At 44.6% G+C, this 254336-nt stretch overlaps 2 protein-coding genes across 14 annotated transcripts; both read left to right on the top strand.

Moving 5' to 3' along the window:
* Nucleotides 1-54646: 54646 nt before the first annotated feature.
* Nucleotides 54647-250014, top strand: LOC119974673 (general transcription factor II-I-like). 13 transcript variants are annotated; one of them, XM_038813765.1, is made up of 37 exons: nt 54647-54796; nt 54873-54932; nt 95400-95503; nt 111329-111467; nt 116496-116633; nt 117589-117772; nt 120611-120639; nt 132603-132654; nt 136810-136859; nt 138105-138167; nt 140498-140563; nt 152327-152395; nt 154372-154437; nt 157308-157406; nt 161618-161683; nt 164040-164223; nt 170031-170089; nt 173753-173824; nt 175241-175424; nt 176452-176507; nt 180616-180678; nt 191773-191844; nt 191937-192120; nt 197037-197095; nt 197903-197977; nt 198244-198321; nt 198792-198893; nt 203517-203582; nt 210244-210427; nt 213316-213365; nt 215247-215390; nt 245420-245497; nt 245968-246051; nt 246176-246359; nt 246815-246843; nt 246969-247124; nt 249719-250014. In XM_038813765.1, the coding sequence occupies exons 3-37, from the start codon at nt 95405-95407 to the stop codon at nt 249778-249780; spliced, it is 3345 nt and encodes a 1114-aa protein (XP_038669693.1). In that variant the 5' UTR covers nt 54647-54796; nt 54873-54932; nt 95400-95404; the 3' UTR covers nt 249781-250014. The 13 variants fall into 13 exon arrangements, with proteins under 13 accessions (XP_038669693.1, XP_038669692.1, XP_038669687.1 ...); XM_038813759.1 differs by lacking the exons at nt 54647-54796; nt 54873-54932 and adding exons at nt 55056-55077; nt 248006-248082; XM_038813764.1 differs by having other exon boundaries at nt 54756-54932.
* Nucleotides 157449-161163, top strand: LOC119974674 (tigger transposable element-derived protein 1-like). The gene has a single exon (XM_038813772.1). The coding sequence runs from the start codon at nt 158258-158260 to the stop codon at nt 159938-159940; it is 1683 nt and encodes a 560-aa protein (XP_038669700.1). The 5' UTR covers nt 157449-158257; the 3' UTR covers nt 159941-161163.
* Nucleotides 250015-254336: the final 4322 nt, after the last annotated feature.

The raw sequence follows: 254336 nt of genomic DNA, 5'->3' as shown, positions 1-254336 counted from the left end.
TCCATTTGGCTAGTGAGAAGCCCGATGGATCAGGCGTCTGACCATCGATTATCGGGAGCTCAACAAAGTAACCCCAGCAGTAGCCCCCACGGTAGCAACAAGTCCCGAGACCATGCTCAAACAGGGACTCCACTCCAAATCACGGTATGGACATTAGCAATGGCTTCTGGTCAATCCATTGGCAAAGGCGTGCCCGTACAAATTTGCCTTCACATTCAAAGGACAGCAGTATACGTGGACATGCCTCCCACAGGGATTCCACAATTCCCCTCCATTTTCCACCGACAGCTGGCAAATGGTTTAGTAAAATTTTCCCGACCCGAATGTCTGGTACAGTATGTGGATGACCTATTACTGCAGACAGACACCAAGGCAGAGCACATTACGCTTCTGGCCGAGCTCCTGGAACTTTTAACCTCGATTGGATGTAAAGTTAACCCCAAAAAGGCCCAGATATTAGAAAACAAAGTGATGTATTTGGGTACAGTCATCACGCACGGCAAATGCGAGATCGAATTCAAAAGGATTGATTCGATTGTCAAATTGCCCCTTCCCCAGAATGTTTCAGCCCTCCGGTCGTTCTTAGGACTGGTTGGTTACTGTCGGAACCATATCGATGGCTTCGCGACAAAGGCAGCCCCACTCTCAGACCTCCTTAAGAAAGGAGCCCCCTGGGAATGGCTTCCGCAGCATACAGAGGCTGTGGAAGATTTAAAGAAAGCCCTTAGCGCAGCACCCGCGCTACAAGTCCCAGACCAACACTCCCCCTATTGCAATAGAGGTAGCGAGCACTGATCTAACCCTCTCGGCCGTACTACTCCAGGAACGGCACGAGCAGCTACGACCCGTGGCTTATGCCTCACGACTTTTAGACCCAGTAGAACAAGGATTATCAGCCTGCGAGAGGCACCTCCTAGCAGTTTTCTGGGCAGTTCAATACTTTTCCTACATTACCGAACTCAACCCCATCACCATTTTGACCGAGCACACCCCCACACAGTTACTCCTAGACGGTCGACTGAAGGACGGTTCAGTTAGCCAGATTAGGGCAGCTAGGTGGACATTACTTTTACAAGGACGGGACATTACGGTTAAACGGACCCGGACACACACATTTTTAGCCGATAACCTCCAATATCCAGGACAGCCCCATGATTGCGAAATTGTTGCACCCCTACACAACACAGGACCCTTCATAGCGAAGACACCCCCCAGGAAGATAGGGAACCCAAGACAAAGCCCCCAACACACAGACACGTGTGGCCCACTGAAAATATACGTGGACGGTTCATCCACAGTTTTAGATGGTGAGCGTATCACTGGATGCGGCATCTATGTCGAGGACGAGCAGGGTCGCGCTTTAGAGGAGATTGCATTAAAATTGCCAGGTCACTTAGGCGCACAGGCAGCAGAGCTCGCGGCCATAGCTTACGTAGTGGACCACCCCGATTCTTTCCCCAGCCCGGCAGACATATATTCGGACAGTCTATGTCTGCAACAGTTTAACGGATTTTCTATCCCTGTGGAGGACACGAGGTTTTGTCTCCGCAGACGGGAAACCCCTTCCATCAGCCCCTTTACTCCGCCACATCCTAGACAAAGCGAAGGATAGGACCTTTGGCATTATCAAAGTTAGAAGTCACCATAGGTCATCCCCCCCGGAAATGTAAAAGCCGACGCACTGGCAAAAGCAGGTTCCAGGCGAGGCCACTTTTGGACACCCCCAGCTAGCGCACCAGCTAGCGCCCCTGTGAGTGCAGTTCAAGTCTCACAGACGGACATTAAAGATTTAGCCGAGGCACAGAAGCAGGATGGAGATCTCAGGGAGATTTTTTAAGGGACTTTTGTGCCACAGTACGATAAGTTCCGACATGCTCTGACCACACATGAGGGTGTGATCATCAAGGACCAGCTGTATGTGGTCCCGCAACAGGATAGAAATCAAATGATTGCCTTGTTCCATGACGGTCATGGACATCAAGGGATCGACCCGACCACGAGGCACCTCAGGCAACTCTGTTGGTGGCCTAATTTAAGGACCGATGTTACCCATTACATCGAGAATTGCCTTATTTGCGCCCAGAATAACCCGGAGAGGTATTCCAAAAAGGCACAGCCTCGGCATACTCGACCAGTTAATGGCCCCTGGACAAACCTCCAGATCGACTTTATAGGACCATTGCCCCCTTGTAGGAATGGCTATAAATACATGCTGGTTGTGATTGATACCTTTACCAAATGGGTAGAGGCATTCCCCTCAAGAACCAATACAGCTAAACAGCTGCGAAGATCCTGACCCACCACATCTTCACGAGATGGGGTTTACCCAGAAGTATAGATTCAGACCAGGGATCTCACTTCACAGGACGTGTCATGAAGAACGTCCTGACCATATTCGGCATTAAACAAAATTTTCACATTGCGTATCACCCACAGTCAAGCGGGATTGTAGAGCGCATGAATCGGACCCTAAAATCAGAAAAATGGTTCAGGAAAACAATTCAACATGGGATTCAGTACTCCCATTTGCACTAATGTTCATCCGCAACACGGTTTCATCACCCACAGGATTCACCCCACACACACGCATGACCGGACCCCCTATGAAAGGTACAGAATTCCTTTTAGGACTGGACATGACTAGCCCCGAAGTGACGGCCCTCACGCATGAGAAAGCTGTTAAAGACCTGGTTGAGACTGTTAGGTCTGCACAGATCGCAGCCGCAGTTCAACTAGGGAAACGCCGTAGACAACGCACAGCATGCTTTAACAAGACCGTACACCCCACAGAATTCCAGGTTGGGCAACAGGTAATGCTATCTGTGTATAACCCCAGCAGTTTTTTGGAACCAAAATATTCCGGCCCGTACTCAATTTCGGACAAAATTAGCCCCTCAGTTTACAGGATAAAATACCCCAATGGAAAGACTGCATGGTTTCATATCAACCAGCTAAAGGCATATGGAACACAGTCTAACCACGCACTCCATGTCTTACTGGACGCAGCAGAACATCTCGCCCCGCCCACTAGAGACACGTTTCCACCATCCCCCTCACAGACCAGTTCCTCAGCGGACTCGCCCACGACTCCGCCCACTGACCACAACAGACCACGCCCCGAAACGCCCACAAGCTGCCACAGCAGAGACAGCGACACTGACTCTGACAATGAGGACAGCCACAGCACTCAACCCTACAGCCCACACTTTAGCGACTACGACCCCGACTCCAGTGACCCCATGGAGGTCACCTACGTTAAATACCCAGACCCACCACCCGACCCCGACAATGCCCCTTCAAGTTTAGACCCCACACTTTGGCACAGGGACAATTCATGGAGACATGTCCGTAATGATGAAAGTGACCCCCGGTCACATAACTCTAAGATTGCATGCCTGATCCACACAAGGGTGTGGGATCCAGGAGAGCAGGACGACACGGTGTCTGACTCCCGATACGGCAACCCCTTTGTGACCCTGTTCACAGAGGCAGAGGAAAAGTGAGGTGTCCAGATGATGTAAAATAGGAACCGCTTGAGGGAAGCGATATCCTTTCTGATGGAACCTGCACGTATGTTGGTTTGTATGTTTGCATTTGTTTGTCTTTTTAATGTTAATGGTTCAGTTGGAGGTTGGCCATCTTCTTTTCAGCTGAAAAGCTTGTGACCGCCTCGCACGCACTTTAGCTTGTCCGCCGATACCTTTGAGAACTTCAGTTCCCAATCCAATGGTTTGATTGGAGATCTTTTCAGCTGTAAGGCTTGTGACCGCCTTACACGCACATTAGTTTATCTGCAGAAACTTCTGAGAACTTCAGTTGTATTCCTCTGGTGAACTGACACAGTTCACGACTTATTCCCTGTTTTCAGATGTTGGAGCATCTTGGCTCCACCCTTGTTTTTCAGGTGCCCCTCTATTCTGTGAATAGAGGCTGGCTGCAATCCCACGATGAATACACTCATACCCGTTGATTCCAGGTTGCTCAGGCAGTGGAGAAACGGCATTGAGGACCCGCCCTGTCTGAGAACCCCCTTTGGTCAGCCAAGCTCGGGTACGGCACAGCACACCTTACCCGGGGATTCCATCCAAATCTTACCCGTAGCGGCCCATACGCAACTCATTCGACCTTTTCTTTCCAAACTTTGTTTCATTTTAGTTAGGTAGCCCTTCGGCAGCCATCCCACATGCTATTTACATCCAGGAACATTCGGATGGTAAATTTGCAAAGCCTGCGAGACGGCTCACAGGAGGAAAGTTGTTAGGTGTATTTCTGCTCCTAAATTCGCTTTTGAAAAAGAAATGAGGGGAGTCACAGGGAGTGACTTGGCCAGTCATTTAAGGGTCAATTGGAATGAGGGGACAGATACACTAACAGTACAGATATTAAACTGTGTATTGGCAGGTACTGTGCTTGATCCCATAGTTTTCGAAAAGTCGAAGGAGGGTTCACGGCAAGGATAGGCCATACAGAAGGAAGAGGACAAAGAGAACGAAGAGAAGACCATGATGGAAGCCTACCTATTAGTTTTAAACGTTGCTGTATTTGTACATGTGGAAGCAAGTCACGTTTCCCCCACAACCCCCACCGTTAATGTTTCCCTCACACCAACTTCCCCGTGCTCAGCACTGATCAGCGAAGTTCAGACCTGGTGCACAAAATTCATGACATGGTACTCAATGTCGTATGTGATTGAATCACTGTTGGTGATTGCAATTCTCTGCATCATAGTACAGACCCTCAGGTTGAGGAAATGGAAAAGGAGAGCCTCCCGTTCCTGCCCCTCAACCATTTACGGAGTTCAATCCCCTATTTTCGGTTTCCACCAATCCCCCCAACCCCTTGATGCCTAGGAAATGAATAAAGCAATATGTGAATAAAGAAGATACTAATGTATTATATGGTTCTGAACTCGACTGCCGAGTCAGAAAGTGATATGTAATGTGGTATGAATGGATAAGGTTTTTAGACTGTAATGAAATGTTTAAAGTAAGATAAGGATAGTAGTTATGATAGGTAGAGGTTCCCGGTTATTGGTAATGCATGTCCCCTTTGACATAGCGCCAAGTAGAGAATGTTAGTTAAAATTTTCTTGCCATAGTTAAAGAAAGAGTAGACGCCCAGGAACTTGCTAAGGTCAGGGAACCCAAAGAGGGCACCCAAAGGCACTCAAAGAAACATGCATAGGTGATCCTTCACAATTTCTCGTGAGGATCACAAGGAGGGAATGTAGCCATCTAGGATGGACACTGGGCTACAAAATGGAGAACCGCAAGGAACACAGGGAAAAACAGTCATAGTGAGGACACACAGCTTGCAAAAGACTGTTTCGCATTTTGCACGTACAGAAACCAGTTTCCAAAGAGTTGCAGAGTTTCAGCCAAAGGTGCAAATGGGAAACAGATCTGCATATTAATGAGGTGATCCCGGCCCAGGCCCAGGGACAATAGAAACAGTTAAGTATCGATGGATACTTTTCCATAGACGCCCAGACAGAATGGCGCCAAAGCAACCAAAACAAAGAGCCGTAGGGACCGCCCCAAACATCGAGAAACGACCCTAGGATTAGGGAGTTTGAAAGATATCGATTGGGAAAGACCCAATCGATACCTAGCAGGTGAAAGAGCCTGCCCCAAGGGGCACGGACCTCTAGGACCTATAAAAAGAAGGTCAAGCACATGACTCGGTCTGTTGCTTCCAGACTCCGGCCCAGACCTGTTCCACCGCATCCTGACTCCAGTTTCATCACCGGCCGTTGAGCATCAGCCATCGAACTGTAAGTGCCAACACAACGATCGCTACGTGATCCAGACCTTGCTAGCACTTGACAACTTTGCCAATCAGAAAGTTACAGACCAAGAACGGGACGAAGGCCTTGCTCCCTGACCTTGCCTGTTCCTGCCTAGATAAGAATTTAGTTGTTTAGTATTAGAAGTAAGTTAGTCTCTTTAGCGTATGCATGAGTATTTATTATATTTGTTATAATAAACACCAATCGTTTGGACTTACTAATCGGTGTATGGATTTATTAGTTTGAACCTGACCTTGATATACTTGTGACGGTGTCTCAATATGACACCTGGCGACTCCGAGCATAATTACACATACAGAGCCATAGTAGTGTTAAGCACACGGCCTTTAAACGGAGGCGTGTTAATCACACTCCAGTAAAACGAGCCACAGCGCACGCAAGCAAGGAGAGCGAGGGAGCGCGAGAGAGAAAGGAGAGAGAGGGAGCGCGAGTGAGAAAGGAGAGAGGGAGCGCGAGCGAGAAAGGAGAGAGAGGGAGCGCGAGCGAGAAAGGAGGTAGAGGGAGCACGAGCGAGAAAGGAGGGAGAGGGAGCACGAGCGAGAAAGGAGAGAGAGGGAGCGCGAGCGAGAAAGGAGAGAGAGGGAGCGCGAGCGAGAAAGGAGGGAGAGGGAGCGCGAGCGAGAATGGAGAGAGAGGGAGCACGAGCGAGAAAGGAGAGAGAGGGAGCGCGAGCGAGAAAGGAGAGAGAGGGAGCGCGAGCGAGAAAGAGGGAGAGGGAGCGCGAGCGAGAAAGGAGCGAGAGGGAGTGCGAGCGAGAAAGGAGAGAGGGGAGCGTGAGCGAGAAAGGAGAGAGAGGGAGCGCGAGCGAGAAAGGAGAGAGAGGGAGCGCGAGCGAGAAAGGAGAGAGGGAGCGCGAGCGAGAAAGGAGAGAGAGGGAGCGTGAGCGAGAAAGGAGAGAGCGGGAGCGCGAGCGAGAAAGGAGAGAGAGGGAGCGCGAGCGAGAAAGGAGAGAGAGGGAGCGCGAGCGGGAAAGGAGAGAGAGCGAGCGAGAAAGGAGAGAGAGGGAGCACGAGCGAGAAAGGAGAGAGAGGAGCACGAGCGAGAACGGAGAGGGAGCGCAAGCGAGAAAGGAGAGAGCGCGCGAGCGAGAGAGGGAGCGCGAGCGAGAAAGGAGAGAGAGGGAGCACGAGCGAGAACGGAGAGGGAGCGCAAGTGAGAAAAGAGAGAGAGCGCGAGCGTGAAAGGAGAGGGTGTTCACGAGCGAGAAAGGAGAGAGAGGGAGCGCGAGTGAGAAAGGAGAGAGAGCCGAGCGAGAAAGTATTTATTATATTTGTTATAATAAACACCAATCGTTTGGACTTACTAATCGGTGTATGGATTTATTAGTTTGAACCTGACCTTGATATACTTGTGACGGTGTCTCAATACGACACCTGGCGACTCCGAGCATAATTACACATACAGAGCCATAGTAGTGTTAAGCACACGGCCTTTAAACGGAGGCGTGTTAATCACACTCCAGTAAAACGAGCAACAGCGCGCGCGAGCAAGGAGAGCGAGGGAGCGCGAGCGAGAAAGGAGAGAGAGGGAGCGCGAGTGAGAAAGGAGGTAGAGGGAGCACGAGCGAGAAAGGAGGGAGAGGCAGCACGAGCGAGAAAGGAGGGAGAGGGAGCGCGAGCGAGAAAGGAGAGAGAGGGAGCGCGAGCGAGAAAGGAGGTAGAGGGAGCGCGAGCGAGAATGGAGGTAGAGGGAGCGCGAGCGAGAATGGAGAGAGAGGGAGCATGAGCGAGAAAGGAGAGGGAGCGCACGAGCGAGAAGGAGAGAGGGAGCACGAGCGAGAAAGGAGAGAGAGGGAGCGCGAGCGAGAAAAGAGGGAGAGGGAGCGCGAGTGAGAAAGGAGAGAGAGGGAGCGCGAGCGAGAAAGGAGAGTGAGGGAGCGCGAGCGAGAAAGGAGAGAGGGGAGCGTGAGCGAGAAAGGAGAGAGAGGGAGCGCGAGCGAGAAAAGAGGGAGCGCGAGCGAGAAAGGAGAGAGGGAGCGCGAGCGAGAAAGGAGAGAGAGGGAGCGCGAGCGAGAAAGGAGAGAGAGGGAGCGCGAGCGAGAAAGGATAGAGAGAGAGCACGAGCAAGAACGGAGAGGGAGCGCAAGCGAGAAAGGAGAGAGAGCGCGAGCGAGAAAGGAGAGAGAGCGCGAGCGAGAAAGGAGAGAGAGGGAGTGCGAGTGAGAAAGGAGAGAGAGCCGAGCGAGAAAGGAGAGAGAGCGCGCGAGCAAGGAGAGAGAGGGAGCGCGAGCGAGAAAGGAGAGAGAGCGCGCGAGCGAGCAGGGAGAGAGAGGGAGCGCGAGCGAGAAAGGAGAGAGCGTGCGCGAGCGAGCAAGGAGAGAGAGGGAGCGCGAGCGAGAAAAGAGAGAGAGGGAGCGCGAGCGAGAAAGGAGAGAGTGGAGCGCGAGCGAGAAAGGAGAGAGAGTGAGCGCGAGCGAGAAAGGAGAGAGAGGGAGCACGAGCGAGAAAGGAGAGAGAGGGAGCGCGAGCGAGAAAGGAGAGAGAGCGCGCGCAAGGAGAGAGAGCGCGCGCGAGCAAGGAGAGAGAGCGCGCGCGCGAGCAAGGAGAGAGAGGGAGCGCAAGCGAGAAAGGAGAGAGAGCGCTGTCATAATATCCACTCATGGATATAATGAGATGCAGACAATCACCAGACAAGACACTGCCACTATAAAACACACGAGGCATTAAAGACTCTGCCTCTTCTCACTGGATACAGCTGCGAGATAGTTAGAGTGCACAAGGCCATGAGCACCTTCTCCATGTGACAGAGCTAGTCTGGTCAAGCCAGTCTGAGGTTATCAGTTTAGATTAACAGAGTGTCATCCCACAGCAGATTATGTACAGCAACAAGCAAGTTCAATAAAACAGTGTTGGACCATCTCCTGTGTCGGAAGCCTGATTCGAGTCTCATCCAGTTGCAGTCGATGTTAGACCAACTCAGATAACACATCATGGTACCAGAGAGTTATTAACTCTAACAAACCTACCTCGAGTGACTGCAACGACCAGCAAGCAAACATCCAGCGGCATGGAAAAGATCCAACCTCCTCCGCAACTCCGGATCTCTGGCAACCTCGGCGTCAACTGGAAGGTCTTCAAACAGAAGTTCCTCCTGTATATAGAGGCCTCCGACCTCGAGGCAGCATCGGATGCCCGACGCACTGTTCCTGTCGACAGCGGGGGATCACGGCATCCACATCTTTAACTCGCTCACGTTTGCCGATGGCGAAGACAAGACCAAGTCCAAGACAGTTCTGCTGAAATACGACAGCCACTGCGACATTGAGGTGAATGAGAGCTTTGAACGGTACATCTTCCAACAGAGGCTTCAGGGCAAGGATGAATCTTTTCAGTCCTTCTTGACCCATCTCCGTATCCTAGCGCAGTCATGTAATTATGACTCGACGGCTGATTCCATGATCCGGGATCAGATCATTTTTGGGGTCCAGTCCGACTCCCTGCGGGAGCAGCTCCTCAAAATCAAACAGTTGACCCTCTCCGTCGCCATCGAAACATGCGTTGTCCATGAGCATGCCAGGGATCGTTACTCCCACATCAGGATGGCAGAAACTGCAAAACTGGCGTCCACGAGGTAGAAAGGGTGCAGGCCATCGCAAAAATGCAAGGCCTGAGCATCAAGGAGAGTGGCCGTTTCGCGCACTTTCCCGGGTCCCCACGCATGCGCGCTCGACTGGGAGGATGATGAGGCTGAAGACCCCAATGCGCATGTGCGAACGTCGGCCGACCGCACTGCACATGCGAGACGTCGCAGAGAACGGTAGCATGGTGGTTAGCATAAATGCTTCACAACTCCAGGGTCCCAGGTTCGATTCCCGGCTTGGGTCACTGTCTGTGCGGAGTCTGCATGTCCTCCCCGTGTGTGCGTGGGTTTCCTCCGGGTGCTCCGGTTTCCTCCCACAGTCCAAAGATGTGCAGGTTAGGTGGATTGGCCATGATAAATTGCCCTTAGTGTCCTAAAAAGTAAGGTTAAGGTTAAGGGGGGGTTGTTGGGTTACGGGTATAGGGTGGATACGTGGGTTTGAGTAGGGTGATCATTGCTCGGCACAACATCGAGGGCCGAAGGGCCTGTTCTGTGCTGTACTGTTCTATGTTCTATGTTCTATGTTCTATATTCTAGAACGCACTGACGTCAGCGTCATGACGTGTCCAAATTGTGGCTCCACCCATTTAAAGCGGCAATGTCCAGCCAAAGGTAGGCAATGTCTACAGTGTGGGAAGCCTGGGTATTATGCGGCCCTCTGCAGGTCCGCTCCACTGAGCAACAGCCAGGGATCCCAGCTGCAGCGCAGACGTGTCTGCTGCATACAACAAGGCATGCAGGATTCTGATCCCAAAAGCCCAACGGACCCCAATGTTGAATGCCTCGAGTCTCCGTATCGGGTGGGCATCATCACCACACGCAAGCTGGTCTCCACCGTGCCTGCAAACCGCCTTTCAATCCTGAGTGTGGATCCTGACGAGTGGTGTGCTGTCATCACGGTCAACCAGTGTCGCATCCGATTCAAATCAGTCAGACCTCGACAGCATCCGAAACCAACCTAGCATTCTTCCACCAGCCTGCCAGCTCCTTGACTACAATGGTAATGTCATAGCTGCCAGTGGATCATGCCAGCTCACTGTATCTCACAAGGCAATCAAAGTGACGTTAAGATTAGAGGTCGTCCGGCCTGACAAGGCATCCCTGCTCGGTGCTCGCACATGGAAACACCTAAATCTGGTCCAGCGAGTCCATTCCATGTCCTCCATACCGGCGACTGCCTCGCCCAATGTGAGCCTACAGACTGAGATAGGTGACATTCTCACGCAATACCACAATGTGTTTGATGGAATGGGCACGCTCCCATAATCGCTACAAGATACTACTCAAGCCGAATGCCACCCCAGTCATCCATGCACCGCGCCGGGCGCAGGTTCCTCTCAAGGATCGTCTGAAAATGCAGCTACGAGAGCTCCAAGACCAGGGCATCATCTCAAAGATCACGGAACCAACAGACTGGGTCAGCTCCATGGTCTGCGTCAAGAAACCCTCTGGTGAACTCCGCATTTGCATTGATCCCAAAGACCTGAATCGCAACATCATGCGAGAGCACTACCCCATCCCAAAGCGTGAAGAGTTAATCCTGCGAGATGGCTCATGCCAAATTCTTTACCAGCTGGATGCCTCTCGTGGGTTCTGGCAGATACAGCTGGACGAGTCCAGTAGGAAGCGGTGCACGTTTAACACTCCGTTCGGCAGGTATTGCTACAAACGCATGCCCTTCGGCATCATTTCAGCTTCTGAAGTCTTTCATCGAATAATGGAGCAAATGGAGGGCAGCGAGGGGGTGCGAGTCCATGTGGATGACGTGATCATCTGGTCCACGACTCCAGAGGATCACATCGTTCGTCTCAGACAGGTTTTCCAGAGGATCCACGAAAATGGCCTCCAGCTCAACAGGGCCAAATGCTCATTTGGTCGGTCCGCTATCAAGTTTCTGGGTGACCACATTTCACAGCAGGGTGTGCAACCTGACGCTGACAAGGTGCTGGCAATCAATGCCATGAAGACCCCCAGGAGGACAAAAAGGCGGTCCTACGTTTCCTTGGGATGGAAATTTTCTCGGAAAATTAATTCCTAACCCGGTATCCCACACCACAGCCCTCCGGCGTCTCGTAAAAAAGTCCACAGTGCTCCAGTGGCTTCCCACACATCAAGCGGAGTGGCTTGAGCTGAAGGGGAAGCTCACCACAGCCCCAGTACTGGTGTTCTTTGACCCAACAAAGAGTACCAATATATCCACAGGACGGCATTGGGGCAGTGCTCCTCGTCCTAGGCTCCAGTGGCATATGCCTCCTGGGCCATGACTCCGACCGAACAACGGTATGCCCAGATCGAAAAGGAGTGCTTGGGTCTCCTGACAGGAATAGTCAAGTTTCATGACTATGTATACGGCCTGCCAGTTCACGGTGGAAACAGACCACAGGCCATTAGTCCACATAATCCAGAAGGATTTTTTTAAAAATTTAGATTACCCAATTATTTTTTCCAATTAAGGGGCAATTTAGCGTGGCCAATCCACCTACTCGGCACATTTTTGGGTTGTGGGGGCGAAACCCACGCAGACACGGGGAGAATGTACAAACTCCACACAGACAGTGACCCAGAGCCGGGATCGAACCTGGGACCTCAGCGCCGTGAGGCGGTTGTGCTAACCACTAGGCCACCGTGCTGCCCTATCCAGACGGATTTAAATATGACACCTCGGCTGCAGCGAATTCTTCTTCACCTCCGCCACTATGACTTTGAACTCGTCTACACACCGAGTAAGGAGCTGATCGTCGTGGATGCCCTATCCCGATCCGTCACCACGCCGAGTGAACAGGGCAACTTCATTCGTCACATTGATGCACATGTCCAGCTATGTGCCAGCAACCTCCCAGCCACTGATGAACGAGTTACCCAAATACGCGAAGAAACTGCCAAAGATCCTCTACTGCAGCGTGTGATGCAACACGTCGCTTATGGCTGGCAAAAGGGGCACTGCCCCCAGTTCTTCAACGTTAAGGACGAGTTGACGGTTGTTGAAGGGATCCTTCTGAAACTGGATAGAATCGTCATTCCCCAAAGCATGCAAACCATGGTGCTCAGACAGATCCATGAGGGTCACCTTGGGGTCGGGAAATGTCGACGCAGAGCTCGACAGGCAGTTTACTGGCCTGGCATCAGCCAGGACATTGCCAACATGGTCCTCAACTGCACAGCATACCAGAAATTCCAACCATCCCAGGAAACACTGTAACAGCACGAGATCATGACCTCTCCGTGGTCCAAGGTGGGGATAGACCTCTTTCACGCAAATGGGAGTGATTACGTGCTTTTAAATCGACTACTTCTCCAGCTACCCGGAAGTGGTGAAACTGCCGAACCTCACGTCCAAGTCCGTCATCAAAGCCTGCAAAGAGACATTTGCCAGGCATGGGATACCACTCACAGTAATGAGTGACAATGGTCCATGTTTCTGTAGCCAAGAGTGGTCAGACTTTGCACGATCCTACCACTTTAGTCATATCACATCCAGTCCCCATTACCCGCAATCAAACGGGAAGGGCGAGAAGGGGGTCCATATTGTCAAGCGGCTGCTTTGCAAGGCTGCAGACTCAGCCTCTGATTTTAACCTGACGTTGTTGGCATACAGGGCAACACCTCTGTCGACTGGTTTGTCTCCAGCACAGCTGCTCATGATCCGCAACCTGCGGACGACTGTTCCAGCCATCCATGTTCCAGACCTTGACCACCTCATGTTGCTGCAGAAAGTGCAGTGATCCAGGGACCAGCAGAAGATCACGTATGATGCTCATGCCACGGATCTGCCTGCGTTGGCTCCAGAAGATGTTGTTCACGTCCAGTTGCCTAAGGGAGGCTGGTCAGCCCCAGCTGTTGTCGTCAGACAGGCTGCCCCCAGGTCTTTCGTTGTTCAAATGGCTGATGGCTCCATTCTTCGGTGCAACAGGAGGGCACTGCGCAAAGTTGCCTGCCCACCACCTGACCGCACTTCTCCGCATGTCATCATGCCGCCTCAGGACAGCTCGCACCATGTGGCCACCGATCTGGCAGCAATCCCGCCTGTCCAGGTGCCGCCCCCCCCCACCTCTGAGGCGATCGACAAGAATTCGTCGCCCATCACAAAGACTGAATCTATAGTCTTGAATCCTGTAAATTTTGTTCAGTTTTCTCTGTATCTGCACGATAGACTCCTTCCCATGTAAATATGTTCGTTCACTCACCACTTGTACATCACACATGTATATACAGCCACATTCCAAAATTTATTTCTAAAAGGGGAGGTGTCATAATATCCACTTATGGATATAATGAGATGCAGACAGGCAGTGATTGACACACAGGATAACCAATGAACACACACAACACAGAACAACCAATCACCAGACAGGACACTACCACCATAAAACACACGAGGCATTAAGACTCTGCCTCTTCTCACTGGATACAGCTACGGAGATAGTTAGAGTGCACAAGGCCATGAGCACCTTCTCCATGTGACAGAGAGCTAGTCTGGTCAAGCCAGTCTGAGGTTATCAGTTTAGATTAATACAGCAGATTATGTACAGCAACAAGCAAGTTTAATAAAACAGTGTTGGACCATCTCCTATGTCGGAAGCCTGATGCCTGATTCGAGACTCACTGCATCCAGTTGCAGTCGATGTTAGACCAACTCAGATCACACATCAAGCGCGAGAGAGAAAGGAGAGAGAGAGAGCACGCGAAAGAAAGGAGAACGAAAGAGCGATCAGGGCTGTGACCCTCTAGCTTCTTGGTCAAAATGAAAGTAACCTCCTGAGAACAGGCAGGCCTTCCTTTGCAGAACATTCTGGAATGGCCAGCATCAATCAGCATTGAGTTTCAGTTAAGACCCGGGAATATAAAGTATTCCATTGCCAACAGCCAAGACCATCACGATGTGTCATCTTTGATGTCAGAGCAACATCATAGCCTGTTGAGGGTCTCCTAGTTTGAATTAAAGGTGCAGTTAAATATAGGAGAGTTATTTCTCCCAAGTACAGAAATTATAAAAGCCAAAAGAACAGGAAATAACAGAAAAAGGGACTGACAAGAATTTACAGGAGGTTCCTTATGCAATGGAGCATCCACAATGCTCTGCGGTAGAGAATTTCAAAGCTTCACAACCCTCTGAGTGAAGAAGTGTCTCATCTCAATCCTAAATGACTGTCTCCTTATTCTGAGACTTCCTTCTTGTCCTATATTCCCCTGCCAATGGAAACAACCTCTAGGAACCTAACGTTTCAAGCCCCTTCAGAATCTTAAATGCTTCATGGAGACCACCTGTCATTCTTATGCATTCTAAAACAAAGCTAGTATAAGTAATCTTATTTTGTTCATTTGACGAGGTAAAGTTGACCATGTTCACCATTTGGGATTCTTGCTGGTATGTAGGTGACTTTTTAAGGCCGATCTTCACCTGGAACGTTCTGCTACAAGTAGGACAGGATCTGAAGACAATTTAGTTTTGGACAAGTTGCTAGATCAGAATTTTCTTTACTTGTAGTTTCTCTCTTCCTCTGACCGTTGCACTTGCTTTTGAGCAAGGCTGTGCCATTTTGTTTGTGTTGCACCAGGTGCAGTGATCATCGGTGAGCTTCTCCAAGGGCTCACAGTTGATATCAAAAAGCGTTGACATCAAAAAGCGGATGAAGCCTTCAGAGTGTCCATGTCGCACTTTGACCGCCATTAGAGCGCACTCCAGACTCAATCTTACCATTGAAGATTTGCTTTCGTAAGCATGCGTCAGGCTTTCTGGCTACATGGTCAGCTTTTAAGTGCCCAGTTCCTTCTCTCTATCTCTCTCTTCTTTCCTCCCCCGCTCCCCCATTAGTGTGGGATCCACACACACATGGGGAGAATGTGCAAACTCCATAATTACAGTGATGTGGAGATGCCGGCGTTGGACTGGGGTGAGCACAGTAAGAAGTCTTACAACACCAGGTTAAAGTCCAACAGGTTTGTTTCAAACACGAGCTTTCGGAGCACGGCTCCTTCTTCAGGTGAATGGAAAGGCTTGTTCCAGAAATGTTTATATAGACACAGTCAGAGATGCCCCGGAATGCGAGCACCTGCAGGCAATCAAATCATCAAAGATGCAGAGAGAGAGGTAACTCCAGGTTAAAGAGGTGTGAATTGTCCCAAGCCAGTTCAGTCGGTAGGCCTCTGCAAGTCCAGGCTTGTTGGTGGGGGCCGAATGTAATGCGACATGAATCCCAGATCCCGGTTGAGTCCGCATTCATGCGTGCGGAACTTAGCTATAAGTTTTTGCTCAGCAATTTTGCGTTGTCGCGTCTCCTGAAGGCCTCCTTGTAGAATGCTGACCCGGAGATCAGAGGCTGAATGTCCTTGACTGCTGAAGTGTTCCCCAACTGGAAGGGAACAGTCCTGCCTGTTGATAGTCGCACGATGCCCGTTTATTCGTTGTCGCAGTGTCTGCATGGTCTCGCCAATGTACCACGCTTCGGGACATCCTTTCCTGCAGCGTATGAGGTAGACTACATTGGTCGAGTCGCACGAGTATGCGCAACAGACACCTACAGATGCTGAAAGATGCCCTCGTACGAACGGGATATGGCGCTCGACTCATTGATCGACAGTTCCACCGCGCCACAGCAAAAAACCGCACCGACCTCCTCAGAAGACAAACACGGGACACCACTGACAGAGTACCCTTCGTCGTCCAGTACTTTCCTGGGGCGGAGAAACTACGACATCTTCTTCGCAGCCTCCAACACATCATCAGCGAGGATGGACATCTTGCCAAGGTCATCCCCACACCCCCACTACTGGCCTTCAAACAACCGCGCAACCTCAAACAAACCATTGTTTGCAGCAAATTACCCAGCCTTCAGAACAGCAACCACAACACCACAAAACCCTGCCAGGGTAATCTCTGCAAGACATGCCAGATCATCGACATGGACACCACCATTACACGTGGAAACACCACCCACCAGGTACGCGGCGCATACTCGTGCGACTCGACCAATGTAGTCTACCTCATACGCTGCAGGAAAGGATGTCCCGAAGCGTGGTACATTGGCGAGACCATGCAGACACTGCGACAACGAATAAACGGGCATCGTGCGACTATCAACAGGCAGGACTGTTCCCTTCCAGTTGGGGAACACTTCAGCAGTCAAGGACATTCAGCCTCTGATCTCCGGGTCAGCATTCTACAAGGAGGCCTTCAGGAGACGCGACAACGCAAAATTGCTGAGCAAAAACTTATAGCTAAGTTCCGCACGCATGAATGCGGTCTCAACCGGGATCTGGGATTCATGTCGCATTACATTCGGCCCCCACCAACAAGCCTGGACTTGCAGAGGCCTACCGACTGAACTGGCTTGGGACAATTCACACCTCTTTAACCTGGAGTTACCTCTCTCTCTGCATCTTTGATGATTTGATTGCCTGCAGGTGCTCGCATTCCGGGGCATCTCTGACTGTGTCTATATAAACATTTCTGGAACAAGCCTTTCCATTCACCTGAAGAAGGAGCCGTGCTCCGAAAGCTCGTGTTTGAAACAAACCTGTTGGACTTTAACCTGGTGTTGTAAGACTTCTTACCATAATTACAGTGACTCAGGATCAAACCCGGGTCCTCAGCGCAGTGAGGAAACAGTGCTAACCACTACACCACCATGCTGCCCTACTACATGGCCAGCTTAACTCAGTTGTGACTGCCTCAATATCGTGTGTATGCTTGACATGCTAGCTGGGATTTTTATTTACAACACCTGAGTGTCTGATATTTCTCATCTGTCTGATCTTCAGAAGCTTTTAAAAAGGTAACTAAACTGATAGTTGTTGAGCTTCTTGCCAGAGGTGGATTTACAATGAAGCACACCATGCCAAGGCATAGGGCCCTGATCTATGGGGTGCCCTGCCCCAGGCCGGTACAATGGGCATCCAGTCGGAGGCCGATTCTCTGAGCCTATCCAGCAGCAAATATGAAGTGAAATCAGACTCTTAATTGAAGAGTCTGAAAAAGCAAGAAGACTGGTTAAATTGAGGTGTGTGAGACCACGATGAGCAGCGAGAGAGGGGCTGCTGGATGTTTGCAAATCAAGCCACGAGGAGCCGAGCAGGTGAGCAGGCTTGTGCAGGGCACTGGTCCAGGCCAGTCACAGCAATAGGCACACCTAGCTAGCAACAAGCATGCAACGATGCCCTGCGGTAAGGGGGAGGCGCGGCGGCCACGCCAAATGAAGCAGGCTGCCGTGAAGACCTCTGGTGGGCGCAGTGAGTGAGATTGTGAGAATAGAAGAAGAGTTTGAGGGGTGGAGGGAGACTGTGAGGGGTTGGGGAAGAGTGTGAGATTTTTGATGTGGGAGACTGTGAGGGGGTTGGGTTGCAGATTGTCAGGGAGGGAGAGTGCATGAGGACCAGATAATGGAAGGAGGTCGATGGAGAGCAAGGGTCTGTGAGGGGAATGGCAGGAGGAGTGTTGTTTGAAATCCATGATCAGAATCACAGCTTAATGGTTAAAACAAGAATCCATTTTTTGCAGAGCTTGAATCTGATTTTTTTAAAATGTGCAAAAAAAAATGCATGGTCTATCAGAAACCTTATTAGCTGCTTAAAATCAAGATCAGTTTCTTCAGCAATAATGACACTATCAATATTCAAAGAATTTGTGACACCAGATGGTCCCCTCGTGCATAGGTATTTTGGGTTTGGAAATGAATACAAAGGAAACCTTATTAGACATAACCACATCAAATTCAGAAAACCACGTGTGAAAAGTTGCAGCAAAATCCTGAGCAGAGAAGTTTGAAAAGTATGAAAAGAGAGAGAGAGAGAATGAATGCTGGAAAATCTCAGCAGGTCTAGCAGCATCTGTAGGGAGAGAAAAGAGCTAACGTTTCGAGTCCGATGACTCTGTCAAAGCTGCCAGACCTGAGATTTTGCAGCATTCCCTCTTTCATTTCAGATTCCAGCATCCGCAGTAATTTGCTTTTATCCAGCGTTTGAAAAGTATGATATTGCTGTTTTTACTTCAAAGAATTAATGTTGTCAGCAAATTGTTGATACTTTATTGAATGCTGTATAATTATTAGCCTCAGTTACACGTTTTATCATGGAAGTTCAAAATTATTTCAGAAGCACTAACAATTAACACAAATACAGGTCCCTCTGATAACGAAGATGCAATAAGTTATTTTTCCAATGAGACTAGAGATATTGAAATCACTATAAAAAAAAGAGAAAGAGAAGATCACGAGACCGTCAATGTTATTTGTGACATTTTGAAGATGCAGTGAAACTATTCATTAATTTCATTGATAATGATGAGCTCTGTACTTGGGATCCAGCCGATTTGTACAGGCTTGTGTGATGGGTTGCAAGCAACCTTTCCAAATGTGGAAACCATTCTGAAAATGTTTTTCCCAATACCTGTCACAAATGTTTCTGGTTAACATTATTTTTCACCATTGAAAAAAAGAGTTAAAAATTATTTGCAAAGTACAATGAGTCAGAAACATTTGATATGTTCAATTGAAAGTGTTTTTTATAAAATTATACCGATGATGTCACTAATGATTATAAAGGGGAAAAAAAGTGTACAAAAAGCTATTTAAATTGCTATGCTAACACAGGAACAAGAAAGAAAATCTTTTTCTAAAAATCTGTCCTTCACCCATATTCTCTTGTTTAAATTTTGTTTTCAAAATGGACCATTTCTGGAGAAAAAAAAAACGCTGCAGCTGGTCACATGCTGATAGTTGTAACCACCATCGCTCGCAAGACTGGCCTTCAGAAAGTCTCTGGGACAAAGAACAGAATCCTGCCAGACAAAGCCACTGATAATGGACTTGAACTCTACCCATGTAAATTTACAGCCATAATTTCTTTGATTTTGAGAGAGAAAGTAAACTTTTATTTTTGAAACTGAATGAGGCTCGGCAGCATATGTATCTTGTTGATTGGTCTGTTTGCTCCGTTTGTTCCTGCAGTGGATTGGGCTGCAGTTATTTAAAATCGGCTGATTTCTCCATCTCATTCCTCATCAGCAAGTTCCATGTTTGTTCGGCTCAAGACTCACATCGAAATGTGGACCATCTTTACCGTCATTCTGACAAGAGGCAAGCTTGGATCTCAATTCAGCAATTATTTATACAGGCAAGTTAAAAAAGTGATCTCCTGCATAGAGCAGAGTGGTAAGGAATATTGATCTTTAGACTTGCGGTTTGATCGGCAGACATACTCCTTATTCAACCCAGGACTGATGTTTGAAATCTGCTGAAGGCTACACTTCTGCCAATTCATGAACTTGTGCCGTTGCCAATATAGACAGCTAGAGAGAGTGTGCTGCCGAGATAAGTTCCGGATCCCAACTTTTGTTAGGATACCGAGAGTCCCTAAATAATCTCTCTCTTTGTAAAACGGTGAGGAAAGGCTTCTTATGTTAAAGCCAACTTTAATTTAAAAAACAGAATGAACCATGTTAACAAAGAAAGTAGCTTTACAATCAGTTAAACAGTCCTTAAATAAAAAGGAAAAAGATGAACTTACTATCTATACCTGCTACTAACTCTAATCAAGCAACCCAATACAGTTCAATGCCACTAATAAAGTTAACAAAACAGATTTACTTGCTTATCTTTGCAGACTTGAGAGACATCCTTTCAAGAGCATATTCATTACACTTCTGCTCAACCCAACAGCATTTGGCAAAACTGCTGTTCAACTAAATAATCCTATAACAGACTCCAAAACTTCAAACAGACCTGACCATTAATTACATTGTCTGTATTCCAATAAGTTCCATGACCTGCTTAGCTATGACTAAATAAAATCCCTTATAAATTATCTACACTCCAGGGAATCTCCAGCAATCACAACACTATTGCTGCACGGGGCAGCATTGTCGCACAAGTGGCTAGCATTGTGGCTTCACAGCACTAGGGTCCCAAGTTCGATTCCCCACTGGGTCACTGTCTGTGCGAAGTCTGCACGTTCTCCCTGTGTCTGCGTGGGTTTCCTCCAGTTTCCTCCCACAGTCCAAAGGCGTGCGGGTTAGGTGGTTTGGCCATGCTAAATTGCCCTTAAGTGTCCAAAAAGGTTAGGAGGGGTTGTGGGGTTACGGGGATAGGATGGAAGTGAAGGCTTAAGTGGGTCGGTGCAGTCTCGATGGGCCGAATTACCTCCTTCTGCACTGTAAGTTCTATGATTCTATGACTATTCCATTAGCCCTTTATCTGTTACGAAGTAAGTGGTTAAAAACAATAACTACCTTGCAACTTTGTAATTACAGCTTTAGCAGACACACTACCTGTATGTATTTTAAACCAGTGGTTTTAATAATATTGCTGCAACGGAGCAAAAAAATATAACATACAACATCACATCACTACTGAAGGTTGTAGTCATTGGCTAAAACTTTGAACTCAGGATAAGGATAATGTACCAGAGTAGGCTGGTACATTCATCCAATTTCCCTTGTGGTGATCATAAGGCCAAGGTTGTTGCATGCTTCGGAAAACAAGTCCATGCTCATTGCATGTCCAACTCTGAACCAGCAGCTAGTGCACAGTCATCAGTAAACAGGAAGTGACAAGAGTATGTCCTAGGTGACCTTGACCTTTGCCTAGAGTGGTCTCAGATTGAGCAGCTTCCCAGATATCTGATTTTGATGCCAGAAACACCATCATGGAAGGCAAAGGAGAGCCTAGTGGAGAAAACATGCCAAAGAGGATTTTTGAAGAAGCAATCAAAAGGCTGCCACAGGTTACTTTGAACTGTTCTCCTGAAGGCTCTCCCGCACTGTTAAAAAGGTGGCGAACACGGTAAAACTTCTACCTAGCGGCAATGCTCCATAAGCTGATGTTGTCCAAGTTGAGGTCTATAAAGGCTGGAATCCAATGGTTGGTCAAGAAGCTCGCTGAACTCTTTCATTCCTTGTGGGAGCAATGAACCATCATGCAAGAACACAGATTCCTTATTGTCCACCTGTACACACTATAAGGAACTCGTCAATCTTGCGACAATCAGGGAGGAATCTCACTGCATTGCCGGAACAATCTTTGCCAGAATCCCTCAGAACTGCTCAGTGCAACACCTTTGATTTGATTTATTATTGTCTGGTATTAGGATACAGTGAAAAGTATTGTTTCCTGCATGCTGTATAAATAATGCATACCGTACATAGGGAAGGAAGGAGAGACTGCAGAATATAATGTTACAGTTATAGCAAGGTGTAGAGAAAAGATCAACTTAATACGAGGTAGGTCCATTCAAACGTCTGATGGCAGTAGGGAAGAAGCTGTTCGAGTAGGTTGGGGCGTGACCTCAAACTTTTGTATCTTTTTCCTGATGGAAGAAGGTGGAAGATTGTATGTCCGGGGTGCGTGGGGTCCTTAATTATGCTGGCTGCCTGTACAGGGGGGAGGTGGGGGCCTCGATGGGGTCCCCGATACGGGGGAACCACCGGTTTGTTCCGGGGAGAATTGATGGCGGGTTCCTGAATTGGCACAGGGCAGGTGTCAGGAGGCTGGGGGACCTGTTCATAGACGGGACGTTTGCGAGCTTGGGTGAACTGGAAGGGAAGTTCAGGCTCCCCCCGGTGAACACCTTTAGGTACATGCAAGTAAGGGCGTTTGTCAGGCGGCAGGTGGCGGGGTTCCCCCTGCTGCCGCCGCGTGGGGTGCAGGACAGGGTGCTCTCGGGGGTATGATTTGGAGAGGGGAGGATCGCGGACGTGTACCAGGTGATGCAGGAGGTAGACGAGGCCTCGGTGGAGGAGCTGAAAGATAAATGGGAAGAGGAGCTGGGTGAGGAGATTGAGGAGGGAACGTGGGCGGATGCCCTAGAAAGGGTGAACTCCTCCTCTTCATGTGCGAGGCTTAGCCTCATACAGTTTAAGGTACTGAATAGGGCTCATATGACAGGGACAAGGACAGGTGTATTAGGTGCTCAGGGAGCCCAGCAAACCATGTCCACATGTTCTGGGCATTCCCAGCGCTGGGGGAATTTTGGAAGGGTGTAGCAAGGACGGTATCGAGGGTGGTAGGATCCAGGGTCAATCCAGGCTGGGGACTCGCAATATTTGGGGTTGCAGTGGAGCCGGGAGTGCAGGAGGCGAAAGAGGCCGGTGTTCTGGCCTTTGCGTCCCTAGTAGCCCAGCGGAGGATTCTTCTTCAGTGGAAGGATGCGAGGCCCCCAAGCGTGGAGGCCTGGGTCAACGATATGGCGGGGTTTATTAAATTGGAGAGGGTGAAATTTGCCCTAAGGGGGTCAGTGCAGGGGTTTTTCAGGAGGTGGCAACCATTCCTAGATCTCCTGGCAGAGCGGTAAAAACAAAAGGTCAGCAGCAGCAGCAACCCGGGGGGGGGGGGGGGGGGGTTATCTCTTTATTTTTGTTTTGGGTTGAATATCAGTTTTTTGCCAATGATGGGCGTTAATTTATTATTTCTCTTTTGTATTTACGGCGGGGGGGGTTCTGTTTTTTTTTGTTCTTAGAATTTTCTGTTTTTGTTTTCTTTTTTGTGAAAATGTGAAAATTTGAATAAAAATTATTTTTTTTAAAAATTATGCTGGCTGCCTTTCTGAGGCAGCGGGAATTGTAGACAGAGTCAATGGATGGGAGGCTGGTTTGTGTGATGAACTGGGCTACATTCATGACCTTTTGTAGTTTTCTGCGGTTTTGGGGAAGAGCAGGATCCATACCAAGCTGTGATACAACCAGAAGCTTTCTATGGTGCATCTGTAGAAGTTGGAGAGAGTCATGTCAAATGCCAAATTTCCTTAGTCTTCTGAGAAAGTAGAGTCATTGGTGGACTTTCTCAACTATAGTGTTGGCATGGGCGGGGGGGAAAACCAGGGACCTAAAAACTTAGAAGCTCTCGACCCTTTCTACGTTGTTCCCATTGATCTAGACTACGCTTCCTGAAGTCGATGACAATCTCCTTAGTTTTGTTGACATTGAGGGATTATTGTCGTCGTGCCAGTTCACCAGATTCTCTATTTCACGCCTGTACTGTCTGGTCATTGTTTGAGATCCGATCCGACCCACTATGGTGGGGTCATCAGCAAATTTGAAAATAGAGTTAGATGGAATTTGGCCACACAGTCATACGTGTGTAAGGAGTATAGTAGGGGGCTGAGGACACAACCTTGTGGGGCACCGGTGTTGAGGATGATCGTGGAGGTGCTGTTGCCTATCCTTACTGATTGTGGCCTATGGGTTAGAAAGTTCAGGATCCAGTTGCAGAGGGAGGAGCCGAGGCCAAGACCACGGAGTTTGGAGAGGAGTTTCGTAGGAATGATGGTGTTGAAGACTGAGCTTTAAATCGATAAATAGGAGTCTGACATGGTGTTTTTGTTATCTAGGTGTTCCAGGGTAGAGTGCAGGGCCATGGAGATGGCGTCTGCTGTGGACTTGTTGCAGCGGTAGGCAAACTGTAGTGGATCAAGACAATCCAGGAGGCTGGAGCTGATTCGTGCCATGACTAACCTTTCAAAGCACTTCATGATGATGGATGTCAGAGCCACTGAACGCAAGGCACGCTTCTTGTTTTGTTTTTGGTACAGGGATGATGATCGTCTTTTTGAAGCAGATAGGTTCTCAGATTGTTGTAAAGAGAGGTTGAAGATGTCTGTGAATACCCCCGCCAGCTGATCCGTGCAAGACCCAAGTGCTCGTCCGGGTACCCCATCTCGGCCAGTGGCTTTCCGAGGGTTGACCTTCGAGAAGGCTGCTCTGACGTCTGCAATGGTGATCTCAGATACAAGTTCATCCGAGGCTTCTGGTGTAGAGGGCTTGCTCAAAGCGTGCATAGAATGTGTTCGAGCTCATCAGGGAGGGGTGCATTGGAGCCGGCGATTTTACATGCCTTCATCTTGTAGCCCGTTATGTCTTGGCAGACCTCGCCACAGATGGCGGGGGTCCGTGTGGCTAGCCTGAGACTAGAGCCTGCTCCGGTACTGTCTTTTGGCATCTTTGATGGATTTCTTTAGATCATATCTGGCTTTCTTGTATAGGTCAGGGTCGCCTGACTTGAACGCCTCAGAACTAGACTTCAGCAAGCAGTGGATATCCCTGTTCATCCAGGGTTTCCGGTTGGGGAACACGCGGATTTGCTTCTTTGGCACACAGTCTTCTACACACTTACTAATGAAGTCAGTTACTGTAGTGGCGTACTCGTTCAGGCTTGTCGCAGAGCATTTAAATACTGACCAGTCCACTGACTCTAAGCAGTCCCGTAGGAGATCATCCGATTCTTCAGAGCAACAATGCACAACTTTCTTGGAATCGCCCGTTTCAGTTTTTGCTTACAAGCCAGGAGCAGGAGCACAGCCTTGTGGTCAGATTTGCCAAAGTGTGGGCGGGTGATAGAGCGGTCGGCATGTTTGATATTTGTGTAGCAGTGGCCCAGGATGTTTGGGCTTCTGGTGGAACAGATGACGTGTTGGTGATAACTTGGTAGTACGCTCAAGCTTGGTCTGATTGAAGTCCCCAGCTACAATGAACAAGGCTATTTCATTTCAAGGCTATTTGCGGTGGTGAATATTTCGTCCAGTGCGATTTTCACATTCGTATGGGGTGGGATGCAAGCTGCTGTCAGGAACCGGAGCTGAACTCCCGCGGAAGGCCGTATTCTAGGTCCGGGGAGCAGAAACTTGCCAGTGCTGCTACATCTAGGCACCAGGAATTATTGATTAGGAGGCAGACCCCACCTTCCCTAGCCTTGTCCGAGGCCGGCGTATGGTCCATTCAGTGGATTGAGAAGTCCTCTGGTTGTAGGGCACAGTCCGGTGATGCAGGTGATGCAGGAACAGCTGCCAGAGAGTCAGTGCGCTGCCAGAAAAGATTGAGAAGCCACTGATACGGTGTTTGCAGTTAGACAACTCCAGGAGAAATGCCAAGAACAGAACATGGATCTCTACATCACATTGTTGACCTAACCAAGACCTTTGACACAGTAATTCGTGGTGGCCTTTGGAAGGAAATGGAGAAATCTGGCTGCTCCAAGAAATTCATCACAACAGTTCGACAACGTTAGTATTCCCATCGGTGTCCTGCAGTTAATTCCCATAATTTTATGTTGATGAAGGAGTCTGAAGCTAGCCTGTACCTTAAAAACAGGTTTATATCCAAGGCAGCAAAGCAAAGTCACAGACTCTCCCAGTTCCCCCCCAGACACTCAGTGAACTGGTCTATATACCTAACCCATTCACAGTTGTGGACAATTGTGCTGAATTACCAACTTAAGGCATGTATTCTATTGCAACACAATTGGTCTATTCCTAATCACTAATATAGTTAAACAGGGTTAAATGTTAGTGCCAAACCTCTGTTTTTCTACGCCATTGAAGAGGTAGAATTCCGAACGGACTACAGAAGATACAAATGGATTCCACTTGATATAAAATGGACTCTGTCAATGTTCTTGACCCTATGTCATTTTCAGTGTCTGCTGCTGAAGTAGTAAAGCTTTGTACAAGACAAGTGATCCACAACCAGATGCAATGAGCCGTTGGCAATCTTTGCCCAATGTCTGTATTCTTAGCCACTTGTAACTGACAATGGGGCCTCAAATTAAGGAACTAGCAAGGAATGAGGAAGGACATGTTCCACGTGGCTGGACTATTGACTTCATGGCTTTATGTAACCGTTATCTATGTAATGAATTGATCGGATAAGGCAAACTGCCAATTAGAGGCTATAGGAGCTAACTTGTAGCCATTTATGGCATTGAAGATGCATGTTATGAATTGTGACGCGAACAGAATTGATTGGGTATATGTAAATGTGAATGCAAACTAATTCCGCTTTCCTTCTGTACATTAACCCAGTGCAACCTTAGCTCAGGCGAGAAAAGGCGCTGTCTGGACTGTGGGGGTCAAAGGCCTTTTCTCCCAGAGCTCTGAAAATTAATAAATTGCTTCTTTACTCATATAGAACATAGAACAGTACAGCACAGAACAGGCCCTTCGGCCCTCGATGTTGTGCCGAGCAATGATCACCCTACTCACTCAAAGGTTTATTCGTGAATATTTTCACCTACACCATGCTCTCTGATGCACTTCATAATGGTGACCCTTGCATTGAAATCAAAGTATCAATAATGATAACCATAACCCGATTGTTGTATAGATTGATCTGGCCGAGCGGCACAGTGGTGCAGTGGTTAGCACTGCTGCCTCACAACACTGTGGACCCGGGTTCAATCCCAGTCCACTGGCCGAGTGGCACAGTGGTTAGCATTCCTGCCTCACAGCACTGAGGACCCAGGTTCGATCCCGGCCCACTGCCCGTGTGGAGTTTGCACATTCTCCCAGTGTCGGTGTGGATCTCATCTCCGCGACCCAAAGATGTATAGGGTAGGTGAATTAGCCATGCTAAGTTGCCCCTTTGGGTACTCAAAATCTATCTGGCTCACTATTAATGTGGTTTTAAGAAAGAAAACTGCTGTCCCTTTCCTGTGTCTGACTCCAGCCTGACATCAATGTGATTGATTGTCCTCTGAAATGGCATAGCAAGCCACTCAGTTACATCAAAATCACTACTGTACAAAGTCAATTTTTTTTAAAATGGAAAGAAATCGGACGGCCACTCGGCATTGACCGAGGCACTGGAAATGACGAGGGTTAATCCAGCCCAGTCAACCCTGCAAAGTCCTCCTTGCTAACATCTGGGGCTTGTGCCAATATTGGGAAAGCCGTTTCACAGACTAGTCAAGCACCAGCCTTACAGATAACCTCCCAGACACCACTATCACCATCCCTGGGTATCACCATCCCTGGGTATGTCCTGTCTCACCGGTAGGACAGACCCAGCAGAGGTGGCAGCACAGTGCAATACAGTCAGGAGGGCATTGCCTTAGAAGTCCTCAACATCAATCTGGATCTCATGAAGTCTTACGGCTTTAGCTCTAACATGGGCATGGAAACCTCCTGCTGATTACCATGTACCGTCCAAGCTCAGCTGATGAATCAGTACTCCTCCATGTTGAATGCCACTTGCAGGAAGCACCGAGGATGACAAGGGCACAGAATGTGTTCGGAGTAGGACGACTTCAATGTCCATCACCAAGAGTGACTCGGTAGTGCAACTACCTGAGCGAGCCCTAAAGGACAATTGCTGCACTGGGTCTGTGACAGGTGGTGAGGGAACCAACAAGTGGGATAATATTCACCACACGTGGACTTCCGGTGGCGGCGATGTTTGAGTGAGCCGCACATTCGGCGGGCTCTCACTCCGGTGGGGCTTTAGGGCTGATTCCCCGCGATAGCGGGACCACGGAGCGGCAAAAAGGCGGCCGCAAAAGTGCTGGAGAGCGGGCTGCAATCGATGGAACTGTGGGAGTCCAGGAAGTAGAGGAAGAGAGAGAGAAAGGGACAGAGGCAAGGAGCAGAGGAAGCTGACCTGGAACTCAAGAAGGCGGACACACGGACCTTTCATGCCCCAGGAGATGGAAAATAGCTTTGAGTCACTGAAGCAGGACAACTTGGACCCACTTCAGAAGGCAGTGGATCAGTTGAATCAGAGGCTGGATGCTCAAGAGGTAAAAGTTAAGGAGCTGGGAAAAGGAAGGCGGCAGCGAAAGTGCTGAGGAGCAGGCTGCGGCACAAGGAACAGCGGGAGTCCAGAAGGCAGAAGAAAAAAGAGAAAAAGGGACAGAGGCAAGGACCTGAGGAAACATACCTGGGACCTAAGATGGCGGACACACGGACCCTGGACTCAGCAATCCAGCAGGCGCTGGATAACATGCTCCAGGTAATGAAGTCCAGTTTTGAAGTGCTGAAGCGGGACAGCTTGGACCCAATCCAGAAAGCGGTGGATCAGCTGAACCAGAGGCTGGATGCGCAAGATGTTAAAGTTAAGGAGCTGGGAGAGGCGGTGGAGGAGCAGGCGGATGCGCAGACGGTTGCGGCGCTAGAAGTTGACGGGCTGAAGGAGCGGCAGAGAAGACTGCTGGACAGAGTGGAGGAGCTGGAGAATAGAGTCCGCAAGAACAACCTGAGGATGGTCGGCCTCCCGGAGGGGGCTGAGGGAGCTGATGCCGCAGCGTTTGTAGCAGACCTATTGATGCAGCTGATGGGGGCCGAAGCCTTTCTGCGACCGCCGGAGCTGGAGGGGGCACACAGAGTGCAGGTGAGGCAGGGGCGGCCGGGCGGACCCCCCCCCCGCCTGATGGTGATTAGGTTCCACAGGTTCGTGGACAAGGAGCGGGTGCTGCGGTGGGCAAAGAGCGCCAGGAGCAGCATGTGGAACAACAGTGTTCTCCGCATTTACCAGGACCTAAGCCAGGAGGTGGCTCGGCGGCGAGCAGCCTTTAAGAATGTCAAGGAGGTGCTGTTCAAGAAGCACGTGAAGTTTGGTCTGCTGTTCCCGGCTCGCCTATGGGTCACGCACCAGGGTCAACACCACTACTTCTCCGAGCCTGAAGAAGCAATGGATTTTGCAAGGGATCAGGGGCTGGTCCCGAAAAGAGGCCCCACGGACGCGAATTAGGGCCCGAGGATTACCGTGGGAAGGTACGCCGAATGGGCCTGGACTGCTGTTCAACGGTTTGCTGGGTCAAAGGTGCCAAGCGGAACATTTGGGACTCTTTCCTTTGTTCATGGACATTGGTTTGGGGGTTTTTTTTTTCCCATGTTTTTGTTTTTTCCTCTTTTTTCTGTTTTTTCCTTTTTGGGCGGATTTGTACTTTTTGTGCAGCTCGCGGAGGACACTGGAGCCGGCTTGCTCCAGTGGGTTGGAGAGGGGGATGGGGCACCGGGGAGTGGGGAGGAGGACAGGGAAACAATGGGAATGAGACAGGAAGGCGCCGGAGTGTTGAGTCACCGGGCTAGCAGATTGGCTAGTCAAGGGAGTCAGGTGGGGGGGGGGGGGAGATCACAGCCAGTGGATGGCAGGGGTGGGGGTATCGGGGGATGTGGTTAGGGGGGGGGGTTGTTCTGCTGACGTGGGAGGGACTTGAAATAGGCACTGGAAAGGAGGTCGAGGGTGGAGGCAGCCAACGGGCGGGCCAGGAATGGCGCGATGCACGGGTCGGGGGCCGGCCCGAGAAAGGCTATGGCTGACCGGCGTGGGGGGGGGGGGGGGGGGGGGTTGTGCCCCCCGACCAGGCTGATCACCTGGAACATCAAGGTCTGAATGGGCCGGTTAAGAGGGTGCGGGTGTTCGCGCACTTGCGGGCTCTGAGGGCGGATGTAATTATGTTGCAAGAGACACATCTTAAAGTGTCTGACCAGACCAGGCTAAGGAAGGGCTGGATTAGCAAGGTCTTCCACTCGGACTTGGACTCGAAGTCCAGGGGGGTGGCAATCATGATCAACAAGCAGGTGCAATTTGAGGCGGAGGGCATAGCCACAGACAGGGGGGGCAGATACCTGATGGTACGGTGCAGACTGGAGGGGAGAAGAATGGTGCTGGTGAATATATATGCCCCAAACTGGGATGACGTGGACTTCATTAAAAGAGTGCTGGGGAAGATCCCGGACCTGGACTCTCGCAGGCTAATAATGGGGGGGGTCTTTAACATGGTCCTTGACCCGGCTTTGGATCGGTCGTGTCCCAGAACGGGTAGACTCTCAGCAATGGCAAGGGAGCTGAAAGGGTTTATGGAGCAAATGGAGACAGTGGACCCCTGGAGAGCCAGACAGCCGACAGGAAGGGGCTACTCGTTTTACTCGCACGTCCATAAAGTATATTCTAGGATAGATTTCTTCGTACTAAGCAGGGATTGTATAGGGGAGGTAAAGAACACGGAATACTCGGCAATTACTATCTCAGATCATGCCCCGCACTGGGTAGACCTGCAGATCGGGGGAGCGAGCTACCAACGCCCGCAATGGAGGCTAGACGTGGGCCTGCTGTCGGAGGAGGGGATCTGTGAGAGGCTTCGGAGGTGTATGCAAAATTACTTGCAGGTGAATGACACGGGGGAGGTCTCAGCGGCGACCCTCTGGGAGGCGCTAAAGGCAGTAGTGCGGGGGGAGCTGATTTCAATTGGGGCCCACAGAGCCAAGGCAGACAGGGCAGAGATGGATAGATTGGTCAAGGAAATGGGTCGGATAGATGAAGAGCACGCGGAGTCCCCGGGGGAGGTTTTACTCAGTGAGAGGCAGAGACTACAGGCGGAACTGGTGGCACTATCCACGAGTAGGGCCGTGGAACAGCTTAGGAAGGCGAGGGGAGTGGTGTACGAGCATGGGGAAAAGGCTAGCAGACTGTTAGCGCAGCAACTCAGGAGGAGGGAGGTGGCCAGGGAAATAGGTAGAGTGAGGGATGGGGAGGGGCGCAAAGTGGAGGACCCGGCAGGATTAAATAAGGTATTCCGGGACTTCTATCGCAAGCTGTATACTTCGGAGCCGCCGGAAGAACCGGAGGAGATGAAAAGGTTTCTGGACGGGTTAACCTTCCCAACAGTAGGTGGTGGGGGCTAGTGGATGAGCTGGGGGCCCCGATTAGAGTGGAGAAGGTATTGGGGGGCCTAAAGGCCATGCAGTCGGGGAAAGCCCCGGGGCCGGATGGATACCCAGTAGAGTTCTATAGGAAGTTTTCTGAGCTGGTGGGCCCGCTCTTGGCGAGGGTTTTCAATGAGGCAAGGGACAGAGGGACCCTGCCGCCGACAATGTCACAAGCCACTATATCACTGATATTGAAGCGGGGTAAAGACCCGGAGGTGTACGGGTCCGACAGGCCAATCTCCCTGATTAATGTAGACGCCAAGCTCCTGGCAAAGATACTGGCGGTTAGAATGGAGGACTGCGTACCGGAGGTGATTGGGGAGGACCAAACTGGGTTTGTGAAAGGTAGGCAGCTGGCGGCCAACCTGAGAAGATTACTTAATGTGATAATGATGCCCCCGGCGGGTAGGGAGGTGGAGGTAGTGGTGGCGATGGACGCCGAGAAGGCCTTTGACCGGGTGGAGTGGGATTATCTATGGGAGGTGCTCGGACGGTTTGGGTTCGGGGAGGGATTGGTAGATTGGATCAAATTATTATATCAGGCCCCGAGGGCCAGCGTCAGGACTAACAGAGAAGTGTCGGAGTACTTTAGGTTGTACCGAGGGACCAGACAGGGCTGCCCGCTCTCCCCGCTGCTGTTTGCGCTGGCCATAGAGCCGCTGGCGATTGCGCTGAGAGCCGCAAAGGGATGGAAGGGGATGGTGAGGGGCGGGGTAGAACATAGGGTCTCTCTTTACGCAGACGACCTGCTCCTGTACGTGTCGGACCCAGTGGCCAGGATGGGAAGTATACTGGGAATGTTGAGGAAGTTCGGCCAGTTCTCAGGATACAAATTAAATACGGCCAAGAGTGAAATGTTTGTGGTACAGGCAAGGGGCCAGGAGAACAGATTGAGAGGGCTACCTTTTAGGCTGGTTGAGGAAAATTTTCGGTATTTGGGAATCCAGGTGGCACGAAACTGGGGCAGGCTGCACAAGTTAAATTTGGCCAAGGTGGTGGAGCAAATTAAGGGAGAGTTTCGGAGATGGGATGCACTCCCGCTGTCGCTGGCAGGGAGGGTGCAGACTGTAAAGATGACAATCCTCCCTAGATTTCTGTTTGTTTTTCAGTGCATCCCGATCTTTGTTCCACAGTCCTTCTTCAAAAGAGTTAACAGGATGATCATGAGCTTTGTCTGGACGGGAAAGTCCCCGCGGGTGAAGAAGGCGATGTTGGAGAGGAACCGCAGCGAGGGAGGTCTGGCTTTGCCGAGTCTGGTCAATTATTACTGGGCGGCCAACATCGCTATGATAAGGAAGTGGATGGTGGGTGCGGGGTCTATCTGGGAGCGGGTGGAGGCGGCTTCGTGCAGGGGCTCCAGCTTGGCAGCCCTGGTCACGGCTCCTCTACCGCTGCCGCCGGCCAAGTACTCCACCAGCCCGGTAGTGGTGGCGACCCTGCGGATATGGGGCCAGTGGAGGAGGCATGTAGGGGAGACGGAGGCGTCGGTTTGGGTGCCAATCTACGACAACCATCGGTTTGCCCCCGGGAGTATGGATGGGGGGTTTAGAGTATGGCGGCGGGCGGGGGTGGGAAGGGTGGGCGATATGTTCCTGGAAGGGAGCTTTGCGAGTTTGAGGAGCTTGGAGGAGAAATTTGGGCTGGTAAGGGGAAATGATTTTAGGTATCTACAGTTGCGGGACTTTGTTCGTAGACAGGTCCCATCTTTCCCATGCCTCCCGCCAATGGGGATCCTAGACAGAATAGTCTCTAGGGGGAAGAAGGGGAGGGTAGAGTCTCGGGTATTTATAAGGTGCTCATGAGGGAGGAAGGGTCCCAGACAGAGGAACTGAAACTTAAATGGGAGGAGGAGCTAGGCGGGGAAATGGAGGACGGGCTGTGGGCAGAAGCCCTGAGTAGGGTAAATTCGACCACAACATGTGCCAAGCTCGGCCTGATTCAATTTAAGGTCGTTCACCGGGCCCACATGAAGGTGGCTCGGATGAGTAAATTCTTTGGGGTAGAGGACAAATGCGCTAGGTGCGCGGGAGGACCAGCGAACCACGTTCACATGTTTTGGGCATTCCCTAAGCTGAGGGGGTACTGGGAGGGATTTGTGGGGATCATGTCCCGGGTGCTAAAAACTAGGGTGGTGATGAGTCCAGGGGTGGCAATTTTTGGAGTTTCGGAAGACCTGTGAGTCCAGGGGGAGAAAGAGGCCGATGTTTTGGCCTTTGCTTCCCTGATAGCCCGTCGACGAATACTATTGGCGTGGAGGGACTCAAAGCCCCCGAAGACTGAGTTGTGGCTTGTGGACATGTCGAGTTTCCTGGGTATGGAAAAAGTTCGCCTTGAGGGGATCTGTACAGGGGATCACACAGAGGTGGAAACCATTTATTGACTTCTTTGCGGGAGAGTGAGCATCAGCAGGGGGTGGGGGGGTGGCGGGGTGGGGGGGGGGGGGTAAGAGTAGAGTAGGAGGGAAAAAATGGCGTGTAGTACCGGTGGGAGAGGAGCGGGCTTGTGCAGTATGTTACGATTGAAGTATTGAAAGTACATGGATGTTTGCATATTTTTGCCTTTTTTGCTTTCTTTCTGTTGATGTCTGTAACTGTTTACAAAGCCAAAAACTACCTCAATAAAATTGTCTATTAAAAAAAAAATATTCACCACACGTGATATCAAGAAATGGCTGAAGGCACTGGACACTGCAAAGGCTCTGGGCCCTGCCAATATTTCAGCAATAGTACTGAAGAATAATGCTCCAGAACTTGCCCCGCCTTGAGCCAAGCTGTTCCAGTACAGTTATAAAACTGGCATCTGTGGAAAATTGCCCAGGTATGTCCTGTACAATAAACCAGGACAATTCCAACCTGGCCAATGACCCCCCTATTAGTCTACTCTCAATCATCAGAAAAGTTATGGAAGGGATCAACAGTGCTATCAAGCAGCACTTATTTAACAATGATCTGCTCACTGACCCGCAGTTTGGGTTTCACCAGGGTCACTCAGCACCTTATGTCAATATGGCCCTGGTTCAAACATGTACAAGAGCTGAACTCCAGAGGTGAGGAGAGAGAGGCTGCCCTGGACATTAAGGAGCCCTGGCAAAACAGGAGTCAATGGGATTCAGGGGTTATGCAATGTGACAGGTTTAATAAATTACCTCAGGGCAAAAGATCCCTGAGGAAACAGTGACCATAACATGGTAGAATTTAGCTTGAGAGTGAGCAACTTGGGTCAGAAACAACTGTGCTAAACTTAAATAAGGGTAATTACAAAGGAATTGAGGGCAGAGTTGGCTGGAGTCGACTGGGAAAGGTGTTTAGCAGAAAACAAGGTTGATCAGCAATGGCAGACATTTATGCAAATAGTTCATGACTCGCAACAAAGATATAATCGCAGCAAGGAAGAAGGATCTAGGAAATGTAAGTTCTTGTTATTACTCAAACGAGACTTTAACCAAAAGAGGTAACAGGAGACAGTCCAATGTAGTAACTTAGGAAATGTTACTTAAGTTCTGAAGTAATACATAACAAAGCAGGGCAGTTAATTCATGGGCGTACTACGCTTCTTGCTTCCTGGTTCAGTTTAGGGCACAGGGTGACACTCGGCTTCCATTCTCTCCCAGGAACCTCAGTGGGTCTTCTGCTTCCCTCTATATAGCAAACTTCACTTTCAAACTTGGTGCATGTCATGCTCACTGAAAGCTGCTGTTTATTAACCCTTTCCAAGCCACAACCCAATGATGTTACTATTTCCTGATTGGTCTTAGTGAGGTGAGGCTAATTCTCCATCGGCTCAAGGGGTGTGTGATTAATCTATGATTGGTCTAGGTGAGCATGATCAGTTGCTAATTGGTTTCTCAAGGGTTAAGTTAATCCATTGATATTATTTCTCATTATCCCCCTGGCTGACCCTCAAAGTTGCCAGTTACTTGCACCAACCCTCTCATTAAAGTTTGCTTGCAAGAATCAAAGGAAGGCTTTATGGCCTCCTTCCTGACCATTTGTTTGGGATGGGGTAGTATGTTGCCATGCCTTTATGAATTGTGTCTTGACTGTGTAGTCTCGGAATTTGTCTAATTGTACAAGTTCCTCATTAAATCAAACCCTTATCAGTGATTCCTTTAGAGGCCCTGTCCTCACTGGGGGTGTTAGAACTTGGAATGAGCCACTTTACTCTTAAATGAAGGCGAGGGCAGTAAAGGCTTACAATTTAAAGACTGTTACAAAGTACTAATACAGAAAGGGTACAAAACAAGTTGTACATAAAGTTATACAGAGTGAGTATAATATAAGTGTATGGTAATAGGCACTGTTTAAAATGTATACATACTGTTGAATAATGGTGATCTAAAGAATTGTACTATATTGAATTAATCACATACTGTTACAAAGTTTATCTCTATATCAAAGTTAAAGGTAATTGCTTCTTCTTAACACTTACAAGCTAAACTAATCCAAGGAACATCTGTGATTATGCTCTCCTACCTTGCACCCATAATCTCCTGTTAACCTTTCTTCTGCTGATAGCAAATGCCAGCAGTCCAATCAACCTTGACGGCTTCAGACTCCTGGGGTAATTTACAACAGTAAATGTATTCTTTGTGGCCAGCTCCCCCACTATTAGCTCATTCGCCTAAAATCCAAAGATGCAAGGGTGGCATGGTGGTGGACTGGTTAGCAATGTGGCCTCACGGCGCCGAGGACCTGGGCTCGATCCCGGCCCCGGGTCACTGTCCATGTGGAGTTTACGTATTCTCCCTGTGCCTGCACAGGTCTCTCCCCCACAAACCCAAAAAGATGGGCAGGGCAGGTGGATTGGCCACATTAAATTGCCCCTTAATTGAAAAAAAAGAATTGGGTACTCTAAATATTTAGTGGAGGTACAGTGAAAAGTATTTTTCTGCAAGCAGATCATTAAGTACATGAAAATAAAAAAAGAAGAAAGAAATACATTAAAAAAAAATAAAATTTAGTGTACCCAATTCATTTTTTCCAATTAAGGGGCAATTTAGCATGGCCAATCCACCTTCCCTGCACATCTTTGGGTTGTGGGGGCGAAACCCACGCGGGGAGAATGTGCAAACTCCACACAGACAGTGACCCAGAGCCGGGATCGAACCTGGGACCTTGGCGCCGTGAGGCAGCAATGCTAACTACTGTGCCACCATGCTGCCCCAGAAAAGGAGTACATAATAGAGCAACACAAGGTACACAATAAAACATACAGTGCAGAAGGAGGCCATTCGGCCCATCAAGTCTGCACCGACCCACTTAAGCCCTCACTTCCACCCTATCCCCGTAACCCACTAACCTTTTTTTTTGGTCACTAAGGGCAATTTATCATGGCCAATCCACCTAACCTGCACGTCTTTGGACTGTGGGAGGAAACCGGAGCACCCTGAAGAAACCCACGCAGACACGGGAAGAACTTGCAAACTCTTCACAGACAGGGACCCAACAGGGAATCGAACCTGGGACCCTGGCGCTGTGAAGCCACAGTGCTATCCACTTTTGCTACTGTGCTGCCCCAATGTAACTACATAAACACCGGCATCGGGTGAAGCATACAGGGGTGTAGTGTTAATCAGGTCAGTCCATAAGAGGGTCGTTTCGGAGTCTGGTAACAGCAGAGAAGAAGGTGTTTTGAGTCTGTTTGTGCGTGTTCTCAGACTTCTGTATCTCCTGCCCGATGGAAGAAGTTGGAAGAGTGAGTAAGCCGGGTAGGAGGGGGTCTTGGATTATGCTGCCTGCTTTCCCCAGGCAGCAGGAAGTGTGGATGGAGTCAATGGATGGGAGGCAGGTTTGTGTGATGGACTGGGCTGTGTTCACAACTCTCTGAAGTTTCTTGCGGTCTTGGGCTGAGCAGTTGCCATACCAGGCTGTGATGCAGCCCGATAGGATGCTTTCAATGGTGCATCTGCAAAAGTTGGTAAGAGTTAATGTGGACATGTCAAATTTCCTTAGTTTCCTGAGGAAGTATAGGCGCTGTTGTGCCTTCCTGGTGGTAGCGTCGACATAGGTGGACCAGGAGAGATTTTTGGAGATGTGTGCAACTAGGAATTTGAAGTTGCTAACCATCGCCACCTCGGCCCCTTGATACTGACAGTACTTTGCTTCCTGAAGTCAATGACCAGCTCTTTCGTTTTGCTAGCATTAAGGGATAGATCGTTGTCTCTACACCACTCCACTAGGTTCTTCATCTCCCTCCTGTATTCTGATTCGTCGATATTCGAGATCCGGCCCACTATGGTCGTATCATCGCCAAACTTGTAGATGGAGTTGGAACCAAATTTTGACACACAGTTGTGTGTACATGGAGTATAGTAGGGGGTTAAGTACGCAGCCTTGTGAGGCCCCGGTATTGAGGACTATTGTGGAGGTGGTGTTGTTGTTTATTCTTACTGACTGTGGTCTGTGGGTCAGAAAGTTGAGGATCCAATTGCAGAGTGTGGAGCCAGGTCCTAGGTTTTGGAGCTTTGATATGAGCTTGGCTGGGATTATGGTGTTTAAGGCTGAGCTGTAGTCAATAAATAGGAGTTTAATGTAGGAGTCCTTGTTGTTGAGATGCTCTAGGGATGAGTGTGGGGCAAGGAGTTGGCATCTGCTGTGGACCGGTTGTGGTGGTTTGCAAATTGCAGTGGATCACGGCGTTCTGGGAGTATATATGTGATGCGCTTCACGACCAATCTCTCGAAGCAGTTCATTACGATAGAAGTCGGGGCCACTGGACGGTAGTCATTGAGGCACGTTGCCTGGTTCTTCTTTGGCACCGGTATGATGGTGATCTTCTTGAAGCAGGGGGGACCTCGGAGCGGAGTAGGGACAGGTTAAAGATGCCCGCAAACACATCTGCCAGCTTTCGGGTAAAAGATAGCTTTAAGGGCAGCGTGGTAGCACAGTGGTTAGCACAGTTGCTTCATAGCTCCAGGGTCCCAAGTTCGTTTCCCGACTTGGGTCTGTGCGGAGTCTGCACGTTCTCCCCCGTGTCTGCGTGCGTTTCCTCCGGGTGTTCCGGTTTCCTCTCTCAGTCCAAAGATGTGCAGGTTAGGTGGATTGGCTATGATTGCCCGTAGTGTCCAAAAAAAAGGTTTGGTGGGGTTACTGGGTTAGAGGGATAGGGTGGAAGCATGGGCTTAAGTAGGGTGCTCTTTCCAAGAGCCAGTGCAGACTCGATGGGCCTAATGGCCTCCTTCTGCACTGTAAATACTATGATTCTATAAGACGCTAATAGTATTCCAAAAGTACGAAATAATCATGGGGCAAAATGGGGAGGAAATAAATACAGAAACTATCACTAGATAAAAGTATTAAGGAAACACCATAGCATATAAGGCAATGGATCAAGTGCTGAAAATGGGATTAGACTAGCTATGTGTGTGATGGCCAGCACAGACACAATGGGCTGAAGGGTCTCTTTCTGCACTGTAAAACGCTCTGACTCCCTGAAACTAATGGAGATAATGGTAGGTAAGTCCCCTGGACCCGATTTGTTCCCTCCTAGGATATTAAAGGAAGTAATTACAGAGATAGCGGTTGCACTGGGAATAATCTTTCCAAGAATTCTTAAATTGTGGAAAGGTTCCAAAGGATTGGAAAACTGCCAATTATTCAAAAAGGGAGGGAGATAAGAGAAAGGTAATTCCAGGCCAAGTTACCTTGGCATCTGTCCTTGGTGAAATGTTAGTGTCAAGTATAAAGGGAGCAGAGTGGCAAAGGGGAAGTGTGCTGGGCCCATAACCCAGAGGCCGATGGATCGAAACCATTCTCTGTTAGTCAACTTTTAGATGGCATAGTTGCACAGTAGTTAGCACTGTTGCTTCACAGCGCCAGGGTCTCGGGTTCGATTCTCACTTGGGTCACTGCCTGTGCAGAGTCTGCACGTTCTCCCCATGTCTGCGTGGGTTTCCTCCGGGTGCTCCGGTTTCCTCCTACAAGTCCAGAAAGACGTGCTTGTTAAGTGAATTGGACATTCTGAATTCTCCCTCTGTGTACCCCGAACAGGCGCCAGAGTGTGGCGACTAGGGGGTTTTCACAGTAACTTCATGGCAGTGTTAATGTAAGCCTACTTGTGAAACTAATAAACATAGAACTGTGCAGCATAGTACAGGCCCTTCAGCCCACGATGTTGTGCCGACCATTTAGCCTAATCTAAGATCAATCTAACCTACACCCCTTCAATTTACTGCTGTCCATGTGTCTGTCTAAGAGTCACTTAAATGTCCCTAATGACTCTGACTCCACCACCTTTGCTGGCAGTGCATTCCACATACCCACCACTCTCTGTGTAAAGAACCTACTTCTGGCATCTCCCCTATACCTTCCTCCAATCACCTTAAAATTATGTCCCCTCGTGACAGCCATTTCCACCCTGGGGAAAAGTCTCTGGCTATCCACTCTATCCATGCCTTTCATCACCTTGTACACCTCTATCAAGTCACCTCTCTGCCTTCTTTGCTCCAGTGAGAAAAGCCCTAGCTCCCTCAATCTTTCTTCATAAGACATGCCCTCCAGTCCAGGCAGCATCCTGGTAAATTCTCCTCTGCACCCTCTCCAAAGCACCCACATCCTTCCTATAATGAGGTAACCAGAACTGGACACAATATTCCAAGTGTGGTCTAACTAGAGTTTTATAAAGCTGCAGCAAAACCTCACGGCTCTTAAACTCAATCCCCCTGTTAATGAAAGCTAACACACCATACGCCTTCTTAACACCGTATCAACCTGGGTGGCAAAGGTTATTATTAATAAAGTTTATCTACCTCATTCATCACACCTGCTCCCTGAGCAGTGTTTACCTTAGGTCTCCTGGTTCTATCTGGAACAACCGTCTGTCTTGTAGTATTCTCCACTTTTGTTACCTTTTCAGAATCCTCCTTATGAATCCTAAGAAGTCCCATGGACCATCCTCGCTACTTCCAATATGCTAAACAAACGTGTCCCACTTTATTGCAATGGTAACACCTAGGCCTTCGAGTCTCACCTCCACCCTCAGTATCTTCCGTCCTGGTCTGAGGAGGGGATCTTGGAGCATTCCCAGTTATCCATTCCTTATCTTGGCTTCCTGCCTTCCTTTCACTCTCTCACTTCCTATCCTTTTCAAAATTATGGGGGTGACAGAAAAAGGTTTAAATTTGTGGATCAGCTCATAATCATCAGCCATTATTGCTGCTTGCCTAGCGGTCACAAAGATTTGGTCTTCAACATGGGTTCTTATCACAGAAGGTAGTGAGTTTTAAATTATTCTAAGAGAATGACCTCTCTCAAATCCTCATAAGTAGTTTCAACTCCAAATGCATATACTCGCCTAAAATTGTTCTGAACTATCTCAACAAGAGGTGAAGGAGAAGTGGGAAGAGGAGCTTGGCTTAGGGTTAGAGGGAGGAATGTGGAGTGAGATCTTGCAGAGAGTGAACTTTACCTCCTTCTGCGCTAGGCTGAGCCAAATACAGTTTAAAATAGTACATAGAGTGCACTTAACTAAGACCCGTATGAGTGGATTCTTCCCTGGGTGGAGTACAGGTGTGAGCATTGTTCAAGTGGGCCAGCGAATCACTCGCACATGTTCTGGTCCTGCCCCAAACTAGTTAGGTTCTGGGTCTCGCTTTTTGAGACCATGTCAGAGATAACTATGGTCAAGCTGGAGCTGTGTCCGCTGGTGGTGATCTTTGGGCTGCCAGACTCCGCAGAGCTTCTTGAGGGAGGAGGTCTGGCTTCTTGGCCTTTGCCTCCTTGGTGGAGGCGGGTCCTGCTTGAATGGAAGTCGACGGGACTGCCCAAGGCCTTGGCATGATTGGGAGACCTAGCAGGGAGAGCCGGCAGAATTTATGAGATTGGAGAAGATTAAATATACCTTGAAAAGGTTGGAAGAAAGGTTCTTTCCAGGTGGATGCTGTTCATCACTTTCTTTAAGGACCTGTTCATGGTTGAGACACCTGTTATCCTTGTAATTGTGGACAAGGAGTTGTGGACCTTAGCTAATGAATGGTTTGAGAGGAATGTGATTAGAAACTAATTGTTGCTAGGGGGGCAACAGTAGTTGGGAGGGGGTTTAGGGGAGAGAGGGGGAGGGGAATGAGCGAGCGAGGATAGTACGGCTGAGGGGGTAGAGGGGATTTATGTTCATTAATGTTACTTTGTTAAAATAAAAATGACAACCTGTTTGTATTATATAGCTATGCCTTTTTATCTGAGAATTTGATAATGTTTGGAATAAAATATATATATTTTTTAAATTGTTCTGCTTAAGCCTTACCAATTCAACCGGTCTGTCCCAGCTGTTTCCTTAGTTCCAAAACTTTTGCCTATACAATAATAATAATTGTTTATTGTCACGAGTAGGCTTCAATGAAGTTATTGTGAAAAGCCCCTAGTCGCCACATTCCGGCACCTGTTCGGGGAGGCTGGTACGGGAATTGAACCCGCACTGCTGGCCTTGCAAGCCAGCTGTTTAGCCCAATGTGCTAAACCAGCCTCTGGTTTGGGATATGCTTGGGAACTAATTCATATACACCCAAAAAAGCATTTTTTCTTAACCTCAACATTCCCGTACCAGCCTCCCTGAACAGACGCCGGAATGTGGCGACTAAGGGCTTTTCACAGTAACCTTGAAGTGGTAAATAACTTATTCACACCAAAGAGTTGAGTCAAGTCAATTTATTGGCAAAAGCTTTTGGGAGAAAGCCAGGCACTCCGCAGTGATCGTGGTCACCTTCTCAATTGTACAACGGCAGTTAGCCTCTTTGAGACATGTACACACTTGGTAGTTCCTCATTAGCTTGGGGGGGGTTACATACACGACCAATTAGGCCCCCCAGCAACAATTAGTTTCTAATCACATTCCTCTCAAACCATTCGTTAGCTAAGGTCCACAACTCCTTGTCCACAATTACAAGGATAACAAGTGTCTCAATAGTTAACGGTCAGTTTGTCAGAAACAGAATGACTCAGCAATTAATCAGAACATTGCAGATGTCAGTAGGTCAGTTAGAGAATGACACGCCAGTAACCGTACTTATCAGGTCATTGCAGAATTAGATTGCCGTGGTGAGTAAGCTAGTATAGAATGACTCAGCAGTCCACACTATTGCAGGCATAAGCTAACAATTAAACATAATAAAACAGAGATTCTTAATTAATAACCTCTAATATAAATTTCCATTAACTTCATTTGAAGCCTACTTGTGACAATAGGCAATTTTCATTTTTCATTTCATTATAATCCTTAGATACTTCCTCTGACAGGGAAGCGTAAACTTCTCATGCCCGCACCGTCAATTTACTTTGCGTGGGTAATACCCATTCTTCTTTCCGCCACTACATTTGGTTTGCTATTTTTTCAAACGCCATGAAAAATTACTTGACTTCCTTATCTTCAAATTTTGGGAGAGCCTGTATAAACTTAAGTATATCGCTCCTGTGTTCTGTACTAGGGTTAAGCACCCCTCCAGGTCCTGGCAGCTCGCTTTGAATTTCCAGTGCCTTAAGATGGAACTTTCTCTCTTTTGCTTTTTCCCCTCTCTCTTTTGTTTTTCCTCTCTCTCTCTCTCTCTCTAATTCCAACCTCCTCATTCCAATTTCCAATTGAAAAGCTCTATCTCTGGCAGCACGTTGGCGCAGTGGTTAGCACTGCTGTCTCACAGCACCAAGGTCCCAGGTTCGATCCCGGCTCTGGGTCTTATGGGGTTTGCACATTCTCCCCGTGTCTGCGTGGGTTTCGTCCCACAACCTAAAGATGTGCAGGTTAGGTGGATTGGCCCTTAATTGGAAAAATGAATTGGGTGCTCTAAACTTATTTTAAAAAAAAGAAAAGCGCCTTATCTTCCTTTTTGCAGCGTCTCTAATCGTTTCATTTGTAGCTGAACCGTAGCTAATTCCACTGATTTTTGCCATGACCCAAGCTGTGTTTCTGGCATCTCCTTCAAGTTTAAATGCTGAGCAATCACTTAAATTATCTCTGCCTTCCGAGCTTTCTCCAGCACCTATATTTTTAATTTACTTGCCAATTCAATTAGCTTGTGTTTCCGAAGACCTTTTAAATAAACCAAAGGCAGGTCCTCCACCTGAAGAAAAGTCTTAGCCGCTTCCAGAGACATCCTGTTATACTATTACAAACCTGGTACCTCTTTGTAATTTATACTGCACCCCAAACATTACTGTCTACCGTACCAAAGATCACAGAACCGAGCCCCAAATTATGTTATGACACCGTAGGCTACTGCATGGTCAATTCCAGGCCCAAATAGCATGAATTACAACACAATTGAAATTAACATTAATTCTAAGGAATTACCCAAAGCCTTTGGTCTTTGGCTGACCAATAGCTACAGAATTAGGTTTGTAAATTTAAACACAATTATTTTTTATTAATAACATTAACTCTTATTAAATAGACAGCAAATACAAGGGGAGGTTCTTGCTTTCCATCGGTAATGGTTTTCATTGTAGATTCATCAGGATGTCATGACTTTTCTGCAGATTCAGAAGCCAACAGGCAGGAAACCCTTGTGGAGAAAGAGAGAGAGAGCAACTCGCAGCTTCTTCTCTTGGCGTCCTGGAGAGTTATATTTCCTGCCTGGGTCCTCTGAAAACCTCCCACCTGACTGAAGCCAATCTCTGTCTGTTGCCGGGCAGAATATAGTCATTGCATTGGCCATCGGCCAATCAATCAAACCAAATCCCTCCAACCTTTCAGGTGCCAGGAAGTCTGAGTTCTTCTGTTCAAAACCTAAATCCTTATAGTACAGGGTACTATTTTGAAACTTGAGAGTTCCTCACTTCCTCTGCTCAGCTTAAAGGTATATGCCCATTAATGTGCGTGGATCAAAAAATTAAACTGGCAAAGTAAAAGAAATGGGAAATAAGGAATCAACAGGAAGGGCCCTTACATCGGAAACAATGTATTCATTCTTTAAAGATTGCCCATTACATATGTATGGTTATACCTTTTAGTGTATGTTCTCAATCCACCTCAGTCAATTTGCCGTTCATACTGTCATGTGAGAGTACCTTTAAGAAATGGGTGTTTATAAATCGGTGTGTTTATAAATGGGTGTGTATATAAGTATCTATTGTAAGAGTACTTTTAAGAAATGGGTGTTTATAAATGGGTCTGTATATAAATATCTGTAGTGAGAGTACCTTTAAGTTTATTACTGCAGTTATGTCAGAGAGTGGGTGGAGCTGGGCTGTCTGTCAGCTTTTTACTTTTGCTTTAGGCTTTTTGCTGCAGGGTGGGTTTGGTTTCATTTTAGTTTTGGAGAAGCTGCAATCACAGCAGGATATGTGTGAATCTCTGCAAGCTTATGAATGTCTATTTGCTGATTTCAACGTGGTAACTGTTCTCAGTAATGAAGTTAAACTTCAGGTGCTTCTGTTAAAGGTATTGTTTTAAGTCTTATGGATGTTAAAAGGAAAGCTCAAGGATTACTTAGTGTTGTATTCTTTGGGGGTTGTATTTGAATTGACGGTTGCTAAGATATTCACTGTATGTTTTTAAAAAGGTTAACTTGAGTTCATAGAATAAACATTGTTTTGCTTCAAAAAGTACTTTTCCATTTCTGCTGTACCACACCTGTAGAGTGGGCCGTGTGCTCCCCGTACCACAATCTATTAAAAGTTGTGGGTCAGGTGAACTCCATGATACACTTTGGGGTTCTCTAAACCCTGGCCCATAACAATACCATCATAATTTCCGTTCTTTAAATCTGGCTTCAGATTCTACCTCACTTTCAAACATAATGTAAAATATTATAATTGCTTATCCTTAAAGATTCTTTTGCAACACGATTAACAGACATTTTGTGACATATCAGATCTAAAACAGCCTGTTATCTAATCAGTTTCTCAACATATTGCTCCAGAAAACTTTCTAACACACTCCAGAAACTTGTCTTCCACGGCATTAGTACTCATTAGGTTACTCGGTCTACATGCGGATTTAAGTCACCCATAGCACTGCATTACCCATGTTACAGGTTTCTCTAATCTCCTGATTAATTTAACATTTTCCCAAGGACAGATGCTATGCTTTCTGCTTTCTGTCTCCCTCCTTTCTGGAATAGTGGGATTCCATTTGTGATTTTCCAATCCTTTGGGCCTTTGCAAATCTCGAGATTTTTGGAAGATTACAACAAAGCATCCATTATTTCCACAGCCTCTTATTTTAAGACCTGGGACTTGGGTCCGAGGGACGAGAACAAAGGCCGGGGTGGAAGTTTGATTTGGCGTTGTTGGAGGAGGGAAGTTTTTGTGATACGTGCGGGTGACAATAAAGGAGTATGTGGAGTTGAATCAGAATGGGGAGGTTTCGGCGGCCATTTTTTGGGAAGCACTGAAGGCAGTGTTCCAGGGGGAAATTATTTTGTTTAAGGCTTGTGCAGATAGGAAAGGAGGAAGGAATATGATCGTCTAGTGAGCGAGATAGTGGAGGTGGACAGTGAGTATTCGAGGGTGCCCACCACGGTGGGATTGGAGAGGAGGAAAAAGTCTCAGGGACAGGTTGACAGTGGGGAGGGCAACTGCATAGGGCAAGAGGAGTGCAATATGAGTATGGGGCGAAGGCGAGCGACATGCTGGCGCACCAGCTGTGGAGGCAGGCCGCGCCAGGGAAGTATTGAAGATACGGACTGGGGTGGGGATGTGGTGTCTGAGCCAGGGAAGATAAATGAGGCATTTAGGGAATACTACCAGCGACTGTACGAGACGGACCCTGAGTGAGGGGAGAGGATGGGGACATGGGTGGTTTCTGGACGAGCTGGAATTTCCCCACGTGGAGGAAGCAAAGAGGCAGACGTTGGAGGATCCCCTGGGGCTGAGGGAGGTGCTGGATAGCATCAGGGGTATGAGGTTCAGGAGGCCCCTGGGCCGTATGGGTACCCGGTGGAATTTTATAAGGAATTTGCGACGGACCTGGCACCACATCTGTTGGGGGCGTTTAATGAAGCACTGGAGAAGGGGGAGCTGCCGGAGCCGATAACGCAGGCAGTAATCAAACATTAAGGGGCAGCACAGTAGCATCGTGGATAGCACAATCGCTTCACAGCTCCAGGGTCCCAGGTTCGATTCCGGCTTGGGTCACTGTCTGTGCGGAGTCTGCACATCCTCCCCGTGTGTGTGTGGGTTTCCCCCGGGTGCTCCGGTTTCCTCCCACAGTCACAAAGATGTGCAGGTTAGGTGGATTGGCCATGATAAATTGCCCTTAGTGTCCAAAATTGTCCTTAGTGTTGGGTGGGGTTACTGGGTTATGGGGATAGCGTGGAGGTGTAGGCTTGGGTAGGGTGCTCTTTCCAAGAGCCAGTGCTGACTCGATGGGCCGAATGGCCTCCTTCGGCACTGTAAATTCTATGATTCTATGTTCCCAGCCAATACAAAGTGCCAGCACCCCGCTTCCCAAGCATTGTCCACTCAGTTCTCCCTCAGCTTATGCTCCTTAATGAAGTCTTCAGCCGCTTCTGGGGTCTCTAAGTAATACTCCCAGCCTAGAACATCACCCATAATTTGGCCGGGTTAAGCACCCCAAACCAGATCCCCTGCCGGTACTGCACCGCCTTGGCCTTGTTGAACCCTGCCTGCTGCTTCGCCATCCCGGCACCGATGTCCTGATAATTTCGGACCTTGTTCCCCTCACATTCGCAGGTACGCTTCTCCCAGACCCAACGCAAAATCTTCTCTTTCTCCACAAATGTGTGAGATGTCTCACGATCACCGCCCACGGTGCTCTCCAGCTCTAGGCTTCTGCCTCGGGGACCTATGTGCTTGATCATCTTCAAGGGCCTTATCTAGCATCCCTTCCCCCACCAGCATCTTGTGGCACTCCCTTCTTCCACTCCTTCAAGCAGGCCCACTATTCGCAGGTTGTGCCTTCTCGAGGTATTCCCCTGCTCCTCCACCGTTGCCCTTAATGTTTGACAAAAGTCTCCCAAGAGCCCCACCTCCGCCTCCAGAGCCACCACACGATCGCTGTGGTGCGAGATCACTTCTTCAATCTCCCGACTCTGCGACCACTGCACCTCCAAACACTTCTCCATCCATTCCATCAAACTCTTCAGGGATGCCACAGCACCTTCGATGGCCTTTGAGTGATCCTCCCACATTTCCTTCCTCTGTTGGCAGAATTCCTCCTCAATAAAAGCCATCAACTGCTTCATCTGGGGCTTTCCAACTTGCACCAGCCCTTCCCCTCGGCCATCCTTGCACTGGCTGCTGTGCCATACGTTTCCTCCAACTCTTTGGCCAGGTCTCTCACCGGCATCTGCCGAGTTTGGTAATCAGCGGACATATCATTCCCGGGGGAAACTATTCCTCCGACCTTCACCTGCACCCTTTCATCAAAATTCCATCCAATATCGGGTAAAAAGAGTTATTTTCTGTGCCTTCAAGCAGGAGCTGCCCTCACACCATGGTCACCACTGGAAGTCCAATTGCATGGATTCTGAACAGCCTATCCATACATTAATTTTTTTTAAACTAATTTTTATTAAGATTTTCACAAAATATAAACAACAAAACAATATTAACAAAACAACCATGGTAAAAACCCAAGAACACCCACCCAACTACAAAAGCAACTACAAAAACAAAAAAAAGCACCCAACAAAAAGGAAAGAGATAACACCTGCCACATCCAACAAACCCATGTACACTATTCTCTCTCCCACCGAACCAACCCCCCCCCCCCCCCCCCCCCCCCCCCCGGGTTGCTGCTGCTGTCGGCCTATTTCCCTACCGTTCCGCCAGGAAGTCCAGGAAACGCTGCCACCGCCTAAAGAACCCTTGTACTGATCCCCTCAGGGCAAATTTCACCTTCTCCAATTTGATGAACCCCGCCATATCATTGATCCAGGCCTCCAGCATCCTTCCACTGAATAAGAATCATCCGCTGGGCTACTAGGGACGCAAAGGGCAGAATGCCGGCCTCTTTCGCCTCCAGCACTCCCGGCTCCACTGCAACCCCAAAAATTGCGAGTCCCCAGCCTGGCTTGACCCTGGATCCCACCACCCTCGACACCATCCTTGCTACCCCCTTCCAAAACTCCCCCAGCGCTGGGCATGCCCAAAACATATGGGCGTGGTTCGCTGGGCTCCCCGAGCACCTAGCACACCTGTCTTCGCCCCCGAAGAACCTACTCATCCTCGTCCCAGTCATGTGGGCCCTATGCAGCACCTTGAACTGTATGAGGCTAAGCCGCGCACAGGAAGAGGAGGAATTCACACTCTCCAGGGCATCCGCCCACGTCCCCTCCTCAATCTCCTCACCCAGCTCCTCTTCCCATTTACTCTTCAGTTCCTCCACCGAGGCCTCGTCTACCTCCTGCATTACCCGGTATATGTCCAAAATCCTCCCTCCTCCAACCCACACCCCCGAGAGCACCCTGTCCCGTACCCCACGTGGGGGCAACAAGGGGAACTACTCCACCTGCCGCCTGGCAAATGCCCTAACTTGCATGTACCTAAACATGTTCCCCGGGGGAGCCCAAACTTCCCCTCTAACTCCCCCAAGCTCGCGAATCTCCCCTCCACAAACAGGTCCCTCAACAACCTAACCCCTACCCTGCGCCAGCCCAGACATCCGCCATCAATGCTCCCTGGAACAAACCGATGGTTCCCCCGTATCGGGGCCTCCATCGAGCCCCCCCACTTCTCCCCTATGCCGTCTCCATTGCCCCCAAATTTTGAGGGTAGCCGCCACCACCGGGCTCGTGGTATACCTCGTTGGAGGGAGCGGCAACGGCGCCGTTACCAGCGCCTCCAGGCTCGTGCCCACGCAGGACGCCATCTCCATCCTCTTCCATGCTGCCCCTTCCCTGTCCGTTACCCACTTACGCACCATCGCTGCATTGGCAGCCCAATAGTACCCACGGAGGTTGGGCAGAACCAGCCCCCCCCTATCCCTGCCCCGTTCCAAGAACACCCTTCTCACCCTCGGAGTCCCATGCGCCCACACAAATCCCGTAATACTCCTGTTGACCCTCCTAAAAAAGGCCTTTGGGATAAGGATGGGGTGGCACTGGAACAGGAACAAAAACCTCGGGAGCACCGTCATCTTAATGACTGCACCCTCCCCGCCAGTGACAGCGGTAACATATCCCACCTTTTGAACTCCTCCTCCATCTGCTCCACCAACCTTGTGAGGTTGAGCTTGTGCAGGGCCCCCCAGCTCCCAGCCACCCGGACTCCTAGGTACCTGAAGCTCATCCCTGCCTGCTTCAGTGGGAGCCTACCAATCCCCTCCTCCTGATCCCCTGGGTGCACCACGAACAACTCGCTCTTGCCCAGGTTCAGCTTATATCCAGAGAAGCCCCCAAATTCGCTGAGAGTCCTCATCACCTCCGGCATCCCCCCCACCGGGTCCGCCACATACAGCAACAGGTTGTCCGCATAAAGCGACACTCGATGCTCCTCCCCACCTCGCACCAGGCCCCTCCAGTTCCCTGACTCCCTCAACGCCATGGCTAGGGGCCTACCCATACATTAATAACACTTAGTCAACCAATATCACTGAAATTTGGTTTCCCGCACAAGGAATTCCAGTTCTCACCTTTTAAGATCTAACCTGGGAATTATCTCCAACAGCCACTCACACTCGCAATGGATCAAGAGCGGCCCACCTCACAGGGTTTCAATCTCATCTCCCAAGTTTCCATTCCCCTGGATTTCAACACACAAGCACAACTTCAACTCTTCAGCTGTGCTAAGCAGAACCCAACTTCTCCAAATGTGTACCTTCACCTCAACAGCCCGCAGCATTGAATCACCAAACTTCGGCTGCCTTCTTGGATCTTCTTGGCTTCTTCTGAGCCCTCTTCAAAGTCTGCTAACCGCAACCTTTTTCTTACTTGGAGCCTCTTTGCCTGCTCCTCTCGACTTTAACTTTTTTTAAAAAAAATTCTTTATTCTCCTCCTTTTTAGCATTTTCTCCCAAATTTACACCCACCAACAATAAACAATAATCAGTAATAAACAATAATCAGTAACAAATATGTCAACCCCCATATCGATAACAACGATCCCATCCTCCCACCAAACCCAAAACATTTGCCCACATGTTCACATAAACAACTGACAAAAAGGAATCAGGAATCACCCATGGCCACCATTAACACCCATCGCCCCCCCCCCCCCCCCAAACTAATGTTCAATGTTATCCAGTTCTTGAAAGTGCATAATGAATAATGCCCATGAATTGTAGAACCCCTCCATCCTTCCCCTCAGTTCAAAATTAACCTTCTCAGAGTCAAGAATTCCAACAGACCCCCCGCCACACCAGGGTGTCTTCCAACCCATCAGGATCCGCCTTCAGGTGATCAACGGGGCGAAGGCTACAACATCTGCCTCCGCACTGTTTCCAACCCTGGCTGGTCCGACACCCCGAATATGGCCTCCCGGGGGCCCGGGTCCAGTTTCATGTGCACCACTTTAGAAATTATCCTAAAAACCTCCTTCCAGAAATCCTCTAGCTTTGGACAGGACCAAAACATATGAACGTGGTTAGCAACCCCCCCCCCCCCCCCACACAACGTTCACACACATCTTCTTCTACTCCTTCAAAGAATCGGCTCATCCTCTCCATCGTGAGGTGTGCTCCGTATACCACCTTCAGCTGTATCAGCCCCAACCTCGCACACGAGGTGGAGGCATTTACTGTCCGGAGCACCTCACACCAGAACCCCTCCTCCATATCCTCTCCCAACTCTTCCTCCCACTTTGCTTTGACCCCTTACAGCGGTGCCTTCTCTTCCTCCAAAATAGCTCCATAGACTGCTGACACTACCCCCTTCTCCAGTCCCCCTGTCGTCAGCACCGCCTCCAGCAATGTGGAGGCCGGCTCCTCCGGGAAGTTCTGCATCTCCTTTCTAGCAAAATCTCGAACCTGCATGTCTCTAAACATTTCCCCCTGCTCCAGCCCATACTTCGCTTCCAGCTCCTTCAATCCTGCAAACCGGCCCCTAAGAAACAAATCCTTCAGCGTCTTAATCCCCTTCTCCTCCCATTTCCAAAAATTTCCATCCCTCCTCCCTGGCTCAAATCTGTGGTTCCCCCGAATCGGCATTTCCCTTGACCCTGCCCGCAACCCGAAGTGTTGGCGAAAATGCCTCCAAATTCTCTTTAATTTAACTTAACTGGGACCCTGTCAGGGGTTCTTTCTTTGGGACTTTCCCTGTTCTGTACCCCAGTGCCCTGCCTGAGACACCTATCTACAGTGTTGCTCCCTTCCCAGTAATAGACTCAGGTTTCCACACCATTTCCTTTGTGCACGGGCACACTGGGCCCAAAAAACCTAAAAACTAAGATCTGTACATGTGCAGCCTGCTCTTGGTCTGCACATAGGTGGAAAACCTGAGGTCTGCTGGGATTTAGAGTTCCCGGCAACTGCTATCAATGAGAAGGTAGTTGTGGCTTTTGTAATACGTAAATGTCGGCCACTGTTTTTAATCCATTTCCCAGTTCAGTGTAACCAACTCTGAATTCCTATAGTTGTAATTGCCTTTATTTAAGTTTAAGACATGAATTTCAAACCCAAGTTTCTCACCCGGAAATTGAATGTTAAATTTTTATTATGTTATGATCACTCTTCCCGAGAAGAACTTGTATAATTAGATCATGAATAAACCATGTTTCATTCTACATTACCAGATCTAACATAGCAAATGAAATGTGCAACTGTTACAAATGTTGCATAAATTCTGATAAATAATGTTCAATGTCGTAATTTTTCCTTTTCCTGACTTTATTTGCTGGTACACTCTTATGTTTGCATGCTTTGTCCCTCCCCATCATAGTGTGGTTATCATTATCCACATCACTATCCTGTATGGTTGTCTTGTCCTTTCTCCTTAATTTTCCAAGTTTCCCCTCATCTGAACCTTCCCACCCTCACTGCCACCCAACCAACTTAAAAATTTTTTTTAAGAGTACCCAATTCATTTTTTTTTCCAATTAAGGGGCAATTCAGCATGGCCAATCCACCTAGCCTGCACATCTTTGGATTGTGGTGGCGAAACCCACGCAACCACAGGGAGAATGTGCAAACTCCACACGGACAGTGACCCAGAGCCGGGATCGAAACCTGGGACCTTGGCGCCGTGATGCATCAGGGCTAACCCATTGCGGCACCATGCTGCCTCCGCCACCCAACCAACTTCATATCCATGCTGCCATTGTCCCTTTTATTCTGTGGGCATCAGTTGTCCTGACAAATCTATTATGTGACACTTTACAAAGTGCTCTTTGGAAGAGCATATATACCTCATCAACTGCATTACCCTCATCAAACCCGTTACCTTATTAAAACTTAATCTAGTTAGTTATACACAATTTGTCTTTAACCTATCCGCGCTTTCCTTAATAATCGTCATTTCTCCAAGTGGCTTACGGTTTTGCCAAAGTTAACATACCTGAAAGCTTTCCCACCACTGAGGTTAAATTCTTCAGCGGAAGTTGCTGAGTTTAATTCTTACATCCTTATTTGAACTAGGGCATTACATTTTGTAATTCATCAGTCCTCTGGCACCACCCCATACCTAAGGTAGGAAGGTGTGATGAATTTAAGAAATTGTCATACTTTATATTTTTTGCAGTAATGTTAATAAAACCTGGGTTCAGGTGCATACAGACAGTATGACTGCTAGAGCGATGAGTAAGGTGTTGTAAAAGTGAGGCAATCATTGATTTGCAGGTGAAGTATTCTGTTAATAGATCTTTGGAACAATTTACTTCTTTACAGATTGCTAGCTAATGGAATATTGTTTAGGTTTTTAAGGACCCCTGGGGTGAAGATACTTTATGAGGGGTATCTAGTTTTGTCCTGGCTAAACAGGTCAAGGGACATCTTGTATTAAGAGACAAAAGAATGCCTTATGCTTTGGGTACAAATAATGTAGTTAATGGGAAGAGCATGATCTGTCTGAAGAGTCAATAGGCCCTCAAACTCTAACCTGAGCAGAGGTATTTCAGTTTGTTCTTGGAAGGTTCTCTCTCCAAAGAGCCTATACAGAGAAAAGCAAGTGAAATCATGGTTGTTAACTTTTTTCATGTGTGGTATTTAATATATATTGTGTTTGCTTAATTGGAATACAGTGGCAGGTTTAGGAAGCAAGTTAGGTTTTAACTTTTACTTTAGAATCGTTATAACTATTAACTCTAAAGCTACTTCTTTTGCAAATTGGTTAATTCATTGTTTAAACTAGAGTTTGTTTAAACATAAAAGATACCTACTGGCCAGTGTTATCACTCCTGCGGTGCAGTAACATTTTTCTCACAGTTTTGCAAATTGACCATAGTTGGGTTCTTGTTTTGGATCCTAACACCAGTGCCTTAGAATTTCTTTGTTTTAAATGCATTTAGAATCCCCAATTATTTTTGTTCCAATTAAGAGGCAATTTAGCATGGCCAATACACCTACCCTGTACATCTTTGGGTCGTGGGGGTGAGACCCACGCACACACGGGGAGAATGTGCAAACTCCACAGAGACAGTGACCCAGGGCTGGGGTCAAACCCGGGTCCTCGGCGCCGTGAGACAGCAGTGACAACACTGCGCCACCATGCCACCCACCTACAGTATTTCCATTTTCACTTTCTTCGGTATCCTTGGATATATTGTATCCGGTCTTCATAATTTATCAACCTTAAGTACAGCCAGTATTTTGAATACCCTTGCTTACTCAGTTTTTAGTCCAGCCTGTGTCTCAACTATTTCCTCTTTCAATGTGACTTTATCAGCATCCTCTTCCTTCGTCAGGGAAGGTGCAAAGGACTAATTTAATGTCTCAGCTTCGCGCTCTGACTCCAAGTGTAGATTCCCTTTTCAGTCCCTAATCAGCTCCACTCTTCCCATTATTACCCTTTTGCTATATACATGTTTACAGAAAATGTAAATTCCCCTTTGTTAATCTCTTCTCATATTCTTTCTTTGCCCCTCATTTCTTTTTTTTGTATTTGTATTATAAACCTGGCATTTGCTATATAGGCCCCTTTTCTGCTTCATCTCATTCTCTGTGCTGTACTGTTCTATGTTCTTTTGTTGTCCAGAGAGCTCTTGCTTGTCCTACCCTTCCCCAAAATGGGGATCTCCTCTATAAAAGTAGCTCATTGCCTTGTTACGGTTTTGCCTGCCAATCTGACTCTGATTCACCTGGATCAGACCTATTTGCAACCCATGGAAAATGGTCCGACTCTATTTTCTAGCCACGTGAGGTTATTGTGCCGTTTCATTACCGTGGATAATGAATATCTGTTTAAACACCATGAAGGGAAAGTTCACAATGACTGCAGAAAAGCAGAGTGAATTATTCAACATTCAGCCTTCATTCTGCTGTTGTTGTTACAATAAAAGCGACGAATTAAAATTAAAAGGACAAGTGTAACTGAAAACAGAAACTGCTAGAAATACACTCAGCAGGTCTGGCAGCATCAGTGGAGAGAAACGCAGTTAATGTTTCAGACCACCTACGATTTCTGGTTTTATTTCAGATTTCCAGAATCTGCTGTATTTTACTGCTGCGTTATATTCAGTCTGCAGTTTAAAGAAATTTTGCAGATTTAGCAATAGATTTATTGCAGCAGCACGCTGCATTTCACATGCAGAAGGGCTGCCATGTTTTTTTTCTGCTCAGTGCTGAGCAGAGCACCACCATGCTACACAAACTAAACAGACCTTTCCGATCTTTTTTCCTATCAAGCACTGGGCTGTAAACTGTCTCAGCGGGATTTGAGCGCACGGCGCCCTGGGAGCCGTAGTCCTCGCCCCCGGCCCGCGGCAGGGCGTCGAGCGGCCGCGCCGCCGCGCCAGGACTACAAGTCCCGGCCGGCTCTGCGAGCGGCGCGCATGCGCCCCAGCTTCGCGCTGGCTGAAGGGAACAATAGGGAGAAGGCGCCGTCAAGCTTTGTCGGCTGAGCTGTAGTTCGAGTGGTGCACAGGATTTTAATTTCGGAGTCACAATTCCCCCCCCCCCCCGGATCCGCCTTCCCCCAGAGGGAAACAAAAACATTTCTCTGCCCTCCCCCCACCCCGAGTTGAGGTAATTGGCAGCCGTTGAAAGACCTTCCGAGCGATCACTGGGATCCGCGTCCTTTCATAATTTCTTTCCTTTCTAGAATTTTCCATCGGCGGCTGCTGGGAAATTTTCGGACTGTGTGCGCGTCGCCACTTTTCCTGTGAGTCGGGATTTTCCTGCTCTTTTTTTCTCTTCAACACACTTGGGGGGGGGGGGGGGGGGGGAGAGAGAGAGAGAGGAGGTCGAGATAGCGGCTTCGTCTCTCCATTACATGTGCGTGCGGGAGAGCGTTTAATCGATGAAAGGTTGTGTGAGTGTGAGGGCGAACCGCAAGCGGCGGCTTTAACCGGAACGTGTTGCTGGCGCCCGGTGCGTGTGGAGAGTCGGTGCCTCTCTGCAGTGAGACTCCGCGGGCTGCTGTACCGCAGCAGCGCACGGCTGCTCTCCCCGACACGACTCCTGTGTCCTCGCCGATCGCCCTCTGGTTACAATCGCGCGACTTGGGCAAATAGTCGAATGGGAGACGGGCGACTCAGGATTTTCGATTTTTTAATTTATTTAATCAAAGTGGGTTTACTTTCTGTCGGTACGGCGGCGGGATACACGCATCGATTTAATCTGCTAAATGATTATTGGGGAAATCCTGCGCCTCGGCATTTATTTAAGAAAAGAAAACGTTTGAAGAAACATTTATTTTTGAGCGGTGATCGTGCCCTTCCGACTCGGCAGGCTTGGTGAGACCGGCAACTGTGCAACGCGCCCATAATAAGTGCTGCTGCTGCTGGCTTTAGCGTCAACCTAACTTGTCGGGTGTTGACGGGCAGTTGATTTGACCAATGGGCGTTCCGATATTTGGCAGCAAACTCCGCGACAGCCAATCGCCGGGCGGGAGGCGGGGCGTCAGTAGTAAGTTAGGTTGAGGGAAAAAAATACTGCAAAAGGGAGAAGAAAGTCGATGGCTCATAAAAGATGGAAGACTGAGTCGTGGTGATGCGATCATGTTTTCGCCGATTGTTCTCATAGTATAGGATCTTAATACATTCGGTAATAGATTGATAACGAGTGGCTTGTACCGTGGCCTCTTTTTGTTTATATTTGAAGCCTTCAGCTGGCAAAATTACTGAGTACGTGTTTCATTGAAGAGCACAGTGAGTATTTAACTGTTACAGTAAAGCTGGACTGTATGAGACAGTTAAATCGAGGGCAGAAATACTGGATTAATATTTTCCACAAAATATGTTTGTAGATGACCTAATTAATTTCTGAATTTTGTAATCTTCAACATTTATGTACCTGATTGTTGCAGAGCAAAATCCCAAGGCATTTGACAAAAAATAGGAGTTAGGTTGGTTTTGTGATAACTAAGACTAGACAAATCCTCTTTGAATATTAACGTTAGGAAAGTGCAGTAGGAAGGGAGTTTTCGATTGAAGTACATTGATCTTTGGATGGAATCCAGTGGCCTTGTTGTGTCTGAGGATCTTTTTAAGGTGGTTGAAACTCTTGGGATGCACTTTTTTTTTTGTTTCCAAATCGTTCATATCGGTGTGCAAATTATATGTGCTGTTTTTTGTTTTCTCCAAAGTTAGAAACTCCTGATAAGGCTACTTTTGAGTGAGTTGCATAACTAATTTTCAGTGTGAACAACGGTAAGGTGTAATTGATTCCCTATAGAAGCATTCCATTTCTAGAGGGAACATAGGAACACTGGTAGTAACAAAAAATAATTGTCTCTACTAAAGGAGAAAATCAAAATAATTTAGACAACAAAAAAATGTTGAAAAGTTAACATGATTTAAAAGGGAAAGTCTTCCTTGACTAACTTCAATCCGTGAAGTGGTAACAGTTGACATGGGTAGTGCAGTAGATGCAATATATCTAAGTTTTCAAAGACCTTTGGTATGGTACTATGTAAGAGACTAAAGAATAAGGTGAGTGCATGCAGAGCTAAGGACCAAGTAGCAGAATGAATAGTTGGGAAAATGACAACTTAGAATTGCGTGTAATATATTTAGGTTTTCAAATACCTTTTGATATGGTACATAAGAGATTAATTAATAAGGTGACATAATTCAGAGTTAAGGACCAAGTAGCAGAATAAATAGTTGAGAAAAAGATAAAATTTAGATTTGTGTGTGAAGGGAAGCTGCTCAGAGCAGGAGAAGGTGGGAAGTGTGATCCACAAGGGTCAATGCTGGGATCACACTGCTATTTATATTAACGATTTATATTTTTGAATCCCCAAAAATTATAAGTGGGCAAACCTAAAATAAATAAACTTGCAGATTGGGTACATGGTTGGAAATGAATTTGAACATTAGATACTTGTGCATAGAACACTTTGGTAAGAAAAAATGTTCACATAATATTGTAGTCTAAATGGGGTAGAGGAGCAAAGGGATCTGGGAGTACAATACTCAAATCACTGAAGTTGCAATGAAGGTCAAAAGCAAACAAAATACTGAGGTTTATTTCTGGAGTGATAAGATTTAAAAAATAGGGAGGTTGTGCTCAAGCTATATTGAAATTTAGAACACACTTTGAAACCTGTCTGTACACCATATCATAGGCTGTAAAGTGCAAAAGGACGTAAGATTTACAAGTATTAGAAAGAACTGCAAAGGTATACCCACCAGGAAAGGATGAATAGGCTGAGTTTCTTTTCTCTTGGAAAGAGAAGGCTAATGGGTGACGTTATAGCAGCCTTTTATGAAAGAGTGGATATCGAAAGATTGCATTTGTAGGGTTTAGCAAAACTAGATCTTGACAGAAGTAAGGAATTAGGAAGAAATGTCTTTACCCAGAGAGTGGTGGGAATGCGTAATATGCTACCGGAGAGAGTAGTTGAGCTGGGTGTGCACATGTTGGAGAATGGAATAGGTTAAGCTGAGAGTCATTTAAGAAACGTTGGGGGGGATGGACGTTTTGGACCAAATGTCCTGTTTCTGTGCTGTATATTTACAAATTTTTTTTTTTTTTAGAGTACCCAATTCATTTGTTTTCCAATTAAGGGGCAATTTAGCATGGCCAATCCACCTAGCCGTCACATCTTTGGGTTGTAGGGGTGAGACCCACGCAAACATGGGGAGAATGTGCAAACTGCACGGACAGCGACCCAGAGCCGGGATCGAACCCAGGTCCTCAGCGCCATGAGGCAGCAGTGCTAACCACTGCACCACCGTGCCACCCGTACTGTGATGTATATTCTTATATAATCCTGTGTAACATAGGACAGGGGTTGGCCATTTAGCCTGTTATGCCGTTCAATTAGACCAGCCTGATCTGTGATCAGACTTTGCACACCTACCATCCATTGCCCCATATCATTTAATACCTTTGTAGAATTAATGATTGATCTGGCATCAATTGCTGTTGGTCCCAAGTTTCTTTCATCCTTTGTGGTTCCAAATTTCCTAACTTTATACCTGACATAACTGGCTAATACATCTGCTATTTGGCTATGACCCATGTCTTTGATTCCCCAGCCAACCAAAATAATTTCCTTTACTGCTGATCTTCTAAATTCCAGCAAATAACAAACCTAGTTTGTGTAATTTCATCTGGTAATTTAACTGTCATTTTGGTAAAAACTAAGCAGCATTCCCTTCAAGGTCATTATATCCTTCCTAGGATGTAGTACCCATAGTTGAATCCGGGTGTGATCTGGTTAAGACTTTGTATGGATGAAGCAAACTTCTAAGCCCTGTATTCTCGTCCACTTGATATAAAGCCGGCATTCCAGTAGCATTTCACATTTCTTTTGTACCTGTCCATGTGATTTTGATCATTGTGCTTGAACTCCTAAGCCTGGATCTCTACTGTTTGTCACCATTTAAATCACACCCCGTCCAGTGTGGATGACCCTCACATTTCCTACCTTGAAATCCATTTGCCACCATTTTGCCCAGTCACTCAATGTATTAAAATCTCATGCTTCCATCTACACTGCTTGCAATATCTTTGTGTTAGCAGAATTGACAATGGCTCCTCTTGTGGCCTAGTAGTATAGGTCATTGGACTGCTAATCAACAGACCTATAGCAATGGCCTGGGTTCCAGGCTTGAATCCCACCACAGTAGATGGTCGAATCTGAATCCAATATGTAGCTGTATTACATCATCTATGTCATAAGTGTGAATAGTTGAGGCCCCAATATACATCTTTATGGGACCTGCTAATCATATCCTTCCATTTACCTTCTGGAAGTCCATACAAATAACATGGGAGAAATGATTTTAGGTAGCAAGCATTCGAGAGAGAGAAACTGAAACTCGTACTTGTGAGTGCATTGCCACAGGGCTCTGTTTTACAAAGGAACAGAAACTCCACCTGGGGACTTTTGCTGTTTTGTTGTAGCAACTATATAAAGTGTAATTTATGGTGTCTATATTTAATATTTTCCTGAATTCATGTTCACTTTTGATTTTTGTTTGATTAGAACATAGAACATAGAACATAGAACAGTACAGCACAGAACAGGCCCTTCGGCCCTCAATGTTGTGCCGAGCCATGATCACCCTACTCAAACCCACGTATCCACCCTATACCCGTAACCCAACAACCTTAACCTTACTTTTATTAGGACACTACGAGCAATTTAGCATGGCCAATCCACCTAACCCGCACATCTTTGGACTGTGGGGGGAAACCGGAGCACCCGGAGGAAACCCACGCACACAGGGGGAGGACGTGCAGACTCCACACAGACAGTGACCCAGCCGGGAATCGAACCTGGGATCCTGGAGCTGTGAAGCATTTATGCTAACCACCATGCTACCCTGCTGCCCCAGGGTTTTACTGGATTGTTACAGTAAAAGTGTAATCTTGTTCATTGGTTTCTTCCTTGGATCATTTGGGAAATTTTGTTCCTTTTTTAGGTTATTGGTTTCCATGGGGACCGTAATAATATGTTTATGGTATATATTTTGAGGATAAGAGAAGACATGGACATGTTTGGTTTTGCATACCTGTGAAGAAAACTAAACAGGGTTGATAGTGCCGGTTGGCCGTGAGGTTGAACAATTGTGTTTTATTCATAATTCTTTGTAAAAAATACTTTTTGCATTCAGTTTGGACCAGTGTTAAATAATGTACGATCAACAGGCCAGTGATTTAAACAATATACAATCAAAGAACAACACAGAGTTTCAGTGAAATAATTTTTTAATGTTGGATAACAGTGAATCCCCTTCCTAGCACACATACTCACTTTGGTCCAGCAGGCTTTCATACCATCCTGGTCTCAATTACTTTGGAAACATGATAAAACTGGTAGTGAATGCTAAGTGTTTTACTGTCTCCAGAGTTTCATTTATTCCTTCAATGGAATTCTGACATCTAGTAGCTCACACTTGTGTCTTACATGAAATTGCAGCTTAAAGCTAGAAAGGGGTACAGTAGTGTAGTGGTCCTGTTTCTGGATAAATGATCCAGAGGCCTTAACTAATAACCTAAAAGATCACCATGTTCAGATCCACCACTGCAGTTTGAAAATGTTAATTACTACTTGTCCTATGATAGGCTGGGAATTGGGTCTGTATTCTCTGGATTGTAGAAGAATTGAGTAATCTCTTTGAAACATTTTAAGATTCTGAAGATGTTTGACAGGATAGACACTGAGAGTTTGTTTCCCTGGCTGGGGAATTTAGAACACGAGGGGCACAGTTGGGGCAAGGGAGGGGCATTTAGTTGTGACAATGGGAAAACTTTAGGAATATTGGATTCTTAAGTATTGGGCAATTTGAGGGGTTAAAGCCTGGGCTTAAGAGTGCATTTGACTGTAGTGGTCATGTTTTAAAAAAAATCTATTTTGCAGGGCCTGGGTGCATTTAGCAGTCAGAAGATGAAATTGACAAAGGAATGTGTTTTTCAGTGGGGACTAATGGACTGTGGTTTGACTGGGAAAGTCCCTGGGGAATTGATGTGCAGAGATAATTAGGTTTTCAGCTTGGAGAAATGAGGCAATTGTTGGGTGGAGCCAAGAAATGCAGAGAGACGTTTTGAAAAGCTTCAGAGAGGCAGTTTTTGGAGAGAGCTGTACAGAAAGAGGAGTTTAATTCTGATCTGTGTGATGCTAATTCTCTCTCAAAAGAGAATATAAAGCAGGGACGAGGAAGAAGCTGAAACACGCCAGGTGAACCAACATTTTGAAGATGTTCAGCCAGAGTACGAAAGTGTTTTTTCTACTAGGAGTCCAATCCTGTTCCGTGATGCAAGTATTCTATGCCATGCTGATTTTTAAGATCGATTGAGAGCAGTATGTTCCTTTTGTTGTTTAATGGGAAGTTGAGTAGTAGTGTTTAAGGGGTAATTGTAAGCTGTTATTCGTAATATTTTAAGCCCCATTTCTTCATACAATCCTAACTTCAATATTTGTGTGAGGATAACTAATTTATTTGTCGATTCTTTAAAAAAATATATTTTAATTCTCCTTTTTCACATTTTCTCCCAAATTTACACCCAACAATAAACAATAATCAGTAACAAATATTTTTTTAAATAAATTTAAGAGTACCCAAAATTTTTTTCCAATTAAGGGGCAATTTGACATGGCCAATCTGCTTACTCTGCATATCTTTGGGTTGTGTAATTGTTGCAGACCATGTAATCTCATTCCTTTTTATCCTTTCATCTCCAAAAACCTTTGACATGTTTCAAGATAGAAATCAGCAGGTGATGGGGTTATTTCGTCCTCCATGGATTTTGAATGTCGGATGAGAACCTGGCTGGTAGCAATTCCCTATTGTCTTGATAGGACTACAGAAATCGAGCACTTGCTTTTTTAAATGTTTGCCTTTCAAGAGAGTTACTATTTGCAGTGGACCCTGACATAACACCCAGGTATGAATTCGATGTAACAGGTCGGCAGTGCAATTCATATAAAACTTTCCAAAGAAGTGGTCAACTTACAAAATAAGACATTAAGTGATTTGTGGCAGCCATTTTTGTGATCAGTGTATTCTCTTGTTTTTTTTTTTGAACGAGTCTTTAAACAGTTCTGAATTTCTGTAGTTTGCTTGGAAGTTGTAGTTCTAACTCGATCAAAATTCCCTGTCGCTGTGACAGTATGTTGATACCACGGGCCATTAAAATCTCTGAACAACTTCAGGTGGCACTCAGGAGCTGAGCGGCCGCATTAAGAAGAGGCTCCTGCCGGCGGACACAGTTTATGCGAGGTTCACACCCCCTCCCCCCTGACTTTTTTGGCCTTTAGGGGCTAAGGGACCGGCACCAAACCAAACCGGTGAAGAACCTCACAGGACTGCCAGGCAGCCGGAGTGGAGGCATCGAGCCCGGAGTGCGGGCAGTTGGAGCGGCGGGGGCGGAGCCTAACACGAGGCAGTCGAGACGGCATGCCCGAATCCAGGAGTGAGGCAGCTGAAACTGCGGCAGAGGATGAAGCAGCAGGGCTAAAGGCAAAGAGTGGAACAGCAGGGCTGAAGTGCAGAACAGCAGGAGCAGTGAATTGAGGTCAGTGCTTGAAGCAGCCAGAGGAGCGAGGCAAGGCCCAGAACACGAGGCAGCTGAAGGCAGCCTGTACAGGGGTCGTAACACGTTGGGTGATTCCTGGTTGAGGCGTATACGTTTTTTTTTCTTTTTGGGAATTTTTAATGCCCGGTCCTGGGGGCAATTCATGAAGGACTTAAGAACCGGCAAAAAGGCGAGAGATGTCCAGAAAATAGAGGCAGACAGCAGCAAGGAGGTGAGAGAATGAGAGCTTGCCGTTGAGCATGAGGAGCCGCACTGCTTACAGCAGAGAAGATAGCTGAGGTGGTGTCTCTGGAGCTCGAAAAGCAGTTTGCAAAGCATATGGAGGTGATGAGAAAGGAGATGGCAGTGGCGCTGAAGGCGTGGGTACAGGAGACAATTGCCCCAGTGAAGGTAGCTGTTGCAAAGGCGTTGGCTGAGGTGAGGAGAGTGTGAAAATGAAGGAAGTGGAGGAGGCCATGTTGTGGCACAGCAATCAGCTCCCATCGATGGGAGATGAGCTGCAGAGGGTGGTTGAGGCCAATAAGAGGCTGCAAGCAAAGCTGGAGCATATGGAGAATCGCTCTCGACGATAAAATTTAAGGATTGTGGGCCTGCCCGAGGGGGTGGACGGCCAAAGGCCAACAGAGTACTTTGCCAAGATGTTGGAAGAACTGATGGGGGAGGGAGAAGAACCCTCTCGATTGGATTGGACCAAGCTCATCGGTCGCTGAGGCCGAAGCCTAAGTTAAACTAGCCTCTAAGGGCAGTGATCATCTGTTTTCACAGCTATCACATGAAGGAGTAGGTATTGAACTAGGCAAAGAAGGAACGGGAGGTGCAATGGGCGGGTGCCAAGGTTTTTATCTTATCAGGTGGAACTGACAAAGCGGCTTTCAGCCGAGTGAAGGCGGCATTGTACGACAATAGAGTGCGGTTTGGAGTGGTGTATCCAGCAAAGCTAAGGGTGACCTACAACTCCAGAGACTTATTTTAAGACGGTTGAGGCATTTATGAAGGCAGAAGTCTTGGGACGGGAATAAACAGTGGGCGAATGTATATATGTAACTTTGAATAATGTTCCTACTTCATACTGTTATAGAGATTAAAAGGTTTTTGTTCTTTCTAGCTTTGAATAATGTTCTTGCATCATGCTGTTATAGAGGTTAAGGTTGTTTTTTCTTTTTTGTTGCTGTTCTTTGTAGCTTTGAATAATGTTCTTCATGCTGTTTTAGAGGTCAAAGATTTTGTTGCTGTTCTTTGTAGTGGCATTTCTTTTAATAAAAAGCATATATTTGATTTTCTTTCCCTGGGACTGGACGGGAGGAGAGGCCTGAGCATGGGACCCTGCAGTAGCTAACACAAGTTGGCTAGTGAGCGGAGATGTTGTGGGGGGAGGGGCTGCGGACATTGGGGTTTGGCGAGCAGGTTTCGATGGGCCTAGGAGGTGAGAAAAGGGAGGGGAGAGGATCGACACAGGGTGGGGTTTCTTTGAATGGGAATGTAGAGGGAATTCTGGGAGGGGGATGGCGGGTTCGATGTCTACAATGTATAGGGACGGATCAGGCTCAGTGGGTAGGGCCCAAAATTACTATTTTTTTTATTTTTAAAAATAAATTTAGAGTACCCAATTAATTTTTTCCAATTAAGGGGCAATTTAGCGTGGCCAATCCACCTAGCCTGCACATCTTTGGGTTGTGGGGGCGAAACCCACGCAAACATGGGGAGAATCATAGAACTTACAGTGCAGAAGGAGGCCATTCAGCCCATCGGGTCTGTGACCCAGGGCCGGGATCGAACCTGGGACCTCGGTGCCGTGAGGCAGCAGGGCTAACCCACTGCGCAACCGTGCTGCCCCTCAACCTTCCTACTCATGCCGCGGGCCCAAAATTATGATGATGGTGGATAAGCACAGGAAGATTAGGGAGGTAGATACGTAATAGTGACCGGGGCATTGGAAGAGAGGTTGGTGGTGTTGGTAAGCGTGTATGGTCCCAATTGGGATGATGCAGGGTTTGTAAAGAAGTTGTGTGGGGCCATCCTCGACTTGCATTCACATGAATTGATAGTTGGTGGAGACTGGAATATGGTGCAGGAGCCAAAATTGGACAGGTCATGACCACAATCACTTACCCAATCAGGGGGAGCGAAGGCGTTGCTGGGCTAATGGTGGAAATGGGAGGCGTGGACCCTTGAAGGTTCTTGCATCTGAGTGAGCGGGAATATTCCTTCTCTTCAGATCATAAGGCTTATTAGCAGATAGACCGTAGTAGCGACATTGAAAATCTCGAGGCAGTTGCGCCAGCACTTTAGGCTGGGGGTGGGGTCAAGGGAAATGCCGATTCGGGGGAACCACAGATTTGAGCCAGGGAAATGGGGTGGAAGCTTTTGGAGATGGGAGGAGAAGGGAGTCAGGGCACTAAAAGATTTGTTTTTCAGTCTGACTAATGGACAGTGGTTTGACTGACAAAAGTCCCTGGGGAGTTAATGTGCTTTGCAGCCTGCAGAGATAATTTGTTTTTAAGCTTGGGGAGATGATGTCATTGCTGGGTGGAGCAAAGGAATGCAGAGAGACATTTTGAAAAGCTTTGGCGGGGCAGTTTTGTAGAGAAGCCTTTGTGGGACGAGTTGAATTCTGATCTGCCTGGCACTGAGTCTACCATTCTCTCACATTAAGATAGATTGAGAGCTAGCTGTATGTTTCTTTTCTTGTGTAATGGAAAATTGAGTAGAACTGTGTAAGGGGTAATTGTAAGCTGTACTTTTCGGGAAGTTTAAAAAGTTTAATGTTCATAAGTTTTTTTTTCGTTTTAAAAATACCAAGCCTTACTTTTTCATGCCATCAGTCCTGGAGTGAATCATTCTTTCCGCATAGTCTTACAAATAAAGTAAAACATTGGGGTTTTGGTCCAGTATCCTAACCACTGCAGGGGTCTGCTCTGGGATCGTAATAGGTGATCTTACAGAAACATTTAAGATCCTGAGGGGACTTGACAAATTGGATGCTGACCTTGCGGGAGAGACTTAAACTAGGGGACACAGTTTAAAAATGAAAGGTTTCCCATTCAAAATGGAGATAAGAAGCATCATGTCTGGCAGAGGGAAAGGAGGCAAAGGACTGGGAAAAGCGGGACCGCAAAGTGCTTAGTGATAACATCCAGGGCATCACCAAACCAGCAATCCGCCGCCTGTCTCGCCGTGGCGGGGGTCAAGCGCATCTCGGGTTTGATCTATGAGGAGACTCGCGGGGTGCTGAAGGTTTTCCTGTAGAATGTGATCAGGGACGCGGTCACCTACACTGAACACGCCAAGCGCAAGACGGTCACCGCCATGGATGTGGTTTACGCTCTCAAACGCCAGAGGACTCTCTATGGATTCGGCGGCTATTAAAAAAGGGCCCACAATTGTTCACAATTTACATAGATGATTTGGAGTTGTGGACCAAGGGCAATGTGTCCAAGTTTGCAGATGACACTAAGATGAGTGGCAAAGCGAAAAGTGCAGAGGATACTGGAAGTCTGCAGAGGGATTTGGATAGGTTAAGTGAATGGGCTAGGGTCTGGCAGATGGAATACAATGTTGACAAATGTGAGGTTATCCATTTTGATAGGAATAACAGCAAACGGGATTATTATTTAAACGATAAAATATTAAAGCATGCCACTGTGCAGAGAGACCTGGGTGTGCTAGTGCATGAGTCACAGAAAGTTGGTTTACAGGTGCAACAGGTGATTAAGAAGGCAAATGGAATTTTGTCCTTCATTGCTAGAGGGATGGAGTTTAAGACTAGGGAGGTTATGTTGCAATTGTATACAATGTTAGTGAGGCCACACCTGGAGTATTGTGTTCAGTTTTGGTCTCCTTACTTGAGAAAGGAGATACTGGCACTGGAGGGTGTGCAGAGGGGATTCACTAGGTTAATCCCAGAGCTGAAGGGGTTGGATTATGAGGAGAGGTTGAGTAGACTGGGACTGTACTCGTTGGAATTTAGAAGGATGAGGGGGGATCTTATAGAAACATTTAAAATTATGAAGGGAATAGATAGGATAGATGCGGGCAGGTTGTTTCCACTGGCGGGTGAAAGCAGAACTAGGGGACATAGCCTCAAAATAAGGGGAAGTAGATTTAGGACTGAGTTTAGGAGGAACTTCTTCACCCAAAGGGTTGTGAACCTATGGAATTTCTTGCCCAGTGAAGCAGTTGAGGCTCCTTCATTACATGTTTTTACGGTAAAGATAGATAGTTTTTTGAAGAATAAAGGGATTAAGGGTTATGGTGTTTGGGCCGGAAAGTGGAGCTGAGTCCACAAAAGATCAGCCATGATCTCATTGAATGGCGGAACAGGCTCGAGGGGCCAGATGGCCTACTCCTGCTCCTAGTTCTTATGAATGTTTTCTGAGTATTGTGAATCTTTCCAGAGATCAGTGGAGGTAGTGTCATTGAATATTTTGGGGTTGAAGTAGATAGATTCTTTACCAACAAGGGAGTCAAAGGTGGAATGTGGAGTTGAGGCCACAATCGGATCAGCTATGATCTTATTGAATGGTGGAGCAGACTCGAGGGGGGCTGAACAACCTATTTCTTTTTTCCTATATGTTTTTATGTATGTTCATATATTAAAATCCTCTGATTCTGTGTATTTTTTAAATTGGAAGCTAAGTTTGTGAGGTTGCAGATAGGCAACTGGTGTTCAGTGGTTCTGGAGAGGGAAGGAGTTGTTGTGCGCGTATAGTATGTCTGTCCATACTGGGATGTCATCTGATGTTTGCCAGGATCAGGATTCTGGTGTTTTCAGTAGTAATGAGGGCACCAATATTTTTGGCACTGCGATTAGCAACATAGAGAAGTGGGTCCTCCAGAGATTAACCTCTGTAAGTGAGGTGTTGCAATTTAGGTTCTGAAGCAATCTAGTATTTGGTTGCACCCCTTGATTTCTTTAACTGATTACACATTATGGTTTGATATCAGAGCAAAATATCGTGGATGCTCGAAATTGAAATTAAAGAAAGAAAACGCTACAAATACTCTGGTACAGAAGCATCTGCAGAGAAAGAAACAGTATTTCAGGTTGTTGACCCTTCAACAGAACTGGGAAAAGTTAGAAATGTAATAGGTTTAAAGCAGGCGGAATGGTGGAGAGGGGGAAGAACAAAAGGGAAGATCTGTGAAAGAGTGGAAGACCAGAGAGATAAAATTATGAATTAGTTGTACAAGGCCAATGGGGAAGTGGTGATGGAACAAGAAAAGAAACAAAATATGTGCCTGGAGCAGATGTGAATTGCAGAATGATGAACAGCTGCTGTGTAAGACTGAAACATGCTAAGATAAGGGAACAAAATGGGGTCAGCAAAAGATTGGAAATTGTTCAATTTAAGGGTGAGCCTAGAAAGCAATAACATTCCTAATTGAAAAAAATTGGTTTCTTGTGATTGCATTCAGCTTCATTGGTTTGATATAAGAGCAAAATATCGTGAATGCTCGAAATTGAAATGAAAGAAAATGCTACAAATACTCGGGTACAGAAGCATCCGCAGAGAAAGACAGTATTTCAATTTGTTGACCCTTCAACTGAACTGGGAAAAGTTAGAAATGTAATAGTTTTAAAGCAGGGGGAATGGTGGGAGAGAGGGGGAAGAACAAAAGGGAAGATCTGTGAAAAACAGAAAGATCTGTTTGCACTGAGTGCTGAATTGGGTGCATTTGAGTGCTATAGTGAGAGTTTGGTGACTGAGGGATATAAGGGTTCATTTTTATCTAAAGTCTAGTCTTTTATTTAGTTAATTAACTTAAAAGTTGCTGTTTGGTTTAGAAGAAGGTGAATTTTCACTTGGCTTTAAACAAAGGTTCTACTTGCAGCTGGAGCTTGTTAATTAGTTAATTGGATTAGGCCAGTTTTCAGAGGCTAGAGTCACAGTATAAAGGTGAGCCAGCTACTTTGTTTGCACTGAGTGCTGAATTTGGGTGTATTTGAGTGCTATAGTGAGAGTTTGGTGACTGGGGGAGTTAGGTGAGGAGGGAGCAAGGTCCTCCTTTCATATTTCATCAAAGACCGAGAAGGGAGCCGGGAGTTTACAGAGAGTACAGCTGACTGGGAGCAGAGTCAGAGGGCGGAGTTCCAGTTGGTCCACCGGGCAGCTACATTCTGTAAGGTAAGAGGGGATGGAGGCGAGGGCAGTTGCATGCTCCTCCTGTAGGGTGTGGGTGGTGAGATGTCCCTGCTGACTACACCTGTTGTAAGTGCCCCAATTCCAGCTCCTCAGAGACCGTGTTAGGGAGCTGGATGAACTTCAGATCATCCGGGAGGCAGAGAGGGTAATAGAGAAGAGTTACAGGGAGGTAGCCACACCCAAGGTACAGGACAAGAGTAGCTGGGTTACAGTCAGGGGAAGGAAAGCGAACAGGCAGGCAGTGCAGGGATCACTCGTGGCTGTTCCCCATCAAAACAAGTATACCGTTTTGCATGCTGTTGGGTGGGGGGAATGACCTACCGGGGGAAGGCCCTAGTGGCCAGGTCTCTGGCACTGAGTCTGGCTCTGTGGCTCAGAAGGGAAGGGGGAGAATAGAAAAGCAATAGTGATAGGAGACTCAATAGTTGGGGGAATAGATAGGAGATTCTGTGGTCGCGATCGAGACTCCCAGAAGGCATGTTGCCTCCCGGGTGCCAGGGCCAGGAATGTCTCTGATCGAGTCTACAGGATTCTTAAGGGGGAGAGTGAGCAACCAGAAGTCGTGGTGCGCATAGACACCAACGACATAGCTAAGAAAAGGGATGAGGATCTAAAAAGTGATTTTAGGGAGTGAAGTTGGAAGTTAAAGAGCAGGACAAACAGAGTAGTGATCTCAGGATTGCTACTGGTGCCACGTGCAAGTGAGGCAAGGAACAGAGCGAGTGCAGCTGAACACGTGGCTACAGGGCTGGTGCAGGAGGGAAGGTTTCAGATATGAAAATGAAAATCGCTTTATTGTCAGAGTAGGCTTCAATGAAGTTACTGTGAAAAGCCCCTAGTCGCCACATTCCGGCGCCTGTCCGGGGAGGCTGGTACGGGAATTGAACCGTGCTGCTGGCCTGCTTGGTCTGCTTTAAAAGCCAGTGATTTAGCCCAGTGAGCTAAACCAGCCCCTTGTGTTCACGGAGGTGATCTGCTACACTATGCACAGGAAAACACATTTGCATTTGTACTGAAACAATGATAGCAAACCAAAGCTAAAACTCTGCCCCGTACATAAGGACCCAACTGGTTTCAATCTCGCGGACCCCCCCAATTTTACGCCTTCCTCCCCAACCAAACGAGTGACCAACTCTGGATTACGTTAGAAGAAGTCTAAATTCAGAAACCAAAAGTAACGGAAAGTTTTCATCTTCACGGTGACATCTTTCGGTCCATCACTAAGGAATATTCCTCCAGTACTGATCGACATCACAAAAATAAAAAAATACTGAATCAACATCTGTGGATCATTGGGATATCTTCTGGAGAAGGTGGGACCTGTACATGAAGGGCGGATTGCACCTAAACTAGAGGGGCACCAATATCCTGGTGGGAGGTTTGCTAGAGCTCTTCGGGATGGTTTAAACTAGTTTGGCAAGGGAGTAGGAACCAGAGCTATGGATCAGAGGATCGGGTAGCTGTTGAACAGGCAGAAATAGTATGCAGCAAGTCTGTGAGGAAGGATAGACATTTGATAGGGCAAAGTTGCACTCAGTGAAATGGGTTAAAGTGTGTCTTTCAATGCAAGGAGTGTCAAGAATAAGGGAGATGAACTTAGAGCATGGATCAGTACTTGGAACTACGATGTTGTGGCCATTACGTAGACATGGATTTCACAGGGGCAGGAATGGTTGTTAAATGTTCTGGGGTTTAGATGTTTTCAGAAGAATAGGGAGGGAGGTAAAAGAGGAGGGGGAGTGGCACTGTTAATTAGGGAGAGCACCACAGCTGCAGAAAAGGAGGTAGTTGAGGAGGGTTTGTCTACTGGAATGTGTATGGGTGGAAGTCAGAAACCAGAAAGGAGCAGTCACTTTATTGGGAGTTTTCTATAGAACCCCAGTAGCAGCAGAGAGATAGAGGAACAGATTGGGTGGCAGATCTTGGAAAATTGCAGAAGTAACAGAGTTGTTGTCATGGGTGACTTCAAGTTTCCTAATATTGACTGGAACCTCCTTCGTGCAAATGGTTTGGATGGAGCAGATTTACGGTGTGTACAGGAAGGATTCCTGACTCAATATGTATATCGGTCGAGTAGGGGGGAGGCCATATTGAACTGGGTGCCCGGCAACGAACCAGGCCAGGTGTCAGATGTCTCGGTGGGAGAGCATTTCGGTGACAGTGACCACAACTTGACCTTTACCATAGTGATGGAGAGGGATAGGATCAGACAGTATGGGAAGGTATTTAATTGGGGGAGGGGAAATTATACTGCTATTGGACAGGAGCTGAGGAGCATAAAGTGGGAACAATTGTTCTTGGGGAAATGCACAACAATAATGTGGGGATTGTTTAAGGAGCACTTGCTGCGAGTGCTGAATAGTGTTGTCCCACTGAGACGAGGAAGGAATGGGAAGGTGAAGGAGCCTTGGATGACAGGAGAAGTGGAGCTTCTAGTCAAGAGGAAGAAGGAAGCTTGCAAAAGTTGAGGAAGCAAGGATCTGACTCTGCTCTAGAGCAGTGCTTCTCAAAGTGTGGTACCCGTACCGGTGCCGGTACGCGAGCCATCGTCTGCCGGTACTTGAGTGTTTCCAGAAAAGAAAGAGACAGTAATCCTGGATTGGCTTATTTCGCTCACCGGTCCCTGGCACATTGAAAAAAAAAACTGCCGGTACTCCACATCAGATAGTTTGAGATGCACTGCTCTAGAGGGTTACAAGGTAGCCAGGAAGGAACTCAAAAATGGATTGAGGAGAGCTAGAAGGGCGCATGAAAAAGCCCTGACGGGAAGGATTAGAAAAAACCCCAAGGTGTTCTACACTTATGCGAGAAATAGGAGGATGATCAGAGTGAGAGTAGGGCCGATCAGGGATAGTGGAGGAAACTTGTGCCTAGAGTCTGAGGAGATGGGGGAGGCCCTAAATGAATACTTTGCTGCAGTATTCACTTGAGAGAGGGACCTTGTTGCCCATGAGAACAGTGTGAACCAGGTTAATAGACTTAAGCAGGGTGATATTAAGAAGGAGGATGTGCTGGAAATTTTGAAAAGCATCAGGATAGATAAGTCCCCTGGACCTGACAGGATATACCCAAGGTTGCTACGGGAAGTGAGGGAGGAGATTGCTACGCCGTTGGCGATGATCTTTGCGTCCTCACTCTCCACTGGAGTAGTATCAGATGATTGGAGGGAGGTGAATGTTGTTCCCCTGTTCAAGAAAGGGAAAGCCCTGGGAATTACAGACCCATCAGTCTTATGTCTGTGGTGTGCAAAATATTGGAAAGGATTCTGAGAGATAGGATATATGATTATTTAGAAAAACATAGTTTGATTAAAGATGGTCAGCATGGCTTTGTGAGGGACAGGTCATGCCTCACAAGCCTCATTGAATTCTTTGAGGATGTGACGAGACACATTGATGAAGGTCGGGCAGTGGATGTGGTTTATATGGATTTCAGTAAGGCATTTGATAAGGTTCCCCATGGTAGGCTCATTCAGAAAGTTAGGGTGCATGGGATACAGGTAAATTTGGCTGCCTGGATACAGAATTGGCTGGCCGAAAGAAGACAGCGAGTGGTAGTGGATGGAAAGTATTCCGCCTGGAGGTCTGTGACCGGTGGTGTCCTGCAAGGATCTGTTCTGGGACCTCTGCTCTTTGTGGTTTTTATAAATGACTTGGATGAGGAAGTGGAAGGGTGGGTTAGTAAGTTTGCCGATGACTCGAAGGTTGGGATAGTTGTAGATAGTTTTGAGAGTTGTTGCAGGGTACAACAGGACATTGACAAGATGAAGAGCTGGGCTGAGAAGTGGCAGATGGAGTTCAACCTTGATAAATGTGAACTGATTCATTTTGGAAGGTTGAATTTGAATGCAGAATACAGGGTTAAAGGCAGGATTCTTGGCAGTGTGGAGGAACAGAGGCATCTTGGGGTCCAAGTACATAGATCCCTCAAAGTTGCCACCCAGGTTGATCGGGTTGTTAAGAAGGCGTATGGTGTGTTGGCTTTCATTAACAGGGGGCTTAAGTTTAGGAGCCATGAGGTTTTGCTGCAGCTTTATAAAACTCTAGTTAGACCACACTTGGAATATTTTGTCCAGTTCTGGTCGTCTCATTATAGGAAGGATATAGATGCTTTGGAAAGGGTACAGAGGAGATTTACCAGGATGCTGCCTGGACTGGAGAGCATGTCTTATGAGGAAGGATTGAGGGATCTAGGGCTTTTCTCACTGGAGTGAAGAAGGAAGAGAGGTGACTTGATAGAGGTGTACAAGGTGATGAGAGGCGTTGATAGCCAGAGACTTTTCCGCAGGGCGGAAATGGCTGTCACGAGGGGACATAATTTTAAGGTGATTGGAGGAAGGTATAGGGGAGATGTCAGAGATAAGTACTTTACACGGTGGTGTACTGCCAGCGGAGGTGGTGGAGTCAGAGACATTAGGGACTTTTAAGCGATCGTGGACAGCAGTAAATTGAAGGGGTGTAGATTAGATTGATTTTAGATTAGGATAAATGGTCGGCACAACATCGTGGGCTGAAGGGCCTGTGCTGTACTGTTCTATGTATGTCTATGTTCTATTTTCTATTGGAACACTGCAGTAGGCTGCAGAGATGTCAGTGTGAGAGAGGTACTGTTTCTTGTGATTACATTTAGCTTCATTGGAACACAATAGTAGGCTGAGGGCAGAGATGTCAGTGTGAGAGCAAAGTAAAAAATTAAAATGACAGGTGACTGGTAACTTGGGGCCACGTTTGCAGTTTGAACAGAGTTCTGTGAAGTGCTTAATCCACCCGTGTTTCATCGATCCAATTATAGAGCAGAATGCATTGAGCAGCAATTACAATATACTAATAGTCATTTGGTAGTACAGAGCGTGAGTACTGCTGAAAAAGAAACACTTGAAGTTTTTGTCCTTCATTTGTCAGGGCAATTTTCAAGAATACCAAATGTAAAGGGAACATCAATTTTATATTTTGAGAAGAGAGTGCTGATGGGTTGAAAAGTGGACTCTGGTAGAGGCATTGCCGTGGAGAATTTACCACTTAACTAATGAATCACAGTTAACTGCCAAGCTTGTTTAAATTCAAACGGGTGGGTTGACGCTGGTCAAGGTATTTCGGTATTTCCCTGAGGAATAAACCAGAGAATGGCTGTCACCTATTTTGTTTAGTTGAAACAGGCACAAAATAAGCAACAGCCGATGTCTGGGTCATTTCCCAGGCACTGCCTTGACCAATCTGAGTCAACCTGCCTGGTTTGAATTTAAACAAAGCCTGACAATTAACTCAGTCATCTGTTTTAAGTGGTGCATTGCCACGACCAATCAGCACTCTTCTCGTGAAGTATAAATTGTTCCCATTACATTTAATATTCTTGCAAATTGTTCTGATGAGTGAAAGATGAAAAGCTTCTACAAGTATCTTTTTTCAGCAATACGCATTGTACCAAATTAAAGTGTTTGAGGCCTTGGATTGTGAGGACATTGGTGGTAAAAAGCAGGTGTTGCATCACCTTTGCTTGCATTGAAAGGTGCATGGAAATGCGGGAGGTTGTTGGGGGTAATTGAAGGTGGACCAGAGTTGCAGAGGGAATGCTCCCTTCGGAATGCTACAAGACGAGGGGAAGTGTTTTTGGTGGAATCACCGCGATGGTGAAAATGCCTGAGGATAATCTATTGTATATGGAGGCTGGTTGGGTGGAAGGTGAGAACAAGTGGAACTTTTTTTTTGTGGTTATTGGAGGGGAGGTAGTGAGATCAGAAATGTAGGTAATGGAATGGACACTGTCTAGGGCCTTGTCAAACACAATGAGATGGGTTTCTTTGTTGAGGAAAAATGTGAGAGCAAGGTGGAAAATTAAAATGACGGGTGACTGGTAACTTGGTCACGTTTACAGTTTGAACAGAGGTGTTCTGCAAAGTGTTCAACTTATCCGGCTTTCTTCTATCCAGTTATAGAGAAGACAGCATTGAGCAGCAATTACAATATTATCAGAACAAATGCATTGGAAATTGAGAATGTGGGAAGTGCAGTTGAGAACTGTGGGAGTCGGTCGCCTTGTAGTGAATATTTATTGACCTATCCCCAGAAATGGAAACCATGGAGCGAAGAGGTAGAAAAGGACCATGTGAAGGTGAGAGATGCATGGAAATTTGAAGTAAAGTTGAATTTTTCCAGTTCAGGGCAGTTTTTCTAAAGGGCAGGCTTAGATGGTCCCAAACAAGTAACCAGAACAACATGTTTTATTTGGAGGAAGTGGTGGAGTCAAAAGAAAATCGAAGTGCAAGAACAAGTTCAATAAGGTGGATGAGGGACAGAGGTAGTGAATGGAGACAGGCTGAGGTTCCATTCAAGCAGAGAGCACCACGACCGTCCACGTGTGGATGGAAGTGTAGAGCGTTTTGACATCCATGATGAAGAAGAGATGTTTAGGGCCATTAAAATGGAAACTTAAAATAATGGAGGACAGCAGAAGAGTCATAGACGTAGGTGAGAAGAGACTGGACAAGGGAAGGAAAACGTAAGAGTTGAGACAGGAAGAAAGCATAAGAGCTGAGACAGAGTTCAGCAGGGAGGAAGTGGCTAAAGCGATGTCTAACAGGGCAGTCCTGTTTATCAGCTCTGTTTGTGATGAGAAGCAGGTAGAAGCAGGCTGTTCAGGTTTGAGGTTGAAGGCCATGGAGAGAGGTGACAAGGTCACTGGCAACAGGATCTCCAGAGGTGACAAGGTCACTGGCAACCCTGGAGGCAATGTCTTAATCATGATGAGGTTGTGATCCCAAGAGGAGGAATTGTCAGAGAATTGGTGTTCAGCCTCTGCTAGGTAGAGGTCAGTACACCAGATAAGCGTGCCATTCTTTTTGGCAGGTTTGATGATGGTGCTGGACCTGTGACGGAGTTTAGGAAGCGATATACCAGGTTCGTGATGCTTAGCAGGAAAAGGTAGAACATTATTAGCAATGGTGGAACTGATGAATTAGGAGGAAAGTAAATAAATTATGGTGGAGGTTTTCAACACTGGTGGATGTTATGGGATTGAGTTGCAGTGAAGGTTTGCTCCTGAGATTTAGCAATAAATAATGGAATTGGGACCACAATGGGAGGATCTGTCAGCATTGAAAAAGTTGCAGTACTGTAGCGGTGGGGGAGAATAATTTGACAAACAACTCATGATGTTCATGGGGAGAGACTCTGATTGTATTGCCACTTTATTTTAGGTTCTCTCCTGGTCATTGCCTGTTGTGTGGCATGAAAAATACTTTTGTGTTGTACCTCCAATCACCACTTTCACTACGCTTTCCAGGTGGCACACTTGGCTGAAGGGCAGCTGTTCTCACCTCTTCTGGAATTCGGATTTTGTTTTCACATTTGGGTCCAAGCTGTAATGAGGTGATCCTGGCAGAACCAAACTTGAGTACAGGTGGAGCATGTTATTAGTGAACATGATTGATGGAGGTTAATAAGACTTCACTGATTGCAATGCAAGTAGGATGCTTAAAGTGGTAATTGAACAGCTTGGATTTGTCTTGCTTTTTATGGGCTTGTCGTGAGTAATTACCCACATTGTTGGATAGGTATCAGTGTTGTAGACTCCTCCCCTCCCCAGGTACCGTGCTCTAAAAGGAGGCTGACGTTGATGGACTCATGATTATGCTTCGCAAGGGACTCCGTGATTTGTTCTTCCGTACTGCAGTATGGCGGATCGGGAGACACTCCGCTTTTATCATCTGCCAAGGATGTGCAGGATGAAAATCACCTCTCTTGCCAGCTCTCCTTCAGCACAGACGTTAATGATTGGGAGGAGTTTATCAATTGTTCAGAATGGCGAGTTGTCCAAACTGCATCACACTTTGCGTTCCAATGCCTTAGCGATAAAGCGATAAGGAAGTAAATCCTGCACTCCAGATTTCTTTACCTGTGGGACCTTTTATAGGGGTTCTTTTATAGGGTACCTCGTGGGACATCTTGTCCTGTTGATGGATCTCTGTGTCTATTCGGAACCCTGGATATCCGTTGTGCCTTCCCACTTCCGAAATAACAAGAGGTCAAGTCTGTGCTTTTTGGCAAAGTCCACTTGTACTTTATTTGTCAGTTGTGCCACTGGTAACCTTGTTTTCAATACAACATTTAGGAAGTTCCGACTAGCCCTGCAGCAAGCTAGTCAGATTGATTTGTCTTTAGCGAGTACAGTAGTTGAGTTTTCATTCAATTACAGATCGTGGTAATTCTTCAAATCATAATACACAGGATAACATAAGTGATTTAAACAAAAGAAAGATTACGCTAACAAGAGCAAGCAGCAAAGAAATGGGTTTCAGAAATATAGATGGGGTGATTCCAGAATAAGTTTTTCCAACCCGGTAAAAGGAGATTATTATCTTAAGGTCTGGCGTTCTTTTTACTTCTGATTTGCTTTAACTAATTTATAATTCGCTCAATTTGGCCAAACTGTCTGTCCATCCATTTAAGAGATGTATGTATTTAAATATATTGGTGCCAATTTCCCATTCCATCGCCTGCCAATTTAATTATAAAAACATTCTCCCATTAAGTAAGAAAGGTTGGCTTCCATTCAGATTATTGTCAACATTTAGTACCCGTGGGCTTTTTAAAATTTAAAGTACCCAATTCATTTATTTTCCAATTAATAGGCAGTTTAGCGTGGCCAGTCCCTTACCCTGGACATCTTTGGGTTGTGGGGATGAAACTCCACATGGACAGTGACCCGGTGCCGGGATCGAAACCGGGTCCTTGGCGCCGTGAGGCAGCAGTGCTCATCACTGCACCACCTGTACCTGTGGGCTTTTATCTGTAATCTCTACTAGGATGTCCCAGTTGACTTAGTTCAGTTTTATGGACTATGGTAAATGCAGATCACAAATGCTGGAAGAAGCACACTGGCTTTTGAAGATTGTAGAATCTCCATTGTGTTATTTTCCAAAGATCTTGCAAAACAAATCTGTTAAATGTGAAATTAATAAAATGTTGATTTAAAGGCATATGTAACAAAATAGATCAATTCTCCATCTTTTTAGCAGTGCACTGGTTTATAGTAACGGAAAGTGCAAGTGTTCGGCCCAATCAGTTCACGGTGTGACATTTGTGCTCCACTCGAGCCCCCTTGCATCTTATCTTCTATAACTTGCAGCCAATCACATTTATTTATTTATTTATTTATTTATGTCTTGTATGCTTATTTAGCTTTTCCTTAACTGCATCTTTGCTATTAATCTCGGCTCCTCCCTTTGGTAGCAAATTCCATTCTCTCACTCTAGGTAACAAGTTTCTTCTGAATTCCCTATTGGAATTGTTGGTGACTATTTTATGTTGTTGACCTCTAGTTTTTCTCTTTTCCACAAGTGCAAAGTGTTGATTCAATCAAAACCTTTCCTTATTGATAAAGTTCTCCTTAGATCACCACTCAGTTTCTTATTTTAGAAGAAAAATGATCCAGCCTGGTCATTCCCCTCATGGTTCTGGTATCCTCCTTTGTAAATCTTTTGCTGCAGTCTCTATATATCTTCCTTATGATATGGATATCAGAACTACACACCGTATTCTCAAGTGTGATCTAACTAAGGTTTGATAAATGTTTATCGTAGCTTCAATAGTTTTCATGAAATAAGCCTGAGTATTTGTTTTGCTTTTGTTATGGCATTATTAGTCTACTTTATTGATTTTTGTATATTTCTACTTCCAAATTCCCAAGGCTCCTAGATTCTTACCGTTGGTAATCCCGAAGGAACTATCCTTGCCTTCCTCCTATCCACATGCTGCTCCTCAGCGACAGTGCTCCAAAAGCACAGTGAACTTTTGCGTGTATGTTGAAGATGACCAGTTCTACCTGGTTACCTCTTTTCTCTTGACTCCTGCACTGTCTCTAAACTGTCAGACTGTCCATCTGATGACTGGCACTGAATGAGCAGAAGTTTCCCCATATTATGTTGGGAAGTCTGAAACCATTTGTTCTTGGTCTCTGTTCCACACTCCGTTCCCTCACTGCCGACCACTGCTTCAGCTTATCTGTTGCTGAAATCCCTATTCAGATCTTTCGTTACTTTCTGGTTGTGTAAGATTCCAATAATCTTATACTAGAGAGGATTAATAACACTAAGAATTGGAGGTACATGGTACCACATGATGTGGCAATCTCTTGGCTCTCAATTGCAGCCTGTTATCTTATTTTCAACGTCACAGCTGTTGCACCGAGCACATTTGTCACATAGGAAAATTATAGGAAAGAAAATAAGATCAGTGTTTGCTTTATAGTTTAAACGGAATCAAAGTTTCATCTATTTTTCTTGTAAGTTGTGACTCAATTGACTTGCTGCTGATATCTTTTTTTCTTCTAACTTAATCAGTTTAATTCTTAGCTGATTAAAGGCACATGGGAATTTGCTGTGCATTTTATAGTACACCCATGCATTGTCAAATAATTTGCAGCGTGTACTTGCAGAATACCATTCAGATATGCATTTATTTGAAATATTTTTAAAAATCTGTTATACGCTCAGCACTGTCACAAAATGGTACAATGCTATTAAAATGAATATTGTTTTTACACAAGTAAAATCAAACTGCCATGTATTTTGTAAATCACCTGGGCAGCAACTAAGAGAAAGGAAGGATAGGGAACAGGGTGTTCTTTACAATTGATACATTTAGTAATCACAACCCTGGAGCTGGAAAGCAGGTCAGATGCAGATGAGGTGTCGAAGAAGCAATAGCAAGAGAGAGAGAGCTACAACTAGACATGAAATGCTGATGGTAAAATACCACTTTGAGCAAAAGATTGTTTTCTTCACTGAACCAAAGACTATTCCCAAGTCCTGGTCACGTAAGCTGTACGGTGTTTTAGTCACTGGCTAGATTTGACCAATAGGTTTAGGGAATAGAAAGGGTCACAATAGAAACATAGAAAATACAAATCGGAGCAGGCGATTCCGCCCTGCAAGCCTGCTCCGCCATTTATTATGATCATGGCAGATCATCAAGTTCAATACCCTGATCCCGCCACATCCCCCTCCCCTCCCTCCATATCCCGTGATCCTTTTAGCCCAAAGAGCTATATCTAATTCTCTCGAATTTACACAACGTTCTGGCCTCAACTATTTCTGTGGTCGCGAATTTCACAGATTCACCACGATGGGTGAAAAAATGTCTCCTCCAGACCTAAAAGATTTACCCTTTATCTTCAAACTATGACCTCTAGTTCTGGAGTCTCCCACCATTGGGAATATTCTGTTTGAATCTACCCTATCTGATCCTGTTAGAATTTTGTAAGTTTCTATGCGATCCCCTCTCACTGTTCTAAACTCCAATGAACATAATCCTAACCGACTCAGTCTCTCCTCATATGACAGTCCTGTCATCCCAGGAATAAGTCTGGTAAACCTTTGCTGTGCTCCCTCCCTAGCAAGAACATCCTCAGATGAGGATAACAAAACTGCACACAATACTCCAGTTGTGGTCTCACCAATTTTGCCTTCTTTACTGCTTGCTGTACGTGTATGCTTGCTTTCAGCGACTGATGCACGAGGACACCAAGGTCTCGTTGAGTAACCACCTCTCTCAATTTACACTCATTCAAACAATAATCTGCCTTCCTATTTTTGATACCGAAGCGGGGAGAACTTCACATTATACTGCATCTGCCATGCATATGCCCACTCACTCAGCCTGTCCAAATCCTGCTAAAGTATTTCTGCATCCTCCTCGGCTCACCCTCCCACCAAACTTTGAATCATCTGCAAATTTGGAGATAATGCAATTAGTTCTCTTGTCCAAATCATTAATATATATTGTGAACAGTTGGGGTCCTAGCACAGATCCCTGTGGTACCCCACTAGCCACTGCCTACCAATCAGAAAAAGACCTATTTATTTCAACTTTTTGTTTCCTGTTTGCTAACCAGTTTTCTATCCATCTCAAGAAACTACCCGTAATCCCATGTGCTTTAACTTTACATAGTAATCTGTTATGTGAGACCTTGTCGAAAGCCTGCTCAGAATATAAAAACAGGTAGCAAAATGTTTGACAAATATGTAAAATGAAAGAGTGGCTAAGGTAAACATTGGTCCTTAGAGGATGAGAAGGGATTGAACAGGTATTTTGTGTCAGTCTTCACAGTAGAAGACACAAACAAGATGCTAATAATTGATGACAAGGAGGCTATGGCAGCTGAGGATCTAAAAGCGGTCATTATCACTAAGAGGTCGTGTTGGGCAAGCTAACGGGGCTAAAGGTAGACAAGTCTCCTGACTGATGGAATGCATCCCAGGGTACTAAAAGAGATGGCGGGGAAAATAGCAAATGCGATCATGATAATTTGCCAAAATTCACTGGACTCTGGAGCAGTTCCAGCAGATTGGAAAACAGCAAATGTGACGCCACAGTTTAAAAAAGGAGGTAGACAAAAGGTGGATAACTGTAGGCCGGTTATCCTAACTTCTGAAGTGGGAAAAATGCTTGAATCTATCGCCAAGGAAGAAATAGCGAGACATCTGGATAGAAATTGTCCCATTGGGCAGACGTAGCATGGGTTCATGAAAGGCAGGTCATGCCTAACTAATTTACTGGAATTCTTTGAGGACATTACAACTGTGGTGGAGAATGGGGAGCACCCAGTGGATGTGGTGTATCTGGCATTCAGCAAGGTGCCCCACAAAAGGCTGTTGCATAGGATAAGGGTGCACTGCATTATGTATTAGCATGGATAGAGGATTGGTTAACAAAGAGTGGAATAAATGGGTGTTTTTCTGGCTGGCGATCAGTGGCTAGTGGTGTGCCCCAGGGATCAGTTTTGGGACTGCATTGTTTCCAATTTTATAGATGATTTGGAGTTGGGGACCAAGTGTAATATGTCAAAAGTTCGCAGATGACACTGAGACAAGTGGTAGAGTAAAGTGTGCAGAGGAAAAGTCTGCAGAGGGATATAGATAGTTTAAGTGAATGGGCAAGGGTCTGACAAATGGAGTACAATGTTGGTAAATGTGAGGTCATCTGAAGGATCTCTGTATTCGTATACCTGTAACGCCGTACCACATACCAAATAACAGAGATTCAAGACTGGCTTCTTGGGTTAAAAGCAGTTTGCAACCTTTATTTTGTCAGCTTGTAGTATCTAATGGTAAGCATCAATTTTCACACAAGTACAGAATTTAGGAAGGTCCAAGTAGCCCCCCCCGTAAGCTAGTCAGATGTATCAATTGTTTGTCCTTAGTAAATACAGATAAGTTGAATTGAATTTAAAATACAATTATAGTTTGTGGTAATTCAGCTCCGAATCAAAATGTACAATACAGAAACGAAACAAAAGAAAATGGCGGTTTGCAAAGCTAGCAATAGGTTTCAGAAATTAGGTAAGAATAGAAAAAGAAGAGTAAGTTCTCATCCCAACAACTGAACTCTTTGAAGCTTTAAAGTTCTGCCCCCTTTTCAGCTGTGATTGGGTTTAAATAATTTATAATCCATTCAATTCGAGCAAATGTCTGTCTGTCAAATTAAGAGATAAAAGATTTCTGTATTTTTCCATAGCGAAACACATTTCCCTCAAGAAGTTATCGCTATGAGCTGACCACCAGTTACCATCGATACGGAACTGGGATGCCATTCAAGTTCTTTGTGAGACAAAGGATCTTTTTGCAGCATGACCTTGCACAGACTCTAGCAGTCTGCAAAAACACCGTACAAATGTGTTTATCTGATCTATTCCCAAGCAGTCAATTTCCCTTTCTGTCATGGTTAATATATGACTTTAAATTTTAGTTAAAATGATTTCTTTAAAAAATTTCTTCTTTTAACCCTTTTTACCTATAATAAACGGTTGGTTTCTATCAGTCATCCATTTTGGTAGGAATAACAGCAAAATGGACTATTATTTAAATGGTAAAATATTGCAGCATGCTGCTGTGCAGAGAGACCAGAGTGTCCTTGTGCATGAATCGCAAAAGATTGATTTGCGGGTACAGCAGGTAATTAAGAAGGCAAATGGAATTTTGGCCTTCATTGCTAGAGGGTTGGAGTTTAAAAACAGGGATGTTATGTTGCAGCTGTATAGGATGCTGGTGAGGCCACAGTGAGTACGGTGTATATAGTTTTGGTCTCCTTACTTGTACTGGCACTGGAGGATGTGCAGAGGATTGGCTTATGAGGATGTACTGGCAATGGAGGATGTGCAGAGGATTGGCTTATGAGGAGAGACTGAGTAGATTGGGACTAACTCATTCGAATTTATGAGAATGAGGGGGGAATCTTATATAAAAAAAAATATAAATTATGAAGAGAATGATTAAGATAGAAGCAGGGAGGTTGTTTCAACTGGTGGGTGAAACTAGAACTAGGGGGCATAGCCTCAAAAAAAGGGGAAGCATATTTAGGTCTGAGTTGAGGAACCTGTTCAGCCAAAGGGTTGTAAATCTGTTGAATTCGCTCCCCAGTGAAGCAAATATTTTTAAGGGAAAGGTTTTTTGAACAGTAAAGGAATTAAGGGTTTAATGAGCTGTTGGTTAAGTGGAACTGAGTCCAAAAGTAATATTAATAATCTTTATTAGTGTCACAAGTAGGCTTACATTAACACTACAATGATGTTACTGTGAAAATCCCCCTGTCGCCACACTCCAGCACCTGTTCAGGCACATGGAGGGAGAATTCAGAATGTCCAATTCACCTAACAAGCACGTCTTTCGGGTCTTGTGGGAGGAAACCAGAGCACCCGGAGGAAACGCATGCAGATACGGGGAGAACATGCAGACTCCGCACAAACAGTGACCCAAGCCGGGAATCAAACCTGGGACCCAGGCGCGGTGAAGCAACCATGCTAACCACTGTACTACCTTGCTGGATCAACCAGGATCATATTGAATGGCGGAGCAGGTCCAAGGGGCCAGATGGCATACTTACTCCTAGTTCATATGTTCATGTCCACTGGTTCTCCCCGGTCAACTCTACTAGTTACATCTTAAAATTTTTTTTAAAGTATCCAATTAAGGGGCAATGTAGCGTGGGCAATACACCTACCCTGTACATCTTTGGTTGTGGGGGTGAGACCCACGCAGACACTGGAAGAATGTGCAAACTCCACCCAGTGACCCGGGGCAGGGATCGAACCTGGGTCCTCGGTGCCACGAGGCAGAAGTGCTAACAACTGCGCTGTCGCGCTGCCTACTAGTTACATCTTCAAAGAATTCCAGTGGATTTGTCAAGCTTGATTTTCCTTTCCTAAATCCATGCTGACTTTGAGTTTAAGATTATGGGGGAATCTGATGCTTTTGGGTTTCTAATCTGAGGGACTAATTGCTTACTGTTGTTGTACCGAAGTATAAGATTGTTCTTTTGTAGTGTTCCATTATCTTTCCTCTATTTTGATACTTTTTTTGTTGTCTAATGAAAAAGAAGTTTGCATGCTCATTGTTCCCCCAAATTTAGCGTGGCCAATCCACCTACCCTGCACATCTTCTGGCTGTGGGGACGAAACCCACGCAAACTCCACACAGACAGTGACCCAGAGCCGGGATCGAATCTGGGACCTCGGCACCGTGAGGCAGCAGTGCTAACCACTGTGTCACTGTGCTGCCGCAGTTTTATAAATTGACAAATTGTTGGAGTCTGGTCCGTTAGCTTATCTCCTTCGAACACCAAGGCAGGCCATGTATCCTGGCGAGAACTGAGTTCCTTCTGATTCTTCCTTGCGGTTGGTGTTTTCTTGAAGGTATTAGAGAAGAGGGAATTGAGTAGGGGTGCATGCAAGACTGGTTCATAGAATCATAGAAGGAGGCTATACAGCCCATCTAGTCTGCACCGACCCTTGGAAAGAGCACCTGACCCAAGCCCATGTCTCCACCCTATCCCTATAAACCAAGTAACCCCACCTAAACTTTTAAACACTAAGGGGCAATTTATCATGACCAATCCACCTAATCTGCACATCTTTGGACTGTGGGAGGTAACCGGAGCACCCGGAGGAAACCCACACAGACACGGAGGAAGTGCAAACTCCACACAGACAGTCACCTGAGGCCGGAATGGAACCTGGGTCCCTGGAGCTGTGAGGCAGCAGTGCTAACCACTGTGCCACCGTGCTGCCCCAGTCTTGTTTGAACTGTTGAAGTGAGCGTTGGGAGCCAGGGTGGGAGGGGGTTTGGAGAGGAGGTGGAGGGAATCTATTTTCCCTCCCTCTGGTGCCTCGTTGATGGGGTCTCCCCAGTTGAAGCAGGTGTGATTTTCTACCGTTGGTGAGGTTGGTGCACTGCCCTGGGTGTGGTTGTTGAGGTGCAGGGGCGGCTGAGTGGTAGGTCTTGGTGTGGGCTGTGTCAGAGTGTGACAGACTAGGCCAGGTCCTGTGCTGTGATTTGTATCCTGCTGCTTCTTTATTCTTGGGCCGCCCCTTCTCAAATGCACTTATTAGGAACGCCCTGATGGATTTTCTTGCTCGGCGCAACATCGAAGGCCGAAGGGCCTGGTCTGTGCTGTACTGTTCTATGTTCTATGTGTTTAAATATCCTTGGTTGACAGACTCTTTTATGCACGAGGGCCTGGGGTTCAGCCAAGTCCTGTACTAAGGTTGATATCCTGTTGCCCTTGTGGTTGGGATATTACCTTGTCTGAACGATTAGTTTGTTCATTAATTGATGGTTGGTTTGTCCCAGAGGCACATTGACTCTTGGGCTGAGTTCTGGTCCTCTTTTATCCTGTGACCATCTTCTCCTGTTAGTTTTTTTTTAACCCTGTTTCAAGTAGGCTGTTGGGAGACGCTGATCATAATCTGAATCCACTAGCTGCTGGTCCTCTCTATATAAATATATGAAATTATGAAACGAAAGGGAAAATGCTGGAAAATCTCAGCAAGTCTGGCAGCATCTGTAGGGAGAGAAAAGAGCTAACGTTTCGAGTCCAATGACTCTTTGTCAAAGCTAACAGACAGAGAAAGTGGGAAATATTTATACTGTGGAATGAGAATGAAAGATGAGTCATAGCCACAGAAACCCAGGGAAACCGGGTGCTAATGGCCACAGATACTAAGGGAAAGAGTGTTAATGGCAGTCGCCAGAGAGGACAAAAGATGTGAAAGGTCAAACAGCAGGGAAACTAACATCAGAGGATGAACTGTAGGTGTGGGGGGAGGGGAAGGGGGAAGCAAAGAGGAGAAAGGTGCAGGAAAGGTGGATAAGATTGGGGGGGGGGAATTAAATATATATTAAGAAAGAACGAAATGGTAAAAGACAGTTAAAATGAAATGAAAACAAATGGGTCGAGGTGGGGCTGATCATCAGAAGTTGTTGAATTCGATGTTCAGGCCGGAAGGCTGTAGCGTGCCTAACCGGAAGATGAGATGTTGTTCCTCCAGTGAAATGATGATCCTTCTGTTCTGTGCCTGAGGTTGGGGTTATGTTGCGTTGTGTGGCATATCTGTAACATCCTTTTAGAACTGGATCTGATGTATTTTGTTGGTGTTTTCCTATTTTGTTATGGTGGTATGAAGAATCCGTGATTGGTTCCTGCAGGGGTACAGGCGGATCTGGTGTCTGAGGAAAGGAGATTGTGTTGTCATTGATGCCTCTGGTGCTGCTGAGTTGAGCGAGATGTGTGCTGGTGCGCACCCCAGTCATAGAATAATGGAATTCCTACAGTGCAGAAGGAGACCATTCAGCCTATTGATGCTACACCAACCCTCCACAAGAGCACTCTACCTAGGCCCATTCCTCCAGCCTATCCCTGTAACCTCTTCACCCTACCCAACCATCGGACACTAAAGGACAATTTAGCTTGACCAATCCACCTAACCTGCATATCTTTGGCGTGAGGGGATCAGTACATTTCCACATCTCTAGCAATTGTGAGAGTAGTGGAACTCATGAAAGGTTTTGAAATATTTACCAAAAAAAAGCATAATCTCTTTACCTTCCACTTTCAATGCTCAAAATGTTATCCTTCCTGCCACCATTCCAAAAATACACATAACCCTGAGGTTTAGAGGGTAACCTTCAAGTTACCATGCACCTGCTGCTATTATCATTCTGCGATGCAGAGGTTGCAGATTTGGGATGCTATGTCACTAAGGAATATTTGTAGGATCCACTTCCGGTATTGTTTAAACTTCTGAGCAGCCAGTATTTAAGTGTGGATCGAAATAAATCACCAGGTGAATGGGTTCTGGTGGTAGCAACTGAATCCCAACACTGAGCAGTTGCAACATGTTAGGAGTGGGCCAAAGGGCAGCGAATGAGGTGGCGCACCACCAACATAAGACATTCATTGCACACGGTTAAATCTATGCTCAGCGACTGTCGCTTGCTTATATATTTTCCCATCTTTTTTTCACAGTTCTATCTGTCATGCTCTGACTGAATTGTTTGAGGGATGGACTGTGTGTCCATGAACTTGAATTCCCCCACACTTCCCATCTTAACAAAAGTGCAAACCACAGCCCATAACTCTGCGACCCTTCTGACTCCCACCTGCGGACCACGACCTGCACTTTGAAAAACCCTGGGTTGAATTATGCTGGTCTGTTTTTGAATGCTAATTTTGATTTGGCATTTATTATTTTACCTACCGTATATGTTTATCTCTAAATAACTTCAAAGCTGAGAATGCTTAGCTAGCTGAAGCGCAGTACATACCACTTGAAGGTAAATGTGTGATATTTGAACGTGGTGTGTGGAAGGGAATTGGGCTTTAGCTGTACTACAGAGTTGGGTGGTGCAGGGCTGCTTGAATTTTGCAGCAGTGCGATAGAGTTACTGGAGTTTCTAATGAACGTCAAAATTGTTAACCATATTATATTTTATATCTGTTGCAGTAATATTTATAAAAGCACAGGTTACGGTATATATTTGTTTTAGTAATATTAACTATTACGGGTTAAAGTAACCAGATGGTGTCTGCTAGAGCTGTAATTAAGGAGTCGTGAAAGAGTCAGGTAATTATTGATTATAACCACTTTTGGTTACAGATAAAGAGCTAATGGAATTGTTTTGATTGTTGGAGATTCTGTTTTGATTGTTGGAGATTCCCTGGAATGTAGACAATACATGAGAGAGTGCTATTTAGTCCTAGTTAAGCAGGCTATGGAACTTAGTGGTATACCAATGATGTAATTAATAGGAGCGGCCAGATTTTAAATTGAGCAACAGGTTTATCAAATGCTGTTAGGTTGAGCAGAAGTGTTCTGGATCTGCTCTTGAAAGGAACTCTTTTCAAAAGATTACACAGCTAAGCAAAAAACCTGTTTGTTAACCTTATTGATAATTGCCATTTGAACTATATAGGGTTGCTTAATTGGAATTAGTAGCAGATGTAGATAGTAAGGTCCAGTTTTTACTTTTATTTAATAGCTGTTTAACTGATAATTGTAAAGCTATTTTATTTGATGTTAGTGTGGTTAATTCTGTGTTTAAATTAAAGTTTGTTTTCATATAAAAGATTCCTATTGGTCAGAGTCATCATTCCTGGGGTGAAGTATCCTTTCCTCACATTTTTACAAATAAAAAAAATCTGTTTGCCATTCCCATCCGGTATCCTAACAGGATCGATTAGGATATGCAACCTGCTGCCACATTAAGTGGTTAGTGAATAAACAAGATGCATTTAAGAGGCAGCTAGTAAGTGAAAAAAGGATGAAGGATCTGATATAGTTAAATCATATTGGGTGGGAAGAAACTTGCGGAGCTTAAGTACCAGCAAAGCTGGTTGGGCTGGATATCTTTTACTTGTGTTGTCTTTGTGTAACACCTTGTCTGTTGTAAATTGTAAAACAAACTGTAATTCCCAGAATAGACTGATTGAAAACTGATTTCAAAATCAGTTGCTGATTGACTATTTTCTCCCGACACCTAGATTTGTTTTTTATTTGGTGGGTGGAAGGCAGAAAGAATGGTCCATAATGTGTAAATGTATCAAACATGAGATCGTAGCAAAACTACCTTCACACCTTATATTGGGACATGCTCTTGTAAGACTCTAAACCCCCATCTTCCACCATCACTACTCCTTCATTAATGGTGGAAAAGCAGTGAAATCAAGAGAAGCCATGATTAGGGCTAATGAATACTTCAAATTTTATTCGGAAATAACTGATGAGAAAGACAATGGGCGGGATTCTCCGACCCGGGTCGCGGGTGCCGGTGGAGGGTGCACCCTGGGGCTGAGGGTGCGTGCTGGTGATCGGGGTCGGTGCCGGGAGTTTGGGGGGGGGTTGATGGGGTGGGAGTGGGGTGGATCGGAGTGCTGTGGCTCTGGAGTGCCAGGGATGGGGGTGTCGTGGCTTGGGAGTGCCGGGGTAGGGGTGCCGTGGCTCGGGAGTGACGTGGAGAGGGGTGGTGCCGGGTGTGCGTTTGCCTGACCAGGTGCCAGCTGGCAACAGTGGTGACCATATAGCCCATGGCACCTGGCTGCAGAGGGGAGTATGGGCAACGATGACATGTCGTCTACGCCCACCCCCCACCGCCTGCAGACCATTATGTTTGGGAATCACCCAGTGATGTTGGCCGTTGTGGCGGGAGCCGCCTTTGTACATGTTGCCGTATGGGAGCTGGAGCAGGAGCGTGCCAGGGAGGTAGCAGAGGCTGTCGCAGAGGAGCATGCTACAAAGGGGTAGGTGGCAGCCTGGCTGGAGGGCTGCCCGCCCGACAGGACAAGGAGGAAGAGGAGGTGGTGGTGGTGCCACGGCGACTGAGGCGCCCGAGGAGGTCCCGTGTGTCCCGGTACGCTCGTCGTACCAGGACCTTACGGACCGGGAATGCAGGAGGAGACTCAGGATGAGCCAGGAAACCGTCGCCCATATCTGCCATCTCGTGGCACACCTGGCACCGCATGGCACTGGGGGAGGATACCCTCTCCCCGTGGCCGTTAAGGTTACGGTGGCCCTGAATCTCTACGCGCCGGGGTCGTTCCAGTCACTGAGTGGGGACCTGTCCGGCATCTCCCAGGCACCGGTGCATCCATGCAGTGACCGACTCCCTGTATGCCATTGCGGACCGCTACATTCAGTTCCCTGAGGACCATGCCCACTAGGATGCCTGGGCAGCGGGCTTCACTGCCATGGCCAGGAAACCCATGGGCCAGGGTGCGATCGATGGGATGCACGTCGCCACGCGGCCACCGGTGGATAACAGGGCTATGTTCACGAACAGGAAGGGGACCTACTCCATGAGCGTGCAGGTGGTCTGTGACCACTGGATGAGGATCCTGCACGTCTGTGCCCGGTACCCGGGCAGTGTGCATGACTCCTTCATATTGGAGCAATCGTTCATCCTCGCCATGTTCGAGGGACCCCACCCCGGCTGAGGGGCTGGTTGCTGGGCGACAAGGGTTACCCGTTGCGGTCGTGGCCGATGAACCGCTACAACGATGCCCATGCAGCGACCAGGGGTGTGGTCGAGAGGTGCTTTGGGCTGTTGAAGATGCGCTTCAGGTGCCTGGACCGCTCTGGAGGGGTCCTCCAGTACCCGTCGGAGAGGGTCGGCCGCATCGTTGTGGTCTGCTGCGTTCTGCACAACATAGCCCAGCAGAGGGGCGATGTGTTGGAGGTAGAAGAGGGGGAGCAACACGACGAAGGGCAGGCTTCCCCAGATGAGGAGGATGGGGGCAATGTACAGGACAGACCGGCTGGATATGGACGGAAGGCTGCCCACCGTTACCAGCTGGGCCAACGGCCACAGGATGGATTGATAGCCACACGGTTCACAGAACAGGGGGTTGTGGGAATCGTTGATTATGGGCACGGACAGCACAGTACGGCACCTGCCCACCTTCCTCACCCCGCCCACCACCAACCACCCTCGCCCCGCCCACCACCGCATCACCTGCATGCACACCACTCGTCCATTGCACATCCACCTGCGGCACAACGGGCAGGTCTCACACGGTTGCCAGTGGAAGCGGATCTATTGCATGGCATGGAGGTTGATGACAATCCGCTCTGCGATGTGCTCTGGGCTCTACATCGTTAGACAATGTCTGACTCATAGCCACAGTAACACACTCCGCATGGACCGACCCTGCATGCGGCCTTGACACTACAGCGCACGGTCCCGTCGTCTGCCCGGGGGGGGGGGGGGCACACTCACCTGAGCGCGACGTCCTATCACCCCTCACACACACTGGTGCTCATCTCACACCCCACACCCGCACGCATCGGACAGAGCACAGAGGCAGCTTCTGTAGGTGTGAAAGGGATTTTAATGACCAACAGTTCATACATGTGCCCTAGCCCCTATAACTAATCTGTGCCCTGCATCCGTGCAAACTTACTCAGTGTTTAATTTTTTGACCTTGCGGGCCCTAGGACTACATCTAGGTGGTTCCCCAGACGGTACAGCAGAACAGGAGGCAGGCTCCTGTGATTCTTACTCTGTGACTAGGGACCCCTTTGGCGGCCGTTTCCTGGGCCGGCCCGGCCTGCATGGGCCAGGGCCCTCTCTTCACGAATGATGAGAGGCGCAATTCAGGTGGACCCCCTCCTCAAGCTCCCGGTTGTTAGGAGCGTGCTTCTCCACGGGTTTCAGCTACGGCTGTGCCGCCCATCCTTGGGATTGGGGGGGTGGGAGGGAGATTGGTACTCGCCCTGGCTGCCCTGACTAGGTCATTGACCTTCTTGTGGTACTGGATGCCTGTCCTGGCTGTTACGGCCACGGTGCTGACTGCCTCTGCCACCTCCCTCCACAGGCGCCGGCTGAGGTGTGGTGCGACCCTGCGGCTGTGTCCAGGGTACAGGGCCTTCCTCCACTGCATCTAAGAGCGCCTCGATGTTCCGCTCCTGGAATCTCGGTGCTGCGCGGCGGTCAGCCATTTTGCCGAATCTCCGGAGGTGGCGTCTTTTGAGCTGCGACGCTGCACGGCGTCAATGCTGGCGTGCGTGTCTGTTGTGGTGGCGCCATTGCGATTGGCGTTATGCCGCTGCTAGCCCCTTCTGGGGTGGAGGTTTCCTGAAGTTCCGGTTGGCCCGATGCCAGAGTGGTTTGCGCTGTTTTTGGCGCCGACGTCGGGCCATCCCGCCCATTGTGTTCATATGCACTAGAACTTGTAATGTGTAATCCTGTGAATGTTATGTTGTGCAGAACTAACGTAACCCCAGTCATACCTCAAAAGAATCGTGTTCCATTTAGCCACATAAAATGATCCAGGATAAAGATGGCCGTACGGATTACCACGGTTATACTAAATCATATCAGTCTTTAGCCATCTATCTGCACCCCTATGTAATCCTAATTGGTTTGGGTTAAAATCAAATGAGTTTGATTTGACGGTTAGCTGCCAGTCTTTCATGTGCAACATTAACTTGAAATGTTTCATAAATGAATTCTTGTATGTGTTATGGAATACGATTCTATGCTGTTATCACGACCGGCTTGAACTGACTTCTTGCTGATTTTGCTGTCATCAACATTGAGAACACTGGTACATTGATATTACCATGTCATTGCTATGCTGTTGCCATAGAGCCTGCCCTGTCCTTGGACACTGTCTTGTCAAAGTGCTTGTTTTAATCCATCATGTTCTTCTGTGTTTCTGTTGAATTATGTGCTTTTATGTTGTAGAATTTGTGCTATGTCATGCTGTTCTGTAAGCTGTAAGTTTTGAGATGACCTGAGGTTATGAGTGAATTTAAAATGCGTATTTAGTAAGATGGGGGCTTAATATTTAGCTATCTTTTACCTATTAGGTGTGTTAGAAAACAGTTAGCTTCTACAGCATGCATATAGTTGAAGTTGAAATAGATTTGAGTATGGTCTTGACTTATCACTGAAAAAGTATGTGAAGCTGCGATTATCAAAACAGGACATCAATTTGGATGCATCTTAAGACGTTTGAATAATGGAAATCAGGTATTCTAATTTTTATCTGAGTCCATTATTGGAATATTTTCAATGGTTTTGGGGCACTATGTCAAAAAGACTTTTTGGGAATATAGGTTGTACTGAATGTAGGAATTTCATATATATATTGTATTATATGTATCTGGTATAATGGTTTTAAAAACCTGGGTTAGGGTGTGGTATTATATATTTGTTGCAGTAATATTTTTATCAATCTTAGTTTAAAACCCATTATTCAAAAGACAGGCAGATACTGTGGCTGCAAAAGGGTGCAATTAAGATGTTGTATAAGTGAGGTTATCGTTATTTCAAACTATACTTATGTTTAAAAGGAAAGATTTTGGTCACAGTGGTAGATATTTAGAGCATTGGCTGGGATTTTCCGAACCCCCCCCGCTCCGCAATCGCAGGCGGAGAATGGGATGTCGGACCTGCGATGCCTTCGCGCGATTCTCCGGCGATCGACGAATCGCCACGTGCGCGGTCGACGCGGCGCCAGTCGGGGGCCGTTGAAAGAGGCCCCCGCGGTGATTCTCCGTGGTCAGCAGGCCAAGTTTCCGCCGGCGTGGTTCTCTTATGGTTCCACCCGTCGGGACCTTAGCGTCGCGGCTGCAGTGGCCGTCCTGGTGGGGGGGGGGGGGGGGGGAGAGAAGAAGGGATCCACGACGGCCAGGTGATCGGGGGGGGATCTGATTCCACGCTGGCCTGCTGTGTGGGTCCGCCATGTTGTGCGGATCCGCCGTCGGAAGTGCAGGACCCCGTATCGGCAGCAGGTGCTGCGTTGCGCGTGGCATGGTTCTGCTAACCCCCTTAAAGTCAGAGAATCACTCCGGACTTTTTAGATAAAATCCGGAGTGATTCACGCCCTTTTACTGGCGGGCGTGGGGACATAGCCCTATTATTGGAGAATCCCGGCCGTTGTGTTTATACTTGAATAATTAGGTTATGGGCTTTTAGTAGGGTAAAGATGATGTAATGGGAGGGGCCAGTTCTGTGACACTTAGTTTGGAGTAAGTTCTCTGGAAATTGTGAGCTGAAAAATTTCTGCAGAAGACTGTCCAGAGATTTAGCATTTGTCTGCCAGGATCTCTAATCTTTGCAAGCTTTCTTTTAAAGGAACTGTTTATCCAGACGCTGGCAAGTAATCATGTGTTTGCAAACTTTATTTAAAAGTGTTTTTTTGCCTCTGCCGTATTTTGCTTGATTGGAGATAAAGAAGATAGCAGTTAGGAGCAAGTGTTTCATTTTATTGTTAAACACTGTTTAACTGGTAATTATAAGCTATATTTCTGTGCTGTTAAAGATAGTTTAATACTGTGTTCATAAAGTTTGTTTTAATATACCATATCTCTATTTGTGCGTGCAATCACCCCTGGATCGAAGTACCCTTTGCTCACCATTTTACAAATTTAAAAAAAAATGTGATTGGATGTTCTTGTCTGCTATTTTAGCAATTGTTGGGGTCTGGTCTGGGATCATGATACAAGGGAGTAATTTACAGTGGTCCTCAAGAGTCTTGTGGCAAAAGATAGCAACCAGCAAATTGGCCGATTGTTGAGAAAGCAATTATAAAATCGAACTGAGGCATCCACAAATCAAGAGGGATTAAAATATTTGAGAATAGCTGGAACTGAGGAGAACTAAAGTACATTCTAGAGGACTATGGCCAGCCTCTGGGTGGTCCCAACAGAAATCATTTGACTTTCCAAGAAATTTTTTTTTTATTTTTTTTAAAGAGTACCCAATTCCTTTTTTTTCCAGTTAAGAGGCAATTTAGCGTCGCTAATCCATGGACAGTTACCTGATGCTGGGATCGAACCCGGGTCCTTGGCACTCTAACGCAGCAGTGCTAACCTCTACGCCATGGTGCCACCCCTAAAACTGAGTGCATAACATACATAGTTCTGATCTATCATGTTTAGACTGCTGGTTTTGTTTAATTATTAAATTACAATAAAGTTTGTGTCTTAGAAGATGTGGAATCTTGTGTCATAGTTCTGCTGATAAAATCATTGTTTGGATATCTCCTTTAAATGCTTATGGTCCCTAACAGGATAACACCTTGAGTTCCCTTCAGGGCAGAAGTTAAGTTGTAAGTGCACTACCAGTACAGGATTGAGAGTAAAGGTCCTGTGACTGTTATTTCTCTCCAAGCTGCTATGATTTCGTTTTATTAGTAGACCACATTGAGACGTTGAGCACCAATTTTGAATTAACAAACCGTTTTTTATAATTGCAATTAATCAAGGTATATATACACAGAGCAGAACTGTTGTGTATGACAAAAGGGCTTGTACTTCTGGAACTATTCTTTGTTCCTGACTACTGTAAATGTGAGTTTTTATAAGCAGCAGCTAATAAACAACCCAGCACTCACTTTAATTCATTTTCACTTCAATTTGCTCTTGCTCTAAAGCATTCAATGTCTTTATCACAAGCTAGAAGTTTCAATACCCCATTAACTAGGAACTTCCTGGAGTGCATATTGATAGTTAATATGTCAACTGACATTTCCATTTCAGGATTGAATGAAGCATAAGCGAGATGTTCACATCATTCAAGTATGGTCTTCTCAACCTAACTAAAGCTATATAGAAATTGAAAGCACTTTGGCAGTCGGCTGTGGAACTGGGTGCTCATCTTAGACCTACATCAGCCTTAAGTTTACATTTAACCGGAGCACTATGTATTCATTTATATTTATGTGCAAAGTGAAGCAATAATAGTAGCAAGAAATTTGTCTATGAGGGGCTTGGTAGGCATTAGACTTGAACTTGCTTAAATTGAGAGAGAACTTTTGGGAGGATAAACAATCCAGGTCTTTTAAAATACCAAGAACAGATAATTAATTTGTGTGACACCAGTCTTGAGTAAGACTAAAGTTGCAAATCAATCCTCAGTTGCATTGACTCATTGAGCAATTAATATAATATTGTCACTTTAGAATAATTAACTGGTTAGGAGCATGATATAAAATTGCTGAATGCTGAAATGTTTCAATTCTGTTTGCGATTTGTGTGGAAGACCATCCGTTTAAGGAAGTGTCATTGTCAAAGAATGCTGCCTGTTAAGGCTGAATAATTTGGGCATTACAGTTGCCTGATTTTTAAGATTTTTGGGAGTCTGCATTGAACCGTTATTCTCTGCACACCTATTTTAATGGATTTATCTCTTTTTGCCTTCCCTCTACCCGATCATGCAGGAAACATGGCACAAGTTGGAAATTCACAAATTATACAGGAGGAACCCTCCAGCGCTGAAAACCTACTGGCAGTGAAATTCCTTATGTCAGCACTGGAGTCGATGGTAAATTATTAAGCATTTATTAAATTGTCATTTTAACCTCCTTGTCAAAGCCATTTAATTAGCAATCTTATGCTGCAGTGTGACTTGGGGATTTTGGGTCTTCAGGGAATGTTTACAAAACATTCTGCTCCATTTTACATTCTAAATCTGCTGTAGCCTCCTGTTGAATCTCTGGAGGAGGTAGTCCTAAAGGTAGATTCAGAGGCTTTTGAAACTGTGTCTCCCTGCTGCTGATGGAACAAGGTAGGTTATGTAACTCACCTTGGGGAATACTATTGATTGTGCAAGACTCCAATGTTGGGAGGTGATTTCATCATGGTAATAAAAAAAAGCCCTTGCTTCATATGTTTGAAGCACCCTCACGAGTCTAGTGTAAGTCATTGTGGTTAGAATATAAAAATAAAAATGTAATGGTGAATCTATATAAAACCGTAAGACTGCAGTTGGGATAGTCTGAACAGTTTTGGGCTTCGTACTAAAGGAAAGGACCATAAACAATGTCCTTGAAGCCAACTCCACAAATGTTTAAGCAGTGGTGTGGCAAAATCAACTTTGATGGACTGAGCACTGTCCAGATGGCTGAGAACTGCCTCCCCCCAGTAGAGAGAAGAAGGGATCCACGATGGCCAGGCCCGCGATCCAGGGCACGTGATCTGGGGGGGGGGGGGTCTATCTGATTCCACGCTGGCCTGCTGTGTGGGTCCGCCATGTTGTGCGGAGTTCTCACTGCTCTCAAATGGTCAACGTTTCAAGGAAGGACAAAGAAAATGCTTCATAGCCACTCTGAAGCTCTCCTTGAAGCACAACTGCATTGACTTTGATGACTGTAAGTAACATGCTACAAATCACTGGGAATGGTGACAACCTGTTCATCCACCTGCAAGTCCCAGTGTCTTAATGATGAGAGATAGAGTAGAAAAGTAACAGAAGCAAATCCTGCACTCTGGATCCCCTTACCCCATGTACTCAAAGGTATGGGGTCAAGAATCGGCATGTTCAGTTAGATGAATACCCATGGTAGAGACACTGTTGATGCCATCCTTGAATAAAGGGACAACTGATGGCTTATAGGAAGGACGATGAGGTTGATCTTTCACATACTGTCTTTTTATCTACTGTGTTGACCTGATTAAAATTTAGATCTGCTGGTATCGTTTTAGCCAATCAATTTTCCCCAGATCCATAATTTAAATTAACAAGTCAGAGAGAAACAAAGTATGGTGAAATAAAGTAGAATTTATTAAGCAAGAGTGGTAAATAGACACAACAGAAGGCAGTGATGACAGCTTGCATTAACCCTCAAAAGGCCATGGATCCACTGAGTGCTAATAGTACAATCAAAGTCTTCTCTTCGTCCTGGTTTGACGTGTCTTGGGAGAGATTTCATCATAGGAGTGATGATGATTGTGCCCCATGTCTTGAAACCTTTGATCTTGATCCCCAATTCTGAAAATCCTTGTGCGATATTTGGACTTTGCTTGTATGAACCCTTTCAATTGAAAGTGAGGTTACTTACTTTAGCCCCCACCTCCTCCATGGCTCAAGTCAGATGTTTGCTCTTTGTATTCAATGTTACCTCTCGATGTTACATGAATTGGAAGTCCAGTTGTCATTCCCATAAATTATGATCACGTCACAAAGTATTGCTAATTTGCCTGCTTGAGGTGTACGTGGGTTAAGTGGTGTGTGTCTTCTGATAAAACAGGAAAAATAAGCATAGAAGTTGTCTTCAATTTTATTCTATTGATTACACTTAAATGATTAATCTGTTATAAATAACTAGAAAGATATGTGATTTGTGTTGGTACTAACCCTTATCCCAAAAACGAGGGGTCATGCTGAGAGTTAATTTCTGTTGCGCTTTGAGTGTGTGTCTTTAAGGCACAGAAGTTCTGTAATCATTCCAGAGAAGGAGGCAACTAAGCTCTTATCAGTGATTCAGTTCTCTCATTACTGACAACCTTGAATCACGCAGCTGTGAATACTAGCAGCACAGTTTTTACCTGTTTAATTTTTGTGTCTCTCTCCACAGGCAAGAACTTAAGCTAGTCTATTTAAAATATTGTTAGTATGAGATGCCGACATGCTATGAAATGAAATGAAAATCGCTTATTGTCACAAGTAGGCTTCAAATGAAGTTACTGTGAAAAGCCCCTAGCCGCCACATTCCGGCGCCTGTTCGGGGAGGCTGGTGCGGAAATTGAAGCGTGTTGTTGGCCTGCCTTGGTCTGCTTTAAAAGCCAGCGATTTAGCCCTGTGCTAAACCAGCCCCATGCCAAACCAACCACCTAGTTGTAATTGATAAATCCTAAAATTAGTAGATTGAAATCTCTTGATAGTTCTTTTTATATGAAAATGCAACAACACAACTCAATCGGAATTTAAGAAAACATCCTGTGGGATGCACTAGGATACTGTTAGTATGAATTTGCTCCACATTCTATCTTAAGAAATTGCTGGCTTCATGGGATACAGCAAGAGGCGCATTGCGTTTCTGACAACACTTGTTGAATGCGTTTCTGACAACACTTGTTGAATGCATTTCTGACAACACTTGTTGAATGCGTTTCTGACCACACTTGTTGAATGCGTTTCTGAGCACTCTTGTTGAATGCATTTCTGACAACGCTTGTTGAATGTTAAAGACTAATATTCTAGAACTAGCCATGTCTCTAGCCAGGCAGCTGAGAACAGTTCCAAGATGGGTATCTACTAAAGAAAGTGGAAAATTGCTGCAGATTGTCCACCAGGTGCAGGACTAATCAAATGGATCCAATTACCTGCTCAATTATAACATTGTGATGAAAAGTGTTGCTAATATTATTGCATTATATCTCACAGCACTTAATCATCAGTTTCCTGGCTGGCAATGTACCTTCCAGAATCACAGGCTCCAGACTCATCACAAACTTGGTCTAAAATGAATAAAAGAACAGAATGCCAGAGCTGAAAGTGACTGTTCTTGGACATCATGGCAGTGTTAGACTGAGATATGGCACTAAGGAATCCTAGTAAAATGAAGTCAGTGGGAATCGGGATAACTGTAGTCATACCCTGCACAATGAAGGATTGTTGGAGGCTAATTATCTCAGGAGTTCCTGAGTTTGGCCCTACTATCCTATCTCCAGCTGCTTGATCGTGACCTTGCCACAGTTACAAAGTAAGAATGTTAGTTGATAAGTGTTCAGTTTCATTTGCAATTCTTGAGATACTAACGCAGTCTGTGCCATTGTCCAGCAAGACCTGTACACCATCCAGACTTGGGCTGATAAGTAGCATTCATGTCACAGAAATGTCGATGATTGCTACCAACAATATGCAGTCTAACCAACACCTCGTGGCGGTCAATGCCCCCCCCCCCCCCCGGTCAACATTTGGGGGGTCACCAGTGACCAGAAACGTGTATGGTTGCAAGAGCAGGTCAGAGGTTGGGCATTCTGCGTTGAAACTCGAGGTAAAGTTCAGGAATGTGAAGGATCAGAATCCCCTTGCCTAGATGATTGTAACTCAATCAACACTCCAGAAGCTCAACATCACCCAAGACAAGCAGCCTGTTTGATTGACACCTCATCTGTCCCCTTTAATCATTAATTTCCTTCACCACCGGTATACTGGCTATCTACAAGGTGTATTGCAGCAATTTCAACAGCACTGCTCCACCCTGAACTTGCAACCTGTGTCACCTAGAATGACAAGACATGGAATCTTATGCCCTCCAAGTGGTTTGTTTGCTGGAAGAGGAGTCATTTGATCATGGCGGTGATGGGTGGGACCCAACCACATTCTCGCCACCTCGTTGATCAAGTCTGCAATGGGAAGGCCCATAGACAGCCATCCTGCCTCACTGCCAATTGGGCCTTTTAAGTGGATAGTTGCTTACTAAAGAGCCCCTTTCCACTGGTGTTAACTTAGCGGGAGAGGGTGTGGCACCCTTTGTTCAAAGGTTCTTAGTGCTTGATCGAGGGAGCCATCACCAGGAAGTGGGTCGGGGGCTGCTAAGAGATACCCACATACCCTTGCAACTGAGCTCCCTCTTGCTATCACTCACCTGGGATCAAGAAACAATCCTAAGCCTTGGTGTGTGTGTGTCATACCAGCAGAAGCCACTGCCTCCCTTATGATGCTGCCATTCAATAGAACTGGAGGCTTTTGATTCTGGCCCCAGGGTCCTTAATCCCAGAGGAAGGCCAGATGCTGGCTTGTCAATTGCCTGAGTGGAACAAGATGTGCTGGGCCTTCACATGATGTGAGGTGCTCTTTAATTGTCCAGCCAGTAGCCAAGGTCCCCATCACCGTCGCAAAATTCTTCAAAAGAGCAGCTGATACATATGTTCCCATTTAAGTCGCATACTGTCCTGAATTGGATATATATTTCAGTTCCTTCGCTATTGCTGTGCCAGAATCGTAGAACTCCCTAGATAATGGCACACTGGCTGTATCTTTGCTACATGAACCAAACACTGCGCACTCAAGAAGGTAGCTCAGCATCTCACACCCTCAAGAGCATCTAGGAATGGCCACTAATGTTGGCCTTTGTCAGTGACACCCACATCCCATGAACTAAAAAAGAATGAAGAGTTGCAAATTTAATGAAAGACCTATACAATTGGAACCTATTTCTTTAAAAGATGTTGCTGCGTGCTTTAATAATAGATGTCTAAAACTGATAGGTGGGACAAGACCAAATGCAGCTTATTTCCTGTGTCTGAAAGATTTTGAATCGAGGTGTAAGAATATGGATTTAAAAAAATAAAAAATACACTGAGCAAATGCAGAATCGCTAAAGTAGGCACAATTGGTTTAAACAATATGCTTGCAGGTTTTAGTTTCATTGAAGAAAGTGAGGGAGAGAACCAGGAACTGTAGACCAGTTAGCTTGACATCAGTCATCAGTAAAGTGCTTGAATCTATTATTAAGGAAGCTTTAACAATGCACTGAGAAATAAGCATAATCAAATGTAGTCAATATGGTTTTATGAAAGTTAATTGTGTTTTACAGATTTAGGAAAGCTTTTTGAGCTTGTAGCTTGTAGGATATATAAAGGAAACCAGTAGATGCAGCCAACTTCTATTTTCAAAGGCATTCAGTAAGGTGCCACACAAAAGAGTAATATGTAAGACGAGGGCTTCTTGGAATTAGGGGTAATATATTAGCGTGGACAGAGGATTGGAACCGGAAGTGGAGAGTATAAATGAGACACACTCAGGTTGGCAGGCATGGCCTGAGCGCCACAAGGATCAGTGGTGTCGTCTCAAGCTATTTACAAAGAGACCGAGAATAAGGTATTTTAGTTTGCTGACTATACAAAAGCTAGGTGGAAATGTAGGTTGAGGAAAATACTGATATGTTAATTGAGGAGCAATGTAAGCGTCCATGGGATATTTTTCATTCATTCAAACAGGCGGATGGGGCCTCAGTTTAACGTCTCCTCAGGATGGCATGTCCAACAGTGCAGCATTTCTACTGTAGTGGAATGGCAGCCTTGATTTTCACCTTCAGACTCGGAGTGGAACTTGAACCCAGAACCTTGTAACTCTGGCTAGAGTGCTATTAATGGACCTCAGCTGATGAGCTCAGGCAGTTTAGATATCTTCACTGAGCATACCACAAACAATCTGGATAGGAAATTTCTCACTTCCCACGGAGTTCCTTACAGACACATTTTCTGGGTGTTGGACTCATGTCTACAGCTGTTTTGGAGTCTTTTTAAAAAAAATTTAGAGTACCCAATTAATTTTTTCCAATTAAGGGGCAATTTAGAGTGGCCAATCCACCTACCCTGCAAATCTTTGGGTTGTGAGGCGAAACCCACGCAAACACGGGGAGAATGTGCAAACTCCACATGGGCAGTGACCCAGATGGACCCTGGGACCTCAGCGCCATGAGGTAGCAGTGCTAGCATCTGCGCCACCATGCTGCCCTGTTTGGAGTCTTAAGATGATTATTTTGATGCAATAAATTTTATTAACTGACTAGGCATATTAATCTTGCTAGTTTCCTTAAAAATTGAATGTTAAGAGATTTCGAACAAAGAGCAGGAGAAGCTTGTTTATACTCAGGATTACAAGACTGAACTCCACTACTGAAGTTGGTAATTGAAGCTGTGACCATGTGACCACTTCAAAATATTGTCGCAAACATGTAGAAAAACATTTCTTCAAAGTGGTCCATGAGCTAAGTATGTGTGTGCATGTAGCCCCTTTTTAATTTGAAGTGGTTCAATTTAAAAATAACCCAGCAGACAAGCTTTATTCTTTTTTTTTTTAATAAACAATTTTATTGAGGTAGTTTTTGGCTTTATAAACAGTTACAGACATCATCAGAAAGGAAGCAAAAAAGGCAAAAATGTGCAAACATCCACGTACTTTCAATACTTCCATCATACCGTATTGCACAAGCCCGCTCCCCTCCCACCCGTACTACCCGCCATATTTTCCCTCCTACTCTAAAGCTTTATTCTTAATCAAGATAAAGGGTTTGTTTATTATAAAACTACTGCTGATAATTACTTTTGTAAAAATTATAACATTAACTAAAATACAGATACAAAAACTATAAATGCAGGTAAAAGGGGAAAAATACTTAATGGATGAGTTTTCTTTCTCAGTGACTGATCATTGTGGGCCCTTAACTTGTATTGAAATGTTGAAATTGCATGTTTTCTGTGGCTGCGATGGCTTCTGTAGTCACTTAATCCTGAGTTTGCCTTTTCAGGTGGACTGAGCAGGTAGGGCAACTTTGGGGCCCTTAACTTGTATTGAAATGTTGAAATTGCATGTTTTCTGTGGCTGCGATGGCTTCTGTAGTCACTTAATCCTGAGTTTGCCTTTTCAGGTGGACTGAGCAGGTAGGGCAACTTTGGGGCACAAGTGAAGGTCCCTTTACTGTTTCTTTCAGTATGACTCTTGAAGACTGCCTGCATTCCTTTTTCAGCACAACAATGGTGATTTCTGGACAACTCCCTCTGTAACTCCCAGAAGGAGAGAGAAACCCAGCTCTTGTATGCGGCTCACAGTTAATTCAGATTAGAACTGTAGGCTGGAGCTGACTTCTTTAGGTCTTCTGGGTTCTTTGCACAAAATGGCTGTTCTCAGACCAGGGTTTTTCAAAGTGCTGGTTGTGACCCGCGGTGGTTGCAAGCGGGTGTCGGGAGGGTGTCCGAGTGTTAGGTCGCAGCATTTTTGTGGTGGTCCCAATCACAACCTCTTGTCAGCATATTTATTAAAAATTGCCTGAGCCACACTTTTCAAGCCAGGGTCGGTCTTCAGTCTCATCACTCTTCTGTACCAGTGCAGAGGTTGCACTAACAAACTTCCACACCTTGAAACAATTACTGTTCTTTCACATGCTGAATTTAGAAGATGACTATAATGATGGAGGCTCAATTCAGCCTGTCCCAGAGGAGGACCGTTTCCTGGCATCGCTAAAGTAAGGGCCGGATGGGTCTCCGAACTGTGCAGCATTTTGTCAATAAGAGACACCTGACAAGTTCTGCAGCATCAGGTAGTATTAGCTGATGGGACTCTGGAATAATCAGAAGCTCAAGCTAGTGTTCGTGAAAGGAATGTAAAATCAATCCAGACTTTGTTTTGGAACTAGGATGCTTGGATCTGATCTGTCAAAGCTCTGTATACTTTGAAGATACTTGTGGAACCAAATATTGATTCTGTAAATGCCACTAGGCTCTGTGTACGGTCCTGCCGGTCCTGGTTGCTAATGGGTTTTGTGTGTGACTAGTGTATTCCAGAACGGTTGATATAATCGCCATCCCTTGCGTGCACGCACATCTCTCCAGATTATAAAACTGATCTCACTCACCACATTTCCAAAAGCCAGATGTTCAGAAAATCAGCTTTAGAGTTTGAAGAAATTGAGATGTATTCATTTCTATTCACTTGCAATGATAAATGCAATCTTTTTGTTGTCATTTTTATTTTTGTAGTATGTATTGAGCTGATTTACAAACAGAAATTGTAATCTGGTCATTGTATGGAATTCATGCACTGGTTCCGACACTTGGGGCAGTGGAATCAATGGAATAGGAGTGTGAGAGAGAGTTATTACACCGTTTGTGTGTCTGTGTATATCTGTTATGACATGAGGTCGGCCAGGGTGGGTCCGAAGATCGGCTGGTTGGCAAAAGTGGGTCCTGGGAAAAATAAGTTTGAAAAACACTGCTTTATGCAGTTCAAAACTCAAAATGACTTGTGTTAATTCAGGTGAGCATTATTTCACAAAGCAAAGTTAATTAAGTTGCATTCTTTTGAAGATGTCCTTCCCATCAGTACCATAGGAGTCCTGAGTTTTCACACCTTGGATGATTGAATTGTGTTGTCCACGGCATCCTGGTGTTATTAATGACTCTATTGTTGACTGATTCTGAATCTCAGTTCAACAAATAAAAATATTAATTTGTGGGATGTGCGTGTCATGGGCTAGGCCAGCATTTATTGCCCATCCCTAATTGCTCTTCAAAAAGTGGTGGAGAGCTGTCTTCTTGAACTGCTGCTGCCACTGTGGTAGTGGTGGAGGGAGTAAATGTTTGCAAATGAGGTGCCAATCACGTGGGCTGCTTTGCTCTTGGATGGTGTCAAACGTCTTGAGTGTTCGCGCTGCACTCATCCAGGCAAATGGCAAGTATTCCATCTCACTCCTGACTTATGCCTTGTAGATAGTGGACAGGCTTTGGGAAATTAGAAGATGAGTTACTTCATAGAATCACTACAGTGTAGAAGGAGGCCATTCAGCCCATCAGGTCTGAACTGACCCTCTGCAAGAGTAATCCCTTGCCCTTATCCCTGTAACCCCGCCCTTATCCCTGTAACCCCACCTAACGTTTTGGACACTTGGGGGCAATTTAGCATGGCCAATCCACCTAACCTGCACATCTTTGGACTGTGGGATGAAACCGGAGCACCCAGAGGAAACCCACCCAAAAACGGAAACTCCACACAGTCACCCGAGGTCGGACTCTAACCTGGGTCCCTGGCGCTGTGAGGCAGCAGTGTTAACCACTGTGCCGCCCATGTGCTTTTGCAGGATCCCTAGCCTCTGATCTGCTCTTGTAGCCATAGCATATGTATGGATAGTCCAATTCAGTCTCTCGTTAATGATAACACCCAGGATTTTGCTAATGGGAGATTCAGCAATGGTAATGCCATTAAATGTCAAGGGGCGACGGTTGGATTATTTCCTGTTAGACAGCCACTTGGTTAGAAGAGTGGGCCAAAATGTGTCAGATGAAGTTTAACATAGATAATTGTGAGGTCATGCATTTTGGTCTGGAAAATTTGAGGCAACTTGTTATCTAAATGGGGAGAGACTTCGGGGTGCTCCATTGCAGAATCTGGGGTCCTCCTTCATCAGTCACAGAGAACTACCATGCAGGTATAGCAGCTAATAACGAAAACAAATAGAATGTTGGCATTTATAGCTAAAGGAATAGAGTATAATGGTAAGGAAGTGATAATACTAAATTTTGCAGTCCGGAGGTAATCAGCAGTTGAACACCAGATAACTTCAAAGAGCCGTTTATTTACCGTGGGGCTGTAGCGCAAGTGTAACTGAGTTACAGCAAGTGAAAAAGCAAATTTCTCTTAGTTACAGTTGACTATTTATTCTTACAAAACCCATCAAGCCTTTCAATCATTAGTCATACAATTAGCTCATTATGCCCCTCCTTTATGTAATTATTTTCTTCCCATCATTAGTAATACAGTTAATTTCATAGCATAGTAATTCTTTATCAAAAGTCCTGAGGAGTTACTCTTCCCCCGGCTGTGTTTCGTTCCCACCACAGATTCTCACAGTCAAGGTCGTGATAACGCCTTCTCACAGGAACAATTCATTTCACAAAGCTGGTATACAAACTTGACATTCCATTTCCCATCAAGCCCTGATTTTAATTTGACCAAACTCTCATTCTATTTCCCATCATGCTCTGATTCTAACTTGAGCCAAACTCTCAGAAGTGCTGCACCTAAACAAGGCATTGGTGAGACCACACCTGGGGTATTATGCACAGTTTTGGTCCCCTTATTTGAGGAAAGATGTGGCATTGGAGGCAGTTCAGAGGGGGTTCACTAGGCTGATTCCAGAGATGAGGGGTTTGTTGTTTGAAGCGAGATTGAACAGTTCAGGCCTATAATGAGGGGAGATTGAATTGAGGTATACAAGATGATGAAAAGTATGGACAAAGTAGGCGTGGAGCTGATGCTTCCTCTTGTGGGGCATCCTAGAACCAGAGATCATAGTCTTAGGATAAGAGGTAGCAAATGTAAAATGGAATTGAGGAGAAACTACTTCTCCCAAAGGGTTGTGAATCTGTGGAATTCGCCACCCCAGAGTGCGGTGGATGCTGGGACAGTGAGTAAATTTAAGGAGGAGTTAGACAGATTTTTAATTGGTAATGGGTTGAAGGGTTATGGAGAACGGGCAGGACGGTGGAGTTAAGGCCAGGATGAAATCAACCATCATCGAATAGTGGAGCAGACTCAATGGGCCAAATGGCCCAATTCTGCTCCTATGTCGTATGAACTTGTGTGGCGCAAATGTTACCTGCCACTGGTTAGCCCAAGCCTGGATATTGTCCAAATCTTGCTGCATATGGACATGGACTGCTTCAGTATAAGAGTCGCGAATGATATTGAACATTGTGCAATCATGAGAGAACATTCCCATTTATGAAACAGCTAATGATGGTTAGGCCTAGGACACTCTCTTGCAGAGCTCCTGCAGTGATTAAGCAATCGTCTGTGGAGACAGCTGTCAGGGGGATGGGAAAACAAGCTGTAGTCCAGAAGCCAGTGTTGAGAGTAGTGAGGTACTGAGGAGGGTATCAAGGTTGCAGGAGTGTACCGGCAGACAGAAAGGTGGGTTGAAGTGTGTCTACTTCAATGCAGGGGCCATTTGGAATAAGGTAGGTGAACTTGGAGCGTACTTGGGACTACGATTTGGGGTCATTACGGAGACATGGTTAGAACAGGGACAGGAATGGTTGTTGGAAGTTCCGGGGTATAGATGTTTTCAGTAAGAGTAGGGAAGGTGGTAAAAGAGGTGGAGGAGTAGCACTGTTAATCAAGGATAGTTTAACGGCTGCAGAAAGGCAGTTCGAAGGGGATCTGCCTACTGAGGTAATATGGGCCGAAATTAGAAATAGGAAAGGAGCGGTCACGTTGTTAGGAGTTTTCTATCGGTCCCCAAAGAGTAATAGAGATGTGGAGGAAGAAATTGCAAAACAGATTATGGATATGTGTGGGGGTCTCAGGGTAGTTGCCATGGGTGACTTTTAACTTTCCAAATATTGATTGGAATCTCTATAGGTCGAACAGTTCAGATGGGGCAGTTTTTGTACAGTGTGTGCAGGAGGGTTTCCTGACACAATATGTGGATAGACCAACAAGTGGGGGTGGGGGCACATTGGATTTGGTACTGGGTAATGAACCGGGCCAAGTGTTAGATTTGTTTGTGGGAAAGCATTTTGGAGATTGTGACCACACTTCAGTGTCTTTCACTATTGCAATGGAGAGGGATAGGGCCAGATGGCAGGGCAAGGTTTATAATTGGGGAGGGGTAATTATGATGTGATTAGCCAAGAATTAGGGAGCATGAAATGGGAACAGAAACTGTCAGGGAAAGGCACAAATGAAAAGTGGAGCTTGTTCAAGGAACAAATACTGCGTGTCCTTGATAGATATATCCCTGTTAGGCAGGGAGGAAATGACCGTGTGAGGGAACCATGGTTCACAAAAGAGAATGTCTTGTCAAGAGGAAAAAGGAACCGTATGTAAGGATGAGAAAACAAGGTTCAGTTGGGTCACTTGAGGGTTACAAGGTAGCAAGGAATGAGCTAAAACAAAAGGGTTTAGGAGAGCTAGGAGGGGGCATGAGATGTCCTTGGCGGGTCGGATCAGGGAAAACCCTCTTGTGTGAGAAATAAAAGAATGACCAGGGTGAGGTTAGGGCCGGTCAAGGACAGTAGTGGAAACTTGTGCATGGAGTCAGAATAAATAGGAGAGGCGTTGATTGAATACTTTTCTTCAGTGTTCACCAAGGCGAGGGACCATGTTTTTGAGGACGAGATTGTGATACAGGTGGGTAGGCTGGAGGAGGTAGATGTTCTGAGGAAAGATGTATTAGCAATTTTGAAAAACCTTAGGGTTGACAAGTCCCCTGGGCCAGATGGGATATATCCAAGGATTCTTTGGGAGGCAAGGGATGAGTTGCAGAGCATTCGGCTTTGAGTTTTGGGTCCTCACTGTCCACGGGGATAGTGCCAGAGGACTGGAGAGTGGCGAATGTTGTTCCTCTGTTCAAGAAAGGAAATAGGAATGACCCTGGTAATTATAGGCGGGTTAGTCTTTCTTCGGTGGTCGGTAAGTTAAAGGAAAAGGTCCTGAAGGATACGATTTATGACCATTTGGAAAGATGCAGCTTAATCTGGGATAGTCGACACGGATTCGTGAAGGGTAAGTCTTGCCTCACAAATTTGATTGAATTTTTTGGGGAGGTAACTAAGTGTGTAGATGAAGATAGAGCAGTTGATGTCGTATATATGGATTTTAGTATGGCGTTTGATAAGGTTCCCCATGGTCGGCAAATGAAGAAAGTAAGGAGGTGTGGGATAGGGGGAAATTTGGCCAAATGGATACGTAACTGGCTATCACATAGAAGACAGAGGGTGGTGGTGGATGGAAAATTTTCAGACTGGAGACCAGTTACCAGCGGTGTACCACAGGGATCAGTGCTGGGTCCTCTGCTATTTGTGATTTTTATCAATGACTTAGAGGAGGGGGCTGAAGGGTTGGTCAGTAAATTTGCTGATGACACTAAGGTTGGTGGAGTAGTGGATGAGGTGGAGGGCTGTTGTAGGCTGCAAAGAGACATTGATAGGATGGAGAGCTGGGCCGGAAAATGGCAGATGGAGTTTAACCCTGATAAGTGCGAGGTGATTTTGGTAGGACAAATTTGAATGCGGATTACAGGGTGAACGGCAGGGTTCTGAAGAATGTGGAGGAACAGAGAGATCTTGGGGTTCATGTCCACAGATCTCCGAAGGTTGCCACTCAAGTGGATAGAGCCGTGAAGAAGGCCTATAGTGTGTTAGCGTTTATTAACAGGGGGCTTGTGTTTAAGAGCTGCGGAGTTATGCTGCAACTGTACATGACCCTGGTGAGATCACATTTGGAGTACTGTGTGCTGTTCTGGTCACATCACTATAGGAAGGATGTGGAAGCATTGGAAAGGGTGCAAAGGAGATTTACCAGGGTGCTGCCTGGTTTGCAGGATAAGTCTTATGAGGAAAGGTTGAGGGAGCTAGGGCTTTTCTCTTTGGAGTGGAGGAGGATGAGAGGCGACTTAATAGAGGTTTATAAGATGATGAGGGGGATAGATAGAGTGGACGTTCAGAGACTACTTCCTCAGGTGGATGTAGCTGTTACAAGGGGCATAACTATAAGGATCAGGGTGGGAGATATAGGAGGGATGTCCGAGGTAGGTTCTTTACTCAGAGAGTGGTTAGGGTGTGGAATGGACTGCCTGCTGTGATAGTGGAGTCGGACAATTTAGGAACTTTCAAGCGGTTATTGGATAGGCACATGGAGCACACCAGAATGACAGGGAGTGGGATAGCTTGATCTATGTTTCGGACAATGCTCGGCACAACATCGAGGGCCGAAGGGCCTGTTCTGTGCTGTACTGTTCTATGTTCTATAAGTGGTTCAAGGAAAGGAGTAAAAATAGGAACTGGAAACAGCCAGTACTGGGATTAGGATAACTGCTGATTAAGATGGAATGGTTGGGAGAATGGCCTATTTCTGTATTCTAATTTCTACGTAACTCTTATGTAATTCCCGTAAACTTTGAATTGCTCAGGATGCTCGCTTACTGCATTCTTCAATAGTTGTGGCATTTAGTTTTGTATGTTATTTTAACAAGTTTGTCATGAGTCCGTGAACAGTAGGTTGGGTATGGCCTCTTAAGTAACATCGAAAAATATATAACTTGTAAATTAGTGGAAAAGTAAGTTTGTGTTGATTGCTATAAGTAAACCAGACACAAAAATGGGTTAAATATGATTGCATAATTTAAAGTTTGCTGCATTTTTCATTCTTGTGTAATCTCATTTGGATCTACTTTTACTGCATTAACTTAATGGTTCATTATGAAAACACCATAAATCTTGAAGTAATGGCAGCTTCTCATTGGGGGGGGGGTCTATCCCTCCTATATGAGGAATAATTTAAGTTAAATTAATGAACTCCCTAGCCTACCAAATTGAATGAAGTGCAAATGTAGGATTTAAATACTGTAAATTTACCTATTGACTATTTAACACCTTGTAAAAATAATAAACAATTGTTGCATAAATGGCAGAGTTGAACTTAACATTTTTGCTTTATTGCCCTAAACTTTTTGTCAACAATTATTGAAGTTACTGTGGGCTCTCAGAAGTGCTGTTTCTCTATATTGAATTGTAGAAAACAGTTTATTATACAGTGCAGACCCTTTTGGAAAAGGAGTAGGCTATTCAAACATTTGAACTTGTTCTGCTATGCATTTATATCATTTGCCAGTCTGTCCCTCCATCTCAGATGCTTGCGTTCTTGACTATAACATTTAATACCATTACCTGTCTTTGGCCTCAAATAATTTGTATCCACAATCTTTTTTTTATTGGGGGAGGGTAGAGGGAGAATTCCAGATTTCCTCCTTGTGTACAAAGGCACTTTCTATTATCACAACTTGATGGCCTGGCCCAAATTTTAAAATATGCCGCCTCATTCTGGATTTCCCCACCAGAGAAAGTAAAAGCCTCTCTGCATCTATACTACCAAACCCCATTATCATCAAGGAAATATAAAACAACTTTATACAAGTTGATTTTATAATTTAACCCTTTAAATCCTGGTGAATCGGCCCTGTACCACCCCTTATGCCAGTGTATATTTTTTGATGTGGGCAAAAATTAATACTGTGCTGCATATGATATCCGGGCAAGGTTTTGTACAACCGAAACATCACTTCACTGTCAATCCATTAGAGGTACAGGCCAACATCATGTTAGCATTGTGATTACAGTTTATATCTGCATACTAGCTTTAAATGGCCCATGAATATGGACACCCAAATTGCTTTAGTTTCTCCAGAACTTTTAGTCACAAAACTCCAAATTTCCCTTTTTGATCCAAAGTAGATTGTCACATGTCCCATATTAAACTCCTACATTGCAATTTTTGTTGTTTATTTATTTTCTAACCCCCTGCTTCCATCTGCGCAACTTTAATGCGTGCTCTAATTTAGTAATAATTGCAAATTTAGATAAATTCATCCTAAGCCTTGAATAGATATGGTGGAAAGTTTAGATTAAATGAGTTTATTTGGTTGGAGTTTTTTTTCCAGTCAGAGAAATAATGTTTTGTGCTACTAATGTATATTTTAAGTATGATGTGTGCCAAATGTAAGGCGTGTTATGGAAATCCCTGGTACTTCTCACTTTTGGATGTAGAATGGTCTTATCAAATGTACATGTGTGTCCTTTTAGGCATACAACTCAAATAAATAAACCCTAGTGCATTTCCCCCCCCAAAAATGCCATACTTATTAAGTTGCTGATTGAAATGCAGGATTTAAAAGGGCAAGTAAGAGCCTTTGTGACCTATTGATTTCATATTTGGAGAATTTTCCTTTTTGTGTGCTTTTTGTAAAGCATGAGGGAAATTAGAATTTGTGAGATGCAGAAGGTGTGTTTCATGAAAAACAATTTTTTTTAATGCACGTGTCTTTCTAAAATTTCTCAAAAGAGTTTATTGATGTTTCTTCTTCAGTGCCAGGAAATTGCAAAGTCAAAAGCTGAAGTGGCTTGTATTGCTGTGTATGAAAAAGATATATTTGTCGTAGGGACCGAGCGAGGAAGATCATTCATTGGAAGCCGAAAGGATTTTCAGACTGACTTTGTCAAATTCTGTAAGTGAATTAAATGTGTAAAAAAGGGAATGTACTAAGTTGCAGGTTAATTTTAGTTTGATTTCAACTAATTATTATTAATTAAAAGCAGATCTGTGGCAAGATTCCTATAGGGCATTAATTTTAAAGTGGATCTTTTTCACACACTGTTGATGCAGCATTATTCGGTGAAACTCATAAATGTAACACTGATTGATAGATGTCACAATACTGTGTACCAACTCCTGGATTTAATTTAATAATTTTTTATTGTCACAAGTATGAAGTTACCGTGAAAAGCCCCTAGTCGCCACATTCTGGCACCTGTTCGGGTAAGCTGTTACGGGAATTGAACCCACGCTGTTGGTCTTGTTCTGCATTACAAACCAGCTGTCTAGCCCACTGAGCTAAACCAGCTCTGCTATTGAGAGATGGCGTAGAAATATTGAAAGAATTGCATGGGGATTCTTTTTAACAAAGTGCAATTTGGGAAACGGCAGGCCTTCTCTATATAGATTTCTACAAAATTAAGCCCTGTTTCTTCCCCCATCTGCCCATCCTCTTTGCTATCCCCTTGTTCCTCTCCCCCCTCTCAAAAGTCTTTAACTCATTTGTGGGTGAACCACTCACCTGTGAATACCACATTTACCAGAAATCACCAGGAAGGTTGGTACATATCCCAAATCTGCATTGTGCGAGTTGATATTCTTGCTGCCTTTGTTCGTGGTAGAACTGGAAGACAGCTTTCTATTCAGCTTAATGATTTGCTACTGTGTATCTTAGAACCGCAGTGCGCCTATGATAGTGTCAGAATAGACATCATGTCTGCTGAACAACCAAATTGACTTGTCATGCTTAGTGCATGGGCTGATCCAGGTTCGTGTATTTTGTTACTCCTGTCATAAAGCTTGACCATATGGCTTTGAGGAGTCAGAAGGTAAACATCCTCCCTATTCTTCTAGCCACTTTGATAGACTTTGTTCAATAAAACTTGTAATCAGTAGTAACCTCCTGAGAACACAGTGTAATGCATATCTCAAAAGCAAGATTGAAAAATAAATTGGCCCACATCTTGAAGTCTCCAGATCATAGTACCCTGGAAGATGTGCTGGGGTTCCCCTCCGAAGTTTTCACGCAGGGACTACATGGGATTGCCTGAAAGTTTCAACTTCAGCTTACTAGTTGCCCTGCGCCTAGAAACCTCTGTAGCTCTTGTTTAAAGTCAGCTACTTTGGGTGATTCTCACTTATCAGAATAATTACACAACAAATGTTCAAAGATTTAAAACCAACTCCAGGGTGACTATAATATTGACTCCACTCACCAACTTCCCCTGACCCATCCTACTCCCTCATCTACTTACATTGGACAATTGGGGTGTGGCTTCATTTCCTCCACTTTCCTCCCTTACACTGTTGGACTCTAGAGGAGCTGTTACACTTCACGTTCCACAGCAAACCTATGTCGGAAGTTATGAGTGGCATGATGACACAATGGTTAGCACTGCTTCCCCACAGAGTCCAGGGACCCGGGTTCAATTCTAGTCTTGGGTGAATGTTTGAAGTTTGCATTTTCTCCCCATGTCTGCGTGGGTTTCCTTCGGGTGCTCCGGGAGTTTTCCTCCCACAGTCCAAAAATGCAGGTTAAGTGGATTGGCCATGATAAATTTCCTTTGGTGTCCAATGATTAGGTGGGGTTACTGGGTTGCGGGGATAGAGTGGAGGTGTGTGCTCTTTCATAGGCCGGTGCAGACCCGATGGGCTGAATGGCCTCCTTCTGCACTGTAAGTTCTATGATTCTAAAATGTCTGGGTGAGAAATGTGGAGTCCTAATCTAAGGTAGGAAAATAGGAGTGGATTGGCAATCCGACCACAGTGGTTGCTACTCCATGAAAGATTTGGCCCATCAATGTAGATGAGTAAATTTATACTAACATATCCTCTGACTTAATGTGTCACAAGAACATGTAAGCTAGAATGTGTGGTGTAATTGACTGTTACACCTAGTGGTCAGATTTGGGTTGTTATGAAGGACTGTAGTAATATTCAGGCCTGAAAGGGTCATTGCAGTTTATCTGTGGAAAGAAGCAGTTAATGTTTTGGGTCTAAATGACCCTTCTACAGAAATGAGGAAAGATAAAATCGTAAAGAATTATGCAGTTGGAAAAGAGGCGGAGGTGCTGGGCAGAATAGTAGAACAGGAAAGGGGGCGGAGGAGGTGGGGCAAAACAGAACAGAGGTTGTGGCAAAGGGGATATTGACAAATGTGTCATGGATTTAAGACTAAAGGGAGTGTTAATGGTGCCATTAAGGGTTGAAGATTGCTAATAGTGGCAAAACATGTTAAGCAGAATGTGTTGACGGGAGCAACTGAACAGCATGGACGGGACAGGTGACCATGTGAGGGAGGGTGGGATTGTGTTGGCAGATTTCCCTGCATTTTGTACACTCTCGACAGGTCATTCCCAATGTCTTTTAGTGTCTTCAGCTATCCCGTTTGCTATTTGCTGTCTACCTTCTTACCATGAACAATTTTGAGGATAAATTACTTTGTGCATGCTGCAAGCACATAATGGTGAATTGTGTACCTGCAGTCTGTATTTCTTCTAATTCCTATTACGTTTCATGAGCACAAAAGTGAAAAATGTATCCTTTGTCATGGTGAGATAATAAAGTTGTCACAAAATACATGTCCATAAATTATTTTCTTAAAAAATCACTGGTTCTCCTTTGTAGTTCCTAAATTATTACTGTGAAGAAATATCCTCTGGTCTTGAATATAATGTAAAGGTGATATTTTTAATCGGGCATTTCAATGCTGTTGACTAGGCGACCAATAGAAAACGATATTCTTGATCTTGTTTTCTTCCATTTCACTAAAGAAACTACACCTCTCTGATTCCAGGTCTTGAGCAGTTTCAAACAGAAAAACATTTATTAATGCAGTTAAATAAATGTTGTATAAAAGCAAATTACTGTGAATGCTGGAATCTGAAACGAAAGAGAAAATGCTGGAAAATCTCAGCAGGTCTGGCAGCATCTGTAGGGTGAGAAAAGAGCTAACGTTTTGGGTCCGATGACTCTTTGCTTTATTTCAGACAAGTACAACATTTATTTAACAATGAGATTTTGACTCATAGTTTATTCAGTCTTTAAAAAGTTTTCCAATCATCCTGGTTGGCCATACTTGCTCCCTCATCAGCTCAGATTGCACGTTGGCAAATACTGCATGGTATACTGATGTTGGATACTCTATCCAATCATAAATTTAAAGTATTTAGTATAGAAAAGTTGAATTATCAGGAGTGAACTCATAGAATTATCGAATTTACAGTACCATACAGCCCATCAAGTCTGCACCGGCCCTTGGAAAGAGCACCCTACCTAAGCTCACATCTCCACCCTATCCCAGTAATAACACCTAACCTTTTCGGACACTAAGGGCAATTTATCACGGCCAATCCACCTAACCTGCACATCTTTGGATTGTGGGAAGAAACTGGAGCACCCGGAGGAAACCCATAAAATATGGGTATGGTTTTAATCATTTACAAATCACTCGCTTGATGACAACACAGTGCAATATTCTCTAAAACCCATTTGGATAGTGATAGTGATACATTCCCATATAATGACCTGATTTTTCATCTTGCTATTTAAATGTCAGTACCAAAATAAAGGTAAAGACGCTATTGTTCCAGAATACGAAAGGCTGTTTTTCCCTTTGAGGGGGTGAGCTGACTGGCGGTGATTTAACCTGAGGATCATCACAGTCAGGCGAGGGGCAAGGTTGAGAAGGCGACCCTTTATGAATAAAATACATTAACGTTCAATGGAATTACCATCACTGAATTCCCCACTATCAACATCCTAGGAGTTGCCATTGACCAGAAGCTGAACTGGACGAACCATGTAAATACTGTGGCTGCAAGAGCAGATTAGAGTCTAGGAATCCTGCGGTGCGTAACTCACTTCCTGACTCTCCAAAGTCTGTACATTACCTACAAGACATAAGTCAGAGTGTGATGGAATACTCCCCACTTGCCTGGATGAGTGCAGCTGCAACACTCAGAAGCTCAACACCATCCAGGACAAAGCTGTCCGCTTGATTGGCACCTCGCACCTCTTCCACAAACATTCACTCCCTCTACTGCAGATGCACAGTAGCAGTGGTGTGCATCATCTATCAGATGCACTGCAGGCACAGTAGCACAGTGGTTAGCACTGTCGCTTCACAGGTCCAGGGTCCCAAGTTCGATTCCCGGCTTGGGTCACTGTCTGTGCAGAGTCTGCACGTTCTCCTCATGTCTGCGTGGGTTTCCACGGGAGCTCTGGTTTCCTCCCACAGTCCAAAGACGTGCAGATTAGGTGGATTGGTCATGCTAAATTGCCCTTCATGTCCAAAGTGGTTGGGTGGAGTTGCTGGGTTACGGTAATGGGGCAGAGGTGTGGGCTTAAGTGGGATGTTTTTTCCAAGGGCTGGTGCAGCCTCGATGGGCCGAATGGCCTCCTTCTGCACTGTAAATTCTGTGTCTAACTCCCCAAGCCTCTTTGGCAGCACCTTCCAAATCCACGACCACTACCATCTAGTAGGACAAGGACAGCAGATACTTAGGAACACCACCACTACCACTTGGAAGATCCCCTCCCAAGTCACTCACCATCCTGACTTGGAAATATATAGCCTTTCCTTCACTGTCACTGGTTCAAAATCCTGGAATTCCTTCTTAACAGCACTGTGGGTGTACCTACACCACATGGACTGCAGCTGTTCAAGAAGACAGCTCACCACCACCTTCTCAAGGGCAATTGGGGATGGGCAACAAATGGGGACTCAGCCAGTGATGCACATGCGCTGTAAAAATGAATTAAAAAAAAACAGGTCAAAGGAGAAGCGTTTTTGTGTGGCTTATGTTAAGTAATGACATTTGTTTTCTAAACTTAGTTTAATAGGTTGATTAGTTGTTCAGCTCAGTGGGTCTAAAACAAGCTTGTGGCAATGATCTGCAGTGTTCTCTCTGCCCGCCTTTAATAATTAGTTTAATTTCAGGTGTGGCTGAGGAGCGAAAGGCAGCAGAAAAGTTCAGAAGTGAAGATGTTCTCTGTGTGACACCGACTACTGTGCATAAGCAGGTTGACGTTGAAACAACAAGAAAATCAGTTGAAGAGTTGTTTTCTTCACTCTATGGTATTATTATGTTTCAATTGCTTGTGGGGGTGGGGGAGAATTAGCATTGATATACTATGACTATTGTTTATTGACATTAGTAGAATTGAATTAAGTGTTTCAAAGGGAAGGTGTTGCTTTACTTGCTGTCTTGAAATTCAGCAATCCGACACAGGACTGGTAAACAAAAGTGTAGGTTCTTTCATTTGAAGACTAGTACTAATAAATACAAATTACATGAGAGCTCAGCAAAATGCATTTAACCTAAGGTTTCCAGACACGCACACAGGCGCTGCTAGTCATATGCTGTTTTACATCACATTCTTTAATGATATGTGCAGCATTTACATGTTCTCGCAAAGTGATATTATATTCAGTTATTAAATATTAAATCCAGTTATTAAATATTATAACCCATTTCTACAATTAACTGTTTGTTAAATAGGGACGCATAGAATCTCGTGATTCTGAGTACCAGAGTAGTATCTTGCGGTCCACGCCTGAATTATTGGACTGCCCCTGTGATAGAGTTTTGGAGCCGAGTGCAATTGGTTTCCAATTTGCACAATGCATGCTCCTAACCCTTTAAGATGCATTGCCTCCAAGACTGTCTCCTTTCTTAGGTCTTAATACTGTAGAATGCATGTCTCTTCTGACGATGCCTGTTTAAGTGACTTGAGCACACGCTGATGGTCCTCTGCCGTGCATATGGAACATCTTAACTCTGAGCAATGATGCTCTTGCCAGGGTGCTGGTGTTGTTTAAAACCAAGGGAATTTAGTTTTATTCCTGTTACAATACTTTGTTGTATCCATGAGTTTATGAATACATTTTTGGAACCCAAAATACCTTCAATCCAGGATTTGATGTCTAAAATATCAGACCTTTCAGCATTCTGCCAATCTGAGTACTACATATCTTTGTGCTAATGTTTTTACACCTTGTTTGTTACCTTGTCTGTTCTGTCTAATTTCAGGTAAAGCCCTTGGGAAACCTACTCCAAACCCTGTGCCATATGAGAAGATCTTGAAGGACCCAGCTGCTGTAGGAATACAAGGACTTCCGGATGGAGTCTGTTTTAAGCGGCCTTCAGATTATGACAATGCAACGTTAAAAAAGATTTTGGAGCAAAAGGCAAAGATTATATTTTTAATAAAGAGGTAAACTTTCCCTCGAGCCTCATTTTAAGAGCAAGTTTGAGTCCTATGATGAATCAAGTGCAAGACGTTGAGCTGCAAAGTTTAATGACTGAAGTCTCATTATGTGTTGCTTCAGATCAGTACTTGCCAGACCATCAAACTAAAAGAACTAATTTTCCATATGAAGCTGGTATAACATGAAAAATGTGACTTTTGGGAGGTTATCTTTTGGCTCTAAAGTCTTTGTTCAGCCACTGGGTTTTGGAGAGAAAAAGCAGTTCTCTTACCAAAGATAAATATAAATCATTTGTTATCCTGTGACTCTTAATTTATTTATTTATCTGGCTCCTGACAAGCACTCATTGAGTTTGGAGGCCATTCAATTATTTGCATTGATGTTAGCTCTTGCTAGTTTTAAAAAAAAAAACATTTCGAGTACCCAATTATCTTTTTCCAATTAAGGGGCAGTTAGCGTGACCAATCCACCTACCCTGCACATCTTTGGGTTGTGGGGGTGATAACCAAGCAGACACTGGGAGAATGTGCAAGCTCCACACGGACAGTGACCCGGGCTGATATCAAATCCAAGTCCCCAGCGCCGTGAAGCAGCAGTGCTAACCACTGCGCCACCGTGCCGCCCAGCTCTTGATAGTTAACTACAGAAATTAATGTTGACACTGAAGGGTTTTAAATAAACTGGAGCTTCTCGTGAAGCTGCTTCAGAGCCATTTTATAATAGATCATTTTTCTTGTGATCATTGGTATATTTGATGGAATGGAATGCATTCTCTTTGTACTGGACCACCTCCTGCTGAGTGCTTAGTGGTGAAATAGATGAATTCAAGACATCCTATTTGCAGAATTATTTCCTGAACAGTTTTACAAGCAACTGCTCTTGAATACTCCATTTCCAAATCTTACTGGATATTCAGGGCCCAGCAAGAATTGCTTTAGTACAGTGGAGAGAACAATTGAGTAAAACATTTTTAATAAGTTGGTGCAGGGCAATCACTGGAGGATCCTCTGTTAGTTGCATGTAATTCTAGAAATTGCTGGCATTGTATAATATAACTAGTTATAAGAAAGGGCTAATATGAATATTTATGGGTCAAATTTAACCTAACCAATAAGAATTGTTGATAACTACATTTACTATTAATCTCTGATGTGGAGATGCCGGCGTTGGACTGGGGTGAGCACAGTAAGAAGTCTTACAACACCAGGTTAAAGTCCAACATGTTTGTTTCAATCACTAGCTTTCGAAGCACTGTTCTTTCCTCAGGTGAATGAGGAGGTATGTTCCAGAAAATATATATAGACAAATTCAAAGATGCCAGGCAATGCTTAGAGTGCAAGCATTAGCAGGTGATTAAATCTTTACAGATCCAGAGATAGGGGTAACCCCAGGTTAAAGAGGTGTGAACTGTCTCAAACCAGGACAGTTGGTAGGATTTCGCAAGCCCAGGCCGGATGGTGGGGGATGAATGAAATGCGACATGAATCCCAGGTCCCGGTTGAGGCCGCACTCGTGTGCGGAACTTGGCTATAAATTTCTGCTCAGCGATTCTGCGTTGTCGCGCGTCAGATCATCGACATGGATACCACCATTACACGTGAGAACACCACCCACCAGGTACGTGGTACATACACGTGCGACTCGGCCAACGTTGTCTACCTCATACGCTGCAGGAAAGGATGTCCCGAAGCGTGGTACATTGACGAGACCAATGTACCACGATTGCCATGGCAGGGTTGTGTGGTGTCGTGGTCACTGTTCTGAAGGCTGGGTAGGTTTCTGCAAACAATGGTTTGTTTGAGGTTGCGCGTTTGTTTGAAGCAAGTAGTGGGGGTGTGGTGATGACCGTGGCAAGATGTTGATCTTCATCGATGACGTTTGAAGGCTGCGAAGAAGATGTCGTAGCGTGGTACATTGGCGAGACCATGCAGACGCTGCAACGAATGAACGGACATCACGTGACAATCACCAGGCAGGAATGTTCCCTTCCAGTCAGGGAACACTTCAGCAGTCAAGGGCATTCAGCCTCTGATCTCCGGGTAAGCGTTCTCCAAGGAGGCCTTCAGGACGCGCGACAACGCAGAATCGCTGAGCAGAAACTTATAGCCAAGTTCCGCACATGAGTGCGGCCTCAATCGGGACCTGGGATCCATGTCGCATTACATTCATCCCCCCCCCCCCCATCTGGCCTGGGCTTGCGAAATCCTACCAACTGTCCAGGCTTGAGACAATTCACACCTCTTTAACCTGGGGGTTACCCCTATCTCTGGATCTGTAAAGATTTAATCACCTGCTAATGCTTGCATTCTAAGCATTGCCTGGCATCTTTGAATTTGTCTATATATATGTTTCTGGAACATACCTCTTCATTCACCTGAGGAAGGAGCAGTGCTCCGAAAGCTAGTGTTTGAAACAAACATGTTGGACTTCAACCTGGTGTTGTAAAACTTCTTACTGTATTAATCTCTGAATTACCCATCTTTGCTAAAATTGCCAAACATTGTGAGCGTTTGCTTCAAAATCCAGTGGCTGTAACATATTTATAAATCGCAGTGAAGGTTTTGAAACATTTGATCCATTAATGGGTAAACTCCCAGTTCGTTTCACTTCTGAAGAAAATGTTAATGTTTCCAAAATTGCAAGACTAGAATCTGCACAGATTGTTCTCGTGTAATCAGACTTTTTATTGCGTACTGATAGGAAGCTGATATGTCCAATTAGCAAAGCTTCACAAAACACAATGTCTACATATACATTTTTAAGTAGTGATATCAAGTATGATTGAACAGTTGAATTTGTGGGTAGTTATCAATACTATGCAATCTCTTTTTCTTTTAATCTAGGCCATTCTTGGATGCATCCATTCAGCAAGGTAAGTTGTTTATGATGCATATTTTAGTATTTTTAACGTGTGCAGCATATTTTACACTACTGTGGCATAACTTAATTCTATATTCATCAAGATTATCAGTTTATAAAATTATGACCTATGATTGTGAAGAAATCTTTCCAAAGGATGTAATTATGATCCATTTACCAACTTGATCGACACAAAATTTTTTTGAGAAAATAATTGACGTCTAAATTTTATTTTCTTGAATTTTCATAGTGTTTTGATCAGGCTTTAAAAACTGGGGCTTAATATTTACACTTAAACAGCTATCTTTTACCTATATTAGGTGTATTAGAAATACCTGGCTTTTACAAACATAGAAAACAATGATTCCTAGGGGCTTGGGGACCTAAATGTTAAGTACAGCAATTGAAGTTAAGTGCATATAGGTGCTGGGCATCAATTGGAAAGTTACTTGAGGACATATAATGAATGTGACACTTGCTGACACGAGGGGAGTGAAATCAGGAAATATATTTCTATGAATGCTTCCAAGTAAAAACTGGCGTTGGATTCTTCACCAGTACGTTAACAGGAGTATAACATTTAAAAAAAAATCCAATTAAGGGGTCATTTAGCATATCCTGCACATCTTTGGGTTGCGGAGGTGAGACCCACATGGGGAGAATGTGCAAACTCCACACAGTTGGGATTGAACCTGGGCCCTCGGTGCTGTGATGCAGCAGTGCTAACCACTATGCCACTGTGCGCCTCCCCCCCCCCCCACCCGAGTAAAACATGTTACCAGAGAATGCTGAAAAGGGGAAAACATTTTCAAATAGCAGATTATAATCCTAGTGCTCATTGTAACAAATGGCTGAAAGCAAATGTTCAGTTGTCCGTATGATTACCCTCCGATGTTTTCAGAGTTGAGCAGTGGAGGAATGAAGTGAATATGTGGACATGGGTTATATTTTCTCTTTGGCAGGGATGTATGTTTTTGGGATTGTCACTTCCTCACAAAAGTAATATAAGAAACACAGTATTTTGAACTGGATGGCCAGCAATTGGATACTGATTAAGGTTTGGATCTTCTATTGGGGTTCATGAATGACATTTTACAAAGATGCCCATGTGACATGGACAGACTTTGATAGACAGGGTAATTCCATGGAGGAACATATCATGGACTTTAACAGACAGAAGGAATTCAATTTGGAGATCCCTGATTTAGTGATAGCATTTAAAATGCTGGTCGCACATGGACAGGCTCCTGGTAATCTTTATTAGTGTCACAAGTAGGCTTACAGTAACACTGCAATGAAGTTACTGTGAAAAGCCCCTCGTCGCCACACTCTGGCACCTGTTCGGGTATACAGAGGGAAAATTCAGAATGTCCAATTCATCTAACACGCATGTCTTTCGGGACTTTGTGAGAGGAAACCGTAGCACCCGGAGGAAACCCATGCAGACACTGGGAGAACACGCAGACTCCCCACAGACTGACCTAAGCCAGGAATCGAACCCGGGTCCCTGGCACTTTGAAGCAACAGTGCTATCCACTGTGCTACTGTGCCACCCTTGGAGTTTGGTTCTCAAGATTCCTGTTGGAACAGGTGACTGCCTTCCTAAAAATAAATCCTGGAGGAACAGTCATTGTTGGCAACCTTGGAACAGAAGGCATATTCTGCGGTGTCACAAAGAACAGAGGGCTTCCATTTGCCACATTTCCAGATCGCCCAGTACAGTACATGCAGGTGTCTGTACAATACAGGTAGGAAGAATTGAGTTGAAAGCACCTTTTGTGGACATAGATATCTCAGCAGAAAACAGGATTGGAACACCAAAAATGTGAATGAACTCTGGGAATGCCTGGAGCATAGTTAACAGGAGTTTCAGTTGTGACTCAAAATCAACCACCTAAAGCAGAAGATTAGGGTCTTTGAATTGGCGCATGACACAGAGAATTCTGAGGCTGAAGATCAGGATGATTAATTAGAAGGAGTTTTACTAGTCAACCGAAATGTAAGTTAACAACTATAAAGGTTTTGGAACCCCCCCCCCCCCCCAAAATCTGAGAGAAATCACCAGTTGTCTTCTGTGCTAACTTCTATATTTAAATTTTTTCTGCATATTTAAATGTTTTACTTGCAGGGAGAAGGGCTTTCATAAAGGCTGAGGTGTCAGAAAAAAAAAAGTTGCACCGTGTAAGACAATCTGAGGTAGACATCAGGGCCTGAGACTTGGGCCAGATATACTTGGGGCTTAACTGAACAGTTATCCTGGAAATATTGCAGTTTAATTTCTGACCGTAACCAGCCTCATTAAGCTGAACATGTCAACCAACCCCCCCCCCCCCCCCCGCCTACCACACACACACACACACACACACACACACAGAACCGATCTGACTCGACCTCCCACACATTTCTGCTGCAGCTGGAATTAGAAGTTGGAAGACAAAGTATGCAATATGATTGGGCTGCAGAAAACTTTTCAGGCAGTGGCAACTTTCTCAGCATTGCAGCTGACCGGAAGATTTTGGCTAATAATGAGAGGCAAAGCAAACAGTTAGAAGGAATTTGGAGTTTATTGTAAAGTACATGATAGGGGACAGCCAGGCTTGTCATATAGAAGGAAGTGAATGCGGATTGGGACTCGCAGGCTAAAGTGAGAGTAGATGGTCAGAGGTTTGAAGAGAGACCAGGCAATACAAGTGTTAGTGGACTCTTCATACTCTGAAAAGTCATGTTGATCTTTTTGGTTCATTTGGCCCCATACACATTAATGTGAGTGTACATCAACTGACTTGAAAGCCGATTTCTGCAGGTTGAAAATTTTCAGATGTGAGTGTTTCTGTAGCCACCTTAAGAGACAAGCTATGCAGAAGGGAAACCATGGAAACTAAACAAAATGTGTTTATGGCCTGAATGATGGCTTGAAGGTATGTTTTTTTCAGTGGGATCTGTTTTTCTGAAAGTAGGTTGTGTTCAATCAAGAGCGGAACCCCCAATCCTTTATCCTATCAAAAACAACTTTCAAACATCTTCATGGCATGTTGATGATTTCTTATGGAGTGGTACTGTTGAATTTGAGAAGTGTTATTAAGATAAAAATGAAATTCTAGATTGGAATTGGAGCATCAGGGTCGTTTAAATATATTGGTTTAGACATGAAGCAAATGGGTCTGGAGTAACTTTAATGAACAACCTTATTTAGAGAGTGTTAGAACATAGAACAGTACAGCACAGAACAGGCCCTTCGGCCCTTGATGTTGTGCCGAACAATGATTACCCTACTCAAACCCACGTATCCACCCTATACCCGTGCCAGGTCATGATGTGACATCACAGAAAGATGATGTCACATCTAAGGAAACCGAGCAGTTGCGGGGTTTAAGTGGCCCATTGTATTAGCAATGGACTCAGATAAGACAGGATGTAGTTTTGATGCATTGTGTTGAAACTACGAACTTAAGCACCCTAAAACAGAGGGTGTTTTTTTGGGAAAATACAGTGTGAAATCAAACAATGTGGAAAAATGTGTATTTACATTTCCATCCTTCAGTGACACATAACATGAGCTACTCATTTCAAAATATTTTTGGTTGTGAAAATAGAAAGTGTTGCTCTTTATCCCAGGAAATGGAGAAAATAATTGGGTTGTTAAATTAATTGTAATTTAGCTACAGCATCACTGGCTCTTGTGTAGACAGTGAACAAGGGATCCCATTGGTCAAATAAGTTGGGGGAATTCTTTACAACGGTCATAGTGAAGATAGTTTGCCCATTGAATATTACATTATGGTTCTTTGTGGAATAATGTACACTGTACAAAAAATGAGTAAAAAAATTATGATCTGACCATGCTAGATTTTAACGAATTTTGGAGAGAAAGGAAATCTCCAAGAAAATTGATTACTTGCGTCAATCTATTTTATCTGATTGCATATACTAAGAGATTGTCAGGGCCCTGGAAGGGGTTTAATTTAAAACAACCCTGACTTCTCCCCTCACCACCCGTAAACAGAAAGGTGATTTTTGATTTCCCCCATTTATGATTGGTGATGTGTTTCCCCCGGCCCTTCAATTTTTGGAGTGATCCAATCCTCTATTAACCCCACAGCAAACTCAATGTTGGGAAATCGGTTGTTAGTTTATTTTGCACAGACATAAAACTTGGAAGAGGGTTTGCAACATCCCCCTCCCTTTCTGCATTCATAATCTAAAGGAGGGATATGGGAAAGAAAGAAGGAGAAAACCAAATTAGCAGGCTGAAGCTGATGTGGGGTAATTCATTTTTCAGTAGTGCTGACTCCCATGTTGGAGAGGCCCTAGAGATGAATTTGCATTGTAGTAGACAATGCTATAGAAGTTCAAAGGTTCCAGTGCAATCCATTTAGGTGAAGGCCCCTCAATTTAAACCTGGACAGAACTCTAGTTCTGCTGTTATTTTTGTTAATGGAAGGTGGCAGACTGCAGACTTTAGCTTCTGAAGACAATATTACAGATTCTAGCACCTTTTGGGAAGGATCGTGTGGCAGAACTCCAACTTTTCCCCCTTGGTTTGGACAAAAGATGCAAATTCCTGGTCTGGATTCTTGAGTTGCTTAATGTTCATTCATTGATAAGTTTTACCAGACGTTTCAAGGTCCTTTGTCCTTGTAGAAAGATCATTACCGTTGACTAGAGCCTGGCGTAGAAGTGTAAAGTACCTTTGTGCATTTCCTTGGAATTTGATTTCTGCCGTTATAGGGTGTGCCCCTTTAGAGTTGACGAGGTTGCTGTGGTTTTCGAAAGAATAAAAATTCCTTTTGTGAGTTTTAGCCAGTCATAACTTCAGTCACATGTTAAAGACTCATTATATTTAAAAAGGAAAATGATTTTAGAAAGTAGTCAGGATGAGATAGATATACCTATATGTTCTTTCATGTCTTCTTGGCATGCCATGCTGTATTCGGGGATTGGATTTAATCTGACACAAAAACATCTTTCTAAAGTTTAATTTCAAAGGTTTAATTTAAAGGAATAAATCATGGCAGGACAGCTACAAGGCGTGGTCTGCTCCTCTTGCTCCATGTGGCAGGCTGAGGATAGTTCCAGTCCCCAGGGTCAGCATGTGTGCAGGAAGTGTCTCCAGTTACAGCTCCTGGAAGCTCGAATTTCAAAGCTGGAGCAGCAACTGGAGACACTGGGGAGCATCCGCGAGTCTGAGAGTATTGTGGATAGCACGTATGGAGAGGTGGTCACACCGCAGGCTCAGACTCCGTAGGCAGGAAGGGAATGGGTGACCACCAGTCAGAGCAAGAGAGCAAGGCAGGTAGTGCAGGAACAGTCTGTGGCCATTCCCCTGCAGAACAGATTTACCGTTTTGGATACTGTTGAGGGGAATGGCCTCCCGGGGGGGGGGAATAGCAACAGCCAAACCTGTGGTACCACGATTGGTTCTGCTGCAGAGGAGAGGAGTAGTAAGTGTAACAGTGCAATAGTTATAGGGGATTCAATTTTAAGGGGAATAGACAGGCGTTTCTGTGGCTGCAAACGAGACTCCGGGATGGTATGTTGCCTCCCTGGTGCTAGGGTCAAGGATGTCTCGGAGCGGGTACAGGACATTCTGGAGGGGGGAGATGAAAGCCAGTGGTCGTGGTACACATCGATACAAACGACATAGGTAAAAAAAGGGATGAGATCCTCAAGGCAGAATGCAGGGAGCTAGGAAGGAAGTTAAGAAATCGGACCTCAAAGGTAGTGATCTCAGGATTACTACCGGTGCCACGTGCTAGTCAGAGTACAAATGACAGGCTATATAGGATGAATACGTGGCTGAAGAGGTGGTGTCAGGGGGATAAAGAAAGGGCTGGTGATGGATTGAGAACTTTTGAACTTGGCTGCAACGTTCATGTTTTTGTTTTTTTCTTTTTGTTTCTCTGTATTTGTAAAATGTTTCCCGTTTTGCGTTTCATGGAAGATATGTGTGATGCTGTTTGCATTGATTTGGAACCAGCGGTAGAGCTGAGTGAGATAAGGTTTTCATTTGCACTGTTGGGGGATGGAGGTGTCCTTGTTTTGATCTTGGTGTTTTTCTGTTGGGCAATTGTGTGGGGATTGTTTGATGTTGGGGTTTGTTTGTATGAGCGCGGGGCGGGGGGGTGGAGGGAACAATAGGTGGGAGACGATCTGGCGCCAGGGATGGGGGCTGGAGGCGGGCCTAATAAAGGGGATGGCTGATCGGCGGAGGGGGGACGGGGACAGGACGCAATGAGCCCCCCAACTAGGCTGATCACCTGGAATGTTCGAGGGTTAAATGGGCCGGTCAAAAGGGCACGTGTGTCACGCATCTTAGGGGATTGAAGGCGGACGTGGTAATGTTGCAGGAGATGCACCTTAGAGTTACGGACCAGGTTAAACTGAGGAAAGGCTGGGTCGGTCAGGTCTTTCACTCGGGACTAGATTCAAAGACTAGAGGGGTCGCGATCCTGATCAGTAAGCAGGTGGTATTTGAGGCGTGTAGAATTGTCTCAGACATGGGAGGTCGGTACATTATAGTCAGTGGGAAGCTAGAGGGCGTGCAGGTGGTATTAATAAATGTGTATGCGCCAAATTGGGATGATGTGGAGTTTATAGAGCGGATGATGGGGAAGATACTGGATCTGGACTCGCACAGGTTGGTCATGGGAGGAGACTTCAACACAGTTATGGACCCTGGCTTGGACCGGTCAAGCTCGTAAACAGGCAGGGTGCCAGCAATGGCAAAGGAACTAAAAGGGTTCATGGAGCAGATGGGGGGGGTGGGGTGGATCCATGGAGATTTGGGCAGCCGAGGGTGAAGGAGTTCTCCTTCTACTCACATGTGCATCAAGTGTACTCCCGGATTGATTTTTTAAATTTTGAGCAGGGCCTTGCTGGCTGGGGTGGTGGATACTGGGTACTCGGCGATTACAATCTCAGACCATGCTCCGCACTGGGTTTACCTGCAGATTAGTAAAGACAGTAATCAGCACCCGCACTGGAGGTTGGATGTGGGACTTTTGGCGGATGAAGGGGAGTGCGAGCGGCTGAGGAAATGTATTCAGAGCTACCTGCACATCAATGACTCGGGGGAAATTTCAGCAGCGGTGGTGTGGGAAGCACTGAAGGCAGTGGTCAGGGGGGAGCTGATCCGGGCCCATAGGGAGAAGGTGGACAAGGGAGAGACTGACCGACTGGTAAAGGAGTTACTACAGATTGATAGGAGGTATGCGGAGACCCCAGGGGCAGGGCTTTTAAGGGAAGGGCGGAGGTTACAGGCGGAGTTTAGCTTGCTGACCACAGGGAGGGCGGTGGAGCAGTTGAGAAAGGCGAGGTGGGCGATCTATGAAATGGAAAGAAGGCCAGCAGAATGCTTGCACAGCAGCTTAGGAACAGGGAGGCGGCTAGGGACATAGCGAAAGTAAAGGACGGAGATGGGAACCTGGTTGGTGATTCAGTACGGGTGAACAAGGCGATTAGGGATTTCTTCAGCAGGCTATACAGGTCGGAACCCCCTGCGGGGCCGGAGGGGATGAGGCGCTTCTTGGAAGGACTGAATTTCCCAAAGGTGGACGGGGAGCGGGTAGAAGGGCTGGGGGCCCCAATTGAGCTGGAGGAGATAGTGGAGGGCTTGAAGGCCATGCAGGCCGGTAAGGCCCCGGGTCCGGCGGGGTACCCAGTGGAGTTTTACAAAATGTTCTCGGGGATGTTGCAACCGGTGTTGTTGAGGATGTTCAGTGAGGCAAGGGAAAGAGGGGCGTTGCCCCCGACGATGTCACAGGCAACGATTTCGCTGATCCTTAAGCGGGACAAGAACCCGGAGCTGTGTGGGTCCCTGTTGAATGTAGATGCCAAGTTGCTGGCCAAAATCTTGTCCTCCAGGATCAAGGATTGTGTTCCGGATGTTCCGGATGTTATTGGGGAGGACCAGATGGGGTTTGTTACGGGCAGGCAGTTGGTGGCCAATGTAAAAAGGCTGTTAAATGTGATCATGATGCCCCCGGAAGGTAGGGAGGTGGTGGTAGTGATCTCAACGGATGCAGAAAAGGCTTTAGATCGGGTCGAATGGGACTATCTATGGGAGATACTGGGACGGTTTGGATTCGGGCAGGGCTTTATTGACTGGGTCAGGTTACTGTATCAGGCTCCTGTGGTAAGTGTACGGACGAATAGGACAACATCGGACTATTTTAGACTGCACCGGGGGACGAGACAGGGATGTCCCCTCTCCCCACTGTTGTTTGTGCTGGCTATAGAGCCGTTGGCAATTGCTCTGAGAGCCTTGAGGGGCTGGAGTGGACTGAGGGGAGGGGAGGGGGGGGGGGGAGGAGGAGGAGTGGAACACAGGGTTTTGCTCTGTGCGGATGACCGCCTTCTGTACCTTTCGGACCCAATAGAGGGGATGAAGAAGTCATGAGGACTTTAGGAGAGAATTTGGCCGGTTTTCAGGGTAGAAGCTTAATATGGGAAAGAGTGAGATGTTTGTGGTCCAGACTAGGGGACTGGAGAGGCGACTGGGAGAGCTGCCGTTTGGGTTAGTAAAGGGAAGCTTTAGGTACCTAGACATCAAAGTGGTGCGGGAATGGGACCGGCTGGTGGACCAAATGAAGGACTATTTTCGGAGATGGTACGCGCTTCCGTTGTCTCTGGCTGGGAGGGCGCAAACGGTGAAGATGACGGTCCTCCCGAGATTCCTATTTGTATTTCAGTGTCTCCCCATCTTTATTCCATGGTCCTTTTTTAAGCGGGTCAACAGAGTGATCACGGGCTTCATTTGGGTGGGCAAGTTCCCGCGAGTAAAGAAGGTGATGCTTGAGCGGAGTCGGGGAGAGGGCGGGCTGGCGTTGCCAAATTTTAGTAGCTATTACTGGGCGGTGAATATAGCCATGATCAAGAAGTGGGTGGTGGGGGAGGTGTCGGCATCGGTGCGTATGGAGGCAGCTTCGTGTAAGGGCCCCAGTTTGGGAGCGTTGGTAATTGCGCCTCTGCCGTTCCTACCGGCACGGTACTCCACCAGCCCTGTGGTGGTGACGGTCCTGAGAGTTTGGGGCCAGTGGAGGCGGCATGTGGGAGCATCGGTCTGGGCCCCAATCTGTGATAATCACCGGTTTGCCCTGGGGAGTATGGGGGGGGGGGGGGGGGGGGGGGGGGGGGGGGGTGGGGGGGGGGGGGTTGGGGGTTCCAGTTATGGCAGAGAGCGGAGATTGAGAGGATGGGGGATATGTTCATTGAGGGGAGCTTTCCAAGTCTGAGGGCCTTGGAGGAAAAGTTTGGGTTGGCGAGGGGAAACAAATTCAGGTATCTGCAGGTGCGGGACTTCCTTCATAGACGGGTGTCAACCTTCCTGCTCCCACCACTTAGGGGGATTCAGGACAGGGTAGTTTCCAGAGGGTGGGTAGGAGAAGGGAGCGTCTCGGACATTTATAAGGAGCTTATGGGGTCGGTGGAGACGCAGACTAAGGAGCTGAAGCGCAAGTGGGTGGAGGAGCTGGGAGGTGAAATAGAGGATGGTCTATGGGCAGATGCGTTGAGTAGAGTCAACACGTCTGCAACATGTGCCAGGCTTAGCCTGATACAATTTAAGGTTGTTCACTGGGCTGACGTGACAGTGGCCCGGATGAGCAGATCCTTTGGGGTGGAAGACAGGTGTGCAAAATGTGCGGGAAGACCAGCGGACCATGTCCACATGTTTTGGACATGCCCAAAGCTCAGGGGTTTTGGCAGGGGTTTGCGGACGTCATGTCCACGGTGTTAAAAACAAGAGGCGCTGAGTTCAGAGGTGGCGATTTCTGGGGTGTCAGAAGACCCGGGAATCCAGGAGGAGAAAGAGGCAGACCTTCTGGCCTTTGCTTCTCTGGTAGCTCGGAGACGGATACTATTAGCTTGGGAGGGACTCAAAGCCCCTGAAGTCGGAGACCTGGCAATCGGACATGGCTAGCTTTCTCTGTTTGGAGAAAATCAAGTTTGCCTTGAGAGGGTGACTGTTAGAGTTCGCCCGGAGGTGGCAACCGTTCGTCGCCTTCATTGCGGGGAATTAATCATCAGCAGACCAGGGAGGAGAGGTAGATTAGAGTAGAGGGTCAATAAGGGCGGGACCTGTAGGAGAGGTAAATGACTTTTGCACTATGTTTATGGTTTCATGTATATTCTTTTGTTGTTGTCACTATACCAAAATATCTCAATAATTAAAAATAAATTATTGTCATCTGTAATGTTGGTACTGTTAGAATCATTTGTGTTCCAATATTGGGCCATAATTTGCTGTCAATAAAATAGTGAAGCTAATGGCATTTGCTGTTGTTTAGGTGAAGGTACCAATAGATAATTGAACTCAAATATCCTAAAGTTGCTGTCTGCTTCATCTTGACTTTGTGAAAATAGCACCTCAGGTCTGCCTCATGATTAAAATGGACTGAATGGTGTGAATCTGGTTCACCTGCACAGTAGATACACACACTCACAGTAGGAATTTCAACACACCACTGCAAAACACTCACACACACCCACCGCCCCCTTAAAGAGTTTAAGTACTCTTTTAATCATGTGATGAGTGTTAAATGCTGTCCATTAACCGTAATGAAATTTTAGCCTTTTCTGGGTTTGCTTGTTAAAGATTTTAAAAATTAGAAAACCGTTGCCATTTATTCTCTGAATTCAGTCTTTCTTTACCTCTAATTATTTATTTCTGTACTTTATTTGAATTCATTGAATGATACAGCATAGGAGGAGGCCATTTGGCTCATTGTGATTGTTGGCTGCTCCCTTACACAAATGTATTCTGTGCTGCATTCTTCCCAAGATAGTGACATCTTTCGGTTTGTTCCTCTGTACATGGCTGAGGCCTGAATATTGCTTCATCAGATAACATCCTTGATTTTGTGATCGCTTCTTATTTTAATAAAGCCAGCGATCCCATTTATTCTCAGTCCTGGTAATTTTGTAATTTTTCAATCTGAATGGGGGAAATATGCATGGTAGCACAGCGGTTAACACAGTTGCTTCACAGCTTCAGGGTCTCAGTTCGATTCCCGGCTTGGGTCACTTATCTGTGTAGAGTCTGCACGTTCTCTCCACGTCTGTGTGGGTTTCTTCCTGGTGCTCCGGTTTCCTCCCACAGCCCAAAGATGTGCAGGTTAGGTGGATTCGCCATGATAAATTGCCCTTAGTGTCCAAAAAGGTTCGGTGGGGTTATGGGGATAGGGTGGAGGTAGGGTATTCTTTCTAAGGGCCGGTTCTGACTCGATGGGATGAATGACCTCCTTCTGCCCTGTAGATTCTATGAGTTGCTTGCCCTGGTCGTCCGGGTACCTCATTTCATCATTGTAAGCTTAACCCTTTCATAGAATCACTACAGTGCAGAAGGAGGCCATTCAGCCCATCGAGTCTGCACCAACCCTGCGAAAGACCACCCGACCGAAGCGCAATTCTCCGTCCTTTTCCCCCAACCCCAGCTAATCTTTTAGACATCTAGGGGCAATTTAGCGTATCCAATCCACTTAACCTGTACATCTTTGGACTGTTTGAGGAAACTGGAGCACCCGGAGGAAACCCACATAGACACAGGGAGAAAGTGCAAACTCCACATAGTCACCCGAGGTCAAATCAAACCCAGGCCCCTGGTGCTGTGAGGCAGCCGTGCTAACCATTGCCGCCGTGCTGCCTCAACTTGCCATGCAAAAATTTAAAGATCTAAAAATGCAAAAGCACGCCTAACCACTGATTGTTCGATGCCGTGACATAAGAAATCATGACCCAGTCTTTGCACTGAGAGGAAACTTTTCTTCTGTTCCCTTTTAAATACCACTAGTTCTTCCCATTCAGAACTCTTCTTTCAGTTTAGCTTTACTGATTATGTTGCAATTATTCTGTATTTGATGCCTCTGCCATCTACTGGTGTAAATTTCAATGATTTTTTTTCTGTTTGATCTTAATGTGAAATGTAAAGTGTTTTCAATAATTTTAAATTATTTAAATTATGAATTATTATTTCTATAGTGGAAGCAATACAGCCTACTGGAAAGGAGAATGCACAGGTGCCAGTTGCCAGGTGAGAAGGAAAATACAGGCTAATAGAAGTAAATTGATTTGTCTTGTGCCTTGCAGCTTTTGTGCCTTACAACACTGTGCACTCATTCTGTGATTTGATCACTCATCCTCAATTGCCTGTTTCTTTCCTCTCTTCTCCCCTCCATCTGCTTTTTCCTCTTGCCATTTTCTGTATCTTCTGTGATTCTAGATGCTGATGTATCTGTCTGTTTCCTGACTTTTCTCGTCACCTTCAATTTTCTGTCTTAAGTTCTCTCCCATTCTTTATGACTCTACCTCTGTACCTTCTTCATTCTGTCTGACTGTCTCTCTCATTCTGTCTGTACATCTGTCTCTTCCCTCCTCCATTGTTGTCACTATCCTTCACTCTTCTCATTCTATGTTGTTCTTGCCCCCCCCCACATTCTTGCTTTCCTTTCCTATTGACTGACTTACACACTTTGACTTTCGTATCTGCATTTCTCATTGACCAGTACTGTTATATTCAAATATAGGTCTTTTAACTGGGTGAGTAGCAGGAATTTTGTCTTTGAACATCTGAGGATGAATGGAACAATACCTGGTACAGAGAGTGCATGATGGAACAAATTGGTGAAAGAGTTTTTCCCCTTGAAGATCAAAATTAATATAAACTACTGGATTGAGCGGAGGAGGTCCAAATTTATAAGCACAGCAAGAGATGACGGTGTGACAGAAAGTTATAGATGTGCATGAATTTTGAAATTTGACCATAAAAATATGAAATATTTTGGCTCTTTGCAGGGTTGACTGTTCAGCCTTGTATCTTGGCTTTGTGTATAGATCAAGTAGGAAACAGCCAGAACTTGATTCATTTTAACAATTTAGATAAACACTTCAGTTGAAATCATCATACAGCCATCATTATGTGCTGACCAAGGTTGTGGAATAAATATACAGAATACTTCAAAAAGACAGCGAGTATGGCAAAGGACGGAGGGGCTAGCCGTGAAAATAAAGGTTGACACAAAGACGTTAGAGAGGAAGGATCCTAGCTCCGAAGATCATGAAATAGGAATTAGAAAGGTTCATAAAATGCTGATGGGAGTAGTTTATAGGCCCCCTCATGGCAGTTATGCCATTGGACAGAGCATTAAAACACAATTATTTGTGTATGTTACAAAGGCAATATAATAATTGTGAAGGACTTTCATCTTCAATAGATGTGACCAATGAAATTAGTAAAATTGAGATGCGTTTGTAGAATACATTCACGTCAGTTTGTGGAGAAATATGTTGTGGAATCAAATAGGGATGAGGTTATTTTATATCTGGTATTATTCAATGTGGCAAGGTTTATTAATTATCTTCTAATAAAAGATCCACTGGAAACTAGTGAACATAATGCAATTTGATTCCTTGTCGAGACTGAATGTAACAATCCAATGACAAGCAAGAATATTAAACCTAAACAAAACCAATTACATAACTATATGTGAGAACTAGCTAAGGTTGATTGGATAAATAGACTAAAAGGTATGGCAGAAAATAAACAATGGAAAACATATTAAAAATAAATTCAAAATACATTCATTGAAACACAAAAAACTCGCCAAGAAAGATCCATCCATGGTTTAACCAAGAAGGATGAGGATAGTATTTGTTTAAAAGAGGCTTATGAAAAGAATGTTAGCAAGCCTGAGGATTGGAAATTTTTTTATAGAAACCAGCAAATAGCCACTAAAAAGTTGAATACAAGGGAAAAAGTAGAAAATGTGAGAAATAGGTCAGTACTATAAAAGCAGATTGTAAGAGCTTTTATATTAGAGTCTATAAAAAGGAAGAGTGACTAAAGTAAATGTTGATTCCTTAGCAGTAGAGGTGGGAGAAATTATCTTTGGGAATGAAGAAATGGCAAAGATATCTTCACAGAAGAAAATACAGTTGCATGCCAGAAATAGAGGGTAAAACAGATACTAAAAAGTATGATAATTAATATCAGCAGAGAAAAAGTACTGGAGATATTTAAGTGACTAAAACTGACAGTCTCGGGACCTGATGCCTCAGAATTATTTTGTGGAAATTGTGGTGAGCAATGAGTCTAATCAGAATGAGAAACCTAAATAATGAAAAGTATTGGCTAAATTAATGGGATGAAAAGCCGGTAAATCCCGTGGCATGATGGCATATGTCCCGGAATTTTATAAGAGGTAGCTGCACATTTGGTGGATGTAAATTCCCCAGATTGGGATCGTTCCAATAGATTGGAACTGAGTAAATTTAACGCCGCAATTCAAGTTAGGACGGTGAGAGAAAATCGAAAACTACAGGTCAGTTAGACGGACAATAATGATTGGGAAAGTGATTAGATCTATTAATAAGGAAGTCTCAGTGTATTTAAAGTATAGTATGATTAGAACAAGTCCCCATTGGAAAGGGAAATTCAACAATGAAAGGAAAATTGTCTTTGTCAAATTCAGTACGGTTTTGTGAGGATATAACTAACAGGGTAGAAAAGGGGGAATGAGTAGATGTAGTATACTTGGATTTCCAAAAGATTCCGCAAAGTGCAACAAAATTACTGATGAGATAATGGCTCATGGAGTTGGGGTAATTATATATTAGTATTGATAAAGGATTGGTTAACAGATACGAAGCAACACGTAGGGATGAATGGTGCATTTAAGTTGGCAGGCTTAAATTGGCAATATGATTGGGTATTGCCAGGATCAAAGCCGGGGTTTAATCTATTTACAACCTATATTCTGATTTAGATGAAGAGATATGTTTCCAAGTTTGCTGCTGATACAAAGCTAGGTTGAAAGTAGGGGCGGCACGGTAGCACGATGGTTAGCACTATTGTTTCACAGAACCAGGGACCCAGGTTCTAATCCCGGCTTGGGTCACTGTCTGTGTGGAGTCTGCACGTTCGCCCTGTGTCTGCGTGGGTTTCCTCCGGGTGCTCCGGTTTCCTCCCACATGTCCCATAACACATGTTTGTTAGGTGAATTGGTTATTTGGAATTCTCCCTTGGTTTGGCAAACGGTAGTGTGGCGACTGGAGGATTTTCACAGTAACTTCATTGCAGTATTAATGTAAGCTTACTTGTGACACCAATAAAGATTATTATAATTCAAGTTGCGATGAGGGCACAGAGGCTGTAAAGAGATGTAGACAGATTAAATAAGTTGGAAATAAGGTAGCAAATGTAGTATAATGTGGGAAAGTGTGCAGTTATTCATTTTTGACATAAGATGGAAAAGCAGAATAATTTTTATAAGATGTGAAACTTGTAAACTATGTTTATAGATACTTTGGTTTGCTCATACGAGGAACGCAGCATGCAGGAGAGCAAACAATTAGGTATACAAATGGCAGGTTGGCTTTTATTGCAATGGAATTAGAATACGGAATAATGCAGTATTGTTAACAATTGTATCAGAGCTTTGGTGAAACCAAACTTGGAATGCGGCGTACAGTTTTGGCCTCCTGTTGAAGGAAGGGTGTACTTGCATTGGAGGTAGTATATCAAAGGATTAATTATTAGATTAGTTCCGAGAGTGATAGAATTGTCCTATGAGAAGCCAAGTAAATTGGGCCCATATTCTTTGGAATTTAGACGAATGGGAGGTGATCTAATTGGAACATAAGATTCTGAAGTAGCTTGACCGGGTAGACACAGGTTGTTTCTGCTGGCTGGAGAATCTATAAAACGGGGGTACGTCTCAGGATAAGGGAATAATCATTTACGTCTGAGATGGAAATTTCTCCATTTAAAGGATTATGAATATTTGGAATTGGGCAGCATTGTCGCGCAGTGGTTAGCACTGCTGCCTCACGGCGCCGAGGTCCCAGGTTCGATCCCGGCTCTGGGTCACTGTACGTGTGGAGTTTGCACATTCTCTATGTTTGCGTGGGTTTCGCACCCACAACCCAAAAGATGTGCAAGGTAGGTGGATTGGCCACTTACCTACTAAATTGTCCCTTAATTGGAAAAATGAATTGGGCACTCTAAATTTATTTTAAAATATTTGGAATTCCCTATCCCAGAGGATCATTGATGCTCCATCATTAAATGTATTTAAGATTGGGATAGCCAAATGTTTGGGGTCTCAGGGAGTTGTGGAAAATGGGGAGCAGGTGGGATAGTGAGTTGTATCCCAAGGTTGACTATATTGAATATATTTTTGTTTTATAGCTTTGTTCCAGTTCAGGTGAAAACTGAGCCATCTGATGACAACCAACCGAGTAAGTGTCACTTGTTCAAATTCTGAGTGATGTATGCTTTTTGTTGAAGAAAGAAAAATACCAAGTTGACCAGTAGCCAGTTAAAATTTCAAAAAACTAATTTTTTTGTTTTTTTTATGGAAACATTTGCTTCCTTCTGAATTTACTGTTTTTTTTTAAATGAAAATGTAATGTTACTTCTAGTAGTGAACTTAGCTGGAGTGGCTCTCTTGTTTTGAACCTGAAGGCTCTGGCTTCAAGTCCCACTCCAGGAATTGTTGGCTATTAAAGAACCCAGCTATTGGTGCCAGTTGCCAACCTTGATAAAATTGAAGAGGGTTGGCAGAAAGGGGCATCCGACTGTAAAACCACACACTAAATCCAAAAATTAATGTTTGATATGAAGGTGATCGATCAGCATTGTGGCGAGCCTTTTAACATGGGAAAAGCCAGAAAATGAAGGAAAGTAGTGATTACGTATCCTAACAATAGCACCTATCAAAGTAAAATAATAATCTTTATTAGTGTCAGGATTACATTAACACTGAAATGACGTTACTGTGAAAATCCCCTACTCGCCACACTACGGCGGCGCCTGTTCGGGTTCACTGAGGGAGAATTCAGAATGTGCAATTCGCCTAACAAGCACATCTTTCGGGACTTGTGGGAGGAATCCCACGCAGACACTGGGAGAACGTGCAGACTCCGCACTGACAGTGACCCAAGCTAGGAATTGAACCCGGGTCCGTGACGCTGGGAAGCGACAGTGCTAACCACTGTACACTGGAGCTGATTTCAGTATTTGAATTTGCATTTATAATAGTTTGAAATCGTCCCACCTGATGTCTCAATTCATTTTCTAGTAATATTTCAGATGTACATGTTTTGTTCTGTTTATACTTTTATAACACTGAAATTATCTTGTGATCCTCTAAACACAAACCCAATTTGTTTAAATCTTTCCTCAAATAATTGATCACGTATTCTTCGAATTCTTATGATGAATATTATCAGGGCATTAAACAAGTTCATAATTGGACGGCATAATTTAATAAAGATGACCATTAGATTGTGTGAAAGTCCATTCGGCTCACTGTCTATCTCAGGGTGCTCACTAAATCCCTCTCACCCACATTCCCCTCTGAGTATAGATTTAATCCCTTGGAAGGAGAAAAATTAGATGGAAAACAAAACCTGAGTTTATTTCTTTGTTCATAAAATTGGATTTTTGTTGTATAGGATTTTAACTTTCCTAAATTGTTTCAGGCACATCTGTTGCAATCAAAGCTGAGCCAGAAGATCCAGATTATTATCGATACAGTGTTCAAGGTAATATGGAAATCTAGCTTGTTTTTCCTGGCTTTTGGCACATGATAAATATATGTTGAGCATGATTTAATGAAATCAAAATTATATTTTTCTGTATCTGTTACTAAAGGCATTGAATTCTGAATGTTTTTGCTTGCTACCGAATGATCTATTCACACCGCTGCTTCAGTCTATCTGTCTGATGTGGTTTGTTGCAAGGTGTAACTGCTTCCATAACTTGAAAATGTTCCAAACCTACAACAACTTGAGGAAAGAAAGGGATCATGAGCAGAGAGGGGAGAAAAGTATACAAATTAGGACCATAGGTTAAAGAAAGGTAGATTCAGATTTCTTTTTCACTCAGCAATATAATGGACTAAATGGAGGAGAGGAAGGAGATGAGGGAAAAGAGAAATGGATGAGCTTGAATTTGGGTAGGGAGGTGAGTGCAGAGGCAAGAAGAAATACAAATGTTGTGTTAGTGCCTGAGGGAGTGTATACAATTAGTGGAAAGGGAGATGGTAAGAATTAAAAAGTGCGAAATAGTTACAAGAGGTGGCATGGAATATTTTTGTCTGAATAAATGGTAGCCAAGTTCACTATAGAAGATTCGGAGGGGAACTGAAAAGCAAATAAGTGAATCAAAGAGAGTGTATGAAAAGTCATTGTCAACTAACATAAAAGGAATCCAAAATTGCATGTAAATAGTAAAATGGTGGTCAAAAGAGAAGTGGGGCCATTTAAAGACCAGAAAGGGGATTTGTGCTTCGAACTGGAGGCATGGTTGACATATGAAATTAATACTTTGCATCAGACTTTATCAAGGAAAACGTTGCAGCCCAGGCTATGTTCAAAGAAGGGGAAATTCAGTCACTAGAAAGGTTTCAAATTGATGAGGAGGAGGTATTGGATAGACTGTACTTAAAAATTGATAAGACAACAGGGAATAGATTTAACGTAACTGGGAAAAGAAGCAAAGGCGACATGAGGAAAAACTTTTTCACATGAATAAGTGGGATCTGGAATGTACTGCCTGAGAGCGTGGTGGAGGAAGGTTCAATCGAGGCATTCAAGAAGAAATGAAATTATTTTCTGAAAGGGAAGATTGTGCACTGCTATAGGAAGAGGTTGGGGGAGCGGTGCTAGGTGAATTACTTCTTCTGAGATCCAGCACAGACATGATGGGCTGAATGGCCTCCTTCTGACCTGTAACCATTCTGTGATGAAGGTTGCTCACTAGCAAAATATACTGCTACCCAATTATTTGTTTAAAAATAAGTTTACTTTGTAGTGCCATTTTGGAGCCTTGCATGGTTGACCTCCGGTGATGCATTAGTTGTTGCATCATCAAGGGAAATGTTGCTAGCATTCTGATGGAAAATTCTAATTTTATTTGGGGTTTCTAGGCATTTCCCCATATTTAAAGAACAATTCAAGGGAAATTTGATTGCAAATTGGATTGGCAAAAGTCTGTTAATGTATTTGCAAGTTAAAACCAGGTTGCCCAAAAAAATTCCCCCCAAAATTAAATAGAATGCCTTATCACAAATTGTTACCCTGCAGAAGGCAGCCATTCGGGCCCTTCCGAATGAGCAATTCACCTAATGCCGTTGCCCAACCTTCTCCCCGTAATCCTTCACGTTCTTCCTTTTCAGGCAACAATCAAATTCCCCTTTGAATGCTTTGAACCTGCCTCCACCACGCTCTCAGGTAATAGTCCTTTTACTCTAGAAAAGCATTGACTTTCAGGAGATTTTATTTTGCTCTGAAACAATGAAAAATCTGGAATTTATCCATGTGGATAGTTTATTCAACTTGAGATAGTTCAGCCTGAACCAGGGATACGTATTTAAGTCATCCAAACGTAGAAATAGGTTAGATGAGGAGAGAAATTTTCTTCTCATTGAGATTCCTAGAGTTTTGGAGATTAGTCGACTCACCAACTGAGTGTGGATTCACTGCGAGCTTTCAAAAGATTTCTGCAAGAGCCCATCTGTGGCTGATTTCACAGCAAATGAAAGGTCACTGAGAAATTGGATGTTGTGCCACATGGTCATTGTATTTTTCTGGAACTTAGTTGATAGCCTTTTTGAATGTCGGGGAGGGATTTTCCAAATTTTCTGTTTCCTCTCGAATTATCCTAGCATTTATGTATCTGTTATTGGCTGTCCCAGGAGGTTGAAAGTTGAGGGCAATGGATTTATAATAGTCAAGCTCATCATAACTGTATCGGACAAGCTTAATTGTCGAGTCTTTTTTCATATTTGTATGATATTGGACTTCAATTTTTAAAATACTTGCCATAAAGCTTGGTAAAGAAAATTTAAAAGCAAAACATCTTTTTATGACAGGGCCTAGTGCGACTACTTCAGAAGCCAGTGATACTGAGGCAGCTAACCAATCGAAGGCTTACCAAGGTAATTGTTTTATATTGTGATATTAACATGTAGGTAATTTCTCTGTTTTAAGGCGTAATCCACCAATAACAGCTGATTTGATTGTACACTTGCCCTGATACACAGTTGTTGATGGGAATTACCCAGGAAGTTTTAACTACTGACTGGTATTCCCTGCTCCCCAGGACCCTAGGTGAAAGTTTCTGATTCTTGAGTTAGAGCCAGACACTTGGGACAATTGTATGGCATGGTGTTGAATAGTTACCCAGGAAATGTTACTCAGAAAAATCTTAGCCCAACTCCTGGGTAACTACAAAACTGCACCCACTATCTCTCCTGACCTGACCCCTGACTACTGCCACCCAACCTGACTACGGCTTCCGACCCTGCTATTTCTGGAAAAGCTGGACTCTCAAGACCTAGTCATAAATACGGAACTGTGGGGCGGCACGGTAGCGCAGTGGTTAGCACTGATGCCTCCTGGCGTCAAGGACCCGGGTTTGATCCCGGCCCTGAAACACTGTTCGTGTTGAATTTGCACATTCTCTGCGTGTCTGTGTGGGTGTCAACCCAACAACCTGAAGATGTGCAGGATAGGTGCATTGGCCAGGCTAAATTGCCCCTTAATTGGAAAAATTAAAAAAGAAAGAGAAATATGGAACTGTTCTGGGCGCAGTCAGTTTGCCACTTCGCAGAAGATCCAGGCCCCTGCAATAGAGTTGGAAATCAGTCAATTTGCATATAGCCGCAACAGCAATGTGGCAACAGATAATCTGCTCTTGAGGTTTTGATTGGGACAAATATTGATCAGCCACTGGAAATAACTCTGCTCTACTTCAAAATATTGCCATGCATAACTTGTTCAGTACAGTAGTCCCCCTTTATAACGCGGGTGTTGGGGTCCAAGACAGCCACCCACGTTGTAACCGAGCCGCGGATATCCATGATGGGGGTTTTAAATTTATTTTAAAATCTATGCTAGCGCTTCCCATTGTGAGTCTACGGGGGGGCGGGGGGAGAGGTCAGACCCCCGTAGACTCTCAATGGGAAGCGCTAGCATAGATTTTAAAATAAATTTAAAACCCCCATCGTGGATCCAATTAAAATTTCAGCGGCCGGCTCACTTTGATCCGAAGGAAGCTGCTCTCACTGAAATCAGCCGGCCGCTGAAATTGACACTGCCCGCTGCTCTCTCCCTCCAATCCAACTTTTAAGTTTTAATGTTTCTGATTGGAGGGAGAGAGCAGCCGGCAGTGTCAATTTCTTTTTTTTCCCTCCGGCTTTCCCCCTCTCCCCCCACACCCTCCGACTCGCCCCCTCTCCCCCCAACACCCTCCGGCTCGCCCCCTCTCCCCCCACACCCTCCGGCTCGCCCCCTCTCCCCCCACACCCTCCGACTCGCCCCCTCTCCCCCCCAACCCCCTCCGGCTCGCCCCCAACACCCTCCGGCTCGCCCCCTCTCCCCCCACATCCTCCGGCTCGCCCCCTCTCCCCCCACATCCTCCGGCTCGCCCCTCCCCTCACCCTCCGGCTCGCTCCCTCTCCCCCTCTCCCCCACACCCTCCTGCTCTACCCCACAGCGTCCAGCTCGCCCCCTGTCCCCCCACACCCTCCGGCTCGCCCCCTCCCCACACCCTCCGGCTCGCTCCCTCTCCCCCTCTCCCCCACACCCTCCTGCTCTCCCCCACAGCGTCCAGCTCGCCCCCTGTTCCCCCACACCCTCCGGCTCGCCCCCTCCCCACACCCTCCGGCTCGCCCCCTCCCCCCCCTCCTCCCCCGTCCCCCAACACCCGCAGGGCCCCCCTCTCTCCCCCAACACCCGCAGGGCCCTCCTCCCCCAACACCCGCAGGTCCACCCTCTTCTCCCCCCAACACCCGCCCCCCCTCTTCTCCGCCCCCCCTCTTCCCCCCCCAACATCCGCCCCCCTCTTCTCCCCCCCCAACACCCGCCCCCCCTCCCAACACCCGCCCTCCCTCCCAACACCCGCCCTCCCTCTTCTCCCCCCAACACCCGCCCCCCCTCTTCTCCCCCCAACACCCGCCCCCCCTCTTCCCCCCCCCCACACCCGCCCCCCCTCTCCTCCCCCCCCCAACACCCGCCCCCCTCTTCTCCCCCCCCCCCCCCAACACCCGCCCCCCCCCTCTTCTCCCCCCCCAACACCCGCCCCCCCTCTTCCCCCCCCCCCCAGCACCCGCCCCCCCCTCGGCAGTGTCAATTTCAGCGGCCGGCTGATTATTTCAGTGAGAGCAGCTTCCCTCTCTGGATCAAAGTGAGCCGGCCGCTGAAATTGACACTGCCCGCTGCTCTCTCCCTCCAATCCAACTTTTAAGTTTTAATGTTTCTGATTGGAGGGAGAGAGCAGCGGGCAGTGTCAATTTCAGCGGCCGGCTCACTTTGATCCAGAGAGGGAAGCTGCTCTCACTGAAACAATCAGCCGGCCGCTGAAATTGACACAACTGACAGTTGGGGTCCATCAGCCCCCCCGCGGTATATCGCGAACCGACTAGGAAGCAAATATGCTACCAGCTGAGTTAAGGCTGACTTCTTGAATAGTTGTAAAGTCCTAACTAATATAGAGGACCAAAACAAATGTGGGCATATGGGAACAACAGTTGCTATTGATGTTCATTGATGATGATATGCATTACAAAGTGCTCTTATTTATATAACGAGTCGACAAAAACATCCAACAGTTTGGATTGGTTTGAGCAGCTTTAGAAGTAGAGCAAGCTGACGTCACAATTTTAATGCGCTCGATCAGTACACAACTGAGAATTAGTGCAACACTGGACTCTAGAAGTTGAATTTGATAGGCTGCCTTACTACTTCTTGCCAAACAAGCACTTTGCTTCAAGGGGGTGCTATGGGTCAGGGTTTAGAAAACTCCAAAGTATATCTTGGAGTTCACCTGACCGACAAATGTTTACCGAATTTGGATAGGGTGATAGCCTGCCTGTCGGGTGTTATTCAACAGAGGTCTTAGGCACTTTTAATCAAAAACTTTATTCTACAACTTTAGTTAGCATTTGTATAACCACACACATGCAAAAATTTCAAAACACATAAATACCCCACACAGCGACAGTAATCTATTTATAACCCTTAATGTATCCCCCTTAACTCAATTTAATAACAAGATCCAAATAAAAAACACAATCCCCTTTCAAAGGTGTGGCCCAGCATATGGCACTCTCACTGGTATAAGACTTGTTATTGATACTCTTGTTTCCTTTCCAAGACAGCAGGTTTGAATTCCTTCCAGAAAGCAGTTATCTCTTTTAAGTTATCAAGCTGTCTGGAAACAGCTTTTAAAATGAAGATAGAGAAACCTTTCTTTCAACCTGTGCAGTACAAACCAGTCCAAACTTAAAGCGAAAGTAAACTCACAGAGCCACAGCCCAGCTCCACCCACACAATGACATCACTGAAGCCATGTGATAAGACAAAAATATTTATTTTCTTAAAATAAATTTAGAGTACCCAATTATTTTTTCCAATTAAGGGGCAATTTAGTGTGGCCAATCCACCTAACCTGCACATCTTTGGGTTGTGGGGGCGAAACCCACGCAGACACGGGGAGAATGTGCAAACTCCACACGGACAGTGACCCAGGGCCGGGATTCGAACCCGGGTCCTCAGCGCCGTAGGCAGCAATGCTAACCACTGTGCTGCCCCCACAAAAATATTTCTTAAAGGGACACTCGCATGCCAGGGGATAGTCTCAGACTAAGGGGGATAGTCATTTTAGACAGATGAGGAAAGTTTCTTCTCTTTACATAGAATTTACAGTGCAGAAGGAGGCCATTCAGCCCATCGAGTCTGCACTGGCTCTTGGAAAGAGCACCCTACCCAAGGTCAACACCTCCACCCTATCCCCATAACCCAGTAACCCCACCCAACACTAAGGGCAATTTTGGAAACTAAGGGCAATTTATCATAGCCAATCCACCTAACCTGCACATCTTTGGACTGTGGGAGGAAACCGGAGCACCCAGAGGAAACCCACGCACACACGGGGAGGATGTGCAGACTCTGCACAGACAGTGACCCAAGCCGGAATCGAACCTGGGACCCTGGAGCTGTGAAGTGATTGTGCTATCCACAATGCTACCATGCTGCCCTTTAGAGGGTTATGAATCTTGAAATTCCACACCCCAGAGCATTAGTCTAATTCCTAGGAAACTGCTGTCATCGAGCGTATTCAAGGTTGAGATTGAGAGATTTTTTTAAGAAAGGGAATCGAGGGATCTAGTGATCTGGCAGGAAAATTGAGATTAGGCCAAGGTTCAGTCATGATTTTAAATGAATTACTGATCAGGTTTGAGGGGCATATGGCCTACTCCAATTTCACATGCTCTCCAAAAGGCAAAGGTATTCAAATGGAGGCAACAGCTAACAGTACTTCTCCTTGTGATTCTTTGTTCATGGCAAGCAAAGACCTCCAATTTATATTAATAATTCAGGGACATATTCATTCCACTGGTAGCACAATGCTTGATAAGAGTTATTTCTGAGTAAATAATAAATTTGCAACTGGCCCATTACAAAGTCGAACCAAAACAAACCTAATGATGCATTCACTTGAGACATTTTAGATCTTGGAAAACAGGAAGCTAGTCCAGAGTATGACTGGCTGCATTCAGCCTTTGGATCAAGATGCGATGCAGAAAATTAGAGGACCTGTCCTGTTGATGCTCCTGATGAATGAAGTTTGTGCTTGGGGAAAGCACACCAGTGGTCAATTCTTATAGGACTTAGAGATTAGTTGTTTGGAATTGGTTGACTGAGCAGTGCACCAAAAATTGACTGTCACTGCAGTTTCATCCTTGAAGCATCTATTCGGATAATTTTAATTGTAATGATGCTAACTTGGGCGGCACGGTGCTCAGTGGTTAGCACTGCTGTCTCACAGCTCCAGGGACCGGCATTCAATTGTGGCCTCAGGTGATTGTCTGTGTGGAGTTTGCACTTTCTCCCCATGTCTGCGTGGGTTTCCTCCGGGTGCTCCGGTTTCCTCCCACAGTCCAAAGATGTGCAGGTTAGGTGGATTGGCCATGCTAAATTGCCCCTTGGTGTCCAAAAAGGTTAGATGGGGTTACAGGGTTATGGGGATAAGGTGGAGGCATGGGCTTAAGTAGGGTGTTCTTTCAAGGGCAGGTGTAGATCCGATAGGCTAAATGGCCACCTCCTGCACTGTAAATTCTGTGATTCTATGAACTGTGGCATGCGTGTAAATGTGGCTGATATAGACTGTGTCCAACTCTCTGGTACAGAAATGATACCTGCTGGGAATGTAAAATGGTTGAAACTAGTGGAAGAGAGCAATTATTGCCATTATGGACAAGCTGATTGCCAAGGACATACTTGATTTAATTCCCATGTTAAATGATGATGCCGGTGTGGAAAAGTGCTTTATATTGCAGACTGCCACTGGCAAAGTATGACCTTTCCCTGAAGAAAATGGCATCTATCATTACAAAGTAGTTAGAGAGGTTGGTCATGAGACGCATCAACTCCATATTCCCAGAATGCTTTGATACACTGCAATTTGCATACCACCAGATCCTGCAGACGTCTTCAACCTCTCCCTACTCCATTCCGAGGTTCTCACCTGCTTCAAGAAGACCACCATCATATCGGTGCCAAAGAAGAACAAGGCAATGTGCCTCAATGACTACCATCTGGTGGCCTTGACATCTATCATAATGTAGTGCTTTGAGAGGTTGGTCACTAGACACATCGACTCTCTACTTCCAGAATGCTTTGATCCACTGCAATTCATACCGCCACAGACCACAGCAGATGCCATCTCCGTGGCCCTACACTTATCCCTGGAGCATCTCGATAACTAAGATCCTGCGTCAGATTCCTATTCATGGACCACAGCCCCGCCTGCAACACCATAATCCCAGCCAATCTCATATCAAAACTCCAAAACCTAGGATGCGGCTCCTCCCTCTGTAACTGGATCCTCGACTTCCTGACCCATAGACCACAATCAGTAAGGATAAACAACAACGACACCTCCACGATAGTCCTCAATACCGGGGCCCTGCAAGGCTGGGTAGTTACCCCCTACTATACTCCCTATTCACACATGACTGAGAGATAACATTTGGCTCCAACTCCATCTACAGGTTTGCTGATGATATGACCATAGTGGGTCGGATCTCAAATAACGATCAGTCAGAGTACAGAAGGGAGATAGAGAACCTAGTGGCATGGTGCAATGGCAACAATCTCTCCCTCAATGTCAGCAAAACTAAGGAGCTGGTCATAATGATAATGTTTATTAAATGTCTCCAGTAAGCTTACATTAACACTGAAATGAAGTTACTGTGAAAATCTACTAGTCACCACACTACGGCGTCTGGGTGCACGGAGGGAGAATTCGGAATTTCCGATTCATCTAACAATCACGACTTTCGGAACATGTGGTAGGAAACTGGAGCACAGGAAGAAACCCACGCAAACACTGGGAGAATGTGCCGATTCCGCACAGACAGTGACCCAAGCCAGGAATCAAACCCAGGACCCTGGTGCTGTGTAGCAACAGTGCTAACCACTGTGCTACCGCACCGCCCAGGACTTCAGGAAGTGAAGTTCCGTACAGTACCCTGTCTGCATCAATGGTGCCGAGGTGGAGATGGTTGACAGCTTCAAATTCCTAGGTTGGCACATCAACAATCTGTCCTTGTCCCCCATGATTACTCTGCGACCAAGAAAGTGCAACAGCACTTATACTTTCTCAGGAAGCTAAGGAAATTCGGCATATCCACATTGACTCTTACCAATTTTTACAGAAGTACCATCGAATGTATCCTATCTGGCTGCATCACAGCTTGGTATGACAACTGCTCGGCCCAACACCGTAAGAAACTACAGAGTCGCAAATACTGCCCAGTCCATCATGCGAACCCACATGTCATCCATTGACTCTGTTTGTATCTCCCGCTGCCTTGGGGAAGCGGGCAGCGTAATCAAAAATCCCCTCCCATCCGGGGTATTCTCTCTTCCAACCTCTTCCATCAGGCAGAAGATACATCTGAGAACACACACTAACAGATTTTTTAAAAAGCTTCCACGCTGTTACCAGACTCCTGAATGGCTCTCTTATGGACTGAACTGATCTCTCCACACATCCTCTCTACTGAGTAGCACTACACTCCGTATGCTTCACTCTATGTCTATACATTGTGTATTTAGGTATGCCCTGTGTTTTTCATGTCTGGTATGATCTGACTGTACTGTATGCAGAACAATACTTTTCACTGTACCACGGTACATGTGACAATAAATCTAAAAGAAAGACCGTTTTCCTTGCAGTAAACATTTTGTAAACGTGTAGAACAGTAGAGCAGTAAATTTGGATTGAATATTCATATCTCATTTCTGTCAAAATAACTGTCAGGGTGGGAACCTGATCATATGAATGAAAAAAAAGAAGAAATAATTGCATTTCTTTCTAGTGCCTTTCATGACCTCAATGTCTCGAAGCGCTTTCCAGAACTTGTTTTGAAGGGTAGTTATTTATGTTTTCATAAACCTGTCTGCACAGCAAGCTCCCACAGACAGCATTATGATAATGACCAGATAATGTGCTGATAAATATTGGCCATAAAACTGTTCTTCAAAAGAACGATGGGACCTATTATGTCAACTGGACAGAGTGGTTGGGGCCTGGGTTTAAAGCCTCATCAAAAGTGGGACTTCCGACGTAGCACTCCTGGAATACTACACTGTAGGGTTAGCCTTGATTTTGTGCTAAATCTCTGGAGCGTGACTCTAACCAAGGATTTTACGAGGCAAGAATGCTACCACAGCTGCCACTTGTGTTAGACCAGTCTGACTGCAAGAGTTTCTGGGATAGAGTCATTTTCATGAAGTTGGTGCAGAAGAAACAATGTGCACTGCCTGACATCTGACAGAAATGGGCTTTTAAAAATGAGTGAGATTTGTGGTTGACTCCCTTTATAGGGAGATCAGTTTCCCTGGGTAGTCATTTACCCACGTCATGATTTCTCATGGTTTGTTTGGAAGGGAAAGGGGGGGGGGTGGTTAGTTGAGGTGGTAGGCAGTCAGGGCTGGAGGGGGGGAGAGGTAGGCGGTGGGGTCGGGAGCTAGCAGCAATCAGGTCATCTTTGTGTCATGGGAGTGTTCCTTTAAGAAATGTTTTTTGTCTTATCACATGGCTTCAGTGATGTCATTGTGTGGGTGGGGCTGGGCTGTGGCCCTGGGAGTTGGTTTTACTTGCGCTTTGGTTTGGGGCTTGTTTCTGGCTCTGAGTTTTTGCTTTTGTTTTCACACTTGGCTGCTGTACTCAGAAAGAGAAGTATCTTAGCATGTCTCTCTATCTTCAGTTTAAAAGCTGTTCCCAGATTACTTGATAACTTGAAAATAAAAAATTGCTTTCTGGAAGAAATTCAAACCTGCTGTTTGGAAAGGAAACAAAAGCATCCATACCAGATCTTGAATGCTGTCTGCTGGGGCATACCATTGAAAGTTCTTGTTATTAAATCTTAATCTTGTTCTTAAATTGGAGCAGTTAAAGGGGGAAATTGATGAAGGGTTATACAGAGATTACTGTAGCTCTGTGGGGTATTTATGTTTGTAGTTGATAAAAATGCTTATTGTGTGTGTTTATAGAAGTGTTAACTAAATTCGTAGAAAAAGCTTGTTTTTGATCAAAAGTGCTTAAGGCCTCTGTTGAATAACACCTTAAAGGCAGGCCCTTGTGCTCATCGTAACCAAAATCAATAAACAGTTGTGGGTCAGGTGAACCCTGGCCCATAACATTTGTTTCACCTGTTGGGTGGGGCCGCAGCCATTAAGGTGGGCCTGGGGGCTAGGAACTGGTGGTGAAGGTAGATCAGGGTGGATGTTATGTGATGAGTGATGATAGTTAAGAGCATTAGAGGGGTAGCAGGAGGTTCTAATGAATGTGTATGCCTCGAATTGGAACATAGTATCGTTTAAGGAAAGTTCACTGTTTATGGTTCCAGATTTGGACACCACCAGTTGATTTTGGGGGGTAATATGAACTGTGTGCTGGACCCGAAGGTGGATCGATCTCGGCTGAAATCTTTGGTCCCGCTGGGATGGTGAAGTCTTTATGGAGGAGACGGGAAGGGTGGATCCATGGCAGTTTACGGGGGGGGGGGCATTTTCGAGGATTGATTATTTTATTATGGGTCTGACTCTTCTCGCTGGGCTGAGAAAGGGGACGGATGTCCTGGCCTTCACCTCATTGGTGGCACGGAGGTGGTTTCAATTGGGTTGGAGGTTGGTAACACTGCTGAATGCTTCGGCATGGCTAGGGGATTTAATGGAGTTTTTGCACCTCGAGGAGGTCAAATATGCCATGAAGGGGCCGATTGAAGGGTTCTACCGGAGTAGGCAGCTGTTTATATTATATTTCAAAGAATTGGTCGGTGGGGGTGCCAGATGTTGATTTTTAAAAAATATATGCATCCTGCTTCCCTTGTACCTACTGCTTAGTCCCACTAGATGGTGCTGTGGTCCCTTTAGAAGAATTTCTATGCTGTTCACAAAATTCTGCATTAAGAGTCATAGGGTATGATTCCTCCGGTTCTGCTGCAGCGAATGGTAAATTTGGCAAGGTAGTAGTGGGGCAGACTTACAACTGAGAATCCCGGCTCCAGAGTCATGACGTTTTACAGCACAGAAATATGCCATCCGGCGCATCGTGTCTGCACAGAACAGCAAGCACGTATCTAACCTGACCCCATTTTCCGTCATTTGGTCCGTAGCTTTGTACGCTGTGGTGTTTCATGTCTTTGAGCACTCTAGCAATATCAATTGCTCAAAAACATCAAATTTCGCTTCTAGGCTAATACTTCTTTTCAAATTTCCAGTTAAGGGGCAATTTAGTGTGGCCAATCCATCTATCCAGCACATCTTTTGGGCAGTGAGGGTGAGACCCTCGCAGACACAGGAAAAATGTGCAAACTCCACACAGACAGTGACCTAGGGCCAGGATCGAACCCGGGTCCTCAGCGCATGAGGCAGCACCACTGCGCCACCATGCTGTCCTCTTTGCTAATAGTTTTACTTGCATTCTTTAAAACAGCAGCTTCCACTTGCTGGGCATTTCTGACTCATGTTTAAGAATGTTCCAAGGGATTGCTCTAAATCACAAGCTTGAAACAAGGGACTTTAAAATGCCCCACCTACCACAAATGGCTGTCTCACTGGTTTAAAGTGCCCAGGCTTGTGGGGTTCCAAAATTAATCGGGTGATTGAAAAGTCAGCTTCACGAAGGGCAAGTTCTGCAACATGTATTTTTTACTGAAGGCAAGGAAAGGGATTTTACCTGTGCACAGTAGCAAATGTCTCTCTTGCGGTTATCAAAATTGCTTCTGTGCCTCCTTCACACCAGGCACTTCCAGGGCTCCAAATTGAAATGAGCATTTTCAAGAAATGTGCAGCCCAGGCTGCAAGAACAAAACTGTTACATAGAACATAGAACAGTACAGCACAGAACAGGCCCTTCGGCCCTCGATGTTGTGCCGGGCAGTGATCACCCTACTCAAACCCACGTATCCACCCTATACCCGTAACCCAACAACCCCCCCTTAACCTTACTTTTTAGGACACTACGGGCAATTTAGCATGGCCAATCCACCTAACCCGCACATCTTTGGACTGTGGGAGGAAACCGGAGCACCCGGAGGAAACCCACACACACACGGGGAGGACGTGCAGACTCCACACAGACAGTGACCCAGCCGGGAATCGAACCTGGGACCCTGGAGCTGTGAAGCATTTATGCTAACCACCATGCTACCGTGCTGCCCCCATTACTTTGGATAGTCTTTCCTCAGAATATTTTCTCAGCGTCTTTTAAAAATAGTCAAAGTATTTTTCAATTGCAGTCAAACACCTCACTTTCTTCATAATGGTGCCGACGTTAAACAAAGATCTGACGTGTGAGGTGACGGCCTAAAAAATAAGTTGTGATGTTCATTCATGAAAAGGAAAGGATCCTAAAGAATAAACAAGATCTGTCTGGTAGCTTTTCAGGTTGTTACATACCTGTGCTACTTAGTGGGAACATTGGAGAGTAGGGATTGCCCCTCTGCTTCTCTTTTTCTATGTTACAACAGTGACTTGTACTTCAAAAGACCTTAAGTCGGCTGTAAAGCAATTTGGAATCCGGTGGTCATATAAATTTCTTTCATACTTCAAAGGTTGCGGATGATATTGTAGACGATATAGGCAAAAGTAGTAAACCGTGAGGAACAGATGAACAATCTGGAAGACATAGAATGTGATATAGACACATGGCAGTTGCTTTATATTGTCATATTTTACACAACCAATCATTATAGAAAATATCAATTAGTTGTCTATAATAGTAAACATTGTCAACTTTTGCTATGGTTTAGCATTTCACAACTGAACATGTTAGCAGTGAGAATATTTGACCGTGGACATTTTCTGTTGAAAGCTATCAAGATTATTGTGAAACTGCAACTTTATATGTTTTGTCATTGCAAATCGTTGGTTGGCTCTGACTTCTCCAATCTATAGAGGTCTTTAGTTGCAATAAATAGTGTTGTATAAAAACATTTACCACCTGAAGGGGAAAAAAGAAAAATACTCTTCATAGTTGTAGTATCTCTGATAGTGTTACATTGATAAATTGATAATTTAAATTGATAATTTTCTGTTAAGTGAGAAAATAATGATCAATAGTTTACATTTCAATTGTGGTCCATATTGCATGGCATATCGTAATAATTCCATGTTTCATTTGTCAGCAGAGAGTGTGCCGCAGAATGAAGCCGATCTGTCAAGTGATGAGACTGAGGAGGAATTTACAGCAGATGGTAAGTGTTGTTATTCTGTTTTCAGTTGGTCCCAACAACCATAGCTATTTTCCTTGTCATAGGCAGACGGGCTGGTTTAGCACAGTGGCTAAATAGCTGGCTTGTAATGCAGAACAACACCTGCAGCGTGGGTTCAATTCCCGTACCGCCCTCCCCGAACATGCGCCGGAATGTGGCGACTACAGGCTTTTCACAGTAACGTCATTGAAACCTACTTGTGACAATAAGCGATTATTATTATAATATTATTATGTGACCTTGATAGATGAGGACAGCATTGTCAGTCATTTCTTTAAGTCTGGTTTCCTCAACTCTTGATGCCTGCCTAGACTTGACCATTTTGATCAATGGTGGAATAATGAAACCACTTATGTTACTGGACACATCTCCCACTAGGAGTACATTTCGTGCCCTTACATTCCTAGTTTTATCCTAGTGATGATCAACGTGGAGGGATATTAATTTGTTACAGTGTCTGAAAGATGGTGATTGGCAAGTGATGATGGCATTTGACTTCATGGTGGCCAGTCACCATGTTGGCTCCTTGGGGCCATGTCTTTGGACTGTGTAATGCTATCCAGGTGATGCAGGAATACAGTAGAAAATATTGGAAATAATCAGCAAGTTGATCTGCATCTTTAAAGAAAAAAGCAGTTCTTGATTCAGGTAGATGACCTTGTATCAGAGTTCTGATGTCATGTCATTGACCTGAAGCATTAACGTTCCTGGAGCTTTAAATAAATTTTAGACCTAGGGTGGCACATGGCACAGTGGTTAGCACTGCTACCTACGGAGCTGAGGATCCAGGTTCGAATCCCGGCCTTGGATCACTGTCCGTATGGAGTTTGCACATTCTCCCTGTGTCTGCCTGGGTTTCACCCCATAACCCAAAGATGTGCAGGTAAAGTGGATTGGCCAACCTATATTGCACCTTAATTGGAAAAAAAAATAATCGGGTACTCAAAAAATGTAATTTAAAAAAAAAAATATATATATTTTAGACCTGCTGAGCATTTCTGTTCTTATTTACAGCATCCCTGCAGTATTTTGCTTGTGCAAAGGTGATGCAAAGTGTAGCTGGCCTGTGAGCCCGAAGGACTTCGTTATTACTGAATAAAGAATGATTGTTTGCCATTTGGCGGTTTGCTGAACTACTTTAATGTGGCATTAAGAGTCCGCCTGGGTTGGGGGATGGGGGCATGATATTGGATCTTGTAACAATCCAGAAGCTTTGGTACTATAATTGAATTCGTCGTAGTGGATTTAGATTGCAAGCCTAGCTGGTGTCGCAGAATTGGGTTCTCATAGTCGTTTTTTTTTTATCACTTTAGCAATAAAGTACTCCAGATATTACTGAACATTTAAAGGCTTCAGACTTCCTATTACTGATAATTTGGTAAATCCTGTATATGGAGGTAGGATGAGGGATAAAGACGATTGTGTAGGTATAGTTTTGTTATCTTTTGGAATTAAATTTCACCATATATTTACATAGCTCCTCCCAAACCTGCACAACAGTTTCCAAAACTGTGTTTATCCCTGCTCTGTGCCTTGAGCATGTAATAAAGGCTGACACTTCAGTACAGCATCGAAAGAGTGTTGCACAGTTGGAAGTGTTGTTTTTCTGATGATAAACCGAAGCTCTGTTTTCACCTTGAGTGAACATAAATGATCCCATGGCACAACACGACAAAGCGCTCATGATTTTTGAACAACATTTACTCCTCGACCAATATCATTGCAACAATTTTATCTAGTCATTTATTTCATTGCTGGTTTTGGGACCTAGCTGTGCGCAAATTGCCTGTTTTTCCTACTTCGAATAGTAACTACACTTTATTTAATAAATGAAATCATTTAGCTGTGAAATTCTTTGGAATATTCTGGGGTCATGAAGTTGCATTATAAATGCAAATTTTTGCTTTCTTAATTGTGTTAAATTTATTAAATGACTATGTTGTATTTGTGTTTCTTAGATTCGACTCAGCAAGAATATTCTGAAACTAGTGAGGACCCGGAAGTAGAAGTTACCATTGAAGGTAGTAGTTCTGTTTAATAATGTTTGGAAAGTACACACCACTGTGATAGTTGAATGTTCACTTGTGAGTTTAGCAACCCGTTTTGGTTGCTCTATTTTAATCCAAAACACTTGTGTTCTATAATCTGCAAAAATGAAAAAGATTTTGGGTGGCTACAGATGGAGCTGCATATTCTTTCCTCCAGAATTTTTATTTCTCACCTGGTCTTTCCCCCTCACATAATTTTGTTTGTCATAATCCAAAATCTTAAATTAGTTTGTTGATTTTTTAAAATTACATAAATCAAGAAGCTGTTGTGATTATTGAAAGTAAAATAACTTCTTACTCTTCTAATTGAAGGGCGTAACAAGGTAGATGCAGATGGGATGTTGCCCCTGGCTGATGAGTCTAGAACCAGGGGACGTGGTTTTAGAATAAGGGGCAGGCCATTTAAGACTGAGATGAGGAGGAATTTCTTCAAAAGGATGGTGGATCTTTGGAGGGCTACAGAAGCTCAATCATTGACCATGTTCAAGACAGAAATCGATTAGATACCTAGATAGTAATAGCATCAAAGGATATGGGGACAGTGAGGAAAAGTGGCACGGGGTAGATGATGGCCGTTATCTGTTAGAATGGCAGAGGGAACTTGACTTGGCTAAATGGCTTACTCTTGTTCTAATGTTCCTCTGTTAATTAAAGAGCTACTGGATTTTTTCAGTTGTGAAGAACAGCACTTGATCCTTGATTAAAAGTAATATTTTTGAGAGTCAGAAACTACCATGGATATAACATTTTTGAACTACTGAGTTCAATTAAAACATATATTGGAGTCTGCCTTTTGGAGTTATGGTAGTGGTGTTTTGAAAAATGAGATTTTCCAATCTGTCTGTGTTCTCATGACAAATGACACAAAAGGCTGTGAGCGAGAATGAGGATTAGTAACTGGAGTTGCCATAATAGACACTTCCTCAGTTCATCAAAACTAAAAATTGTGGTATGTGTTATTCCTCTAGTCTCCGTTATATCTATTGAGGAGAGTATGTATATGGTATGATAGAGATTAATATGGTGGAGAGAGCATACACAGTAGAATATTGGAGAATAACAGAAAAATAATGATAATTGTGGAGGGAATGAGGCTATGATGGGAGAGGGAGAAGGCATAACACAAGAAAGGTTTGGAGGATATGGTAGAGAAGATTATGAGAAAGCAAAAGGAGGGCAGAAAAGAAAATTAATATCCTTTTCAGGCGAACCGTTGAAAACACTTGTTTTAAAACTGCGTTGTAAATTTACTTGTTCTTAACTGAGACGATCACTGTCTGCAACAATTGAAATTTTCAAAATGATCAATTTTCTTTACATAAGGGATTTGGAACAAATTAAGTTGACTTGCATATTAGCTTTGATTGAAGAGAATGGCAAGACTTTATGGGCGGGCAGAGTAGACTTGGGGTGTATTTTGTTTCATTTCTTTGATAGAACATATCACTATCCCTCAATGTGTTTCTAAATAAAGAGCATGTGAAATGAAAATCGCTTGTAATAAAGAGTGGGTGGTTGGTTAACATTCTTGACCTGTAATTTTTACAATTAAAAACCTATGCTGCATTGAACCTTAACTGCCCCTGAAAATCCTGCTAATAACTTGCTAACTTTTTTTTGTTGCTTGCCTCCTGCTCCCACTTACTACCCTCGTGCTGACTGCCTCTCCTGATCCTCCCACTCGCTGCTTCTCTCCACCTGCCCTTATTGCTTCCTCCTACTCACCACTTCTTCGCCTGACCCTCCCCCTCGCTCCCACTCTCTTGAGCCCTCACTTGAGAGACTGGGTGGTGAGTGGGAACTCACGGGTTCGGGAGGGGGAAGCAGCAAGTGGGAGAGCGAGGCAATGACCAGGAGACTTGGGAGAGGAAGATGGCAGTTAATCAGACCAAAACAAAAATGGAGACAGCATTATGTGGGGGATCTTGCATCATTTGCAGACTGTGCTAAAATAAAAGTGTAGAGCTTGAGTTTTTAAAGTTTGTCTAACTTGACATTGTAGCATAGGAGGAAAACTAGAACCATTTATTAGTTTTCCCATTTTGGTGTGTAATTTAGCCCTAATACTTAAAAGTGGTCAAATGATTTCTCACAAAAATGCTATTGCAACTGGGGTCACATGGCCCTGTCTGGAATGGGATAAAGGAACTGGACTACTAGAACAAAATTGGTAGCAGAAGAAAACAGAGGGAATATGTTGCTGCTGGCATCAGTAGTTGTAAGTAAACCTCTTACAAACATTACCCGTGTGAAAGTCAAATCTTTAGTAATTCTCACAAATTTAACTTGTACATCAGTATATACTGTAATTATTGGTCTGTGCGTGACTGGTCGTAATGGGTAGTAATTCACTGATATCCTACCAGCAGCTAGACGTAGTAATCCTATAACCACTGATATTCACCCTGAAATTGCAGCCGACGTTTACCCTACATTGGACAAGATGCTGTTAGGTATCCGGGTCTTTGGTTCTAGGTGACAACTCTGAACTGGTATCTTGCAGCAGAGCTGATATTTTAAGTCAAAACTAGGCAGCACATGTTGACTTGGATAAAGGGGCACACGAAGGATGGTAAATATGCTTTTTAATAGTTGTAGCATTATTGTATTCAGACTTGTGATTTAGAACTTCAATCCCATAGAATGAAACACGAGTTGGAAATGTTCAGCAAGTAATTCGCAGCAATTGATTCTGTTCTGATATCAGTGAAAGCACAGTATATATTGACCTTTAGGTTACCAAAGTATGCTCAATATTAAACTTACCAATTTGGACAAGTATGATTTTAAAAATTAATTTTATGCCTATGTTGAAGATAAAATCCATATATATTTTCCATTTTCAGATGATGAATATTTCCCACCAAATAAGCGACCAAAGAATACTGTACAGCCAACAGATGCTGGGGCCACGGTGAAACGGAAAAGTAGGGAGTTCAATTTTGGTGAGTTAATAACTTCTATAACTGAAAAAACTGCTTTCAATTCCAAGCAAATCAGGAGACAAGTCACCAGAAACCTGTTGGATTTCATTTAACTGGTGGTCATACCTAATTAAATAATACAGAATTTAATTTGTGCATTCCAGTGGGTTTACTTGTAAATAATATTTCAGTGGATTTCACAACCCCTCCAACAATATGTGCAACTTACCCTCAATGTGATTAATTATTTATAAACAATGGATGGACTTTTATAGACTAAGCATGCCACTGACAAAGTCCATGGGTTGTACATTATTTACACTGTTTCGCGGTCTTGGCAATTTGGCTTTCCATTGTTGTTATAGTTGGTACAGTAAGTCCCCGCTTAAGTTGCCCCATTTTAAGTCGTTCCAGTTTAATGTTGTGCAGTTTATCAGACTGGCATTCCATTTTAGCATCTTCTGTATTAATGTTGTATTGCATTGATGTGATGTAGGGCCGCATGACCCAATTGGTACCATTTTAGAGGGAGTGTAATGAGAGATGCTTGTTTGCTCTCAAAGGAATGGTGATTTTTTTCCCCCTAAAAACTCTGCAGTACTTAGTGAAGAATATCCAAAGCAAGATTTTTTATTTTTTTTTACAACAAGGGAGAAGCCTGGGCATCTTTTTACAGAAATGGCCCATATCTTGATTCTGTCCTAGGTGTACCCACTATGGAGCTTTCCTGAGTTAGTCAGAGAGACTATTTTAAAGTCTGAGAGAGAGCGAGGCATTTGCTGAAGGTGAGGCAGAAAATCCATATTAAAGTCCTTTGAGATTGTTTCAGGCTTGTGATTTAGTGCTTCAATCCCTTAGAATCACTCTTAAACATGAGTCAGAAACGCCCAGCAAGTGATGGTAGTGACTCTGCTGCTGTGAAGAAAACAAGAAAAACTATCACCCTAGCAATGAAATTGGAGGTTTTAAAACGCCTTGAGGCCGGAGAACGAGCAGTTGACATTGGTAGAGCGCTTGGACTTCCCCCTACAACGGTGAGAACAATCCGTGGTAACGCTGACAAAATCAAACAAAGTGCGCAAAGTGTTACACCTTTAAGTGCTGGCAGGGTAAGTCGGACCAGAAGCAGCATTATGGAGAATATGGAAAGACTCTTGGCAGTCTGGATTGAAGACCAAAACCAACGGCAGGTGCCTCTTACTTTGATGGTCATCCAAGCAAAAGCTAAAAGTCTATATGATGACTTGCAGAATGAGCAGGGTGACAGTTCGCAGTCAGAAAGTTTCAATGCTAGTCGTGGATGGTTCGAGCGTTTTAAGAAACGTTCCTATCTGCGTGGTATTAAAGTGACCGGTGATGCAACTAGTGCCAATACAGAAGTGGCTGACGAATTTGTTGCCTATTTGAAGAGAATCACTGAAGAAGGTGGATACTCACCGAAACAAGTCTTCAACGTTGATGAAGCGGGGCTTTATTGGAAACGGATGCCAAAAAGAACATACATCTCCAGAGAGGAGAAGACGGCACCGGGATTTAAAGCTGCTAAAGATCGTCTGACTGTTCTGCTTGGTGGGAACGCTGCAGGAGATTTCAAGTTTAAACCCTTAGTGGTGCACCATTCTGAGACACCAAGGGCTTTAAGGGGCTATTCCAAAGAACATCGTGTAATTTGGCGTTCAAATAAGAAAGCCTGGATGACAGGGGCACTCTTTCAAGAATGGTTCTCTTTGTGTGCCATTCCTGCCTGGAGAGATTATTGTGCCAGAGAAAATATCGCTTTCAAGATTTTGCTCCTCTTAGATAATTGCCCAGGTCATCCTATCAATCTTGATGACTTGTCTGAAAATGTGAAGGTGATTTTCCTGCCACCCAATGTGACTTCATTGATACAGCCCATGACTCAGGGAGCAATAGCAGCATTCAAGGCCTACTACTTGCGCCGTATCTTCTCCCAGCTCATCATTGAAACAGGTGGTGAGAATGCGCCATCAGTCAGAGAGGTTTGGCGTGGCTACAATATCCTCAAGGGCATCAATAATATTGCTGATTCCTGGGATGAAGTTTCGTTGTCATATCTGAACGGTGTGTGGTGGAAAATGTGGCCTGAATGTGTCAGTGACCATGAAGGTTCTCATGACACTGTTGCTGAGGTTCAGCAAGAAATCATCACCTTGGCGAGGGAAGTTGGTTTTGATGAATTGGATGAGGCCGATGTGGTGGAATTGCTCAAGTCCCATGGAGAGGAATTGTCCAATGAAGACTTAATGCAGCTAGAGAGTCACCAAGCTGAAGAGGAAAACCGCATTGAAATGCCACATCCTCAAGTTTTGTCAACAAAACGACTGTCAAGAGCTTTCCAAATCATGGAAGAGGCAATGGAAATATTCGCAGAGGATGACCCAAACAGAGAGCGCAGTGCTAAAGTGAACAGAGCAATCAATGATGGCATTAACTGCTACAAAGAGATCTATCAACAGAAGAAAAAGAAAACTGTCCAACAGTCCTTGGAAAACTTTTTCAAGGTTGTTGACAGTCCTGGCTCTTTGCCCCATTAGCTCGAATACTACCAGGACCTGGCTGTTCAACCTTATTTAGAACTAAAATCACTCCAACTCCAGTCATTGAGCTTTTGTATGTACAAGAAAATTCTGTCTCCACTTGGAGCATTAGAAAATAAGCCTTTCACAGTCAATATCCAGAAAACAAAAATCGTCTTCCATTTGGCTCCCAGCATAATACCATCTCCTGTCAATTAATATCAATGTAGGACATCCTTCATACATTGGGAGCCACTTCTTGATGAACGCAGACATGGCGGTGATCATGAATTCCATTGTGGTTGTGACAACTGCCCTATTGTCAACTGAGATAAGAGCATTTAAGGATCAGGGTCTCAAACCTGAGACTAAGGTCATGGTATGCTGAGCAGCAGTCATCTCTACATTTCTATTTATGTTTCTGAGACTTGGACAACCTACAACAAGCACCTCAAAGCACTAACAGTGATGTCTTTGAAAAAACCTCCTAATTCCAGTACCAAGAAAGGTGGTTGAACAGCCAGGTCTTCTCCCAAGCCAGCATGTCCAGCATCAAGGTCCTGATAATTCAAAGCCACTTCCATTGCAATGCTTTAGGGATGTCTTCAGAGCATCGCTGATGAGGTCAAACACCTGATCAAAGAGGAGAAAGTTCATTCAGGACAGCACTAAGCACAGGGGGACTTCATGAGAAACCTGCAGAGACGAAGTCAAAACGGCAGAGAGAGTGCACATACCTCCAAATAACTCAACTGACCTTCCAAGCAGCACCTGCACCACATGTAGCATCATGTGCAAATTGTGCACTAATTGAATTTCTCAGTCATCACTGAATCCATCAAACTGGAGTGGAAGCAGGTCATCCCTGATCCTGAGGGACTACCTAAGAAGATAGAGACTGGTGAGTGTTATTTAATTTGAATTCCTACAATATTCCTTTTATATTTAGCGATTTACTTTACAAATTATTTGAGCTAGGAATGCACAGAACTTCATGTACAGAATTTCAGCCAGGCAAGAAATATCCAAAAGCACCTAACTCCAGTTTTAATATAATTTCTGTGGGAACCTTTGATTCACTTAAAGTTGTTTCACTTAAAGTCGTGATTTTAAGGAACGCAACTACAACTTTAAGTGAGGACTTACTGTAGTAGCTTGTTGAGAACATTTTTTGTATTGTGTTGCATGGGATGGCTTATAAACAGCTTAAGGTTCCAAATGATCAATGAAACCTGTATGGGGAAAGAAAAAATAGATTGTATTTGGGTCATAATGTTTAAACAGTAAGATGCACAGTATAATTGTCTTTCATAGTTACGATTGGCCTGTATAAAGTTTCCAACTGATCTGATAATGCAGTTGCTGAACACTGTTTACAACCAGGGCTACTTTGTCTTGTTGAACTCCTTCATAAATTTGAAAAATGGGGCAGCACGGTGGCGCAGTGGTTAGCACTGCTGCCTCATGGCGCCGAGGTCCCAGGTTCGATCCCGGCTCTGGGTCACTGCTGTGTGGAGTTTGCACATTCTCCCCGTGTTTGCGTGGGTTTCGCCCCCACAACCCAAAGATGTGTATGATAGGTGGATTGGCCACGCCAAATTGCCCCTTAATTGGAAAAAATGAATTGGGTACTCTAAATTTAAAAAATAAATAAATAAACAAATAAATTTGAAAAATTACTTTTTTTAAATGTAGAGCAATGGAACGCCAGAATTACGGAGTTGAGAAAGCAAGTTGAAGATCTTTTTGAAAGGAAATATGGTAATTATTTTATTTGGATCTATTGTATAATGTTAAACAGACTGTGCTATTAAGCTATCTGAACAAGTATAAGTTATCTAAAATATGGATTGGAGTCACTCGGCAATAACCTAAGATTTGTGCCTGCTTAAATCTGGTTCTTAAAAAAAGTACTTGGAACTATAGAAGGAGGCTATTCGGCCCATCGAGTCTGCAGTGGCCCTCTGAAAGAGCATCCTACCCAGGCCCTAGCCTCGTAATCCCATAACCTAACCTGCACATCCCTGGACCCAGAGGGCCAATTTAGCATGGCCAATCCATCCAACCTGCACATCTTTGGGCTGTGGGAGGAACCGGAGCACCCGGAGGAAACCCACACAGACAAGTGGAGAAAGTGCAAACTCCACACAGTCACCCAAGGCTGGAACTGAACCTGGATTCCTGGTGCTTTGAGGCAGGAGTGCTGTCCACTGCCAGATTGCTTGAGCGGTTTTAATAGAATTCAATAGAATTGTGCATTTGAGTTTCATTAAATATGCATAAATGTTACGTATGGGCGTAGTATGGTTTATGGAAATATATCTTTTTGATAAATATTGTTATCATTCCAGATGGATAATTAGATTTTAGCGGTCGGAAAAGGCTCAATGGCTGGGCTTTTTTTTTGGTTCAAATAAAATATTTTTACTAAGCTACCTGTAGTTGATGCAAGCTGAAGCTTTTTGAAATGTTCTGCATCAAAGATCTAAATTTGCCAATTTTTGTAGGGTGCAAATTGAATTAATATTTGTTCTCTGCATATTTTTCGCTGGAGTGGTTGCGGGGAGGTGTTGGTGTTTTCCACAGGTAGAACATGCATGATAGGAATATCTCCTGCTTTAGGTGCATAAACCATAAGTGATGCTGAGCTGCATTTCTCATTGAATCATCTATTGCTTCCAAAAGTTATTGTTCACTCATGATGATCTTCGAACACAAACCATTGATTTGGGGGATGCCATAAATGGGCTGCTTCCTCTCTGCATTGATGCAAGACCTCAGGAATCTTTGGAACTCTCTTCACCAGAGTGGTGGAGACAGACCACTGAATATTTTTAATGAAGCGGTGAATAGATTCTTGACAAACAAGGGAGTCAAAAGTTACTGGGGAGGTAGGTCGAATGTGGAGTTGAGGCCACAATCTGATCAACCACGATTTTATTGAATGGCGACGCAGGCTCGAGGGGCCGAATGGTTTACTGCTGCTGCTAATTTGTGCATTTTGAAAGGGAATTGACTATATACTTATTGGGCATCTTTGTAGGGCTATGAGGAAAGAGCAGGAGAATGGGACTTTTTGGATAACTCTTTCAGAGAGGCATGACAAATCAGATAGCTCCCTTTTCTCTTTAAGTTCTATGATTATGATGGATGAGAATGCTGAAGTCTACAAAGTATTTTGCTTCCCTCCTTCGCAAAGCTCTTTTGACTCCCATTTTTTACTTCTATTGCAATCTAATTAATCTACAATGTTGTGCGGTTTTGAAAAAGAGTGTATTGTACATTTTCTTCATTTAATGAGCATTTTGCATTCAATGTTTATGCCAAGCGTAATATCAGAACTTGCTGCAAGAGCATTTGCTTCATTCAATCATTATGAGGTATAATAGGCACCCCAGAACAAAGCAGGCTCTTATATATAGCAGAGTTCTGTAAGGAAGCCGTACGATGTTGCAAAAGGCAGTTTCCCTGACACAAAGTTCCCTTGAGTGACATCGATCTGGTAGCATGCTGAGAATTGAGATTGTACAATCTTGATAATGACCGGCATTTTCTGCCCCGCTGTGGCATGTTTCATGGCATGATGCGATGACCAATTAAATACCTGTGGACTTCGGCAGGACTGGGAGAAAATCACGGCCTTTATTTCTGTGGCACAGTGGTTAGTACTGGTGCCTCACAGCGCCAGGGACCCGAGTTCAATTCCTGCCTTGGGTCACTGTCTGTGTGGAGTTCGTACGTTCTCCCAGTGTCTGCGTGAGTTTCCTCCGGGTGCTCCCATTTCCTCCCACAGTCCAAAGATGTGCAGGGTAGGTGGATTAGCCATGATAAATTGCCCCTAAGTGTCCAAAAAAGGTTCGGTGGGGTTATTGGGTTATGAGGATAGGGTGGGTCGTGGGCCTGTGTAGTGTGCTCTTTGAGAGGGTTGGTCCAGACTTGATGAGCCAAATGGCCTCCTGCGCTGTAATGATTCTATGGTTTCTGTTCACTTTCAAAGTGGGTGCGCTTTCTATTTAACATATATTTTGCAAAGTGAAGTGTAAGGAATTCAACAAGTATTGTGTGAAACCATTGTATGTATCACTAGACGCTTAACATTATTATGCTAAACTTTTAGCTCAAGCTACTTTTACTACCGGACCAGTTGTGATCCCGTATCCACTCTTCCAGTCCAACTCTGAAGATCTTTGTGTTGATGGTTTACCTGAAGGCATTCCATTTAGGCGGCCATCCACCTATGGCATTCCAAGATTGGAGAGGATCCTTCTAGCAAAAGACCGGATAAAATTTGTTATAAAAAAGTATGTTTTTATTGCAAACTTATCATAAATTAAGGTGATCTTCCATTTTAGCTCAGAAATGTTGGCCTCAAACCAGTGTGGCATGTTGAACCTTCTAGTTTTTTCTTTTACAGTCTTGGATCCGTTGTGTAATATTTATCTATAGTAAAATAAACTTCAAATTTTTAATAAATCACAGTGGGCTGGATTCTCCGCTGTCGGGATTCTCCGTTACGCCAACCCACGCCCGGGGATTTCCCGATGGCTTTGGGGGTGCCCACAATGTGAAACCCCATTGGCTGACTGGCGGGACAGGGAATCCCCACACAGTATTTTTAGCAGCATATGTAGAGAGATGAATCTTGGCACTTGGCTTCGAATTTTCAAATTTTTGGTTACTTTACAGGAAATGGTAATGTTTGGTAAATTTTACATTTGGTAATTTCACAAGAGTTTGTTCATGGCAAAAACACTTCCCCTTCTTACACCCAGTGCCACCATTAGTTGAGGCTAAAGACATGACCACTAATTTTCAGTGACTCCAAGCTATAAAATGCTCAAGTATTTTGTGCTTTGAAGTAAGACAGTTTATTGACTATTTTAACATTCAGCGGTGTGATTTTTCGCATTATTATTTCTTCACTTACAAGGTTGAAAAAAGAATTTAATTTTATGTTAAAGTGAAAATTCTCCACGCAGTCCAGAATTTCATTTGAAGCAAAAATGAAAGACAGGTAAATTCCGTTTTTAGGAAATGGATGGGGCCAAGTTCATTCCGTAAGAAAGGATATCCTCAAAACCGGTATTGTCCACTTCACTGGCTCACTTGTGCACTAATTTAAACGCAGCTCGATATCTTACTGCCATGCCTTGGGAGCCTGCCCTTTTTGAATAATGGTGCAAATTTCAGTGCTGCCAATGGCAAACAGTGCATTTGCTTCAAACAAATGGTAAACCTTACTGCTCATGCTTGCTATCAGAAGGTTCAGGTTTAGAGTCAAATGACTGATTTTACCTCCACTGCGTATGTTTAATGCAGCATGGCAAACTAATCAACCCTAAAATACTGCAGGACTTTCAATAGCTTTAGAATAAATTAATTACAAGGAACAAAGAAAAGTACAGCACAGGAACAGGCCCTCCAAGCCCGTGCTGACCATGCTGCCCGTCTAAACTAATATCTTCCACACTTCCTGGGTCCGTATCCCTCTATTCCCATCCTATTCATCTATTTGTCAAGATGCCCCTTAAATGTCACTATCGTCCCTGCTTCTCCCACCTCCGGCAGCGAGTTCCAGGCACCCACTACCCTCTGTGTAAAAAAAACTTGCCTCGTACATCTCCTCTAAATCTAGCCCCTCGCACCTTAAACCTATGCCCCCTAGTCATTGATCCCTCTACCCTGGGGAAAAGCCTCTGACCATCCACTCTGTCTATGGCCCTCATAATTTTGTAGACCTCTATCAGGTCGCCCCTCAACCTCCTTCGTTCCAGTGAGAACAAACCGTGTTTATTCAACCGCTCCTCATAGCTAATGCCCTCCATACCAAACAACATCTTGGTAAATCTTTTCTGCACCCTCTCTAAAGCTTCAAATTTTTACCACATCCTTCTGGTAGTGTGGCGACCAGAATTGAACACTATACTCCCAAGTGTGGCCTAACTAAGGTTCTATACAGCCACAACATGACTTGCCAATTCATATACTCAATGCCCCAGCCAATGAATGCAAGCATGCCATATGCCTGCTTGACTACCTTCTCCACCTGTGTTGCCCCTTTCAGTGACCTGTGGACCTGTACATCAAGATCTCTCTGACTTTCAATACACTTGAGGGTTCTACCATTCACTGTATATTCCCTACCTTTATTAGACCTTCCAAAATGCATTACTTCACATTTGTCCGGATTAAACTCCATCTGCTATCTCTCCGCCCAAGTCTCCAAACGATATAAATCCTGCTGTATCCTCTGACAGTCCTCATCGCTATCTGCAATTCCACCAACCTTTGTGTTGTCTGCAAACTTACTAATCAGACCAGTTACATTTTCCTCCAAATCATGTATATATACTACGAACAGCAAAGGTCCCAGCACTGACCCCTGTGGAACACCACTAGTCACAGCCCTCCAATTAGAAAAGCACCCTTCCATTGCTACTCTCTGCCTTCTATGACCTAGCCAGTTCTGTATCCACCTTACCAGCTCACCCCTGATCCTGTGTGACTTCACCTTTTGTACCAGTCTACTATGAGGGATCTTGTCAAAGGCCATATAGACAACATCCACTGCCCTAGCTGCATCAATAATCTTTGTGACCTCTTTGGAAAAACTCTGTCAAGTTAGTGAGACACGATCTCCCCTTCACAAAACCATGTTGCCTCTCACTAATACGTCCATTTGCTTCCAAATGGGAGTAGATCCTGTCTCGAAGAATTCTCTCCAGTGATTTCCCTACCACTGACGTAAGGCTCACCGGCCTGTAGTTCCCTGGATTATCCTTGCTACCCTTCTTAAACAAATCAACAACATTGGCTATTCTTCAGTCCTCCGGGACATCACCTGAAGGCAGTGAGGATCCAAAGATTTCTGTCAAGGCCTCAGCAATTTCCTCTCTAGCCTCCTTCAGTATTCTGGGGTAGATCCCATCAGGCCCTGGGGACTTATCTACCGTAATATTTTTCAAGAAGCCCAACACCTTGTTTCTTTGGATCTCGATGTGACCCAGGCTATCTACACACCCTTCTCCAGACTCAACATCCACCAATTCCTTCTCTTTGGTGAATACTGATGCAAAGTATTAATTTAGTACGTCGCCCATTTCCTCTGGCTCCACACATAGATTCCCTTGCCTATCCTTCAGTGGACCAACCCTTTCCCTGGCTACCCTCTTGCTTTTTATGCACGTGTGAAAAGCCTTGTGATTTCCTTAACCCTATTTGCCAATGACTTTTCGTGACCCTTTCTAGCCGTCCTGACTCCTTGCTTAAGTTCCTTCCTACTTTCCTTATATTCCACACAGCTTCATCTGTTCCCAGCCTTCTAGCCTTGACAAATGCCTCCTTTTTCTTTTTGACAAGGCCTACAATATCTCTCGTTATCCAAGGTTCCCAAAATTTGCCGTATTTATCCTTCTTCCGCACAGGAACATGTCGGTCCTGAATTCCTTTCAACTGACATTTGAAAGCCTCCCACATATCAGATGTTGATTTACCCTCAAACATCCGCCCCCAATCTAGGCTCTTCAGTTCCCTTTCCTATCCTTCAGTGGGCCAACCCTTTCCCTGGCTACCCTCTTGCTTTTTATGCACGTGTGAAAAGCCTTGTGATTTCCTTAACCCTATTTGGCAATGACTTTTCGTGACCCCTTCTAGCCGTCCTGACTCCTTGCTTAAGTTCCTTCCTACTTTCCTTATATTCCACACAGCTTCATCTGTTATAATTGTTATAATTAGCCTTCCCCCAATTTAGCACATTCACTCTAGGACCACTCTTATCCTTGTCCACCAGCACTTTAAAACTTACTGAATTGTGGTCGCTGTTCCCGAAATGCTCCCCTACTGAAACTTCCACCACCTGGCCGGGCTCATTCCCCAATACCAGGTCCAGTACAGCCCCTTCCCTAGTTGGACTGTCTACATATTGTTTTAAGAAGCCCTCTTGGATGCTCCTTACAAACTCTGCCCCGTCTAAGCCCCTAGCACTAAATGAGTCCTAGTCAATATTGGGGAAGTTGAAGTCTCCCATCACAACAACCCTGTTGTTTTTACTCGTGTCCAAAATCTGTCTACCTATCTGCTCCTCTATCTCCTGCTGGCTGTTGGGAGGCCTGTAGTAAACCCCCAACATTGTGACTGCACCCTTCTTATTCCTGATCTCTATCCATATAGCCTCGCTGCCCTCTGAGGTGTGCTCCCATAGTATAGCTGTGATATTCTCCCTAACCAGTAGCGCAACTCCGCCATCCCTTTTACATCCCCCTCTATCCTGCCTGAAACATCTAAATCCTGGAACATTTAGCTGCCAATCCTGTCCTTCCCTCAACCAGGTCTCTAATGGCAACATCATAGTTCCAAGTACTAATCCAAACTCTTAAGTTCATCTGCCTTACCCGTAATACTTCTTGCATTAAAACATATGCACTTCAGGCCTCTGTTTTCAGCAACATCTCCCTGTCTGCTCTTCCTCAGAGCCATACTGGCCCTATTCTCTAGTTCTCCCTCAATGCTTTAACCTTCTGACCTATTGCTCCGGTACCTACCCCCCTGCCATACTAGTTTAAACCCTCCCGTGTGACACTAGCAAACCTCGCGGTCAGGATATTTATGCCTCTCCAGCTTAGATGCAACCCGTCCTTCTGATACAGGTCACACCTGCCCCGGAAGAGCTCCCAGTGGTCCAGATAACGGAATTAGATGGGGCGAAAAAGGCAAGATACAAAGAGGGAATGTTGACTCACTACTTATGTGCACGTTGTAGCAGCTGGTGATTGAACAATACCAAAAATGACAGTCACCCGAAACAGGCAAAGCCTGTCCATAAAACCAGCAATTCTGTAAATTGAATTTACATAAATATGGGATTTACCTGTGTAGGGTGGATATGATGTCCAAAGCTTATATTTTGCTGCATATATTTTAGACATTACTCTATTGAAGTTCTGATAACGTTCTTGGTTAGAAGAGTGAAGGATCATTACTGATATTGATATTTCCTGAATTGAATTGTTATAATGGATTATACCTACATTCTTTTTGTCTATAACATCTTGTAGTTTTACCAAGCATTGCCCCTTGGATCTGCCTAGTAGCTAGAGTGGATCTTGTTTTTAATAGAGATGTCCTTGACATGCGATTATCTTGTCAAGATTGACTTCTCATTGCCACATTTTGATTGCTCTCCAGCTTGTGAAATGCAGGAGAAAACACATTGAATGTGTATGGTCATATTGTTTATTTTAAGCAAAGTTGTGGCTCAGTTCTAATACTCGTGCTTCTGATCCCTGACCAGTGCATGGTTTAGTGTTGATTTCTGTTCCGACTCCTAAGTTATTATATGGCCTACAGTCTTCCTCTCTGCGCACCAAGTGAGAGTCGATGAGGTATATTGCTTGTCTGCTATGATTTTAAAAAATTAGTAGGCCTAATACACTTGTCCAACATTAGGGGATAAAATTCTGCACAAGCATGTAGAATGTAGTGACAATTCAATATTGTGATAATCAAAAGTAGTAGCTTGTCACACACACACTAATATTGAATTTCTTCCATTTACGGAAGATAGTTACTGCGCGAGTAGAAAATACATGCACCCTTTTTCCTTCTGTATAAATTAGTACTGTAACCTGGGGAGAAGCAGCTTTTTAATGTGAGAAGCGATAATGAATTATAGGTTTAGGTGCCCACATATTAATTTATTTGACGGTGGCATAATTAGGACTGTGAACTTGTCTCCCCTTTGCTATAGCTTCAGTGAAGTTTTTTTTCTTGTACCTTCACAGTAATCTGTTAAACAAAATGACTTGTTTTATGAACATATGACGTGTAGCAGGAGTAGCTACAAATGTTTGTTTCTAAATATTATTGAGCTAGCAGATGTTTCTAACATTAATGTTTTCAATGGAATTCAGATTTGTCAAAGAAGTTGTAATGGTGTTATTTGGTCAGGCATTTATTAATAATCAGGCAACCTTTTTGCTGCGAGACAAAGTACTCACAAAATGCTCATTATTTCATCACCATTGCACCAGGTAATGATGCAATTAACAGTAGATACTTTCACAGGTGTATTGTAAATCAGTTTTGTTAATATTTTTTATTTTTCTATTAGACCAGAACTGTTAGCAAATGAGCAGGAAGAAACAACTCCAGACAAAACTGTCCCAGGAGGTATGAATTCAAATTCTTATGAATAACCCAGCAAAGGCGGTGCAGATGACGGGTGGCAGGACCTCTATTTACATTGCTAGGGCTGAATGTCAACACTCTGACAACTACCCCCACCTGGACCATGACTCCCACCATTGAACAACAGGCTGAGATTTCTAGACCCATATCAACTTTATATCCTCTAGAGATTTTCCACCAGCCCATCCCCTTCTTCCTAAACACAATTTACCACCTCTGTATAAGCTGTTTTGTATCTCCTGAAGATCCACAAATGGGGTTGTCCACATCGACTTCCATTTCTGCCTGCTCCTGTTCCACAAAACCTATTCGTCTTAACTTTAATCCCCCAGTCTCTACTCACTTCTGCAATTCTTTTGATGCCCCTTGCTTTAGAAAATTTCAGGTTTGTTACTAACTGTTTCCTTTTCTCTACAAATATACCTATGAACTTGCATTCCTCATCATGTGCCCTTTGTTTCCTTGAGCAGCAATCCCACTAGTCCCACGACCTCTGGTCTCTTCTGCTTCGCTGAACTTGTGGTCACATTTGAAAAGTTTTCCTTCAGCTCAATTCATTTTTCTTCAGATAGAAGGACATACCAACCCTGAAGGAAGTCATTTATCCCATCATGCCAGAGTTTTTTGAAATAATTATCCAATTAGTCCCATTCCTCTGCCCTTTCCCTAAACCTTGCAAATATTTCTGCCTTTATTTTTCTAGTTCCTTGTTGCTTCCACCACTCTTAAGGTAGTGTATTTCAGACCATCATAACTCAATGACATAAAAAAGTTTCCTCATCTCCCATCTGGTTCTTTTGCAAATTGCTGTCTCTCGTTAATTAGTTCTGCCACTGGAATTGCTTTCTCATCATTTACTCTATCAAGATCCTTTGGATTTGGGTATCTTGGAGAGAACCAACACCCTTGCTTTCTCCATGCAGCTAAAGTCCTGAATCTCTTGTAATATTTGAGTAAATTTTCTCTGCATCCTCGCTAGCCACGCACATTGGGAAGAATGTCAAGGTCTTAGAGATTTGTAGATTTTCATCCCTGGGTATTTCACTTTCTGCAGCTCCATTAAAATTGCAGCTTCATATTGTCTGTGCATTTCTTCTGCCAAAATGCTTCACTTCATACTTTTCGCATTCAATGGTATCTGCCCTGTGCATGACTATTTCACCAAGTCTGTCTGTCCTTATGAAGTCTGTCCTCACTCTCAACTACATTTGAGTTTCATGTCATATGTTTCTTTTTGTTAGATATGTTGAACAGAGTCCTACTTCCTACTCTTTCCCCTTGTGGGTGGAATTTAGAACTATGGGGTCCAATTTATTAAAAAAAAGGTCTCCAATTTAAGACTGATAAAATGGAATTTCATTTGTCGGCCACTGGCCTTTGGAATGTCCTGCCCCAGAGAGCAGTGGAGGTCAGTAATTGAATACATTAAGGCTGTATTAGACAAATATTTGAATGAGCAGGAAGTCAAAGATTATGGCAGGTGGACAGGTATGAAAGTGGAATTATGGCCACTATCGGATCAGTCATGATCTTCTTGAATGGTGGAGCAGGCTTGAGAAACCCAATTGTCTACTCCTTTTTAAACCTAGAGATCTACAGAAAACCCCATCCTGATCTTTTCCCATTATGTATATAATTTTGCTCTGTTTTCTGCTCATCTAGATTTAGTATCAAATTTTCATACGTATTGCATGGGCCATTTCTGACTTTTCCTTTTGTTCTAAGCTCCCCTATCTCAGTAGATGAACTGTCCACTGGCATTAATTACAAACCCAGCAACCCCACTTCTAAAAACTGCGTTGTTCTTTCAATTCCTCTGGCTCCACTATATCTGCTCTCGTACTAGCTTCCACATCAGAGGTTCTAAAATATTGTCCTTTTCCCTGAGCGATGAATTCCCTATTGTGATTGCTGGAATCTTTACCTGACAGGATATTTGTCTCCTATGTTTGTGCTTTGCCGCCTTCTTCATTGTTACATAGATATAGAACAGCACAGAACAGGCCCTTCAGCTCTCGATGTTGTGCCGAGCAATGATCACCCTACTCAAACCCTATACCCGTAACCCAACAACCCCCCCTTAACCTTACATTTTAGGACACTACGGGCAATTTAGCATGGCCAATCCACCTAACCCGCACATCTTTGGACTGTGGGAGGAAACCGGAGAACCCGGAGGAAACCCACGCACACACGGGGAGGACGTGCAGACTCCGCACAGACAGTGACCCAGCCGGGAATCGAACCTGGGACCCTGGAGCTGTGAAGCATTTATGCTAACCACCATGCTACCGTGCTGCCCCGATATTGCTCAGATATTTGATGGCATCCCTTGCCCTTGTCTTCAACATCATCTGCATTTGATAAATTATCTAAATACATTATAGCATTTATTTATTAACATGTGTCTATAGCCATGTTTTTATTTTATAAACTCATATTTTCATGTTCATAATGGAAATTGCTTTAATAAATGTTGAAACAGCAAACATTAATGCCAAAAACAAATAGGTTATGCAGATTGCTAAGACATGAGAAATGGCGAAAGACTTTGGGCAGAATTTTCTGGCCATCCCCACCAAAGTCAACGGGGATTTGAATGGATCGCTCCATCGGCCATGGGAAAACTTGTCACGGTGGGGCCAGAAGGCTTGGCGATTAAGTAAAAGAAAATGCTGGGCAGCACAGTGGCGCAATGGGTTAGCTCTGCTGCCTCACGGCGCCGAGGTCCCAGGTTCGATCCTGGCTCTGGGTCACTCCTGTATGGAGTTTGCAAATTCTCCCCGTGTTTGCGTGGGTTTTGCCCCCACAACTTAAAAATGTGCAAGTAGGTGGATTGGCCATGCTAAATTGCCCCTTAATTGAAAAAAAATGAATTGGGTACTCTAAATTTTTTAAAAAGAAAAAAAAGTAAAAGAAAATGCTGCTGTAGACCGTTTTCTAAAAATTGTTTTTCTAATAGTTACAAGTATGTATCTCATTAACCTAGCATTTTATTTGCAATTCATTATATTTGACCACCTGGTGCTGTGCCATGCAGTTAAGTGGATCACTAAGTGAAAAATTTGGACGCCACTCTCCTATTTACAAACTGTGTAGAAGCATAATATATCTTGTCACCTGAAATGTGTGTGCAATTAACGTAAAACACTGGTAAACCTTAATGCTCTGAATTTTCTGATGTGCTAAATGACCTGTAATCTCCTGGATCCACAGTGTAGGATTTGGGGGTAACTCCAAAGATGCATTGGGGAATCACTCTTGGGAGTCCACAGGTAAGCATTTGCACCACAATTGTCTAAAATCGCAAACAATTGCGCTGTGCTGGGAATCATCCGCCAGAGTGATTTAAATCACGGGTTTAAGGTGGTTCTCCCAGTGTTACACTAATAGGTAAACTGAAGAAGTTAGAAATAGAACCTGTATATATCTTAAATACACAGATTGATCTTCACACCACCTGACCCGAACCATCCTACGTTGATTGCCACTCCGAGCAAGTTATGGCTCAATGTTTCACAAAAATAACCTAAAATGGTTACTGTGTACTTTTTTATTTTGAGTTTAAATGATTAATTTGGAAATCATCTGCTAGATAAGGAGTCCAGATACGTTCACTAAGTTCTCAACATTTCCAATTTCCAGCAAAAGAAGAGTGGAATACCAGAATCACTAAACTAAGGAGGATGGTTGAAGAACTTTTCAGCAGGAAATACGGTACTTTTCCCCCACAAATTTCTTTTGGTTGAATTCACTTTTCATTTCTTAGCTATACTGATCATCTTGAAATTGAAATCTCCAGCTATAAATGGTCCCTTTTACTGATTTGATGCATGCTTTCTCTTTGATGCATCCTCGTGTTAAGGGTTTGGAAAAGAAGCAATTTATGGCTGTTTCACTCCCTCAAATTATATATTATCCAATGGTCACATGCTGGAATACCAATTTCTTCTCATTGCAACCATGAGAATGTAACCCGTGCTCCTTGTCCTGGTAGCTCTGAAGAAGTTCAAAAGCATGCCAACTTGCATTACATACCTGTTGGTAAAATAATTAGCTAAATAGTGGCATGAATTGCTCCAATAAATCACAATTTTAAGGCCTTTAGAAGCTTCTAATTCGTTCAACAACGGTATTTGAGAATCAACTGTAGACTTCAAGTAGTAATCTTGGAAATTAATATATTTTGTGGCAGGATGTGGCAGGACCAGCATTTGTTACCCTTCCCTGAGGGCATTTAAGAGTCAACCACATTGCTGACGTTTCCATTAATGGGTGCGCGGCAAATAATACATTGCTGATGTCATGGAAGTATCCCTTTAAGAAATGTTTTGTCTTATCAAATGGCTTCAGTGATGTTATTGTGTGGGTGGAGCTGGGCTCTGGTTCTGGGTTTTACTTTAGTTTTGGTTTGGGCTGTTTTGTGGCTCTGAGTTTTTCTGCTTTTGTTTTCACATTTGGATGCTGTATTCAGACAGAGAAGTCTTGTCTTGTCTCTCTGCATGCTAAAAGGTGTCTCCAGATTACTTAATAACTTAAAAGTGATAACTGTTTTCTGGAAGGAAATCAAACCTACTGTTTTGGTAAAAGGGTTTTCTGGTTTATGGGATGTTGTTATTAAATTGAAACAGTTAAGAGGAATTCATTAAGGGTTATAAGTACATTACTGAAGCTGTGTAGGGTATTTATGTTTGTAGTTGATAACAATGCTTACTGTGTGTTTATAAAAATGCTAACTAAATTTAGAAAATAAACTTTGTTTCTGATTAAAAGTGCTTAAGGCCTCTGTTGAATAACAGCTGAAAGGCAGCCCCTTGTGCTCCTCGTAACCAAAATCTATAAACAGGGTCCGATGAACTCCATGATATACTTTGGAGTTTTCTAAACCCTGGCCCATAACAGTGGCAGATAATATCACCAATTTGACGAATGAACAACAAGACAGATTACCTGATCTTCTGTCAAGATACAGTCCAATTTGGTGTGTGAATCAACTCATGGTTTGATATTGGATCAGAATAGATTTACTCGGTGTTTCCGCAGATTGTGCCTAATCTGCTGACCGTTTCCTGTATGTTTTTATTAACATTATGTTGTTGCCTTATTGTAATTCTGATGTTTTGATTGCTACAGCTGAAGCCATGGGACAGACACAAGCAATGATTGTGCCCTATCGTAAATTTGAATCTCATCCTAAAGAACTATATGTGGAGGGTTTACCTGACAACATTCCATTCCGAAGCCCTTCTTGGTATGGTATCCCGAGGCTTGAGAAGATCCTACAATCAAGTGATCGAGTTAAGTTTGTTATTAAAAGGTAGGTTAAGTTCCCTTTTTATTTTAAGATACAATCTTTGAATTTTAAACTTCTCCTTAGTTGAGTGTTTTTTATTAAATGCTCTCTGATTGGCATTTGCTTGGTGTGAAACTTAGTGTGCAGCACTCCAGATGTACAGCCAGGTTTTCTCTCCAGATTTTCTGGCACTCTGTGCACAGAGAATCTGGGGACATGTTTTATGTTGTCACACTGGCAACCCAAAGCCTGATAGAGCCGACAACGTTGATCTGTGTTGAAACAAATCCCTCGCGCATACCCCACATACGCATAATGGGGCAAACCCCTCACACACAAAACCCTACTGGGGACTATACTTACCTTTGCACCCCTGTTGAATTCCCTTCGACAGCTTCCCGTTTTGCAGTAGTTGCAGTAAACATCGTCGACGTGATATCTCATCGGCGAAGGGGCGATTCTCCACCTGGGGGAATATATGATGGGGAAGCCCTTTAGTATTTAGAGTACCCAATTAATTTTTTCCAATTAAGGGGAAATTTAGCATGGCCAATCCACCTACCCTGCACATCTTTGGGTTGTGGAGGTGAAACCCGTGCAAACGCGGGGAGAATGTGCAAACTCCAAACGGACAGTGACACAGAGCCGGGATCGAACCTGGGACCTCGGCGCCGTGAGGCAGCCTTCCTAACCACTGTGCCATCATGCTGCCCTTAAATACATTTAAATTTATTTAAACGTGGGCAGGAACATCATTTCGTCCCTTGTGAGATGTGCGGGGAAATCTGAGAACATGATCTCGCCATCAAGATTCTCATTCCCATGGTATTGCAGGAATTTCTGCCAGCGTCGCTATTTTCGTCTGCAGTGAACACCAGCTGAAAACCCCTCATGTTTTTGAGGAGTTGATAAGTAAATCCTTTTGAAGTTAATGTAACTTGTAGGTTAATAGTAAAAAAAGGTTAGGTTTAAAGTTAATGTTTTAATTAAGATTGGAAAATTAATTTCCCTTTAATTCTATTTAGTCTAACAAACTCAATTTTTATTCTAGATCAGAACTACTGGTTAATGAGCAAAGCGAAACCCATGTACGATTAAACGTAACAGGTAAGAGTCTTTTCTCTCTCCATACTATCCTGGTACAAGCTAAATAAATGCAGATATTGATGAGGGAGTTTAATCGGCACCTTCCTGTGCAAGGTGTATGCTGTATTTTTGACATCAGTCATGGCTCATTGGTAACACTCTTGCTTCTAAGTTAGTAAGTTATATATTCAAGTCTAACTCAAGATTTGATTATGTAGGGGTTATGTAGGGGACCTTTAAAATAAAATATGTTGACTTGCTTCCCTCTTCCAGTTGTAATCATGCTGGCTACATTGTTAATTGTTGAGTGCATTTGGGTGACTGAGGTGCCTGCTGGAAGCAGACAGGACCGTATGAATTTATACATATTGGGGTGCTATTAAATCACCACCTCATTTTGCTAACCACTGTAAAAGAGTTCAACTCCCCAGTGCTAAATGACAGGAAAATAAATGGTCTTTCACCATGTTCTTTGGGCTTATGCTCAACTTAGTGTCTTCTGTCATCTACTTTAGTACTATCCTGTCATGAATCAAAAATTGCAGCACATTCTGCGCTGGTTTTGCCATTGCCTTCTAGATAACTTAAGTTGATAAAATTTTAAATATTCTGTACATCAGACTGGAGATGGCAGTAAGCTAGCAGAGTTGGGAGAAGAAAAATAAATATTCTAGTAATCCATTATATTTTTGTAACCTCGATCATAGCTGTATTTAAGCTGACAAATAGATCTGGATGGATGTTGTTATCTGTTGTTTTACAGTGTATGCAAATTAGCTGCTACATCCAAACACCAGTGGCCACACTTAATGACATTTAATTTGGTTATGAAACAATTTTGACACATGTGCCTATGAAAACACTATGTTAATTGAAGTTCCTTTATTTTGTCTTTTTCCTTTCCTTTTTTCTTGCCTTTGATTGAATCAGAGGAGCAGCATAAACTATAAATGCTTTGGTTCCCTAATTAGTTGACTTTTGGGTATCAATAATATTATTATGAGCCATGTTGTACCTGGTTCACCTAATTTCTCAATACAATGTTATGACACCGTGGGCTAGTGTGCGGTCAATTCCAGCCCCACTTGACCTGGAGCAACACAGATGGAATTAGATTTTATTTAAAATACCCAAATTCCTTGGTTGAGCTCCGTAAACTACTATCACCAGGTTTGTAACTTTAAAACACAAGTAGCCTTTTATTATAATTAATTTCAGAATTAAACAGACAAAAAATTAACCAACCACTACCCTTTATCCCAACCACTCCCCTTCCTAACTCACCGGCTCTCTCTAATTAATATATATATAATACACAATCACGCAACACAGAGGGGAAAGGGTGGTGGAAAGGGAAAGAAACTATAAATAAAAATAAGATAAGGATCTTTGCACTGGGAAGAGTTCCAGTCAATGGCTTTCTGAAGTTCAGGCTTTCCTTTTGGTATGACTTCCTTCTAGGCGTGAGATGGTTTTCACTGGCAAGGCTGCCTGCTTTCTCAGCAAACTCAGCATCATTTCGGAGTTACTTTCAAGGATGTGCCAGACACTCCTTTCAGCAAGCAGGGGGGGTAAAGAGCTTCCAAGATCTAAACACTTATGCTAAGTTCTCTCAGAAAGCACAACACAGGAACCAATCACTGATTGTTGCCAGGCAGAATACTGTCCCCAGCCAACCCACTGATTGCCAGTTAACCAATTTAGCCAACTCCTGCAAAGCTGGCTCTCAAGATCTACCCAGTGCCGAAGAGTCTGGTTTCTCCTCTTCAAAATGCAAAGCCTAAGAACGCAGCGTCCTGGCAAGCAGGCTGTTTCAACTTCGTCTTCTGTTTAAAGGCACATCCCAATTATGAGTCCATAGGCCAACATAATAAAATGAAAGAAATGGGCACAAAGGAAATAAGCAGGAAGGACTCCTTCAACAGTAATTACATAATAATATTTATTAGTGTCACAAGTAGGTTTACATTAACACTGCAATGAAATAGGGGTGGCATGTGATGCAGTGGTTAGCACTGGGTCTGTGGCGCTGAGGACCCGGGTTCGATTCCTGGCCCTGCGTCACTGTCCGTGGGAGTTTGCACATTCTCCCCATGTCTGCGTGGGTTTCACCCCACAACCCAAAGGTGTGCAGGTTAGGTGGCTTGGCCATGCTAAATTTACCCCTTAATTGGAGAAAAAATAAATGGGTATTCTAAATTTATTTTAAAAAACACTGCAATGAAGTTACTGTGAAAATCCCCTAGTCGCCACACTCCGCCACCTGTTCGGATACACTGAGGGAGAATTCAGAATGTCCAATTCACCTAACAGCACATCCTTTGGGACTTGTGAGAGGAAACCGGAGCACCCGGAGGAAACCCACGCAGACACGAGGAGAACGTGTGGACTCCGCACAGACAGTGACCCAAGCCGGAAATCGAGTCTGGATTCCTGGCGCTGTGAAGAAATAGTGCTAACCAATGTGCTACCGTGCCATTTTGACACTTTTGCCACATGTGGCAGTGTGATTTGACATTTGTAACTATAGTTTTTTGGTGCTAATTATTTATGTTAAAACTATTTTCTCATCAATCTGTGTCATTTTCTGAGCAAATGGGAGATGTGTGTCACTCGTTTGCCTGAGCTTGAGATTTTGAGGAATTCCAAATGCAACTGCTCCTGATATTTGACACTCCTGATATATTTAATTGTGCTTCACTAGATTGGATGATCAAGTAGGAGCACTTTTGTAATATTTTCAAAGATTGAAGTGGCTAAGAGTTGATCACCCTCAGTCAGGGGCATGTGTCTTTTAGTGAGTCATGCACCATTTTGCTGTACAATGTCCATTGGGGTGGAAGTTGAACGAAATGACCAATTGTGGCTGTGAGCTTTCATTATATTTGCTGTTGCATTGTGAAAAGTCTGTTAGCAGAGGGACATTCATTGGAATTACTTTAAAAGTAAAATACATTGGAATGTCATGGTCCATGAACCTACCTGGGATTGTGAGTCAAGTGTGTGAAAGATATATTTTGGGGTGGGGAACAATGGTGAGTAACGTTTCTTAATGTTTACTTTGGCCTTTTAATTTTTGATTGTCATTCGCTGGCATGCACGAGTATTGGAAATGTATAACGGTAAACTCTGAATGCCTTCAATCTGTTTCTCCATTATTCTCTTTCTCAGTTTTGTTTCCAGCTGTGCTACCCATTTCAACATTCAAATACTCAATCTAGCTCTCATTGTAAAAGTGTTAAGTTACTTGCCTGTGTAAAACATACTGAAATTCATTTTAGTATGACAGACTTAATTCTTAACTTAATTCAACAAATCAATCTTGCATGAGAAATATAAGAACTGATGTACATTTATTAATTGCAATTTAATGCTGCAAAAATTAGTTATGCACGTTCTTGAGATTGTAAGTATGCTGGCTAGCTGGATATTCAAATTGGTAAATTAGACTTACGAGAGGTTCTAATCATAAGCCTTCTAATCGTAAGCGTTTATTCATCTAAAAGTAGGTTTAAGTAAATGAAGGACTATATACTTGGAGTATCATAGGAGTTGTGGAAATTTATTTAACCATCTTCCTCTTCCATTCCATAATGGAAATTTGTTTTTAATGTGCTCTTTACCAAGTGTTTATTTCATGTTGATACATGTTGACTTTAATGGCCCATATCTTCCTCAACAGTCCAGTGGCGCTGTGCTTACAATGACTTTATAACTTGATTGACTCAACTTAATACATTGTTGTCATTGTTTGCTCTATCCTAGTTGAGAAAATGTTGGAGTGTGAAGTAGTTTTAAAAAATGTTGTTATATTTCAGACTTTCTTGAAATTATTTTTGGACTGTAATTAGTGAGTTATGATTCCATGTCTCTACGATAGCAACACTGATGAGTCTAAGAGGATCTATGTTTCAAAAACAGGTCACTGGTTCTGTTTACTGCTTCAGGTACACGTGTGCATTTGCAATTGAAAAATCTTTCAGGTTGACATTTGAAATGGCCCAGAAAAACTTTCTATTGTGCCTGTATCAGCTTTATATTCCATGCTGGTTCATCTATATTTGCAGGCTCTATGTGTCGCTTTAATTTTGTATTTTCCTTACTGCATTGTACTTTCTGATTTATGCAGGTTCTGACCCTAACACTGATCATTTTAGGGACAGACTGATGCCATCTTTTGCTGATGCCTCAGGTACCACGCACTGTTTTTAATCAATGACACTTTCATGTTTCAGCACAAAAATGTCATTATCTGAACCTTGTCATACTTTCTTCTGGTGCAACTAGAAAGGCAGTGCATTATAAAAATGCTATCGTTGTGCACAACTAATGACCAACACACGCAAAGGAGTGTTTAGAAAAAATGAACCAAAGAATTCCAACAGCATGTGGTATCAGTCTGTTTCTAATATAATAAACATACATGAAATAGACTTAGTGCATATATTTTTATAAGCTCCACAAGTTTTGGATAATACATTATTCATTCCTCCTCAGGAAGAAGAAACCAGTGTCTAAAGTTAACATAGTTTGGAATCTCTAAGCCTTTGCCCTGGAATAAAATGTAACTGAACTAAGTGATCCAACAGAACTAAAGCTAAAATCTACATTCAGGTTCATCATCCATTTTAGTCCTTGATACTTTCTTAACTCCAGCTCAAAATCACTTGTTACAAATTTTCCATAAAGATTCACGTGATCGGTTAACTCTGGTTAAATATTCACTGAGTTGTGGTGTTCACTACAGCAGAGTAGATTTGTTGCAGATTTTAGTTTAAAGTAATTATTTTCCACCATGCTTCTTTTATATTCCAGCAACTACTAGATACCATGGTAAAGCATATTACTTTAAGCATTTCAAAATTGAGTTTAAATAAGGAGCCCATTAACTGTGCTAATATTAAAGCATAGCTAAACTGCATGGAATACCTTGCCACTGTATCTATGTTTTTCTCTTGCAAAAGCTGATTGCAGCATCTTAGAATTAAAGAGACAATGTTCTTTTGTATATTCTCCTTTTAAGAGCAGGTTGCAATAAATACTATATTTAAAGAATTTATTATTACAATGCTTGCAAAACATTTTCCATTTTAGTTTATGTTAGAGCTCTATATGTATCTTTTATACTTAAACATTTGACATGACCATAGACTTAACACATCTGCCCGATATTTAACTCTTTCCTGTTAAGTTTTGCATTCTCACCCTTTGGCGTTACCGGAGTCATATTTGAAGTTTTAATTTGTTGTTCTTCGCTCATTGTGTTATAACATCTCATTTCCTGCACAATCCAAAACTTGTAGTCTTACCCATATTTTAAAAAAATATATTTACATATATGGATTTACTCACGTACTAGACCCTATTTGAAAGTGGGTCCTCCAACCTGTTGTGTTGTGAAAAATCCAGATGGGCCATTTGGAGGAGCAGCATGGATGATATTTTTCTCGTTAAGTGTATTATGGATATAATTATATCACTGATCGCACATTCCCGTACCGGCCTCCCCGAACAGGTGCTGGAATGTGGCGACTAGGGGCTTTTCGCAGTAACTTCATTGAAGCCTACTTGTGACAATAAGCGATTATTATTATCAGTATGCAACTCTGGCCGTTCAAAGTACTGCATATGATACAACATAACAGCTACGCTAATATGCTTTTTGCCAAGAAAGCAATGACTTGCATAATTTAATATGACAGTTCATGAGTAAATTGTTGGGGGCGGGGGGCTGCCAAACTTTAGGAAATACTACTGGGCGGCAAATATAGCCATAATTAGGTAGTGGAGGAGGGGTCGGTGTGGGAGCGGGTGGAGGAGGTTTCCGTAAGGGTACAAGATTGGGGGCATTGGTAACGGCTCCTCTGCCGTTCTCGTCGGCCAGGTACTCCACAAGCCCAGTGGCAGTGGTGGCCCTGAGAGTTTGGGGGCAGTGGCGGAAGCATATGGGAGTGAGGGAGCTTCAGTGTGGGATACAATTTGTGGTAATCACTGGTTTGTACCGAGGTGGGTTTCAGAGATGGCAGAGAGCAGTATTGAGAAGCTGGGGGATTTGTTTATTGATGGGAGCTTTCCCTGTTTGAAAGATCTGGAAGTGGAGTTTGAATTGCCGGGAGGGAATGGGTTTCAGTATCTGCAGGTAAGAGATTTTGTGCAAACGCAGGTTTTGACCTTTCCACTTCTACCGCTGCTAGGGATACAGGACAAGGTAGTTTCTAGAACTGGGGTGGGCGAGGGGAAGGTATCGGAAATCTGTAAATAACTTATGGAGTGGGAGGAAACCCGGATTGATGAGCTAAAGCGTAAATCGGAAGATGAAGTTGGCAAAGGAGTTAGAGGCGGATTTGTGGGAGGATGCCCTGAGCAGAGTCGATACGTCCTCATCATGTGCCAGGCTCAGCCTGATACAATTCAAGGTGGCTCACCGGGTACGCATGACAGTTTCCCACATGAGCAGGTTTTTTGGGGTGGAGGACAGGTGTGTGAGGTATGCAGGAGGGCCCGCAAACATTGCCCATATGTTTTGGGCATGTCCGAAGCTTGAGAGATTGTGGCAGGGATTTGCGGATGTCATGTCCATGGTGCTAAAAACGAGGGTGGCACCAAGTCCAGAGGTGGCGATTTCTTGGAGTGTCGGAAGACCCGGGAGTCCAGGGGGCGAGAGAATCTGACGTTTTGGCCATTGCCTCCTTGGTAGCCTGGAGACAGATCTTGCTAGCGTAGAGAGACTCGAAGCCCCCAAAATCAGGGGTATGTATGGGTTTGCGACATGGCTGGGTTTCTCAGGCTTGAGAAAGTTAAGTTTGCCCTGAAAGTATCAACGTTGGGGTTCGTTCGGAGGTGACAGCCGTTTATCGACTTCTTCAGAGAAAACTAAACTCTGTTAGCAGATTCGATAAGTGGGGGAAGGGTGTAGGATATTTTTGTCTAGCTTAGGCGGTATCAGGGGTATGTATGGGTTTGCGACATGGCTGGGTTTCTCAGGCTTGAGAAAGTTAAGTTTGCCCTGAAAGTATCAACGTTGGGGTTCGTTCGGAGGTGACAGCCGTTTATCGACTTCTTCAGAGAAAACTAAACTCTGTTAGCAGATTCGATAAGTGGGGGAAGGGTGTAGGATATTTTTGTCTAGCTTAGGCGGGAATGGTGGGAGATGGAGGGGTGTGTTACGTGCTGAACTATGTTTACATTTGTCTTTGCATCTTTTGTTATGAAACCATAAATGCCGTAATAAAATGTTAAAAAAATATATATGATAGTTCATGATTAGGGTATAAATGTTTTCGGGGAGTTCAGTGTCATAGTCCCACTATGTTATGCACATAGCTGGAAGCCTTCAGGGATGTCTCTTTCTTCTAACAATATACATGAGGAAATTTATTTGGGAATTATGGGACGAGGGTTCAATATTGTCTATTTTTATAATTCCATTTTCACTCTGTCACCAGGAAGGCTCAATTACTATTGAACTTCTAACTTGTCGGGGATATCAAAGACTGTTGGGTCCAAAGATGTGTTGCTAGACAGTTGCATTATTTAATTACACTTATCACCCACACTACAGATTTGTAATATTTAGTGTCAACAGTTAAAGCAATATAAGTTCAGTATCAATAATTAAAACAGTACAGTTCTAATAAGGTCCTCCTCCATTAGGTAACATACCCTAGGGGGGGCTTGTTGACCATGACCTTCCATTGGATTGATTCAAGATTATGCTTGGCAAAGTACTGCAGTGGTTTGCCGTTGCCTTCTGCAGTGTCTGGTCAGGAGGTACTGCCACTCTCAACACCTGTCATTGGCATATTGGAAGGATTTGCGGACTGATAATCAACTCATCCAATAACAAAATAATCAAATCCTTAAGTGGGGCTTGAACCTGGAGCTTCTGGCCCGAGGTACGGGAAACTTTCTCTGTACTAGAAGACCTCATAACTAATAGATCAGAAGAACCAAATTGAATACAGTGAAGTTCTGCCTTTCGTGGCTTCTTTCCTGAATTTGTTTACCCGCACAAAAGTGATTGAACACTGGATTGCCCACTGCGACCCCAGATCTTTGCCTAGCTGTAAAAGGTTGTACCTGAGCAAATACTGGAATTGAAAAAATGAAAAACCAGCATTTAGAAGATTAAAAAAAAAACAAGATTTCCCTGGTGTATTTCCCCAGTAGGAAGTGTGCACTGCACATGGGTCACCTGGAACTGCACATGATTTACAAGACAAGTAACTCCTGACCATTATTTTACAGTGCAGGTACAGTACTTAATTAAAACTGAGTCCTTGTTCTTGCTTTGTTAAATAATATCTCCTGTAAAATTGTCTTTAATTTACTCAAAAGTGCATTTTTAATTGCCTATGCACCTTAAAAACAATCAAATTTTGGGATCGCATTTACTTCCATTGGAAAGTATGTTTGCCATTCATGATTTTGCCCTTCATGAGAATTCACGGGAACATAATCTCCGTAACTGTGCAAGTAGAACAAACTTTGGTTTTACAACAGCAGTGTCAATTATCTTTGTCAGCAGTTCCCTTCTGACTTAAAACTTTGGAATGTAATGCTATATAGTGCAAGAATTGCAGAATGATCTTCAAAGCCAAGATTACGTAGCCACTTAACAAGTAAACCTTGTGTAATCTATTGCTCAAGTGATCATTGGTAAGCTTTTATTGTTGATTTCAAAACTTGGATTTAAGGAAAAAAGACCTCCTTCCTCAAGAAGCAAGTTAGTTGCTGTAATGGATAGTTCTATTTACCACTCTGGGGCATGCCTGATGCAGGCTTTTATACATCGTCTCATTATTTTTCTTTTCTTGGTTTAATAATGGCATCTTGAATATACTTGCTGTATTTCGTGTGCTTTAGTTTAACATTTCAGAAATTAGTCAAAACAATCTAAAACCACCATTCAACTTTCTAAACTTTATGTATTGACATTCATGCTTAAATATTCTTTCTTCTCTGTCTTAAAGCCTCAGTGGCCGCATGGCATCAATTTGCTGGAACTGAAATTCTAAGTAAATCTTTCACTGCAAATGCAGAAATATCTGAAATGGCCCGAATCAAAGGGCCCTGAACTTAATGTTTCCTAGAAAATTGTAGCAATCAGTTTAAGTCTACTGCATTCTTTATGCATCCAGTATGTAGGAATATTAGTGCCGGGCTTTGATTTTTTTGGGCAATTTTGTCTTAAGGTGCCATGCTATTGGTTGTCAGAGCAAAGAAGAGGAAATCTTGCACCTTGTCTCAATAGTTCAGTTTTGAAGAACTTTTCTTTATCTTGTGGCTACACATGTTTATCTTTCCACAGGATTTGCTGCTTAGTTTAAGTACCCACATTTTGTAAAGAAAATCATTTTATGATCACAACTTTTAGAATCCATCCTAAATAGCCTTTACAAAAGCGAAATATTGTGGATCCTAGAAATCTACGATGAAAACCATGCTGGAATACTCAGCAAATCAGACAGCATCTGCGGGGAGAAGCAGATTTTTAGATCGAGTGACTTTTCAGTTAAACATGAACTCCTGAGTTCTGATGAACAGAAATTGGCACCTAAAATAGTAACTCTGTTTCTCTGTGTCGCCTTTATTTGGCTCAACTTGCATTAAATTATTGACAGCTTTGAAAATTACAGTTACATCAGCTGCCCCTCGATTAGAGGATGACATTAGTTCTAAGTTTCTGCTATGGATGTTCGCGTGGCTGAACAGGCTGATTCACGACCACAGATATTGGAGCACATGGGACAAGAAGTTCCGTGAGGCATTGGAATCCAAAGTGCACATGGGACAGGAGGTTCTGTGAGGCAGTCGAATCCAAAGTGTAGGATTTGCTTTTGTTTTCTTTTTACCTCTATCACTGCTCTGCTCATTAAAACATTGCAACATAAAGCATAACGCAGGTCGATGGACACGTTGTCACCATTATGAATAATTGGTAACGATGGGCGGTACAGTGATGCAGCGATTAGCACTGCTGCTTACGGCGCTGAGGACCCTGGCTCGATCCCAGCCCCGGGTCACAATCTCCCCGTGTCTGCATGGGTTTCACCCCACAACCCAAAGATGTGCAGATTAGGTGGATTGGCCACACTAAATTGCCCCTTTTTTGGGGAAAAAAAATAATTGGGTACTCTTTTATTTTAAAAAAAAATGTTAAACAAATGATTGGTAACAAATCCCAGTCAGTGAAGTGCGCAAGATTTGATATTTCTGAAGCTTCAGTGTATCTTTGAAGTATTTTCTTTGCCCTCCCACTGGTTTACAACTTTGGCTATTTGAAAGTTGAGAAAACTAGACCTGTGAGGAAGACATTTTCAGCCTTCCACCTGCAGTATTTGGCCCAATTAAATTGGTTATGCATGGGTTTGCCGTGAATGCCTGTGGAGTTGGCCTTGAAAAACCCTGTGCACTAGGATTTTTGGTAACTTGTGGACGTCTTTGTTTTCAAGCACTTGTTGCCATAGTTTGCACATAGCTGGTGCAGCAGAACCAGTGTTGGATCTCCAGCCAGTGGTGGGCTTTTAAGAGAGGTAGCTGTCAATGTATGGGAAGTGCTCAGCATATTTCTGAGTGTCTCCGTCAACGTGTGCGTGAAGTAGAATATTTGGCTGGTCAGGTGTAGATGGAAGCAAGTTGTTTTTTTTAATAAATTTAGAGTACCCAATTATTTTTCTTTCCAATTAAGGGGCAATTTAGTGTGGGCAATCCACCTAACCTGCACCTTTGGGTTGTGGGGGTGAAACCCACGCAGACCTGGGGAGAATATGCAAATTCCACAAGGACAGTGACCCAGGGCCGGGATTTGAACCTGGGTCCTCAGCACTGTAGTCCCAGTGCTAACCGCTGCGCCACATGCCACCGTTTCAATTTTTTATTTTGACTATTCAAAGATGGGCCAAGTTTCTGTATACAAAATTGAAGAGATTGTGTGTGGCTTGCAAATCTACTGCAGAATGGGAAATGACAGTCATCTACAAACTGTAGATCATGCATCTTCATGAATTACCATGAATTGTGGTTGAGGGTTGTGTGTACTTTGACAATCTCTTGAATAATGCTATTGGAGCTCCTTGCTCTTTGTGGGGGCCCCCACATGGCAAAAGGTTGGAGGTGAAGTGCCACATAGTCCCAGAATTTGTCAACAGGTGATGGGAGACTGGCTGCTAAGATGAAAGAAGGTTTCAGTGGCAAGGTGGCCCCAGCCATAGTGATTTGAGACATCGCTGAAAATTGAGTATGTGCCTCGATTAGTAATTCATTTGCAATTTATATTGAGAAATGGCTGGTAGCAGTCATGCTCTTCTTATCTTTATAACTAGAATTGCTTCCAAGTGGTCCGCTTCCGATTGTTTTATCAAAGCAGTTCTATCTTTCTCTGCAATATGCAGAATCTGGTCTCTGGATTTGCCTTGCAAGGCATCTTTCTGTTCGATTTATTAATCGACGTCAGCCATCCTTTTCGGACTCATAACTTTGTAAACTTATGTTGCATTGTTAATTTATTATAAACATTAAATTTTTTCCTTACTGATTCTGACTGGATTTTCTGAATTTTACTTCCTGACTTCCAAATTAAAACTAAAATCTAATATTTACGCTAGTACTGCTTTATTTATCAAGGTGAAAAAAATTGACATTAAAATTCTGACCCTTAATATTTCACTGCTGATGGAGCTTATACTTGGTGTATCTATTATAAAGAATTAAGTCAAAAAGTCTTTTTGGGAGGATTCTTTTCTTGGTGAACTTCTACTCAAAGCCTTTCCAGGGTTAATGGTAGGCTTTGTCAGAAATATCTGTTGGCAGCAGCATTTTACAACAGTGTCTTCTTAACCTTTTCACTCCTTGACGAAGCATAGACCAAGGACAAATTCTCTCCATCTAATTCTGTCTTGAGTCATACACTTCAGTTGTTATTACTTATAGCCCTCGGCTGTGTTCTCTTTTTCCATGTCCCACCTCGTGTGTTTCTTTGTTTGCCTTCCTTTCTCTGTCCTTACGGGTTCCATGTGAGAGCTTGCTGTGTAATGTTGTTCTGTGACATCCTCAAAGTATGCCGTATCCAACTCTGCCTTTTGATTTGGAGGACCATCGGGTCTTGTCTTGTCTCCTCCATGAGCCTAATATTATTGATGGGATATGGCCAGTCTATCCTAAGGCTACTTCTGAGGCATCTGTTGATTAAAGGATTGGATTTTCATCAACATTGTTTTGATGATCCTCCGTGTTTCAGAGCTGTAAAGGAGAACTTTACTTTGAAGTTGAAGATCTTTAGCTTTGTGACCTTGATTTCCAGATGCTGGAGAGAGTGATGAATACTGTTCTACCCTTCCCAATTATGATCTTTCTATCATTGATTGTCCCACTGGTCGTACTTAGAAAACCACCAAGTTAGGTAAAAGATGTTACTTCATCCAGCTTGGCGTTCCTTATCTTAATGGAGTTGTTACTCCTAGTGCTTATTCACATTTTGTTTTCTCTATATTGATGTTAAGGCCAACATTGGTCAGTGTTTGCGTCAAGTGGCAGGTTTGATCTTGCGCCCATATATGGTTGTGTGATAATAAAGCCAAGTCATCCGTAAAGTCTAAATCTTCCAGCTGTACTGTGAGGGTCCATTATATGCCATTTCTTCTGCCTGATGTTATTTGCCTCAAAATCCAATCAATCGTAAGCAAATGTAGGAATGGTGACATCGAACCGCCTTGTCTCACAACAGTTTGTACATTAAATTTATCAGAAAATGTATCTATACAAGACACGACAGCTCATTCCATCTTGGGTAGTCTTCATGAGGGAGATTATTTTCCCTGGAACACCATAGCTCGCCATCAACTTCCATAGTGTGTTTTGGTCAATACTGTCAAATGCCCTATCGTAGTCTACAAAATTAATGTAGATCCATGTGTTCCATTCCAATAATTGTTTGATTATAATTGGTAGGGTTGCATCTGATCCATACAAGATCTTCCTTGGCGAAATCCTATAGTGTGTGGGAACGAATAATCCTTTCCTTGATGGAAAATGCATAGTTAAAATACATTTGAGACCAGACAGCAGTAATAATGGGAGAAAAACATGGTCAACTGACCATTACTAGATGTTGACCAGTGCTCTGATTATAAATCATCGAATATACCACGCAAGTCAGAATTATTCTGACATGAGTGCAATGCCTTTTGGTTCTTAAGAGTATGTCAGAAAAGGAGTACGTGACGTGGTATGGCTGAGTAAAACCTGTCTGAACTTGCAAGCAGAGCCAAAGTCCTGAACTGAACAAACTAATATGAACAATCAGCAATGATTATGTTTTATTCAGAACTTTGGAGCAAGAAATTCAGGTTGATCCAAAGGCTACCCATGGTCATTTAAGTTTCAGTCATTTATAAAACATTTTTTTCATTTAGGAATTTGCTTTTGCTCAGTCTCGGGACCATAATTGTTCAGCTTTGTTTAAGGAGGCAGACTTGAGTGGACCACCATTTCTTCTTGTGACATTTTCTTTGGGCCTACGGCTCAACAACCTTTAAATGGAAAGTTGTGTAATTGCTGAAACCAAAGTGACTGTATTGGAAAACTTTGATGGGAACAATCTAATTTTAATAAGTGTTTGGCATGGTTCATGTGATATTGTGATAAATTGATAGTCCTCAGCAACACTGAATGACAAGTAGTTTGCTTATGTATAAAATATCAACTTTGATATGAAGTACAGCTGCATCAGCTTCCTATTTGAAAGAAGGAACAAAGTATAGCTGTAACTCAAATTTCTCTGAGCCCCGGGCCGGAGAATCGCCGCAACTGCGCCACGACGCCGGTGTGCGATTCTCCGAGGTGCGGAGAATCGCCGCCATTTGCGCCGGCACGTTTGACTTTCCGCTGGTCGCTGCCGTCAGGAACTCTGCGGGAACAGTCGGGGGGGGGGGGGCTCCAATGGGGTCTGGCCCGCGATCGTGGCCCACCATTCGGCGGGCTGGCCTCTCCCTCCCCGGCCTACATCCTGGCGCAGCTGGCCCCTGAACACCGACCCCATGTTGGTCGGGGGCCGGCGCACTAAAGAAATCCCCTGCGCAGGTCGGCGCAGCCCAACTGCGCATGCGCAGGTTGGAGCGGCATGAACCGCTCCAGCGCCGTGCTGGCCCCCTGTGAGGACCAGAATCTGTCGTACCTGGGCCCTGTTCGCGCTGTTGTGAAATGCGACGGCATTCACGATGGCGCGAACACTTGGGCCCAATGTTGGAGAATCGCTCCCATATACTTTGCAATGCAAAATTAGAATACAATTTTTTTTAAACCTAGTTTGGTTGTGAAGAGACTTGACATGACACAGCAACAGAAGCGTATAGAAATTAATGTACTCTATACTTCTCTGATTGACTTTGGTTAATTAGGGAAAAGAAAATAACTTCAATATAGCGGAAGCAGTGATATTCCCATGCCAACTTTCTCAACTGAATGCATCCTTTGAGAAGTATAAGGAGTTTATAATCATCTGTCATGTTTAATCCAGCATTTAATGTTCATTCTTACTGAAAAGCTGCAGTGCAAGTACCTGTTGCTAGTAATTGTGGAGTTCACAATCTTAGAATCCAGATCAACATGCACTAAATATAATAAACTACAGGATATTGTACAAAATCACAACTAGTTACACTGGGTATTGTTAAATAAGCCTAAAAGTATTGAGACAGACTGATATTACTTAACTGAAATATGAACTCTGTACCCTGAGGATTATGCCTTTGAGGCTTTGTTCGATACATACAGAAAATTAATTTTGTTTCTGCTTTGCATGGTAGAATTTATGAACCATGTGGTGCATCACTCCTTGCGGTTTGTCAGATTGACAAAATTACAGAAATTTTTCTGATGGTATCGGACAGAGTCCTCCAGTTGCAAATGATAGCCTGTGTAGATAAAATAGATGTTTAGCACTTAAAAATAGTTTACTTATCTACTAGCACTAACAATGAACTTCAAAGTGTGTTTAATAGCTCCAAGCCTGTTGGATCAAGTCTGATGACTATTAAATACTAAGTGCATCCTGTGGTCTAATACTGCTAAAACACATTATTGATCTTTTTGTGAAAGTCACTTGTCCATCATTGTGTATTATTTGCTGTATTGAATATGGATCCGAAGATGTTTGGGTTTTGTCGAGATGACATGATGTAGCATTTACTATATTTATGTATTTTTAGCTTTTAGGTTAAACTTTTTAATAAGCAGTTGGAAGTATTTAAGAAAGGAAGAAGTTATGCACCATGTTAAATTATTTCAGGGAAAGAAGATTGGAATATCAGAATTACTAAACTAAGAAAACAGGTTGAGGAGATATTTAACACAAAATTTGGTAAGTTGCTTTCTCTCTTTTTTTGTAATGCGTATTTTTGAAATTAAGATGCCAAAGCTCTTTGACATAATGGTTCACTTCTTTGTCTGCAGCTGAAGCTCTGAACCTTCCAGAACCAGTGAAGGTTCCATATCCATTATTTGAGTCCAACCCACAGCATCTCTATGTGGAAGGGTTGCCAGATGGAATTCCTTTTAGAAGCCCAACGTGGTTTGGAATACCCAGACTGGAAAGGATCATTCGAGGGAGTGCAAAAGTTAAATTCTTTGTGAAAAAGTAAGACCCTCCTGTTGTTTTCTGTTTGATGTCTCATAACTAGAGCAGTAGAGAGAACTTTAAATAATGGGACCAGCAGGGTGGGGTGTGGTAAATTAGGAGAAAGAACAGGCAATAGAACAGATTAGTGATTTGGATAATGGTAACCAGAATGTGGCAGGAGAGGACAGAGCGTATAAACTGAAGACCAGAGTTTGCAAGAATGGTAAAGTCACTGAATTGAAAGCTTTGTATCTGAATGTGTACAGCTTTCATAATAAAATGAATTCATTGATAGCACAAATGGAAATAAATGTGTGTGATCTGGTGGCCATTTTATAGATGTGGTTACATGGAAACCAAGGTCAGGACATAAATATCCAAGTCTATTTGACATTGCTGAAGGACAGGAAACCAGGAAAAAGTGGCAGGGTAGCTCTGTTAATTAAGGATAATAGTACAGTAGTGAGAGATTACTTTAGTTCACAAGATCAAGTTGGGTAGAGATGAGAAATAGCAATGGTAAGAACATAGAACATAGAACGATACAGCGCAGTACAGGCCCTTCGGCCCACGATGTTGCACCGACATGGGAAGTCAAAAACTAAAGGCCATCTAACCTACACTATGCCATTATCATCCATATGCTTATCCAATAAACTTTTAAATGCCCTCAATGTTGGCGAGTTCACTACTGTTGCAGGTCGGGCATTCCACGGCCTCACCACTCTTTGCGTAAAAAACCTACCTCTGACCTCTGTCCTATATCTATTACCCCTCAATTTATGGCTATGTCCCCTCGTGCTAGCCACCTCCATCTGCGGGAGAAGGCTCTCACTGTCCACCCTATCTAACCCTCTGATCATTTTGTATGCCTCTATTAAGTCACCTCTTAACCTTCTTCTCTCTAACGAAAACAACCTCAAGTCCATCAGCCTTTCCTCATAAGATTTTCCCTCCATACCAGGCAACATCCTGGTAAATCTCCTCTGCACCCGTTCCAAAGCTTCCACGTCCTTCCTATAATGAGGCGACCAGAACTGTACGCAATACTCCAAATGCGGCCGTACTAGAGTTTTGTACAAGAAGCAGGTGTAGTTTATATAGGCCCACTTACGGTAGCTTTACTATAGAATCGCGTAGGAAATAATGGAGGCTTCTAAGAAAGCAACTGAATATTCATGGGCAATATTAATCTTCTTATAGATTGTCCAAATCAAATTGGCAAAGGTAGCATGGAAGATGAGTTGATCTGTGTCGATTTGGGATAATTTCATCAAACAAGTACGTTATATTGCCAACTAGGTCGCAGGCTATTATAGATTGGACAAATCAGATTAGCAAAAGTAGCTAGGAAGATGAGTTCATAGTGTATTTGGGACAATTTTTTTAAAGCTGTACATTCTAATGCCAACCAGATAGCAGGCAATTTTGGACCTGGAAATGTGCAATGAGACAGGATTAATTAGTGACCTTGAAGGAACCTCTAGGCAACAGTGCTCATAACATGGTAGAATTTCACATTCAGTGTTAAGATGAGAAGCATGGGTCAAAGATGTGTATCTTAAATGAGGACATCAAGTTGGCTAATGTGAACTGGGGAAAATAGGCCAGACAATAGAGAAGCAGTGACAGATGTTTAAGGAAACATTTCATAACTCTCAGCAAAGATATGTTCTATTTGAGAAAGAAAGTCTCTATGAAAAGGATATACCATCCCTGGCTAATTAAGGAAGTTAAAGAGAGTTTAAATTGTGGGGGGGTGGTGTAAGCGTACAGACTGAAGATTCATGGTAGGTCAGGAGATTGGGCAGCTTTAGAAACCAACTAAGAATGACAAAACAAAATGAGGAATAGGTTAGATTATTGGAGAAAGCTAGCTAAAGGTATTGAAACAGATGGGAAGAATTTCTACTAATAAAAGGAGAAAATACTGGAAAATCTCGGGTGTTCTGAAGAAGTCATCATATTGCCCTCTGTTCCTCTTTCCACAAATGCTGTCAGACTTGTTGAGATTTTCTAGCGTTTTCAGTTTTTATCTCTGATTTTCAGCATCCATAGTATTTTGCTTTTAGAGTCATAGAATTTACAGTGCAGAAGGAGGCCATTCGACCCATCGAGTCTGCGCCGGCCCTCGGAAAGAGCATCCTACTCACGCCCACACTTCCACCCCATCCCCATCCCCATAACCCAATAACCCCACCTAACCTTTTGGACACTAAGGAGTAATTTATCATAGCCAATCCACCTAACCTGCACGTCTTTAGACTGTGGGAGGAAACCGGAGGAAACCCACATGGACATGGTGGGTGTGGGGGGGGGGGGGGGGGTGCAAACTCCAGACACAGTCACCCAAGGCTGGAATTGAACCCAGGACCCTAGAGCTGTGAGGCAGCAATGCTAACCACTATGCCAACGTGCCTCCCAGATTGACATCTAGCTTCTTGCATTCTTTCCTTCAGGGTCAAATTTCATCTCGTATCTATAATTCACATCTTTCCCACTGTTTAATACTCCTATGCTGGTTCTCTTTTGTGTTGTTTGCTTTCCAATCCTTTTTGGATAGGCCTCTAGCATGTTCATCTGGATTGAGTGGGATCCCAATTTTATTTTAGAGTTTCTACTAGTATCTAAAAACGAAAAGCATAGCTAAAGTAAGCATTGGTTCCTCAGCAGGTGAGATTAGTAATAGGGAAACAAGGAAATTATGAAAACGTTTAGAAGGCACAAATAAGAATATTTTAAAATCAACAGGTAAAAGGGAGAGAGGAACTCAAAACAATCACAGGGGAAATGGTATTGGGAAAACTGCTAGAATTAAAGGTTGACCAGTCCCTTGGACCTGATGGCTTGCATCCTAGGGTCTTGAAAAAAATGGCCGCAGAAATGATAGATGCACTGGGTTGTGATCTTCCAAAATTCCCTAGATTCTGGAAAGGTTCCAATGGATTGGACAATCGGCAATTAACACCTTTTATTGAAGAAAGGAGGGAGACAGAAAGCAGGAAATAATAGGGATTGCCTAACATTTGTCACAGGGAAAATGCTAGAATCCATTATTAAGAAGGTAGTGGGACATTTGAATCATCATACAAGCAGGCTGTCAACATGGTTTTGTGAAAGAGAAAGAGTGTTTGACTAATTTACTAGAATTATTTGAGGAAGTAAAAATCAAGATGGGCTCTGTAGATGTGGTGCACTTGGATTTCCAAAAGCTATTTTATAACGCCAAACGTTACTATGCAATCTGATGCCGGGGCTTATATAGCACGAATAGAGAATTGGTTAACTAACAAAAAGCAGAAACTGGGCTAAGTGGGTCATTTTTGGGTTACTAGTGGAGTGGCACAGGGGTCAGTGCCACGCCCTCTACTATTTACAATCCATATCAATGACTTAGTTGAAGGGACTGGGTGTATGGTAAGGTAAATTTGCTGACGACACAGATGGGTAGGAAAGCAAGTTGTCAAGAGGACATAAAAGTGTCTACAGGTATTTGAATAAATCAAGTGAGTGCGGGTAAATTTGGAAGATAGAATATAATGTGTGAAAAATGTGAACTTAGCAGGAAGAATAGAAAAGCAGTATGTTGATTGAATGGAGAGAAGATTGCAGAACTCGTGGTTCAGAGGAATCCTGATGTCCTGGTACATTAGCTACAAAACATTACTATGCAGGTTCAGCAAGTGATAAAGTAGGGAAATGTTGCTACAGTTATGCAGGCCCTTGGACCACAAATGCAGTATCATAGAATTTACAATGCAGAAGGAGGCCATTCAGCCCATCAAGTCTGCATCGCTCCTTGGAAAGAGCACTCTACCTAAGCCCACGCCCCCACCCTATCCCTGTAACCCAGTAACCCCATCTAACCTTTTGGTACTAGGGAGCAATTTAGCATGGTCAACCCACTTAACTTGCACATCTTTGGACTGGGAGGAAACATGAGCACCCGGAGGAAACCCACACAGACACGGAGAAAATGTAAACTCCACACAGACAGTCACTCAAGGCCGGAATGGAACCTGGGTCCTTGGTGCTGTGAGGCAGTAATGCTAACCACTGTGTCACCGTGCCGCCCTATGTACAGTTCCGACCTCCTTACTTAAGAATAGATATAATTTCATTAGAAGCAGTTCAGAGAAGGTTCACAGAACTGATTCATGGGAAGAAAGGTTTATCCTATGAGGAAAGTTTGAGCAGCGAGACTAAACCCATTGGAGTTTAGAAGAATGAGTGGTGATCTTATTGAAACATTTAAGATCCTATGGGGACTTAACAGGTGGCTTCTCCTTGATATGGGAGGGTGGTCTAGATTAAGGGACATATTTGAAAAATGATAATCTTTATTAGTGTCACAAGTAGGCTTGTATTAACACTGCAATGAAGTTACTGTGAAAATCCCTAGTCGCATCACCATGGCACCTGTTCAGGTACACTGAGGGAGAATTCAGAATGTCCAATTCACCTAACAAGTACGTCTTTCAGGGAACGTGCATACTCCGCACGGTCAGTGACGCAAGCCAGGAATCGAACCTGGGTCTCCAGCACTGTGAAGCAACAATACTAACCACTGTGCTACTGTTCCTATCCAATTAGGGGTCTCTTCTGAGAATTGGTAGTCTGCAATTTTCTTCCCTAGAGATCAGTGGAGGCTGAGTCATTGAACATTAGATTTTTTATCGATAAGGGAGTCTAGGGTTCTGGGAGATAGACTGACGAGAAAGCAGAGTTAAGGTCAGATAAGCTATGGTCTATGGAATGGCAGAACTGGCTTGAGGGCCAAATGGCATACTGCTAATTTTTGTATCTTATTACAACTCTGAAAAGAAGCTTTAGTTGTTTTCTTATGTAAAGGTACTACTATGTAAATACAGTAATAGATTTTTGAATCAATGAAATGTAATCTATGTAATGCTGATTGTATGCTTATCAACTAGGCCAGAACTCGTGGAGCCTCACCTCCCTGATAGATTGAAAAAAGGAAAACGTACTGATGGTAAGAATCTAGATATCTTTTCTATTAAGACCTCCAAGACTACAAGGCAAGGAAATTGTTCCTTGACCTTTATGTCTAACACGCGAAAATTAAGTGGGTGAAGAATTTATATAATATTTTGCAAAGAGCAATTTATGATCATATTCAGTATAGAATTTTTGTTAATACAATCTACATAAAGTTTTCTCTCTCGTCCTACTGTTGATTACTGTGACTTTTTTTTAACCACCATTGCTGTAGCAAAAGACCAGTATTGGTGTTACTATGGTTAACATATATCTTGCAATGGAAAGAGCCAATTTTGTAATGAGGGTGTCTAATTGCCACATAGTTGGAGAAAACTCTAATTGAAAGAATGTTTTACTAGATGTCACTTTTATTTGCATCCTTATGGCCTGGGATGTTGCATTATGTTCAATTCTAACAGCATGTTACATAGAACATACAGTGCAGAAGGAGGCCATTTGGCCCATCAAGTCTGCACTGACCCACTTAAGCCCTCACTTCCACCCTATCCCCTTAACCCAATAACCCCTCCCACCCTTTCCTGGTCATTAAGGGCAATTTATCATGGCCAATCCACCTAACCTGCACGTCTTTGGACTGTGGGAGGAAACCGGAGCACCCGGAGGAAACCCACGCAGACACGGGGAGAACGTGCAGACTCCGCACAGAGAGTGACCCAAGCCGGGAATCGAACCTGGGACCCTGGCGCTGTGAAGCCACAGTGCTAATCACTTGTGCTATTTGCTGTGGATTTGTTTCACTTGAAATTGAATTAAGACTATCCAAATTCATTTCACTTAGGAACCCCACCCACCAACAGAGGGAGGAGACGTGTATCCCGCCCACCTGAGACAAATTTAACACGAACTGTTAAAGGTGAAAGAAGCATACTCCTAACTTATATTATCTAATATGTGCTTGAATTAGTTATGTGTGACTAGACCATAAGAAATTTATGCTCCAAATGAATTCCTATTTTTTAAACTTCTCCTTTACCATGCACAAATTCATATGCAGTTAACATACTCAGATAATTGAGATGTACAGTAGTTAGAGCTAAAAGAAACTATACTGGGGAATATATTGTAAGTGTTCAAATATTTCCTGAAATAATTTCTAGTGTGTCGGTTTCTGTTTATTAGACTCCAGTTCTGCACCAGAAAAAGTTCCACAAGTACCAACAACTCCAAGCAGCCCAGAGATAGAAGTTACCATTGAAGGTATTTTTATGTTTCTTCAGTGTGGAACCTTTATTCCTTCTGGTTTTATCATTGAAGAGGTTTTTTGGTTTGGCATTCTAAGTCTGGTAGAAGACTATCTTCTTTTTGTTTGGAAATTTAACAAAATGCTTTTAAAGATGCTGCCTTCATAAAATTGTTTTGCTAATTTTCTTTTGCCTCTTGCGCTCTTTTATTTGGGTAAGTTGGGTGTGGCCTGACACTCATTATTTTGTAGAGGGATTGGAAACAAGCTCATTAGCTTTCTGCATGTGCCATATACCTGGTCGACCAATTTACAATATGTAATCTAGCATTTTTAAAAAAAAGAATGTTTTGCTGATTTGTAATTCAACTTCAGGAAAACAATTGACTGTTCCACAGTTTTTGAAAATTAATTGTTTTGACAATTGACAACCATTTTGTAGTCATTGCGTGGAAAACACTGAATTATTGCATGTTTTTATTGGCAGCTTCTGATGAAACGCCGCCACCAGTCAAGACAGTTGCAAATGTCACACAAGCCAATGATTCAAATGCTACATTCAAACAAAGAGGCAGGGAATTCTCTTTTGGTAAGAAAAGTAGTTAAGCGGATTGAATATCATTCAGATACTTTGGAATCAGGACATATGATTGCAGTTGTAGTTATGGATTATTCAGAGTCTTGTTACAGTTTTGAATAATAGATTTGTGCTAATGGGAAGAAACAAAAACATTTATCAACAAGCAGATGATCTGGACAGTGAAGTGATCTGCCTAATTGGGACTGTAGAAAAGGTTTTGGCAATAGGTTGAATCAGCTGCCCCACTTCTGTATCCACAGAATGAAGATACTACAACATAAAAAACTCTTTTTGTGTAATGCAGAACGCTGGAAATATTTTGTACATATTGTTACATTGCAGCAGATGGTGATTGCTGGGCATACCAAATCCCAAAGGAAAACTTGGCAAATGTATAACACTCTCTCTTTTGTATTTTGACCACAAGAAGATCGGTGCACTGAATTCAGAAGTCACAAATTCCAGTAACACGTTAGGCGATTTTAAATATTAGATTAAAATATTTATTAACAAAAGAAAACGTAAACACACAAGATTACATTTACACAGCTAAAATTAATCTTACAGAATATTCCCCCAAAAAGACTTCCTACTTGCTTAAACTCAAATAAATATCCCCTTTTTGGCAGCAAATCTTATGTTTAACTAAAGAAATTACAGTAATATTACCCTCCAGGCAAAGCAACTATCACTTTAGTGAGGCATACCACACCATATTCCACTCCTCACTTCCACTCTGCTGTGGAAGTTAAGACCCCAGGCTGTTTTTGCAGCCCCAAGACGCTTGTGACTTAACTGGGTAGCTGATTTAAAACTGCTTTCTGAAAAAAAAACGACACTTCTGGCTTGGCTGTAAAGCTGTTTCAGCTCTTTATCCCAACACAGAGCAGTGACCTAGGCGATCTCACATGGCCACTACCAAGAATAGCTCTCAACATATCTCTAAGTACCTTTTTACTCTTTCATCTTTTGATTTCATTGTCCTGAGCCCCTCTTCAAAACTTAACTTCCCAGAATATAAAAATCTTTCTTGTTCTCCCTATTACTCCCACTTTCAGGTCAAATAAAATGTAATAACCTTGATGTATTTATTTACATAACCTTCTATATCTCCTAATGCAAACATCTACCTACAGTTTGCTTGTAGAAAATCGAACATGGCCCTCTTTATTTGAAATGCATGCTATTAATATCTATACTCCATTGATGCCCTAAACCTTGTACGCGCACATGCACACACACACGCACACCCTGCACAATATCACAATGAACCCCCAAAATGTTAAGTGTTATACCACCTCCCATCACAGTAGATCGAAATGCTTGACAGTCAATGTTTTTGTATTTCAGAACTATTACAATGAATATAATAAGTGACTGATTTTAAGTCATTACTGTCTCCATTCAAATAGCTTTAATTAAACTTTGCAAGCCTAGTTGCTATTTTGGTGAAAATTACATTGTTTTCTATTGGATATTTATTTCCAGACCAGAAATTATGATTATGATAGAATTATCTTCACAAAATCACAATTGTTACAATGCAGAAGGAGGCCATTTGGCCCATTGTGTCTGCACCGGCTCACCAAATAATAATTTACCTAGTGTTATTCCCCTGCCTTCTCCCGGTACCTCTGCCACAATTTCCTTTTCAAATTCCTTTTTGAGTGAATCAATTGAAACTGCCTACACCACGCTGTTAGGCAGTAAATTTCAGATGTTAATCAGTCACTATGTGAAAAAGCCTTGTTATTTTTGCTTCTTTTATTCCATCCCTCTTCCATTAATTTGCAAGACGTGTAATAAAACCTATGTCGGACAACTGCTAAAAGTACACCAACAAAAGTGAAAAATTGTGCAAGGGGAAAATTGCGTAATTACAATGGTAAAGTGACCAATATATATTTTTGGTACATGGGAAATATTGAAACCAAGGCCACTGATTTAGTGGTTTTCATGGAAAATGGAGAAAAGCGTTTTGATCTATAAAACAAAATGTGAAATATTGTGCAATTTAAAACTCAATTTTATTTATTTTATCATGAAAAACTGTGGCGCTAATTGTTCGTAGACAGTTTCCCAATTGGGAGTTATTCAGTCAGGATGAGCCTAGCTTACGACAGCGTACTTGCTTTCAAGTCTACAACTTGCATTATATAGTACTCTTTACATATAAAGAGCGGAATTCTCCGCAGGGAACCGAATTCGTGAAGGCCGTCGTGAACTCGGCCGAGGTTCACGGCGGCCTCGGAGCCCGCTCCCCGCACCTAATTCACCCCCACCTGGGGGGCTAGGAGCGGGCCTCCTTCTTTTCCGGCTGCGAATGTGAAGTCATCCGCGCATGTGCGGGTTTTCGGCTCTAATCCGCGCATGCGCGGATGACTTCATCGCGCAGACGGCACGAACCCGCGCATTCGCGGTGCCGTCTTTCTCCACCGCCGCCCGGCAAGACGTGGCGGCTTGATCTTGCCGGGCGGCGGAGGGGAAAGAGTGCGTCCGTTTTGGACGCTGGCCCGATGATCGGTGGGCACCTGTCTCCTCCCGAGCACAGTCGCGGTGCCCCCGTCCAAATCGGGCCCCTAGCTGCCCCAAACAGGCATCTGGCGCCCGTTTCACGAATGCAACGACCAGGTGTGGTTGCTGCCATGGTGAATCGGGCGTGAAGGGCTGGCCACTCGGCCCATTGGGCTCGGAGAATCGCTGTTCGCCGTGAAAAACGGGGGGGGCGGCGATTTTTCCAAGCTGTGGGGGGGGGGGGGGGTAGAGAATCGCTGGGGGCACCAGGGGGCGTAAAAAATGTCGGGAGGCCCTCCCACGATTCTCCCACGCCACGTGGGGAGCGGGGAATTCCGCCCAAAGTGTTTCACAGAAGCATAATCAAACAAATTTTGCCACATGATATTACAACAGATGACCAAAGCTTGGTCAAGAATATAAATTTTAAGGAGCATCGCAAGGCCATGGAGAATCTGATTGATTTAGGGAGGGAATTGGTGAGCTTGGGCCCTATGCAGCTGAAGGGTTAATCACCAATGGTTAAATAAATAAAATCGGAGACATGCAAAAGGCCAAAATTGTGGAGGAACATAGAAATATTGAAGGGTCGTAGTGCTGAAGAGGTTACAGAAGAGGAGAAGGTGATGCTATGGAGGAATTTTAAAACCAGCATGAGAATTTTAAAATTGAGATGCTGGCAGTCTAGAAGACATTGTAAGTTATCAAGCATGGGGACAGTGAGCGGTACAAGTTAGGATGCAGACAGCAGAGTTTTAAGGAGCCCAAGCTTTGTAGGGTGGAAAATGAGTGGCTGGCTAGGTGATCTTTGGGATAGTTAAGTGTAGAAAGAAAATGAAAAATGGTCAGGATAGTGTTGGAGTGGGAAGAAGCTTGAATGGAGTATCGATATTGGCATGGAACGATTGGGGGGCTACACTGTGTTTATTCAGTGTAGATCTGAAGGTGCCAAATGGATGGATAATGGCTTCAGCAGCAAACGAACTGAGGCAGAGATAAGATATTACACCATGTCTTATCTGAACGTTGAAGTAAATATAGATCCAGTTTGTCTAAATTTGCTGCAATATTAATTTTTCATATCTTGCATGTTCAAATCTGCAATGTTTTGTTCCTCTGATGGTTTGTGTACAGCTGTCAATTCTTTAAAATTTTTTTAGAGTACCCAATTATTTTTGTTTCCCCAATTAAGGGGCAATTTAGCGTGGCCAATCCACCTATCCTGCATATCTTTTGGGTTGTGGGGCGAGACACATGGGGAGAATGTGCAAATTCCAAACGGACAGTGACCCGAGGTCGGGTTCGAACCTGCGTCCTTGGCGCTGAGAGGCAGCAGTGCGAATCACTGCACCACCGTGCCGCCCCTTGTGTACTGCTGTCTCTGACACTTGATAATTCTGTTACACACAAAGTGCTAACTAGATGCCTCTCAACCTTTGGTTACTGTATTAGAGGTAAATACCGCCCTCCAAACCAGCTGCCCCTCCAACTAATGGATATGATTTTCATTTTCAGTCTTTTTTTCGATGCTTCTGGTTGATTATGGTGAGAAATGTTTCTTGAAAGGAAAAGCAGTTTGCGAATTTCCATTGTTCCCCCCCCCCCCCCATTTCTAGCTCCCTGTTTTCTGATCCCCCTTGTGAAGCAAATTGCTACATAATTACAATTTGTTGTTGAATCCCTTTTTGTTTCAAATATTCCCCGTCTACTAAAAATATAGCTCCAATTTCCATGTCTTTGTTTTGAAAAATATTTGACATTTCTTGGCATTTTCGGGATCATTAAATCGACCATTGTAGTTACAATTGTGGGGAATGTTCCCCATTGCTTATTGCATTGACTGTAATTTCAAACCAGCCCTAGAACTATTCTAGAGCCACTCCACCCTTCAAAGTCTCCATATTGGTAACCAAGTAATATTTTTGAATAAGTAAAAATGGCTCCTCTTGAATTTAAAATTACACTCTATAAACATTTTCCTTTTTTTTTAAATTGAAAAACATTTTGTGTTGAAAAAATCTTAGGGATTCAGTGTTCAATTGCCTTTAAATCTAGATGTATGGATACATGTGTAAATATATAATTGTAGAATCCAACATAGTGATTTTGTTATTTCAGAACAGTGGAATGCCAAAATTACTGAGTTGAAACAGCAAGTGGAGACACTTTTCAATGAAAAATGTAGTAAGTATTTGTTTCACTGGAAATAAATTGTACACTTTTTGAAAATGAGATGTCTTGTCCATATGTTTAACCATCAATATTACAGTAATTTTCCAAGTTTACTTAGTATTGTAGAAAATTGTATAACTTCACTTCTAATTAATGCATTTCAACTATGTACTATTTTAGTGCCATCTTCAATTTCCTAGCAACATTTTTGTTAACTGAATATCTTGAGAAGTACACGAGTGCTCATTTTTCACTGTTCCGTGTGATATACTAGATTACTAAAAGCCAATTGGCATCTGGAAGTGAACTTCTGGTGAGCAGGGGAGTAGAGGATTCTTGTCCACATCTTATGTTGGGTTTCTTTCTTCAGTTGAAATAATGGTATGCCCTGCAACTGACGTTTGGAAAGATTAACTGTGTTGAGCAATCGATAGAAGGGAGGGTGGTGATGCTACTTTAGCTTCATTTACTAATTGATGAGACTAACCATTGTAAGGTCAGAAGCAATATGAACAGGAGTAGACCAACTCGCCCGTCAGATGTGCTCTGCGATTAAATATGGTCATGGCTGATTTTTGCTGGTTTTCCTGATATCCCTTAATTCTTTGATGGATCAAAAATCTGTCTATCCCAGCTTTAAACATAATTTATGACTGAGCATCTGCAACACTCTGTTGGAGGGTTCGTAAGGATTCACATGCCTAAAACAGTCATTTATTCTCACCTCTGCCCTAGATGATCGCCTCCTTACCTAAAACTCTGCCTCCGTGTTGTAGATTCCTAGGTCAGTGGAAACAAACTGTCTACCCTTCAAAATCTTGTATGTTCCACTGAGACCATCTCTCATTCTTTTAAACTCCAGAGAATATAGACCCAGTTTACTCAGCCTCTCACCATAGGACATCCCTGTTATCCCAGGTATCAATCTAGTAAATATTTGTTATGCCTTCAATGCAAGTATGTCCTTAATTTTGGGGAAGAATTTTTGCTCCCTTGCTGCCAGATTAACAGGCCTTCCCATCCATCCCTGACATGTCTGCAGTTTTATGGGCTGCAGGTGAGGCCGAAGGTGACCAATTTGAGGCGTTTAAGGGCTACTTCCTGACTGGCTGGAGAAATTCAAGAGTTCGGAGAAAATCGTCAGATCACCCTGCTCAGGCATTGGACGGGAATGGCTTTCATCACTGGCCCCTTTTCTAGATCGGGCAATCCCCTGGTTCTCCTTTCCCTTGGCCATCTCAATTGGCAACACCCTGGTCTTCCATCAAGACCTCCTACCTCCCTGGTCTTGGGGTTCTGGTACTTGGTCTGGTGGGATTTCTCATCTTCCCAGCAATAAACATCTCTCGAGGTGGTACTGTTGGAACTACAGAGCTGCAGATCAATTTGTTTGGTTAGCAGCTCTTTGAAACAGGACTTCCTCCCAAGAGAGGCATGGAAATCTTGCGTCCAGCCAATTACTGCTCCTCAGAGCATTAAATGACTGCAGGGCCTGTGGTTTCCAGGGATGTGGTTCCCATCGACTCATCATGTTGCAGGGCTGGAAGTCCTGCCATTTGAAAAATCCTGCACATGAAGCCAAAAATGCATACAATATTTCAAGTGACGTCCCACCAAACCCTGAAGTAATTGTAGCAAAACTTTGTTCTACTCCAATCACCTTGCAATAAAGACCAACATGCCATTTGCCTCCTTTGCTTGCTGTAAATGCATGCTCACTTTGTGTTCTTTACATGAATACACCCAAGTTACTCTGGTAACAGCATTGTGGCATTCCTTTAGTCATAGCCTTCCAACATGAAAATGCCCCGTTTATCCCTATTTGTTATTTCCTGTCTGTTACTAAGCCTCTGTTCATGCTAATATATTTAAACAATTTAAACACTCCCCCCCCCCCCCCCCCCCCAATGGTCCCCGTACCTTGCATAGTACCTTTTGCAGGGCACCTTATTCAATGCATTTTGAAATCCAAGTATAATACATCTATAGTTTCCTTTTAACTACTTTGCTAGTTACATCCTCACTTGTAACCTGTTAACCTGTAAAACACAATTTACCTTTTGCAAAATAAGTTGATTTGTTCAATTATATTATGATTTTCTAAGTGCATAGTTACGATATCCTTATAGAGACCAGCATTTTTCCAATAACCAATGCTACATAAGTTTGCTGTTCATAAGCGTTATTTTTGCTGATTTCCAATCTGCTGGAAACAAGTTCCAGAATCTTAATGAATTTTGGAAATTCATAACTGCCCTCTATCACTGCACTGTTTCTTTTAAAACCATAGCCCTGGGCATGCAGGCCATCAGATCCTGGGGATTTGTCAGATTTTAGTCCCTCAAACAGCATCTGCAATATCACATATAAACTAGTGAAACAATTAGAAATAAATAGTTTAGATCCAATCGTCATTACAGAGACATAAATGTGACCAAGTTTGGGAAATAAATATTCCAGGGTACACCATATTTCAAGAAGACAGGCAGAATGGAAAAGAAGAAAGGGTTAGGCTGGTAGTCAAGGATAACCTGAGACAATAGTGAGACAAGAGCTTGGTTCAGAAGATCAGGAATTATAATCAACATGTTAGGAACAGCAAGAGTCAGAAAATGTTGGTGGGAATAATATACAAGCCCCCGAATTTACTTAGAAACTAGGAGAAGACCAATCGAGCCTGCTCCACCATTTAACTAGATTTGTTTTCTCTGCTGATCTTAATCTTAAGTACATTAATTTGTTTATATTTTGGCTCCTTAGCATGTAACTTGTGGTCTTCTACTGAGAAGCCGGACACAAAAGATATTGGGTTCAGGGTGTCTGCAATTCCCTCATTGTCGATGATGATTTCCGCTGTTTCTGTTTATAAGAAGCCAATGCTTATTTTAGCCACACTCTCATTTCTATATACTTGTACGAAACTCTTACAATCTGACTTTACATCGTTGACTAGTTTTGTTTATTTCAATTTGTATCAACTTTTTGGTGGCCCTTTGGTTTCTAAAGCAGTCCCAATCTCCAGAGTTGCTATCTTTACTATCCTTAAACTCCCCAGTAAGCCACATGTATATCTTAGAGGTTTTGATATTCAATTAAATATATTTTTGTTGAACATTTTGAACTGATTGTTTAAAAGATGCTTTCCATTGTTTATTACCGCTATAGGCTTTTAGTCCATTGTTTTATTTACCGCTATAGCTTTTAGCCTATTAACTCAATCCTAGCCAGTTCTCACCCTCGTACCTATATGATTGGCTTTGTTTAAGTTTCGTGATTATGATTGGAGCATGTCGTTTCAACAACTTACACTGAATTGAATTGCATTAGGATCACTAGTTCCCAGAGGATTTTTTATTATGAGATCATTGATTAATCCTGCCTCATTACACAATATGAGATCTAAAATAGCCTTCCCATCTTTGGGTCCTAAGTCTATTGTCCCAAAAGCATTCTGCGGATTCCTTTTTTTTATACCACCTTTGCCAGTTTGATTGGTCCAGTCTATAGGAAGATTAATTCACCCCACAATTATTACATGCCTTTGCTCCAGTAATTTCTTGTTAATGCTCTGTTCAATGGTATAACTATTCTCTAAAGTTTAGAAGAATGAGGTAATCTCATTGGGGCATCAATTCTGCAGGGCAGGATTGATGCAGGAAAGGTGTTTCCTATGGCGGGGGTTGGGGAGGTGTGTGATTAGAATCATACTGGGAGAATTCCTTTACCTCGATGGACGGTGAATCTTTGGAATTCTTTATCCCAGAGGGTTGTGGAGGTTGTCATTTGAGTATATTCAAGACTGAGGTAAATGGATTTCCAGATGTTAAAAGATCTCGAGGGGATATGGGGAAAGTGTTGGAAAATGACAAGTTGAGGGAGAAGATCAACCGCGATCTAGTTTAAATGGTGGAGGCAGGCTCGATTGGCCGAATGGCCTTCCTCCTATTTCTAAGTACATTCGGGGGCTTGTATATTATTCCCACCAACATTTTCTGATTCTTGCTGTTCCTAACATATTGATTCTATTTCCTGATCTTCTGAACCAAGCTCTTGTCTCACTATTGTCCTCAGGTTATCCTTGACTATCAGCCTAACCCTTTCTTCTTTTCCATTCTGCCTGTCTTCTTGAAATATGGTGTACCCTGGAATATTTATTTCCCAAACTTGGTCACATTTATGTCCCTGTAATGACGATGGATCTAAACAATTTATTTCTAATTGTTTCACTAGTTTATATGTGATATTGCAAATGTTTGCGTGCATTTAGATGAGAATCTTTAATTTCTTTACTACTGTTCCCTACATGGCCTTTACTTGCTGACACACTTACTGTTGGACTCTCTGTCCCTTCCTGTCTCTCTCCTTTTTTTATCCACATCACAACAGTTTATTACCTTGATGTTTCTCATTGAATTTCTAATTCGCCCTTTCCCTAAATCCAAATCCTTTTGTATTGGTTCTTGAGGTATGAGCGTTGCTAATGAAGCCAACCTTGTTGCTCAACCTCAATTAACCTTAAACTGAGTGGCTTGCTCGGCTATTTCAGAGAGCAGTTATGAGTGACTACTTTCTGTGGTTGGGAACAGCAAGTTCCTCCACTGAAGGAAATAATGAATCAGATGGGGTTTTACACCAATCCAGTACTTTATTTATTATAATCATAAAATAGCATTTTGCTCCAAATTATGAATAGGATTTAAACTCCTGTCTCTGGCCCTCTGGATTACATGACCAGTAACATTACGACTATTCCACTCTTCCCAAAGAGTGCAATGCCAGCAATGTTTTGATTTTTTGCTTTTTCTTCACATCTTTCTGGTCCTTATGCCGACCAGTCTTGCAGTTGGCCACCCTTGATTGGTTCACTGTTTTGGTGCTTGAAAGGAATTGGGTTGTAGGATTAGACCGTAAGATTTCTCATTCTTAGGGCAGCACGGTGACGCAGTGACCTCGCACTGCTGCCTCACGGCCCTAGGTCCCAGGTTCGATCCTGGCCCTGAGTCACTGTCCATGTGGAGTTTGCACATTCTCTCCATGTCTGCGTGGGTCTCACCCCCACACTCAAAGATCTGCAGGCTAGGTGGATTGGCCATGATAAATTGCCCCCCAATTGGAAAAAAATAATTGGATACTCTAAGTTTATTGAAAAAAAAGATTTCTCATTGATGGTTTTGCTTCAGTCCACATAACCTATTTCATTTATTTTTGTTGCTATGCCACTTAGTATGCTTAAGGCAGGATGTTCCAGTACATAAACGTAGTCTTAGCCTTTGAGAGCAGTACTTCCCTAATTCAAGCCAGGATAGAGTGCATCAAGTCCACTGCATTCAGCTCAGCTGTAACTCTATAAACAAGCTGCTCACATCGCTGTGGTGTATCATGTTATCCAGATATGGGACGAAATTCTCCGACCCCCAGCAGGGTCGGAGAATCGCCTGGGGGCGCCTAAAATCCCGCCCCCGCCGTGGCAGAGATTCTCTGCCATCCGGGAAGTGGCGGGGCAGGAATCTCGCCCCGCCGATCGGAGAGGCCCCTGCGGCGATTCTCCGGCCCGGATGGGCTGAGGTCCCGCCGCTGGGAGGCCTCTCCCGCCGCCAAGGTTTAAACCACCTCTGGAACGGCGGGCTCAGCGGCGCGAGCAGGCCCCCGGGGTCCTGGGAGGGTGGGGGGTGATCGAACCCCAGGGGGTGCCCCCACGGTGGCCTGGCCCGCGATCGGGGCCCCCCGATCAGGGGCCGGGCCAGTGCCCTGGGTGCACTATGTTCCTCCGCGACAGCCACAGCCTCCATCATGGCGGAGGTGGAAGGGAACACCACATCGCGCATGCGCCGGCAGTGACGTCAGCGGCCAGCTGCCGCTGACGTCACTGCTGGCGCATGCGCCGACCGGCGAAAAGCCTTTCGGCCAGCCCTGCTGCCGGGGCGCCGGGTGTTTGCGCCAGTCTTCTGGTGCAAACTGCTCCGGAGCGGGGCTGGCCCCCAAAGGTGGGGAGAATTCCCCACCTTTTGGGGAGGCGCGACCCCTGAGTGTTGGCGCCACTCCCCTACTCCGGCACCCTCCGTCACGCCGGGTAGGGGAGAATGCCACCCATGGTTAGTCTTCTACTCAAAAATTGATTCTGGTTAGTTACTCTAGCTCAGGAATCCAATTAGTTTAAATATTTAACTAGAAATGTTTCTTTCTACATAACCTGAAATTAGATTCACTTGTCTGATGCCACTTAACAGCGAGTTCACAAGATTTCATTGAAGAGCATCGTCATTATTGATGAAGTGGCTTTTAGATTTATTCTAAAACAAAAGAATGCAATTGATATCCCGGACCTGGTGAATATAGTTTTACCACGATGTGTACCTTGTGTCAGGCTTCCCAAAGGAACTGCAATCTTGGCTTCAGATGCCCTTTGATTGACAGGACCTCTACAGGAAGCGAACCAAGGAATCCCTGGAGTGTTTTAGTTACTGAAGCAACTAGCATTTTGAGTATCGAACCCAAAGTTATTGTGTATCAAATTACCTTGTCTGCCAACAACTATTTGTAACTTTAGTCAGTATTTCCATACCATATCATGATCCACAGCACCACTTATCAATTTTGATGGTGGAACTTCCTCCATCTGCTTGTGCTCAAAGAATTTTAGGGGTCATTTTGTAAGCTTGCTAATTTGTTGCAGGTGAAGCATTAGGCACTTCAGAGCCAGTGAGAGTACCATATGCATTGTTCGAATCACATCCGGATGATTTCTACATTGAAGGCTTGCCTGATGGTGTGCCTTTCAGGAGACCATCAACCTTTGGAATTCCTAGGTTGGAAAAGATTCTCAGAGCAAAAGCCAAGATCAAATTTATAATTAAAAAGTAAGTATGCTTTTAGTATTATCCAGATGAATTGAAATGAAGTAGACTTAATATGTAAATTTATGTGTGGATTAGACTGGTATAAAAACAATAGAATAGAAATATTATAGCTACAGCAGTCAAATTGTAAGGATGTCTTTGTTTCTTGGCAGGACATAATCAGGCTACTGCCAAGCAATGGTTTGGTGTTGCTCCTAGTTCAATAGAATATTGCTAATGCAGGTACAGTGTGCTGGGTTAATGCAGTATCACACGTTGGACATTGAAATTGCTTGAATGGTCTCTTAAGCTTGCAAGTGTCAGTGTGTGCATGATGAGGCAACACCAATTTGTCTGCACATATGTGGAGGCCTCTGAAATTTGTAGGAAAAAGAAGAACTTTTAATCTCACAGACTAACATATGGTTCAGCAGCTCAGTTATACTGATCTTAAGGCCAAAAGGATTTTTTTTTTTTTTTTTTTTTATTGGAATTTTTTGCAGAAAATATAACAAAAAGTATAGCAAAAAGCAGTAATATGCAACTAACAGCCCCATAACACCCACAATTCCCCCCATACCGTAACATCACATGTATCACATTCCCCCACCCCCCCCAAACAAGAGAACTTAACCATAAATTAAAATTAGATAAATCAAATTTAAATAAAATAAGCTAACATAATCAACGCCCCCCCCCCCCCCCCCCCCCCCACCCCCGGGTTGCTGCTGCTACTGTCCCAGTACCCTATCGTTGAGCCAGAAAGTCGAGGAAAGGTTGCCACCGTTTAAAGAACCCTTGCACCGATCCTCTCAGGGCGAATTTAACCTTCTCAAGCTTAATAAAGCCCGCCATGTCATTGATCCAGGTCTCCACACTTGGGGCCTCGCGTCCTTCCACTGTAGCAAAATCCTTCGCCGGGCTACTAGGGACGCAAAGGCCAGCACACCGGCCTCTTCCGCCTCCTGCACTCCCGGCTCTACCCCAACCCCAAGATCGCGAGTTCCCATCCTGGCTTGACCCTGGATCCCACCACCCTTGACACCGTCCTCGCCACCCCCTTCCAGAACTCCTCCAATGCCGGGCATGCCCAGAACATATGGGCATGGTTCGCTGGACTCCCCGAGCACCTGGCACACCTATCTTCACCCCCAAAGAACCTATTCATCCTCGTCCCAGTCATGTGGGCCCTATGCAGCACCTTGAATTGGATGAGGCTAAGCCGCGCACACGAGGAGGAAGAATTTACCCTCTCCAGGGCATCAGCCATGTCCCGTCTTCGATCTGTTCCCCCAGTTCCCCCTCCCACTTCGTTTCAGCTCCTCTACTTGACGCCTCTTCCTTCTCCTGCATAAGCTTGTAGATATCGGATATCTTCCCCTCCCCGACCCAGACCCCCGAGAGCACCCTGTCACTCACCCCCTTCGCGGGAGCGCAGGGAATCCCTCCACCTGCCGTCTAGCAAATGCCTTTACCTGCAGATATCTAAACATGTTTCCCGGCGGGAGCCCAAATTTCTCTTCCAACTCCCCCAGGCTCGCAAACCTTCCGTCGATAAACAGGTCCTTCAGCTGTCTAATGCCCGCTCTATAGCCAAAAGGATTTTTAAAAATTCATTCATGAGATTTGACCATCTCTGGCTAGGCCAGCATTTACTACCCATCCCCAATTGTCCTTGAGAAGGAGGTAATGAACTGCCATCTTTGTGGTATAGGTACCCACGGTGCTGTTAGGGAGGAAGTTCCAGGATTTTGACCCAGTGACAGTGAAGGAACAGTGATATATTTCCAAGTCAAGATGGCGTGTGGCTTGGAGGGGAACTTCCATGATATGGTGTTTCTCCTGCCCTTGCCTTTCTAGATGGTAGAGGTCATGGGTTTTGAAGGTGCCTAAGAAGCCTTGGTATGGTGCTGCAGTGTATCTTGTAGATGGTGCATACTGCTGCCATTTTGTGTTGGTGGTGAATGTTTGTAGATGGGGTGCAAATCAATCGGGCTGCTTTGTCCAGTAATGACATGAGGTGCCATTGTGGTCAGGTAATGTTCCTCGCTGCAGCTTCTTGTCATTAGGCCCATCCCCCCCCCCCCCCCCCCCCCCCATAATTTGTACTGGTATTTTGATCTTGCTGAAAGCTTTATTCCTGTTTCTGAATGATGTGAAACATATGCATTTTATTGTAGCATAACATTTGCTGATAACGCGTTTGATTTACTTCAGAGACTTGAACCAGTTATGTAGCAGGTAGGTTTGTTGTGTGGAAAGCCGAGAATAACAAATTGGAAAAAGGCAAACTTACATGGTACAACTAGATGGCTTGGGCAAACAGTTCAGGAATATGTCTGAAATGAAGACAGGCTCATTAAAAGTCTTAAGAGACAAGTTATGAAGGAACGCTAAGGGCATTTATGTGCCATACGTATTTAAAATAATTTAAAAGTAAGCTTTACCTAAATTGGGCAAAGAATGTGGGCCTGCAGGACATCAAATTTATAGATTCAAATAAAAATGTTTTCTATCTCAGACTTGTGATCATTTATAATAAAACAAATAATTTATCTTGGGATAAATGAGTGACTTAAAAGACCGTTTATACAGGATAAGTGTTGCTTTTAAAAAAAAATGATATCTGAAAAGAGGAATCGAGTTATAGAAATATTAGTAACATTGACATTTCAGTCGTCAAACGGGGAAGGAACCTGTCCATGATTGGGTAAGTAGGCAAGGTCGTGCAAGAATCCTGGATGGAGCAGTTTTTTATAGTCTTGCTTCAGATTCAGTGTTCTAGTCTCTGCTGGGCTGTGCCACGTCATAGTACATACAAATTGACCATTCTTGTGATAAATTCTTGGGCTGAAAACTGTACCATACTTTTGATTTTAAAATTGAAGCTTTCATTTATTTTCCACCAGACCAGATTTGTTTCAGACTGCATTACAGGAAGCTTCCAAACGTCCCCAGAGTGAGTACCAAAATATTACTTCAGTGATATATAGAGGATATATCACCGCTATATCAGTTGGCTAGATGGCTGATTTGTGATGAGGAGTGATGGAAACAGCATGGGTTCAAATCCTGTATCCGTTGAGGTTATTGTCGAAGACCCCTTCTTCTCAATCTTGCCCATTACCTGAGGTGTGGTGATTCTCTGATTAAATCACCATCAGTCAGCTCTCTCCCCAACAAATTGGAGAGCAGCCTATGGCCCTCTGGGACTGTAGCAACTTCCATTTCATTTCAGATCATTGAAGGTGGTAGGACAGGTGGAGAGAACAATTAGTAAAGCATATAGTATTCTGGGTTTTATTAATTGGGGCATAGAGTAAACGAGCAAGAGAAGTTATGGCAATTTACACAAGACACCAGTTAGACCTCAGCTGGAATATTATGCACAGTTATGGGTGCCACACTATAGGAAGGATGTGAACATATTGGAGAGAGCGCAAAAGGGGTTTACAAGAATGGATCCAGGGATGAGAAACTTAAGTTATGAGAATAGATTGGAGAAGTTGGGACTGTTCTCCTTTGAGAGAAGGCTAAGAGGAGATTTGATAGAGGTGCTCGCAGATCATGAGGGATCTGGACAGACTAGCTATGGAGAAACAATTCCTGTTCGTAAGAGAATCGAGAATGTGTGGGCGCAGATTTAAAGTGATTTGCAAAAGAAGCAAATGTGATGTGAGAAATAATTTTTCACACCGCAAATGATTAGGGTCTAGAATGCACTACCTGGAAGAGGCAGTTTGATTCAAGGCATTCAATGATTATTTGATAGAAACAGTAGGCAAGGAAAAGGCAGGGGTACGGCACTAAGTCATGATGTTTGTTTGGAGAGCTGGTGCAGACACAATGGTCCAATTGGCTGCCGTGTGAACCATAGCAACTGTGATCAATAGATAAAAACACCACCAACCTTTCAGAAATTTCTCAGGAGAACAGAAATGTGGTTCCATCTGTGATCCTCCCAAGATCACTGAAGATACTGAACAAAAATCCTTGTTTTCATTCGAGGCTGAGAGTTTTCAATCTATCATTGCCTGGATCTTGGACCGGCCTATTGCATTCAGCCTACTTTACAGGCTTCTAAAGCTTCAAAACATGAAAACTGGAATCAACTCACTGGTCACCAATATCCGTGCCATTCCTCAATAGTTTTTTTTTGTCTAACCACTGTGTAATGTTTTTTGTAGAGCAACCACAATATCTGCAATCCAGTTAGCATGACTCAAACAGGTGTCTTGACATCTGAAGCGCAGCTCCAAAGTGAGTCAGTGGTTCTCGGCTGATGTCCAAGGCCATTACTGCTTTCCCCCCTCTTTGGTTCAGATTAACATTCGGGAATTTGGCATGAATACCATCAATACTTCCTGTTACATTGGGGTCATGTGGATTGGAGCTAATTTTATCTTGGCAAAAGGGTTTGCTAACACTGCTCTTTCTGAATAGCACATTCATTGAGGAATTTCCTCTGCAAATACTTCATGTCATGGCCTGTGGTTCAAATAACCATACAGTATCATGTTGTCTCCAGACCTAAAGGATACCTCCTTGGGTTTGTTGAAGAGTACAAAATATCTTGTGTTTCCATTGGACGGGGTGAGGATTCAATTGATGGATACCAGTGCTGCTGGAAAGAAAGCTGTGACACTTTGTGGGTATCACCATGACGAGAAAAATATTTTTGATCAACCCCTTGGTCTTGATGTGCTTTTTAGTTGGCTGTGATTTGCGTTTTCTTGACTGGTTCCAGTTGACTATAGGATCCACCTGAGTCATTATCAGTACAAATGCAGTTAATTTTATATGCATGTTGTCAGTGATCTTTTTTTCTTTTTTAAAATAGCAAGGTCGCAAACTTCCTTGGAAGAGAAAGCCCCAGAGGTGAAAAAGCCAACAACAACTACTACAACTGCTCCTACTGTAGCAACTGCTACTACAGCAACTGCTACTGCCGCAACTGCTATAGCTGAAACAGCTACTGCCACAGGTAAACTGAAGTAACTCCCTCCCCATCTCTGCCCTGTATATTAATAAATTAAATACAGCTAAATTCTTTACTCCAATTGAATGCTTATTTTCTTTGCCATTAATTATATATTGACATTTATAGTTGCCGAATTCACTTGTCCAGAATTCTCTGCACAATTTACAGTGCATGTTGTCAACACCACCTGCTACAGAGTATAGGTTAGAGGAGTGTGGGTTTTTCAATACACATAAGTAGTCGATGATGCCTGCTAAGTGCTAACTGAGTGTCCACTGGGTACGTTTTATTTAATGCTAAATTAAATTATTACTTTTGCTGTGCAGATATATCCTTTTATTGTAGAAATTTGAGGGGAACTGTACAGTCCTAGGAATACAAAGGTTTCCCAAGATATTTGAGGCGAGAATTTGGACACCAGCTACTCAGTTTGGTAGCACAAGAGGATTTTGGAGTTAGCAATGGCAGAAGTACTCTAATGCATCTCGACGCTTACACAATGTAATGGCCAACTTAACTTTTCATGACATGCAGCATCTCAGAAAACCATTTAACACCTACGTCTCAGAATGTTCATAACTCCTGAGCAGGCTCTCTTTCTCTCTCTCTCGCTCTCTCTCCCTCTCTCTCTCTCTCTCTCTCTCTTCTCCCCCCCCCCGGTTTGGCAACTATCAAACGAGGTAAGTTTTCCGAAATCTTCAAAAACCTGCCCAACTTAACAAACATAAAGGTGACAGGAAATACAAATTTCCTCTGGGGAGGTCAATGGCGACCCTGATGGTGTGTGTGCGGGGTCACATTCTGAACCGGACCTGAACTTCCTTTGGAAATTGAGTTTTCATATTCTACATTCAATAAATGATACATTATCAGGGGGAAAGAAACACGTATATTTACAAGCGAGCATTTTCATAACAACTGTGGCCGTGACCCCGCCCCAAACCGGTATACATTTTTTACATTCCCTAATATGGCCCTGACACCATATTCACAGGCATTTATATACAATCTCTCCCCGGCAATCTACTAGTTGCTGGCTACAAACAGATCTTGAAACAAGTTGGTGAACGCCTTCCACATCCTATGGAAGCCTTCTTCTGACCTGCGGATGACAAATTTTAATTTCTCCAGCCTGAGAAATTCCACCAGGTTGGACAACCAGTCTGCAGCCTTGGGTGGTGCTGCCGATCACCAACCGAGCATGATTCCCCAGCTGGCGATCAAGGAGATCCTCCGCATGAAGAGCTCTGGGTGATTTGATACCCCGAAGATCATCACATTTGGGCATGGCTCCACCCTCACTCCCACAACCTCATACATGGCCCAACAAGCCTGGGTCAAGCCCAGAACATTTTGTGGTTGGCCAAGCATCTGGCAACCGTTCGCATTTGTCCTCCAGAAGAAAGTGCTCATTCGAGTTCTGGTTAGGTGCAGCCACCGTCTTTATCTGCGTTAGGCTCAGCATTGAGCATGTGGAGGTGAAATTCGTCCTGTGCAGTGCTTTGACCCAGAGTCCTCCCCCTATCTCTATGCCTCGTTCCTCCCATTTTTTTCCTTTTCTTGTCCATGGGGAGCATTTCTCCAGCATGCTCATACGTACTCCCACAGTTCCTCTCCCATAGGTCGCCCACATAAAGCAGTATTTCTACTAGTGAGTATCCTGGTATCTGGGGGTACGCTGTTGTTTCTTTACAGAGGAGGTTTTCGACTTGAATGTATCTCAGGCCATTCCCTCTTGGTAACTGGAACCTCTCCAGGACTTACCCCTGGGTCGCTACTATATTGTCCGTGAAATTGCCCCTAACCGTCAGAGTCCCCTTGACCTGTCTCCATCTTTTGAAGGTGGCGTCTGTGATTTTGGAAGTGAACCTATTGTTGCCATTTTGGCCATGCCATTTGGCACCATGTGCAAAGTGTGGCTACTACTACTGGGCTCCTTGAGTATTGGTTTGGGGGGGGGGGGGGGGGGGGGGGGGGGGGGGGGGGGGGGGGCGTTGAAGTGCTGTTGTGACTACAGCTCAGAGGGATGTCCCTGTGCAGGAACTCTCCTCCATCCTTGGCACTCTTTTTTCCCCCTCTCTCTTCTTTCTCCCCCCCCCCCCCAAAAAGTTGTGGGCTATTTGGATCCATAGGCAGTGGACTTTGGTCTGGGCCAGTTTAAACGGCAGTCCCTTCAGCTCTGCCCCCTCATGTGAATTGTCATGGAAGACTTCGCTCTTACTCAAGTTAACCTTGTAGCCTGAGAAGGCTCTGAACTCCTTGAGGGTGATCGCCAGTAGCCCAATTGCCGGAGTAAACAATAGCAAGGACAGTGGGCATTCTTGCAGCCGGAAGTATTGAGAGTCGGTGGGTGTTTTTCTGTATGCTCGCAGTAGCTGTACAGTAATTTCACCCAAGATGAATCCTAGCCCAAACCCAAAATGTTCCAGTACCTCTGAGGTACTTCTATTCAGCCGTGTCAAAGGCCTTTTCTGCATCCAGGGAGATGATCATTTCTGGTGTGCTCTCCCGAGATGGAATCACTATCATGTTCAGCAGGCGCCTGATGTTCGATGCCTGCCCTTGACAAAGGCTGTCTGGTCCTCCGTGACTACCTCTGGCATGCAGCTCTCCAGCCGCCTCATCAGGGCCTTCGCTAGAATCTTTGCGTCTGCATAAAGGAGTAAGATGGGCCTGCAGGACCTACAGTCTGTTGGGTCTTTGGACTTTTTGGATATCAGTGAAATTGAGGCTGTTGTTGGCAGGGTGCCCCTTACTCACTGCTAACATCTCCTGCAGGTGCAGGGCCAGTGCTGACACATTCTTTTTTAGAAGTCTGCCAGGGATCCATCTTGTCCCGGCACCTGAATGGAGTTCATACTCTCCTTGCCTTCCCCCTGTTCCACTGATGCTTCCATGCCATCTGTTATCTTCCCCCACGACTGACATGTCCAGTCCATCAAGGAACTGCTTCATTTCCAACTCTGTTTGGAGGTGTACAGCCCTCGGTAGAAGGTTGCGAAGGCTTTGTTGATCTTTTCTGGTGCAGCGACTAGCCTGCCACTTCTGTCTTCAACCTGAGCTATTTCCCTTGTGGCTGCCTGCTTTCTCAGCTGGTGAGTCAGCAGGCAGCTGGCTTTGTCTCCATGCTCATAAAAGGCGGAGCTGGTTAACTACTTTCTTGATGGATATGTTGAAGTCCATTTGCAACTTTTTCTCCCTGCCAGCAGTTCCGTGGTTAGTGCTGCGGAGTACCGCCAGTCCACCTCCAGCATGTTGGTTGGTCACTGCCTCCTCCCTGTCTTTGCACGCCATGACTGCGATAAATTCCCCCTTTATCACCACCTTCAGCACCTCCCAGAATGTGTCGGGTGAGATCTCCGCATTCTGGTTTTGGTTACATACCTGTGATACCCGATAACAGAGCCTTTTCGCCAAGGAGGGCCATGCCCAGCCTCCGTGGTCCATGGGCGGGCGTTGAGCCTGGCTCATCTCCAACCTCTCATTCACGATGTGTGGAGCAAGATCAAAGGTTAGTATTCTGCTCCCACTATGCCTGGAAACTTAGATTTCCCACTACAAAGAAGTGGATCCTCGCGTAGACCCTGTGCACCTGGAAGAAGAAGGAAAATTCCTTCTCCCCTGGGTCCAAGAATTTCCAGGAGTCCACTGCCTCATCTGGTCCTTGAAGGTCTTCAGCTCCTTTGCCATATTTAATATGCAGTTAAAGCCTTTATTCCACAACTGCCCTTCCCACCCCGCCATGTTGAATCAGTGTTTATCTATTTCTGCTATGGGTTTCTTTATGAATTCCACGTCATCCGGGTTGGCAGTGTACACATTCACAGGGACTGCTGGTGCTCCTTTCAGAACACTACTAACCATGACATACCCCCCCCCCCCCCACCCCGAGTCATAACAGTCTTTGTTGGAGTGATTGCTGCCCTCTTGTTCAGTACTAGGGCCACCCCTCTAGCCCTCGTCCCGTAACACAATTATTTTGTCTGACCCACCCAACTCTTCCTTACCAACAGTCAATTCTTCTCCCTCGGGTGTGTCCCTGGGGGAAGATACCATCGGCCCTCAGACTTTTCACCGGGCCGTCAAGTCCCCTGATGTTCCAGATGACTATCCTGATGGGGGATGGGGGTAATGGTGTTTCTGCCTCTCTTTCCTCCTCCCCCCCCCCCCCCCCACTTTAAAATATCGACCGTACTTGCCTTTTGGATGTGTGGATATGCCCCTCCACTCCGAGGTTTCCCTTTGTTTGGGGGCCATCCAAGATGGCCACGTTCACCATACTTTCCATGTGTGTCAGCGTCCCTGTGATCCAATGTTTCCCTTTGTCCAGGGGCCATCCAAGATTGCCATCCTTGCCAGTCACGCCATGTGGCAAGGCCTCTGCACTCCTGGGGGTACCTTTGCTGTGGAGTCCACCAAAATGGCAGCTCTTGGTGTTGCTGTTTGCGCTGCCACCAGGCGTGACTTGTTGTAGCCAGCATTTAACCCTCTCCCTTTTCTCCCCTTCCTGGTTCTGTCCTCCCTTCTTGTCTCTCTCCCTTCACCCCCCCACATCCCACAACCCAATTTTCTAATGCTGTTTCTGCACCCTGCCAACAATCTGCCAGGCACTCCCTTCCTGTCGGAGCTGTGCCGTGGCCTACCCTTCACCCATAATTCCCTGCAATGGCTTGCTCACTTGTGTGGTGTCGTCCGTCCCCATTCCTCCCCCCCCCCCCCCCCCCCCCCCCCCCCCTCCCCGGAGCGTTCCCTGACTTCCCTCACCTGCTTTTGCACCTCTTCACTCTCATGCCCTCCTTTCTGGTAATTAAAGCTAGGTTGAAAGTGAGGTAAATATCTTTCATTTTAAAACTATTTTGTTGGGTCGTCACTGCCGTACCAGCTCGTGTCTGCGCACAAAGTCATCCGCCTTGGCCAGCGCAATGAAGTAGAATTCCTTCCCCTGGAAGAGTACCCACAGTTTGGCCAGGAACAACATCTCAAATTGTACCCTACTCCTGTACACGGTCGCCTTGACTGCATTAAATTCAGTGTGGCACTTGGCCAGATCTGCCCCAATGTCTTGGTAAACTCTGGTTAAATGGCCGTCCCACTGGCAGGACCAAGTGTGCCTTGCCCAATTTGGGATCTTCTCCTGATCATGGTGCAGCTTCGCTATTATGGCTCTTGGCTGCTCCCCGCTTTAGGTTTCACCTGGAGTGATTTGTGGACTTTGTCATCTCCGGGGGTTTGGGGAAGCTCTCCCTTCTGACCAGGTTACCCCATCATCTAGGTCGCATAATCTGTGGGGTTTCTGCTCTTGATGCCCTCCAGTAGGCCCATGATATGGAGATTTTGGCTGTGCGACCAGTTTTCTTGGTCCTCAACCTGTGGACCTTCCCCTTGGATTGCCACCAACCTTGCTACTTCTGTTTCCAGGGAGATGATTTGATCACTCTGGTCTGTCGCCACTTTATTGATTGTTGACTCCTGTGCTTCCAGTCAGTGCTCTGTTTCCTCCAACGCCACCTTGAAGGGGGCCAGGGTGTCTGCAGCTGCTGCCTTCACTGTCGCCATCATTTCCAGCTTGATGGCATCTGTGTTTCTAGAGCTCCTGAGTCTGGAAGTCCATGCATTCACTTATCGGTGGATAGTCCAGCCTTGGTCCTGGCGGCTCAGCTCGCTTGGTGTGGCCGGCTCCGACTCGCTTCTCATGCTCACCATCGTCACATCCTCCTCCCCAGGCTTTGGCTGACTCTGCCAACCCTTGAGGTCCTGGGGTTTTGCCGGTCATTTCTCGGTGATTGAGGCTTCTTGTGAGAGGGTGAGAGGTTCAAATGGTTTGGTGAGCTGTTTTCACGTTAAAAATTTAGTTTTTCTGCGTTCCTGGAGGAAAGCCACCTTCCCTGTGTCCGTTCTGCACATCACCCTCACCGAAGTCCAGCTCTGCTGTTTGTAAGCCACAAATGATAACAGCTTCTCTCTTTCTCCCCCTTTTTGGTTTGAGAAGAAAGGAAGAATGGAAACACTACCGCAATGTAATCTTTGGGGCTTTACCGTTCTTTCAGTGGATTCTCCGCGATCACTTTCTCAGTTATGGTGAGCGAACCGACTTCTCCCAGAATTCTCCTCCGTCACTTCTCACTGCTTCCCTCTGCTGGATGCCATAGACCGTTTTAACAAATGCCCAGGGCTGGTTGCTGGAGACATTACTCCTTGCATCCGGGGGAAACCTGCCATGGTTGCGAAAATCTGACTCTTTTGGTCTGACTGTTACGGTCAGTGGTGAAAGTCAGTGTCTTATCAGGCATTGTGCCTCTGTCACCTGAAGATAGGTCACCCCTTATCCTGTATACATGATTAGCCTCTGCCTGAGTTTCTGTGGCTGTTGCAACCCGCCCTCAGCAGACCCTTGCTCCTCTGCAAGTAGTGCACCTCATGCAATTCTTGTGCCTCCTGACTCTTATTATTCTTCTCCTCATTGGATGATGCATCTCCCATAGAGATCACTATCACAATATTTTTCAGAGCAGCAGAGTGGATAAATCACAAAGTCCGAAAGTTTGCAGACAAATAAATGATTAGGAACTCTGATACTGTTCAGGGATTCTGCACTTCAAGTCAAAAACCTCTCAGCACCCCTTGCCTGCTGAAGTTGGAAACAGACCTAACTCCAGCTTTCATATCTATTCTGACAAACAACGATGAAGATGAGCAAGATTCCTACCTGTTGCGTTTCTTGGTGCTGGGACTGAATTGTTGTATCCAAAACACTGCAATTGATTAGACTGCTAATGAGGTTAACTAGCCATTAATGATCAATTTCAAAATGGTGGGCTGGCTCCTGATCCAGACCTGCACTTCTTTGCGACAATGGAAGGGAGTATTGTTCGCCTCCCTTGGAAATGACTTTCTGACTTCCACCTTTTCCCCCTAAAATTTAAAGTACTTAATTATTTCTTTTTCCAATTAAGGGGCAATTTATTGTGGTCATTCACCTACTCTGCACATCTTTGCATTGTGGGGGTGAGACCCACGCTGACACGAGGAGAATGTGCAAAGTCCGCACTGACAGTGGCCTGGCGCCGGGATCGAACCTGGGTCCTTGACGTCATGAGGCAACAGTGCTGACCACAGCACCCACCATTTCGCGCCCGTCGTCTACCTTTCTGTAATTGTTGATGCACATGACCTCTGTCTCATGCTTTCAGAGGATGCATGAAGTCTGTGCGCAACCCATGATCCCCCAGACTGGTGAGCTCCATCGGACCCGGACTCCACTGCCGTCACTCGTCCCACTGGAAGGGTGCACCTTGCTGCTGGTCACTTGAACCACAGACATCTGCTGGCGGTGGAGCAACAGAGCACGATTCTCCTCTGGGTTTGGCTGCCTGTGGAGTAAGAGAGCAGTTGAGATAGAGTTTTGATGGGGGTTTTGCAGGGGTGGAAGGGGTTGTGGACGAGCGCAAAGTCTGTGCCTCAGATGGTTGCATTGATTTGACACTGGTTTTAAGTCCAGTGGCCTGACCATGAAGAGGCCTATGGGCAGCTCTATGTTGCTGTATGGTTGTTGAAAAGGTTGGGCTGTTGAGTGAGTGAGGGGAGGGGTTTGGGAAGAGGGTTTCCTAAGTGAGTGGGGGTAGAATGGTTGAGAAGTGGGACTGCTGAGAGACTGGTGGGGAGTGGGGTTGGGATAAGTGTGTGTGGTTTGTGGGGGGAAAGAGGGGCTGATTACTCATGTCTGTGCGTGTCAGATCAGGCTGAAATCTACATGTGTACCGTATATACTCGCGTATCCTACGATCTCACGTATCAGGCGACCCCTAAATTTTCGTCCCCAAAACATGATTTTATCATATATCTTATGTATCATGCGAGTCACTTTTTTGAGATACCAGATGACACTAGGCTAGGCTTTCAAACAAGTTTAACAAGTACCCAACACGTAACAAGTACCCTAACACATAACAACGATCGAATACAGACCTTAACAACAGAATCATGAAAAGACTCATCCGCCGTAAACAACCGAATGAGAAACAGCTGTTTTGCTGTTTCTAATTACGATAATAAACAGTTACCGTATATACTCACGTATCATGCGATCTCGCGTATCATGCGACCCCTAAATTTTCACCCCCAAAACATGATTTTATGCTATATCTCGTGTATCATGCGAGTCACTTTTTTGGAAATTAATGCCCAAACTAAAACTTCCAAATGGTATCATTGTCTGTGGATTCTGCAGAGTGGATTCTGTTGTGAAAGCTGTTCGCGAATCGAACAGCTTTCCAGCTGGCTTTACTAGCGTCGTTCTGCCACTTGACGTTTCCATTCATAAAAACGGCAAGTCAAACACCCGCGAATTCTGTGAATACTACTCTTCAGATTTTGACCACAGCATTCTGATGGGAAGATGTTCAGCCACTTGACGTTTCCATTCATGTTTTTATGAATGGAAACGTCAAGTAAAACACCCGCGAATTCTGTGAATACTACTCTTCAGATTTTGACCACAGCATTCTGATGGGAAGATGTTCAGCCACTTGACGTTTCCATTCATGTTTTTATGAATGGAAACGTCAAGTGGCTGAACATCTTCCCATCAGAAAAAACGGCAAGTAAATCACCCGCGAATTTTGTATCTCGCGTATCATGCGACCCCCCCCAAATTTAGGTTACAATTTAGGTCTTCAAAAGTCGCATGATACGCGAGTATATACGGTACCTAACACGTAACAAGTACTCTAACACATAACAACGATCGAATACATTCTACCCGTAGCCACTATGGAGAAAAGATCTGCGAAGAAATATACTGCCAAATTTAAGCTGCAAGTTGTTGCCGAAGCGGAACAAAGCAACAACGTTAAAGTTGCAAAGCTGTTTGGTGTCGGAGAAAGCTGTGTCCGAAACTGGAGAAAACAAAAAGAAAAATTGAAGGAAACTCCTTCCTATAAATGTGCAAATCGTGGGTCGAAATGTCATTGGCCGCATTTAGAAGATAAAGTATCAAAGTGGGTGTCCGAAAATCGAGAAAATGGTTATATTATAACACGATCTAAAATAAGACTTTATGCTTTACGAGAAGCAAGAAAAATGGGCATTCGTGTGTTTACTGCAAGTCCCGGATGGTGTACGCGGTTCATGAAAAGACATGACTTTGTGTTAAGAAGGAAAACAAAAATTGCACAGAAACTCCCAAAAGAATTAGAAGAAAAAGTGACTAGTTTTCAAACATTTGTAATCAAACATCGCAAAGCTAACAGCTATAAGTTAAAGCATTTTAAAAATGTGGAATAGCAAATGCTTTGGATGGAAGTGAAGATGATGCTTTATTCGAAGATGCAGGAGAAGAGGATGAAAATATTGAAGACCTGGAAGATGATCAGTATGACGACTGCCTCGATGAAGAAGAATTCCAAGCTTTATTTGATGATGACACTGATAACAATGAAAGCGAATTTGAAGGATTTTAGTTTACCTGTAATAGTTTGTTTTAATAGTGTTTTTATTTTATTAAATGTTAATTAACCTACATATGTATTCCTGTTTTATATTTCATTATGTCCAAAAATAAATTTAATAGTTTCATTAAGAATCGTTTCTGTTTTCCTTTGGTAGTTAGCCTCTCAGCTGATTTGGAAAGCGTAAACATTACGTGTGTATCAGTTACCAGATTGCACTTAGGATATACTATTTGACTTACCGTAAATGGATACGGTCTGCTTAACAGCCTAACAGCCTAATCTTGGCCAGCACTTCACACCCGCAAATTTTGTATCTCGCGTATCATGCTACCCCCCAAATTTAGGTTACAATTTAGGTTTTCAAAAGTCGCATGATACACGAGTATATACGGTATATAAAATTATCCTTTTACAAAGTACTTTATATTATATGCTGATCTATACAATGCAAACTTCAGTAATTAGATACTGAATTTTACTACGCTGCTTTATTGCTGTTTTGTTTTTGTTTAGAGTCACATTACTTTTATGTGTTTATATACATATATGTTAATTCATGGGGTGTGTGTCTTGCTGGCATTCCCTAAATGCCCTTGATACAATAATGCGGTCAGATTGGAAAATAGTTTTGTGAAGCACCACTGTAGTCCTTTTGCTTCACTTCACATGTACATAATCCTATGTTTTGTTGTTCGTATGGTTTTCATCCCATTAAATGCGGAGATCACTTATTGTTGATTTTTTACTAATGCATCTGTCCATAGTCTTGACAGTAAAAGAAGCCACTTGAAGTTTAATACTTCCGCCCATTTAAAGTGACTTGGATACATTTATATCTTTGCTGCTCATCATAAGTGCTTTAATTACACGTTTTGTTGTCACCAATTTTCAACTTTTTGTCTTTGGTCATTCCTCATTCTTTGTTCCTCATAATGGTGAGCAGTAAGAAACTGGAGAAGCAAGTAGATTGCTTTTGAGTTTATAAGATTAAAGGGTGATCTAATTGATTATTTAAAATGACAAGTGATTTAACAGAGTAGATATAGATAAATTGTTTTTGAAGTCCAGACCAAAGGGACAAAACCTTAAAATTTGTGCCGTTCAGGAGTGAAATCGACCAGCATCTTTTTCAGCTCTGTGACTTCTCACAGCCAAGCTTGACACTGTTTTTAGCTGACCTCGGAATGTGCACACATTTATATTTCCCCAACAGATGTCACTGTATTACGACCCTGGTCCTGCATGAGATCAATTATAGTACATCTGCCACTAGGCTAGCTGACATCAGCTAAGCTAGTGTATTATCATTGATAACATCTAACATTGTTCAGTAGAAAAGCTTAAACAGTGGCGAGAGAGACTGGTCTGTCGTATTTAATTAAGTGTTTATCGTGCATTTCCTTAAGTTATAACATTTACATATTGTTGTAGCTGCCTGCCATGGTATTTCAGTTGTGCTTAAACATATACTCAGTTGCAGTTTTCAATACTAAAATCTATACATTTTATTGGGTAAGGGTACAAGTGCTATCAATCAAAGGAGTTAAGATGCAGATTAGTCATGAACAAACTGAACACAACGATCATCGACGAGCATTTCCATTTTTAATCATAGAATCCCTACAGAAGAAGGCCATTCAGCCCATCAAATCTGCACCTGCGCTTGGAAAGAGCACTCTACCTAGGCCCACAGCCTATCCCCTAACCCAGTCTATAATCTTTTGGACACTAAAGGACAATTTAGCATGATCAATCCATCTAACCTGCACATCTACAGGGATGGTGCAGGCGGGAGGGATTCAGATTTCTGGATAACTGGGGCTCTTTCTGGGGAAGGTGGGACCTCTATAGACAGGATGGTCTACATCTGAACCTGAGGGGCACCAATATCCTGGGGGGGAGATTTGTTAGTGCTCTTTGGGGGGGTTTAAACTAATTCAGCAGGGGCATGGGAACCTGGATTGTAGTTTTGGGGTATGGGAGATTGAGAGTATAGAGGTCAGGAGCACAGATTTGACTTCGCAGGAGGGTGCCAGTGTTCAGGTAGGTGGTTTGAAGTGTGTCTACTTCAATGCCAGGAGTATACGAAATAAGATAGGGGAACTGGCAGCATGGGTTGGTACCTGGGACTTCGATGTTGTGGCCATTTCAGAGACATGGATAGAGCAGGGACAGGAATGGTTGTTGCAGGTTCCAGGGTTTAGGTGTTTTAGTAAGCTCAGAGAAGGGGGCAAAAGAGGGGGAGGTGTGGCGCTGCTAGTCAAGGACAGTATTACGGTGGCGGAAAGGATGCTAGATGGGGACTCTTCTTCCGAGGTAGTATGGGCTGAGGTTAGAAACAGGAAAGGAGAGGTCACCCTGTTGGGAGTTTTCTATAGGCCACCTAATAGTTCTAGGGATGTAGAGGAAAGGATGGCGAAGATGATTCTGGAAAAGAGCGAAAGTAACAGGGTAGTTGTTATGGGAGACTTATGACAGGCCAACAAGAGGCGAGGCCACATTGGATTTGGTTTTGGGTAATGAACCAGGCCAGGTGTTAGATCTGGAGGTAGGTGAGCACTTTGGAAACAGTGACCACAATTCGGTGACCTTTACGTTAGTGATGGAAAGGGATAAGTATACCCCGCAGGGCAAGAGTTATAGCTGGGGGAAGGGCAATTATGATGCCATTAGACATGACTTAGGATGTGTAGGTTGGAGAAGTAGGCTGCAAGGGTTGGGCACACTGGATATGTGGAGCTTGTTCAAGGAACAGCTATTGCATGTTCTTGATAAGTACGTACCAGGGAGGAAGGGGTCGAGCGAGGGAACCGTGGTTTACCAAAGAAGTGGAATCTCTTGTTAAGAGGAAGAAGGAGGCCTATGTGAAGATGAGGCGTGAAGTTTCAGTTGGGGCGCTTGATAGTTACAAGGAAGCGAGGAAGGATCTAAAGAGAGAACTAAGACGAGCAAGGAGGGGACATGAGAAGTCTTTGGCAGGTAGGATCAAGGAAAACCCAAAAGCTTTCTATAGGTATGTCAGGAATAAAAGAATGACTAGGGTAAGAGTAGGGCCAGTCAAGGACAGTGGTGGGAAGTTGTGTGTGGAGGCTGAGGAGATAAGCGAGATACTAAATGAATACTTTTCGTCAGTATTCACTCAGGAAAAAGATAATGTTGTGGAGGAGAATGCTGAGACCCAGGCTATTAGAATAGATGGCATTGAGGTGCGTAGGGAAGAAGTGTTGGCAATTCTGGACAAGGTGAAAATAGTCCCCGGGGCCTGATGGGATTTATCCTAGGATTCTCTGGGAAGCCAGGGAAGAGATTGCTGAGCCTTTGGCTTTGATTTTTATGTCATCATTGGCTACAGGAATAGTGCCAGAGGACTGGAGGGTAGCAAATGTGGTCCCTTTGTTCAAGAAGGGGAGTAGAGATAACCCCGGTAACTATAAGCCGGTGAGCCTCGCGTCTGTTGTGGGTAAAGCCTTGGAGAGGATTATAAGAGATACGATTTATAATCATCTAGATAGGAATAATATGATTAGGGATAGTCAGCAATGTTTTGTGAAGGGTAGGTCATGCCTCACAAACCTTATCGAGTTCTTTGAGAAGGTGACTGAACAGGTAGACGAGGGTAGAGCAGTTGATGTGGTGTATATGGATTTCAGTAAAGCGTTTGATAAGGTTCCCCACGGTCGGCTATTGCAGAAAATACGGAGGCTGGGGATTGAGGGTGATTTAGAGATGTGGATCAGAAATTGGCTAGTTGAAAGAAGACAGAGAGTGGTAGTTGATGGGAAATGTTCAGAATGGAGTTCAGTTACGAGTGGCGTACCACAAGGATCTGTTCTGGGGCCGTTGCTGTTTGTCATTTTTATAAATGACCTAGAGGAGGGCACAGAAGGGTGGGTGAGTAAATTTGCAGACGACACTAAAGTCGGTGAAGTTGTAGACAGTGTGGAAGGATGTTGCAGGTTACAGAGGGACATAGAACATAGAACAGTACAGCACAGAACAGGCCCTTCGGCCCTCAATGTTGTGCCGAGCCATGATCACCCGACTCAAACCCACATATCCACCCTATACCCGTAACCCAACAACCCCCCCCTTAACCTACCTCTAACATAGATAAGCTGCAGAGCTGGGCTGAGAGGTGGCAAATGGAGTTTAATGTAGAGAAGTGTGAGGTGATTCACTTTGGAAAGAATAACAGGAATGCGGAATATTTGGCTAATGGTAAAATTCTTGGCAGTGTGGATGAGCAGAGGGATCTCGGTGTCCATGTACATAGATCCCTGAAAGTTGCCACCCAGGTTGATAGGGTTGTGAGAAGGCCTATGGCGTGTTGGCCTTTATTGGTAGAGGGATTGAGTTCCGGAGCCATGAGGTCATGTTGCAGCTGTACAAAACTCTGGTACGGCCGCATTTGGAGTATTGCGTGCAGTTCTGGTCGCCTCATTATAGGAAGGACGTGGAAGCTTTGGAACGGGTGCAGAGGAGATTTACCAGGATGTTGCCTGGTATGGAGGGAAAATCTTATGAGGAAAGGCTGATGGACTTGAGGTTGTTTTCGTTAGAGAGAAGAAGGTTAAGAGGTGACTTAATAGAGGCATACAAAATGATCAGAGGGTTAGATAGGGTGGACAGTGAGAGCCTTCTCCCGCAGATGGAGGTGGCTAGCACGAGGGGACATAGCCATAAATTGAGGGGTAATAGATATAGGACAGAGGTCAGAGGTAGGTTTTTTACGCAAAGAGTGGTGAGGCCGTGGAATGCCCGACCTGCAACAGTAGTGAACTCGCCAACATTGAGGGCATTTAAAAGTTTATTGGATAAGCATATGGATGATAATGGCATAGTGTAGGTTAGATGGCCTTTAGTTTTTGACTTCCCATGTCGGTGCAACATCGTGGGCCGAAGGGCCTGTACTGCGCTGTATCGTTCTATGTTCTATCTTTGGACTGTATGAGGAAACCGGAGCACCCGGAGGAAATCCACGCAAACACTTGGAAGGAAGTGAAAATTTCACGCAGTCACCCGAGGCCAGAATTGAACCCGGGTCCCTGTGCTGTGAGGCAGTGCTAGCCACCGTGCTGCCCATTTCTGGAAGGAAGGTTGATCAAGCAACTGAAAAGAATTCAGCCCAGGGTACACGAAAGAAACTCCTGCTATGACCTCTTGGGGCTGTGATTATCGGCCTTGCAACAACCATCACCATCTTCCTATGTGCAAGGGATAGTCTGGCCATTGGAGAGTTTACCCCTTATTCCTATTGGCTTTAGTTTTATTTGGGCTCATTGATATCACACTTGACTTCAAGGGTGGTAACTCTCACCTCAGCTCAGGAATTAGCTCTTTGGACCAGGGCTGTAATGATGTCAGGCTGCTTGTAGATGCTTCAGCCTCGTCTTTTGCACTGACGTATTAGTCTTTGCATTAATAAGATTGTTGATGTTGACTACACTTCTTTCTTTAGATGTTAAAATTATCCATCACCATTCATGACTGGATGTAGCAGTTCTTTAATATGATCCATTGGTTATAAGAGTGCTTAGTTTTGTCTATAACATGTTGCTTCTGCTTAGTCCATGTAGTCTTGCGCTGCAGTTTCACCAGGTTAGTACCTCATAGAATCATAGAATGGTTATAGCACAGAAGGAGGCCATTTGACCGTCCTGTCCGTACCACACTCTGCAAGAAAACTGTCAGTCACACTCCCGTGCCTTTTCCCTGGAGCCCTGCAATATCTTTCTCTTTAGGTAATAACCCAATACTGTTTTGAAAGCCAAGATCAAATATGTCACCTCCAAACTCTGAGACAGTCCTTTTCTAATCTTACCCATTTACTGTGCATATGCATATACATCGATCGGCGGGCGGGCCTGTGCCGTGGGGGCACTCTTTTTCTTCCGCCTTCGCCATGGTGAAAACCATGGCGAAGGCGGAAGAAAAAGAGTGCCCCCACGGCACAGGCCCGCCCGCCGATCGATGAGCTCCGATCGCGGGCCAGGCCACCATGGGGGCATCCCCCGGGGTCAGATCACCCCCCCAGGACCCCGGCGCCCACCTGTGTCGCCAATCCCGCCGGTCGGGTAAGTGTTTTGATTCCCGTCGGTGGGAGAGGCTTGACAGCGGCGGGGGGTCGGAGAATCCCACCCAATATATCAAAGGAGGACGTGTTGAGTATCCTAAATTGCGTTTAGGTAGACAAGTCACCAGGACCGAATGGGATCTTTCCCAGTTTACTGTGGGAGGCAAGGGGAAAAATAGCTGGGGCCTTAACAGATATCTTCACATCCTCTTTGACCACAGGCGAGGTTCCAGAGGACTGGAGAATAGCCAATGTTATTCCCCTGTTTAAGAAAGGAAGCAGGGATAATCCAGCAATTTATAGGTCGGTGAGCCTGACATCAGTGGTGGGGAAGCTTTTGGAAAAGATATTGGGGGACAGAATATATGCACATTTGGAGGAAATGGCCTAGTTAGTGACAAGCAGCATGGTTTTGTATGAGGAAGGTCAGGTCTCACCAACTTGATGGGAGTTTTTTGAAGAGGTGACAAACAAAATTGATGAGGGAAGGGCTGTGGATGTAGTTTATATGTACTTTAGTAAGGCGTTTGACAAGGTCCCACTTACCAGACTGGTACAAAAACTAAAATCACGGAATTCGGGGTGGGCTGGCTAGATGGATACAGAACTGGCTTGGTTATAGAAGACAGAGTAGCGGTGGAAGGGTGTTTTTCAGAATGGAGATCTGTAGCTAGTGGTGTTCTGCAGGGATCAGTGCTGGGGCCTCTGTCTGTTGTTTGTAGTGTATATAAATGATCTGGAGGAAAATGTGGGTGGGCTGATAAGTAAGTTTGTGGATGACACGCAGATAGGCGGAATTGCTGATAGTGACGAGGATTGTCAGAGGATACAACAGGATATAGACAGATTGGAGACTTGGGCACAGAAATGGCAGATGGAGTTTAATCCAGACAAATGTGAGGTGATGCATTTTGGAGGTTCAAATCTAGGTATGAATTATACTGTAAATGGCAGAACCCTCAGGATCATTAACATACAGAGGGATCTGGGCGTGCAAGTCCACAGTTCCCTAAAGGTGGCAACGCAGGGGGCCAAGGTGATTAAGAAAGCATATGGCATACTTGCCTTCATCAGCTGGGGCATTGAATACAGGAGGGGAGACCTGATTGAGGTCTACAAAATTATGAGAGGCATCGACAGGGTGGATAGTCAGAGGCTTTTTCCGGGGGGGGGGGGGGGGTTGTTAATAAAATGGGGGCACAGGTTCAAGGTGAGAGGAGGAAAGTTTAAGAAAGATGTGCGGGGTAAGTTTTTCACACACACAATGGTGGATACCTGGAACACGAGGATGTGGTGGAAGCAGGCACATTAGCAACATTTACGAGGTATCTGGATAGGTACATGAATAGGGAGGAAATAGAAGGATTCTGACCAAATAAGGGCAGAAAGTTTTGTTTTTGATTAGGGCACCATGATTGGCACAGGCTTGGAGGGCCGAAGGGCCTGTTCCTGTGCTGGACTTTTCTTTGTTCTTTGCTTGATAAAGGTTCTCCTCATTTCACCTCTTGTTCTTTTGTGAGTCACTTTAAAGCTGTGTTCTTCAGTTTTTATTCCTTCCACAAATGGGAACAGTTTTCCCCTATTTCCTCTGTCCAGATCCCTCAAGATTTTGAACACCTCTATGAAATCTCCTTTCAGCCTCCTCATCTTAAGGAGAACAGCTCCAGTCTCTCCACATAACTGGAGTCTCGCAACCCTGGGATCATTCCTCAAATCTTTTCTGCGCTCTCTAATACCTTCACATCCTTTCTATATTGGGTGCCCGCAATTGGACACAATACTACAAAGAACAAAGGCCAGTGAGGCCAGACCTTTGTTTTACAAAACTTCACCATAACGTCCTTGCTTTTGAACTCTAACCTCTGTTTATGAAACCCGTGATCCTGTATGTCTTATTAACTGCTATCTCAATTTGCCCTGCCACTTAAAATTTTTACAGAAATTCTCCCGCACCTGTTTTTGGATCGTATCCTTTATTTAGTATAGCCTTTCCTCCTCCTTTCTGCAAAATGTGTCACTTCATACTGCTCTACATTAAATTCTATCTGCCATGTGTCCACCCATCGCACCAACCCGTCTGTCGTTTTGCAGTCTATTGCTATCCTCCTTGCAGTTCACAATACTTACAAAATTTTATGTCACCTGCAAATTTAGAAATTTGTACAAGCCAGGTCTAGGTCTTTAACATGGATCAAGAAAAAGTGATCTTAACATTGACCTGAAGGACCCCACTATCTACCTTCTCCAGTCCAAAACAAATTGTTCACCACAACTTAATTCAATTCAGCCAAGTTTGTATTCATATCACCACTGTCTCTTACTGAAAACACTCCAGCTTTGCTGAGGATCTGTTTTGTGGCATTTTAGCAAACTGGAAATCCATGTATGCTACATAAACCCTTTGTGTCACCTCGTCAAAAAAGTCACATTAATTAATCACACACTACTTTCCCGTAACAAATCTCTGTTGGCCCTCCTTAATTAATCCGTAATTGTTAGTTATACTCCAGATTATCCTTTGTAAATGTATATGCTCCTGTCGTGCTGTCTGACACTCCACATTGAAACAGTGTTGGTCCCTGCTCTGCTGGTAGTGGTGGAGTAAGGGACATGCTCGTCCATGACATTACACATTTTGGTGGAATCCATTTCTGCCGCTGAATATGGCCCACAGCAACTGCTCAATCTGTTTTAAATCCATCCTATTTAATAGGGTGGTAATTGTCCTCAAGTGTAAAGCAGGGACTATATTTCCACAAGGACTGTAGGTGGTCATTTCTAGTAGATGGTACAATGGATTGTTCAGACCACAATTGGATGATGATGATCCATTCTGATCATTGTACCAACAAGTAAAAATACAAATCGAAGAGTAAAGAGCCAAGTATAAAGGAAATGAGTATTGAGGAAAGGTAAAGGAAGAGCTTGTTAATGTAACGAATATTTGGAATCACCTGTAGGGTTAAGAGTGGAGACATTTAAAATACAGCTGGATTCTATTAGGGTACTATTGAATGAATTTAATGGAAATTATCTTATTTTCTTTGACTTTCTTTAATGTAAGCATGACATTCACTCTACTGGAAAGAACTTTATAGTATAAAGAGAACGGTAGAATAACATAAAGAGAATGGTAGAATAACATAAAGAGAACGGTAGAATAACATAAAGAGAACAGTAGAATAACATAAAGAGAACGGTAGAATAGCATAAAGAGAACGGTAGAGTAGCATAAAGAGAACGGTCGAATAACAAAAAGAGAATGGTAGAATAGCATAAAGAGAATGGTAGAATAACAACTTGCTAATACACAAGAATTGATTTGAGCATCTTTGCGCAAGTTAAAGAATCATTGTTCCTTGCCTTAGTTACTACCTGTTTTGACGCAAAGGAAAAATTTCTGATATTCATATACCAGCTACAATTTAACCACTGCATTGTGCCCGGCACGGATCCCGGCGTGCCGATTAAATAACAGGAAAGGCCAAATCGAGGGTGCAAATTAGTTTGCTATCTAACCGGCCTGCTCCCAGTGGCAAGCTTTGGATCTCTCCCAAATATGGTGTGCATATCATTAATTTCCATCCTCAGGGTATTAGCCACACGGGCGTTGTTTAGTACTCCTTTTTAAAAATGTGAAGCTGGTGCAATGATGGGGTGGTGACCTCTCAGGGTGATTGGGCTTGGTCGGGGAGCTGAAGCGTTCCAGGTTGGGAGGGGTGGGGATGGCTTTTCGTCCATGAGACCTTCAAGCCATCTTTAAACAATGGCAACTACAGCTGCTGCCTGTCTGACCTACCAAACTGTTCCAGGATAGAGCCCTGTTCTTGCATATATTCTGATTGTCACTTTAACTCCCTTTGACTATGAGAAGCCTCGTGTTTCGCAGCTGAAAGTTATTGCAAATAAGGAATTGGCCTTGTTAGTCGTGAGAATGTGTTTGCTGCTTGTTCCTGCTGGTGGCTGCAGATGTCTGGACGCTGTTATTACTGCTTACTTCCTTGCCTGTAGCCGGAAAGCAGGACAATTTTTTCTCAGGTACCTGGGTCCTGGAACACCGGGCTCAGGAGGATGTATGAGTCCAGAAGGCAATCCAGTTTGAAGCAAAAAGACGCTACGGGACCTGGTGAGGCTCATTGATCCAAATGGGCCACCTGATGACACCGTTGAACAAATACTTTTGCAGATTGCTGATACTTTTGTTGCTGGTATGGTGAGCGCTGCATGTAACTGGTACGTTAGCGTGGGCTAAACGCACTGAAAGTTAAGGATCTACAACTGCAACTTGAGTGCCAGTGAAACATGTGGTGCCGGGATTTCGATCTGGTGAGATTGGGCCGTGTGGGAGCTGCGGGTCCTGGATGGAGAATGGCACTCATATGTGGAACAAGTAACACATTGATGGGCATATCATTTCTATCACAAAGTTCTGGGCATGATAGCACATTCTCAGACTCCTCCATTTCTCTTGAGGAACCTGGAGTGATGCCATATATATATAATATATATATATTGGTGTCAATATGGACCAGTGATGTTCCTTGTTCTTTAATGGTTAGTGTGATATGTAGACTGTTACGTAGTTGATTTCCAAATCTTTGTTACTGTTTTTAAAAAAAAATAATTTTTATTGAAAATTTTGTATTTATACAACATCAAACCATAATAAAATACCAACAATAACAATAATAATAGCAATCATAAACATTCGCCCCTCCTCAATGAACACAACACATTAACAACAACTTAAATTAACATAATGTTAAGTTACATAACCATAGAAAAAAAAAATAGAAACCCCCCCCCCCCCCCCCCCCCCGGGTTGCTGCTGCTATTGACCAAGATACCTAACTTTGAGCCAGGAAGTCCAGAAAAGGCTGCCACCGTTTATAGAAACCTTGTATTGATCATCTCAGGGCAAATTTGACCCTCTCCAATTTTATAAATCCCGCCATGTCACTGATCTAGGTCTCCACACTTGGGGGCCTCGCATCTTTCCACGACATCAAGATCCTCCGCCGGGCTACTAGGGACGCAAAGGCCAGGATACCGGCCTCTTTCGCCTCCTGCACTCACGGCTCCACCAATCGCGAGTCCCCACCCTGGTTTGACCCTGGATCCAACCAACCTCGACACCGTCCCCGCCACCCCCTTCCAGAATTCTTCCAGTGCCGGGCATGCCCAGAATATATGGGCATGATTCGCTGGACTCCCCGAACACCTGGTGCACCTGTCCTCACCCCCAAAGAACCTACTCATCCTAGTCCCGGACATGTGGGCCCGGTGCAGTACCTTGAATTGGATGAGACTAAGCCTCGCACATGACGAGGAAGAGTTGACTCTCTCCAAGGCATCCGCCCAAGTCCCGTCCTCTATCTGCTCCCCAAGTTCCCCCTCCCATTTAGCCTTCAGCTCCTCCACTGATGACTCCTCCACCTCCTGCATTACCGTATAAATGTCAGACACCTTCCCCTCTCCGACCCACAACCCCGAAAGCATTCTGTCCATCGCCCCCCTCGAGGGCAGCAAAGGGAACTCCTCTATCTGTCGCCTAGCAAACGCCTTTACCTGCAAGTATCTGAACATGTTCCCTTGTGGAAGCCCAAATTTGTCTTCCAGTTCCCCCAGACCCGCAAACCTCCCGCCAATAAACAGGTCCCTCAATTTACTGATGCCCACCCTTTGCCACCCCCTAAATCCCCCATCAGTGTTCCCCGGGACGAACTGATGATTTCCACCTAATGGAGCCTCCATCGAGTCCTCTGTTTTCCCCCATGCCGTCTCCACTGTCCCCAGATTCTTAGGGTCGCCGCCACCACCGGGCTCGTGGTATACCTCTTAGGAGAGAGCGGCAACGGCGCCGTTGCCAAGGCACTCGGGCTCGTACCTCTACATGACGCCATCTCCATTCTTTTCCATGCCCCCCGCCCCCCATTTACGCACCATTGACACATTGGCCGCTCAATAGTACCCCAAAAGGTTGGGCAGCGCCAGCCCGCCTCTATCCCTCCCTCGCTCCAGGAAAACCCTCTTCACTCTCGGAGTCCCATGTGCCCACACAAAGCTCAAAATACTGCTAGTCACCCTCCTAAAAAAGGCCCTGGGGATGAAGATGTGCAGGCACTGAAAGAGGAACAAGAACCTCGGAAGCACCGTCATTTTGACGGACTGCACCCTCCCCGCCAATGACAATGGCAGCATGTCCCACCTCTTGAACTCCTCCTCCATCTGATCCACAAGCCTGGTGAAATTATGCTTGTGGAATGTCCCCCAGTCCCTGGCCACCTGCACCACCAGGTACCTAAAACTCTCCCCTGCCCTCCTAAGCGGAAGCCTACCAATTCCTTCCTCCTGGTCTCCAGGGTGTACCACAAACACCTCACTCTTGCCTAGATTTAGTTTATAGCCTGAAAAGGTCCCAAACTCAGCTAACAGCTCCATCACCCCCGGCATCCCTCCCACTGGGTCCGCCACATACAGTAACAGGTCATCGGCATACAGCGACACCCTATGTTCCTCCCCACCTCGCACCAAACCTCTCCACCTCCCTGAATCCCTTAACGCCAACGGCTCGATTGCCAATGCAAACAACAAGGGGGACAGGGGGCAACCCTGCCTGGTCCCTCGGTAAAGCCGGAAGTACTCCGACCTCCTCCCATTAGTGGCCACACACGCCATCGGGGCCTCATATAGCAGCCTCACCCATCTAATAAACCCTTCACCAAATCCAAACCTCCCCAACACCTCCCATAAGTACCCCCACTCCACTCTATCGAAGGCCTTCTCCGCATCCAGCGCCACCACTATCTCAGCCTCCCCCTCAATCGCTGGCATCATGATGACATTCAACAATCTCCGCACATTCGTGTTCAGCTGCCTTCCCTTCACAAAACCTGTCTGATCCTCGTGTACAACCCCTGGCACACAGTCCTCTATCCTGGTGGCCAGGATTTTTGCCAGCACCTTGGCATCCACATTAAGGAGAGATATGGGCCTATATGAACCACACTGCTGGGGGTCCTTGTCCCTCTTTAAGATTAACGAGATCAGCGCCCGCGACATCGTCGGGGGCAAAGTCCCCCCTTCCCACGCTTCATTAAGTGTCCGCACCAGCAAGGGGCCCACTTGGTCCACAAACTTTTTATAAAATTCCACCGAGGACCCATCTGGCCCCAGCGCCTTCCCTGACTGCATCTGCCCGATCCCCTTAACTAGCTCCTCCAGCTCAATCGGCGCCCCCAACCCCTCCACCTGCTCCTCCTGCACCTTCGGGAAAGATAGCCAGTTGAGAAACCTTTCCATTCCCCTCCTCTCCACCGTTGGCTCCGACCGGTACAGTTCCCCGTAAAAGTCCTTGAAGACCTCATTCACCTCTACCCCCTTCCGCACCACATTCCCTCTCTTGTCTCTCACTCCAACAATTTCCTTAGCCGCATCCCGCTTGCGGAGCTGATGAGCCAGCATCCTACTCGCATTTTCACCATGTTCATACACTGCCCCTTGTGCCTTCCTCCACTGTGCCTCCGCCTTTCTAGTGGTTAGCAAGTCAAATTTAGCCTGTAGGCTGCGCCTCTCCCCCAACAGTCCCTCCTCTGGTGCCTCCGCGTACCTCCTATCTACCTCCAGCATCTTCCCCACCAGTCTATCCCTCTCACTCCTCTCCCTGTGTGCCCGGATAGATATCAGCTCCCCACGAATCACTGCCTTCAGGGCTTCCCAGACCATCCCCACCTGGACCTCCCCCATATCATTCACCTCGAGGTACCCCTCAATACTTGCCCGGACCCTCCTACACACCTCCTCCTCCGCCAACAACCCCACATCCAACCGCCACAACGGGCGCTGGTCCCGAACCTCCCCCATCTCCAACTCCATCCAATGCGGAGCGTGGTCGGAGATTGCAATGGCCGAATTTTCTGCCTCCTCCACTCTCGGAACCAGTCCCCTACTCACCACGAAGAAGTCTATCCGAGAATAAACCCTATGTACGTGGGAGAAGAAAGAGTACTCTCGTGCCCTCGGCCTCACAAACCTCCATGGATCCACCCCTCCCATCTGGTCCATAAACCCTCTCAGTACCTTGGCCGCCGCCAGCCTCCTACCCGTCCTTGAACTGGACCAATCCAGTGAAGGATCCAACACCGTATTGAAGTCCCCCCCCCCCCCCCCCCCCCCCCATAATCAGACCTCCCGCCTCTAGATCTGGGACCCGTCCCAACATACGCCTCATAAAGCCCGCATCGTCCCAATTTGGGGCATACACACTAGCAAGTACCACCTTCTCTCCCTGTAGCCTGCCCCTAACCATAACATACCTACCCCCCTTATCCGCCACCACCTCAGATGCCTCAAACGACACATTCTTCCCCACCAGAATCGCCACTCTTCACATCCAACCCAGAATGGAAAACCTGCCCCACCCACCCCTTCCTCAGACGGACCTGGTCCGCCACCTTCAGGTGGGTCTCCTGAAGCATTGCCACATCTGCCTTTAGCCCCTTCAGATGAGCAAGTACGCTCGACCGCTTCACCGGCCCATTCAGTCCTCTCGCATTCCAGGTGACCAACCGGATCAGAGGGAGTCCAGCCCCCCTCCCCCGTCGACTAGCCATAGCCCGTTGACTGCTCGCCCCAGGCCAGCACCCCCTGCCCGACCCAGTCCCCACAGCGACAACACCTCACCTCTGTCCCCCCCCGGCCCACACCAGCTCCTTCCTGACCCTGCCAGCAGCAACCCGGTATTCCCCTCCTCCTCCTCCTCCCCCCCCCACCCCCAAGGCTAGGAACCCTCCTAGCCGCGAACCGTCCTCCATTGTACTTCCGTGGGTCAGCTAACTTCTGCTGACCCCGGAAACTCCCGCCAAAAACCCGACCCTCCCAAAGTGGGATCATCCCCCATCCTGTCCCTCCTCCAGGCACCGCTCCAGCGCGGTGAAGACCCAGTTAAGACCCCCCCCCCCCCGTCATCGTTTCCACTCCCCAGCCCCGTCATTGTCTCCACCCCCCAGCCCAGCAACGCAGGAAACCAGAGGAAAGCCCGCGCTTTCGCACTGCCCCACCACACCCTTCTGACGCAGCTCCCAAATACCAGCCCCACTCCATACCCCCAACCCGATATAGAATACAACAAACCCCCCCAACCCTCCCCGCAAGATACAAAACTCAAACAATGCCCCCCAACAAAAAAACAGAACAACACCCCAATAAATAACCTTATCAAAATTACAAAAGTACAGAAAAAGAGAACACAGCAACAGCAGAAACCAACAATAAAGCATTACAACCGACCCCCCCAACCCCTAGTTCGAGTCCAGTTTCTCCGTCCGCACGAAGGCCCACGCCTCCTCCGGGGAATCAAAATAATAATGCCGGTCCAAATAAGTTACCCACAGGCGCGCAGGCTGCAACATTCCAAACTTTATCTTCCTCTTGTAGAGCACCTCTTTCGTCCGATTAAACCCGGACCGCCGCTTAGCCACCTCCGCACTCCAATCCTGGTAGATCCGTGCTACCCCATTCTCCCAATTGCTGCTCTTCACCCTCTTGGCCCAGCGCAGCACACACTCCCGATCACTGAACCGGTGGAACCTCACCAGCACCGCACGCGGGGGTTCGTTCTCCTTAGGCCTCCTGGCCAGTACTCTGTGGGCTCCCTCCAGCTCCAGGGGCAGATGGAAAATCCTGCCCCCACTAGCGAGTTCAGCATCGTGGCCACGTAGGTTGTCAGATCCGACTCCGCAAGGCCCAAGATCCTCAGATTTTTCCGCCTCATGCGGTGATCAAGCTCCTCGAAGCGGTCTTGCCACTTCTTGTGGAGTGCCTCGTGCCCCTCCACCTTACTCACAAGGACCACGGCCTCCTCATCTCGTTCAGTGGCCTGCGCCTGCAACGCCTGGATGGCAGCACCCTGGGTCGTCTGAATCTCCGAGAGCTTTTTATTTGTTTCCTGCAGAGAGCTCAGCACCTCGGCCTTGAAATCTGCAAAACAGTGCAGGAGAGCAGCTTGCTGCTCCTGGGCCCACTGCTTCCACTCCTCTGGTGCTCCACTGGCCGCCATCTTGGAATCCTTCCCTCGTTTTTTCTGGGGAGCTGCTGCCGTTTTTTCCCCCTTTCCACTCCGAGTTCGAGTCATGAAATGCGGAGAAAGTCGATCAGCACACCTTCTCCCACCGGGAGAGGTCGAAAAAAATTCCGTTTTGGGCTCTAAAAAGAGCCGAAAAGTCCGTTTGAATCGGGAGCTCCCAAATGTGCGGCTTCCTACGTCATCGCTGCCACCGGAAGTCCAATCTTTGTTACTGTTGACCATTTAATAAACAAAATATTCTCAAGTGGCTCGTTGTGGGTACACGTGCCATGTCTCAGATGATGATTATTGCGTCACATTTCAATCAACCTTCGAAGCCTAACCGTTTGCCTGAATTCTAGAAATGTCAGCACTATAGAGGCAGCAGGCAACAATCAAACACTCAAAAACTGGGCTTCAGCGCTGGGGATATCCTCGCTACCTTAGGATAAGTGTGTGGATCAGGGGAGGACATCTGAGCACGGTCTCTCTCATGATCCCGGCTGCAATCTAGGGGTTCCTGTTGGAGGATTTCAGGCTCCTGAAATGGAAACCCCAACTGATTGTCGGTCTCCCTCCTTCTCCAATTCCTTACAGATATACCAATATGGCTGATTATGTCGGTCCCGCAGAGGTTGCCTCCATGGTGCTGGTGGAAGCCTAAGCGCCAGCAGCGTCGATGCAGGCTGAAGGCGGCACCCCATGTGCAGGGGGCCGCCGCACACCCTGAAGACCTGGCTGTCTTATCAGGCCGAGGAGGAACCCAGAGGGGGAGGCCATCAACAGCCCAAGGTGTACAAGTTTTGTTGGTCTTTCGGGGACAGATTGCATGTGCCGCAAGAAACTCCGTCCCAACGAAGAGACAGTGCGGCACCTGTGCATCGACTTTGAGGAAATGGCACCACTTGGACGAAGGTCACCGAAGCCCTGAACCTTTATGCAACCGGTTCATTCCGTGGCTCAAGCTGGGACTTGTGCGGCATTGCCAAAGCTACAGTCCACAAGTGCATCCGTGAGGTCATGGATGGTATGTATGCCCGGGAAGCTGACTATATTTTCTTTGAGCTGGACCAAGATGCCCGGGCTGCAGTATTCTCTGCTATCACTGGGATGCCCCAGGTCCAGGGGCTAATTAATAGCACACGTCGCCTTGCGCGCACTGGTTCATTAACAGGAAGGGGTTCCACACCCTGATTTTCAACTTGTGTGCAACGACTACTTCCGAATCATGCACATGTGTGCACGCTTCGGGGAGCGTGCATGACAACTACATCCTGGGACGATCCCCAGCGCTTTCGAGGACCACCCCATGATGACGTGTTGACTTTTAGGGGATATGGGGTACCCACTGAGGTCCTGCTGATGATACCAGTGCAGAGGTTGGAGACTGAGGCGGACCCGATATAATGAGGCCCATGTTGCCACCAGTGCTGTCATTAAGCTGTGCAAATGTCAGCTCAAAATGCAATTCGGTTGCCTGGACCATTCTGGTGGTGCACTGCAGTACACCCCCAGAGGGTCTCCTGCTTTGTGGTGGTCTGCGTGTCCTCCACAGCTTGGCAAAGGAGTGGAGCAACATACTGGAGGAGGAGGGTTGGGGTGGTGTGAGGGGAGGAAAGAGTGTCATGTGGCCTCATCTGAGGAAGAGGAGTCGGGGCTGGAGGACGAGCCCAGGGATGAGCCGCAGGAGAAGCCAGGGGATGGGGGACAGGTGGTGGCAAGGATCTGGCATGCCCGGAGGGCCAAGGCGGCCCTCATCCATGCTTTCATCTCATAGGACAAGGCTTTGCCCGTTAGCTCTCAAATCCCCCACCCCCCCCATATCCTGTTCCATCCTCCCAGGGTCTGTGCAGCATCACCCCATAATCATGGGCCTGTGTTGGCACTGTCAGCTGGTCAATATACAAGGCAGCAGAGTGATGGTCACTTAACGTCAGTTAAGTTCAGGTGCTGCTCAGTTTACGGCGAAGTCTGACTCGTGTCTTTCTGCTGACAGTGCACTTGCACCATTCCTCTGAACGATGTCTGCATCGGGAGCATTTGATCTTGGGCTACTGTGCCTGAGGGAGTGGAGGGCAAGAGGGGGTTGGGGTGCAGACTGTGAAGATTAAAGTGACAGAGGCTTCACATATATGTTTTAATAGTGAACATTGGACATTTCCATTTCGCCGAGCTCCAGACATTCCCGCACAGTGATTTTCTCTTTTTGATCTTTTGTGATTTACTGCTCCGTCTGCGTGTATCCCCAGCATGCACATCAAGATGTGGAGGCAGTCTGATGCTTTCCCTGCCTTGTGTCCTTCGATGCCCTGGGTGGACGCCCTCTGAAGGGCCTGGAGTTGGAGGGCCACGGCCGACTTGTGTCACAGGTGTCGCCATGCCACCCTGTTCTACCTGGTGCCCTTGAGATATGCCAGTGTCAGGAGGAGGGAATTTTGAAGAACTGGAGACGACCGTCGTCTCCTTGGTGGCAGGCCACGGGCTTGCCTCTCCTGATGGAGCCCATAGGGCTCTGGGGGTATCCATGGGACGGAGGGGTAGATAGATTGAGATCCAGAGGCCTCTCTGTCATCTGGCTCTGCCAATCCTGACGCCTCCCCGTTGTCTGCACTATGGTGTTGATGTTCTCAGCGATGCTCCTCAGTTCCTGGGCCACGCTCTACAGTGCTCTGGCAATGTCCACTTGTGTTTGGGACACATCCCTCATCGACAGTGCATGCTCTGCAGTGCCTCAGCAATGTCCACCTGAATATGGGACATGTCCCTCAGCGACTGGGACATGGTGTCGACGCTTCCATACTGAGGCATGCCTTGGACACCACTCAAGGCGATGACCTCGTCCTCCAGGCTTTCCACTGCAGGTACCATCCCAGCAGTGGCCTCGGTGCTACATATTGTCAGCATCTCCTGCGCCCATAGCCATTGGGACTCCTCCAATCATTTTGCACTTGCTGGAATGTCACTAACATCCCCCTCCTGAATCTCACAACTGTGCCCTAGCATCTGCATCAGCTCTGGGAGAACTTGTCCAGAGGCTCAGCAAAGTCCTGGGATCCTGCAGAATCGGACTCTGCAAAGCCCTGGGATCCAGCAGACCTCCAATTCCTTGACTCCCTTGGATGTTCCTGCCTTAACATGAGTGAATCAGCAACTGGGTGGTGCACACCAAATTGTGCCACTGAAGCCTGTCCACTAATGTCGCCCACTAAGGTGTATGCCTCTGTATTGGTGGGGGAGTGATAGTTGTGACGCCTCACTGGTGGTCTCCTCGGAACTCCTCCGAGGTGGTCTCTTGGGTGTGGGGTGGCAGGTGTCGTGTATGGACACTGCAACTGGACATGATGGGGTTGTGCTGCTGGGTGCCGGGGGTACTGAGCAGCAAACTCAAGAAATTTGAGGGGTAGCAGGCAGAACTGATGCCAGGAGAGAGGTGGTAACTTTATCTTGCCACTTGGTGGAGGTCGTTGGTGGTCTTCCGATATTGGACACTGGTCCTCCTGCCAGCACTGACGGCCGCTGCTCTGCCTCCCAGGTGGTATTGGTGACCCTGCTGCTGTTCCTCCGACCCCCATGGGAACAGGATGTCCCGTCTCACATCCACAGTATCGAGAAGCCTGGCCAGGTCCGCATCGCCAAAGCGAGGAGCAGGTGTGTGCTCTGCCTTGCTTGACTGGAGTGAGTGGTGGGGGATTCTTTAAAAGCAGCTCCCCCTTGCTAATGGTGAAGTGCTGAGGCCTGAGTCAGCAAATCAGACAGCGAGACAGCCAGTAATTGTGAGGCGCTTATGCATGCTCATTTTCAACACCGTGATCTCGCCAATGTGGCTGACGAGTAACACCTGCCAAAATGGCACAAATATTGTTAAGTCATGCCCACTATCAGCAATGCCAATTCCACCATCAGTACCCACTTTTAATAGTCAGACAAGTAGCAACTGTTAACAATTAACTTTTCAGGTGGAATATTATTCAAATGGTGCAGGTGGCACTGGTGAAGGAGCTGGGAGAAGTTTTCATCCAGTAACATATGGTCAATAGCACTAATGTATGGTTGAAATGGCTCCATGCACCCATCATTGAGGGTTCATTGATTTTCCTAGAATGTGACACTTGATTAAATACAGCACCATACAGTGTAACAAGTTATGAAGTAGCTGATGTGCTTCAAAACAAAAGCTTCAATAGTTAATTGATATTTGAATCCCAGGATATTTGGTTCTTGAAACACACTGAAGTAGATTTCTTTCTTTTGTACATTTGGATTGGTTCTTTTGAGAGTGGGGAATTTGGCTCCTACTTGTGCACTGCATGATTAGCCGCACAAGATTAATTTTGCTTTCTACTACCACACGTGGCTTTCTACTTCATTTCTTTGTATCTATTTCGTTTGGTCTTTGTTTAAATGAGGGTTCTGGTGGTGAGACCGTTTCTTAAATTTCTCCATGCAGTTGTAGAAAATCGAGCTGTTGCATTACCAACTGCCACAGGTGTTGAAGATCTTAATATCATTCAAGTTACAGTCCCAGGTAAGCAACTTTACTTCTGTTACATCTGTGTTTCTGTGGAACTCCAGCTGCCTCATTATACATGCACATTATTTAAAAACAAATTCTCTCCTCCTCTGACCTATACTAAAATCTGCTTTTAGTTTGGAAGATTCAATCAATGAAGATTAAGTATTAGGTAAAACAGGATATAATCGCTCCACTTGAAGCACTGACCAGGAGTGGAAGGATAGTGAAACATTTGGGCACTTCCTTCTTGGCCTTCGTTCCAATACCAGAAACAGAAACAGATTTTGCTATGGGTAAAAAGGTTACCCGATTGTAAAAGGGGGCATGGCCCCGATAGATATGAACAATATAATTTGTTGTGGGAAGAAGTTAAACTTCTCGTGAACAGTAAGTCCATACTAATGGCAACAACTAGATACTATTCCTGTAATTTGAAAGTTATAAAGTTTTATGTCTGAATAAAAATGTTTGTTCTTTTACAGAAGGTGAAAATGAAAAAATGTCGAAGGTAGAAAAAGCCAGACAACTGAGAGAACAAGTAAATGACCTGTTCAGCAAGAAATTTGGTAATGTTTTAATATATATGTGTTTAAATATTGGTATAATGTGATTACTTTTGCTAAAATTGGATTAGATGTTTGTTTTACACACAAGATGGAGACTGATGTTTAAATGTAACCTTTAATATAGGGGAAGCAATTGGAATGAATTTCCCAGTGAAGGTTCCTTACAGAAAGATAACAACCAACCCCGGATGTGTTATCGTTGATGGTATGCCTCCAGGAGTTCCGTTCAAAGCACCCAGTTACCTTGAAATAAGTGCCATGAAAAAAATCCTGGAATCTGCAAACTTTATCAAATTTACAGTCATAAGGTGAGGTGTCCAAGGTGTTTCACTAGATTGTCTCTAATCTGACATTACAGAACATTATAAAATGTTAAATGCTTATGCTGTGCCTAAAGATTTTAAAGGGTGGGCAGCATTTTGCCTGCTTTGCAGTGTGGGAAGAGCTGGATGGTGCTAACTGATGCACTACCATAGAGCAATAGGACATGTGTTTTAATGCACGTTTTGGTTGAGGCATATAAGGTGGAACATTCACAATAGGAGCAAGATTTTAGCCATAAGGAAACTAGATTTTTTTCTGTGTAACTTTGACAGCAATTGTGTGGGGTGGGGGGGGGGGGGGGGGGGGGGTGGGGGGGGGGGGGGGGGGGGACAGATCAAGAATGATGGTAGCAATTTAGCTGATTTTTTTGTTTTAAATGGATTTCCTGTTTTTGTACATAATGTTTAAAATTTACAATGCTATTTTTCCTCTCCCACAGACCTTTTCCAGGGCTCCTGATTAATAACCGTAAGTGAAAGTACCATGAGAATTAAATTTTGATGCATGAAATTGTGTATAAGTAGATTTTACGCTTGATCCTTCACACATCAAAGACCAGCACTTGACTCAATTTAGTTTCTTTAACTTTGCAGAGCTAGCTGAACAAAGTGGAACAGAACCACCGGATGCAGCAGTAGCACAGTCAACAACACCACCGCCACCTCCATCGATGGTACAAATTGTCCCAGCGGAACAAACACCAGTGCTGCCAGCTGTATCACTGGTGCCGCTTTTATCAACACCACAAGGTGAGTGCATTGATTTGAATCAGAAATCTCTTCCTGTAGCCATTCTGCTTACCTTAGCACACATCAGTATCTGCAAGGAAGTAACTCGAGCCATAACAAAATATTTTGAGGCTGGTTGAGCCGCAAGCCCATGGACGTGGAAATAACTTTAACGAGCAGTGGTGACATAGCTCTACCTGAAGTTCTGTTTATACTTCATTGATTTGAAACCAATTAAATCAAAATACATTTCTGTTTGTCAGAAGCCAGAGAATGGATTGTTCCAGGGGCTATTTATGGTCACTGCTGTCTGCTGCCTGGTTTTTAATCTTGGCAAAACTGGGTACAAATAAATGACACTTCGGCTCCAACGAGAATTTATATTCTGTTAATTAAAAAAAAAAGTTTAGTTGCTTTCTACTTGGTATACCACTGCAACATAATTATGTTGATATTAAAAATTAGTTTGTGGGATGTGAGCACCATTGGCTAGGCCAGCATTTATTGCCCATTCTTAATTGTCCTTGAGAAGGTGGTGGTGAGCCACAGTAGTCCATGTGGTATGGATATACTCTCCGTTCTCTTTCAGGATTTTGACCTAATGACGGTTAAGGAAGGTCGATATAGTTCTTGATTAGGCGGGGGGTTCCCTTCTATCTGCTGCCTTTATTCTTCTAGGTGGTAGAGTGGGTCAAAAGAGCTTAGTTGATGTGAGTTTGGGTCTTTGTTATGAGCTTACACTCTGATCCAGTGTTGGAGGATATAAAACTAAAGATCCAGGTCTCCACTATGAAAACAGTGGAGGCAGAAATCACCAGCTCTTCTCACACCAACTTTTTCTGATCAAACCAACCTGAATTTATTTCTGTGATTCATTGAATGTTTGGTTTCTATTCTACCAGATAAACCTCAAACACAAGAACTGCCTAAAATAAAAGAAGAGCCAAACTCAACATGGTAGTAGGAACACATGAGTGCAGTAAGTTTAGCTTTAAGTGGGCTTCTGCAGCCAGCTCATAACATCTAGTGGTTCCTCTCTCCCAGCAATTTCTTTGCTAGGATTTCCCTCTGATATATTTCACTGTTACTGCCACTGCTATGTGAAATGGCCTGTTCTTTTGCTTTCCTGTTATGCACTTAACTTACACCACTCTGCATGCTCTGATTTTTATTATACTAAATTAACCTCTTTTTAATAGAATATGAATGGCAGAAGTAGATAAGTTGAAGCCTATATTTTTGCAGTGAAGTGTAAAACTGATTGCAGATGAAAAATCATCTAGATTTCCATACATTTAGAGTGCAGAGAGTCTTAACGGAAGTGTGCATAACTTTCAAGGACTTTATAAGTTGATTTCCCCCAAAATTTAAAATCCTATATTTTCCCCAATTTTCGTCACTTTTTTTTCTTGACGAAAGATCAGTTGGGAAACGTTTGGGCCACCAAAGATCATGGGAAATTCAGAGAAAAATAAGTTTTATTTATAAAGTGGTATTTTTTAAATTTGCACATCGTTAAAACTCCAATCAAGCAATAGTTTTAAAGTTTAGTCCAACTAAATGACCACCCATAATTAATTATGCAGTTTTGCATATAATTTTTACCATCAAATTCTGACTTCAGCTGTGGACAGTGTTTTAAAGCACAATTGAAGAGTTTCTGCTGGTGGCTCCAAATACTTACCTATGTTTTGATGGTGTGAAATTAAAAATTGTCTTTAAAATTTGAGATTGTGACGAGAGAACAGTTGTCATCTTTCTTTTAGTAAACACTGCCCCCAATAATTGACCCAAGTCAGTCTTTGATAACCTCTGACTTAAAGCTTGAGAGTAACTCACTGAGCTACTGTCCTTATTTAACCAAGTGAAAAATTAATTGAAAACATTTGCTGTAGTTGAAGAGTCATGTTCTCACAACTGTACGTAAAGATGCAGATCCACTTAAAACAAAAACACAGCATTTGTTTCTCTTCCCAACAAGTTAGATCCTGAGATGCTGGACAAATCAGAGACTTATAAAAATGCATTGTTGTGCTGACTTCATAGTTGTGACTCCTAAGGCAGCATGGTTGGACCCCAAGTGTGGAGATTTTTCTCTCCGATTTGAGAGGGAATCTGTTTTTTACAGGCGCACACCTGGGGGAGGGAATGGGTTTACTGGTGTGAATCAGTTAAAAATTGTTTTGGTGACCCCAAGTTAACTTTTGCCATCTTAACATATCAAGTGAGATCAGATTGAATTTTTAAAAAATTGCTAACTATCTTTTCCATGGCCTTCAGGTTATCATTCTTAAGTTAGATGGTTGGAGAATTTAAATTTAAGCTTCCGTTCTTCATTGACATAAAATTTGAGTAAAGAGAATATCAAATATGCGGTCAACTGATGGAGCTGTAGGGGATGGTGATTATTTCTCTCTCAGTGGTCGCTTGCTTCTCTATCCCCTTTTGCTCTGCTTATACTATATCTTCGTCGCTGACCTTGGGCCAGAAAAGGATTTGGAATCCTTTTTCTGACATTTCTAAAAATTTATGCCCTGAAATGAACTAATACGGAAATCCCTTCATCCCAGTGCTGAGCGCAGCCTTACTAATTTTTTATTTCTTCCAACTTGCAGGACCTGATGTCAGTCTGCATGAGAAATCCCAGCCTCCAGAATCATCTGAGGGAGAGGCGTGAGCTTCTGAAAGCTTTGGGCATCAGCTGTGTATTATAACTGTACAACATAGGAAAAATGTTTGCTTATATCTAGACCTTTTTGTACCATTGGAAAGAATTTTTTTTCTTTTTTTAATCAGTACAAGATGAATCGCTTCTGTGAAATTCACCAAATTTTGTCTTTTTGGTTGAGGGAGTGTTCTGTACATCTGACTTGTCAACCACAATTACCTTTATTAAAGTGAAGAAAAAATACTTGGTTTGTACTGGTGCCACCATTTGTTTCCAATGTTTGGTTCAGTAATATTAATGACATCTACTTTGACACTTTTCAATGATACAGATAATGCTTTTTATTATTTTAATTGATTACACTATGCTTTGTATGATGTTTCTAGAAATGGTGAAAATGAGATAATTTAAAGTATTTTTTCCACTTTTGTTATTTGCAGGGTTCTATGACCTATGCAATTCTATGGGAAATGATGGGAGGGTGGAATCAAGAACATGTAATTGTACCAAGGTACACCGTCTCTACCATTCATTTACGAGGCCTGTTGTATCAGTAGATGAAGAAATATCACCCTCCCGGCAGTCAAGTAGCAGCTCAGAGTCAGGGGGGAATTTGGAAGATGAGGCTCAGGCTTCAATTTAAGTTACCCAGCACATTGCCTTTATTCTACCTTATCTGGATTGGTAGAGCATCAATGAGAGGTTTCCACCAGAAAAGCCTGTGAAGGCTTGTTTCGAGAACTGTGTTCTTTAGATTGGAAAATTGTGCATTCAGTCTGCTATTTAAGAAATGTGAGAGGGAATCCAGGGAATTATAGACCTTTTTTTCTTCTTTATTCTTTCATGTAATATGCGCATGGCCAACATTTGCTGTTCATCCCTAATTGCACTTGAACTGAGTGGCTCACTCGGCCATTTTGGAGGGCAATTAAGAGGCTACCACATGGCTCTGGGTCTGAGGCCACATGGTAAGGATTCCTTCCCTAAAGGATATTAGTGAAGCAGACGGTTTTTTTTTTTTTTTTTTGCAACAATCTATGATAGTTGTCCTGGTCATCATTACTGAGACTAGCTTTATATTCCAGATTTATTAGCTGAATTTAATTCTACCAGCTGATATGGTGGCATTTGAATCACTGTCCCCAGAGCATTATCTTGGGTGATTCAGTGATAATAAATACCACTACATGCCACTATTATTAGAAAAGGATAGGTGATTGAACACTGAAAAACTTAATGGATCAGAGAGAACCAGCACGGATTTATAAAGAAAGGGTAGGTTATGCCTGGTGAGTTTGATCAAAATGTTTGACTGTGACCAAAGTAGTGACACGGTCGTGGAGTTGAAGGCAAATTGGTCCTGAACCTGGTCAGGAAACTGGCTGAGTGGCAGGAGATAGAGTAAGTATAATGGGTTAGTACTTTAATCAGCAGGCTGTGACAAATGGTGCCCTTCAAGAATTTGGGGTTTTGATTAGTTATATTTATTAACGACTTAGATGGTGCAATAGAGATAATGGTATAGAAAGTTGTAAATTTACTAATGACCCAAAGAAAGGTGTTGTAAGCAGTGGAGATGGCAGCAAGGTGGCACAATGGTTAGCACTGCTGCATCAGCACCTGGGACCCAGGTTCAATTCTGGCCTTAGGTGACTGTGTGGAGTTTGCGTGGGTTTCCTCTAGGTGCTCCGGTTTCCTCCCACAGTTCAAAGATGTGCAGGTTAGGTGGATTGGCCATGATAAAATTGCCCCTTAGTGTCCAAAGATGTGCAGGTTAGGTTGGGCTACAGTGATAGGGTTCTCTTTCAAAGGGTTGATGCAGACTCAATGGGCTGAATGGCGTCCTTGTGCAATGTAGGAATTCTATTGTTCTAAAATGGAAGTACAAAAATTACAAAGAGATTTTGTTAGATTAAGTGAATGATCAAAACAGTAGCAACTAGATTTAGGTGTAGGCAAATGTGAGGTCCTCCTCTTTAGATCTAAAAAGGATACAGTATAATGTTAAGAAAATGAAGTGGGATGTCCAAGGTCATAGATATAATGTCATGAACAGGTGTAGAAAATAATCAAAGAGGCTATTATCTGCTGCCCTTTATCTCTTCAGCAATACAGGTCCCTGGCTAGACCACATATGGAGTACAGTGAGCAGTTCTGGACATCACACTTTAGGGGGGGGTGATCGAACCCAGGTACTCAGCACTGTAGGCAGCAGTGCCAACTGCTGCGCCACCGTGCCGCCCCAGATCTTGTTATCTTTAAATAGGTTGTAAAGATGTATCAGAGATTATGGGCCAAAGGCAGGCATTTGAGTAAGAGATGCACAGGGAGACAGGTGACAACACCTGATTGAGAGTCCAAGTGAGTGGCAAATTATTTTAATGTGGGAATTCCGTGCATGGGCTTTAAGCAAGGTTATTGCAACTCTCAAAGTATGTTAAGTATTAGATTTATCAGTACTATTAAGGTTTATTAATAGTTGTGTTTTATTAAGTTAATACTGTATAAGTAAACCAAAGTAAAATAAAGTTAATGTAAGTGAAGCAAAGTTTAGATTTAGCATCAATATGGAAAAGAACAAAGATGGAATAGGAGTAAAAGTTCTAAATTGGGGAAAACAAATTTTACAAAACTTGAGAGGTGAACTGGAGAAAGTTGATTGGATACAGTTACTAGAAGGTAAAACGTTCAAATCAGTGAGAGGCATTCAAAAGCGAGATTCTACAAACACAGTGTAAACATGCCACCATCTGGTTATTCAGAAGCATACAGCGTAAGATAAAGCAGAAAAAGAAAGCTTACGTCAGTCACAAAAAGCTTAATACTGTTGAAAGCCAAGATCAGTGTAGAAAATACAGGGATACATTTTTATAAAATGGAAATAAGGAAAGCAAAGATACCGTGGGCAGCACGGTAGCATGGTGGTTAGCATAAATGCTTCACAGCTCCAGGGTCCCAGGTTCGATTCCCGGCTGGGTCACTGTCTGTGCGGAGTCTGCACGTCCTCCCCGTGTGTGCGTGGGTTTCCTCCGGGTGCTCCGGTTTCCTCCCACAGTCCAAAGATGTGCGGGTTAGGTGGATTGGCCATGCTAAATTGCCCGTAGTGTCCTAAAAAGTAAGGTTAAGGGGGGGTTATTGGGTTACGGGTATAGGGTGGATACGTGGGTTTGAGTAGGGTGATCATGGCTCGGCACAACATCGAGGGCCGAAGGGCCTGTTCTGTGCTGTACTGTTCTATGTTCAAAGAGAGGACACAAAAACATGTTGCCAGGAAAACCGAAAGATGTTTTACCAGTACATTAAGAGCAAGAGAATAACTAACGAAAGGTTAGGGCCTATCAGACGTGAACATGGTAACTTGCATATTGATGCAGAAGATGTGAGCAGGGTTCTCAATTAAAACTTTGTCTCTGTCTTAGGAGAAAGTTGATGCAGACAGTCTAGTTAAAGAGCAGGAGTGTGAAATATTCCATACAATAAGCATAATGTGACAGGATGTACTGGAGGGATTGACCTTCTTGATGGATAAATCACTAGAGCCAGATGGGTATATCGCAGGCTGTTAAAGGAATCCAGGAAGGAAATAATGAATGTCCTGAGGATCATTTTCCAATCCTCACTAGATACAGACGAGGTACTCGTCTCTGGAGGTCTGTGGGCATTTTACTATTACTTAAAAATGGTGCAAGGGATGGCCCAGGAAATTATTGGCACATCAGTCTGACTTCGGTCATGGGGAAATTATTGGAATCTTTTCTGACAGGATAGACTAAGTCACTTAGAATCAGAGATAGCATAGTTTTGTTAGGGAAAAATCACATGCTGGATTCTCCGATTCTGGGGCTACGTCCCCACGTTGGCGTAAAGTGGCCACCGCTTCCCCATTTTGCTGGGGGCTAGCAGGACGGAAGCGGAGAACACCTGGTTTCTAGCTGCCGATATGCCCTGGAGAATTGCCAAGTCCGTTGAGGCAGAAACAAATGTAAACGGTACACAAATCTGTACTTGAAGTGCTGTAACTGGCAAGGCAAGTAAGTGCTGGAAAGTGGAATTAAAATGAGCAACTAGTTTTTCCAATTAAGGGGCAATTTAGTGTGGCCAATCCACCTACCCTGCACAATTTTGGGTTGTGGACTTGAGACTCACGTCGACACTGGGAGAATGTGCAAACTCCACACGGACAGTGGCCCAGGGCTGGGATTGAACCCGGGTCCTCGGTGCCGCGAGGCTGCAGTGCTAACCACTGGGCCACCGTGCTGCCCCGAGAGATTTGTTTTTTCTTTTTTTGGCTAGAGCAGACGTGCTGAATGGCCTCTTTCTGTGCCATAACTTTTCTATGGTTCTATATGGAGATCATTTGCACATCAGCCATGAGCTCCCCGAATGATGGGATAGGACGCAAGGAACTAATGACCTACTGCTGTTCTTGTTTGCAAGATGGTCTTCAGTGCAAATGCTATTTTGTGTTTTTAAACAAACTTTGTCTCACTCTCTGTAAGTGAAATCTGTCACTGCAAGGAGTGTATGTGTGCTGGGCCCATAATGTGTTGAATATACTGTGTGTG

The sequence above is a fragment of the Scyliorhinus canicula genome, chromosome 12 (assembly GCF_902713615.1).
Source record: "Scyliorhinus canicula chromosome 12, sScyCan1.1, whole genome shotgun sequence".
Lineage (NCBI taxonomy): Eukaryota > Metazoa > Chordata > Chondrichthyes > Carcharhiniformes > Scyliorhinidae > Scyliorhinus > Scyliorhinus canicula.
This window is presented reverse-complemented; position numbering and strand designations above follow the sequence as displayed.

Excerpts from the sequence above, each read along its gene's own strand:
- LOC119974674 (XM_038813772.1), top strand. The coding sequence starts at position 158,258 with ATGAGTCAGAAACGCCCAGCAAGTGATGGTAGTGACTCTGCTGCTGTG.
- LOC119974673 (XM_038813758.1), top strand. Across the intron at positions 154,438-157,307 it reads AGAAGTTACCATTGAAGGTA|ATGATGAATATTTCCCACCA; the intron begins GTAGTTCTGTTT and ends TTCCATTTTCAG. Across the intron at positions 210,428-213,315 it reads ATCAAATTTATAATTAAAAA|ACCAGATTTGTTTCAGACTG; the intron begins GTAAGTATGCTT and ends ATTTTCCACCAG.